The 251,943-nt window shown below is 39.9% G+C and overlaps 16 protein-coding genes, 2 long non-coding RNA genes and 1 other non-coding gene across 37 annotated transcripts; 10 read left to right on the top strand and 9 right to left on the bottom strand.

The window, feature by feature from the left end:
• The first annotated feature begins 22,301 nt into the window (after positions 1-22,301).
• Positions 22,302-44,863, top strand: lactbl1b (lactamase, beta-like 1b). 2 transcript variants are annotated; one of them, XM_051414635.1, is made up of 8 exons: positions 22,302-22,453; positions 26,428-26,498; positions 29,169-29,340; positions 32,031-32,137; positions 35,056-35,213; positions 38,222-38,469; positions 40,051-40,156; positions 41,171-44,863. In XM_051414635.1, the coding sequence occupies exons 2-8, from the start codon at positions 26,439-26,441 to the stop codon at positions 42,147-42,149; spliced, it is 1,830 nt and encodes a 609-aa protein (XP_051270595.1). In that variant the 5' UTR covers positions 22,302-22,453; positions 26,428-26,438; the 3' UTR covers positions 42,150-44,863. The 2 variants fall into 2 exon arrangements, with proteins under 2 accessions (XP_051270595.1, XP_051270596.1); XM_051414636.1 differs by lacking the exons at positions 22,302-22,453; positions 26,428-26,498 and adding an exon at positions 28,726-28,976.
• A 94-nt stretch (positions 44,864-44,957) lies between these two features.
• On the bottom strand, positions 44,958-51,518 carry nmur3 (neuromedin U receptor 3). Its single transcript, XM_051414647.1, has 3 exons — positions 51,309-51,518; positions 48,448-49,372; positions 44,958-46,089 (listed from the first exon to the last, which is right to left on the bottom strand). Exons 1-3 carry the CDS (start codon positions 51,339-51,341, stop codon positions 45,659-45,661), a joined length of 1,389 nt encoding a protein of 462 aa, XP_051270607.1. The 5' UTR covers positions 51,342-51,518; the 3' UTR covers positions 44,958-45,658.
• A 17,840-nt stretch (positions 51,519-69,358) lies between these two features.
• On the top strand, positions 69,359-70,510 carry si:ch211-220m17.5 (guanylin family protein). Its single transcript, XM_051414657.1, has 3 exons — positions 69,359-69,522; positions 69,740-69,932; positions 70,045-70,510. Exons 1-3 carry the CDS (start codon positions 69,448-69,450, stop codon positions 70,101-70,103), a joined length of 327 nt encoding a protein of 108 aa, XP_051270617.1. The 5' UTR covers positions 69,359-69,447; the 3' UTR covers positions 70,104-70,510.
• Positions 70,511-74,712: 4,202 nt separating this feature from the next.
• LOC127371687 (guanylin-like) lies at positions 74,713-76,924 on the top strand. Its single transcript, XM_051414656.1, has 3 exons — positions 74,713-74,835; positions 75,299-75,485; positions 76,581-76,924. The coding sequence occupies exons 1-3, from the start codon at positions 74,764-74,766 to the stop codon at positions 76,649-76,651; spliced, it is 330 nt and encodes a 109-aa protein (XP_051270616.1). The 5' UTR covers positions 74,713-74,763; the 3' UTR covers positions 76,652-76,924.
• Positions 76,925-78,646: 1,722 nt separating this feature from the next.
• On the top strand, positions 78,647-78,718 carry trnap-agg (transfer RNA proline (anticodon AGG)). The gene has a single exon. It is a non-coding gene; the product is annotated as a tRNA-Pro (tRNA).
• A 13,906-nt stretch (positions 78,719-92,624) lies between these two features.
• alpl (alkaline phosphatase, biomineralization associated) lies at positions 92,625-108,137 on the bottom strand. Of its 2 annotated transcripts, none has more exons than XM_051414639.1 (12): positions 107,970-108,137; positions 105,279-105,439; positions 104,503-104,622; positions 103,291-103,406; positions 101,554-101,728; positions 99,869-100,044; positions 98,866-99,006; positions 98,655-98,724; positions 98,407-98,541; positions 94,756-94,947; positions 94,510-94,629; positions 92,625-93,879 (listed from the first exon to the last, which is right to left on the bottom strand). In XM_051414639.1, the coding sequence occupies exons 2-12, from the start codon at positions 105,397-105,399 to the stop codon at positions 93,596-93,598; spliced, it is 1,650 nt and encodes a 549-aa protein (XP_051270599.1). In that variant the 5' UTR covers positions 105,400-105,439; positions 107,970-108,137; the 3' UTR covers positions 92,625-93,595. The 2 variants fall into 2 exon arrangements, with proteins under 2 accessions (XP_051270599.1, XP_051270598.1); XM_051414638.1 differs by lacking the exon at positions 107,970-108,137 and adding an exon at positions 105,531-107,583.
• An 8,983-nt stretch (positions 108,138-117,120) lies between these two features.
• On the top strand, positions 117,121-131,900 carry ece1 (endothelin converting enzyme 1). The gene is given in 19 exon segments (XM_051414631.1): positions 117,121-117,719; positions 117,721-117,783; positions 120,225-120,363; positions 122,033-122,245; positions 122,359-122,483; positions 122,609-122,755; positions 123,223-123,288; positions 123,650-123,838; positions 123,971-124,113; positions 124,341-124,455; positions 127,578-127,688; positions 127,788-127,886; positions 128,053-128,130; positions 128,253-128,356; positions 128,734-128,844; positions 129,343-129,410; positions 129,559-129,749; positions 130,357-130,452; positions 130,887-131,900. Coding segments are annotated over 19 exon segments (2,301 nt in total). The 5' UTR covers positions 117,121-117,653; the 3' UTR covers positions 131,064-131,900.
• Positions 131,901-132,487: 587 nt separating this feature from the next.
• eif4g3a (eukaryotic translation initiation factor 4 gamma, 3a) lies at positions 132,488-180,329 on the top strand. 7 transcript variants are annotated; one of them, XM_051414614.1, is made up of 35 exons: positions 132,488-133,085; positions 143,221-143,290; positions 146,192-146,359; positions 147,707-147,799; positions 148,695-148,727; positions 152,372-152,392; positions 154,572-154,751; positions 155,674-155,785; positions 155,971-156,131; positions 156,761-156,886; positions 158,193-158,442; positions 159,171-159,950; positions 161,170-161,258; positions 162,639-162,927; positions 163,191-163,315; positions 165,265-165,384; positions 166,299-166,454; positions 167,137-167,334; positions 168,072-168,218; positions 168,346-168,582; positions 170,031-170,135; positions 172,190-172,328; positions 172,644-172,774; positions 173,875-173,965; positions 174,527-174,644; positions 174,753-174,976; positions 175,538-175,650; positions 175,816-175,988; positions 176,507-176,632; positions 176,999-177,080; positions 177,460-177,558; positions 177,678-177,824; positions 178,339-178,420; positions 178,547-178,693; positions 179,673-180,329. In XM_051414614.1, the coding sequence occupies exons 1-35, from the start codon at positions 132,925-132,927 to the stop codon at positions 179,852-179,854; spliced, it is 5,475 nt and encodes a 1,824-aa protein (XP_051270574.1). In that variant the 5' UTR covers positions 132,488-132,924; the 3' UTR covers positions 179,855-180,329. The 7 variants fall into 7 exon arrangements, with proteins under 7 accessions (XP_051270574.1, XP_051270577.1, XP_051270580.1 ...); XM_051414617.1 differs by lacking the exon at positions 152,372-152,392 and having other exon boundaries at positions 146,192-146,299; positions 156,752-156,886; XM_051414620.1 differs by lacking the exon at positions 152,372-152,392.
• Positions 178,891-183,585, bottom strand: LOC127371691 (uncharacterized). Its single transcript, XR_007886430.1, has 2 exons — positions 183,497-183,585; positions 178,891-179,437 (listed from the first exon to the last, which is right to left on the bottom strand). It is a non-coding gene; the product is annotated as an uncharacterized LOC127371691 (long non-coding RNA).
• On the top strand, positions 181,815-190,092 carry hp1bp3 (heterochromatin protein 1, binding protein 3). 2 transcript variants are annotated; one of them, XM_051414633.1, is made up of 13 exons: positions 181,815-182,099; positions 182,647-182,733; positions 183,545-183,725; positions 184,309-184,371; positions 184,479-184,635; positions 184,742-184,885; positions 185,558-185,617; positions 185,885-186,024; positions 186,512-186,602; positions 186,967-187,126; positions 187,990-188,101; positions 188,243-188,398; positions 188,587-190,092. In XM_051414633.1, the coding sequence occupies exons 2-13, from the start codon at positions 182,667-182,669 to the stop codon at positions 189,110-189,112; spliced, it is 1,857 nt and encodes a 618-aa protein (XP_051270593.1). In that variant the 5' UTR covers positions 181,815-182,099; positions 182,647-182,666; the 3' UTR covers positions 189,113-190,092. The 2 variants fall into 2 exon arrangements, with proteins under 2 accessions (XP_051270593.1, XP_051270594.1); XM_051414634.1 differs by lacking the exon at positions 184,309-184,371.
• LOC127371689 (uncharacterized) lies at positions 184,886-197,325 on the bottom strand. Its single transcript, XR_007886427.1, has 2 exons — positions 197,163-197,325; positions 184,886-185,183 (listed from the first exon to the last, which is right to left on the bottom strand). It is a non-coding gene; the product is annotated as an uncharacterized LOC127371689 (long non-coding RNA).
• On the top strand, positions 191,159-196,554 carry sh2d5 (SH2 domain containing 5). Of its 3 annotated transcripts, none has more exons than XM_051414649.1 (10): positions 191,159-191,336; positions 191,896-191,963; positions 192,047-192,127; positions 192,267-192,341; positions 192,454-192,600; positions 193,091-193,291; positions 193,708-193,894; positions 194,305-194,410; positions 194,504-194,663; positions 195,394-196,554. In XM_051414649.1, the coding sequence occupies exons 2-10, from the start codon at positions 191,913-191,915 to the stop codon at positions 195,598-195,600; spliced, it is 1,215 nt and encodes a 404-aa protein (XP_051270609.1). In that variant the 5' UTR covers positions 191,159-191,336; positions 191,896-191,912; the 3' UTR covers positions 195,601-196,554. The 3 variants fall into 3 exon arrangements, with proteins under 3 accessions (XP_051270609.1, XP_051270610.1, XP_051270608.1); XM_051414648.1 differs by having other exon boundaries at positions 191,179-191,408; XM_051414650.1 differs by lacking the exon at positions 195,394-196,554 and having other exon boundaries at positions 191,175-191,408; positions 193,708-193,943.
• A 15-nt stretch (positions 197,326-197,340) lies between the features above and the next one.
• kif17 (kinesin family member 17) lies at positions 197,341-204,135 on the top strand. 3 transcript variants are annotated; one of them, XM_051414628.1, is made up of 15 exons: positions 197,345-197,601; positions 197,698-197,943; positions 198,273-198,419; positions 198,591-198,692; positions 198,968-199,157; positions 199,836-200,288; positions 200,458-200,552; positions 200,655-200,856; positions 201,026-201,129; positions 201,238-201,353; positions 201,683-201,911; positions 202,428-202,686; positions 202,818-202,879; positions 202,967-203,087; positions 203,547-204,135. In XM_051414628.1, exons 2-15 carry the CDS (start codon positions 197,713-197,715, stop codon positions 203,720-203,722), a joined length of 2,487 nt encoding a protein of 828 aa, XP_051270588.1. In that variant the 5' UTR covers positions 197,345-197,601; positions 197,698-197,712; the 3' UTR covers positions 203,723-204,135. The 3 variants fall into 3 exon arrangements, with proteins under 3 accessions (XP_051270590.1, XP_051270589.1, XP_051270588.1); XM_051414630.1 differs by having other exon boundaries at positions 197,341-197,943; positions 203,533-203,709; XM_051414629.1 differs by having other exon boundaries at positions 197,343-197,943; positions 202,821-202,879.
• Positions 204,136-205,411: 1,276 nt separating this feature from the next.
• Positions 205,412-212,176, bottom strand: zgc:158258 (uncharacterized protein LOC791186 homolog). Its single transcript, XM_051414642.1, has 4 exons — positions 212,006-212,176; positions 208,136-208,293; positions 207,677-207,872; positions 205,412-207,581 (listed from the first exon to the last, which is right to left on the bottom strand). The coding sequence occupies exons 2-4, from the start codon at positions 208,238-208,240 to the stop codon at positions 206,461-206,463; spliced, it is 1,422 nt and encodes a 473-aa protein (XP_051270602.1). The 5' UTR covers positions 208,241-208,293; positions 212,006-212,176; the 3' UTR covers positions 205,412-206,460.
• A 1,580-nt stretch (positions 212,177-213,756) lies between these two features.
• Positions 213,757-218,931, bottom strand: yod1 (YOD1 deubiquitinase). The gene is made up of 3 exons (XM_051414613.1): positions 218,836-218,931; positions 217,298-217,510; positions 213,757-216,555 (listed from the first exon to the last, which is right to left on the bottom strand). The coding sequence occupies exons 2-3, from the start codon at positions 217,503-217,505 to the stop codon at positions 215,858-215,860; spliced, it is 906 nt and encodes a 301-aa protein (XP_051270573.1). The 5' UTR covers positions 217,506-217,510; positions 218,836-218,931; the 3' UTR covers positions 213,757-215,857.
• A 429-nt stretch (positions 218,932-219,360) lies between these two features.
• pfkfb2b (6-phosphofructo-2-kinase/fructose-2,6-biphosphatase 2b) lies at positions 219,361-229,666 on the bottom strand. Of its 5 annotated transcripts, none has more exons than XR_007886353.1 (16): positions 229,395-229,666; positions 228,849-228,988; positions 228,127-228,252; positions 227,915-228,011; positions 226,394-226,460; positions 226,135-226,209; positions 225,445-225,501; positions 225,175-225,299; positions 224,875-225,082; positions 224,472-224,618; positions 224,034-224,138; positions 223,237-223,366; positions 223,076-223,138; positions 222,914-222,978; positions 221,309-222,129; positions 219,361-220,665 (listed from the first exon to the last, which is right to left on the bottom strand). XR_007886353.1 is itself a non-coding variant. In XM_051413677.1 (16 exons), the coding sequence occupies exons 2-16, from the start codon at positions 228,931-228,933 to the stop codon at positions 220,600-220,602; spliced, it is 1,584 nt and encodes a 527-aa protein (XP_051269637.1). In that variant the 5' UTR covers positions 228,934-228,988; positions 229,395-229,666; the 3' UTR covers positions 219,361-220,599. The 5 variants fall into 5 exon arrangements, 4 of the variants coding, with proteins under 4 accessions (XP_051269637.1, XP_051269636.1, XP_051269638.1 ...); XM_051413677.1 differs by having other exon boundaries at positions 221,962-222,129; XM_051413676.1 differs by having other exon boundaries at positions 219,361-222,129.
• Positions 229,667-229,761: 95 nt separating this feature from the next.
• phtf1 (putative homeodomain transcription factor 1) lies at positions 229,762-240,815 on the bottom strand. Of its 2 annotated transcripts, XM_051413668.1 has the most exons (17): positions 240,479-240,814; positions 240,142-240,261; positions 239,061-239,117; positions 238,875-238,944; positions 238,503-238,661; positions 237,560-237,740; positions 237,207-237,312; positions 236,355-236,552; positions 235,591-235,836; positions 235,203-235,331; positions 234,474-234,743; positions 233,590-233,721; positions 233,387-233,473; positions 232,974-233,129; positions 232,703-232,798; positions 231,668-231,793; positions 229,762-230,565 (listed from the first exon to the last, which is right to left on the bottom strand). In XM_051413668.1, exons 2-17 carry the CDS (start codon positions 240,169-240,171, stop codon positions 230,545-230,547), a joined length of 2,064 nt encoding a protein of 687 aa, XP_051269628.1. In that variant the 5' UTR covers positions 240,172-240,261; positions 240,479-240,814; the 3' UTR covers positions 229,762-230,544. The 2 variants fall into 2 exon arrangements, with proteins under 2 accessions (XP_051269628.1, XP_051269629.1); XM_051413669.1 differs by lacking the exon at positions 235,591-235,836 and having other exon boundaries at positions 240,479-240,815.
• Positions 240,816-241,759: 944 nt separating this feature from the next.
• LOC127371082 (olfactory receptor class A-like protein 1) lies at positions 241,760-243,619 on the bottom strand. The gene has a single exon (XM_051413688.1). It carries the CDS (start codon positions 243,154-243,156, stop codon positions 242,080-242,082), a length of 1,077 nt encoding a protein of 358 aa, XP_051269648.1. The 5' UTR covers positions 243,157-243,619; the 3' UTR covers positions 241,760-242,079.
• A 3,486-nt stretch (positions 243,620-247,105) lies between these two features.
• LOC127371087 (olfactory receptor class A-like protein 1) lies at positions 247,106-250,268 on the top strand. Its single transcript, XM_051413694.1, has 2 exons — positions 247,106-247,268; positions 247,391-250,268. The coding sequence occupies exon 2, from the start codon at positions 247,393-247,395 to the stop codon at positions 248,356-248,358; it is 966 nt and encodes a 321-aa protein (XP_051269654.1). The 5' UTR covers positions 247,106-247,268; positions 247,391-247,392; the 3' UTR covers positions 248,359-250,268.
• Positions 250,269-251,943: the final 1,675 nt, after the last annotated feature.

Below are 251,943 nucleotides of genomic sequence, written 5' to 3'. Positions count from 1 at the left end.
TTGAGTGCACAGTGTTGCATAAAAGTCACTTTATTTAAACTCATGTCTCTACATTTTAGAGAGTTTGTTTTTTTCTGGCTATTTCTAAAGGTTTTTATGTTGGAGGTAAATAGTTTTTGATGTCTCAAACAGTCTTCAAAGTCTTCAAACATAAGTCCTATATCACTGAAGGGGTCTGAGGTCTTTGGAAATACTAGATTGCACAGAGAGAGAAAAAAATATTCAGGGCGGCAACTTGATTCCTTCTATAAAGTTTATTGTGCCAACGCGTTTCAGAGAACTGCCTCCTTCCTCAGGGCACACAAAGCATGCTGACACGCTGACCCGTCTAATATGTCTATTTCTATGCGCTGCCTGAAAGAGGAGTTGTTTTTCTCCCTTCACACACACACACAGGTGAAATTTTTTTGTATGACTGAGGTTGTTTGGCCACAGTAATGGTTGCGATTTTAGTTCATTCAGATATTGTGTGCAAGGCGGCAGTTCTCTAAAATGCTTCACCGCGGCATAATGAATTTTATTGACACACTCAAGTTGCCGTCCTTCATAAAAATGTTTTTTGCATACAGAAAATGTATTATGGTGAGAGTCTATGAAGCTTTCGTGTGATATGAATGGCTTGCCTTGCGTTTTGTACAGCAGCACGGTTCTAGAGAATGTATTTTTTATGTTATCGCTTTTAAATGGCACTGTGTTTCACTGTCATGTATATTTTATCCATCGTAGCATTTGGTTATAGGGATCAGCTGGACGTCATTAGATTTGAATTTCTGTGCTCACATTACAAATTATAGAATTTGTTTTGGAGTTACAATAATTTTCTATTTAGTTTGATTTTATAAGGAATAGTTTAAACTCTCTGATACTGTAACAGTAGTATATTACTTATACTGCATGTCTGTACATCAGTATATCTCTAGCCATGTTTGTAAGTGATTTTATACCAAGACTGGCCTTTAAAGATATAATCTACTGTACAGGTATTTCACACATGCACAGTTCAATAGAGATCTATAAAAAAAAACCTGCAGTCATTTAATGACTTCATGGGATTTAGACGTAGATTCTTTCACTGTTAGAAAGCGTAAAAAAATGGTTAATTTAACTTGGTTGCTGCTCTGAGGGATATTACCTCTTTATTGTATTTCCTTTGTATTTAACCTCAACCCTGAGAGGAAGGAGGGAGAGGAACTGGGAATCTCCAGAGGGATCCAATTATATTTTCTCTCGTGTTCACTGCAATATAATGACTCTGCAACAAGATCTCTCTCAGCTTTCTTACTGTTTTTTTTTTCAGATTTTATCTCAGTAGACTTAAGAAAAGAAGTTTTGTTTTTCTTGGGGGTCCTTTATCTGAACTCTGTATTTCTTATCATGTGACCATCTCACAATTTTAACCTAATGAACATTACAAAAGGCTAAGAAGTACTTTCCTGCAGTGTGTGGTAGCAGTTCGGTGCTGCGGTAAATCGGCCTGTTTAACTGAAAGCCATTAGGCACTCCTCACTAAAAAGCTGTTAAAAGTTTGCATGGTACCACTTTAAATTCAGAGGTGAATCACAGATCATGTTGAATTCAGACGTGAACTTTCAGCATGAACAGACACAGTAACTTTCAAAGCCCAATAGCTTGTGGCTAGAATCTTTCTTTTCAGGCTAGCACAAATTTGTCACCACCAACCAGAATTTGTCTGCAGGCTTAAGGATCCTCAGATGACGTTCAGCTGAGATGACTTGCCAAAACAAGTAAAAAATGTCATCTTATAAATTAGGTTATAAGGAATTTAAAATAGCGTAAAATAACGATTACAGTAACATACAAGTTAAATATTTGTTGGACAAGAAATTGAACATTTGCTTGATTTAACAAGCCAGTACGCAGAAATGTCCTTTGGCTAAACATCCTGGTTTGATCAAGAGTAACTGAGTGCGTGTGTACCATATGTGTGTTGGCAGGGGTGGGGGCGTTGTCTTGTGTGTTTGTGGCTATGCATAGACATGTATGTGTCAGCATGCATGCAAGTATCCAAATGCCACTGCTTGTAAGCGTCGGTGTGTGTGTGTATGTGTGTGTGTGTGTGTGTGGAGAGAGGAAACAGAGGGAGCTGAAACTGCAGAGCAGAGTGAGGAAATAGAGCAGAAGAATAAGGGCCTGACATAAAGAAATCCTGGAGAATTCTGCCTTAAGATGTGTGAGGGCTGCAAAGAGCAAGAGAGGAGCATCCAGAGGTCGTTCCCATGGCAACCTTTGCCCAGGGAGATCGCTGACCCTCCCGCCCTGCAGTACAAGCGGAGCACAGATTGTAGGTCACATATGGCACCAGCGATCCAATCAGGCCTAATCTGGCTTGACTTGTGGGTGATAAATTATACGGGAAAGCTGGTTTACACTGTGGCTTATCTCGTCGGTAGACTCAACTCTACATAATGGTCGTGTTTATGGCAACTTGATGAACTGACCTATTAAATATATATGTCAACAAATATATGTTTTGTTTTTCGGCAAAGAGCAAAAATACCTCAGGAGCATATGATACCCCTGCTAAGCATTAAGCTGCCAACATAAAGATTTATAGGTTAGATAGATGTATATATGGATAGAAATGTTGAATTATTGTTGAATGAATCACCTCATTTGTTTATAGAAATTATTAATCTTTCTTTCAGCTTTTTTAGTTTTGTTTTCTGTTCTTATTAAATTATATTTTATTCAACCCGTAACCCCGTATTTTTATTGATCTTGGCTTTGCTTCCTCATTGATTGTTTCTGAATTCTGCTGCTGTATGTATAAAAAATAATAATAACTGAAATAAGTTTTATGTGTTATTTAGGCTATTCATGAAAACACATCTTTATTTTGTTTTCCAAAACATCATTCATAGTCAAATAAATGTTTTTTTAAACTGGATGTTACTTATGTTTCAGGTGAATTAGACCACAGAGAGGTCTGACTGACTATTATAAAATTCTAACAGACATCAGAATTATTTGGGAGGCAGTTCTTTCAATGCCAAACACAGATAAAGAGCAGATAAAAAGAAGAAGTAAATATGTCATTAGTTTAAAATCATGTTTTATGATCAGTTCTAAAAAATCAGAAAAGTTGTGATCTATCAAGTTGATAAAATACTGTTAAGTGTGTTTTTAAGATGTTGAAGAGGGCCCAGGGTCTCTAGGACCTTAATTTAGTAAAAATAAAATATACTTTAGAATGTACCATTACTAAAATTAAAAGGGGGACTTCAGTGCTGCAGTTCTTAAAATGTCTCTGTACACAGATGTAACTTTATAACTCCAACTTTATACAGTTATCAGTGTGAGAAACTCTGGAGGAAGCACTTTATCCGGGCTGTGAGATTCAGAAGCCTGCGGCCATGCAGCAGAAACACAGATATGATTTGAATGATTTATACGCCATGTTTCTGGAGTATTGGGATAGTGCGGATAGCCAACCTCAGAGGGGCCTTACAGTTTTATGTGCCTTTTGTAAAGAGTTTCCAGATACACACGCACATGCAGCAATATGCAAACGTAATAAAAGCTCCCACTTTCTGAGGTTCAGAGAAATGGTAAATCCTATTTTAGGTCAAGTATGCTTCATGGTCTGGATCATCTAAATTCTTAACACTCAGTTATGCATTAATAAAACCTTGGTTTGTATATGGGAAAACATTAATTTTCTGCAGGCATGGCACTGAGAAAATATTTTGTAATTCCCACAAATGCTCATGAATCAGCTTGGTGTGCACTACAGACTGCTGCACACTGATAAAAACACTGAATCTAATCTGGATGTAATAAACACAATGCTGGAGGAAATGGTAGTCTCTGGAAAAGCTTCTCTGTGGAATATAAATATTTCATGAGTGTGAATTTAGAGTAACCTAGTATTAGTTGTGCAAGATGGGAATGGCTTTGGTGTCCAACATTTGCATGCACATTTTCTTTCCAAATTGTAGACACTAAAATTTGCTTTTTCTCTTGGTGTTTATCAGGTAGTGAGGCTAAACGAGGCAGCGCTCTGTGTATGAGTTCAGCCTCAATCTGAGAGAAAACAGCCCCTGATCTCTGGCTGTCTCTCCTCGCTCCATCACTGCCCCGTGGTTGGCGATTTCATGAGTGAGCTGGTAATAATCACGGGTGACTGGTTTCTCACCTTTTTGCTGAGATCTATAAGTGAAGGCACAGCTACACTTGTGAGGCCTTCGGTGGCCATATGGGAATGCTTGAGGTCTGAAGTCAGAGGAATCTCTACATCTGCTTCTCGTTGCTTTATCTGCTTCTTATGTGCTTCCAAGTTGAAGAAATAACAGGTTACATTAGACAGAATTGCTGTAATTATTTAAAAAAAAATGCATGTGACTTATTATTGCAGCACAAATTCAGTTTGCACATTGTTTTGATGATGTTTAAAAACATATTGGAAGAAAATAAGCATTTAAATTGGTGAGACCATAGACCAAATATAATTTTACACATCTTGAGATAGTTGAGAAAAGAACTTGCATGTGTTAATAAAATTATTAAATCTCTACAATATGGACTGAAACATTACTTCACTTGCATATTTGTTTTCTTTCCTGAAGGCAAAGTATTACTAAGCTTCCTGAAAGCGATTCAACATATTTACTGACTTTATTTGTGTGTGCAGCCTCAGTGGGAATTGAACCTGTAACTTTTTGCAGTGGTAACGTCTGTAGCCAAAGAGCCACATGACCAAAACTGCACACTGCAGTAATCTACGTCTCCTCCTCCTTCGACCGAGCGCCGGTCTTTCTTTCAATTGAAGCTTCTCTGCTCACCAGTTCTGACGTCTGCCTACACAAGAATAACTCATAGTGTACACCACCCAGTCTGAGACACACACACACAAAATAAAGAAAACAACACTTCTTTGGCCTCAAGGTCTTCCACCGTTTGTTTATGCTTCATTCATTTTCATTTGGTTGAACAAATTTAAATATATTAGAATAAAGAAGAACATCAGTTTTTTAGGATAATCTTATATACACACTACAAGTGACTTTATAGTTTCCTTAAAAAAAATGAGATTAGAAGCATTTAACCATCTAAAAAATGTGATCCTTCTAAACAATTATAGCCATTTTAATAATCATACTGTGTTTCATAAGCAGGGAAACAGATTTTAGTATTTTATTATCGCCCACAATGAGCTCTTCAAGTATATTATATAATATTAATGAACACAGTAAGCTATATAAAAAATATGTTAAATATTTAAAATCTAATTTGAGTATTTGTGTTTGTAGTAAGCTACTGTAGACATTTAATGTACACTTATGTACAGAGTAGCATTTACTTCTTGAATTTGTTAATTTGTTATTTGTTTTGAATTTTTCTTGTATATTATCCTCAATATTTAGTATGTTGTTTAGGTTTTCTAAAAGTAACTGAAAATGTGAACGTAAATAAATGTAAATGTGATCTCAATTGACACGATACAATAATAAGTCTAGTTTCAATATGAATTCTACCTTAAAATAAGGTTCAATAAATGAATTAACAGAGTAAAGTTGCATTGCTAACCTTATGTACAGTAGCCATCAGGTTCAGCCACAATACATGCAGTCTAGACAGTTTCTAACTTTCATGTTATCCTTCTGAACTCTGCGGCTGTATCTTTAAAATGTCTTCAAGGTTCACCGAGCTTGATGGAACTTTCTGGTACAGTCAAGTGCACACAGCGTGAGTGATCAGGCCTTTTCTTGTTACTGAATCATGCAATGTTCAACCTCTCAGACTGCTTGTTTTAGGAGTGCAACCCTCCCCGTCTGAACCGCAAGGAAGAGAGAGGTACGCCGGAAAGGAGGAGGAAAAGGTGACAAGAGCAGAAATCTAACGTTAATGCAATCTGAAATGGTCTGTAATGCCCTGTTTCTAAATTGGAAAAATTGACCTTCCTCCGAGAGGTGACACAAGCCTACACTCTGAGACGTTTCAGGGGCTAAGTGGAGGTTTCGGAGCAGGCTGCAGCAGACCCTGGAGGCCAAGCAAATATTTCATGAGTAATTTAATATCTGGAACATGAGAGCGCGCTCCACTCAGGATGCTGGCCCGGATATAGACAGTGATCTGGGAAGAAGGAGCGGGAGGGAGGGAGGCGAAAGGGCAGACCAATGAGTAGTTAATGCTGTACATCTACTTTCCTCCAACAGTGTTTAAGGGATAAAGTACCACCAGTTTTAAAAAAAAGAAAACATCCACTGCGCACACCTCTACAAGCGTTCTAGTGGAAATCAGCATCTCAGTTTATTTACATGTTAAGCAAGTTACTCTTGTATTGTCCAAAATAAAGTCTAAAAGCTCATATAGTAAGCTACAAAAAAGCAACATTAGAATTGTGTATACAGTACTAGAGTTTCCCTTTCTGTCACAGCAACAGGAAAAAGCCCCAAAGACCACAATATATGCTTATAAAGGTTCCCATTCAACATACAAAAAAAACTATAGATTTTCTTCTTGTGTGCATGAACCAGTCTTGCTTTGCCTTCCACTCATGGATGGATTACTGTGTGACACATGTGCTGGGTGCACAACTTCATTGCAGTGAAAGCGTGCCAGATTTTATGAACTGGTTCCGGTATCCAAGCAAGCAAGCAAGCAAAACTTTATTTATTTTTATAGCACATTTTATTCCAGGTCGAAGCACAATGTGCCACACAGAGCATGAGCTACCACGGAAGTTCCAGTACATAAAATACCATATCCACATTTCCACCAGATCAGAATTAGATAACATTTATGGGTGACTTTTCTGACCTTTTTATGGATGCTGTTTAATGAAATCAACGGAAAATAAAACCCTGTCTTAAAGCAGGTGTTGGGGAAAAAAATTTTCAGAGCAAATCTGAATAGAGAGTGACAGAGACATTTCGATTTGCTGTGCAGCTGATAACATTAATGATTCAATGTTCCACTTGTTTCTGGAACTGGCCAATATAAATGGAATCTTTATCAACGTTATTAATAATACCTTTGCTGTTCCTGTTCAGAAAAGTGAAAAGGCATTAAAGATTTATACAGGAGAAATGGCATGACATGTAAGTACTCACGTTTCTAAAACCTTTAGCCATTTTGAAACTGGATGTTTAAAATATTTTTGTTACTTTTTGAAAAGCATTAAGTCCTAGTACTAGCTTTGTCATGTAATTACTCTGTATCTAGTAAACTGTGTGGATAGTAGCTTCAGCAATGGTAGAACAACCAAGATATAACGTTAGCATAACCCTGTCAGTCTTGGTTAGACATTAAAGGAAACCTCAACAATTCATGAAATCTGTTACAATGTTGAAGGTACTCTTATAAACAATCCATTGGATGGAAGACAACTTTCTTGGCAATTTAAGGTGGCGACAAAGTCCCACAGGTGGAAACTAACAATAAAACATGACTTACTCCAACACAGAGGGACAGACTTCCATTAAAGTAAATATAAACCGTGTAAAATAAAACAATTTGTAATATTTCTTCTCTGTCCAGATGAACTGCTGCTCAGCAACTGCACAGTCAGAGCCTATAAGCAGGTGCTAGAATATACAAGTAAGATACAAGTAGAAGCAGGAGAAATCGCTCAGATAACATGAAAATAAGGTTTATTCTTCGATCATGGGTGCTGTGCGTCATCTCTCCTCACTTAGGGCGCACACATTTCATTACTTCTTAAATGTCCTGTGTGTAACATTTAGGAGGCTCTCTTGGCAGATATGGAATGTAATATTCAAAGGTGTGTTTTCATTAGTGTATAATCACCAGAAAATCAGTATTATTGTGTTGGTTTTCTCCATTTCTATCTACAGAGGGAGTTAAACCAAACACTGGCTCTGGATAGGGCCTTTCTCAAGGTTCGCAGCACCCATAGTTTCTCCTACATGCTTGGCTGAGTTCAGGTTAGTTTCTGTTGGTTGCAATCTGCAATCTCACTGCTAGATGCTGCTAAATTCTATACCGGTCCTTTAAATGGTGATTTGGGGTCTATTATAGTTGTAAGGAGTGCTGAATAATGTTAGTCTTTTTCCTCCTCTTGCTATTTACTGTATTTTACTGTTGGAGTAAATCATTTCTGGGTTGTAAAGTTCAAATCGTTTTCATCCCTGGAGCCACAAACATGCAGGTTCCACAGCATTAAATTTGCATCTTTCTGAAAATCTTTTGTTATTGATGTAAATATATTAAATTCAAGTCATTACTTGTTCGGTAGTTTAGCCCATTTTGGTGAGTAACCATATAAAAAAACAATAATATTCATGACATGAGATCAACAATAATGTCAGCTCTGGTGGATCTGATGTGGCTGATCGTCTTGTTGAAGTTGAGCACAGTGACAGGAGGGTAATTCACTGATGGCTTCTCCCAAAAAGTTTAACACTATGCCGATTACAGTCAAGTGGGATAAAATCCTGAGGCATCATCTGTTACTGCTGGCACACACACACACACACACACACACACACAGTCAAACTCATTTATTATTGAGAGAAAGGGAGCTCCTGGGATGCAGCAAGGGAACATGTCGATGCCTTGTCAAGAGCAGAAACCAAACATGGTTACACACATCTCTGTGTGTAGCTGTGTGTAACACAATATGAAGCTGTGATATAAATTTTAAAATCTGGAATATAGATTGTGGAGTAAGGCCATTTTGAGATAGATTTTTAAGATTTCTATGAAACGCAACAGCTCTGTGGAGTAAAATGAATGACCTTTATGAAATACGATTTTCTTAAGTCATGTTTCACAAATTCAATACATTACCAATGTCTATGCCCTTGAATTAGCACATAATGTAAACATAATTGACCGCTTGCTAAACCCTGAACAGCAGTTGCCCAATCACACAGTCACTGGCACAGCAGGCCTGTCAAGCTTTGGATTTCTCTGTATGTCAAAGGGGCTCTAATAACAGCGAAAACCATTCGGAGCATAGTCTTTTAGGCTGTAAACACAACCAGGTAGCATTGGTAGTAGTAAAATAGCGTCATTTTCTAAGACAGTTAGCTAACTGTGTTATTTTGTGGTATTATATGGTGTTAAGTTATTATATACATCAGAGCTTAGAGTAACCAGCGGCTCTCTCCTGCTCTTTATTTAGTTTAAGGTTACACCCAAGCAACTCCAACTAAAGTTGAATGACAGCGTTACTTTATGTACTCAGCAGTTATTTTTCATCCTCAAATCCTTTTCTCCATTAAAAGTTGAGACATTAAAGCATAAATCTAACCCCTGGCACTGTACAGTGGCTGCCCACTGCTCCTTATACCTAGCATGGGTTAAATGGGTTAAAAAGGAAAAATTCCACTATGCATTGTACTGTTTTGATTGTATATATGATAATAAAGTTGATTCTATTTTAACTTTTTTGTGGGGGAAATATAGGCAATCTTTGGCCATGACCGGTTTAGGATTTAGAATTGAGTGGAAAGATGTGGGCTCCCCCTTCGTGGGATCGAGGGGATGCCATTTTTTCAAGCCAATAATGGAAATTCACCACGATAACCTAAACCCTTTGTGTTTTTTTATTGCAATCCATGATATTGTAAATCATACCATCCCTAATAACATTCGTAGGAAGGTTGTTTTTTCATGCAATTGTTTAAAAGACTACCTTCATGCACACTAATTAAAGATCATAATTAATAAGGAAGTTGTAAATGGATAACTTTACTTTTGGCTATAACCTGATCAATTCTGTTGGCTAATCTTTGTCTTTGTTGACAATTTCAGCTTTTCTTTCCATATAAAAAAATAAATATAATTCCATAAGTGTCAAGAAAAACGTGGCATGAATAGGGGAGAAAAAAATAATTTCATTTGTTTTATAATATTAGCTGCAAAATAACATTTTTCTGCTTACTTGCTGATAGGCTAGCATTTCATTGTTAACATGTACACAGATCCTCCTGAACAAGTCCTGTGTCACAATGGGATTTCCGAGATCACAGCTCCTCTGTCTTCACTAAGTGGCTCCACAGTCGGTGACTCTTCACGAATGATGTCTTTTTCTTCCTCAGGAGGATGCCGTGATGCTGCTGACATTAAAATCGATCGCTGTCAACACCCTGCCATTCCTGATACCACCAGGGACATTGACAACTGTGGCTGGTGTGAAGACCTACAGACAAGGACAAGCATCTCTGGTTTGCTTGAAGGGACTGGAGGTGAGGAAGGTGTAAGAGAATTTGCAGGTCTTCATGCACTTACCTGTCACTTCTCAGTTAAAGGTGCTTCCTGATGTGACTATATGGATACACATTGGTTTATTTACTGTGGTGAGATAAGTAATTACAAGTAAAAACAGTCTATAACATGCAGTATATTTATATGTTGTGGAAATAGATTAATGCTGTTTTACCTTTTAAAGGTGCTGCTAAAAATTATAAAAATTCACTTACTATAATAAATATTATTTGATGGAGGAAAATGGTTGATTATAATAAATATATTCTGTTGGGGAGTTTCAGTGGCTTATTTTCAAAAATGAAAAGACAAAAATGCAAATAAAAATGTAAATAGGCAACATTTAAATGTACAAATTTAAAACAAAGTTATGTTCGCAATTATAATTGATTCAAATGCTTTCCACTTCAGTTTGTATGTTTGCACAAATTTGCTACACAAAATGGAAGAATACCCAAAGACAAGTGCGAGTTCAAGCGTGTGTGTGTGTGTGTGTGTGTGTGTGTGTGTGTGTGTGTGTGTGTGTGTGTGTGGCGTGTGTGTGTTGTGTGTTGACAGCCAGGTCTGGATGGTGAAGTGCTTGTGCTTCCCCAGCTTCGAGCCTAACCATAAGCCATGGCTGGCTGGATCAGAAGTATCACACAAGGGGTCACGAAGAGTTTGGTCCCCTGAACTCTCTGATGTTAGCTGAAGCATGGAAGCATCAATGCTCAGGCCCCTCAAGGCACTGCTGCCTGCTAAATCTGTGTCAAACTACATGAACCCGATACATCTCCTCTGCAGTGCAAAATAATGAGAGACATCCGTCGCTCGCCTCTGTTGGCATAGAGGCTGATCAATGGGCCACCCATAGTCATTAAGCTGTGTAAATGACAATCGACAGAATCTAGCAAGTGTGAGACTGCAGGATGGCATTGGGATGGGACGGGCACAAAGACATACACTGAATTACCTATAAGCTCAAATGAGTCCCACATGTGTACAGCATCACACATATTTTGATAATAAATAATATCTTCTCTGAATTAAATGATTTCCTGTGATGTAAAAGAGTTGCTATTACTCCCAATCCCACTGAGACTCAACACCACTGTCAACTTTAGTCCCTCGATTTGCCAACAAATTTTATAGAATTTCCCAAAAAGTAATTGGTACGCAAGTATTTATACCTAGTAAATAAATTAGGATAAATATATGCTGTGATGTAGAGTTTCAGTGGCTTATTTTCAAAAACGTAAATGGAAAAAAATAGCCTAAATATCAGGTCATATTTTAATTCACAAAAATCATATTAAGGTTACATTTGCATTCATGATGTATGAACATTCATACAAATGCTTTAGACTTATGTTTGCATGACATAAGCTTCCAAAATGAGGTTTTACTCATTTAACCATAGAAAATGGCAAAATACACAAGGACAAGTGGGAGTTCAAGCGCTGTGTGTATTTACATATAATTTCCCCAAAAGGAATAGTCAGTAAGTCATTTCCTGGAGAGGACAATGTAATATGATACTAATAACGATCATGTAAAATGATCAGTTTATACAGCTTAGATCAGTGGTTTCCAACTTGAGGCTTAGGACCACCACAGGAGTCACAAAATAATCTGAGGGGTCACAAAATGATTGACAAGAAAAAACATATTTTTGCTGCTTCTTTGTTGTTGTTGTTGTCTATGTTTCAATTTTTCTTTTAAGCTCTGCTCTTACATGGATAGCTGGTTCAATTTAATGTTTAAAAGCAATATGAGAGGTGGCAAGTAAACTTAGCTTCATTTTTAGGGGTCGCAAGCCAAAAAAAGAAATTATGAGTTGTTGCTTCGAGCACACAAGGTCACACGAGCTGGTTGTACCTGAATAGTGTAAAATGAGGTGTGAATGAGGTGAAGGAAGAATATATTTTTCTAAAGCTAAACCAAGTTAAAAAAAAAACAGGAATTCAATGATACTCAGTTTCTGCTTGAAAAAGACTTTCTGCCTGCTAGTGATCAAAAACAGCTTCAACCAAATGTTTCTAAACCTTTTGAACATTAAGATAAAAAGTTCTCATCCCTGGTTGTCATATACAGATGCTTTGTCACGCCCTATGACATCTCATACAGGCACACACGGCACTGGGCTTCAAAGCCTTTCTGCCAGAAAGCCTTTTTACATGTGGTTAACGCTGTGAAACAGCTACAGTTTGGTCAGGTTTACGCACCAAAAGAACTTGGTTAAGGAAAACATTGTGGGTTAAAATAACAACGTTACCGTATACAAATCACATGATGTTAAGTGATGACGCAAGTCACGTTACTTCAGTCATAGGTGCATGACGGACGCAACCTAGCATCTCAGACCAAAGCCGTGGGCACAACTGACCAGATTCCATTGACAAAACCTGCAATTTTAACTCACTTCAAACAAATTAAGCTCACCAAAAGAGTCTTTTTTAGTCATTCAACATTCTTTACTACAGTCACCACTGCTGATTTGGTCAAGATAAACCCTTAATTCCTTGAGTTTGATGTGAAAATAGCTGTGAAACAGGCTTCTATGATTCCTACGGATAAACTTTTTGTTTAACCAGAAACAGCCATAATATAAACGGTAATTTTAACCTCACATATCATTGTATCATCGTAACTTCATGCAACGTGGACGGACACAAAATAAAACTCATTTAAACTGTCTTTGTTAGTCTTTCCACTGTTCCACTGTTGTTGGTTTGGTCAAAATAAATCCTTAATTCACCAACTTAGAAGAGAAGAACAACAGTTCAGTCAAACAAAGCACAGAGAAGCTGGGATAGCAAATACATAGATAGAGACAGATTCTCTGCTCACCATGACTCCACTACATGTTTACATAGCAAATAGTTGTTTGCTGTTATATCAATGTTTTAATGGTGGTGTATTCATAGGATATCAATGTAGGGCTTGGAGCAAACGGTCTGGATTTTGTTCAGCGGTAGCTGGGCCCACGTCACAGTGAGGGGTAGCAAGCTGTTTGGCAATAATAAAAGCCATTATTAGCATGAACATCATGTAATGCATGTCAAAAACAAATAATTATACAAACCATACGAATGGTTAAAGAAGCATGAAGCATGAGGAAGAATTGGCAACAGATGGAATTTTCCCCCAGTTCAGTGACATCCTGTGACATCCCGTGAAATCCTGTGAAATGCACATCAACCCTGCAATTAGTTAGTTGTACTTTTATACCACACACACACACACACACACACACACACACACACCACGCACACACACACACACGCACACGCACACGCACACACACACACACACACACACACACACACACACACATACACACACTCGATCTGTTTATGGTTTGCAAGTGACACTGAGAGCCAGGGGCTGACCTACATAGACCTCAGTGTTTGAGTAGCTCTTAGTGGGAACGCTGCGTCCAGATGCCCCTTTCTCCGCCCTGGACTGAAAATAGGTCAGAGGTCAGGAGAAAACCAATGAAAGAGGAGGATTGACGCAATCATCAACGGGCTCTACGGAGGAGAACAAAAAGCCTGAGCTGCTTGTTTATGCCATATTTGCAATAGCCTCGGCACGTCTGTGGCCACACATCAGACACCACAGGCGCGAACCTTCAGAGCCACACACGAGAGCTGCGTGGTTGATTAGAGAGAAGTAAAGCTGACAGTTTGTCCCACTCACAGAAGCTATAAGCCTCAGAAATGTTCATTAGTTAGTAATTTGAAGGTCTGACATTGAGTGGTTTGTAAAGTGCTTATGATAGACTCAGTGTTACACATTATGCCGCGCTACCGGTGGTGAGATAAAGCATTATTACATGACTGCACAGCTATAGTCAGGGCAAACTCAATCCAGACCACAAGTTCATGATTCATGAATTCATGATATAATGTATTACATATAGCCTATATGAATTTAATTTGTAAATGTGTAAAATTGATGCTCTAACAGTGCCCTCTGAAAGAAGTGTCCATGACATGTGTAGTACCATTGTACAATGCCACAATGCAGTCCAACACAATCTATGGATGATATAATAATGATCCTTGTGTCCATGTGCAAAATACACTCAGTGTGTGCACTTTTGTGTGTGCTGTTGATGGACAATTGACTCACAGCTGCAAAACATTTTAACAAATTGAAGATGGCAGTAAGGCGGCTCCATAAAGATCTAAACTAAAAACATAGGTATATTTGTCAAATCATTTGTTGCCTCTTTTTAAATCATTTAATTGGCAGTATCATTTCAAAGTCACAGCTTAATTGATATCTACTGGCGCACGTATCTTTCCTAATGAGAACAGAACGGAAAAGTATATTGATTTCTTGTAGGCTAGTACAGGCCAGTACAATAAATCTGTAGTAATTTACACATAATACTATTAGGGAACTGGGACACAGATTGAGAGCGAGACCGAAGCCAATCGGGACCCTAACAGGCAACAAGCAGTTTATTGTTCTTTCCTAATGTAAAGATAACTTAAGAGTTTAACATGTTTCTCACAGAAGAGGAGCGATAGTGATTTATTTGCAGGAGCTCTGTTTCTAAACATTCAACTGGTGCACAGATACAATTATTTCAATGTATGTGGTGCCGGGGGAGTGAAAGAAATACTGTTTACATTTTCAGATAAACAGGAAAGCCTACATGAATCTGAAGAAAGAAATGCTCCAGCAGATATTCTTACACTTACATAATCAACCATTTGTTATTTTTAATTAGTTAGTCATGACAAGGAATGATGAAGGAATATTGTAATACTGCGTGGGGTTTCCCTCCTCAGATTAACCTTATTATACAGCTGTGTAGTAGGTGTCACAACCGGGTCATCAAGGGGATTAAGCTCACCTGGCACCTTGCTGGTGGTAATCCACTTGTCCTTCCTAGAGCGTGTTTGTGACAGTACATGATAAAGGTTATATCAAAACTGGTTAAAGCAAGATCACGAGGGTTTTTTCTAGTTGACTGAGAGAGAGAAAGCTCCTCAAAGCTGCATTGCATTCTGGTCTAATGAGGCTACTGCTGTTAGGAAAATTGGTTATCTCTGGCTCCTCTGCAGTGGATTTCTCTGTCTGATTGCTGAGCGTTTTCTCCAAAAACGCTGTTTAGAAATGTCTTTGAAATCGAGTTGTTTCAAACGCTTTAGGGTATTTCCTCCTCTTAATAACAGCTCTGAAACTCACTGTAATGGTTTTATTTTTCTATCTGACCTTCAGTGTGTTGAGTGCATTCCCAAAAAAAAGTCAAGAAGAAAAACATTGAGGATCTGTGTGATACTGTAATTGAGTGTCACATGTCAGTGCATTTGCTGGAATGTTCCTTATGCTAACGGTCTCCATCGTCGCTCCCATGTCTCGATGTCACGTGAGCGTTCTGGCAATTGGTACCGGTTAATTTTCCACTTTTCCCTCTCTAATGCTCTTGGCTTCACATGCTGGCAGGCAGCACAACCGTTTGTTGCCATCCCCAGAACATCCCAGACCAAGGCGCTGCACCCCGGTTTTCCCCTGGGGACCTGACTTGATTGCAATTTTGTATCAGGGATGGAAAGTCTTGTGGGTTTTTTTGTTGGTGGCAACTGTTGGCAAGACTGCAGAGACTTGGCATACAAATATCAAATTTAAAAAAAAAAAAAGAGATAAGAAGCCAAGATGCAACACAAGCCACCAGTGCTATTTAGTTTAATAGTGTTTTCCTCTCTGCTGGAAAACACATCACAGTCAACAATATACAATGGGACATTACCAGCAAATTTATAATACAGTCTCATGATAATTCATCACGCAAGTTTTTCTTTCACACAGTATACTTTTATTTGTTATTTGACAAAAGCGTTGCGATGTAAGCCAGTCCAAGGTATTTAGTCATTAAAACTCTTCACATGTGAACTGTGCTTCATCTGAGAGCTGCTTACTACTGCTGGATTACAGAAAGGAGCAGACCACTGAATCAGAGGTAGTTAAATAAAAGTGGAGCACTATTGCCATCTAGTGGTAAACACATGTCACCACAATTAGAGAATGTTTTATAGTGACACATCAGCTTCTCTTTAGGCCTTTTTCACAGCAGACCTGTTATACTTGGATAAGCACAGGTGATACTAATGATATCATTACTTCTATTTACTGTAAAGCTAGGCATACGCTGTACACTTTTAGAAATGTTGGTTGTTCAATCGATTTGTGTGCTCACTGTGTATGGTCCGATGGTCAGAGAGAGAGAGAGAGAGAGAGAGAGAGAGAGAGGGAGAGGGAGGGAGAGAGATATTCTGGATCTTGAGGCTGCTGCTGCCCTGTCATCAATGTTTCAAAAACATGGCACTGGACGGCTTTTTAATGTCAGCTCTTGTTACATTTAACAACAAGTGTGTCTGTCAAAACATGTCAGTCATCTATCTGTGGCTCATCATGTTTGACACAATGAGCTGATGATGACCTCGGTCTGGGGGACTTGGTCAAGATAAGTATACAAAAGTAATGGCACTGAATTGGCTCTAAAAAAGTTGCCCCTAAAAACAAAAGTAGTAATTTATGTAATTTCGAACGTGGTTCCGAACCTTGGGGTCGCCACCCCCTCTAGGGGTCGCCAAAATTTCCTGGGGGAGGGAGTTGATTTCAAGGGGTGTAAGACAACACAATACGGCCTATATCTCAGCATTACATTCATTTCTGTGAAGAAAACTAAACGGAATTGTCTTTTTTTTAAAGTTTAGATAACATGTATGATAGTTTTAAGATAGAAATGCCACAATGCAGACAGAGAATTGTATAAACAACAACTCAACTCTTATAATCTGCTGAAAATGTATCCAAATTGCTAATTTCACTCAAACTTCCTGCAGTGGGTTAGTTGTACAGTTTATCTGATGTGCTGCTCTGTTATTGTTGTGCATTGAATATTATTAAATTAAATATCCATAAAATGTGTCACTTGATCAAGAGTCGTCAGTTCCCTCAGTGATAGAAAAGTGCTCCTTTCAGGAAAAAGTTTGGGAACTACTGGCGTAGATTTTCTGGACATACAGTACTGTACATTTTCTGATGAGATTTCCAGTGTTGAAAGTGCAGAATAATCCACTAATAATGGTGAACATTAACAGTGCTGATATATATTTAAATAAGTTTCAGTTTCAAGACATTTGTCTGACTTCACCAGAATGAAAAAGTTAAATTCCTTTACTCCATATAAACCTCTGATGACATTAATCTGTCCATAGAGACGAGGCATTGCCGGCCGAGCACAAAGATAACCCAAATCAATCAGTTTGTGCAAAGCGTGAGCAACTTCAAATAGATTAAACTTCACTAGTTCTGACATTTGCTTTGAAGTTCATCAAAATGACCACAGGGAGAGGGAAACCTTTTAGGACAGGAAATTAAGATAAACTCAGAGATATCACATCATACTGTCAACTGGGCTACATTTCTGTTTTGCATAGAGATACATTGAAGCTGGTCCACACAGCAGGGGTAACATTTGATTATAACTTGACATTTAAATCTCTGATTTTAGGGTACCATGCAGAAAAAGATGTAGTTTGCACATTGTCCACTAGAGACCAGTATAACCTGTTCAAAGCAGGCCACAAAGTCTGTCAATGCTGTCAACTTGCACTCTCTTCCAGAGACTGTTGGTCTTCAGGCCTCGCTCTGTGTGTGTGTGTGTGTGTGTGTGTGTGTGTGAACAAATTCAGTGATAGTGATTTTATATATCAAAAAAGATAAGATACCAAACCAAAGTTAGGCTAAAAGCTGGATTGAAGTTGCCTCTGACTAACCACCAGATAGGTTGCCACAAGATACATAACAGTAAAAGTGCTCCATCGCCTGCACTATTCAAGGGATAAATTGTCCAAACTCTTTCCCACTGTAGATCTTGGCTGTCCGAGGTGCAGCTATGTACCCACCACTGTCTTTTCTACCTTTGGAGAAACTGAGATACAAGATATGTAAAGCCCGCAAAAACTTGACCTGGAGTTCTTTTATAGAATTCGTAGAAGGTTTTCCCTTTCAATGATACACCTTAACACTGGTTGTATTGAATAGTTACAACTACTTTATAACATGCTCAAAATGTCAATTCACCCAATTCCTGTCTGACTATTTCTGTATTTGTTTTTGTATTTTCCTGTTTTTTTAATTACATTTTTGTTTAAGAGCCTGGGGGGGGGGGATACATTTCTTTTCATGTCTATGTTTGTAAGTTGTATGTTTGTTAATGAAAAACTGCAAAATAAAGTAAAAAAAAAAAAAAAGATACATAACAGTAGCTTGACTGTGTATTATTGATTACCTATAACGTTGTATTATGATGCATTCACATGCAGGCAAACAGTACAGCAAACCGGATGTGATGTTAGTGGATGAGACCAGGACAGGCCAACAGAGAATACTGGCAATGTTAGACGGCAATAACGTCCAAAGTTATAATATTTTAAGTTTTTGCCATCATCCTCAATTAAATGACCTGGATCCTACATAAGTACAAAATAATTGTATTTAATAGATGTACGCCATCACCGTAGCAACATATCTTCATGCTTGAGACTATTTGTTTCTTTGTGAGGAAGACAGCTGTCTGTCTGCTGGCTGTGAATGCAGCATCAGCAACACATTAGCAACCCTTTTGGGCCTGTCTGTGGGTGTGGCAAAGTAAGTTGACAAAGGAAATTACGTACTGGTAATAATCTGAGGTCATTTTGAGGCTGGATAAAAGGTTATTAATATTTGTCACAGATCTGACAAAATGTTGGATGTAGGCTGACAATGACAAACTGTGGGTGGTTGCTACTAGCAAGAATTATTTACCTACGCCAACTGCCAACTGCAGAGCCAATAATAACTCTGTTTGTGTTATGTAGGTTACATACTGTACTGTATATGTATCATATCACACCAGAACTATAACCTGTTATCAATGAAAACATTATTTCTCTCTCTCTTCTTTCTCTCTGGCAAGGCTAACCTCTGACTTACTTCATGCCCCACCATAATATACTATTTAATCAGAAATACACTAAATTAAGGAAGCATTGTGCTTTCAATAGTGTTCCTGTATCTTTGTTTTTCTTGTTTGTGTTGTCACATGGCATTTTATATTCATGCAAATGACCAGTGTCTGATTGTTGATGGAAAATAAAGGATTGGATTTTCCATTTCCAGTAGTGTTAGTCTGTTAATGCTTAAGTCTGAGCTGAGGATTACTGATGTAGTGGGTGGTGATCATACATTATCTATAGTACTTAATGAATAAAGAATTAATTAAATGGAGTGGAGATCAGAGGCGGACGTGATGTTTTCACCAAAGGAAGGGCATATAATATGTATTTAAGGACAGTATCAGATTTTTAAGGGTTGAATTGAGATGCCGTGTCACACTTTTAATAAGAGATAATGGAATGTATGCACTTATGTGGATGTAGTAAATAAAAATAAATGTTAAGGATGTTACTCAGTAGTAGACTTTTCAGTACATAAAAGCTACTATTTTCACCCTCTTTTAAAACCATATTTGAGTCCTTGCTGCAGCAGCCCAGGGTTTGAATCCGACCTGCGGCCCTTTGTTGCGTGTCATCCCCTCTCTCTGCCCCCGCTTTCCTGTTTATCTTCAGCTGTCACTATCAATTAAAGACAATAAAAGGCCAAAAAAGGGAAAAAATTATCATATTTAACCAGTTTGTAAGTAGTTGTATTAAAAAGTCATTGTCAGAGTGTTCTGCCAGCTGAGCTTTGTTTTCCTTGGATGTCAAAGTTTTATGAGAGGATGGAGTAAGGAATCAGAAATACTTCATTCAAAATGCATAACTATGTAGGTGTCTCACCTGTATGTGGACCAGTTTTGATTGCAAAATCTGCACCTCTTCTGCGGATAATACTAATTTCACAATAATTGCTTACTGCTTAAATTAAAGCTGCAGAAGTTAAGCGACAATGTGCAAATATTACTGGTCCATTTTTGGGTGAATTAAATATGCAACATTAGTCTTACATGTCACAGTTTATAACATAGGGAGTTTATCCTTTGCTGGACTAAGCTTCCCCAGGCACCACTACACCACTGGGTAGAAGGTACAAAGAGGTAAGCCTATTCAGATTTAGATAAGAGAGACTGCAAAGCAAAGGCACAAAGGAACATTGGCGATATGGCCATGGTGGGGAAAAGGGGCTGGTAAACAATTTATGCAGCAAAGAATGAGACACAGGGGAGTAGGCAGACGTCCTGAAAAATGAGGGACATTCCCAAATTACAAGCAGTTGTTCCGAATTCTGTCCTGTTTGTCAGAAAATGAACCATTACAGTAACAGATAATACGAACGAGCTAAAACAAGAACTGTCTCAATGCTAAGACTCGACTTGACTTGTGATTTGAAGACAAAAATGCTGAAGAAACCTGACATGGCATCACAGTAATATGGAAAAAGAATAACAATCACCAGAATAATGACTCTAAATTCAGCTGAGAGAACCCTTTTAATAAATTATCATATATAATGGTATAACAATAGTCTACATGAATTAGTAACTCAAACTCTGTGAATCCATGAAAATATGATATAATTCTTCCCTTTAGTTATTAAAAAATGTCCCTTTTGTTTTTGTAAAATATGTATAATGGATATGTTTTTACTGCCATTAGGCTTAGTGATGTCATTCTACCTGTTTTAAACCAGATCAGCCACTGCAGAGCTTAAGCTCCTACAGCTGATGAAAATACATTTAAAATGACTGTAACCTACCTGTCACCTGTGCTTAATGGTTCATGCCTCTTGTAAACACAGCCAGGACCCTTAAAACACGCGGCCGTGTGACCACGTTCACGCTTAACTCCCCTGTTTTCACACAGTCTCATCTGGTCACTCCAGGTGACTGGGACAGGTGGGAAAGTGTGGTGGACGGATGGAGAACCGCAATGACTGCAAAGCTTCTTATAAATGCAGAGATCCGGGGAAGTGAGACTGCGGCTGAGGGGAAGGACAGAGAGGCAAAATGGACAAAACAGGACTGCAGCAGCCTATTTTATTTCACTAAAATATAGTCCACCATAAAACCTTAAGCCCTTTGTCTTTGTTCAGAACCTCTAACATGATCAATCCCTGCGTAACAACATATCTACCATCCAGATAAAGTGTTAGTGTGACAAGGGGATTGTGTAACACTCGTGTTATAGTGAACATTTAATACAGCAGGCGCTCTCATATCACCAGATCTTGTGCATAATTAAAGTGCCATCGACCACAACAGCAATAAGCCTGCGCACAATTTGAGGTGACTACATATTTATTGTCTCATCATTTCTGCCATACTGTAAGTGTCCAAGAGCATTTTATTAGTTTTAAAGTACAAATCCAAAGCTCCGTAGAGCAGCATTATGGCATATTAGTCATCCACTTTTTGCATTACTGTTGTCATGGACAACAAGCCAGCCAGTCTGAGCTCTTATCTGTGTTCATCAGTTTCTATTAAAATGCATCTGACCTACAAGTAGATGTTTTCCATGTTCCTATTCAACATGAAAGGAGAACATTGAGGATAAATAGGTCAGATGTCTTCTATAAATCCAAAACAGAGCCGGAGTCAGGGGAGAGAGGTCTAGTTTAGATTCAGCTTCTGCCAATTTAATTATTTATTTTTGTGTTCCAAGAAACGGCTCCAAAATCGTGAGGCAAAGGAATATTCTTTGTAATATATGCAGCAGGAAAAAGAAACCAGAACAATACTGCTCTCTCATAGGGCTTGATAATGAACTTGTTAGGTGATTAGTCTGCAAATCAACATGATTGAGCCACAAACAGGTTTTTGGGTGTTGATATACTCTAAATAAAACCAACAACTTTAAGACCCATAGCCTCAATAATGGACTGTGTAATCTTTCCTGGTCAGTAAAAACTATTTTCAGCACAGTAAGTAACACCAGTTGGCATTTCTTTTTTTTTTTTTTTTTTTTTGAGTGAACCTAAAACCACATGCCATGCAAATGAAAAAAAAATAGGGAAAAAAACACACAAACACACAAACCCGCCGCACACACTGACAAGGAACCCATTTTTTTGTGGCATGGCAGATGTGGCCATTGGCTGTGATGGTTAATCCAGAATGCTGGGTTTGATACAAGCAGGATTTAGCCATAACCATGATACTAACATCTGTCAGGATCCCGCTTCAAGCTCCCAAACCCAGACGGAGCAAAAGGGGAATATTTTTGTCTTCCTGTTTTGACAAAGAGGAGGGAAAAAACACTCAATAGACTCAGAACCTGAGGTAAGTGTACAAGGAATTAATCAATGTAGGATGTTTCATGGCCTAGAAAAGAGGTGCTTGACTCATTACAGCTTATATAACATGTTTTTCCACAGCTTTAATTCTAGTCGCTTTGTGCATGTGGCGAAACACTTTATTTACAAATGTTCTGCATTTATTATGACATAATGATCATTTATGTTCTGAATAGGTCGATATCACAGGAGATCTGTTTGCATCTTGAAAAGCTGAGACTATTCTGGCTTATTGTCATGAAAATGTTTGTATTGCACGAGAGTTAAGTGTTTAACTTTAGAAATACATTGTGTCTGCTCTGAAACTGACGGTTGTACTGAAATAATAAGAAATACTTCATGAGATAATCACATTTCTATTGCTAACAAGGCATATTTTAGACTTAAAAAGTTACTTTTTAGTCTGTTTGTATGTCTGACAGGAGGTTTCGTTTTGGGTGACATACTAATTAAATGACTTGTTGTGAAGCTTATAGCTTATCAGTTGGCACATGCTTTCTCATCATGTCTACATCTGATTACATGATAACACACTGTACTGAATATCTGCCATGTATGATTAGCCACTGTGCACTTCTTGAATTAATCTTGGATGCTTTAGATATGCTTTATGAACTGCAGATATAAAACAAGAGCAAGAATGCCGGCTGACTTTATTATTTTAGATCGATTGATGAAATGAAATTTTAATGATTTTTGACAGAATTTGGGTCACTGCAGCAGAGAGCACAGAAACCAGATCACAAACAGCACAACCAAATGAAGAGGATAAAGTATAAGGACATTAACAACTTTGCAATCTCAATAACAAGGCAGTCCAATGATGAATCCATTGACTAAGGCTGTTGATGTATTAATTAGTAATGTCAGCATATTTACACATAATGCACTAGTGGCGTTAACTCTGTATCTTTGAGCATTAACTTTACCTCACAACCTTTGGTGGGTGCATCATTGCAAACATTTCATGTGTAAAAGAATCAGTTTAAAATAATAGTATAATACATTGTAGTTAAGTTATCATGAGTTCATATTTAAGGTTCAAACCAACTGCACTACCCTGCAGCTGTCTAGGTTACTTGCTAACTTTATAGCCACATCAGCCGCGTAGTGCCAGAGATGGCATTGTCAGTCTGTCGGTCCACCATTTTTGATCAAAACAATGTGCAACATGGGTTGTTCGAATAAAAACATATCAGATGGATTGCCATGAAATTAGGTTTAGACATTCATGTCTCCCTCTGTATGACTTGTAATAACTCTGGTGATCCTCTTACTTAGTTTAATTTGTTCAGTGCTGGTTCTATCTGAAAATACCATTTTCAGTACAGGAACATCACTTCCTACAACAAGCTAATGACAGTGCTGAAATGATGCCGCCTGGTCAGCACTTCAGAAGCTGCTCTGTAAGCAGTGGCTAATTTTGGCTCATTAGCCCTAGCACACTAAAGAAGAACCAAAATGTCAGGTCAGGTTTTAGCTGGGTGCTGAATATTTGATGGAATTTTAATTGGTTTGGAGGCTTAGAAATATCAGGCTATACAACAACCTTTCCTTTTTTTTTTTTTTTACTTCTGTGCAGTAGGATTAAAGGTACACGTGTATAATCCACTGTGCTACTCGTAGAATGACTTGCTGACCTTACAGTCACATTGAAAACCTGAATAGTATGAAAAGTATGAATATCTGAAATCATATGAAAAAGAAAACAACCTTCAGTACACATTGTGCGTGAACTGTGATGCAGCCAACTTTCACAGTGGTTCATTCACCAATGAATGCTTGAATTTCATCTTTGTATGTAGCAATGAATAAAGGAAATAACCACATTATTTTATTTTATGTCCATTTGTTAACATGTCTACAAGACTTCTTGTTATTCTGCTTGTTGTGCTTTTGAGCAAAGGCAAAAAATCTTTGACTGTCTGAAGTAAAATGTCCATAAGATGAATTTACACATCAATATCAAGTCAGTTTAAAATTATAATTTTCAGAGTATTCCAACGTGAAGTCTGAATGAATGTCCCACTGACCTTTCACTTAACTCTTTAAAATAACATTGATCTCCTGAAGGTTTGAATCGACTTCAGCTCAATACACTTTATCAAAGGCAGCAGGAACAGCTTCATGTGAACTCTCTGTGTCCATCTTTAAAGAAAAAGGTCGTTCTGACACTCCTTCTCCAAGTATATACGATATGTCTGTAACTTTAGCTGTGGATTGAACATGTTTCTCGAGTTCAATGAATTTAGCGCATGTTCTGTATTTTGTATTGCATTTTTCCGGCAGAGAGGAACTAAGGCACCTCAGTCAACCAGTTTGCGACAAGGTAGAGGCTTAATGAAAACATTCCCTGATAAATCACTGAAGGCTGAAGACTGCATTCATTGCTATGCTGCAGTTTACCATGCTTTCACAATATAAGCTATGCACGCTGTTTCACTAGCAAGCTCTTATATATGAAATTAAGCTCCCATCTACCTCACAGAGTGATGTGCTGAATCTCAAAGATGGGCTTACATTTATTTAAAGCACTCACAGTCAGTAGCACTTAATAATACAGTGAAATTTAGTTGTATGAATCAGGTACCAATAAAATACTTACTGGTTCCCATTGGTCGCCACAGTGGCAGAAAACAAGACTGAACCAAGGGAGTGATGATTGCGCATTTTAGAGGAAAGTAGTCATAAATTGGGTACCTACAGGGTACAGTACTGGGTTGAGGAAAAATAACAGCAACCTTTTCAAGGGCTCTAAAAGGTTTTCCACCCTGCCTTTGAGTGTCATCATTATGTAACACTTTAGCCTTTAAAAAAAGTCTTTGTAAGGAAGCGCTAAATTTGTGGGATTATCTGTGTCCATCTCATCAGAAAACAAAATGCACACACAATAATAATAACAAAGGTGCATTTGTTTTCTTGGCTCAACTGCAATTCAAATACTTCCTTTCCTGGATCTTGGTTATCCCAAAGTTGTCCATTTCCAGATCAGTGACTGTATCATGTAAGACTTTCTTTTCGTTTTGGGTGCTGCCAGCAGCAGTACAACAGGCCATTCTTGATACTTGTCTCTACATGTAGCAGGTCTCAGAATCTATTTCTGACACCTTTTACCATTCTGGTGTCCTTCTGTTAATTAAAACTCCAAATATAGCAGCACAGGGTTGCTCTTCTGGTCTTGCCGTTGTTGTTGGTGGTCAAGTAGTGGGGCAGTTCTCTATCTATGGAATCAGATTTGTGTCAATATTTAAATAAAACTTTGTAATATCAAAAGTAAAAAAAAAAAAGAAAGCGTTTTAAATCATGGTTCTTTTATTTTTTACTGTTGATTAATATGTTCTTTTGTTTACAGTTCCCTCAGTTTCTTTGCCACTTATCACACATTTCAGCTTTGCAGTTACACTGCCAGCTCTCTTGTTTGTGCTGTTTTAATTTCACGGATACCCTAAACATCTAGTACAGCAAAGGCAATATCAATACTTACATTTTATTAATATTGTAGGAATCCAGTAGAGATAGCCAGTGGGTTCGCCAGTGCTGCTGTTTAGTGTGTCTGTTTCATGTTTATGTTGATTATATTGACACAAATCTGATTCCATATCTATCAGGCCTGTTGACACTGTGAACCATTTTCTTATACATGGACTCATATTTCAAAGGAGAACCATAATAAAAATGAGAGATTGCATATTCTCGCTGCCTTTGGTAGCATAAAATAATATTCACTGATGGATCAATCCTTCCTAAGGTTGGCATTACGGCTCACTATGTGTCATGTAGTGTTTGTCGGTACATAATTTCATATATCAGAGCAGTCCGAGCTGTTCCAGCAATAAGGAAATGTGTCACAAAAATTACTTAAATGCTCTATTTCTACAAACTTGCCACCTTACAGCAATGAAGCAAAGACGCATTTCGCGCAGGAGCTGTAACTGCTTGTTTTTGTTTTTCATGTAACAGCCGGTGCAACCATGGGCAAGGCGGGGAGTAAAGTCGTCAGAGAAACCTCAGTGGATGGGGTTCCAGCGCAGGTAAAAGCAGCCAGCTCACACGCATATAAACACAAACACATTCCCAAAAAACACATAGAGGAACACAAACACATTCAATTGCAGTGATGGTTAGTGCTCTGGTGGTTACAGCGGTGTGTGCGTGTGTGTGTGTGTGTGTGTGTGTGTGTGTGTGTGTGTGTTCTGATGCTGGTGAAATGGACCAGCTGTTGTGTTCTCCAGCTATCACAGGTTATGCAACCAGGATCAGCTGCAGCTTGCTTTCACACTTCGTTTTCCCACATCGCATCATCATACCTATAATCACCAAAGTACATTACCGAGCTTTGGACATACCATTAATATCTTGTGATTAAGCTGAGTGAAGGAACGATAGTTACTAGATGTTCCCAATGATGGACAGAATTAATTGCCAAGAGTATGTTTTATTTATGTAAGCCACTCACTACACGTAAAGATCTAAACATCTTCAACCCATACATTTTCTGTAAATTCAATGAAATTTATGTATTTTTTTGCCCCCAAAGTTTTGAAAGAATACACTTTTACTCAGGACTTCAGGGGCTGTGTAGGTTTTGGCTAATCAAGTGAATTTAATAGCATCTATTAAATACCTATTCACATCAAGGTACTTCATCAGATTGATGCAAAAGTCAAATTTTCCATTTCCTGCTCATGGGTTTTTAAAGTCCCCCCTACGCTCCGAAATATGTTTTGTTCATAGTTCCTTCACTTAGTTTGGATGATATGGTGATTGGTAATTTGGTCTAACTTATTATTTTTTACCTCCGGAGGGGCAGCTCAGCCAAATTGACCACTTTAGCCTGGTCTTGTGCAGGTCCTTTAAAATCAGCCTTATTATACACACACACACCGTATGTGTACCCAACACTGACAGTATACATAAGGTACACAAGGAAATTGAGTCTGGTTGCATTGCTCTCAATGTTACACACAGTTCCGGGAACAATTTTCAGAAAGATAAAAAAATATAGACATACAGCTTAAACCAAGGACAAAAAGCTGAACAAAGATGAGTGTATAAATATACATATTAAAAGCAACAATGAACAATATTGATTGGGTAATGAAATAGATTGCTTTATATACCTGTGTGGGTGTTTATGTACGGTATGCATGTCTATATATGTTTCAGTGTTACATGGGTTACTGACACTATATCTCTGCACTGGTTACGGATTACGTATCTAATATTAATAAAGGTCATCCATGGTCTGGCTCCAGACTATATTAAAGAACTTTTAAACAATTACAGCCCCATTTGGTATGTTTATTATTATTATTATATATATAATTACATTAAATGTTCATTAGAGTGAACAGTGCTCTTTAGCGTCTACCAGAGGGGAGAAGTTGGAACTGAAACACAAATTATTATAAGTATTAGTATTTTTATACATCTTAAATTTAGTTTTATTAGTATTTCCTGAAATCATCAACCAGAGATAATAAAAAGGCTAAATACTTTGGTATAAAGTGGTATACATCCTTATATCACCCAACCCTACCACTGCCCACTGTCAGATAAGATGAGCAGACTTACTGATGCAGTTTATTTCTTAGACTGACAGTATTACTTCTATGTAAGAAAATAGTAGACTGTTAAAGCATAACAACATTTTATGTAATTTAGTATAGACCATATAGCATAAACACATTACCCAGTTTTTTCTGTTCCATCAACTCTTCCTTTTTGCAAAAATGATACAGAACGTTTGGCTGTAGTCTGTGTGAACAAGCAAGTAATTTCTTCTCTTTGGCAAATAACTGCTCTTGCTGTGGTTTCAAAATGTTAAATATAACAAACAAAATATGGAAACACATACTCTAGGACTCTCTTAGACTCATTTTTGTGCTGTCTGTATATGTGTATGTTAGCTGCCATCTTATCTGAGGTCATTATCTAAATTCTCCTCAAAACCCCAAATCATCCGTCATTTCCTTCACCAACATCATCCATATTCGCTGCACCCAAGTGACTTTTCAGCTCATGCTCTGGCTAAAAGGCGCACCCTATCACCCCATCTCGTCCTGTGTTGGCTGCGTGGGTGCCATCTTTGTCAGCTCGTGCGGCTCGTTGGTGGGCTCCACACGGCGAAGCTGGACTGCAGTGAATTGATTCACAGGGATTAGGGATTAGGACTTCCCTGGCCGCTTTGGTGGAGTAAATCTGGGGATTATGATGTCAACAGCCTGTGGCTGCAGGAGAGGAAATTGAATTGTGAGAGACGGGAGTGCCGATGGCCCAGGATTACTGCACAGTCAGTGAGAAATCAGAGATGGGAGTCCATGTCTGTGCCTTTCTCCTGTTCAGGAAAACCTCCATGGAGCACCATTTACTGCCCCTGGGGTGTAGGAATCACTTACAAAGTAGAAATATCTCTAAGTAAATGTTTAGGATGTTGATTGAGTGATAAGAAGATTTCTGTGTCACTGGTAATCCAGTCCCTCCAGCTCTGGCCTGTGAAGCATCAGGTGGTGAGTACCATTAAGTGCAGCAGGGATCACTTGGAGCTGACAGGGATTTCTGCTTTATTTTACAACAGATAACATGGAGGAGAATATTTGGTCAGAGAATCCACAAATATGAGAAACTTTTACAAATGTATGACCTAACAATTTTACACTCATTGCTAACCTGCTGTGTCTTGTTGTGTTTGTGTATTCAAGCCAACCCCCGCTGTGGCTGCTCCTGCTGCTACTGTTAAATTTGAAGGACTGACTAAAACCAACAGGATGAAGGTGAAATGGACCCAGCTGGGTTTGGTGTTCTTCCTCGTTTTATCACTGGTGATGACAGGATGCTTCTTCTGGCAATATCAGCTGCCAAAACTTCTGCCAGGTAAGACCAAACACTACTGATAACCACATTGCAGGTTTTTTTTCTTCAGACAGAAAGGTCTGAAATTTGTCAGGAGAATTGTCTTGAAGCTGAGCAATCTTCATCGTAGCCAGTCTTTATATATTCACATTGAAGTTTTTCCAGTGGACTTTTGAGGTACTGTTCAAGACCACATATTTATTCAGCCTAACGTAAATGTAAAAACTGACCTCTGAAACTTTAAAAAGAAGGATGGGTATTAGTGTTATTAAATGTCAAGAGTGTAACATTCAAGAAATGGAAAATAATATTCATAGGTATCTTTTCATTAGTGTAATCACCTGAATATATAAATCATTATGTCTTTGTTACCATAGAATGAGCCGTTTTTATCAACAGACACCACGGGTCCCCTTCCATAGAGTCTGCCATGTTGAACCATGATGTTTCTGAAGTAGCCCAGAAGGCACAAACCAAACACTGGCTGTAGATAGGGCCATTTGCGTTTTAGAAAGGGAGGGTGAAACGAGGGAGTTGAATCTCTTCAATGAAGCATTAAAGTCAAATTATATAGTCAAACTTACCGAAGTCAGTCGGGAGAAGAGTGAAAACATTTTTTCCATCGAGAAAAGCCTTCAGTACCGTTCATTGCTCTTCTTTTTTAAATTAAGAAATACTTTTTGAATACAGTTCTGATATAACTGATGCTAGCATCATCTACAAGCACCCATTAAACCGTGCTTGTGCCGTAGCTTCCAGTAGTCTTCATAGGATGTTGAGTGATCCGGGTTACGAATGCAAACACCACAAACGCATTGGTTGAAGCAAGATAGATTCTTGCGTGACCTCAGAACTTTGTGAGTCCAGCTGCCTCACAAGATTACATTGTAACTGATAATAATTGTGTAATACAGGGGCAGGATGGGCTACAGGTAAAAGCGACCGGCAAGTAACCGAAAATGGTCGCTGGTTCAATCCCTGGTACTGATAGGAAGGTGTAATCCAGCTGTGAGATGGGGACTGAAGCCAGAGCAAGGCACTGAACCCCAAAACTGCTACAGGGGCACTACAGGCAACTCTGCGCTCTCATGTGTGGTTGGCTAAGTACATGGTGGATACAGGATATAAGATACATTTCAGTTACCTTGCCATCAATTACCATTTACAATAAAATAATCTTCTTCATGTATGTCGCGGTATATTCTGAGACAGTTATCTTACCATGAAAACCTACCGCATTGTAAAAAAGCATTTGATGTGTTTGCTTTTGACACACAATTGCCTTAAAGGACCAGTGTGTGGGATTTAGTGGCATCTTGCAGTGAAATTGCAGAGTACAAGTAACTGAACACTGCTCGCATCTGTCTTTGATGACCTGGGAATGAGAACAGCCAATGAAAACACGTAAGGCCCTATCTACAGCCAGTGTTTCGTTTGTCCCTTCTGGGCTACTGTAGAAGCATGGAGGAAACTGGTGAGTTGTCTTGAGACTTGTTCTTCTCTGCCAAAGCACACTCAATAAATGACAACACAGAGTAAGAGGAGAACAGTTTATCATGTATTATTTTGGTTAAAGAAAACTCAGTGAGACTGTGAAATCCAGTTACTGTACGCTCTACCATGTTTATTGCATTTAACACTGAATCGCAGCTGTTCGCTTGCAGCAATGTTCTCTCTTATCTGATCTCAACCTCAGATCCTATTGCAACTTTGATCAAATCAATAGATTATTCTCTCATAATTAACTGATACAGATCTTATAATTAAGAGATAAAAACCATTTCTTAATTGTATGATCTTTATCTTATCACTGTTAGGTAAAGCCCACAGTTGTTGTGCTTACTGGGAGCGCTGGCAGCATCATAACAAGTTCAAGATCTCAGATGGTAGTGTCAATTAAAACAGGGTAAACAATTGGAACTTGACAGAAAGGTGATAATTTCTCAGACAGTACAGGTTGTAGTTTAAAAGTCAAAAGAATACAGACAACATTCAAGATTGACATTTGAAATAAATGAGAGTGAAATGTTTTCCCTTTAATCCAGGAAAATCAGTGTAAACGTCAAACACAGCGTCAGACCATATCAACCCTTCAGCTGTAGAAGTGGTGCTTTAGATCATTCAGTTTAGTTTAAAGGTGTTGACACTTAATTAAGTCACCTCGACAGGCTCTTTAGTGTAATTTATTCAAACAGAGGGCACAGCCAAAATGCTTTATTCTTTAAAACACACTGTATACATTTATAAATCTCTACATGACTCTGTATGAATAAAGTAACATCAGGTGTCATTATTAACGGGAAACGCACAGCTCCACAGGCTCTTCATTCATACACCATATATACCGAAAAACAATTATTTTTCATGTGCAGCATTCATTTGGAATGAAAAGCCAAATGGTGGCCTGAACATATTGAAATATCATTGTTCATTCAGACTTCACAGTGAGAGCAGGATGCATCTCTTTTGATCAGCGACTTGTACATGATACATCCTGTCAAATTGTATCCCGTAAGATCAATGGGATTCATCAGGAAGCAGTGGGAATTAATGAATCCCTAAGCCGTCCAATTATACCACATTATGCTGGGCTTCTGTGCCGTCGATACATTTTTCTATCAAATACCAAGTTGGAATTACAATAGCCTGTCCCCCCTTGTGCTTCCTTGACTCTTTATTTCTCTCTTTCTCATTTCCCATCCGTCGGCCAGATGACGGGATGGGTCGCAATGCCAATTCAGAGATGATGTGTCCCCGTTTCCCCGAGCCTCTCCCGCTGGAGCATCCTATCCCCGGCCTGAAAGAGGCCTTGGAAAAGGTGAGAGGAGTCATTCATCGTGCACAGATTTAAATCTGTGGTTGTATTTCTATCATGCTCACTCAAGTCCAGGGAAATTTACAGGCTGGCTGTTGTAATCCTTCACACCAAATGCCGTTGCAATCGGCAGAAGGAGATTAAAGATATAGTAGATGAAAAACTAAGTGTCTCGAGCCAAAAGGTTGTGCTTCTTTCTGCAGGGAGCAGCAGAGTTCCCACTTGATCGAACACGTGCAATGAAATATATATCAACACCCCGAAGAGAATCTGAGAATAAACAGTCGTGGGTGCACATTAGTAATGAGGGCATAACTGTAGGAATCAAAGAATATCAGCATCGGGGCGACCGGTTAACTCAGTGGGTAGAGCTGGCGACCAACGTACCGAGGCTGAGTCCTTGCTGCACTGGCCCAGGGCCGAATCCGACCTGCAGCCCTTTGCTGCGTGTCATCCCCTCTCTGTATGCCCCCCTTTCCTGTCTGTCTTAAGCTGTCACTATCATAAAGGCAATAAAAGCCCAAAAAATATACTTTAAAAATAAAGAATATCAGCATCAAAGTTTGACTCATTAATGTAAAGTTGAGTAGAAGTTTGCCTGTACTGAAAAAAAAGCTTCTTTCATCTCAAACACTTAAAACCACATGACATTTTTTAGTATTCATTACAGTGAACCGTTGTCTTTCGCTAATGGCTGCCATGTGAGCACCTTGAAAATAAATTGAATCGAAACTTTCTCTAATTCACTTTGAAGGATAATTGTGTTTTACCTTCATTTCACAAGTAAAAGACGCTGATTTCTCCTAATGGAATATAATTTATAGACTGTGCTCATTAAACTAATATCTTTGGCAAAATGGGACATCAAAGTAATTGCTCTGGGGTTTCATATTGCAGTTGATGAAAGATATTTGTTCTTTGCGCATAGAACTAAATATAAAAACACTGTGAGAGACCACATTTGGGTGTTAACCTGGCTGTGTCACTTTGTACATGTTGTTATCAACCACAGACACATGGCTTCATGTCTGTCATACCTAAAGGAAGTTACATTGTCTGTCCTGCAGTGGTGGAAGAAGTATTCAGATCCTTAACTTCAAGGAGTTTTTAACTGGTGATAAATGTTATAATAATGCCTCTATATGACCTACATAAGCAGACAAGACTATCATGGAGAAGATTGGCTATTTCTGTGTAGTTAATCTTAATGCCTGCCTCCGGGTCGGATTTGTCGAATCCCCTCTTGAAATCAATGAAACAAGGCAGTGGAAACAGTCCATACGGGCTGACTGAATCTGTGTTGCTGCTTCAAGTAAAAGCACCAATGTTATAATGCATATTATAAATATAAATGTATTTTAAATCCTACTAAAGTAAAATAAGTATTATGAGCAAAATCTACCTAAAGTATTAAACGTAAAAGCACTTGTTCTGCACATTGTTAATGCTGATGGATCAATTTGTAAGCTGCATTTTAATGTTGGCCGGTCGAGGTGGGGCTAGTTGTACCTACTGTGTGTATATACAGTTAGGTGTCCAGTGGTTCCCAACCTAGGGGTCGGTCCCCGACAAAGGGTCACAAGGTAAATCTGTGTTGATCAGCAGGAAATAAAATAAAATATTAACATCAGCAAACACCAATTTTCTAATATTTGTGAAACATTGGATATGTTATTTTTAATTACATTTTGTCGATCACAACGTTCATTTTGCTTTGTCTGTCAAAGCACTTTTTTAAACTTTTTAATTATTATTATTAATAATGTAATAATTATTACAGGGTTGTTATTTTTAGGAACGATAGCTGTCACATAAATGTAGTGGTGTAAGAAGTAAAATATTTCCCTCTGAAAAGTAGAGAAGTAAAGGTAAAAAGTAGCAACATGGAAAAACGGGATCGAACCACCAACCTGATTAGTGAGCAACCCGCTCTACCTCCTGAGCCACAGCCGTCCCAGAAGTGTTCTCAGGAATATGTTATGACGTGCCTTTAGTCTCGATGAATCCAAATTGCATGAGGGCGGCGAATATGACAAGAGCAAACTCAGAAGCAGGGCTTGTGCCGGCAGAGAAATTTACATTTGTGTAATAATGCACAATATCCAGCAGTTACATTAATGACCCACTACGTTTCATATGTAGAAGATGTGATTTATATATCGCTCACAGCTACGATTTGCAGACAAAGCGACTTTTCTTTAGAGAAAAGAAAAGCGAGCGAGCGAGCTAAGTGAACATAATGATAGAGCTGTTGATGGGCAGGTGGCACACTGGTGGTAAATTCAGCTCTTGAAAATTATATGTAAAAGCTTCCGCTTCATGTACCTACTCAACTTTGTAGAGTCCAAGACTGTTCAAACCTCAATTTTAAGATGTCATTTGAAGTTGAGAACATTTTCATTTGAGGTTTTACTTTAGTATTATTTCTAATGGTCAGATGATTATCGCTTGCTTGTGAGTGTTCAAGGACTGCAAATACACTTGACTTGACACCTTATCTTTTAATTTAAAAGAAAGAAAACATTCAAACTTCGGCCTGAATATTTTAGGTGCAATATTAACGTATCTATTACACTTTTTTAGACACTGAATAATCTTTTCAAATAATGAAATGGAAAGCACCCTTTTATATATTATATATAATATATATATTTTAGTTGAAAACTGTGTTAAAAATGTTAATGTACATTTAGGCTAATATGCTTATCCACTTTCTTGTCAAGACAAGATCAAAACCACTCTTGTGTCTATATGCTAAATACTGAATGAAACTACAGCCAGCGGGTTAGCTTAGCTTAGCATAGAGGCTGGAAGCAGAGGGAAACAGCTAGCCTGTGTTCTTTAAGGCAAATCTTTTGTCTCCATATAAATTGGACACATTTCCAGAAGAAACCCCTCACTTCCTGCTCTGTCTCTTCCAGGTGGACGTTATGCTTCGGCAGAACATCAACCCCATCAGCCTCCCCTCTCTGTCGGCCATTGTGATCTTAAATGACACCGTTTTGTGGACCGGCAATTTTGGAAAAAGGAATAGCAGCGACCCTCTCTCCGGACCCCCCAACGAGTACACAATTTACAGGTGAGTGCTGCACTGAAATCTACAACACCAATGTCACAGATGTCCCTGTTGGTAAAACTTTCATCTCATCATCAGGCCACTAAAAGTACAGAAATTAAATAGAATAAAATACCCATCAATAAATGTATATAAAATAAGAACAGATGGGTAAAACAACAAATATAAGAAATAAAATTAACTAAAAATTAAAATAGGTGTTTTACTTTAATAAATGCTTTTTTTAAGTGGTGATAGAAAAGATGACTTCGAGAAATGGTTGTCGTGTCAGTTAGCTACTCAATTATGTTTTCTGCAAATTGAGCACTTAACATCAACTCAAATAATTCTCTCATAACATTTCATATTTCCCTGTAGTTGGTACAATATAATATTGTTCTTTCCACTTAACTGCCTTTGAAATTATTAGGAAATGAAGGTTTAAATGTCTCGACACGCTGCCAGGAATAATATTTTGGTTTCATTTTATTTTAGTTGAATCATGTTTAGGTGTATGAAGGCCACTTAAACCCCAATTTTCCACATGACCTGTGGATCAGGGCTGTCACTCATTAAACACTGATGTCTGCTTTTGTGGATTTTCTGTCAGTAAAGTCCCTTTACATAGTTGCTATCACTGCTCTTTCTCACTAACCTGTTTTTTTTTCTGTTATTGATTCTGTTGCTGCAGTCTAAAACATAAAACACATAGTTCTCTGTGCTGCAGAGGAATGTGTTTTCATTATTTTATCACCCTAATTCATTGTAGCTTACTAGGCCCATACAATTGTACAATTGATGCAATGTATATTTTTCATAATTGTTCATGTAAAAAAACAAACAGACAATTGTAAAGAGAGCTGGTTTTGACCATCCTTCACCATCTGGCCACCCATATGATAAATTTCAGTGGGTGCAACACATCTGCACAGTAGCTTCTTTGATGTGTAATTAATGATGCAGCATGATGGTGATAATGTTACACCTGGATGCCTGATGATTTTTCTAAAGCAGCTGCTTTAGAGTGTGTTCAGCAGATCTCCAGGGGAAAGGAAAGCTGCATAAAACCAGTTGCAATTACAGTTATTTATCGTAAGAACAGATCATTGATAGTACTGTACATCAAATAATAAATGCTATAATAAACAAAAGACCTGAGCTACAGCAGATTTGAGAGGATTTCTCTCTAAAACAAAGAAAACTGAAAGCTAAACCTGGGTCAGTCCTCAGAATCACAGTTTACATAATTTAACACACAAGACATACGTCCATTGCAATCAATAGACCTACAGCGGAAAGCTGCTCACACAAAATCAAAGCCGTCCCGAATGACAGATCATTGGGTCAATATGAGCTATGCTGGCAGTGTGACAGGTGGCTCTGGATTTGGAGAGTCAGACTGGGTACATGTGTGTCTGAGTGGAAGTAAGGGCGGCATGTCAGCAGTCGGCCAAAAACCAGAGCGGACACATGAAAACATGACTACAGCCATGCTAGCAGAAGATAGAGATGTAGATATATGTTAGTCTGATCGAAGGTGTAACATTGTGCAAAGGTTATATGTAAAAAGCTTTTATAATTGTTTCCTTGCCAACTGATTTAAAGAGGTACTTTTAGAGGTTGACCTTTAGTCTCTAAGCTGTGATTTCATTGATAAAACATAATGGCATCTTTATTTGATCCAAAATGCCAACATATCAAACTCACATCTCTCACAAAGCAGACTTTCTGGAAAACATGTGAAATTGTCAATGCAAGAAAACCCTGCTGACATGATCTTTTTTTCTTAGTTCAGAAGTTCAGAGAGTCAAAGCCACAGAAGACATCCAACCACGTTCTCACACTGAGTAGCACTCATTGTGTTGTTTAGGTGTAATATTGGTGGAATAGCCTTTTAAAAGACAGCGTGTGCTGTGTGTGAGTTGTAATTACTCCGGTAATTAGTGACCAGTCCCACAAACATAGACAGAAATAGAAAATCAAATGTCCTCTTTGAATTGTTTCATATGTCAAACTTGACAGAAAAATGCCAGACAGCAACATGCAATCACACATAATAAGTACAGCAATCTGCAACCATTGTATTACTTGTGTAACAAGTGTCACCAGCACATTTAACTCTTTGAAGTGTGACATTTAGAATAGATACATAAAGATTTACTGAGTTATTTCAGATGTATATATTTTTTTGCAAATATCAACTTTCATGATTTGTGAATGTTGGAAATTCACTTTCACTTTCAGTGTTTGCTGTCAAAACTCCCTTTTTAACATCTACCTACACTTAAAAAGAATAAATCTTAATCTTAATTTGGATCATTTTAGTTTTCATTAAGAGAAGATCAACCAGTAAATTGTCTTAACTACTGATTTTGTAGTAACACACCTAAGGAAAATGTAAAAAATTACGTGTGTCCACAGATCAATGTAAAATCTATAAATTAAAAAATCCACAATTGGGGGAATATGTTATTTTTTAAAGCAATAGTTTATCATTTTGTCATCATACTGAGGTTTAAATAGCTTGTAACACCTATAAAACGAGGTGTAATGCGTTAATTGGTGAGCTTTAGACGTGCTGGTAGGTGGATTTTGTTATTTTTGTACAGAGCAAGGCTAGCTGTTTCCCCCTGTTTCCAGTATTTATGCTAAGCTAGGCTAACCAGCTGCTGGCTGCAGTTTCATCTTTACCCTACAGACATGAAAGTGTTATTAATTCTCATCTAAGACTGCAAAAAATAAAATAAGCAAAACATCGAGATATTCCTTTTAAGTTACAGTTTTGTGTGTTGAAAAGCCATATATTTATTTTAATCGGACTCAACATAGTTCTTTCTTTTCAACCAAGTCTATTTTGAGCTATTCATTTTAAGGTACTGCCAGGCAGAAGGCAAAAGACATGTTAATGGGGAATCAATAGCAAGTAAAAAGGAAAAACAAAGCTGGCTGGTGAGACACTGTAAACAAACATGAAGACACAATTTTCTGTCAGATTCTAAAACAATCACTCTGCTCTGTTATCTGTCTTTCAGAATTGCCAGCCTATCCAAAATCTTCCCGACACTGATGCTCTACAGACTGTGGGAGGACGGGAAGATCGGCTCCCTCGATGACCCTCTGGAGAAATATGTGGAGAACTTCACCATCAAAAACCCTCTGGGGAAGACGCGAGACTCTGAGCTAAAATATGTGACAGATGGCCTGATATTTCTGGACAGTGGGGAGGTTCAGATCCGCTCCTCCTCAGTCACCTTGCGCAGGATGGCCAGCCAGCTCTCAGGTACATTCAGAGGATGTTACAGAGCAACTTTGAATTGAACGGATTCCAGTGAGCCAACAGCTGGGATATGACACAAAGCTTTGAGATGTAATCAGATACAGTATGTCCCTTCTACAGTACATATAAGGCAGTTATTTTTGTGTGTTGGGCTGCATTTGAAAGACAGTTTGTGTTTGTTTTTAATTCTGGTGCGGGATATGGACATTTGTACACCCACAGGAGCTGACCTGTAGGAACTAAAAGGATGGAATAAAAACAAACAAAAGAGGAGGAAGAAGAAGAGGTTCCTCGTATAAGATTTTTCAAAAGGTTTATGGGGATGAAAGATTAAAGCTCTTACTTTTTATTTATCAGTTTTCGAGTTCAAACAATTCAAACAGTCAATTGGCAAAAAGAATTAATCCGCGACTAATTTGATGTTACAGAGACAAGTTAGGTAACAAATAGTCTGTTTGGAACAATAATGCATGTCTGATTGTATATTATATTATATATATATAATTATATAAATATATATTTCCACATTAAAGTCCTCAAATATTCATTATGTGGGATTTATCGAGGAGTGAAGTTGCAGATTTACTATTTCATGACCTGGGAATGAGAATGGGCTGTGAAACCTCAAGTAAAACCCAAAAGGTCCTATCTAGAGTCAGTGTTTGGTTTTTCTGTTCTGGGCTACTGTGGCGGTTTAACATCCTCTGTAGATAAAAATTGTTAATTCTAAGGTAACAAAAACACAACAATTTCTATATTCAGGTGGTTACACACTAATGAAAACATACCTGTGAATATTATATTTGATTTCGGCAAATAGATCCTCCTAAATATTACACACTGGACCTTTAAAGAACTTCTTCTACCTCATAAAAAATTCTAATAATCTATGATTATGTAAAATTTGATCATTTCTAAAATAAGTTTGTCTCCTACTTCACTGTAAAGTCCATTCTCAGTGTATGTGCACTGTTGATACATCACACTTATATGTGAATAATGTGAAAACATCCTTCTAATGTCAAACTTGGCACATACATCATTCTGCACAAAACATCCAACTGTAGGAACAAGAAGATAAAACATATCTTTGAGAAGTATCAGAAGTAACTGATTTGAACACTGAGCTGAAGCAAATGGTAAAAAAAAGTTGAGAAATAAATCTTCTAGTTTATAATTAGATGTTGCAGGTAACAACAGTGAAATTAAACATTTAGTACCTGAGCTGTTCAGATATATACCAGAAACTTTCCACAGTTACATCCATATATTGACCAAAGAGCTGCTATGATCGTGCACAAAAACAGGCACCTGTTTATCTGAAGAAGCTTTTCAATTTTTAAAACTCTGTGTGATGAATTTATATAAAATACATGAGAAACGCCTGAGGCAAGAAGAGTCATGAATCTTTAAATGCTCTGTGACAGCTGATCATTGAGGTATCAAGGCTGAACATAATAATCATATATTATTTAATAGAAAAAGTAAAACGAAATGAGAAATGTCTTATGCGTATAATCACAATTCATCTGTTATGCTTGATTTTTTTTTTATTTGACACTGTTTCACTGTGGGCTTATCCAGGCCTACCCAGGAGACTGCGGGCCACAAATCTGCTTTGGAAAGGAAAAACACAATCTGCAATCAATCTTCTACAAGATGATGTCCTCGTCGCAGACCCAGGCACCAAGTAAGATTTGCCATGCTGGGTTGATTTCAGTATTTCAATGTGTACATTTTCATTGTGCCAACTGGGATTGTAATTGCATGAAAATGTCTATTTTCAGTGTTGTTAATTGGTCCAGATTTAATACAACTAGCAGTGTTTGAAAGTACCTCTTCAAACGTCTATTTTTCCTGAATTTGGAAGGAAGACATAAAAAACATATTGCAGTCATTTTTACTCGAATGCTTAATCCTTACATCTGTGTGATTTTGACTAAAGATGCCAGGATTTGAGACATTTTACGACTAAATTCTGATGATTATTTCACTGATGCCTTGAAGAGATCATTCAAAATGCCATTAAAGTGCACTATTACCTTCAGTACATACATATCATTTTGTTAAATTATTACTTTAATACCTGAGTAGGGTTTAATAATAAAATGTCAGGTCTAATTACCAAAAATCCCCCTGTGACTATTATCCTAATATAATATATAATTTAACTGGGAAAATATTTTACCTTAAATTAAAGAAAAAACATTCAAAGTAAAGTTTATAAAGTTAGTAAAGTTTAATATCCAAGAGACCAACACTTTTTATTAAACCTGCAGGGGAGTTTTGGCACTGAGCTCCAGTGTTTAAAATGTATGCTTTGTAGACTCCCTGAATGCTTTCTGGTTATTTATTTTATTTCATTTATTCTATCTGCTGTTTTATTTTTTATTCTTGTTATTATATTTTTTTATGTACAATATTAAACATAAATTATATCATTTGATTTATTGTATCACAGTTAGCTTGAAGCTAATTTTCATGTGCAGTTCCAGTTATTTATTATTACCTGACAACCTTACAGCGATGACAAGACACCAGAAAGTTCCTCCCAGCCAAGAAGTATTCTTGTTAAGAAAGCCAGAATCAAATATTGAACTATTTCTAAAAATTTCAGCGTAGAAAATCGTTTTTTCTCGTATTTTCTATATGAACAATTAGATATTTGTGACACTCACCGTCTCTTTAACTTTCTTCCTTCCAGATGTCACTACAGCAACCTCGCCTTCTCTCTGCTGGCTCATGTGATGGCCGAGCGCGTTGCCTCCGTTGACTACCAGCGGTGGATCACAGACAACATCCTGGACCGGCTGGGGATGGAGGACACCGGCTTCGACATCACCCCGGGGCTTCAGGGCCAGATGGCCGTGGGAGTGTACTCTAGTGGAAAACCAGCCCCACTCTACGACCTGGGCTGGTACCGGCCTTCCGGTCAGATGTTCTCCACCGCCGCAGACTTGGCCAAGCTAGCCATGATGCTGCTGGGTGCTTATCACCGCAAGCTGCTGGAGCCAGACTCATTGAAGATCATGCTGACCCCACTCTTCAGGTGTGATAAGGACTACTTTGCCAACCGCACTGGAACGCCATGGGAGGTGAACGAGCAGATGGGATACGAGGTGGTGCGTAAAGATGGCGATCTTGACGGCTACTCTGCCACCTTCTCCCTGGTGCCCAGATTGAAGCTCGGTCTGGTGGTGCTAATGGCTGGCAGCCGGTCTCAGAACCAGGATGTGGTCACAAAAGCCTACAACCACATCATCCCAGCTATAGAAAAAGCCTTTAGGGAGGCCAAGAAGATCCTCTTTCCCCCTCCAAACCCAGAATGTTACATCGGCTTTTTCACCTACAGCAACATCACCTTCTACGAGATCAAAGTTGGGACGGACGGAGTTCTGGTGATGCAACAGTTTGGGCCTCAGATAGAAGAGCTGATCCCAGAGAAGTACAGGACAATAAAGCTCAACTACCTGGTTGACCGGGTGTTCAGAGTGGTTTTTGAAAAAGAGTACCCCTGTGTTTTGCGAGTTGGCACGGCCTCAGTGTCCCTGGAAGCCCAAGATGGCCAATTATTTAACTTCTACACATTCGACAAGCGGGGTCTGTCCCCTGGTTTTGATGCACCAGGACTGAACACGTATAATGTGGTCAGAATAGCCCGCAGGCCAACCTTCTCAAGCTGAACTGCAGCAAGGCTGCGTCCTACAGACAAGTGGTGTGTCCTTGGGATATGTGAGGGACTGTAAACAAAAAGAAGGATGTGAATATTGAAAGACCAAATGGAAAAGTTGGGGTCACAGTATTTGTTAAAGTTAGGATTGTGTGCTTGATTTACAGCGAGCACAGAGAGTGACGGCAATATGTATAATGTCTTGCACAGAAAATTAATTTCTCTGCTGAATGATGTATTTGACTGTCCTCTTCACACTGGTCCTTCATTATGCCTCTTAACTATACACCCACATTATGGTGATAAGGTGCTTGTGTTTTTCCTACTTTCATTGAAACCACTCTTACAATGTCTTTGTCTCTTCTGTTCTTGAGTTTTCATGAGAGAGAACAGCAGAACATTGGCTCCTGTTGTGGTCATTCACATGAATATTTGCACATCTTTAATTTTCAATTCTTGGACCATGACTGCAGTTTCACAGACTCATCGGCTCATACATATTTATCCTCCATTGGTGAAGGGAAAATATAATTTAATTCATTTGTGTGGCTATAAACCATGCTTTTGGCAGGTAAAAAAAGCCATTTTCATGGCTCATACTATGTATGCATCACTTTTACTAAAATACTGATGTTGCCACAGACATGGAACTTCTGATTTGGTGGCACCAATCATGCACTTACATGATGTAAGATGTAGAATATTTTCCCTCCCCAATAAGAAGCGATTAAGGACAGAGAGGCTTTTGGTTTCCTGTGTGACTCCTTGCTGTTTAATCCCTAAAATGGACTCCCAATCTCTAACACCAATATGAATAATACACTGCCCAGACTGCTGCAGGAAAGTGACGGAGTGTACGAAAATAACCCTCCTAAGGCAAGTCCTGATATTTTACCTTTCATTTGAGATTGCCTGTCTGATGGTGTGATGGAAATGGAATGGATATTGAAAACTTTGCTTACTCTTGAAGCATCAGGTGCTACAAGGGATATCAAGGGAAAGTGAATGTCATGCTGACTAAAATATAAATCTATTGTATCCACATTATTCAGCTTTGGATGAAATATTGAAACTGGCATTTAAATATGCAATGCATTGTTGTCACAGCCCACAGATTGAAGCTCAGTCTGAAGGATGGTGGGAGGAAAAACTAATTTGGGTCATGCTGTATTGTAAGCCATACAGAAACAAAACATGTAAATTATACCCTGTGTTGATTCTATCTATTATTGAGGCTTGTTATTTTGGGTAAGATGTCAGATGAAGCTTATGCAGCCGGCAGAAATGCAACAATCACACAATGCAATCATGATGATGAATACAACTCGTCAGCATTATGCTGCATTTATATTTCAGCCAGTTACAAAACATCAAACATAACCTGACATTAACATCTGTAAAGAAAATAATAGCTACGTGTGGACAGCTTCAACATTTATTTGTGTAGCTTTTAAATTAGGCATTGCACAATAGCCATAATCAATTTTCAACTTTGCGACCACAGTGAACAAAACCTTACCAATCAATCAAATCATGTAACATGATTGTTGGCCGTGCATAAGAGACAAAGCAAGATTCGGTAAAGCTCACAGTAAAGCATTACATTCTTTGTTTACAAGTTCCACTGAAACACAGAGACACCTGATTTTGCTGCCCAGCAACACATTGATTTTCCAAATAAGAACAAGAATAATCAAGTACAACACAATATCATTCAGAGCAGATTGTCCTTCTTTCCTTTTGGATTCACCCTCTAAGGCATACAGCAGTATACAGAGTAAGACAGCAGGTGGAATGTGCAGGCACTGTTAAACTATATTATCCATAGTAGCAAACAACCAAGCAAATCAAAGTCCACATACAAGCTTTGACATCTAATAAGTTTAAAGGAACATTGACATTTTGGGAAATAGGCTTATTTTTGGCAAAGGTTAGATGAGAAGATCGATACCACTATACCTGATAAATGTTGTTTACGCTTTGTTTTTTGTACAGATTAAACAAACCAGAGTGTTAATTAGTGAGAAGTAGCGGTGCAGTTATGGCTTGTGTCCACATCGTGTTGCCAGTGCCAGTATCTTTTAAGAGAGCGTATGTAACCACCTAGAGAAGAAAACATTGCATCCAGCATCTGTTTTCGGAGCACTGCGCCTTTTTATAATATACATTCTTTTTTTGCCTTTAATCGATACTGATAGCTGAAGAGTAACAGGAAAGAGGGGAGAGAGTAAAGGGTCACATATTGGATTCGAACCCATGGCCACTGCAGCAAGGACTCCGCTGTGGTACATGGGGCACCAGCTCTACCAGGTGACCTATTAGGACACACTGTGTCGTTTGTGCTGGTGTTATTATTGTCGCTCATTTTTAGGCAACCAATTGGGGGACTCAAAAATGGAGGAAAATCGTTCTGACCGTGTCTGTCTATCCTGAGCTCTATGATATGTCAGACAGAGACTATTATAATAAAGAGATAAATGAAAAGAAAAAAAAACTATGCTGAGACTTTACCACATTTTGTTGTCATTTATAGTCGCTAGCTTCTTTTTGTCTCTCTCCTCTGCCTCAGGACTCAGCTTCTACACACACATACACACAGAGAAGACAGTTGGTCTGTGTCGGTGGAGACTGTGAACTGTGTAGTATTAGGTTAAATACTGGGGTAGAAACCTTGTGCATGTTGTACTGTTGCAAGGGGAAACAATAAAGTCGAGGGGTTAACATGTGTGCAGCTGTCATTCTTGTGTTGTGATAAGGTTTCAGTGGACAACTGAACAAACTGGGCAAAGTGAAGGGAGTTCACTCGAGTAAAACGTAGAAAAAGTAAAAAATCAATATTTACAGTGCCTTCAGCTTTTTGTCCACATGAGTACCCTTACTTCTTATTAAGTACCGCCACCTCTGGTGAGCATGGCCGTACCCACCACTGAGATTACCAAGGTATGAACCCTTTTTCAAGGGTTAGACAATAAAACTTTTGAAATAATTGCTAGAAAATAACTTTGGTGCTTTGAGCCGTACCCCTGGTTCAGCTTTTGGACCTCAGCATTTCTAAAACACTGCATACAGTGACGCTGGTGAGGTACTCCTAAATGCTTGCGTCTCTGTGTTACCACATAGCCGCTAAGAAAACAGCACTGAAACTGTCCTTGTTAAAAAGAGTTAAAAATGCCTAAAGAATTAGGGTTAGGGTTGTGCTCAATTAGGGAACAGGCACCGTGTTCGGTCCAATTCAGGCAGTACATATTTCCACCTACAGTTGTTGCTACACAACCACGGCAGAGATCGCCAGCGTTATTCTGCCAGAAAAGATTCAAATGTCCTCAGGTGGCTTTTCTTTAGAAGCCGTTTCTTCCTGTTTCCTGTCTTCATGCTAAACTAAACTATCCTGACAGTCACTTCATACTTAACAGAGTGGTATCAATCTTCTCATCTAAATTCTGCAAGACAGCATATATTTCCCAAAATGTCAAATTAGTCCTTTAAAGTGGCTTCTGCTTGTTAGCTTATTCAAACCAAATCTCAGAACACAGAGGTCTTACAGGTCGAATCTTTACATGCACATGAGAGGATTGCGGTGTCCATGCTCAATGTCATGTTAGGAGACAACAAAGGGATGAAAGCGTTGGAGTCCTTACCATTAGCCTGAGCTCTGGAGCTTGAGACGGACGGATCTAGTAAAATCTTAGGGAATGGTGGCGAGTCTCTGACAGAGCTATTTTCCTCTGCTTGGGAGCACATGAGTTCTCTGAAACACTCCCTGAACCGTGTGGAGAGCAGGCTGTAGATGATAGGGTTCACTGCTGAGCTGAGGTAGAAGAGGATGCCCGACAGGATGTGGACGTACTGATAAATGTTGTGCATCAAATCGGTCCACTGGCTGATGGAACTCCACAGGAGCCGCTCGATGTGGAAGGGCGCCCAGCAGACTCCAAACACTGCAACCACGATTGCTGGAGTAGCAAACCAGAGAGAATGAGAATGACTTTAAAAAGTTTTCTAAAGTAGTTGTTGTTGCAGGTTGTTCTTTGTTGCTGTTTTTTTATGGATTTGTGATGGAAGGAGTGACATATTTTTGGTAGGTATCCCTTGCAGTTATGTACATTTTTAAAAAATAACTGAACAATCTTCCAAACAATACACACCGTTCAGTACACTCAGGGGTTTTGCTACTACAGATTTACTTGGACTGGTATAATCAGTTGCTAATATTTGCTAATGTTAGCAAAACTTACAACTTACAATACATTATTGAGTCAGTTGAGCTGTAAAAACTATTCAATTAATCGCTCAAATAATCGCCGGAAAATATATCTGCAACTATTTTCATAATCAGTTAATAATTTGTCAAACAAAAATGCAAACAAGATCTGGTTCAAACTTGTCAAATGTGAGGGTTTGATACTTTTTCTTTGTCATATATGAACAATAATATTGGAATTTCATCTTTATTTTGTGACAAAATTGTTAATCAATTAAGCAAGAAAATAACATGCAAACATGTCCCTCAGAGCAGCAGAGGTTGCTCTACATCACTTGGTGATAAAGCACATTACTCTCCTAATAATTTTGAATAATACTCTCTGGGTGCTCTCACGGAGGGGGGTGCAGCCGATGCAGGCTGTTTGGCTGTTTACGGTGGTGGACATATGGCATCAAGCTATCTGACGTAGCTTTGTTGGAAGGTTGGTGTCATAGTGACAAGATATTTATAAATGTGAGAGTTGCAAACATTTGACACCTACTTTCACTTTTCCCAACAACAGAGTTTGTGAGACTTGGCTATTCAACCCTTTAACAAACTGGGAACTGCACTTTTCCATTTAAGTAAAAAAAAAAAAAAAAAAGGATCTTATTCCACACTGTTTAATAGAATCACATTTATATTCTGTATCATCTTGTTCCAGCTCTTGAAGCTACAGTATATGATGTTTACACTGAGTGAAATATTCTATTTGATGCAAAAACTGCTTAAATACATCAAATGGAAATATTCCAGATTTCATTATATCCACAAAAAATCCACAAAAGTCAGCCTGACATGTATTTTTGGGATCTCTTTTAGACCTTATATACAGTTCTGTGGGCCTGAACAAACTTTGGCTGCACAGCATAAGTGTGTACTGACTGACTCCATAACCCCATAACAAACATAAAGATGGACGAAACGTCTCCGCTTCCTTATACTGCACAAAAATGAAGCCAAATTTTCCGGACACATCTGATGCATTTTGCGCTGGTGACATTATTTGGAGCCAGAGTTTGCACAGAAGTGATCGGGGTCACAAAGATGTTTTGGCACCGCTTTTGGGGAGCTGTCATTCCATCCATCTTTATATGCATTAAACAACTAACCCACACTCACAGGTAAGTGAGATTTAAGGGGAGAAGACTAATATAAAAAGGCTGAGAATGCTACACCTTGGTAAAAACTTTGCAGTTTAGATAATTCTATTCTAGGAAAAACCTGCTTCAAATCAAAAGTCGTAAAGCACCAAAATGTAGCTCAAACCATTCACTCCAAACCATTTTATTTTTGTTTATTATGATTCTCCTTCTATGAGATGACAACAGTGGTCCCAAGCCAATTTCAGTTTGAGAGCTCTGTGCTAGAGGAAATGTTAAGGGATCGCCAAAGAAAGTAAAATTCATCATGAGAGGAAGCTGAATATCAGCACTAACTTTAATGGCATCTCATCCAGTACTTGTTCAGACATTTATCCTTAGTTATAAATTAATGATATTTTAACACTCAAAAATTAAAAATCAGCAGCAGGACTCTGTGTTTTCATCATATTTGATTGACAGTTTCATCTCCCTGGCAGCTGTCAGCAGATTCAGATTTTTATACTGCTAATTATGATTGGCTGTAGAAGAAAAACTGACATATCTCATGTGAAAATACCTGAATTGCATCACTTAAACTGATTCAGAAAATATGTGTTCAGGGCCTTTAAGACGAATCCACTGGAATTCAAAACCATTATTTTGTTGTGGAAGAATTTTTAAACGATGGATGTATCAGTCTAGAATGAAATCAATTATCTAAGAACTGTGCTAACACTATCCATGAAATCTCATCAAGCCCAAAAGCTTAGAGGATGTGACTAAAAGATGTCCCTTAGAATACAAATGATCCATACAAAGAGCTGACAATCCTCTCTTGCTCTGTGTTTTCCTTGTGTTTTGTCTTTGGGAACATGTCTTGGCATTGACAACACAGATTAGAGGGGATCTGCTTTCAAATAATAGCAGCCTTTCACAGTAATGCATGTTTTTTGAAGAGAGACAAGAGAGAAAAAACAACTCACAGAGCATCTTGTTGACCTGTCTTCTGCGCCCATTCGCGTTGATCTTCCTTCGGGTGTTGTTGCCACAGTTCTTCCCCAGGTTCCCGCTCGACTGCCGTCTTTCTCTGCCCAAATGAAGACCCATTACCAGGTACAGCACGCTAATCACCGTCATGGGCACAAAGTAGAAGCACACCGTGGTGATCTGCATGACCATGTTATAGATCCACAGGGGCTTCAGCACAGTGCATATGGCTGACTCCTCCATCTTCTCTGGCAGGTAGAAGATGCCGTGCAATGAGGTGTTGGGGATGGCACAGATCATCGACACTACCCACACAACGGTGATGACCCTCTTGGCGTGCTGGTTGGTCGACAGATACCGTGTTTTGAGTGGGTGCAGCACAGCTATGTACCTCTCCACGCTCAGAGCTGTAACGTTGAGGATTGAGGCGAAGCAGACCGTCTCGAAGAGGAAGGTCTTGAAGTAGCACCCGCCTTCGCCAAAGGGGAATGGATAGTTCTGCCACAGGTCGTAAATTTCCAGTGGCATCCCGAACAAAAGCACAAGGAGGTCCGACAGAGCCAGGCTCAACAGGTAGAAGTTGGTGGGGTTTCGCATCTTCTTGTGCCTCGCTATCACTGCACATGTGAGCAGATTCCCAGACAAGCCGGTGAGGAATATGAGAAGGTAAACGCTGGTCACCGGGAGGAAGAATGGAGATCGTTTTGGACCCAGGATTTCAAAGAGGTTAACTTCAGTGAATTGGTCATTGGTGTAATTTCCAGTGGCGTTCAGTGGCATGCTGGTATTGTGGAACAGTTTAGATATGTTTGAAGGGGAGCTCTGCAAAGAGAGCTCCATTTCGGCAAGGAAAGCTGGAGAAACAACAGGAGATGTCAACACATCCTGTGCTGATTTCTGTGTTTGATCAACACTGGCGGCCTGAAATAAAAAGGAACATTTAGATACATTTTTTTTTAAAAATACAAAAAGTGCTATCAATAGAGTCATCTTTGTGGTGATTCCTACTGGGGTCAAACCACAGTTCAACATTTCTGCTTGTGTCATAAATTACACTTTTCAACTGAAACTCACATATCATCAGAACTGTGAAGGAATTTTCCTACTTTACATTAGACTGAAATTGTATTGCCACAGTGAAGTTGTCTCCAAACCTAAAGGAGGTCACAGGTCACGGCCTGTGCCTCATCATGGTGAATTTGGCCTCCTCTCTGACTGTCAGGCAGACTAGACTTTGCAGAGCAGCTGATAAGTTTGAACACTGAGCACCCAACATATCGTAGTTCTACTTTGTTGTGGAAGACCAAGATTAAGCACAATCTAACAGACAGACTGACTCTGTTATGTGTTGTTTTGAACCACTACCCAATTGGATCTTTACACACACATACGTTGTGTGGAGAAAACCTTGAGAGTGTGTTACACTTGTAAAAATAAAAACAATAGACCATGAAATACTAACATAAAACTGCATTAAAACTCAAGTAAGTCCATAAATAAAAGCAGGTTTGCAAGGCTGCATTACAAAATAGTCTATTTGGCCTTTGTTTAAAATGGATATTGCTGTGGGAATGAAAGAGTTTTTGTAAGTTCTCTTTTTGACTGGAGGAGTAGCTGAAAGGAGTGATGAAGGGGATGTGAAGGGTCCTCAGTGATGGTGTCTGTCTTTCTTTTTACTGCGTGACGCTAACAGTCTGAGAGTTGGGTCTGAGTGATGCCGGTGATTACAGTTGCATGCTTGACGATTCCTTTGAGCTTTTTTCTTGCTTTCCTCTGTAAGGAAGTTCTATCTTGCAGGATGCAATTTTGAATGAGTCAGAAAAGCAGCAAAACTTCATGTTTGTGAAGTTGAAATAATAATCAATTATTATCATTGATTCATTTTCTTTTCATGATCTAATTTATTGATTGAGTAATTGATGTCAGCTCTACATATCACCACACACTCACTGTACTGTACTGTGGCATCCAAAAGGTCTAAAACAACAACAACAACTCCCTAAGCACCAGCATGTGGAGACAGATAATGTCAGGACCTTAAATGCATCATTAATCAAAAAACACTTTATTTATTTATTTATTTATCAGGATGGTCAATGAATGCTATACACACACATTGATTTATTTCTACTTTTGTTAAGAAATATTTAATTATTATTATTATTACTCTTTTCTATATTTCTATTTAAAAAAAATTAAAACTATAAGCTGAAATGAAGAATAAAGAAGAAATAAATTGCACCTGATTTCCTCTAAATTACATAATTTTTGCTTCAGAATAACATTTTCTGGTCACGGATGATGAAGAAACTATTTAGTAGAAAACAATTTGCATTGAAATGTCCAATTCTCCTTGTGGGTTGAGGAATATAGCCTTTACTGACACACTAATATGGTTCAAGTCATTCTCATCAACTGGTGACTGTAGGGATAATAGGCATTACACAGCATGCACTAATAAATGCTAATGACTTCTTCCAGAAGGTCATTATGTTGCCAGATCTCATGCATCACCATGCAAATCCAAGGTTATGTGACTAATACGGCAGATTGTTGGAATTAATCTTAAAGACAGTTCAACATAATGGTCCTCTAATATTCCTGTCGGGGATTTCAACATGCCTGTAAAGTTTATTGAGATTTTTATTTAAAAATGTATCTCAGATGTTTAATATTGCCGTTATTTTTTTTTATATTAGGAGTTCAAGGTGTATTAAATGCGCTTTCACAAATATCTAGAAGCATTAGAAAGCAAATGAAGATGTAAAGACAAAGATCATATGCAAAATATTCTGAACTTGATAACACACTGGTAGCTGGTTAAACTTTTGTTTAAAATATTTAGAATAGACCTCACCTTGACGCTGCTGCTCTGCAACCCGCCTCTCATACCGAGCTCTCTGTGCGCTCATGATTGGAAATTAGATAATAAAACAGCGCAAATAAGGCGAGTTTAAAAAAAAGAAACATAAAAAAAAAATAGCGAATGCAAAAGTTGTTGGACGCTACAGAGAAAGAGGAGACAGACGGAGGAAGAGCAGGATGGTGCAGCCATGCACGTCCCCCTTCAGACAGAGATTAAACTGGTGAGATGTAAAGAAGAAGGGGGAGATGGAGATAGAGGGAGAGAGAGAGAGAGAGAGAGAGAGAGAGATCATGCCTATATGGTTTGAAAGGTTTGAATCAGGGAGTGCATGCATGAGCTTCAACGTTCATTATCAAAAACATAACATTACTGTAGGGAAACAGGCAAGATAGGATGGGAACGTCAGGGAGTGTGCAAAAATTAGTATGGGGAGACAGAAAAGGTGAGAGGGTTATGTACTTTTACTTTTGCTCATGGCAGAGTATATTCTTTGGGAGAGCAGAGGAGGGTTTTTTTAATTTTTCCACATTCCCCCCAGAATAATATTTTTTTTATTTATTCTGAGGCAAAAAATATTGTGTATAATAGATCTCACTTTTTACCAGCTCTTTATTCAAAAATGTGCTGATGAGCAAGTAGTTTTTTCATCACCCTTTAAGTAAGTAGGGTGTGCTTTTTGATTGTTTGTGTTTGTGAATTTGGGCAATCATAAAATTGACTACTCTGTAGGATTCAGTGGCATCTAGCAGTGTAGTTGCAAATCGCAACCCTTCGAAGCTAGAAGGAGAAACTACAGTGCCTGAAAAACATGCGAAAAAATACAAACACCCCTATGTAGAGACATTGTTTGGTTTGTCCCTTCTGGGCTACTGTATAAACATGGTGGTTCAACATGGAAGGTAGATATAAAAGGCAAATTGTAAGGTCACAAAAACACAATTCCTATACACCAATGAAAACGTGGCTATAAATAATATATTCCATTTCTTCGCATAGAGCCTGCTAAACGTTACACACCGGACCTTTAACCTCATGATCAATTGTTACCCTGCACGCTTGAATAAACCTGCTATGGGGTCCCTGTACCACAGCACAACATGTCCCTGCATGTTTCCTGCATTCATTAAACACACATTAATGTAGGAATATGCAACATATAACCACAAAACTGAAATAATAAAGGTTCTGAGACTAGAATTTGACAAAGAGACCCTCTTAAGGTCCTTATCATATCAGCCCATATTGCGCTGCATACTCCTTATTTTATATTAAAGGATCGGTTAGTCCTCATTCTGTGCAACTTTGTCCAAATGTTCTAATCTTATCTGAAAGTCTTCTTTAGCCAAATTAATTAGATATCTTCCAAAGTTATATAAGTCTTTTTATTAAAACCATTCCCTCTTTGTGTTTCTGTCCCTCCATCACAGCTCAGAAAGGAAAGTCCACCACCATTTACACTGGAAACACATTAGGAAAGGATCTCTTAAGGTCCAGTAACAAGAGGAAGGATTACAGAAAAAAACGGTTACAAAATCCATATGGTCACCTGGCTATTGTTTTAATGCAGACTTGAACCTGTCCTTTAAATTTGCACAGTCCAGTTGACATACAGTAAACCTACCGCAGCCCCCAGAGTTTTTGGCCTCTGGGCTGTTACCTTCTTGGCCCAGCTGATAAAACAGCCACATGATTGCATGTAAGGATGAAGACTTTTGCAGTTTTAGCTACATCATTTTGAATGCCCTCCAGATGTGCAAAGGGACACCTTGACTGAATAATTAAAACTAAAGGTCTAAATATAGAACACCCAGAATATTTTATGAAGGCTGCTCAAAAGAACTTTATTTCAAACTACTCGGGAATCCTTCAGAAGAGACTCGCTTGTCCTCTGCTAGGATTTATTGGAATTACAATTGGTGGTATGCAGACGATTAAAACAGTTGGATTTGAAAATGAAATGTCTGGTGTCAAAATTTCTTTCTACAGAAGCCTCCATTTAATTGAGCCTCTATTTAATGGAGGCTTCAGAACACTGTATGCCTTTTGGTGTCTAGTTTGCATAGTCATTATAGGAAGAAGTCTTATCGGTAATTTAGCTGCAATTAAACCAAACAAACCGTGATTAAATATGGTACTTGTTGTGTTTTATAATTAATGGTTTCTTAATAAACCCATCTGTCTGGTGGAGTTTTGTAACTGGAGATGTCTTCTTCGTATGATGATGAGAAATGTTGATCAGGTTGTCATGGACGATGTCACTAAAGTCCTTTCTAAGGAGAGCCGTCACACAGAGACTAATTTCACACCCTGTTTGTGTTTTTATGCTTCAAAATGAATCATAAGCACAGGGGTATCACAGCAGGGGGGCAGCTCTATGAGTCTGATACAGCTGCGTCTTATGTAGAAATGACCCTACTTCTCACTTGATTTATTAGCTTTATGGTCTTAATCGCTAGTTTGAAGTCTTCTTCCATACAGCATGATGCTGACATGGTCCAATTTGGAGTAAAATAGAAGATAAAGCAGGGTATGCTTTAGGGCGTGGCTACCTTGTGATTGTCATTCTCAGTGAGTCCGTCCAGCCAACACACAAAACTTATATTAAACTGTCAAACTAGGCAGTGCTGATTGAATATAAATCAAGATTCTCACCTAAAATATATATATCAGAAATATATTTTAGTGTACTGTTTATTTGTAATGTGTGAATGTGTGTGACCAGGGAAGCTGGCATTGTTTACTGAGGATGAGTTGAAACTACATTCAGACTGCAGGCAAAGTAGGGTTGTAGGGTTTGGTAATAAAACAGGTGGTAGATGTGTGTGTGTGTGTGTGTGTGTGTGTGTGTGTGTGTGTGTGTGTGTGTGTGTGTGTGTGTGTGTGTGTGTGTGTGTGTGTGCAATTTGTCCAAACAAAAAGGCTGTTTTTGTGTAGTTTTGGGGTAGAAGTATATTTCAACCGGCTCATTTGGGAAATTCAAACCGCAGTGTGATGCAGTACCCTCCTACTGTATAACCTGCGGCTCTCAGCTGCCTACTGTGGCTCCTTCTGCCAACCACAGAGAGGTTTGATTGTATATGCTTTTCAGAAAAAAAGGCTCAATTTGTAGTTTTACTTTGCCAAGTTTGTTAACAAAAAAAAATGTTTTTGTCTCATTAGGTAGATACGATAGAAATGTATTTTTCCAGTAGCTGATCTGTATGTTGCTGCAGACAAATTAAATATGAGCCCAGTGAAGAACCATATTTCATGTTTCTGACACTCTGTCTGGCTGGAATTCATTGACACTGAGCCCTCAGCTGATACACTCTCAGATCCTTTGTCCTCTCTTTTTTGACAGTAAAGGTTAAATGCAAAATGACTTTCAGAAGAATCCATTCATGCATCACAAGTTAGACAGTTTTATTCTCAGTTTGGAATCAAATTTGACCACCAACACCCCAAAACCATAGATTGCACTAATCTGCTCCATTAACATTTTGGTGTCCAAAGTGGTGCAAATAGTGCTGCATTTCTGTGTGTATAATTATTCAGGCTGCGTTGTTATCCAGCTAAGAGCGAATGACCTACTTACTTCAAAACCATTCTCTCCTCAAAGACTATTACTTTTTTTAAGTGATACGCAAGACGTTGTGATTCTTATTAGTATTCGTTGCTGGTAGGGCTCCCCCTATATTGTGCAATGAATATATAACGCCTTTCTTTACACCATAAAAATGTTTATTTACACGTCACCTGCTGTTTTTATTTGTTAATTAGTGTCTGAGTTGTTTATATATTATATATTAACACAAATTGAGGACAATTAGTATTCGTAACCTACTTAATGCAGAGGAAACGTTTTCTAATGCTGAATTTACGCCATTTGTTGTGTAATCCTTAAAATCCCTGTTGATAAAAAATATGGGATTTGGAAGAAACACCAAAGAATATTTATGGTATTTGGCAGATGCTTTTCTCCAGATTGACTTACAATCCTTCTCAGAATTCGTGACGATGTCAGCACCCTCACATCTGTTGCCCCTTACAAAGATATAATATCTGTCCAAGATTTACAGACACTGAATGAGAAAGGATTTACATGTCTTTTGTAAGATTTGGAAAGATGTAATGAAGACTTATCAAAAGGCAGCTAATGTAGCAAGAGCATCCTTCTTCTGAATTTAATTTTAGCAAATCACTCTAACTGCAGAATTTTATTTAAGGTAATAGACTCAGTCACCACCCCTTCCCCGCTTTAACAATGCCTCACAAGAGATGTGTGAGGAGTTTTTACATTTCTTATTATTTTAGCAATTTTGGACCTGTATCACTTTTTTTATCTAAAATCATATCTGATATGAACAGGGGCGGATCTAGAGAAATAGTAATGGGGTGGTAAGAGGGTGGCATTGAGATTTTAAGGGGTGGCAGATAGGCTGATTAAATCACAAATCATATATATCATTTGCTTGAAAAAGCCCCAAAATGAAGATATTTGAACGTAAAAACATTGTTTTATTGTCGCACACAAGTAAAGCATTGAATAGAAATATCTAAAGGTGGCATTGGAAAGCAAACTTCCTTCGTTTTTTTTCTAAATCTTCAGATATTTTCTTTTTTGGCCCCAGGCTACACAGCAGAAAGTTGACCCCTTATGAGCCAATGTGTTGCCTTGGATCCTCTCCCCCTCTGGCTGTTCCAAAGTCAAGGCTTAAATCTAAAGGGGACCGTGCTCATGCCGTCAGGGCCTCTCGGCTCTTGCCCGAGGAGATTCGCACAATCAGTGACATTTTTAGAGAATTGCTTTTATGGTTCTTACATTTACTGTAACAAGAACTAGGCATCTCTAAGCTGCGTTGTATATGAAGCATTACAGCTTCAATAACTTGCAATGCTACCATGAAATATCCTAAGAAACTGAATGTTGTGGAGACAGGAGACACGGAAGTAATTTATATCCTTTGATAAAGCTTTGAATCACTGCTATGGTTGTGTTTACCTGAATAGTAATGTTTTTTAAAGCAAACAGGACTGTACCAGCTGAATAGGCAGGAGTTCTTTCAGCTATTAAATTACAGTCATTGGCCTTGACACCTGAGGTCGCCAACAGAGGGCACAGTAACTTCAGGATGTGACACTGTATATACAAAGTAATGTGTGTGTGGGTGTCTGCATGACATGGCAAGAATCATTTCATTTTCCAGTTGGACAATAGTATCCAACAGTTAATGATAACACTATAGTTCTGTATCTAAGATAAGATAAGATAGACCATATTGATCCCACGTTGGGGAAATTCACTCGCTACAGCAGCTCCAGATACAATACATCACAATAGATTAGAAAATACACATTAAATAAAGATAGAAAGGTAAAATGCAAGATATAATAAAAACAGAAAAGACAGAATAAGAGTTATACTGTATTTACGCGATATATGGCTTTTTATATACAGTTGTGATTGATGTGGAACATTTAACAGGTCACAGCAGGAGATAGTGGCAGGGTGTAAAATTAAATATAGACTATAAATAATAGCTTATGGCTACACAATCTAACACTGTGGATAAAACATTGTAGAAAGCTGACAGTCAATTGCAGGTGAAATGTTTCTCTGATATATTTTCGATCATAAAATATGCACTTTATTGCCAAAAGTTTATGGACGCCAGTGTTTACACGTTTGCTCTGGGACTTTTATTGTGGTTTTGCGCAAGGCCTCTCAATTAAAACAAAATTAAATCTTATGTGAACATAGTGGAGCATTTAGCAGCTAAAGAGGCAGATATTTCCCTCAGGAGTTGGTGGAGAGCAAAACAGAGAATGAGGAGAGTGGAGAGGATTACATTGCAAACTCCAAATGAATGCTAATGTTGCTGCATATCTGTATAGGCAACTGTTTGCTAACATGGTTGGTGTGCTGCCAAATCATCAATTAATGCAGCATTAATGGCACAGCATAAAATAGCTGTGTTTCCAGCCACGCATATTAACAGAATTTTGAGTAAATCTGCATGTAAGAATGCGAATGAACGCACGTTTGTATTATTAGGAGTTGGATTGTGAGATAAGCAGTAGGTGGCGCTAGGTCTCCAATCAGAAAACCAGAAGAAGAGGGCACAACAATATGATGTAATTAAAATACCACCAATCAAACGGTGAAGAATAATGCACAACACGATGAAAATATGACATTTCTGTTTGTTTCATTTCACATGTCTTTGTGGAGCAATCATGGGTGTATTATCAATGCAATGGGAGCAATGAAGAGACTTTCAGAGCAGAAACCGCTGATCAGTCGTGGGTTAAATATTCCTCTACGTCACAACTTATTCAATAAAGTATTTCCATCTCCATTAAGCAAGCCTAAAAGCAGTTTTTTGTGAAACTGAGAAAGTTTTCTAGAATTTGATTTTATTTTATTTATGCAAGTGTCCTGCACCACTCTGCGGTGCCCAGTCCATACAGTAGCCAGGATGGCTGACATGACAAATCAGAATGTGCAGTTCCACAAATTCCAGCTTCAACAGTTCTCCTTCAGACAACCAAAACTTCAACTCTATCTTTACCAAACATATGGTTCTTCAAGTCATTGTACACGGGGTAGGGAAACAGGAAATTAAATGTATCCTCAACAACATCAAGATCACAGAAAACACATAAAGGCTGCTCTTCAACAAATACCTTTATACACTGATCAGCTTTAACATTATAACAGTGAATGAGGTGAATAACCCTGATTATCTTGTTATCGTAGCACCCTTTAGTGGGTGGGATATTTTTGGCAGCAAGTAAAAATGTTGTCCTCAGGTGATGTGTTAGAAGCAGAAAAAGGATTTGAGTGACTTTGACAAGGTCCAAATTGTGATGGCTAGACGACTGGGTCATAGCATCTCCAAAACTGCAGCTCTTGTGGGGTGTTCCCGGTCTGCAGAGGTCAGTACCTATCAAAAGTGCTCCAAGGAAGGAAAAGCTTTGAATCGGAGACAGGGTCATGAGTGGCCAAGGCTCATTGTTGCACATGGGGAGCGAAGAAGAAAGACATCAGACGAGCTACTGTAGCTAAAATTGCTGAAAAGGTTGGTTGCTGGTTCTGATAGAGAGGTGTCAGAACACACAGTGCATCACAGCTGGTTGCATTTGGGGCTGCAAAACATTATGACCACCAGGTTGCCTGTTGGTGTATGTGCCTGGTTAATTGCCAGTGGTAAGATTTCAGTTCTTAACTGAGCACAGACCTATGCCCTCTCCCTAAATTACATATTATATACAGTTCTGTGTTGTAACCCTCCTTGATTTGAACAACGTTTCTGAGCTTTTGTTTATACGAAATCTTCAAAACGTGCCTGAAAACATTGAATGATGGAAATTTTGGAGGTAGGAGTGGGATTCCATCTTTGTGGCAGCAGTCCATAAAGAAATGGCTTTCCCAGTTTGATGTGGAGGAAGTTGTTTTGGCCTGCACAGACCCCTGGCCTCAACTCCCTCCGACACCTTTGGGATGAAATGAAGCACAGACTGCGAGCCAGACCTTATCACCCAACACCAGAAGCCAACCTCACTAATGCTCTTGTGTCTGAATTGGCGCAAATCCCTGCAGCCAGGTTCCAAAGTGTTTTGAAAAGTCTCCCCAGAAGAGTGGAGTCTGTTGTGGCAGCAAATTAGTGTCCATAGTTTCAGAATGAGACATTTAACAATAATTTATGGCTGCAATGTTCAGATATTCACATATTTTTGGCCCTGCTGTTTATGGAGTCTGTCCTGGTACTGATCCTTATAAAAAATGCTTTTATTAAAGCAGCCAGATAATGTATAAGACATGTGGCATGTGCTTTTAACATACAGTCAGCTACCATAATTGAGGCTAAGGAAGCCTTCAAGTTCGTAACTCTTGACGAGAGGCTTTTCTGAAAATTAACATTTATAGAATCGATGGTTCACAATAAATAGTTTTCAACAAACTGAAGAAAGAAAACTGCTCAAACAAGCTTTTAGTATTTTTACACGAGTAAAATGACTAGTGTGGTAAATCGCTTTGTGTGGTCGATCAATTAAACATCCAATTTAGTACAATAAAGTGTAAAAAACGTGTAATGCCTCATTCAGCACGATGCAATGGAGAGACGGCAGGGCTATCCATCTTTCATGATGTATCATTCACAGGTTGTCTTGCAGCAGTTCCTCTTATCTTTATCATAAGAACATATTTGGCCTTTCACTACACGACTGTTTTCACAGGTGTCATTGAGAAGGGTCTGAAATGTAACACCAGTGACATAAATCAAAAAGGGCTGTTGTCTTTGCTTTAAGGTGATGATTTACAGAAAAACAATCAGGTTTGTCTGCCTGAAAATAAAATAAGGTGTACGCACAGATCATGTTTGTTCCCTCAATAAAACACTACTGGTGATTGTATCGTATGAGAAAGGAGGGCAGTTCATGCAGAGCGGCGCAACCGTCGGCTCACATAATACCTCAACCTCCACATCAAAGGATTAAACAGCTTTAGTGTCATTTCTGTTTTTTGTTTTTTTTAAAGGCCAACAATCTCAAATGAACTTTTGTCTGGGCGGCAATTATTTCACAGCGTGTGGTTGGTATCCAGGGCAACGCCGAACACACCGCTTGACCGTAACTGAACAGAACCACTCATATACTGATTTTTAAAGGTCGACACAATGACCACATAATATACAAAATATGATTCACTTTCAAATGGTTGTTTGAACTGATGTAAATTACTGGGCAAAACAGAAATACATGAACCGTTATTCAGACTGAGAAGAAACATGAAAGAAATGAGTTAAAACAACACGTTGCTGTAACTTTGCCAGAAAGGCAGAACAAATACAGAGCAGCAAATTTGTAAGAATAATCAATATACAGTATAACCACAGACTAGTAGTAGTAGTAAACTAATACAACCAATAGCTTGTAAATCACTAATAGATATAAATTTTCAACAAGTGACAAAACAACACATTATTATAACGTGAGTTGTAAACGTCTTTATTCATTCATATAATAATCAGCGTCATTTGACAGCAGATCTCAGCATCCTGGCCTTGATATTAATCTATTTGTTAACAGTCAGACAGTCAGTTATTGTTTTTGTTCAAACTTTTACAAAAATAACTCCTTGTCATATCTGCTGAAACTTTTACTATATCCTGACAGTACATGAACAAATATTCTGTGAAATAATCAGATTCCTCTAGATTCCTCCTCCTAGCGCTCATAATGACATTTGCAAGAATCCACCGATGCTGGTGGTTTGAAGACAGTTTGTGTCGGTATTTGACAACCTGGGACTGAGACTAAACGATTATCAATCTCTCTGATTGGTTGTTTTGTTCAGGCCCGGTGAATTCTTGCAAATGCTATTATGGAGCACTAGAAAGAGCCAGAGGAACTAGATTTTTTTCACAGATATAGTGAAAGTTTCAACAAATATGACAAAAAGTTATTTTTATAAAAGTTACCTACTGCAGCTTTAAGTTAGAAAAGTGCAGCAACTAAACTAATTGAATTAGAAACTAAAAACAGCTTGAAACTGATCTCATCTTTGCTTTGGCTGTAAATGTGTTTTTAAATCTGCTACTGTATACAACGCAAATAAAGACGTTGATACTGACGGTGATGATATGATCATATCTGTTAGCAGCATTTGTTGGCCTAAAAGATTAAGCTTTTATTAAGAGCTGAAGCTCTTTAGCTCCATATTATCCTTCTTCGTCTTCTTCACTTTGTTCTCTAAAATAATCTCTTCCTTAGTGATCTGTAATAAAACACTGATGGGTACATTTAAGTATAAAGACTTAAAGATTTGACCTGATGATGATTTGGACAGAAGGACCTCTGGGATTAAGCCACCAACCTGTGCAAACTACGGCCGACCTTCTACCAACTGAGCTACAGCCACTCCTTGTGAAAGGTAATGTCTAAAATCAGTTTATTCCGTAATCAGATTCCTCCACTCATTACTGTCAGTTCAACTTTTATTAGATCAGACTACCTGCAGAGCTGTTACTGTCACTTTTAAATCATTTACCCTCAGCCTGAACATTCAAATTGTCAGTGTATTATCTTGTTATTATTGCTCAACATTGTTGTTTTTTTTCTTGTTTTACAACTTGTTTGGGTCTCTCAGATTAATCACCTGTGGACCTAACAGATAGACTTTTGTACCGACTGATAATTAGAGGCAATAAACTCTTGAAAGTGTTTTCCATCCACTGGCTACTTCATACCACAACAGAGGAACATCTGAATACCTTGAAGTGGTTATGACTAGTAAATTATTTATTTTATCTCCAAAAGAGAAGCAGAAAACTGTAGAAATGACTGTGTGGTTAAGATGTGGTGATTACCATATTATCTCTAATCAACCCAAATCGTACCTGCACATGTAGATCAGCACCAGCAGGTCCAGCATCAACAAATAAATAAACAAACAAAAACACACTGCAGTCTGTGTTTCAGTCCCAGCGTGAAGCACGTGCGTCAAGCTGGACACCTTTAATCAATGCAGCTAGATAATAAGTTACTTCACTTGGTCAGATAAACACCGCACGTTTTGTTTGTTTTTTTAATTCCCAGGACAGATAAGATAACATAAACTACGGCTTATAATGCAACCGAATCTGCGAGTTGTCAGATTCGTCACTTTGTGTTTTTGTAGAAATCATCTAAAGGAACATAACCCAGTAACAAAAACCACAGAAAATAACAAAGAAAGCCAAACACTGTGGTGATTTCTGAAGTTAAAAATTGGATTTTATCAGAGCAGTTCCTAAACTTTTTAGCTCATGACATCTTAAAATAAAGCAATTTTACTAGTGTTAGATATATGCAACCAGAGACAATACATCTCTGGTAGCATATATGTTAACGATTGTGACTAGTTCAACCAAAGAGTCCATTTGTTTTAGTTTCTCCTGTTTTATTTGGATACTTTTATAAGGTCAAATGCCGATGTCAGAAGTTAGAGAAAGGTTTTATAGTTGCAGTTTTGCTGCTTTCCTATTATGTTCATCATTTTGTGACCTCTCAATCAAACCCTTGTGGGATTCCCAGATGAGAAACAGGACTAGATCAGTCATGAAATTCAAACAATTTTCTCTTACAATGTGGAGGCGGCATACAGTCTTAGTGTAACTTTTTATTATACGTAATTAAGTTATCATTATTAGCTAGTCGTCTCAGAGGGCAGAATGAAGTATTATGACTGTTATAAATCATCAAAATAAGTCACATAATGGCAGGTACACTTTCAAGAAGAAAGCACAATAACCTCAGACCTCAGTATTAAGCTGCTGATCACTCCCATGTATTTTTAAGTTCCTAGGGAGATGGAAAGGGACAGCACAGTGATGGGAACAGTGTCAGCAGATACAGCACTAATCGGTGTGACGTCCAGCCTGCAGGTGAAATAAACAGGAGTGATTTATTGGTATGGATTAACTCAGCCGAGCATAAATCTGACACTCCTGATAAATCTCCACAAGTTTAGTCGGCAGGAGCTGGAGGAGCCATCTGTGTCAATTTATGGCTTCGTAGTAAAGCCTCCACCGTTGGCCCACCATCTAATGAAGCACTTCAAGCGTGAGACTTATGATAAGCTATGAGATTCTCCATACCACAAATAATTTTATATTCCATGACCAGATTTATGGTGGATATAGTTGACGGGCTGGGAGCAAAATCCATAAACATTTGGTCATCAGTTGAGCAGAATGTAATAAAAATTGTGTTTTTGTACTTTTAATGTGTTACATCCTTTTTCTATTTCTTAAAGAAACGTAGTATCTGATCCCAAAGTTAGACCTCTTAAGTTTTGTGCTGTGTGTCCTATGGGAGCATAAATGAATAAAAGTTAAAAAATAGAAGCAAATGTTACATTCATTTAAAACAACATGATAAGGCAGTAAACAATAACACAGAAAAAACACTAGAGACTCATTTAGATTAATGTTTCACTAATTTCCTCAAAGATCATTGATTATGGGGTCATTTCTGGTTGTGAGTAGTCACAAAAATGTTTTGTCTGTATTCGCTTGACATTTCTATTTCTATTTTTATAATCGAACAAAAGAATAAAATGCACCTCATTGGTTTGTGTTTGAGAGAAGTTTATTATCTCTTTGAAGTTTGAGGTTTATTCATTTAAAACTGACAATGCACATTAATTAACATGAGTAAATGTTCCAGATCAAGCCATACAGGATGATTTCGATCTGCAGTCCCTCGCAGGTTGATGGCATATCAGAAATATTCAAAGAAAACATACAAAAGCACATCAGCCCAGATACAATAAGCACATTGTTTGTTTGTTTATTGGCTGTGCTATGATATAACATGTTTGACAGGGATGATTTGTCCAGTGTCTGTTTCACAAACCCAAAGGCTCAGATAAGGTTACATTCGGTTAATTTAATGTAACTCACTTTTATGTAACATTCAAACCGTCAGATTCGAGGATCGTATAATTACTCAGAGATGAAATTTGGTATCTCCCCAATGTAAATTTTCTCCAGACAATAGGTTTTATTTTCAGTTTAAAGGAATAGTTCTACTTTTTGGGGCTATGCGCTTTGTTTGCTTTCTTCACAAGAGTTAGATGAGAAGATAAAAAAAAAAAAAAAAAACAACAGCCAGTAGCAGATTACTCAGCATAAAGACTGGAAACAGGGGCAGTTAATCCAGCTACCAGCACCTCTAAAGCTAAAAAAAAAAATATTTTGTTTGTTCAATCGGTGTAAAGTGTGTCTTTATGCTAAGCTAAGTTAAAAAGCTGCATATTTACCCCCTGTAAGAGTGGTGTGTCATTTAACTTTCACAATCAGTGGGTAATTACTGGAGTCTCCTAGAAATTCCAATTATATACAACTAATTTGCAGCAGCATATATTTTTAAAGGGAAACGTATAGGGAATTATGTTTTCTATTTACATAATAAGGTTCCTGGCAAGCCGCAAAAGTGTTGACCCTGTTCATTTTTCCAATTGTATCCATTCAAAGAAACTGAAACTAATAAAGTTTACAGCTCTACAATTTGTATCTTATCAGTTTTATAATGAACCCCTTAATCACAGGGAGCAGATAATGATTGCACAGACATCTGTGTTTGACAGCATGAGCGCTATCTGAAAAACAGTAATAGACTTCTAGGAGAGTAGAGTTTGTTTCTATTTTGAAGGAAGTGTGAGACAAAAAACAAGGAGGTAATCAAGCCTTTTCAAGAACAGAGGTTTATTGTATTTTAAAATTAATAATCTCTCCGCCTCAGTCACTCCCATTGTGATAAATATCTGTGCCTACTTTCATCCTATTGGGAATAAAGTTGCTCATTTCTGGCTTTGTCATAACTAACATATGACTCATTCTGTTTTTAAATCATGTTTTGACTTCCTGTAGAGTAGCAGTATGATAATGATGGCCAAAGGTATTCATAGTGAGGAGCTGCATTTGATATCAAGTTTAGACAGATAGTGTTCGATTTAATTTTATTCTTTCTTTTTCAGTTTTATGGGGGCTTTTATTGCTTTTAATTGATAGTGACAGCTCAAGAGTGGCAGGGAAGAGGAGAGAGAGTAAGGGGGGGTGACATGCAGCAAAGGGCCACAGGCTGGAGTAAAGCCTGTGGCCGGTTCAGATGACTACGAGTCAGTCAAGCCAGTCAAGGAAAGAATTATCGCCTGACACTGCAGGTCCCCTCAGCTCTGTGGATGATTTTTCTGTCTTTCAGGTCATTGTTTTAGCTTTAAAGCCCCCAATTTTACTGTTTACAGCCCTGTTTCCAGATGTTGACATCAGCAACTAGCTGGTGAACATGTGTGCAGCATTTAGCAGCCAAAGAACCTGATATTTCCTTCAGGAGTTCATGAAGAGCTCAACATTAACCAGGTGGCAAATAACTATGCTAGTGTTGCTCCTTGTCTAAGAAGGCAACTATTTGCTAACACTTTTATCGTATTTGTATGTCACTGCTATGTTTACAGGTTGTTTTGCTGCCCCCAAGTGGCCAAAAATATAAACAAATTTAAGGTTTAAGGAATTTCGGTCCTATACTCAAGGTCAGAGGTTCATGTTCAGACATGAAGAGAGCTTGATGAAGTGTCCTCAGTGAGAAACTCTGCTTGTTTGACCCACTTGACTGTAAGATGTCTGTGGTGACAGGAGGTCAGATAAATACTAGATAGTAATATTCTATTCACACTCAGGCTGATGATTAACTTCCTTCCAGCTTAACTGGTCCTCATCAGTCTTACCTGTCTGACTAATTGCCCTCTCCCATGACTTGGAGACTATTCTTCACTTCTTGGCTCAACAGAGGACCTTTTTAGACAAACAGTAAATCTTGACAAGCACAGACAAACGGTGTCTTGGAATCAATACATGGGTTGAATTATGAAGTCAATTAGCTTTCATCTTTTTTCATCACCAATACATAAACAAACTTCTGTGAGCAGCATGAACTGTTTTATTTGAAGTGAAAAGAGGTTGCTGAGTGCAGTGAAATGTCAGGCTGCGCCAAATCTATCTTCTGTATCCCGAACCCAAAGCACTTCTTCACATCCATGAAGATGCTGAGTTTTGAATATTCAACAAACTTAAATTATCAAAGTGCATTACCTCAGCCTCATTTCTTTTTTCTCTCTGCTGTACGTCACACTGTACCACCCACACATTTCCGCTCGACAGAATCCCTGCGTCTGTTTGCCTGATTTCAAAACACCTGATTGGGTAAAGCCTTACTTGTCTGATGTGAAGATTATTGATTAACAATACAATCTCAGTGTCATATCCTACTCCCACACGTCTGCATGGACTGAATGGTGCATGCAGCTAATGATGACTAATACGGACTATGAAGCATAATGCTGGCATTATTTTAGTTTTTCATTATTTATTAATCTACTATCTCCAGCTGCTTATCCTGTGCGGAGTCACTGGGGGCTAGAGCCTATCCCATAATACATTGGACAAGAGGCGAGGTCCAGCCCTTGAACACGTCGACAGACAACTGCACACCTGGACGTCTTTAGACTGTGGGCGGAAACCCAAGCAGGCAGACCTGAAATTAAACCCTGAGGGGGCCCTTATAAACCCCTGTCTGTGTATGTATGAATTAGTGATCACTCAGTAATTAGTTTGCGGTTCCACGATAATGAAGCGCCTCACCACAGCTTTATTTTGTAAAATCCACTATATAAGCAAATAGACCCTTAAAGTAGAAGAGCGTACTCAGTAGAGTGCAAATCTCCTCCAGGTGTGTCTGAGGGCATGTGGGTGGGGAGTGCAGGGTAGGTTGTGTGTCCAGCATGTAAGAATGAGAGTAATGCATTATCAAGGAGTAGACAGACAATATGGAGACACACCTTCGTCAGAGCGTAAATAAAGCTTTACTGACTTACAGAGTCCACATAAAGCAGATGGTATTAATGCTTTGCTTGCCATGTTTGTAGGAGACAGTGGTTGTACTTGTATGGAGTTGAATATGCTCCTGCTGCTGTAGCGAGTGAATTTCCCCAGTGTGGGATCAATATAGTCTGTTTTATCTTTACACAAAACAGATTCAATCGGATCTGCAGATGCTTCGGCTCAAGATGAGACCAAACTTTTCAATGATTGTCGATTTTTCAGCCAGGACAAATATCGATCTAACTTGATTAAAGTACTCTGTGGTACTGACGTAATTCTGAGTTTGGTACCTAAACCCCTAATTAAAGTTATAGTGATTTTGTGGAAAATTTACAGAAACATTCAGTGAACATTAATTCCGATAGCAAGCACATTGCCCTGCCACGTTGGCCAAAAAGTAGCCCAGTGGGAATCTCTGAGATAAGTTAAGCAACAATTCATTTCAGCAGCTGGCTGACATTATTGAATGTTTCTAAACTACCGCTACAGGAACAATTTCAAAACAGTCAATGGCGGAATACATTGAAACAAACTATAATAAAAAATATAATAGTCATAGGTATGTTTTCATGTATATAATTACCTGTATATGTTGTGATTTCGTTACCTTAGAATGAGAAGTATTTATCTACAGATGCCACAGGTCGCTTTCAATGGAGTCCCCCATGTTGAACCACTATGTTACTACAGGAGCCCAGAATGGACAAACTGAACACCGGCTATAGACAGGGCTTTTCCTGTTATCCACAAGTTCTACGGTCGCCATAGTTTCTCCTACACATTTCACAGTCCGCTCTCAGTCCCAGGTTGTCAAATACGGTTTTCAGTTTCACTTGACTGACAAAAAATGTGTTACTCGGGGGCCCCCTCGACAAGATTAGGTAATAATTCAGGCCCCTATCATTTCTGTTAAATAAATAATAATAAATTGATTTTTAGGTGCATACAGTATTGACAAAACAGCAGTTAATTAAATTACTACAAATTGAATACCACACACAATGAAGTTGATTGTGTGTCACCGTCCTCGTTCTGGCCCTCTTTGGGACTTTTGAGGTTGATGTAAGTGCATCGCTTAAAGTGTATGCATGACTGATGTTTTCATACCTGGCCAATTAATTAAATTACTACAAATTGATGGCCACACAATGAAGCTAGAATCTGTTGCCTGGTTGATAATGAAGTCTGGCATTATACATTAGCTATATCATGTGCACCTACACAGATAATACTTGTTCTTCTTGTTTGTTCTAGCAAACTGTTTTCATTTTAAACAGATTAAAAAAAACAACACCATGCATTTATCAACTAGAATAACCTCATAAATTGCCACTTCAGAAAAGAATTAGATATTAGGCAGAAAATCAAGGCTCGGTGACGACAACAATGTTGAGATGCAACGTGCCACCCTGGTCTTTTCAGCAGACAGATATTTCATGCTCTGCGTAAAGAATCGTATTTAATGAGCTCATTAAAAACCTCACAGATGTGTCGCTGGCCTGCCACACCCTTACACTGCTGTGTATCATGCCACTTAGAAGCGAGGTCAACTGATTTTTTTGCGTGCCACCCGCTGTCCTTGAGAGCCGTGGCGATTAGCCACTACTGGAAGGTCACAGGTTTGATTCTTTCAGTAACCGATGCGTCTGTCTGTCTGTGCTGAAGTGTTTTTCATCTCGTTAGTGAAGCACTGTTTACTTAAAGGACAACTCTTTGGCCTTAAGGGAAACGCATCTATAGGTATTCATGTTATTTGCAGCAACCAAGTTATCTACAAACTCCTTCCTTAATCTTAATTCAACTCACACCCTCACCCAGAAAGCTTTTACATCAATTGTTCTACACACAGCCAGCGTCTAGCTTGCCTGAAAACATTTTAGGAAATATAACCTTATCTCACATTTGTTATCGATAATTAATTCAGATCTGGCCGAGCTCAAGGGCTAAATAAATAAACAATTCTTTCAGCGGCAGAAGCTGAAACAACACTCATGTCACGCACCAGTATTCAGTAAATACCATCTGATTATTCCACACCACAAGCTAATGAGAGCTCTGCAAGCAGCTCACATGGGATAAAATAACATTTGCATATAGATTTAATGGTTTGTTTTAGCCTCGTTAGATGCAGTTGGATGTGTAATCCCTCAAGATTGTAAGAAAGGCAACAAAAGTACCTGGCATAGGATATATTATTCTGTCATATATAAGCAATATATTCTGTAAAAACAGGACATTTATGTATAAAAACATTATTATTATTCAAAATATGATAATACGGGTATTTCACTTATAAAACAAAGTTCAATAATTTGCATAGGTGTGAGTAACAGGAGTTTCTAACAATGGGCTGGTGTGGTTTCATCATCATCAATGGAGTAGCTGGTAACTGTTTAACCCGCCAGAGGTGTGATCAATTCTGCAAGACAGAGAAGTGAAGTGAGCCAAAGATCCATAAAAAATAATCAGACAGGTGATGAGGTCAAAGTAGGATTTATGAATTCCCCTTTACAACCCTGTAAAACCCCATCACTACTCATTAACCCATGAGAAAAACTTTGCTCCCATTTGTAGCGCCTCTGGTCACATGACCGCTGCGCTGCAGGGCAGAACTGTTTAAAAGGAGGCTTTTGGACGGAGGGAAGGCAGACACTGAGCTGAGCACCTGCTGAGCACATCAACCAAAAGAGACAAAGACGCTGCAAGACAAACTGTCAACTGTCACTATGAAGGCCACCCTCGCCACCATCGCTGTCCTCGTCCTGGCCCTCGGCTGGACCTCTGAGGCCGTGCAAGTTGAAGTAAGTGCATCATTCAACATTTATGCATGACTGATGTTTTCATGATGAGACTACCTGGCCAGAGACTACTCATTAGAGTCAGAAAGTCAGAAATGACACAACTACTGTGCAAACTTTTCTATCATTGTCACATTATTTTAACTAATGCTACATTAGCGAACAGGGCCTTTGCTTAAGTTGCAGTCCTTTAATGCCAACATCTTTTTTTTTCTTCCAGGAGAATGGATTGTCTTTCTCGCTGGAAGCCGTCAAGAGGCTTCAGGAGCTGACGGAGCTCAGCCATGCAACAGGACAACAAAGCCCCCGACTCAGGGCGAGCCCCATGTCCCTGTGTGCCGACCCCATGCTCCCCCAGGAGTTCCTGCCCCTCTGTAAGCAGAGAGGAGCATCTGCATCCCTGGGCAGACTGGGTGAGACAAATATATATACACTAAACTTTAAGTGAACATGTCAGGTTATGGATAGGTGGTGATTCAACAGTGTATCTGATGTTTGTCTTTCTTGTCTATCTCTTTTTTCCAGCTATGGTTCCCATGGACGTCTGTGAGATCTGCGCCTTCGCTGCCTGCACTGGCTGCTAAACAATCCACCAAACCAGAAATATTTTTCTCAGCTTATGACTTGTGATTTTTTTTTCCTCCCCCTCAAAACTATTTCAGGGAATCTCTAAAATGTGCATCTACAATGACTTTATGTTCCCTGAATACAGAGATTCTCACCCACTCACACGACATTTTTAAGTCGCTGTTAGACAAAAAAAAGCCCCCAAAAAGAAAGAAAAATCAGACTGAGGTTTGTTTTTTTGTAAACTGTTACTAGCCTATTTACTACTATATTTTCCTGCTGACAGTTCTTTATTGAAATTTATATTGTTTGTTACATTTATATCTTGCCAAGCTTTAAATGCATATTTAAAAGAAAAGTTTCTTTTTTTTCATTTTTCCTCTTTTTTATTGACATTGTTTTGAATAAAAAGCCTTCATCGATAGATCTTGTGTACGTTGTGCTTTTTCCTGCAAACACTTTATTACTATTATTACTATATCTATTAGTATATGCTGATCATTTGTGGAAAAAGTCTTGTTTTTACTCTTAATATGTTATATTAATGGATTAAGGCCACCATTATATCTCCAGCTTTGGAGTTGTGTCTGTGGTCACCTGATGAATGTAAGTCAGTGTTTACTGTCCTTTTAGCTTTGTTTTGGTGTCCAGAAAACATATCTGGGTCTTTAGAGACAAGATGCTCAACTTTTCATGAGCTATTCGCCAGTCTTCTGTAGTTTGTTGTTTTCAGTTTCTATATATTGGGCTTTAAAATACTGGTTTATTTCTTTCGTTAATTATATGTTTTCGCAATGGAACTTAACTTTCACAACTTTCTATGAGGATTAAAATAGTCTACAAACTATAAACAATAATATAAAGGTGGCTGTATGCTCTGTAAGATTGCATCACAGATACTTATGCACTGTCTTTACTGCTCTTCAAGTTATGACTGAAATTGAACTTTTAACAACAGAGATTGGATTGATACTTATTTTATTATAAGACAAGAATCAAATTCTAAAAACAGGTTTAAATAAATGTAACAATTCAAACAAATATGTCAAGTTATCTTAACAAATGAGATACCTCAAAATAATATTGGAGGATTGCTTGATGCTTTTCTTAATTACTCGTCAATTTCAAGGTAATAAGAAATAAAATCAGTGTTAGAGTTTCTCAGGGAGAAGACCTACTGCACTCTGACTAGGCTATATATCTGTTTATGGTAATACGAAGACAGAGTGCATTATCTGCGTTTTTGGGGCCATAGGTTATCTGCTGAAGTCTCCTTCATTTCAGCTTTAAAGATATATCCATGGTTGGTGTTGTGAATAATTTATTTTATGCATCTTATGTGACCCACCCAAGCTACCTCATTATACAGTTACTGTATATTGTCAGTCCAGCCCCCCGGTGGACTTTACCAGCTCAGAAACCTGTAATATTCTCACGTTCTTCATGCCTGAAGGCAGATAATTAATGTAACGAAGAGTGTTGTATATCTGAGGTGTGACTGCTATACAGTCAGTGTATATAGCACACGCTGTACAGTACAGTATGAATGTGCAGCAATGCTAACAAGGCAAATTCTGCTACTGTTTTTGTTCTTGTTGCTTTATAGAGAAAATAAAATTCACTTCACTACAAAAAAGACTTTTACACTATGAACAATTAGAATATGTTTAAATTTGACCATTATGTCTCCTTCAGATTTCTATCTTGGCAGTGTGGAGGAGGGAGTAGGGACATAAAAGTCATTAAAATATTATAATATATGAATATACATAATATGAACAAGTGAATAAATCTATGTAAGAAATAGGAAATGTCATGAAATACAGACCTCCACTCTGATGCTCCTGAACTCATTTTTTTACTCTGCACTCAGGTTCAATACAGGTGATACAATAATTACACCCCCTGCACTACACTATTCCATATGATAAAGTAATTTGGCCTTCCCTGCCTGAGTGACATAATAACCACAATTTTTCGACAAAGCACTTGTTAGTAAATTATCATATAATTAAGTGATGCTTCAGGGGCCACAAACCAGAACTGATCTAAGAACTGCCTTTGTTGTTAGGGCAGTGGATTCATTGAATCAATTGCAATGTCACCTCCAAATCAAAACCCTCTGATTGCTTTCACTGAGCCTGTACTACTGTCAGTTTCCTGTTTTATTAATTGACTCTGTTGAAAAAAGTATGAACTTATTACTGAAGAAACCATACTCGCATGCATTTTAAAATAAACCAGTACATACGCTCTTTATTAAGCAGAGGTACTGATACTTAAAAACACTCTGGTAAAAGTATTGATTCAACTTCTACAAACAAATAAAAGTGAAAAGGTATTAAGAACTATCTTGGTTTCTCTGAAGGACATTTCTACCAGCTGTTTCTGTGCAAAGCTGAAGAGGTCTCCCTCTCTCCCTCTCTTTTTTCGTCATGTTACGTCTGTCACGCGCGATATGCACTGGTTTTGATGTTGGGAAGGCGTGCAATGATGCAACTAATAATAATAATAATCAATAATTCCCCTCAAATGCAATAAAACAAGCCTGTTTTGAAAATGTAAGGAGTATGAAGTACAGATATTTGTGTAACTAGGGAGTAAAAATAAAAAGTTATACTCAAGTACAGATACATAAAAAAACAAACTTTTTTGTACTAATTACTCCCCACTTCTGAATTAAACACACATACATCCTGAAAACTCATATTTAATGTTTTGTTAAATCTTAAAGAAGAAAGCAAGCAAATATAACATCTATACTTTGGGTTGGTTAGTGTTGCCTTTGTCCAAAATTCTTGTGAACTATGCAAAGAATTGCAACAACTCCCATTAATAACATTTTCTAATTTTTTCTGATTTAGTTTTTACTTGCTATTTATTACATAACAGGCTTACTCACCCTTCAAGTTGATTGCTGCATACTTGGAAAGTTAGGAGTGTTTTCTACCATTCATCTTATCTATCTTCGTATCTTTCTTATCCACAGCTCTTCAATTACATATATCTCCGAGCATCATCAAATTATGTTCCATTCACAACCCATTTAAACAAAGATATAATTCATCTTTCTGAAGATCCACTGTGCAAATTATCTTTTATCTAGTTTCAGGTCTGTGAATTATGTCACACTGAAGACAGCTGACGCTTATTTCTGCTCATTTCCCTATTTTGAATGCCAGAAGCCACACTGGACCTTTCCATTATATTTATGTCCTGCACATTCTTTACATGTTATTAAGTCTTTGAGACCTGTACTGGTCTTAATAGTGTTCTTATCCTTGTAACTTCTATGTTATATCACTCATTGTCTAGGAGACATAGGACATTTCTGTGTCTTCTTTTCAAAGATAAGATCAATTCAGATTATCTTTAGAAACGTAAAACTTCACTGTGATTACGTGTTCAAATGCCCTCTTCCGCCTAGTTAAGAGTTATATAATGCATATTTGAATGAAAATCAGTGAAAATCTTTATTGATTTGTCCAACAATACTGAGACTATTTACTTTATGGTTTTTTATTAACAGATATTTTGTGTGTGTGTGTGTGTGTGTGTGAGAGAGAGAGTGTGTGTGTGTGTGTGTGTGTGTGTGTGTGTGTGTGTGTGTGTGTGTGTGTGTGTGTGTGTGTGTGTGTGTTTTCTGATTATACAGAATATACAGAACAGGTTTTTTCGGTGAATTTGGGTCTCTAATACTGGATGAGTATTTGAAGGTATAGATACACATTTCTACATTCCTATGTACATTTTGGTGAGGGCTACTGGTAAATGTTTGCATGCAACACCACCCTCAGTCTGAAACACTCCTGTCTCTCTCTGTAGACAGTTCGACCCAAAATACAAAGTCTGTCCCAAAGTTCTAAAAAAGAAAATAAACAAGGAAAGTCAAAGCCTCGTCATTCCCTCTTTTAACTGAACTAAAAAAAGTAAAACTTACCAAACTAGGTCGATTTTTGTGACGTTGATGTGACTTCTGAAACAATGTTCACACAGTCAGCCTACAATTCATCATTAGGAGCTCACAGATGTGACTCTAATCTGCTGTCAGACTTTGGGAAAGAGCTGCTGCTTCTCACCAAAGCTGACATAAGCATCAAACTTCTGATGCCTAAATGTTTCAGCTATTCAAGTTTTATGGGGGAGAAAACATTTTGCATTAAGTTTTTTCTGACTGCTTCAACAAACACACAAAAAAAAGCTGCCATATTGGTATCTGGACAACGTCATAATTTGCAAATATCACAGCCCTTAAAACAAGTGACCTATATGGATCAGCGCTGTACGTGTACGGCTTATCAGACAGCTCAGTGAGGAATATCTGTGGGAGAGGGACAAGGGATGAGATTTATTAGGTGGCACTGAGGCATCGGATGAAAAACCCCAAGTCAATAATTATATATCGTGCTGACGGTGGAAACAACAGAGATTGAGGTTATAAACAAAATGTGTAGTGGTTATAAACTACAAAAAAGAGGATCCAATCTACTTACAGTACGGCCAGCCTTTGGTTATCTTTGACCCCCCCACACCTTTACTCTCCTCACCCTGCCCGCTTTCTTTGTTAATAAATCACTCACTAATCTGTCCAGACACCCTATAAGAGGCCGAGCAGCTCTACAGCAACCACAGAAGAAGCACTCCTCTAAACTGTGAAGCATCTAGCATCATCTGAAAATGAGAGTCCAGGGTGTTGTCCTTGTGTTGGTGCTGTGTGTGTGCAGGGGAGCTGTAGGCGTGCAGGTTGAGGTGAGCATCACTTGTTCTTGGAAATGCTGTCTTATCGATCGGGGCATTTGGTTTTGTTTCTTTCTTCTCACTCGATTTTTTTTATTTTTCATATTTAACGCATCTTTGAAGAAGTAGTATTTGACACAAATCCAGATGTTGTCAGGCCTGTTTAAGGATGTTTCACGTCCTCTAATGAATTACTGAGTCAAGTCATGCTGTCTCTATCCTTCAAGGCAACAACCTCTCTTTCAATTCAAGTTTGAGAATACACTGAGCTAATTCAAGCCCATGCACCCCTTATCCTCCCCATTAAATAATTTAAGTAATTTCCCCCTGGGATTATTACAGTATTTCTGATTCTGACTCAGATTTCTGATTAAAAGACCTGTTCAGCATGCTCTCTTCCTAAATCCAAAGTACCTGCACTTAGAAGGTTATAATTGCGCCTGATTTTTCTCTCTTCTTCTTCCTTCTCCTGCAGGTTGGAGACAGGAGCTTCCCCTTGGAGACGGTGCAGCAGCTGATGGAGCTGATGGATGTAGACGACAGCGTTAGCCCTCACTTGGCTGAGACGAGTGTGGTAGCTGTTTGCGCCGACCCCCTCCTGCCACAGATCTTTCGGCCAGTGTGTCAAGGGAAGGGAGCCGGCCTCGTTTTCTCCAGACTAAGTAAAGCCGAGCGAAACAGAAACAAATAACAAAAGTGTAAATCATAGATATGGAATATAACACATCAGAATGCTTAATCACAATAATAAATAATACTGCAGGATCCAAGAAAGATTAAGGCTTAAATCCTCACAATGTTGGGGACAATTGAGCCATGGATTAATACACATTTAGTGCAATAGTGGGTATTTACAACAAGAAAACAGTGTAATGTGTGATTGATTTAAAATAAATAGTTGCCATGTTCATTATAAGGAAGGACATATCATGGATGTAGTAATTGGACAACAATGGAGCTCTATGGCACAGAGGAATAAGCTATATTAGGCTTTGGCTACACTGGAAATATGTGTGTGAATCAATTGCTAGTTTTGGTTTTTTAATGGGATTTGTTGACAGTGATAAAATATAATATCAATATCATTAAACATTTTGTTTAACTAAGAGGCTGCATCAGCTGGTCAGCTTAGCACTTTGATCCTTACACACACGAGTCTGATCAATGTTCTCATCCAACACTCTCAAGAGAATAAGACAATTTCCAGAAAATGTCAAAGTAGTCCTTAAATAATCGATCTGCTCTACTACTTTTTATTTTATTATTTATTTTAAAAACTACCTGTTCAGAGAGCGTCAATATCAACATTTGGATTTTGTCCAATCGATACGGGGAACAACCACACACAGGCTCTTAAAAACGCTGTTTAATTAACAGTTTTATTACTAAAGCATTCACTCTCGCTCTCTCTCCAGGACTCGAGATTAAAGAGAGTGACAACAGATGCAAGCTCACTCAAGAGTTCACTGTTTACATATCGTATTATACACATCCTGCAACTACTGCACCATAAAGTGGCTCTGTAATGATAATGCCATACAAGAGGCCTGTGGAAAGCTGTGCAAATAGTCTTTGGAGACCATTCAAGCTCATTAGACACAGATGACACCCTTGTTGCTGTATTGAGACGGATATTTATATGGATCCCATTATCAATATTAACACTTTTGGAAAAGCTGGCCCTTGGGTGGTACAAAAACATCTTTTAGGTCAAATTAATATTTATGTTTCTTTTTTTTTCTTCTTGCACTTCACAGTGAATATCATCACGTCTTCAGATCCTTGTGAAATATGTGCCAACCCCTCCTGCTATGGGTGTCTGAACTGAAGCTGCCATCTGCTAGACACACAAACACATCGACTGAGAGCCTCCAGGGGCGTCATCTTCTGTAGTTCTATGTATAAGGCATCCGTGGACGTAACACAAAACACATCCTGTCACCCAGCAACCAAGCCGAACTGGTCTCAAGGCTCAGTGGTCAAAGTAGTGGATTTTAAGACATACATAAAATCCACTGAGTCAGCATTTTTATGAGTTTTCGTACATGTTTGGTACTTAGTCCCTTGTCAGTAAAGTGTCAAAACATACGTTTGAATATTACTTTGTTGTCTTGACTTTGCTTTCATATTGAACTTTTAATGAATTGAGTCCGATGCAGCTTCTTGTAGCTCAAGTATGCTGTTTCAACTAAATGGGGTGAAAAAAGAACATTAAAAGTCCAGTGTGTAACCATTTTTGCATGCAAAAGATCAGCTCTGATCTGTGGTCTGTGATCTGGCAGGAACTGGAGCAGCTAATACATGTAACGGCAATCAGGAATGTGCATTAGGCTACCTACATCAGACATCAATATGCATTACATCTGTGACCTGCTTTCCCAGCCCGCAATCAGGTGTCACATGTAGTCATCAGTCATTAAGGGAGCTCCTATTTACAATCATTTAAAGCTGCTCTACTGTCTGCATTGTGTTTGCCGCTAATTTGCGTCCACTGATTTATAAACCCTACAATAATGTGAGTTTAATGGATCAGTTAATGGACTGTTCTAATGAAAGTGATCAGCATCAAATAATGCTGTGCTTAATCCTTGATGGCTGTCTTTCCCCCTACAATGTGCATTGAAATGATTAGAAACAAAGCAGATACTATTTTTTGTATTTATCACATACACCAATATAAAATGAATGGCAATCCACATACACATAAATGTTAGGTTGTATTTTGTTTAAACACAGTTGTTTGTATCTTTTGTAGCCTGCATTGGTTTGATGAGAGTAAATGGTAGAATATACACTCTTTTCCTCTGTCAAACTATTTTCTTTGTAACTTCAGTTTAAACGTTTTACATAGTAAAGGAAGTCAAACAGAGTCAGAGGGAACAAATCAGACAATGTAGACACTAAATAAACAGAAAACTGACAAAGAAAGTCGAACACAATAGCTAAAACAATCCTTGAACAAAACACAATCCGATTACAGGGAAGTAAAACAAAAAAGAAAGAAAGAAAGAAAGATAGAGATTAGGCAGATTTAGAACAATAAAAAGCGGTCAAACTATTCTTATTTTAAATTCTCTCAACACAGTCAGACAGCCAGGGACACACAGACTCGGACCGCCTCGTCTGCACAGGAATTTAAACGAATACGGAAGTACTGGGGAGTGAGTCCTCTCGGCCCGTTTGTTGGAGCCTCTGCTTCTTCTGGACAGCGCGCGACGACCTCTGGCGGTTGTTAAGTGACGTAACAACAGTGTGTGTGTGTGTGTGTGTGTGTGTGTGTGTGTGTGTGTGTGTGTGTGTGTGTGTGTGTGTGTGTGTGTGTGCAGTTTTAAAATAACGGACTTTTTTCCCCCCTCCTGAATAACAGTGACACGTCCAACTGTTAATTAACGTAAACACGTAAGTTAATACAAACATTTTCGGTGAACACGTAAACGTTTGAACGTTGAGCGTTGCCATAGAAATACACATTCGTGAGTGAAAGAGACATTTTTTAATTTGGTGTAAATATGTCGAGCAACTTTGTTTTCTGCTTTAGGAGAAAAACAAACCCCACAAAACTCTTGACGACAGCCACGATGCGAGTCAACCTAGGTAAGCAGCATAGACCGTGTCATTTAAAAGAAGAAGGCATATAATTAACCGAAAGTGTTGTGGCAGCTAAGGGACAATATTTGTGCTCGGACATTTATTAACGTTAATTCCTGTATTTAGTTTTGACGCGACCGTTTGTTGATTTGCAACCGTTGGGAGTTGAACCGCTGACCGTTGGTTCAGTCTACCTCAGCTCTCTTTAATTCTAATTTCTTGAGCAGTGTCACGTGGCTCGTTGGTCTAGGGGTATGATTCTCGCTTAGGGTGCGAGAGGTCCCGGGTTCAAATCCCGGACGAGCCCTCATTTTCTAATTTTCAGAATAAAGCTTCTTTTGAAGTAACCCTAAATGTACATAAATACAGAAAAATACGGAATCAACAGTAGGTACATAAGTAGTTATTTGTTCAAATAAAATAATAATTAACCCCATAATATACATACATAGTTTCCTCTTATATTTCCCATTAAGTAGCTTTAAGTTTGTTAAAACTTTTGTCTCTTATGTCCACTCGAAAATCTGTGATTTTTTGATCAATGTTTGACTGCAAACCTTGGGCTTCTGCTGACTGACCCACTAATTTATCCTTTTGACACTGCCTGTTAATGGGTATTTATTAAGTACACATGTAAAATAATAATAATGTTAATAATACTAATAACAAACTTAATATATAGCACCTTTCATTCACAAAATCTTATTGTAATTTATATTAAGAGAAATTAGTGTAAATGAAATAAAAGGCTTTTGAAACGAGTTATTACTTTAAAATACATCCAAAAAGATACAGGCAATAGATACATAAATACCATAAAACAATAAACAAATGAGACTGGTTTTGAAACGATGAGTCTATTAATGGATTATTCAGTAAAACAACAATTCTGATAATAAATTAAGTCGTTAATAAAGTAAAAATGCCAAACATTTGCTTTCCAGCATCTCAAATGTGATTTTATAGATTAAATGTTTATGCAGTAAATCGAATAATACTTATATTTCAGGGAGAAATATTGTACTTTATTTGACAATTACTATAGTATATTGGGTTTTTTTTAATAAAAACACATGATCTGCTTTTAAAATGTGATGCATAGATTGTATTAACCATAATTATAGATGTAGTTATAGTTAAAGTTTGCCCCACCTTTACTTAACTACAGTATTAAAATCTTACTTAAACCCTAATTGTGCAATAATATGACATATATTATGATAAAACCGTATATGAAATTGATCATTATTTTTGAGTATGTACCTTTACTTTTGATGCCTTGGTACATTTTGCTAATAATATTTATGTACTTGTGTCCAGTGTGCTCATTCTCCTCAATACCCACCAGAGGGCACAATTTACTAAACAATTTTTACTACATTCTGCAAAATTCTTGGCGTGTTGGTGTCTTATGGATGTATCCTTTGCTTACATCTAAGTTTTCATTTATTTTTCTAAGATTTCAGTTACTTATCTAGTTTAGTTAAAGTTGCATGCTGCAATGAGAATACAATTAGTGTTAGAAACATCACCTCAGTCACCACAACAACAACACACTGTAGGGCAGAGTAGTGTTCACCGTGTAAATAATAAGTTATGAATATATATTACTGTAATTATCTGTGTCTACGTCACATTTTGTTACTTGTGGTACCTGTGACTTGTTCTAACCATGTCCTGGATCCTACTTGAAAGTAACATACTTGCACAAGAGTACAACGATTGTCCCAAGGAGCTATGAGAAAGAGTGAGATTCCCTGGGACACATTTTTAAGTCTTCTCAAGAAAAGGTGTGTTTTTATTCTCACAGCTTGTTTTACATTGACAAGGAAAGCCATCCCTCCATCCCTCATTTGACCGTATTTCATGGTCAAACTGCTGGAGCCTATCCCAGTACGCTCTAAGAGACAAGCATATGGGAGAACATGCAAAGTTCACACAGAAAAAGGTTTGGTTTACCACATACTTTATTCATGTTGTAAGGGATACAAAAGTGAAAACATCTGTTTTCACTTTGAAGTCTCTTTGGTTTAAACAGTCATGAACCCTAACGCCCCCTACCCCTGCATTAAATCAATTATGAGATGTGTGAGGGTTTTTTTTAGCATTTGTCCCCATTTCTAGGCTTTAATCAGTCATAAACTCCCCCAGTCTCACCACTGGAATCCAATATTCATGAATTTCAACAGTAGATGTGCTCCTACTTTACCTGTTAATCAACCTCCCCACATTCCCACGCATCCTGGAAATTGATCAAAATGACATAACCTGGAAATAATCCAGGTTTTTTTTAATTGTATTTTAGACCTTCACTCGGACCGACGCTTAAGATTGCCTACATATTTTGTTTCAAAGTTCACTGTTGGATTTCTGCACGTTACACTTTAAAGCGGGTTTACCAGACACGGAACAATATTTTTGGCGTCAAGTTTATTTTTTCTGCAGCCGCGAGCAGAATTCTCATTGAAGCCCAGTGTAAAAATATTTTATTGTTGTGGTTAATAAATACATGCACAGCAATGTTAATTCTACATGCAACAAACATTCTTCTTCTTTTAAGTGGCTACTAGGTCAGAAGATGAATTTTATGTAAAATATAATAAATTCTACTTACTTTGAACTGTTACTTATTGCCTGTGGCCAAATTAGAGGACAACTGTAGTAAACTAGTAAATTCATTAGAGAGTACACAGTGTCTCAAATGCTCCCCACCTACCTGTCATTGACACCCTTAATCATTAAAGAAGGAGGAATAAAAATAAAGTTAAAAGTGTAACCAGGCTGGTAAATACTGGTAAATTATATGACTGGAAACCTGGAAAATGTCATGGAAACTACCCGGAAAATGATTTATTAAAAAATTGGCACTTTGTCTCCAGCTGACTCATTTCACAATAAAATTCAATGCAATCCATTTACACTTTCAAAAAAAAGCTTGCTGAGATCGCAGTTTGGTTAGGTTTAAGAAAAGATCATCAGTTAGGTTCAAGATCAGTGACGTTACATACCTGACAAAAGTAAAATAACTTAAAATAAGGTTAAGTTTTTGTTTCACACAAGCCTCAAAATCCTATGTTTGTTTGACCCATTTGTCCACTTTGGACTTTGTCGCTCTTTACAAAACGCTGTTTCTCAGTTACAAACTGGAAAAACATGCTGGCGGTGGAAAAGTCAGTCAGTTTCAGATTAAGTTTGATGTGTGAATTCTTGCGTCATCCTTTACTTTATATTTCCAACACTTAGTTTTAAAAAGTTAACACAATTTTGTGGCTTTGAGAGGCAGTGAGGCACATAATCACCTCAGTGCACAACAGATCACTGATTGGTTTCGGCATGTATCTTCAGTAGATGTTTACCAGATATTAAAAACCTTTGTACCAAAAGCAGAGCACATGAGATACAGTTGGAGGTAGTCTGTCTGGCTGTGGGAGACTTTTGTTAGTCCTGACTTAAATTCTGCCTGAAACTGACACAGTAAAACCTTTGACAGTCTAAAACTCAGATAAATTTAAATGTACAGGTTTACTCTGATCATGTTGGCTCACTGAAGAGGCTCCGCTACACTAAAAATGAAACTGAACCTTCATTAGTATCATTGATGATTACCATACTATTTCATGTCAAAAGTGGTGTAAAAATGGTCTATTTGAGGGTTGCATGTTTTATGTGATGTGCTTGCAAATGTTCCTAATTTCTCACTACACTACTTTCAGGAGTAAAATATCCAGTGAATGAGAAATGGGCAATTTCAGTATTTCATCAGTTAGCTTACCATCACACTCAACATGCTTGGCACCGTGCAACCTCTAAATTAATATGAAATTATTGCTCTAAGCTTCAGCGTTTAACCTTCCCTCTCCAGTCAGATCTTGATAGGGCTGTAACTAATCATTTCTTTCGTGAGTGATTTATCTGCTGATTATTTTCTCCACAAATCAGTTAACAGTTTGGCCTGTGAAGCACAAGAAAAGAGGAAAATTCAAGTGTGTGTGTGTGTGTGTGTGTGTGTGTGTGTGTGTGTGTGTGTGTGTGTGTCAGTGAAAAAGTTTGTAGAGGTTGATGTTTCTTCAGGCAAACAGTCCAAAACCTAAAAATACTTAATTTAATATAATGTAAGCAGCCACTGCTCCCATTTAGGCTGGAACAGTCAAATGTTTGACTTAAACAATAAATCAATAACAAAAATACCTAATCTAAACTAAAAACTATATAGTAAATCAATACTATATGGCAATTATTTGACCTCTTAGCAATTATAGTGACACTAATATTCTGTAAAATCAAAAATAATGCATCGTAATACATTGTTTTTTCTGAGCTAGTAATCAATCAGGCAGGATGTACTGCAGCGTGAACACACGGTGTCGGTTCACTTTCCAACATAAAGCCAATCATGATGTGTTAATGTGTTATGCCACCTGTAAACGCAGGACCTGGCAGGGCGAGCACATCTGGTACCTAACATTTATAGATAAAAAGATGTCTACGTACTATATCCTCCTTGTTTTGGAGAATTAAATTGAGATTAAATATATGACTCCTCAATTGAAATGCGACCCAGTTAATCCAAATAATGTATCACAGCAACTGACATGACAAACAACTTCCTTCCTTCACCCCATCAAGGATTGGCATGAGTTTCCTTCCGACCTCTGTTTTAGTTGCCCAGGGGAGACATCCGGTTTCTGGGATTTCACAGCCATAACACAGGGAAAAGAAACATTTGCATTCCCTGGAAGCAAAACCCAAACTCTCTTGGTGCAAACAGTTGTTCCCCTTTCCTGCCTAGTTCTCAATTAGAGATGTTTTTTTTCCCCAGAACACGATGTGGCTGGGAGGAGATCTGAGATATCATAAGATCACACCGGTCCACAAAAGTGAGCAGAGAGCTCTTTTGTGTTTAACCTCAGCTGAACCCACCAATGAGACAAATGTCAGTTTTAAAGGGACTGAGGTAGGAGGTCTTATCTCAGTTTTATCTCAGTTTTATCTCAGTAACACTTTATAAAAAGAGTAGAATTCATATAGTTAGCGGGAAGTTATCTTTTACCCATGATGATAATGCAGGATGATGTCATGAATCATGAATTTACGTTGCTCACCATCAACGTACAATAAAGTCACAAGCACTTAATGTGAACAGGTCACACTTCATAGATCATCATTACTCCTTAAATTCCTTTATATGTGATCATATTAGCTGGATTTTGGTTAGACAAAAGTTTTTTTATGTTACAGTATTTATGTTTATTATGTAAACATCTGATGGCAAGTTTGATTTAAATAAATAGCTTCATATTTCTATGAGGACACGTATTGTTCTGCTTTCAGATAAGCTGAGCAAATATCTTGTTAACTCGACCTTATATCAGGTAATGTAAGAATTAACTGTGAATTACCATTCTTTAACTAAAAAGTATGCTGTATTAGCTATTCACAGTTCCTGTTTATCACAGGATTACTTTTTACTGACAAAATGATGATTCTTCCTTAGGATAATAATAAGAAGGAAGTGCAAGTTACACTCAATTATATATTTTACATGACTGAGTAATGACTTTTTTGACTCAAATTCATTATGAGCATGTTTCACATCCTCGTGTCCAGGGTAGGAAACGTAACTTTTTCTGTGACTCAGAACATATCCTCAATGTTTAGCCATGTCAAATAATTTCCATTGCAGATAACTTAATACAAATTCAGATTTAAAAGCATACGTACTTTGGTGCCACACCCCAACCATGGTTCTTGTCTTTGAATCGTTTCTTCTCTCTGTATATTTACTATCATTCTGTCTCACTGTCTGGTTCTGTTTCCCTCCCTCCCCTTTCTTCAGTAATCAATCCTGTTTTATATCCAGATGGACAGATAAGAGGTCTTTGGCTTCAGCGGCACAGGATTTCCCTTCTGATTACCTTCTGATCTTAAACATGATTTTTAATGGCCTTTTACCTTACAATACACTCACTTGGAGAGATAAAGATGAAGAAACACTTGAAATTGTGTTGATAGGAGAGACAAAGACTTGATGAAGTCTATAAAACCGTAATCTTGCAGTGTCCACAGGAATTACATCTTGACGGGCCAACTGGTGGAATACAAGCAAATGTCTGGAAACTGTTTGCTTTTGTTGGTGGATCCAGTCAGTCGAAGGAAAGAATGTATATATAATCATTGACCCTCAAGGTTTGTTTAGGAACAAGTGGATCCCAACAGTCACTCATTACTACACATCAAAGAGTCCTCTGTTTCAGCAGAATTTCAAGCAGCCATTCCCATGCTGCCATCTTGAATAAGCAAATCGAAGCTGTCTGCTCAAACAAAGAGCAACTGGACCTTCTGCTAATTGCCATGTAACGAGGCAAAGGCCCCTAATATTGTTTTTTAATTGGGGGCATTATCAACAGTAGCAGCCTGTGGGGGAAGGGATTAGGGTTCAGCAATCAGGTTAATTGGAAATTAACTATACTTGGCAAGTAATTCTCATCAGATGAATACAGCAGTTTCAGCCAAAGTATGACGCGCTGCTGCATCCGGCTCTGCTGCAACAAATCTAAAAGCTACCGATTCAGATTGTGACATGTAATTACTCAAGAGGAAAAACAGAGATGTTGAGGGAACGCTGGATGATTGGTTTTCGAGGAGTGCCAGTCTCTTGGGAATTGCTAAATTTTATCAATTCATAGAGCAGATCAATGTTGAGTCATGAGGAAAAACATTCTGTGACTTCATCATGGGGGAAACTACCTTGCTGCTTCGGTCCAATCCACAATGTCATGTGCGAGATTAAAAAGATGCTGTCCTCTTTTAGTTTATCCTCTCTACAAACCCCAGAAGGATTGTTACGGTAAAGCTGGATGAGACCAAAAGGTCACTTCATCTACACCGGATAAAACCACTAATCCACAACCTACGATATGTTCACTCGATTGTTTTTAAGTCATACAATAGCTGAAGGTGAAACGTCAGGGTGTTGTTTTTCCAGCAGGCATTGACTCAACCATCGCCTGCCCTATCATGTAGAATAGCTGTTGTGGAAAAACATCATTGTCCAAATATACAGTGGAGTTTAGTAGATGTTGTGAACTTCTGACTACAGGAAACCCTTGTTTCTGCATCTGTTATAGTAAATGTTCCCTGAGCTCAGATACAGAACATTAGGTTTCTGTCTGCCCTGGTTAATCTACTGCAGTGACTGCTTTTTGTTTTCAAAAAGCTCTTGCCAACGGGGTTTTTCAAAGTAGGGAGGGGGGGGCAGCGCTAAGTTGACTGTATGGATCAAGGCACTGGGTAGAGGGAAGGTTAGGGAGGGCCAGACAGAGAGGGCAAAGGGGATATGTGAGAGCCAAAGATCTTCAAAGATTTCTCCTCAGGAAAGAGAAGACCTTGATAACCATAACCATAAATCATGATCTAAAATTCACTGATCAACATTGTCAAGATATTCTAGTCCATCATAATGGTTTTATTCTAACAACCGTTCACCAGAATACATAACAGTTTTGGCTTTTATTACTTGGTGTCATCAGTTTGTGGAAGGGGAATAAGAGGTTAAGTTCCCTTTTCTGGAACCCAAATTGCCCAAATGTGGAAACATTTTCTTACAACACATTTTTTCTGCCATTATCAGGATATTCTGAATTTACTGAACAGTAAATTGAGCCCAAGCCTGTTGAGAGCACTTTAAAGATAATACAAAGCAGATTCATCATTGAAAACAACAACAACCCCATAAACAAAAGAGTTTTGATTTAAAAACGACTTCAATCCAATTAAATTTAAAGTGGCACACAGACTTTGTCTAAAGTCCAAATCCCACAGACATATCCAGCGGTTGATGATTATTGTAATATATGTAAAAACTCACCTGCAACACTAGCTCATACATTGTGGATTTGGCCGAGGCTCTCAGGTTACTGGCCCTCCATTTCTGATGCCCTGTCCAACGTACTTGAAAGACCAATAGATCCATATTCTCTTTCAGGCATTTTTGTTGTCCAATGTGATGAAGATCATCTTCCTAGGGCATAGAATATGTCACTCCTTTAGCCAGAAGGATCATTTTACTCAGTTGGAAGCAGACTATCCCTCCGTCCACACCAGTGATAGCCATGGCAGGAAGCATGTTTTCAGGTTGTGAACGTGACATCTCAGGAACACCTCAGTTTCTTCAAACCGGGCACAAGCATACACTTGGACCAAAGGACGAACTGATCACAATTTGGTGGTCGAAGGTCACTTTGACCTCACAAAACACATTTGTGGCTTTAAAGACCGGACAACGAATTACACTTGGTCCACATAGGATGCGTGATGTGTGTGACAGCTGCCTTGCTGTATTGCTGCAGCTCGCACCCCTGAGGTGACCACACAGACAGCGTTCCAGCCTTATCTTTCTACATTGTGTTTGCCTTTTATCAAAACAGTCCCAGTATCTATATGAAATTTGGTTAGAAATATCAGATTTGGAAGAGAGGCTGGAAAAAATTACTGTTGGCTCCCCCAAGTCTTCTTTGAAACATTTGTTTTTGATTAGTCATGGGTCTAGTACTCTGGTGGTCTTGGTATTCCCATACATCCATTTTTTCATCCTTTGTGACTTTTTAATTCCATTTTATATATATATTTTTTTCCATCTTTGTCTGCAGAATTTTTTTTTTTTTAAAGCAGAAAAAATAAATCATTTATTAGGCCTGAATGAATGAGTTTTATTCTACTGCACACTGCTGTACAACAAATTGTTTTAAGATTTACTGTGCTCTGCCTGAAACTCATAAAGTCACCATCTCTCTGATTCTGTCTTTCAGTCTCTCACCCTCTTTACCTTCTCTCTTCCAGCCTCACCCTCGCTGTGTAGCCTACCTTTCTTAGCTGTAGTGGCTGTCTAACCAGTAACCTTAATGTAGCACAGCATATAAAAACGCTTGAAGAGACAAGAGGCACTGCCAAAATCTGTTTCCTTGTAAAATGCTACACGCTGCTTTGACTTGTGTGGTCCATCAGAATCACAACTTGACATGTTTGGCCCAATAGGAGTTTATCTTTAATCTTTGCATTTCATGTTGGTCTTATCCTTCTCTGGGCTGCGTTCTGTTGGAGCCTGTTTCTGCAACCCAAAACAAAGGGAGATACTGTGGACAGATTGTCAGCTTATAACAGTTTTAACACATTTGATAATCATCAAATATCATCATCATCCTGAGCTTATGGCACAGCTTCAGGTTGGACCATCAGAATATCTTGAAAACATGGTTTGACTTCAGAGATAATGCCAGACTTTGTATGAAATTGTATGAATGACTTTCTTTGGGTCATGATTGGTGATGATTCGTTGAGTCCCCCAAGGCTCCATTCTCAACCCCTCTTTTTTTTTCTGTATACATGCACTATTATTCTTATGTAGATAAGGCCCTGTGGCATCTTGTATCACTATTTTGTCCCTCCAAAATCAAGTATTTCCTTTTTTCCGAATCATATTTTTCAAGTGATGACAACACCACCCACTAGACGACCCTTCCATCTTATGTTTGGAAAAAATTGTTTTGGCCAACATACACATTCCCTAAGAGACGTTCAGTGCAAAGTTGATAGAGGCCTGGAAGTTACTCACCTTTCCTGAAACAGTCGTTGGTTATTTTATCAGATTTTGTCTCTTTTTCCAAGTTTTTACTGGAATTCTCAGAGTCCTCTGCAGAACAATAATTCCATTGACAGGAACTTTGCCTTTAAGTGGAAGTCACATCTGATTCATTAATTTACTGTAACACAGTGAGAAATCTTATTTCTACACCTACTATACTGGATCAAAGTTGGATAAATGGGGAGTGTGATAGAGATATCAGTTTCTACACAAGCCGCCTCAGTAGACAAGAATGCAATGCCAAAGTCTGTCATTCAGTTGAAACCCATATTTAATATATACGGCTATATTGTCAACGCTCTGCATAACAATAAGCCAACCAACCTCTCAATCATAATACCATCTTGAGTTATCCAAAGACGAGAATTCATAAGCATGCAAATCCTTTCCATGTCTAACATCCTCTCCAATAAGATATGAAGTACGCTGAAGAAATAAATTCTCATAGTTGTGTCAATTCTGACTCCGGTTCTTGATAACCTTCCAAATCACCTTCAATTTTACATAAATCATTTCAAACACCAAAAGTAAATATAGAACAGAAGAACCAAAACTAACCACAGAAATTACCAGCCTGGTTTAACTATTCTGGTTAACTGCATAGGAGTTTTCTTGTTGATAAACTTGCTATCTAACCAAGGCCACATTCAGATCAAAAGCCCTGTGTAAAAAGACACACCCTTCTTCATTCGAATGAAGCCAGTCCACACAACAGGGGTGCTAACACAAGAGGCTAACCAGGCTTAATTTTTGCTGCAACACAGCAGATAGATTACTTTGCTCTGTTTCTACTGTTTTCCTCACGTTGCAATAACAGATAAAATAGTTGCTGCCACGATAGCCTTCGCAGCGGCCTGGGTTTGATTCCAAACTACAGCCCTTTGCCCTCTCCACTTTCTTGTCTCTACAGCTGCTACTATCAAATAATCATTTTCATTGACTGCCACTACACAATAGAGCAAGTTGTGGCTAATTCCTCTACAAATTAAACCAAATACCAGTATGTGTCAAGTAACTCTAGTAGACTTATAGTGATTTGAAAGAAATGATTACGCACACCCTGTCAGATCAAAACCCCATACACATCTGGATCAAGGGGAATATAAAAGTGGAGGACATGCTTGTTTTCCTCGTTGTATTTACGCACATGCAGAGGCATGTCCCAGAGTTGAAAACTGCTCCCAGACAGTAATCTGTGATGCCATTGATTGACTCTTACTGCTCTATTGATGGTAAATAGGAGACTGACTTGTGCACACCCTGTGACAGTATGATAAGAGACAGCAGAGCAGAAAAAAATAGGTGTTACCTTATCTTTGGCTAACAGTTGGTGAACCCAACAAGCGAAATGAGTTTGGCTGACACACAGACAACACGAAGGAGGTATCTCAGAAGTCACTCTTTGTCTCACTAAAAGCTGCAAGAACAGAGTGACTAGTTGTCAACCTAAAACACTCATGTATGTCATAACTTTGAAAGGATTCAAACTGTTTTTTTGTTTTGTTTTGTGGTGAGGTAACCGTGGATAATATGGGATATTTTGTGTAAAGTTAAAAGCTTGGTTTCATGTTCTTCTAATTAGTATGTAATTTCCTGTGCACGTCCCTCCCTGACATTATTGCACATTTTTCCTTCCATAAAATGTACCACTACGGCTGGTCTCACTCTCAAGTTCATTCATTTCCTGCAATCTTCAGTCTGTGCACATTTTTGGCCATTATATTCATGCCAGTAGAGGCTGTACGGAGGCAAATTGAAGAAACCAAATGTAAATACGTGCAGAAGTCAGGGCACAGGCCTGATTCTTTCTGCCCTCATTAGCTGTAGAGGGATTAGACCTCATGCTGGCTGCCCTCAGAGGGGTGATGGGACCTGAGGGGTGAAGAGAAAGACACAATTTTGGTACGAGTTATTCCTGCAATATAATAAATAATAAACTTTCTTCTTAACATTTATGACTACGTATTTTACATAGTGAATCAGGTTGTGGATCATAAATGCACTCAGCTGAACTAGATTACCCAAAGGAGGAGGGTCATTGACTCCATTTTGCCCAAAGAAGGATCTTTGCTTTGAATGGGGGAGAATTAGCATCTTCTTGCAGCCTCACTGCTCCTTTTATACAGCAGCCCGGGGCTGTCAGCCTTGCCTTGCTTTCTTAGTTTGATCTGTCTGAGGCTCTGAATCCCAACACGCTCCTTTTTTTCCCAATTATTTAACCATACCCACAGCAAATCAAAGGGCTGGAGATCATGCCACAGATTTCTGAGAGAGTCCCTGATATAGAGACAGAGAGATTGATTGATATAAAAAATCATCACTCAAAGAAAAATTGGTCAAATCAAAGAGAGAGAGAGAGAGAGATAAGAGAGCAGAGGGGGTGAAATGGAAAGCATCAAGCTGTCACAGCACCCTGCTCAGAGAGGTTGAGGTGATATGTTTGATGAGCGAATTGATGTCAGGGCGAGTGGCACTTTGATGACACAGTCAGAGCTTTTCAGGGTCAATCAAAATCTATATCTACAGCAGAACAGCTACAGATTTTACATCCAGGCTCACAGTGAACGCTTTATCTGAGGCTCTGATGAACAACTGATAAGGAAGAACTTCTACAGAGAGCATTACATAGACTATATTTAATATGCAAGCAGTTTTACATCTTGATTAAAAGAAGAGATAGCAAGGACAGAGATCATACTACTACTCAAACAGTCATAGATTATGGATGCATTTTTGACACACTTTCAGAAAGCCACTGGGGTCCATTTACATGTGTTTCTATACAATATGAAACACTGTTACATTACTGTAAGGTGCAGACTGCAAAATCTGCTATATCTGCACCACCTCGCACAACAGTAAAGGACCTTTAACACAGACTTTATTTTAACTGTGATGAATTACACTACTCAAGCCAGTTTTACAACCAATGTATTTTCATACTACCACGGGACAAATTTCAGCTTTACTGTCCTTGGAGTCTGGTGACATTGTCTAATTCCCACTGTATTCCGCCCACCTTCAACTTTAGCAGGCGTCTTAGCAGCCAACACTCACTGAAAACTCCTGTGTGGGTGTACAGGGAGTTACTTTTTCTGTATGTTGACTTACATCCGTGCTTTTGGCTTTTTGTATCTAACAAGGTAGCAAGCTCGTTGTGCAGGACTTTATTCTTCTTTAATCCAGGCATAAAACTCTAATTGGTCACTTATTTGTCTAATCCAGGTAAACAGACACAATGTGGCACAATGCTAGATGTCTAATCAGGTTAATGACTGCCTGGAATGGCAGACAAAGTCTACTGAAACCTTAAAAATACAGCAGCATGGTTTGTAATGTAACATAGACACCAATCGTAGTAAATGGGATAAAATATACACTGGTATGGTTGTTGTAAGAGCGTATGAGGCAAATGCTACAGTAATTGTGGACATTGTGTACATAATGACTGGATAAAAGGCATACTTGGAGAGGCATGAGACATGAGAAAATTACAGTGTTTCTGGTATGTAGCCTTATGCATGGTTTTGTCATATGACCTCACCCAACATCGTGGCTTCCCTGACAATACAGAAAGGTCTGTTGACTGCCTCTAGCATTTCTATAAACCTGATTCGCTTCCAGCTCAGACATGAGTGTGAAGGATGACTTCACCTGCTGTTGTTCAACTGCAACAACAAAACACCACTAAGGCCTTGTCCTGGTTTCATCGCCCATTTCATCATTTTAGAAAATAAAAGGTTTCATTATTCAGGAAATACAAAAAGCAATGTGAGTCATGTACAAATATATTTGAAAGCAAGTGGGGAATTGTGGGTTGAAAGCCCACTTGAATATTCATTCATCACCATCTCTAAATACGGAATACAAAAAGATAAAACTGGATTACAGGACTAACGGTTTTAGCTGCCAAGTGGAATAGAAGAAAAATCCTAATCAGCAAAGCAAAGATTACACAAAAGCATGAAGTTGCCCTGGAGGCGCCTCAGTAGACTCCAAGAAGCCATTATATGTTCTGATATTGTGAATGTACTAGTGACAACATGAGGACTTCGTCTCATAGCGGTTGAAGCTGAACCTCCCCTTTTCATGCTTCAGCCAACATGAGACTGTTTTCCCAGTGACCACATGATGCCAAGGAATGAGTGGCTCCAATCCATTCGCATTCCACACAAGCCACATTAGAGCAGATGGAAAAGTACAACATATGACATATGTGACACCTTAAAAAATCGATGTTCACTGACGAGAGGGGCAAAAATGTGACAGATCTAGAATTGGTGTGCCTTTTGCGTGTTGAAAAACCACAAAGCTCTGACCCTGTGTTGTCTGCAGATGTTTTACATGTGATGAAAATCTTTTTCTTTCAGCTTTCAGCCTTTAATTGGTCGCAAATGTCAAATTGTCTTTTTCCTTTCTACGCACATTCTTTCTGTAACATAATAATCTGTAATACATTTGACTTTAGTATTGTTGTAGAGACACTCAAAGCACAGTTTTCATGAACATTTAGGGGAAACTATGTTTTGGGGAAATCTAAATAAAAGCTGATATACAAAAAAACGACAAAAGATTATCAGAAAACATATTTCCTTTATTGGTTAAGAGGTTTTACAACTTCTGTTATTGGACACGATAGTAGGTGGGCTTTTTCCGTTGCAAGTATGCACAAGGTGTGTGACAAGACATATATATCTTTTACTCATCTGTCAATGATACATTCAGTTGCCTCTGGTTTAGGCATAAAATTTGTCTATCAAAATGTGCCTTTCTGAACACACCATGATTACATGAGAGATCTTTTGCAAGCTTATGAGGTAGATTCTGTTAACTGCACGTTTACGATATGAAATATATTCAAACATTTGTAAATCCAATCTATCTATTCAAACCTAAAATTTTTACATTTAACAAAGAGGCTTAATGGGTCCTAAACCCCTTAATAAAAATGATTCAATAGACAAATCACAACTGAGATCTCTGATTTTGTGGTGATCTCTGCAACACCACTTTTCATTTCAGTGCATCAGGGGTTTTTGATTATTTTGTAATGATTTACATTTTGCTTCAACGGACTAAAACTGAGTCAATTCATTATCATTCCACAAAAAGGGACCTAACAGTGGTTCCATGATCAAAGTAGCGTAGAGTAAAATTAGAACATTTAAAAAACAACAACAAATACAAATCTTAAAATGTAAGACTGGTCAAAGGTCCAGTGTGTAGGATTTCATGGAAGGAGAAACTATGGACACTTGCGAAAAATGCGAACGGCCCTATCTAGGGCCATTGTTTGGATTGTCCCTTCTGGGCTAATGTAGAAATATGGCAGTTCAACCTAGCGGACTCCATGGAAGGCGACCCGTGGCATCTGTAGATTTAAAAGGCTCATTCTAAGATAACAAAAACATAACAATTTCTATATTTAGGGGAACATTAACACTAATACTATTACATTCCATTTTTGACAATAGATCCTCCTAAATGCGACACACTGGACCTTTAAATCAGGGTTTTAACAGGATGAGGACAGTCAGGGGAAGGTCAGCACAGGAGTCGGGTCACTGTGAGAAGGGTTGCTATGCTCGAGAGGACGGGGTACAAACCGGTGGTCGCACTACGTGAGGCAGTCCCACTGCGTGACCTACAGTGTTCCCTGTTCTGGCCGATACAGCCTGCATATGCCATTACATGGGGGATGTAGTTCTGCTCATGGACCCCATGTAGCAGGTGAGCCAGGGGACCTTTAGCAAACACAGCCACATCCTCTCCTCCATGAGTTTCCATGCTCAGAGGAACAGCTGACTGGGCCTGGTAGTTGTTTTCCTCTGAAAGGCAGAGACACAGAGAAAAGATGTCAAGATGTTATTGTTTATAACGCCTGAGAAATTAGTTTATGACCGTTTTGTTTATTTCATGCATGTGCAAAGTGAGACACAGTATGCCAATGGTTTCATACTATTGCACTGGCCTACACGTGGCAGTTAACACGATAGATATGCGGCAGTGCGCCAGGCAGGAAAGAAGAAGACTGCTAGCCATTACACTGGATTTACAAATCTACTTTTCAAATGTTTCATGAGAAAAGAAAGGCACTTGTTAGAACTCAAGGATACACACCATGTGTTTTAGTGATTAATACTGCACGCAAACCAAACTTTTGTGTATTTGTAAGGAAACTCGACAGGGCAACTTTAATCTCAGTTATGCAGCATTAATCTGAGATTACTTAGTAACCACTCATGACTACATAACTCCTCTAACAAGTCATTTTGTGATATTGTACTGTAATTTGTTGTCAGGTAGAGAAATTAGTTCTGTCTCCCCTGCAATAGATTAATCCTTGTATGACTTAAATAGCTTGTGTTATCAAGAAGAAAGTCAATGAAGTTTAGGTTGGCTTTTCCTTTTAACTGTAATCTTTCCCTTTAACATACCCAAACCTAGATTTTACTTACGGTAGTCAATAGTGGAGACATTCTCCCTTGCACCCTTAACAATTTTGTAACCTGGTCCATTCCCATATAAGATGGAGGTGAAGGGCTTCTGGTCAATATCACTCAACATTGGGGCCAGACCTGTGGATGGAGACATAGCATTAAACCCCATGATCACAACAGAACCATACTGATAATGTAAGTTGCGGCACTACTACACAGATGGTACAACAAAGATACTGGATGTGCCTCGTTATCATTATCTACCGAATATTGTGTTTCCTCTGCCGGTGTAGCCTCCAAAGTTGAACACGTGGGAATGGTCAGCAGTAACTATAGTCAGCGTATCATGGATGCTGGTCATGAGATCTGCCCTGCCGATGGCTCTGTCCATTTCCACGGCTTCATGCAGAGCCTGCTTGGCCTTGCCCTCATGATGTCCGTGGTCAATACGTCCTCCTGACAGAAATGGAAAATATTTCTAATTAGCCGTTACACTTATAAAGATACAGTGAGATGAAGTTCTAATCCTGTGTCCCTGTGTCAATTGTTCTCTCTTAATATGTGGTAAGAAAATAACTTTTTCTCTTTTTGTTTACATTTTTGATGACTCATCTCGAGCATTACAAACATAAATGTACATAAATTGGTAAAAGAAACAATCACATCTGGTATAGGATGACTAGCTCTCACCCATCATATAAAATAACCAGTTACTTGTCAGATGCAGCAGATCAGACATGTTCAACAATCCAAAAATCACTATGTTTGGAAAATACTCAACCCTTTTTTCTGAGTCCGTCTGGCAACAATCACAGACAAACTTGGAGGTGCTTGCCCTCCACAGCTATTGACTGCAACATGCTTCTTTCAACAGACTCAGCCAAGGACACAGAGTTACCAACACCAACCTTTCTGTGCCTACAATATTGTGCTGACATTGTCCATTCACATATTTCACAGTACTTATGCCACTGACAATGATGGTGATGAATGAAGACCAGAACAATACAGAATTTTGTTGGAATGGCATTTTTCTCCTCTCCTACATAGACTACCTTGAATAAACAGCAACAGACATAAAACTTCTTTTATACAACAAACAATTACATTTCTCAGCTCTCATAGTGGATAAATGCTTTTTCATATTCTGGACCTATATCATTGTTGTCTACTCTCCTGCCCCTAAGTCTGTGACCGCTTTGTCCTTGAAGTTTGCTGGCTTTTATGTTTTTGTTGATACATGTTTTTCTTTGTATTTCATTACCTCTAGCAAAATATGTTTCTCTTGAAAGGCCAATTAAGTGAAGTGAAGTTGGCAGCAAGATAAAAAACTTGGAAAAAAGATCACAAAATCACAACATCACACAAGAATCAATCTCGCCAGGCTTTGAGCTATACCCCTGTGTCTAAACCACAGTGGTTCCGGACCAATCAGCACTCCTAGGAAACTATGACATGAGATATGGGCATGGTCTAACACTAGGAGTGTGTGACCATGTGTGACCTTTTTGCTAAAAAACAACAGTTGGCATCAGCAGCTGATAAAGAGGTTAGCTTAGCTGCTAGCATCAGTTATATCAGATCTGCACTGCAGGTTTTTCTCGACTGGCTTCGGTAAGAGTTAGATTACATTATATAGTTTGTTAATCTGACTGGTTGAAGTTTGATATGATTTGACCATGATAGATGGTGATAGACAGGTTTATCCAATCACCTGGCAAGTATTTTTTAAAGTACTCCCACCAAACAGTGACAAGACCTAACAGATTACAGAGGGTTTGTTATTTCCCAGAGGTTTATATTTAAATAAGAGAAGTAGAGATGAAGTCATTAAGTCAGTTGGGGTTGGGAAAGGTTTTTTTTTTTTTTGGTTCTGCTGTCACTCAAAGTCAAATGATTGCTTACTTTCCTTCTCTGACAAAATTCTATCTGCACTATATTACCTGTCTGATGCTTTCACGTAACATATCACTCACAAAAGCAATACGAACAGTGACCTTAACTTTGGCACCTGGAATGTCAAGGGCCCAAACCATCCAGTTAAGAGTAAAAAAGCCCTAGTACAGCTAAACACTTGAGGGTACGAACTGCCTTTCTTCAGGAGACTTAAGATGTAGGTGAGTGGGACAGCTTTTTCATTCTCCTTTTCAAGCCAAGGTGAGAGATGTTAGTATCTTGATAAATAAGGATGTATTCTTTACCCCCTAAGACTCCCCCATGTTACATTATAGCTGCAGACTAACTTTACAACACTCATATATACATACGTAGTCATACTGGCTAATATATATGCTCCTAACTTTGACGATGTTCTATTGCCTCATCAGATTACTTTCCAATTTAAATTCACAATAATCTATACTCCAAACCTTTTGATCTGCACTGCAGAACTCACCAGTGATGCCCTCTGAGCCTCCTTTTTGTCCTGACTTTGTCTCTAGCTATAAGATCTAATAACTCCATAACTGGCCTGAATAGAGGGAACATAGAACACAAAGTTTTCCTTTATGCTGACGATCTCCTTCGTTATGTGTTCTGGTCATAAATTAAACCACTGGGCCACATTGTTAGAAATAACATTGATTATTTAGGAAAATAATATTCAAATATAATTTACTCAACAAATGTGATTCTGTTTTTATAATCCTAAGGTTTAATAGAAGATGAGACCTATAATTCAGGAAGTCAAAAGTTTTCACAACTTAAACTTGGCCAGGATGGAGACTGCAGCACTTAACTTACTAAACATGTATTCAGCTCCAAACTAATTGACCAGCATCAAACCAGCAAAAACAGCAAAAATCACTACATCGGCCCCCAGCCTCAGAGGACAGAAGAGCTGAGTCGATAAAGTTTATTTTGGATGGCAACACGTGCATTTTAATATGGACTGCTTTCTTAGCGAGGACTATCTGTTCAAGCTCAATGATGGATCGGGTGTCCGTGTCTCATCTGGACCTCATTTGAAGCCAGCTAGATAACAAGAGCAGAAGGTTTAGTAACTTTCCGTTGTTGCTCTATGATCTCTCGTGAATTGAATAATGTTATGACAATGCAGTGGAGTACTCTCTTCACGTACAATGTTGGGTAGCAACTGTAGAAGAGCAAAAGTTCCAAACACAATACACTATCTGTCAGCTGTCAACACCAACTTGCCTCGACATAAAAGACTTCAAACTAATCAGTGGTGACACCCACATCATATATATATATATATATATATATCTCAGTGTGTCCGCTAGGATTTTTTTTAGTTGTGGGGGCAGGCCCGTCCGAACAACAACCCCTGCCGGCAAACGTTTTACGTATGAAATAGAAGTGACACTTCGCTGCAACACAAACACATCTATTTACCGTTTTAATGTTTCCAGATGTTTGATATCAGGACGTGGAGCTGAGAACTGACAAGTTGAACGTTGTCCAATTAAAACGGACCCACCGCGGTGACGTTTTTGGTGGAGCTGTTAGTTTAATAGTCGACTTGGAAGAAAGCAAACGTTTTGATAATAAGCTACATCAACACAACGGTATGTGGAGTTAAACTGGACAGCCCCAATAACCTCTGAATAGTTCTACTTGTTGTTAAATTGCAATGTGAGCGGCAGCCAACGGGGGTGCATTATGTCGGCAGGATCATTTAAAAGGCAACCGTGACTACATTGTGCGTCTGCTCCATTTCTGATACCGTGGCGGCAGAAATTTAACAGCGGCGGGCCTCTGCTCCAAAATCAACATAGAGGAAACAATGTATATATTCAGCCCAACAATAACAGTCTGTATCCCTGCCTAAAGAGACATTCACTATTGAAATCTGCAATGTCACAGACAAAAATGTAACTGACTTAACTAACTCAGTACAGAATCCCCAAAACAGAAGACAACAGTCCCATTTTCCCTTTGAGGATATAAACGCACCTTCTACAAGTAGGTAAAATCCACTGGGATTTCTCCTCAGGATCTTGATGGCCACCTCCACCATCTCTGTCAGTGAAGGATCAGTCTCAGTGTTCCTCTCCAAGTCATATGGCAGATCCCCAGGTTCAAAGAGACCTCAAGGAGAAATAGGATATTACAAGTAGAAAATAAACCTAAAGCAAATGCATATGAATCTTCATTTACACTTCAATGAGATGTTCATAATGACACTGAGACTGGAAACTCACCCAATAAGTGATCTACGTCGTTAGGGTTCAGTGATAAGAGCTGCTTCTTGTTCCATACATAACGGCCTTTCTGCACAGTTAAAAGACACAAATGTAAAGCACAGTGTGACAGTCACTTTGAACTCCTAAATATGTAAATGTAATTGGGAAGATAAAAGAGGGAACAGAGAAACAAGAAGAGCAAAGAGAGGGAAGAGGAGGAGAAATGTACCTTATCCTTCATTCTGTCAGTCCACTCCTGCACCAGGTTTCTCTCGTCTTTTCGTGTGCCGCTGTGTTTTGCAACACCAGGGTACTCTATATCCGACGTGTTTTTGGGGAACATATACTTCCTCCCTCCACCCATAATCACCTGGAAAGCCACAGAACAGAATAAAACATTGCAATCTTGGTCTAAAAACTATTTCAGGACTAAATGTTTCACCTGTGTATAAGAAAGCAACAACTGACTGCTCCCCTTAGTTACTATTGCTACCCCTGTCAAGTGCAGATGCAGTCTGGCGTGGGTAGAAATATCACTCAAGGTTCTTAGTTATTTTCGAACAATGGGTCCAACAGTGGTAAACAAAAGCTCCTAATTTCCAGCTGGCTACCCCTATTTTGCCTTACCATTACCCTAACCCCAACTTTTAGCCCTAACTCGCCCTTTAGCAGATTTCTTTCAGTATACAGAGTATACCGCAGAAGAGCTCCTAGGAACTGAAGAGCGGATGAGGAGACAGAGAGAGAGGCAACAGGCAGAGGAGGGTGGACCAGCTGCTGCAAGGCTGCTAAACTCTGGAGACTGGTGGTGTTCCTGTAGGGGCTGTGACTGATGCCCACAGAGGAGGTTTCAAAAAGACACTTCTTCTTAAGCGAGACTACACAGACCGGATAAAGTAAAAGGTACAGAAAACATTTCATTTCTCTATAGGGGGTTTTCCATAATGTTCCTTTCTCCAGATTGAATAATACAGAAGCTTAGTTAGCCCGACATAGGCAGCTTACCTTAGGGCTGACGAAAACTCCATTCTTTACACTTTTGGTTTTGGAGAGGCTTTATATGCACTTACAAGAGCCCAAAGCTTGACAGGTCTGTGTACCTAGTTAAGGATGGTAAGCTATGTTTGGACACAAGTTGTTTGTGGGAGGATCAATTAGTCCAATGTTGGTACTTTTTCAGGTGACAAAACTTAGTTATCAGCGGCAGTTCAGAATTAATACTTTTGACTCACATCAATGTTGGGAATGTTTTCAAAGAGTTGTCTGGCGATATCCTTGCAGCCGGCCTGTACTGCTTCAGGTGGCATCTCATTGTCGGAGTACCAGTCTCTGTCCACGCTGTGGGCATAAGCAGCACTGGGAGTTGCATGGTTGACACGGGTCGTTGTCACTATACCTACCGACTTGCCTGCAGCGGACACACACATACACACACAATGTTTAACGTGAATTAGGGCTGAGTATTTCTTTTTCCGATTACATTTAGGTTGTCTTTTTAGTACAAAATTCCCTCTATGTGTTCCGCTGGATAATGTTTCTTTGGTGAGCTGCAGTGGAGCGATAGTAACACAAAGAAAGAATGTTACTGAATGTTAATGTACTAAAATTAATGTAACTTTGTAAAATGTTTGATTTGCTACCTAAGAGTGCTGAAGCTACATAATAATGCTGCATGGAACAAGGAGCAAGGATTTTGTCCCCCATCTCAGCCAGTATGGACAGCAACCAATAACTATTTAATTGTACGACGTGAATACGGTATTAAAATAGAAAAACTCCAAACCTATAATGAGGAAAACATCTCAGAAAGGTAAATTCAAGAGCACTGGATTGCCCCAATGTTCGTTCCAACACAAACAATTAGTTGGTTCAGTCAGGGTACCCACAAGTAAATGTTAATATTTCTTATCCCTAGTCTGAATACCAATTTTTAAAACTCATGTCCACCAATGCTAATTGGATAGACCAATTTCTTTGCTTATAAATCTATGGGATGTAAAAAGTCAAACATTAAAGGCGAAGCCAGCAGAGGACAGCCAGGGATTGAAAAAGTGATCTGATGAAAAGCACTTCTCCATTTCTATTTGCTTTGTGCAGGAGGTCAGCTGCTGCCTGCCATGTTCCCTGAGGAATGATTGGACTTCTTATTATTTGTGACCCCTGAACCCACACACATGCTCACACACAAACACACACCTTGACCCCCACCCACCTCTAACTTATACCCCACCACCACCCTCTGAAAATCTATTGTATTCTTTCACATCTCTGCTCTTTCTCCTTCTTTGTGGTGTCTTGATGTTGTGTTCAAGCAGACTTCACAACCCTGTGATTTATCTTTGAAGTAAAAGCACATTCTTCGATCAGATGTCATTCATTAAAGATGGTCAGGCTCTTGATCAAAACTGTGTGGCTCTGCTGTGTTCTGGCTCTACAGATACAGCACTGAACTGATTACTTTGAATATTTTGTATGTACAAACAATATACCAAAACTCCTTAAGTTTGAACATATGACACAGACACATGGTTCAGGAATTAACCCCCCCCCCACACCAAAAACCTTAAAAAGATAGAGATTAATGAAAAATGGGTGGTTAAAAGTTCTACTTCTCTTGTCGATTTAAATGAGAAAAAATATCTCTTTGTGTCAGGTTAATGTCAATTACAAATTGCTCTAAGGAGATACTTGGTTCAAAGGCAAAAAAAGGCACATCACTTTCAAGAACACTTCAAAGTCATTGCTTTCACTTCCCATTAAAACGGCAGTAACTACAACCACAATTAGGTTCCATCGGACGTGAAACGCATGGTAATCGATTGCAAACATCTGAAAAATTACAATTCTGCTTCCCTATAGACAAAAACGTCCGTGAAAGAGATCTGTGTCATGCTGTGTTTATTTAGTGTCTCTTTACCTGCGTCCTTAGCCCATTTGAGGATGGAGGTGACCTCATTGCCCTGTGTGGTGTTACACTGGGATCGGACAGCAGCTGCACTCACTCCCACCGTGCCCTCATTGGCCTTGACCCCACAGAGGTAAGCTGTGGCGGTGCCCGCACTGTCTGGCACCTGCGCGTTAGTGTTGTATGTCTGCAGGGGGGAGAGGCCATTGACATGTGGTCAGGATTTAAATAAGATTGTTTATATTCATTCTGATACAGTGTGCTTGTAATGAGGTGTTTGTGTGATGTTTAGACATGACACTAACTGGGTTAGTGGAGTTAAAGGTCCAGTGTGTAATATTTAGGAGGATCTATTGGCAGAAATGGAATTTAATATTCATAGGTATGTTTTCATTAATGTATAATCACCTCAATATAGGAATTGTTGTGTTAAGGTTACCATAAAATTAGCTGTTTTTATCAACAGACGTTGCATTTTTCATGGCCAGCGTAGTTTCTCCCTCATGCTTGGAAGCGAGTGAGTTAAATCAGCAACTGCAGCACTAGATACCATTAAATCCTACACACTGGACCTTTAAATAAATAAAGCTGGTGTTATTCTTATTGTCGGCAAATCCCATGAAAAGACCACAACAAAAAACAATATGTTACTCCATCCCTCAACACTTTCTAACTTCCCCAACCTGTCTGTGGCTCTCAGCCACAGGCTCATTGGTTCCTATTGAAGAGGTACATGTACAACAGTTTTCAAAGGCTTAATAAGTTTCTCAAGACTATTTCCAGCCACAAATTAATTCCCAGTTATATTAACATCACCTTTAGCTGTGGGGAAATTGGCATCTTTACTATTTTCTGTCATTTTGTATACTTAAACGTTTAATCAACTAATTAAGAAAATAATCAGCAGATTGATGTACAGTGCGTGATTTTACACACAGCTCACACAGCCGGTACCAACTGAAGTATTTTGACACTTTGTTTTTGTATGAGCTGTTTCACACAGATTCCAAGTTTCTATTTTGAGATAAATTGTATAGAGTTCGGCTTTTTTTTACTTACGACTGCAAATCTCCTGTTTCTTCTGGATAATCCAAATAGATTTAGTTTATCAACAGGATTATTCCAGGAAGGTCAGTCAGTGGTCAGATTTCTTCTTTCCACAGTAATCACAGAGGAGGCATTAATCTAACCTGATGTGACTAATAAATATATATATAAAGTTAACAGTAAAAGGAAAACGTTTTTAATTTCAGATCTTGCCTAGGACACCACTCAGTGACTGTGTTTATCTAATCTCTATAAACAGATATCTGCATAAGAATGCAATGTTTGTAGTCCGAGTAGTTTTGACCGTCGTACCCAGAGGCTAACTGTTATCAGGCGATAGCCGAAGACTGGTGTTTAGCTAATGTAAGAACATGTCATCCAGTGCAACGGTGTGGCTCATTTATTGTTTTGGACACAGTGGAGGTCTATAGCACAGATGAATAATCTATATCATCCTTTGGCTACACAGACAACTCTTCTTAATAGGATCAGTTAATTGTTGGTTTTAGTCTTTTCATGGGATTTGTTTGAAGTTTTAACTGGATTTTTTACAAGACCTGTAACATAATACTCATCCAGTATGACGTGACACACTGAATGAACTTGTTTACAGTCCCAGACCTCGTCAGGAAGCCATTAACGGCCACAGCAAGATCAATACATTGTGCCATATTGTATGGCATAGTAATAACCAAGTCAGACCTTGGCCAAAGACACAAAGGGGAACTTGTCCATCTCCAGCTGGGTCTCCTCTCCACTCTGCCCATTTAGCTGACCCTTCAGTATTCGAGCAGCCGTCACCGTGGGAACACCCATTCCTAGATACCAAAAGCAGGTCGACTGTTAGGACTTTTCATTCACTGCTGTGCACAGTTTGCAACACATGAGAGACTTTTGTGTTCTTTGACATTTTAGAACAAAACGACTGCTGTTAGGCAAAACATTTTCTCAGATACTAAATTACATCAACAGATACATAAAACACATACTTAAAGACAAAGAGAAGATAGAAAACAATAAAAAAGAGATAAACAAAACAGACGCTTAGGGTTGGGGGGGTGATGACTTGCACGATGATGATAACTTGTTGTTTGGAGGATGAGAATGAATGCCTGGAAATCTGTAATCTAACTTTCTGTTTTACACTAAACTAAATGCCTGAACTTAAAGATAATTACAGGAAAATACAACAGTTGCGCACAGGAAGACAAACAAAATATGAGGAAATTCCTATGTACTATTTGCCTCAGGTCTAGTTTTATGACTTACAATAAGAGTGCCCTGCATAAAAAAAAACCACCAGGCTCAGGGGTCCACAGTGCTACAGTGTTGTGCAACTGAGTTTCCTGGTACGAGGTAGACAATGTCTGGGAAACATTTTCTAACTATTCCCTACTGTGTCTTACCAACTTTTTTTAAAAAAGCTGTAAGACGCAGCCTGTTATTCTCTAACAACGCTAACACGGCCATGTATGCAGCAGTGCGCAAGAATGTCATTTCTGTGCCTACTGTATAGTCCAAACAGAGAGAGAGAGCAGAGGCCCGATGGAGGATAAAGGTTATTATGCGACCAATGAGCGGCCCAGCACGAACAGAAGCCCAGTGATCTGGTGGAAGCACAGTTGTTTTGTTTGATACTATTCATTCACCTCGTATGTTAGGAAACATTTTAAAAACCTTGTTCATTACCTACTGGATTACTGGATCCTCTATGGCGTCATTTTAATTTAAATAAAACTGTTGGCTCAGCTGGATTGTCAATAATTAATCTTTATCAAAAATAATAAAAGGGAAAAGTGGATCTTTTCTAGTGATGATGATACCTTCCACCTTTATGTGGATTTATGCATAATTTGGGGAAATTTCATGATTTTTTCCCCCCATAAATCAAGATGTAAACATGATGTTGCTTACCATCTCCAAGGAAGAGGATGAGATTCTTTGCTTTGTTTGTATTAAGATTTTGAAGCGTCAGAGCGTTCTTCAAGGTCTTCTGGGCCCATGTATTCCAAAACTTGGGATCCTTCTCTTGTTCTGTGTGTGGAAATAAACAAGTCTGTATAGCTTTGGATAGCTAAAGGAATCCACAGATACAGGATTGTCCATGAAATGTCAAAAAAAACAACTTCATATGTCTTGTTTTATGCGACCAACCGTCCAAAACCCACAGATATTCTGTTTGCTATCACGTATGACGGAGAAAAGGATCGAATTCACATGTAAAAGCGGAAACCATCAAAACTTTGGACTTTTTGCTTTTAAATGACTAAAACAATAAATGAACTAAATACTTCATTGCAGCTCTGTCACCAAATCAGTCAAAACAACCTAAAGCAACATACAATTTTCCATTTTAATAAATCTACACATTTGACTAGGGTTCACCTCATTATAGACCGTGACAACAGAGGTTGCTACACGTCAAATACACCATCTATCTCAGCAGCAGGGCGATCAGTCCTACAGAAAATGTATTCAAACAGTGAATTCCTGTTATGTTCCTGGCACCACCAAACTATCTACTATTCACTGTTTAAGAAAAAAACAGGATATCTGTTGTATAACAAACTTCCTTACATGGTTCCAAACATCCTACAACCTTGAAACCCTCCAGTGTGTGCTGAACGTGTCCAGATGGCTGGAAAGTTGTTGGTGTCAACTAGACTCCCTAACAACACACAGTAACTTACCAGGGAATTGTGGCTTCCCCAGACTCCCCAAGACCAGACAGGAGCAAATGATGAGCAGGTCTGTCACCTTCATGTTGTCGTCTCTGCGCGGCTGACGTGTCACTCTAGACAGCCATAACATGTCACTTTGAGAAGTTGAAGAAGCCTGTCTGCAGTCGCAGCTAGCGGGAGAAACAGAACACACACTGGTAATTAAGTCTGTGTCATCTCGTCACACACTGACTCTGACATACTGGTTTAATATATATTTACCCTGTGATGATTTGCCTAAGCATGCTTGTTTCAGGCAAACAACACACTTCTTGCTTGCGCTGTATCGCTTCAGATATCCACTCTGTAAGTGGCTGACACAGCCATAGGCTCATCCTGTTGAACTGGCAGCTCCACTGGTGTGTTGGTTCTTTTCTTAGTGGGATCTTAACAGGAATTTAGTATCCCTTCTCTCATATCTTTCCTAATAAGAAACGGTCAAACTAAGGTTGTGTGGGGAGCCAGAAAGCACCAGGAACATTCAACCATTTGATCAAAGCTGTGTTGATAAAAATGATTTCTTTTGTGTTGTTGAACCTGGTGTCAGTCATAAAAAAAAAAAGTGGATTTCAGCCCACCATCAGGCTTTGCAGCAGAGACAAAAGCAGAGCTTGGTAAAGTTAAGCTGGAGACCTTGCTGTGAATGTAAGTAGTCACAATAGGGGCCCTTATGGGTCCCAGCCAGTCAAGCTTTCATCTATAATTATCCACACCCTCCTCCTTTCTTCCCCATGCTTACAGTCAAGGTCATTTTAATGGGATTGAGCTCCATAGCACTGAGAGGTTTAAGGGCCATAATAAAGCCGATTAACACCAAATGATTGACTGGACACGTCCACCGTGAGGAAAAAAAAAAACTCAAGATACTAACACTTATCTCGCAAAAACCTTTCACCTGTGCAGGTCTGACAGGAGAATGGATTGGGCTTGCATGCAAAAATTTATAAGACGCTACCCTCCAAATATGTCAGATTGCATAGTTAAATTGATATCTATTTTGTTCATTGTGTTCCGTATCAAGCTCTGGCCTGTTGAAGCTTCGTTGTGTGCCAGCTGCCATCTGGGTTAATAATAAGATAAAGGCAGGTCTGAACCAAACTGACTAAGCAAGAATCAATGCGTAAAACGAGAAAGTACAATATTAACCGAAGATGAAATGCCAGAAGCCAGTTGCTTTTACCATCCCCCAAAGATGCATGGAGGCCAGCGGTAGCCTCCTTAAAAGCGGCCAGGTCCTACCGTGGAAACTGACCCAGCCAGTCTGCAGGTAAAGAAGCAAAGCAGTGCCACCACGGCCATCAGCAGGACGCCAGTCAGGGCAGTGGTCAGTATCACGTGAAATCCCACTTCAGACATGGTGTCAACAAACATTTTGGCTGCTCCAATGTATCCCAGCTGGTGTCAATTGGGGTGAAATTTCCCCGGAGTAAGTTAACTTCACCCTGCCTCGGGCTCTTGCTGCGCTGCCACTGAAGCCTGAAGCACGTCACTTGAATGTGTCACTCCAGCAGGTAGCAGCTCCATAGCAGGGATTAGGCTTTTAATTATGCTCAGATGTTTGGAAGGGGCTGATAGATAGAGGCTCCACAATGTTATATGAAAACCTCTACTGTGCCTGGGTTTTCAGACAGAATAGATTGTGTTATCCCCTCTGTCTCTTTTCACTCTGACTGGAAAGGACACTAAACCCAGTTGCCAGTTTTTAAATAGGCAACTTGGTTTTCTTCTCACACCAGGCTGCGTCTTCCAGCCTCTTGTATGCAGACAGAATAACTAACATTTAAACTGAATTTCACACAAAGGGGGACATGTTTCTTCTCCCCGCTGTTCTTTATTCCTGCCTTGCCTTTGTTTGACCATGAGTATGAGTATCCTGTTTTCCTGTCAAAGCACTTTCTAAAAATCTGTTTTTAAAGGGTGCTATATAAATAAAGTTATTATTATTATTTGACTTATTGTATTTTTTCTCTATTTGAGCAAAGATCTCTTGTGCGTGTGATCACTATTTGTGAATATTTTGCCAATTAAAAGATAATAAAACCTATTTTATAATCACTATGTGAGGAACTTTGGTTAAAAAACAACTTGTTCATGACCAAAAAACTCCAATATATCTGTTTAAATCCACGCCACATGGGATTATGTCATTAAAACCCCCAAATGACATATAAATCGGTACAGAACTGCATTTTACTGCAACCCCCTTATGCATTTAAGGGATGAGGAACCCAATCACTTGGACAAATCTCCAACTGGCTAAATGACTTTTAAGGTTTCTATCAACAATTACAACACAAAATCCTGCATGATTTATTAATGAATGGATTTAAAACTGAAGCCCACCAAGGACCAGCCCTTTAATCCTAGTGAAAAAAACACTGGATACTAACAGAGCTGGTCTCGGTGCAACAGTTGACCAAAACACTCTTTTTATCTCTGCCTTTATTTTGACATTGCTTCAGAACAAAGATAAACTCGGCAGCAATATTCAGAGCGGATGCTGAGAAGAAAAGATGCAAACAAGCTGTCACTAAAATATCAGCCGACCCTCCAGCGTGTTTTCTCCAAAAGCAACATGTTATATCTGTATAAAACAAGCAAAAAAAAAAACAAAACAGCAACCCCCACCACCCCCCAAAAAAGTTGTATTGTTTTACTTACTGCAAGTGCGTTTTCCAGAGATAGAAATCTACATCCAAATGTGGCTGCAGTTCATTCAGTCCTTCACCTTGAAAATGTGTGTCCTTGTCGGTGCTTTCAGTCGCTTTTATAAGGCCACACTTGTTCGACTCTGGCTCTGGGGATCTGAGAATAGCGGTCTGTATCCCACGAGGGGAAAAAAAAAAAAAAAAAAACCCCTTAGAAATAATGATGCCATGCTGCTGCTGTGAGAGTAGATGGACCGAGAGCTCCGCCTGTCTGACGACCGATGCGTTGCTTCAAGGGCAGGGAAAACTATAGTTACACTGTAACTAAGTAGTAGGTGGAAGTATTCAGATACTTTAAGTAGCAATAATTCCATAAAAAATGTAAGTAAAAGTCCTGCATTCAAAATGTATGTACAAGTACAGAGTTAGTATCAGGAATATGTGCTTAAAGTAGTGTACTGATGTATTAACATGCTTTACAGAGATTTAATGCTTAGTTTGTTGAGGTGGAGCTTATTTTAACTACTTTTTATATCATATAATGTCATATAATGTTTATTATAAGGGACTAAAATATATATCATGGACCAGTTTTCACATGCCTATGGTAGTATGCAATACTTGTGCCTATAATATGGCACTTTAAAATACACAAAAATAAATACAAAACAGCAGAAAAACACACAACTCAACAAAGGAAATACATACAAAACTAACAATTCAAAGACAGCAAACAATGATACAATAAAACTCAATAACAAGCACAAAAACATACATAAAAATGCATCATAATTTATACACCTCATGTGTTTTGAATGTAAAAATCTATAAAGAAACTATATATAAATGTAAAAATGTGTGAGTAGTCGTATATATGGTAGCAGTGGCACCATGAAACGTAATTACTCAAGTGCAAGTCTCTCAAAATTGTATTTACCGTAAGTACAATACTTTAAATGTGGCCTACTTAGTTACTAACATTTTGGTTCAGTAAATCCTTGAAAAATCAATAAATAGTTACTATAGTCTGACTTTATGGACTCACTGTCTAATGGAGTCGATTGCACAGTTAAAGGCTCATTGCTGTTTACTGTGGCCTCCTTTGGATCTCACTGTAAGGCCTATAAACAGACTTATAGGTGAAACCATCTCAATTTTAATGAGAGATACAACATCTACAGCCCTATTGTCTTTATTTGACCAATTATTAAACATTTTGAACCCACTATCTTCTTTTAAGATCCAACGTAATGGATTTTTGTGTTTTGTGCGAAGCCTGCCTCTATAGGCTATTTTCGATCGTTTTTAGACCCAACTCAGCCTACGTTCTTTCAAAGTATTTAATGGTGTTTCTGCCGGGAAAATCAATATTACAGAGCAAAAAAAAAAAAAAAAACAGAATCACTAAAGTCAAGAGAGTGCTTTTTACTGCAAAGTAGGGCTTCTGCTTCCCCCCCTCTTCAATATATAGTAATGATTCTGCTGGGAGGTTTATTTTAAGTTTAAAATGCTGGCAATTACTGATTCATTTTGATGTGTCTGTGGGCCTTCATAGCGTTATAAAAGTATAGCAAACTGCTTGATAACTTATTAACTTAGCTAGCCAGACAGTCATTAATGATCACTGAACCTTTATATACCAGGGGTTGCCAACCTGAGGGTGTGGACCCCCAATAGGGGTCGTAAAAGCCTCATGGGGGGTTCGCAAGGCCTTCTTGATTTTAGGGAGTTTAAGAAAACTTAAAAAATATACACACAGTATGTTTACATCTCAGCATTTGGTTTATTTCTGGAAAGAAAAGTACATGTAAATTGTCAAATAGAGTGTAAGGGATCAGAAAACACTGAATTTGTCAAAAAGAGAAGACTTTTACGTATGTATGATTGTTAAAGATGGAAAAAAATACATGATACAGACAAAAACAGGAAATAATCTGCTCAAAATTCATCCAAATCACTCGTTTTTAAGCAAACTTCTTGCAGTTACTGAGTTCCCAATTTCAACTAATTGTATAGTTTTTAATATAACATGAAGTAGCCATAAAATATATCCCTTAAGAAGGACACTTGGGAACCATTGTGCTTTATATAGTCTACCTTAACGGATCAATGTGCTTAGACAACGTTTGAATTCTAACGTTAGATAGCATTTTTTAAAATCTATAGTTAAAATACTCCACAACCAAAGAATGGCAGTTAAATTAAAAGTACTATTAAAAGGATAAACGCCCAATTTTGACACACTGGGACAGACAGCCAGCAGTCAGGACAGCTCATATATTTATATATATATATATATATATTATTATATTTATTAACTGTTCTTTCAGAGTGAGCTGCTAGCTGTTGGACCACAAAGTGTTTAAAAATAAGGCAGCACATTCAGAAGTAAGGTAGAAAAGAAAATGAACTGTTTGTTCAGTTCAACCAGTAAGTTAATAAAATGTGTTAAAACATGGCAGCTTTTGTCACACTAAACGTTTCAGAGACTACACATCCGGAGAGCTTATATTATCACAACACCGCCTCCTACTTAACGCGACAGGGTTTTTATTTATTTATTTATTTATTTTGATTTTTAGGAAACCTTTTCACCACGAGTGAGCGCTGATTTCCGGGTAGCGGAGCAGCGGAGGAACTTTGAGAGGGATGTGAACTATCTTGACAGAGAGGCGCAGTGTCTTTGGTTGTTCTAGCTGAGGCTCACTCACTGTCCCCCGGCCAGAAAACACACCGGAGTCACGGCAGTGGCGGCGGACCATCTCACTGCAGGGTAAGAAACACGGCTGTAAACTATCCTCTGTTTAATGTGCTGTTAAAGTAAAACAAACGTTTAAGTAAAATTATCTTTCTTTTTTTTTTTTTTTTTATTGAGGTGGACGACACAACATCACATGTGTTCAATTCTACGCTGGAAATGATTATTTTCTGGCGTGTTTGTAGTTGTTTACATGAAACTTAAAATGTTTGTCTTCACTGAATTGAACTAAAACTAAAATGTTTTTCTTCCCTTTAAGCTAAAATGTAATTCTGTGACTGTATATCTGTATACAAACAGGCTATGTAACGTTGTGTACAGGACATTGTTTGGGAGTTCACTGACCTTTTTTTTTTTTTTTGTAGCTTTACTGTTTTAATCTCATGTGAAATCAGTGTTTTATTCTACTTTTTAAAAAATATATTAGCACTCCCTTTCAGGTATCTCTCTTTTTTTTTTTTTTTTTACAAACTTCCACTCCAGCTCAACTTTGACACCCTTAAGTTTTCCCCATCTGAGCTGCACAGACACTCAGATGTCTCTCAAGTGAGTCATATAGTCATCAGATTAACTCCTCAACAGTCTGACATTTTAATCATTTTCACAACAATTTAGCCTTTATGCTGAATAAATCCAGCAGCTGCAACCCAAAAAAACCACCAAACAGTAGCCAAAATTAGTGTGTGAGCCACAATACAGTTGTGTGTTTGCATTCTTGATTTAATGGTTGCAGTGGCATGAGATTAATATTTACTTTCACTGTCCAAATGTTAGCTTGGTGTTTTTGTGAGCTCATTTATCTTAAGGGGACTTGGAGAGGGGTTTGTAAGCAACTACATGAAAGAGATCATCAATCAAAAATATCTTTCACGCAAACACTAAGTTTGGAACATAAACCAGCTTAGAAGATTGATGGCAGATGTTAAAAGGTTTGGTGTTGTACCTGTAAGTGAGCTTTAAACACATAATGAGGGATCATGTTGTTGATCAGTTGAAAGGGTAAAGAAAACGGACGGTGGTGGCACGTGATTTTATTGCAAAACAGATGTTACAAAGTGCTTCACAGGATGAGGAAATTACAGCAATTAAAGTACAAAACTCATTTATAGTATTAATAAAGCCAATTTATAGCCAAAATATGGGTTTTGTCACTTTAAAGTCAACTGCACAAGACATGAAGTCTCTTGTTATCTCAGACAGGCAGATGTCTTCTCTGTGTTTCTTTCGATCGAGGACTATTTCTGCTTTATTATGTCTGGTTCTAACTCACAAAGAAGTTTAAATGCCTAAAACCCAGTGCTGCAAATTCAAACCAGTACGTATGCTGGGTTAAATATTATTAGACGATCACTGATTGTACGAGCTAATGCCCCCAGCGATTGATTGGTTTGATAGCATTACGCAGGCTCTGGATGTGCTGTACTCGGGAGAGCGTTGGTTTACTCTGCAAGTTATTCATTACCTAGGTGTGATCGAGAGTGTGCTGCAGGGCGCCATAACAACAGCAGGAACAGGTAATCTCCTGTTATCTGTCTGTTGCCTTGGCTGAAAATCTCATTGTCTGCAAGCTTCCATGTGCCACTCCTAATCCCGACCATATGCTGAGAGAATACAAACTAGGAGCTCTGCAAGAAAAATGAAAAAAATCTACGCTTATTTTGAAATATATCATTATATATAAACTTTTCATGTGAATATGTGGTATTATGGTGTGTTTTAGTGCACTGTGCATGCTCTGGTGGGCTGATTGAACATAAAACTTTGTCTGCTTGTAGATGCTATAGTGCCTGACGGTGACACAAGACCCAACTGGGTGATATTTGATCATTGCACATACGTCAGAATACCTGAAACATGCAGAGAAGAATGACTTTGAGTACTCTGGCGAGCAGTAATCTGAAGAATTTCAGAGCTGCAGCCTGCATATTAATAACCATGTGAGAGAAACTGCAAGCTCTTTATTTTATTTGCATAACTAAAAATAAATCATAAGTGTTGATTATGGTAAACGTCCCTCGGCTTAGTTTAACAATCCTACTCCAGAGCAGGGAAAAGCTGATTTCCTGGGAAAGTAGCTTTTTTTTTTTTTTTTAAAGGTTTTTGTGTGTGGTAACGCTTCATTATCAGGGTGTTTTCTCCAAAAGGAAACATCTCTGTGCTGTGGAGAGAAAAGAAGTTTCCAGTGCTGTTCTGACATGAGAGGTCAGGAGCTATAGCCTGAGACAACTTTGTCTTATCTGTGGCCTTCAGGCAGAAACACAGGGGACAGAACACGAGAGATATCGTGCCAGAGCCGAAGTGGCGTGTTGAGTCATCACCCCCCATTTGTTTTGTTTGCCACATTTGACATGTGTACATGCTACAGTCGACGTACAATAAGCACATATTGTACACGGCACAGGGTCGAGACTGTACATACAGTGCATGGCAGCTTGTGTCACCGCGGTAACCAAATAAATAATATAGTAAACAACCAGTTTACCCTCAGGTGAGATAATGCTGAATCAGGCTAATCTTGTTGTGGTGAGTAAGTAAGTGTGGCCATGTTTACATTTGGCACCGTGGTATTCCTGGAATGTTTTCCCAACCTCGCCGTTCTCCTCTGGGACTCACAGAAAGAGTAAAGATCGCTCTACGCCTGGAAGAGGAAGTTTTGTTTTTGCCGCAGTTACTCTTTGTGGGTAATCTCTGGGTGACAGAGAGGTTACGGCTTCAAACTATCGGAAGCTGAAAAGCAGAAGTCTTGATTTCAACAGAAAACACCTCCAATCACGGAGGTCAAGTCAACTTGTCGCGCAGAACTGGAGGATTAGATTGTCACTCAGATTGGTGTGTAGTCTTTAATTACTGTTCCTTTGTGGTCTGAAACCACATCTAGACCGAGCATCTGACTGGCTTACCACGGTGGTTGACTGAGCCGCCTTTTTCTTCAGATGCAAAACGTGTTAACTGTCAGCTTACGTCAAACACGGCCATAAATCACCTGCAGTCTCCTTCCTTCCACTAAAGTCTTGTCAGCTTTTATTTTTCTCCTTTTTTCTTCTATAAATTCTCGTTCCTGTTCTCATATTTCTCTTCAAAAACAAACTGTCAAACACTAGTCACTGTCAAACAAATGCAGCACCCAATCCCAAACACAAACACGCTCCAGTTATTCTTGGAGGAATGCCCCCCCCCCGCCCCACACACACACACACACACCCCCACCCCCCCCCCCCCCCCAGCGCTACAAATAATCGTCTGGTTTGCGGGATCAGTGACGAATTACTGACGCATGTTTGTGGTTTTACGGCCTCGCTCGAGGGGATGTGGCCTCACGCCGTTTCCAAGAATCGTGGGATTCTGACCCCTCATACTATCAGCTTTGCTTTGGGAAGACTTCTTCACGCCCCTGTGGGACACAATGGGATATCTGCAGTAAAGCAGAACCACAACTGACCTTGACCACAGACTTTTATGATGAGCATTACTTTGTATTTTCAAATGGCTCCCAGTTGCAACTTTAGCGTGACTTCCAGAAAGACGTTAGGGCATCAACAGGAACTCCTCAGTAGGTTACAGTTTCTGCAGATGTTATCCGACACAGCTCTCACCTCCCTGCCAGCGCAGCAAGGTATAGCACGCCGATGACCTCAGATTTGAAACATTTATTGTAGTTGCTAGTTTGAGGATTATTTTCCACGAGGATACAGCGGTGGGATCTTGACTCAATGCATCAGTTACACAAATTCATGGGCATATTTCCTAACTAATGGCTTATATTAGTCACCAAATATCATTAGCAGCGAAGGAAAGGCAGTGTTGTCACTAAGAAGGGATTTGGCTAAGGCAGACGAGGGTGGGTGGGGGGGTTCAATCTGTGTGGCAACATGTACGAGCACATCTGCACAGACCCTAATGCCAGGAAAGTGTTTAAAAACAGCGAATGTGTGCTGAGGAATGTGTGTGTGACAACAACACGGTCTGTGCAAGTGGATACTGCTATTTGTTGCTCTGCATTGTGCTCCACAGGAAACCACATGATTAAATCAGGGGGTATTTTCTGGCATGTAACACTTTTGTTAGGTAAAATTCAGTCTGACTCAATTCAGTAGGCGAAACCCTTTTTGTTTTGTTAAATAGAACAGCTGTAATCCTGTCACAAACTGTGGGTTAAATATTGACTGAGACCAAATGCAGTGTACGTGTGTGTGCAGGGAGAAAACAGTCAAACATCAATATCCCCATTAGGCCCCTCTTTTTGCTTGCAGCTATAGGTCATTTAAAGCCATTTGTGTAATTGAAAGTGTCCTAAAAACAATTGGTGACCTCTTACTCCCCCCCCACACCTCCCTTTCCATCTCTCATCACTTTAGTCCTCCATCTTTTGTCCCAGCAGTCCTTTTATAAGCCGATAATGTGACTTGGGTTTAAAAACACACAGGAAGGCGTTGGACCTTTTTATTTTGTATGATTATATTTTGTGTTGTTTTTTGTTTGTTTATTAGAGTTAAGATAAGGTTAACGGCAGTCTCCTCCCTCTCTGTGTTACTGAGGTTGATTTGCGGCATCTTGTCTGATAGAAAACAAGATTTAACAGGAATTTCTGCTCTCGGTTTTGCCTGGAATTCTCTGGAATGCCTGTGGTGGGAACGTTTTTTTTTTTTTTTTTCTTCTTCTCGGTGGTATGTTTACGTGAAACAAGTGGGGAAATAAAATAAAGCGTGGATCTGCGGCTGGGTTTGCTATCCTTATGTTTACAAGAAGACCTAATCTGTCTTCATCCAGTAAACATTTATATTCAGTCACTGGTTTTGGTTTGTGCTGAATGGATGTCAACATGGGAAGATGCAATCCAGAGCATGAAGGTGAAAGTCCAGAAAGCGGGTTGCAGCATTCGACTTAGTCTGGCTGCACATCTGATGTATGTTCGCTGTGTTTCAGTTGGCAAAAACACATAGTCAGGATTTCATCACTCCTGCCGTGTACTCCACTGTGTTGAGCAACGAGCCTGTGTCTCTGCCAGACTGACAGACGACTAAGTTAATCATTAACCTCTTTACTGTACTGCCACTGTAGTGCAAAGACAATCGGATGTAAGCATGCTTTGGTAGTGCTTTGTGTTTTCAGCCGTAAGACCTTTTTGTTTACCAGTTTGTTTGACCATATAAATTACAGGTATGTTATTTGATATTGAAAATGTACTTATGACTTCCCTGTGTTTTCAAAAATTAGCTAACAAACCTTCAACAGCATCAGAAAATAATAATAACTTAGATTATGTTGTTGTCCCCGCATTAAACAATCTGTCTAGAAATGTTTGAGTGATAGCAAGTTCAAATGTTTGTCTTTATCTCTTTCAATCTCACTCCAAAAACTGAGTGAACAGTGTCTTTTTCAGAAAAGAACAGACACTTTTTTGAAACTGAAGACATATTTGGTGTTACATTCAAGATTTAAGTTGGATTATACGGTGTATTTAAGTGTAGGAGTTAGATTTCCTTTTCCTTTGGCGGTGTCAAATATGACAATTTAATGAACTCTTTAAAGTCTAATTAAAGGCTGGGTGGTACACGACCAAAATACGATGCACATGTTTGGTGTAGAGGAGGGGTTACAACAAAGCCTCAGAGCTCACGTTGCTGGTCAGGACCATTGATATGTTGACTGATCAATTAATCAGTTCATGTGCAAGCCTATCACTAATACAGTGGCCAGAATGATGGCATCTTACTGGGTTGATAGTGTGGAATTTTGTTGTGATGGGTAACCATTTAACTGGTTCACAGATTGTATTTTTAATTAATTATGCTGTTTGCTACATATGCAACCAATTTTTTATTTGTATTAATCCCATTTAATATTTATCCCAGGGCAGTTATTCTTCAATAGTTTCATGAGGGTGATTCGGGTTGGCTGTGCGTTGTTGCAGTAAAGGTTGAAAAGCTGAAAAGTGAATTGCTAATTAAACTTGGGACTGAGATAATTGTTTTTTTTTAAATATTATTAGATATTTAAAAATATACTTTATGAACAAAATCCTTTGTCCTACGTGGATGTCATATTAAATAGATGTGACACACATTTTTGTTTACTTTTTCAAACCTATACCTATTATATCACACAGGATTTTAATACCTTAATGAGGAGTAACGTATATAAAATGCAGTGTTTTGTACCGTGCGGTAGCAGCCCTGTGGGTGAGGGGTTAAGAGGAACTGACTATCAGGTAACGGTTACCACGGGCAGCGACTCCAAGCATGTGGTAGGAGGAGGGTTGTGGTCCGTGCCCCTCCCCCGAGTGCATCATGTCCTATAGAAAAGACACTGGGTGTGAACTACAACTGTGAGGTTCCCTCCCTAAATCTAAGTGAAACCACATTGGGGAATGCGCACACACACACACACACACACACACACACACACACACAATTGCAGAATCACTTCCACACACCCAGTCTCAGTCATGTAAGTCAGTGCTCCTTCCTGTTTCTTACTCGTTCCGTCTTGTCTCTCGTGCCGTGTTTGCATACACAGGAGGAAGTACAGGGGGACAAAAAGGGTTGCCTAGAAAGAGACAGAAACCAGTTTAAAGAGGAAGAGCGGACCCACAAGGAGATCTCACAAGGACTTTCGGGAGGAGTTTATTTTTTTGTTGTTGGTGTTGTGACGGCGCCATGGGGTCCGTGAGAGGTGTTGTTGGGGTTGAAGGGAGCAGAGAAGTGCTTTTGAAAGGAGAGGACTGACACATTCCTTGAAAGTCAACTCTGCGTTTGAGTGGAAGATCTCCCCAACCAGACAAACCAGATACCTCCTGATGTATTTTAGAGGGAAACCCTACCCTGAAGCCTCAGACGCTGCTGAGGAATAGACGTCACACACAAACACTCTCACACACGTGAGTGGGAGCGGACAGAGAGAGAGAGAGAGAGAGAGGGAGGAGAGGGGGATAGAAGGAACATGGAAGCATTGAGAGAGTCTTTTCTGCATTTAACTTTTCAGATGTCAACGTATAAGAGAGCCACGCTTGGATGAAGAAGACCTGGTGGACTCCACCAGTGACGACATCTACCCTTCATCACCTATGCAGGTAAAACACCCTGTGCTGAAATTAAACTAATGGGTTGCTGTCAGTATGCTGTTATTAAAAAATACATTGGAAAAATGTACAGGCCTTTTTTTTTTAGGGTTTCACACCTTATGGAAAAAGCTTTAAAACTGTTTTAAAAGCTTCACTTCAACATGTGTTAGCCCAATCCAACAATGTCTGATACTAAGCTACTAGATTTAATGTGTGTCTGTAACTTGTGAGTTTCTCCTTCTTGGAAAAACATGTTTGAATTTCAAAAAAGCTTCAATAATACGTTACAGGAGGTCAACCTGCCAAACAGATGCTTCATGCTGCGCTATGAGGTTTGAAATATGGGAAGAAGCTTAAAGACTGTAGTGTATTTGCTTTGCTGCAAATACAGTACATACAGTAATCAGATCATGCTAACTTTTTTATGGCATAAAACCACGTTGTTAAGTTTAATGTAGTTTGTTTTGTCTGAACCAATTTACATTGATGTTACTGAACCATCTTTTATACTTTTTGTTCATGTAATTTACATGGATTGTGTTTTTTCACCCAACCAGTGTCTGGTTGATATACAGTTTATGGACCTTAAAATTAGCCTCATGCTGTGGCTAATGTTTTGCAGAAGGGAGTAACAGCGAGTCCGACCCTGGTTTCAACAGATCTGTGTGTAATTTTGTCAACGGTGACGCACAATTCGCGATTTAAAAACGTTTTTTTACAACAAAGTAAGGGCTGTTTCTAGTTAGGAGTCGTCTCACTGTAAGACTTTAATGCTCATAGATAGTTAAGGTTTATTTATTCAGACACTCGCATTGAGATTGAGATTTGATAATGAATTACATGTATATGACATAACAGCAATTTAGTCCCACAAAGCTGTCGTCACACACACTAATTAGATCCTTTGAATCTTAAATCATTTGTAACAGTTGTTTATGAGAAAATAGTCAGAAATATCAGGTGATAAACCTGCGATTGGACATTTATTTTCCCAAATAGATAAAGAATATTTTGGTCTGAATCTGTATATTAAACAGCATACTGTACAGATCTGCACACACAGACTGCTTTAAACTATCTTGCTCTTGTGTAGTTCATTCTAGTTCATTTAGGCATGTTGAGCTGCACGTAGCATATTGTATAACTTCTGATTGACTGATTGCTTTTGACAGCTACCATACCTGTTATTTATGGTTTTAAGGTCACACTGCAACATGGTTTGCTCTCAGCACTTTAACAAAAAGTCTTTATTTATGGTTGAAAGACTCTCCTGTGGACAGTTTTTATTCATTTTCTTCTACTCTCGGAGATTCTTCAGTGCAGTCATTCCTCACAAACTTTATTTGACCCCGAGTATACCTGAAGAGCTGAGACAGACTGCTCCAAGTCAAGACTTTGACATAATTATCATTTTGCTGTGGTTTTTAGAGTAATAAAATACGGTTTAGAGAGACTGCAATAAACTGCAGATGGAAAGTGCACAGGCTTGGCAGTGGGAGTCTTCTCTCAATTGCTCTCAGTTCAGGCCCAAACCAACCCAACATGCTGAGCTCCTGGGATTAAGAAGCCACTGTAGCTTTGGCATCTGATTTGGTCACATTAAGTCTGACTGTTGGATTCTCTCTCATCTAAGCTCATAGCTCTAAATCGGATGCTTTTATATATAATATACATATATATATACACTTCAGGGGTTATCAACTTCCACAGGGATATATGTGAGGTCCAAGATCTGGCATTTATTTACAGATACTAAAAGACTGGCCAGAGTGCTAAATGTGCCCCGTGAAAGATTTGTGAGTGACCCTTGGAATCGTTCCTGTAGGAAATAAATTCCCTTGGCAGCCTTAAGTAAAGAAACATTCAGAAGAAAAAGTGCAGCAGGGTGTGCGGGTTTAAGATCCACTGCATAAATCATTGATTTAAAAAAAAGTTTAATCACAGACCTCAAAGTATGTATGGACTTTCCTCTAACTTATGAATTCTCTCATGTTGTTTTTCTCTTGTCCTCGGTTGACTCTTTTGGTCGACGTCCTTATCGGTTACAGGTGAACCACAAAAAACAGCAGATACGGTTGAACAGACGTATTGTGTCTTTTCCCAATCTGGGGCAAAAGGAAAATATCCTTTTTATGCGTGCATGTTAACCTAGAAGTGAGGGAACAATGGAAGAATGCTTAACCTTTTCTGTGTAGGAGGTTTGAAAGCGCCGTAATAGAGAAGCCATTGTGCTTTGAAACCAAATCTGTCATCAAATCCCTGAGAAGCTGTTTGACTAAACAATATTTTCCACACTGTATTAGTTCAACAGAGTTTGTGTGTGTTTATGTTTTAAAGCTGATTTTAAAGTCAGTTTTACGTCTTTTAACCGAGCTAAACATCTTCAAAAGTATCATATTTTGACTTTGTGGATTATATTAAGCACTTCAATGGTTTTATTCTGTGTGCAGGTGACTCTTCTGCATGGCCGTGGTCCCACGTGTTGGCCAGACCGAACACAGAGAGAGAGGAAGCTGCTGTTCTTACTGTGTGTTGTGTCTGTGGGCCTGTTTATATCTCTCATCACAACTGGGGTCTTCTACAAGCAGAGTGAGTTCAAAGTTTTATTTAAACCCAATGGTGACATACGCTGAAAAGAAACACCTGCGGCCTGTGAAATAGTCTGACCAGCGGACCTAAAACTCTAAATAATCCTAATTTAAAACACACACAAAGAGACAGGCTTAAAGGAATAGTTTGACATTAAGGGAAATGCGCCTGTTTGGCTTTTTTGTCCAGAGTTACACGAGAGTATTGATACCGCTCTCACGTCTATCCATTACAGTAAACATGAAGGTGCGGCCAGCAGCTGGTTTGCTTAGCTTGCAATGAAAACTGGAAACAGTGGGAAACAAACAAATATGTGCCTAAATATTCATTGTATGTTAACGTTATACGTTATTAAAATATATATATTTTTAAACGTATGAATGTAATCAATTCTTGTGTCTATATGAAAGAAGAGGGAATTGTTTTCCACTCTTTGAGAATCATTTTTTTTAGCTACTATTAATACCATCACGAAGCTAAGTGTTAGAAAAAGATCTGTAGACTCCTGAGGCTGTTAGGTGCAACCTTTCTACACTGAATGTGCTTTTATCTCTTTATCTATCCCTCCAAGTGAAGAGCTACGGGGGGGGGATGTGCTATTTAATACAGTATATGTGGATTATTATTTTAAAACCAAAACCCCACCTTCAGCTAAGCTGCCTTAAAAAACAACTCTATCTCTCCCTTGAGCTTGTTCATTATGGAAAAAGTGCTTTACCATCACGTGCGGGCGGCGTCTCATCTGCGTTGGTTTCCTCAAGTTTACCATGGGAAACTTAATGCCGCTTCCTCCCATTCAGAACCGCATGTCAGATCACACTTTGAAATAATAAAAGGAACAAGGATGAATTCTCCACGGGCTACTAACCCCATCACTGCTCGTAACTTTGGTTCCGTCTCTGTTTAATACCTTATAAGGACAGACGGTGAAAGTCTTTACTGTAAGTCGAGTGCTAGGGATGAGCTGTCCCCTGAAACTATACACTAGCACTTACACTTCTCTAAACACTTTCTTCAGTTTGTTCAGCCTCCTGTTAAACAGATTTTGTATTTAGACTTACAAGATGTGGCTAAAAAAAAGCCTTTGTGCTGCCCCTCTAATTGCTTCTGGTTAACAATATTCTTGAGAACACAACACACAAAATACCCATTCTCAGGAAGAAGTTGTTTTGTGAGACACACTTAGTTAGTAGCACTAATCAAGGGGCAATAAAGTTGATCTACTAGCCAGTTAAATACCATTTAAAAGGAAAGTGAGCCACTTAAACTTTAGTCTTTTCAACCTCGAGATGTAGTCATCCAGGATCATGAACCTTCATCAGACTATTACGTAATCGGCTGGCAATATTTAACTTTTACCTCCTACGGAGAAAAGATCATCAGCAGTCACGTTTCAGTGAATCATTTATACAAGGAGGAATATTCCCTCAAGGTTGTATATCTTTTGCTGTTACCTCTTATGAAATAATGGTTTCCAGATGGTCTGAAGATCCACGTGTATATTTGGAGGTCCTACCATGAAATATTTTCATATTATCCGCTCTGATCCTCAAAAATGTTTTGAGGATCAGATGATTTTTCTCATCAACAGACAGGGTTTCCTGCATTAAGTGTTTTAATCTATGAATGAAACATCTTATTTCTTTATTTTGAATCTTCTCTTCTGCAGCTCACCCGGGCTTGTGCCTAACAGAGCCATGCATCACTGTGGCCAGTGCAGTCATAGAAGCCCTGGACAGATCAATAGACCCCTGCCATGACTTCTACAATTTTGCCTGTGGGGGCTGGGTGAAAAACAACCCCCTCCCCGAGGGCAAGTCCCGCTGGGGGCCTTTCAGCAACCTCTGGGAGCACAACATGCTTGTAATGAAACATTTATTAGGTAAGGGTCGTTGTTGGAGTGCAATCCAGTGTCCTCAGCCGCCTCAGGCAAGCTTGTTTTCCAGAGCTGAGCTTTGCATTTACGTAATTTATCTTATGTCTTTTCCTGGGAAGAAAACACAACGATGAAAGGTCTGAGTAAGGCAGAAGAAAAGGCCCAGCAATATTATCAGGCCTGCATGAATGAGGCCAAGATTGAGGAATTAGGACCTAAGCCACTACAGGAGCTAATCAGCCAGGTATGCTTATTTCCTACAGCAGTCAAACATCTCATTCATCATTTTATCCTCTTTTGTGTCTAGGAACCAATTTCCTTCCATCCAGCAGTCTGTCTTTGTTTCTAACTAAACTCTGGCTGTTTCAGATAGGAGGATGGGCCCTCACCGAATCCTGGGACAAGGACAACTTCCAGGAAGTCTTGCGTTCGGTGTCAGCCAACTATCGCACCTCGCCTTTCTTCACCGTGTTTGTCAGCACTGACTCCAAAAACTCCAACAGTAACATCATCCAGGTGAGAGGGTCAGAGATTTCCAGACAGGCCACTTTATACGCTTCCTCTGTTTGAACAATGGTGTGTATTTAGTGTAAAATCATATATTTACATCTCAAAAAGTGAAGCCTTTAATCACATCCCAGTACATTTATATTGATGTTTAAGGTCATACATCAAATTCCCTCCAACACAAGCAGCTTTTTACAAGCTTCCCTGAGGGGGACAGATTTTTATCTCTGCTGATATTCTGGGGACAGTCCACTCATTATCTCGGTGGTCTTGGTTTCACACTAACAGCTTGAAATGAGACTTCATTCCTTTGTAGGGTCATGAGACCGACAACAAATGGTACTGATAGGATCTTTGGAGAGCTTCTGCTTTTAGCCTGCATGCTGGCGCTAGAGGAATGAAAACAATAGGTTGTTTGTGAGTGTTGGAAATGGGGGGTGAACCCGGAGTCATAAGGGTGTTTCTCTTGACTTTAGGTGGATCAGTCCAGCCTGGGACTACCTTCACGGGATTACTACCTCAACAAAACAGCAAATGAAAAGGTACTGTGGACAAATGGTTTACAGCATTACACTGGTTTCACTGCGGTCGAGCAAGTTGGACAGTAAAAGTAAAAGATATCTAAGCTCAAGTTAGGTAATTAAGTCAAGATTTTATGTAATCAGAACAAAGCAAATACTTGGAATTCAGCTATGAAAATACCCAAAGGCTCATTGTAGGTTTTTGCAAAGAGAGCCAAGAAATATGAAGTATTTCAGCTTCAGGGGAAATACTCTGCATAGAAGCTTGTATTTGCATAGTTTAAGATTACTTTCCTAATAGAATTGTATCCCCAATAACACACACCCCTTGTCTCCCCCAACCACCCTCCACCTCACTGTGCTGCCTACTTGGACTTCACAGTATCTGACGGCATACCTCAGCTTCCTGGTGGAGCTAGGGGTTCTCCTGGGCGGCTCTGAGGAGACGTCTCAGACGCTGATGGAGGAGATTGTGGACTTTGAAACCGCCCTGGCCAACATCACAGTCCCGCAGGAGGAGAGGAGAGATGAGGAGCTCATCTACCATAAGATGGAGGCCAAGGACTTGACAGTAAGTGTCTCCCTGTTTGATCCAACAAATAAATAAAACAAATAAAACGGTATACAGCACTTATGTAGGACTTCATATGAAATTATACATGTTACAGACTTCTCAACATGTCTGTAATCTGTTTCTTCGCAGACTCTTGTACCTGCAGTGGACTGGATGCCATACCTCACAGAAGTGTTTGCTCCTGTTCCGCTCAACGAGTCGGAGCCAGTGGTTGTTTATGCCAAAGAATACCTCCAGAAAGTTTCTGACCTCATAACTAAAACAAATAAAAGGTCAGACACTTAATAGTTTTTTCCCATGTTCATGTCCAGTACAGATTGTATGTTGCTATGTCTGTTCACTCTCATTTATAATGATACAGTAAAATAAATAAGATAGAAAGTAGGAGGGAGTATTTACACTGTTTAGTTGATATATACATGCATAAGTCCTGAATGCTTAAGGCAGAGCAGCATTGAAGAGGGCAACAAAACAATGAATTTGACATTTTCCTTTCCAGCCTACTCAACAACTACATGATAATGAAGGTGGTGAGGAAGATGGTGTCCATTTTGGACCAGAGGTTCCAGGATGCCGAGCAGCGCTTCCTCGAGGTCATGTACGGAACCAAGAAGGTGAGAGATACAAATTTAGGTATTTCACAGTAATCCCGATTTACACAGATAGGGTTAAACAAAAAGAAAGTGGTAAAAGAACAGCAACGTACTGTTTTACCTGCTGGCAGATTCTCAACCAGATAATGTATTTTCAGCATGTTTGAGAACTGAATACGTCGTCATTGTCTCGCTGCTTTTTGCCTTACACAAACAGTTCAATGTTTATTTGAATTGTTACCAGTCATAGACAAACTAGAGCACAGTCATTTTTGCCATTGGTCTGAGTGTATTTGGGCTTTTTTTTAGAAGGCCAGTATATATACCAGCAGAGGAAGTGCTCCTAATTCCCAAAGCCGAACAGCTGGGTTTAGAGACCTTTTCACTTGACCTCTTGTTCTTGTGTATGACAGTTGGAAGAGGATTCATTGTTACAGAATGCAGAAAAATGTGAATTGGCACCAAGCAGAATTTTCCCTTCATCATGCCAATAACTGTAAATTATCACTTCTTAATGTTAGTTTTCCAACCTGATTTCTTCAACTTCACCTAAGGACAAACCTGGTTTCTTGAATCGGGGTGAGATTTTTGAGAGAAAGAGAAATCTGTTTAAAACTGGATAAACCTGATTTCTTGGCCTCATGCATCATTTGTCGTCTTGATTCAAAGCATTAAGTAGAAGAGAAATCTGATCACTGCAAAGTTGTTCATAAATGTGGGTTTAAGACTAACCAGGTTACTGGCTTACATATTACGGATTTACTAGGATTTTCTGCCTTAACATGATTTCTCTTAGTAATATCAGTTGGGGGTTTAAACATTAAAATCGATAGTGTTTTTGAGAATTGATACAATATCACAAGACAAAATATTGTGCCATGATATTTTTCGATATTTTCTCACACCCCTATTCAACAGTGGCACGTCTTTCCAGAAACAACATATTAGACCTACTTGATTGGTGGATTATCCAGAGTGACAATGCACCCTCATCATATTGGTATTAATCAAACCAAAATAATCTGGATGGATGAGAAAATATGTTTCTTGCAACTTGGGTGAACTGAGCCTTTAATTAGACACACAGTTGAAGATTTTGAGACTTGGCAACAAGTTGTACTTCGCTCTCAGAGAGTAACTGACTGCGAAGGCTCCGCCGGTGACCCCCAGAGCTTATCTGAACAAGCTGTAATAACAAAGCCAAAACTTTCTATGTGCGCTTCTTTGTGTATCTGTTTTATGTTAAAAGTGCAGCTGTGTCTCTTTTTCCATCTGTGCCTATGTGCACAGATTTACAGCTTGCTCAGAATACTCCTCATTTCCTCACACCGACCTTGTTTCCTCTTTATCTTCAAATGCATGCAGCTCCATTTGTCCTTGTCCTTCCTTTCACCTGATAATAGCTTTGTCTTTTTTTTTTCAAAACTTGCAGTCAGTGAATCAGCTGTTTGAGATTCAGATTTCTAAGTTAAGATATAAAATCATTGTTTTAAGATAGATGGAGACTTTTGAGAATAGATACTATGTGCATTTGTGTGTTGTGTGTTCATGACTTGTAATTGAAGTTGTAAAGTTACTTGTAAGAAATTCATTTTCAAATTTTAGGTTTTTACAAGATCTACAGAATAATGCTACACTTCCAGTGTATTGTGTGTATATAGTATTGTTAAGTCACTGGTATGAGTTCATTCTGTCTCAGAGGTGTTTTGGGGGAAAGACTAGTTTCTAGTTCAAGACTCTTTCAGACTTCATACCGTGCTTTGATTATGTATCAAAACGGGGTAAACAGTCCTAGTGGCCATGATCCTTGGGGTCCATTTGTAAATGAAATCACCAGTACACATTTAAAACCAGGTAGTTGAAGACCACCCAGTTTATGGTCCCATGTTTATCCAGACCACAAACAAATGTTTTATCATAAAAACTGCAGACAAATAAAGTAATTTGCAGTTATTGGAGGAAACATTTAGGTTTTTGCATTCAGAACTAGAATATGTTGTAGGTTTAAAACAATGATTTTAACAAATTCAGGAAATAGACACACACATACACACAAATATAACAAAACAAAGGCTTGTTGGACAAAATGACACTCGAAGCAAACGGATGCAACTCTTTTCCTCTCTGAAATGTCTCCGTTATTCACTTCTTTTTTGTTGATGTTCTGCTGGCTAGCTTCAGTTTATAGTGTAAATAGGCCGAGAATCGGTGTGTGGGGGTTCCTCTTGTGTTGCCATGTTTATCTTAAAAACACCACTCAGTCCTTTAGAGAGAACACTTTGTCTCTCAGCCCACAGAGGGATAATGGCTCAGCTTTGCCTCACTGAGCTCAGAAGTCACAAAAAAATTGCAAACAGTTTCTATAAGTGCTGCATTTTTTTGTTAGATGAATTCCCTGTCCAACTCAATGGAGTAAAGTAAAAAAGGTCCTGTGTGTAACATTTAGGAGGCTCTGTTGGCAGAAATAAAATATAAAATTTTCATTAGTGTATAATCACCTGAAAATAAGAATCATTGTGACTTTTTTACCTATTTATCTACAGAGGCAGAGGGTCCTGTTCCACGTTGAACCATCATGTTCCTACAGTAGCCCAGAACAGACAAACCACTGGCTGCCCTGATTCAGTTTTGTATTGATTTCTTAATGGCAAATAAAAAAATTATCCTGTGACAGGAATACAACCAATAGAGAGTGTAGGTAGGGAGAAATCCACCGGTTGGTTTTATATACTGGCTCTTCCTGTTCGGAGTCGTCGGGGGGTTTGGTATATATCCCAGCACGCACTGGGCGAGAAGCAGGAACAGATTGGCTGGGTCACCAAAACTAGCACAGGGCTTTGCAGGAGAAGTAGTGGTCTATTAGTAGACTGCGTGGCCCTCGTAGAAACACTCTCACTGTTTCACTATCACTACAGTTCTCCACACCTACACACGGAGCCCACAGCAGAATCGTCAGAAACAAGTCCACCCATGTTTTGTGGGATTAGTCATGTTCATTTTGGGAAATGTAGGAAGTGACTAATTGAAATGGGTTGAATGAAATGTGAGGAGAAAAAAAAAACTGATGTTATCAAACAAAAAGAGAGAATGCATGAAGGCATTTTTCCTTAAACATGCCTTGATGTGTTCATTTGATGTTGCAGAGCTGTACTCCACGCTGGAAGCTGTGCGTCAGTGATACAGACAGCGCCCTGGGCTTCGCTCTTGGAGCCATGTTTGTCAAAGCCACCTTTGCTGAGGACAGCAAGGCCATTGTAAGTGCTTCAAAGTCCTTTCCCTCACAATAGCTGCTCCTACTGTGTGAGATGATGTGCTTCTGACTTTTTCCTACTGTCTCTGACTCTGCGCCTCAGGCTGAAGATATGGTTGCAGAAATTAAATGGGCATTTGAGGAAAGCCTGAAGTATGTGAGCTGGATGGACTCCGAGACAAAAAAAGCAGCAAAAGAAAAGGTGGGTGTGTATTTCTTTCCCCAGGAAGTGTTGCTATTGCTCCTGTAGGGCGATCCGAAGTTAGTTGTGTTGAGCTGTTTGTGCTGAAGTGGATGAGAAATACAGCGCTGCCACCTGGTGTGAAAATGTGTCTTTTACAGTTACAAATAAATCCTATTTATTACAGGCAGATGCGATATACAACATGGTCGGATATCCAGAGTTCATCATGAACGCCACAAAGCTGGACAAAGTGTTCAATGATGTAGGTAAATGTTTAACTGTATTACATGTCAAATAAGTTTTATTTATCACATAATGTCTCATTTTGTCTAAAACACTCAACTCCATTTTTTTCCTATCATTTCTGATTCCTCCCACTTTTAGTTCAGTGTGGTGTCAGAGCTTTACTTCCAAAACGTCATGCAATACTACAACTTCTCAGCTCGAGTGACTGCGGACCAGCTGAGGAAAATTCCCAACAGAAATCAGTGAGTTTGCTCCCTCATAACCCCCCCCCACACACACACACACACACACACTCACACATCCCAACCGCCCCGCTTGCCAGAGAGGAGGTTGCACGCTCCGACGGGGACACATTCCCATTATACTGACTCAGCAGTTCACTGCTGCCATCCACAAATGTTCCCAGGCAACCAACTTCTCTCTGCTGAACTGATCCGTGTCTCTAATTAGGCTGGGGGGTGGGGAGGGAGGGGACAGATCACGGTTCCCATGCCTTCCAAACTGATCTGCAGTCAGACTGGCACAGCAGAGAGGGGCAGAATTGATGTTCTGAATTTTTTTTTGTGACCTTGATGTCACGAAGCCTCACGTGGTGACTCTGTGCTCCTTGTTTTTGCAGGTGGAGCATGACCCCTCCGACCGTGAATGCATATTACAACCCAACCAAGAATGAGATGGTTCTGCCGGCAGGAATTCTTCAGGCTCCTTTCTATAGTCGTTCATGGCCTAAGTAGGTTTTTTTTTTAAATTGCATTCAATCTTGTTGGATGCATTTTAGTAGAATGGAAAACAAGTTTATTGTACACCAGAGTGGAAAATTGTCTTTAGTTCACAAAACCATAAACCATTCAACATTATCCACACAGAATGTAATGTATTGGCTGTTGTTTTGAGTACAAATCACAAATTGTCACTTACACTTCGGCTTTTATACAGATTAAACAAACGAGATAAAACAAACTTTAGAGGTGGACTTTAGGTGGATTTTGTTACTTTGGACAGAGCCAGACTAGTTGTTTCCCTGTTTCCAGGCTTCGAGCTACAGCTTCATATTGAACAAACAGATATGTGAGAGTGGTATTGATCTTCTCAACTAACTCTGGGCAAGAAAGCGACACTGTTTTTCCCAAAATGTCAAGTTTCTTTAACCAACTTGAGGGCCATAAACTCAAAAGTTGAAAAGTTGTAAAGGTGTTAACATTTTCACAATGTAGGATTTGTTTTTCAGAGCTCTTAACTTTGGTGGAATTGGAGTTGTCATGGGACATGAACTGACTCACGCTTTTGATGACCAAGGTCAGTAAATATTTTTATTTTTTAAACATACACATACTGACATTTACATTTCAGATGATAAAAATTAACCATCTTTATACTAAATTTGTTAAATAAAAAAACACTTGAAGTGCAACTTGTCTGTAATATTTCACACGTTCATTCAAAGGGAGGGAATACGACAAGGATGGAAACCTGCGTCCCTGGTGGAAGAACTCTTCCGTGGAGGCCTTTAAGAAGCAGACCCAGTGCATGGTGGAGCAGTACGGAAATTACAGTATCAACAAGGAGCCTCTGAATGGAAGACACACCCTGGGAGAGAACATCGCTGACAACGGTGGACTAAAGGCCGCCTACAAGGTCCGATGTCAAATAGGAAGCATAAGTAAACCTTGAATATTTCGGTTATGTGGTTAAAACCTGGGGGAAAGTGGCTTTCTGTCACTGGTGTAGACAAACAATTAAACGCTGCTGCAAGAGAGCCTTTACATTATTATTAGGGAATAGTTGAGACAACTGCTGTTATGTTTTTTGACAGCAACATCGTCAGATTGCATGTTTACAAGGGCAGAAAAACCCTCACACAGATCAGAGATTAATCCCCTGCATTAGTTTATTTGCTGAGGCTGCTGTGGGTCACATCCATTAATCTGTATTGGAAAAAGCAGGTTGTCTGGTTTACAGTGAAGCCTGGAAATGCAACAGGTGGTTACGAGTGGCCTTGTCAGCCTCTGGTTACTTCTTCACATGGACACATTCTTTCCATGTAATGAAAGGTCATAAGCGATGAAGCCCGTTGAGCAAACCCTATGGAAGTGAAGCAGCCCACATTACGTGGTACATATTAACGAGAGGAAAATAACACCCAGGGAGGACCTTAAGTGGATCTTCTATCTCCCTTATCACCGCACACTTTTTACATAACAGTGAATGCATGTGTGTAACATGATCGTTTGTTGCCTCGAAGGCTTACGTGAACTGGATCAAAAAGAACGGCGAGGAGGCCACACTGCCTGCGCTGGGAATGACCAACCATCAGCTGTTTTTTGTAGGATTTGCCCAGGTTTGTATCACTCACATTACTCATATTCTTTTCTTCTGACTTCATACCATCTAGATACATACAAGATGTCTCCTTCTTTATTGAAAAGTTATTTATCAGTGAACAGGAGGCTTCAAGTTTCCACATGCTTGTTCATTCATGTGTTTAAACACATGAAGCTTTCGTAGTTGATTAATGTGAAAACAGCCTAGTAGTGGAAAAAAAACAACACACTTTGGACATGAGGGGAACTTTAAAACAAAACCCAGAAGCGTAAATGTGTCCTCGGCAGGAACATTTTAATAATCAGCTCAAAAAACACCTAAAAGAGCTGTTATGACAAGAAATAAATGAATTAATTCCGTCCAACCTCTGAAATCTCTTCATAATTCTTCACAGAAACTTAGCAATTAATTTCTCATGTTGTCTCTTTTTATATGTTATTATTCCTGCAGGTATGGTGCTCTGTCAGGACACCTGAAAGTTCACACGAGGGCGTAATCACAGATCCTCACAGTCCGTCAAGATTTAGAGTCATCGGCACCATCTCCAATTCACATGAATTCTCAAAGCACTTTGGCTGCAAAGCAAATGCTCCCATGAACCCTAAACACAAGTGTGAGCTTTGGTGATGCCTCGTTGCTCGGTGCTGTTTATGAGCGGATGTGCAAAATGGATGTTGGGGGGGGGAATAGCTTGAGATACTGACAAAGTCTCTCCGGACAGGGAACGCGAGAACCACTGAAAACTCCCACTGCCTTGCTACTTAATGCTTATCGGACTCCTTATCAGGACAAAATGCTGCTCTGTACGGAGGACTCTAGTCTTCAGTACTTCTCTGCAAGGACTTTCCTCAACTTCTGAAGTTAAATGTAGCTATCAATGTGCTTTATGAACACTGGAAACCCAACAGTTGGTTACACAAGATGGGGGAACCACTCTCAAATTTTGTAAACTGCTCGTTTGTCACAAAAAAGTGATAAATAAGTAAAGTGATGTTTTCTTATTTTCCTGTAACTCTTCACTGTGTTTGGATCGGCTCCAGTTCACTTTTATTGTGTTTTATTTATGGTCACAAATTGTTATATGTCAGTGAAACCAGGGACCTGTGAGGTTTTTAATTGGGTCATGTAGCTGTTTATTAGTAATTGGTATAAATATGTTTTAATACCAGAACAACAGTAATATTTCAAAAAGATTTTGTGTACAATTTGGTTAAACTGTTACATTTTTAAAAAAAGATAACAATGGGATATTTGTGTTTAAAAGTGACATAATGTCCCAATGCTGGCATTTTATTTTTATTTTTTCTTATTGATAAGACTAATACAACCAGAAACAGAATGAAGGAAATTCGCAGCAATAAAATAAAGCATCAACTATCATTTTTTTCATTCAGAACTTGTGCCATACCTGTTTTTATGAGCTTGTCACAAATTATTTTGTATAGTAAAACCAATCTTAAAACATTTCTGTCTCATGTCCATTATTTGTTCACAGAATTTGCACACACACATGTTGTATATGTGACAAGATTCATATAGTGCCCAAATAACTGTTTTAAATCAGATTATATTACTTAACCAATTTGTAAATCTGATAGGAAATTGTCTAACTTGCAGATGTAAAGCAGCCTGAAGAACAGTAGATGGCGCTAGTAACACACAAGTGTATGTTACAGTCCTGCTGCTGGTGCAGACCATGAAGTAAACTAATATCTAAATATTCGATGTAAAGGCTTTTTGGGACATGCATAAACGCAAATTACCAGGAACATTTGTGCAACTTGATGTAATTAAGAATATTTCATTTATATTGTTTTGCTTCTTAATATCTTAATATCGTATTTTTAGCGACATGTTCTTACTTTATAGACTAATTTTATTGATTTTATTTATTTAAGTTTAAGAATGTACAACCAAAATGATTAAAAAATTAAAATAAACACTAAAGTAATTTTTATTTCAGACACATGGAAACCTGAGCCATGCGTTGTAGTGGGTTTGATAGTAGGTTAGTTGATTAGCCGAGCGAATCCGTAACTGGCCGAGAATCGCCGAATCATCTGTCCTGCCCGGACTGCTGGAAGCGGCCGCAACGCCATGTTGGCGAAGTCTCTCATCTCTGTGAGGAAAAAATGATAGAAAACACACTTGTCGAGAAGAAAAGGTAGATCGCCGAGGGAGGTCGAAGATCGCGGCGATTATTTATTCTGAAAAGAAACGAAACCGGGCCGGATCCGCAGAGGTTCCGGACGGGCGAGGGAGGCTAAACCTCCCACCGTCCCCATGAACAGCACCGCTGATCCGAACAGCGACTTTCCATGAAAAAAAAGACGTTTGTGTTTCTGTTTGAGCTTCGTTATCCCAGTTCGTTAAAGGGATTTTGGGGCCTGCTTCAAGAATCTGCTACGCTTGCTCTATGCATGCAAGCTAGGCGTTGTTTGTATCAGTATTTATTAAGGTATTGTTTTTATTTGTTGATTTTTTTGCGATGAGTTTGCCACCGAAAGTGGTCCCCAAACCCGCCGCTGTCGCAGTTAGCGGACCTGGAAGTGGCCCCTCTCCGTCGAGCCAACTGCGGGCTACCCTGACCTCCGTGTCTCTGCCGCCGGGAGCCCCAACAGCTCCTCAGCCCGGCGGTGTACCGCCTCAGTATCCTTTTTCACTCGGGTAACATGGACGTGCTTTGTGATTTTTTATATATATATATTTTTTAACGCATTTAATTGCTGCCTTGTTTGCCACTTCCACACGCTGCTGTTGTTGTATTAAATGTTATTTTATGAGCGGTGGATGATGTTGGGTTGGATGCGGGGAACGATGGTTTCGTTCGGAGGGAGCTGCTGGGAGGGGAGGGGACAGTTAGCTGAAGTGTGCTAACGTTAGCTTCTGAAGCCGGTTGGCAAAGCTAACGGAAATGTCAGTTGGGGGGGGTTAAACGGTTTGTTATTTCAATACAGCGGCGTTTTATTTTAACGATAGACGAGGTGACATTATTTGGTGATATGTAAGGCTCCGTTACCGGTAAGCTATCACCCCCCCTCCTCCTCCCTCCCCTCCCTCCTCCTCCTCACCGGTTACCGGCTTTGTTCAGTTATCGGTGTTGGCTAGCAAAGATACGTTAGCCTGGATAAATTAAGCTTCTACGGCAGCCGCGTCGCAGAGCAGTAAAAAAAAAAAAAAAAAAGCTTCACCCATTTCAGGGTGATAGCAGTTAATAGTGGGGCTAATGTTAGCCCCCGTACAAGGCCCGATTTATGGGAATTGCACCTCTTTTTCTTTTTTTCTTTTTTTTTTTACCCCTCCGCCGTTTCACGTAACATAAGCCAGCTTCGGAAGCGGTGTTACTCTGCAGGCCCGTCTGACAGCCGGTGGGAAAGTTAGCTCGCTGGTTTCATGACCGTACTGACAGTGGATGGCATGTTTTGATTTGAACTGTTGAAATTGGTGGTGCACTATTGTAATCCTCTTGTGGTGTGTCTCCGGGTATTTAACCCACGTTGTAAAGTCATTTCAGCCTCTTTTTATTTATTTATTTTTTTGTATATTGTCGCTGGCATTGCTCCAAAATACACCTTCACCTTTTGAGTTTTACACAGACATAAATCAGTATTACTTTACCCTACTTTTGGTGGAGTGAAGTCACAGTGGTTATGTCACCTCCTGTTTTATTTACAGCATGGTGGCAGTAGTGTGAGGGAGAGGATTAGGTTGACGTCTCCTGCCTGCCAGTGGCAGAGAGATGTGTCTTTTGTGATCTGACAGCCTCTGTTGTGGCTTTAGCTTTTGGGGTGTGATGTCTCAACCTGATTTCCTGCCACCCACTATCACAGCCGCCCTGTGTTGCTGACATCTTTAAGGGGCAGTAAGAAGCTGGTTATGGCAGGTGGTGGTATGAAACCTTTTTTTTTTGTTTTGCTTACAGTGTGTTTTGTAATGTTTTTGAGTTGTGTCTGCGTTAGTGGAGCAAATCAAACACAACGCAGAAGATAATGATCTCTCTATCTGTTGTGCCATGTCCTCTTTTGACTTTCCAGGCTTTTTGAAATTAGCTTAACCTACTTTCAGCTGTATGATATTCAGAGTCTACCAGTTGAGTGCAGAGCTGCACCCTCTTCATTTACTCAGCGAATGACTTGTTTAAGGCACAGCTCTACATAACAACAAGTAAAAATAATGGGATATATTTCTATTTTAAAGTATTGGACGTCACCCATCTTTTGGCGTAATTGTTCCATTTTGGTGTTTGGTTTATTGTGATCACTCTTGCTTGTCTGATTCTTTAACACTGACTAAAGTGATCAGTCTTATTTTGCTTTACATAACGAAATTACTGACCCCTCCTGATGAAGTTGTGGCTGTTGATTCACTAAAATAGGAGTTGTTAAATGTTAAATGTACAGGGACAAACCTGTGTCAGACAGCCGTATAGCACAAAAGCAGGTTACTTCCCAGGCACACATTCCTGTTGCTATAGATTTTAAACATCATTAAGAGATTAGAGTTAGCCCGGCTGATTAACTGCATTGTGAAAGAATGCATTCATGGGTTGCAGATATTATCCTGAACACTTGTTCAATTAAATTCAGTCCAAAACATCCAATACTCGTACAGTGGAAGGTGCACGGAGGGAAATTAGCACCAGCCAAATGCTGGTAAAATATGAAAGTGGCAGGTAGATTTCACCACGCAAACAATGACGTACTGTTGGCTGGTTAATTTGAACATTTATCTGGCAGGGGCTGGTAGTGATATTATGTCCTCAGCTGGAATATTAGTTACAATACACTGATGCCATGCCAGTTTATTGAGTTCACCAAGCTAATGTACTTTTAATTCAATCCAGTGCAACAGCTGTGCAGTAACGCCTACTTTTATGAAGTTTATCGTATTAGTTTTGTTGATAGTGTGTTGCCATTTCGGGGGTTTATAGTTCGTGGTTGTGTTGAATTTAATTGGATTATGTTGAATGTTCAATTGTTGAATGTCTTATACTATATTAAAGTATGATTTTTTTTGCATTACATAACCATCTGTGTAGTAGGTGGGAGTTAACAGAAAGGATAAATTGTTCCCGACATCAAAGGAGTGAATTCGCAGGAAAAATTACACTAGTCTGCTTTGTCCTGGGACCTCTGTGTAATTTACAATATCCCCCCCAGAAGGTCCCTGGACCCTGTAAGAGACAGCATTGCACTAGACTGCACTGCATTTAATTTTCATATCTGCATGAAAATAGACCCTCTGAGTGTCGCCGCTTGTCTGACCTCTCACTCTCTCTAGACCTCTGAGGTCAGGAGTGTGGGAGTATGTCACGCTCTGTCTGGGCTCCTGGTACATTGGAATTCCCACTTGGAGGATGTTGGCGTGTGTGTTTTTGTGGAGCCCTGAGATGCACGGGGTGGGGTGGGGTGGGGGTTGTGTAGAACAGGGCGGTGAGGCGTGTATGTCGGCAGTGCTGGGGGGGGCAGTTTGTTTCTGTTCCTGGTTGCCAGAGAAACACCCAGCGCATGCGTCTGCTGCTGCACTTGTCAGACAATGGCAGTGCTGCTTAGCATTCAGAGAGAGAGGCCAAGGTGGCGCTTCCCACCATCTGCCAACAAAAGGCCCAGGTCACCCAGCCTGCCTCAGCCCTCCCTCATTTCCTTCCATCCCCCCACAGCTCACCTCACCCCACTGCTGGCCCAGCTGAGAAAACGGAGGGCTTCTCCCCATTTTTCCCCAGCTTGTCTCCCAGAGCTCCCACTGCCCCCCCCAAAACCCCTCAGCTTTCATGGTACAGTACTTTCATCTCTCTTTGAAGAGCCTCACTCCTTTTTCTCTCTCACAACTCTGCAAGTTTTGTTTCTTCAAATCTTTGTCCTTCTGTTTGGACAGCAGGATGACAGCATTTGCCAAGAGAGAGAGCAGTGAAGTTTAATGTAACTTGCGAGCCAGGTATGCAGTCACAGCCAGTGTTAGTTATGACATACAGCTACGTAATGTGTTCGCCCAGCTGGTAAGTCACACAACACAGTAGCCCTGTATTTTAGGACAGGTGTGTACAGTCTGCGTGAGAAGATATTCTCATGAGCATACTCACTGTGGGATGTTATAAATAAACTGCTGAGTTGTTATGAGCCAGCATGCAGGACTGTTCTTTCCAGAGAGGGAGTGGCCTGATGAAGAAGACATCCTGCACACTGTCAGTGCTCCTCCAGTGTTTTCTCCTCAAGTCACGTTCACACATCATCGTTGGGATTTGTTTTATTTTTTTCTCGATCTTGAATCAACACCTTAATTTACTTTAGAAAAAGCTTTTTATACAGCCAGTAATTGTTGAAAAACGGACTTCTTCTCCTTTTTATAGTCGTATTTCTTCGACTGTTTTTTACAGTACTCTGTATTTACAGTGAACTCTGTGTTTGGAGATCCATCCCAACCACATCGTGATGCTGAAAAGTTGATGGATGAGTTGAGAATGTTCACGTCCGCTTGTAAGCAAACAGTGCTACGACTTTTGCTGATACAGCATTAATGTTGGTGGCAGAGCAAGAATTTAAGCTTCGCCTTATGAATGCACAAATTCAGTTTTGCCTGTACTGTTCGAATACAACACAGCTGAACGATTGCTCCATTTGTGTGCAGTAGAAAAGGGTTAATAAGTGCGGTGCTTTAAACCAAAGCAAAGCAGCACTAGTCAGGTTGGATTCGTTGTTCTTGTTGGTATTTGTTTCATTTCATGGTGAAACTTGCCTTCGTTGAGTAATTGGGCACTGTTTGTTGGCACAGTTGGCTTTTATCGACTAAATCATCTTGGCAAGTGTTTTTGGGTCAGTTTTCCTCGCTCAGGCTAGTGGTTCTGCTGTTTTAAACATAAACCAGCAACCTCGTGATGATGTATTCCTGGCTGCTGTTTCTGACTGCTGGCCTGTGTTTGTGCGGCTGCCACAGGGTCTCTCAGAAAAATGATTTAATTTTTGGTCAGTGTAATTTGGCTCATATAATTTGATCACCTGTGTCTGACTCTCAATTCAACAATGCAAGTCATCACGCAGTCCATCAAACTAACTCTCATTTTCTCAAATAGTTGTGTTTCACAAAAGATAGCTGTCGCTGCAATAAAAGGCCAAGGTTGCATTTATTATGGTTACAGCCTAAAAAAAAAAACAGGAAGTATTTTCACATTTTTTTTTAACACACCTTGGCAGCGTTTCAGAGATATACAACACACTGTGGCTCGTTATGGCTGCTAGTGGAGTTTTCCCCTCCAGCGAATCTACAGTGAAGAGATACTGTTGAGAGTTCTCATGTCTCACTTGAAAGAGGAAAATGTTCTGGTCTTTAAACCATCATCTGGAGGAAAGACTCGTCCTACGCAGATTATAACATATTAGGACCAGCTTTACAATAAATAGGAGAAGTCTTTTCTGTACAGGTGTCATTTTCTCAGGCTTGAAAAATCGAACTATGTCATTTCTTCATCATGATCAAAGTGCTTTTAGTAACCCCATGAAGTAGTGAAAGAACATGTAGAGGTAATGTTTATTTGTCCCTACAAGGACTATTGGTATTTTTGGTATTTGCATGTTATTTCCTGCATCTAGCTCCTTTTTGAAGTGCAGGTTGACTGAATGTTTCCTTTAATTATTAAACGTAACACGTTCTGTGCTGAAATCCAGAACCATTGTTGCTTAAGGTTTAGCTTGTTAGAGCTGAATCCACCAACTCGCCACCTATCTGTTGTGAAAGAGCAGTCTCAGCAACAGCAGGCAGGCAATGAGCGCTTTGTGAGCTCTGCTGTGTGTGTGTGTGTGTGTGTGTGTGTGTGTGTGTGTGTGTGTGTGTGGCGCGGCGGTGCGCGCGGGTGTGTGTGCGTGTGCTTGTAAGAGTGACCGGTGGGCTGCTTGTGTCTGCACCATCTGGGCTGTCTCCACTCACTTCCTGTGCCTCCACTTTGAACCCACTGCACTTTCTGAGATTTCCAGGTAGCCTGTGTCATTCAACTCAGACAAAGCACTTGAAAGGTATTCCATGTTTATGTGACACAAGACTTCATCCTGTGGCAAAGAAACTGCCTACTTGTTATTATATGGCACTGCAGTCATTACTGTTTGATTTGGGTGATATTTGTCTACAGGGCAGCTAAGTCGGCAAACAACGAAGCTCAACTCTCACTCTCTGACCCTCTAATGCTTCTTTTTCTTGGATGTTTTCATGTGATTTATTCATGGGTGAGGTTGCTAACTACACATCTGTGATTCATTAATTTCTTATGTAATGACAGATTACAGTTTATTGAGCTGTATCATCCTCCCTATCACACCCCTGCTATTTGTGGGGCTGTGTTTCCTCCTTCCTTGTTCTTTCTTTTCCTCTCACACACTCAGCACATTAATGGCTTTACGGTAAGCTAATGATGAAGCCACAGCAGCTTTTCCCTCCTAATTGAGGCTTACAGGTCACTGTAGGGTCAAGGGTCAAGGAGGAGTGGCTGAACCTACTTTATGATCTCACAAAAGGAGGGTCACTCTGGGCTTGTTGTAGGGTGTGCGTGCAGAAGTGAGTTTACCATGACAACAGTAAACTACATGGCAGTCCAGTGTTTGTTTAGGCGGGAAGCCTGTTGCGAGCTTCATTTCATAACGTATACATGAGCGTGGAAATGTGCTCACACAGTGGAATAAGAAATCTGTGGCCACTGGCTTCAAATGTCTTTTGAGCTTCAATAGTTGGCATCTTTGAGGTGTAGTTGGTTGAGGATTTATGTGTCCTCAATCCTCCTTCATCTGAACACTGTATTTCTTCTCAGCCTCAGCGAGGGTCAAATGTGAATCGTTCGCCTTTGGTGTAATTTTGTCCAGTTGGACGTTGCATGTAATTTTTTTTTTCTCTTATTCCCTGAAGCAGTATCCCAGTTGTAAGTCTTTAAGTTGACATTGTGTTTGCCCTCTCTCCTCAAGCAGAAAATTAATGGAGATCAAACTAATGAGTAATGTCTAATTAAAGCGGTCAGCCACTTTCATGGTTGTTTCGGATACATGCAGCAGAGCTTGACTGAAAAGTGTCTGCATCCTTCTGGTTACCTGGCCACCCACATGGAGGGCTTGACATAAAGGATGTTTTACCTCAGGACATTTAGTTTACCCGGTGTGATCGCCTGAATATGAATATGTGCATAAATGTTCAAGCTTTTGGAATATTTTTACCACCATCAGTCTTGAAACTGCAAAAATAAGTAAAGAAACTTGAATACGCATTGCTAAGCATCAGTGGTTGTCCATTCATGCTACCTCTCTGTTAATGAAACCCAAAAGGGATTATTTACCAAAATATGAAAATGCTTTTAAATATCAAAGGGAAGTTTTGCTCCAGATTGTGTGAAACAAACCTTTCTATGCACAGGAATAGAATTACAATTGCAGGTTGTCCAGAGGAGAAACAAAACTGGATAATACTTTCACTTAAATACGTTTCTTGCTGTGTTGCTTAAATGTCAATTTGCTGTGGAATAGATTTTCTTTGTTCAGTATTCTCTTTTGAGTTTTCTCCAAAACGTGATCTGAAAAACTATTCCAGGTAAAGGCATTAAACACAGGTGTTCAAACAGTATCCCTCCTAGTTTGTGGCATAACAACATGCCCACAGGTGTTTGCCTCCTAAGATAAAATAAATCTCAACGCTGGCTTTAAGCCATTTAAATAATATCTTTCTTTTTTTTTTTTTTTTCAAATTTGGCTGCAGTTGCAAGAAGATCAGATCTGCCAAAATCCCTTTTAAGATTCACATCTGTCATCTTACCTCCTTGTTTGTCAGTTTGCTTTTCCTGCTCTTGCCGTTGTTGACATCAGGTCCTGACTTCCAGGTGGATTACTCCTGATGTTGTACCAGAGGGGATACTACTGTAAATGTGCCAGAGTTTTCAATGATACGATGGTGGCTCTCTTTTAACCTGGTTAGATCACCGTGGTAACTTATGCTTCTTTGGAAATGGTCACCATTCTTGCAAAGATCCCACAGAGCTAGCTGCCAGCATTGTATAAGGTTCTCTTTGAAGTTTATAGAGATCAAATTGATCCATTGGCTTTTCCTGACAATCCTTCTGAGTGATATAGATTCTCAGCTGATGGAATACGTTATATATGCAAACTTATTGAGCCGTGCATTAGTAACGCCACTGAACGAAGCCGTGCAGTTAACAGTACCACAAGCTGTATGCATTGCATTGTGGGGTTTTTTTGGCCACTTGAATTCAGCTAGTGATGCAAAAAAAATGTGAAGAGAAAATACTGTATGCCGCTGTATTCCCAAGGTTGTTCTTGCTCTCACTGAACTGCTGAATATACTTGTTGTGTTGGCTGGCTATTAAATGAAGCCTTCTCTAAAAACCCAGGTAGCATACATTATAGTTGACTATATTATTAATCAGCGTGATGTTTACTTGCTAATCAAGTGCAGTATAATTCCTTTGGATTCTCTAGGGTCATATGTGCAGCAGGGTCATATTGACACTTCAAATTTTATACCATTGTATATCATCCATACACTAAAAGAATAATGAAGGCACAGTAAATAAATACCACTGTGGATTTGGTTTTTAATGCTTGGTCCTGGTTTGTTGCCAAGACTGTTTTACACTGCTAGTATTTCAGCTATACAACACTGATTAGAAAGTTAATCTATTGGTATTTGTCACAGATAATATTCAATCAAATAAATTCACTTCACTATCATTTGGCCAAAAACTAAAGTGATTTTCATATATCCTTCTTTATAGGCCTGCCAGATTTTTTTAACATGCGGCTCAAGTTTAAAGTGTAAGAGCTTTACATTGTGCATTATGCATTGGGAGTGCATTGAGTGGTAAAATAAATATATTATCTTACGGATTTACATGACTAGTACTTTCCACAGTTTACAGTTGTTAACCACCGTTGTGACTGTGATCTCTGACTGGGGTTTTAGGTTTTGTAGAACCAGCTTAGACAAAAAAAGCCTGGCTATGTTGAACTCATCATAGAACACCCCTCTGGTGGTACATCTCAGTGCTTTCCCTCCGTTTACACTCCCCAACACAGTTGCCCCTGCCAGCCAGCGGTCATGTAGAGCAGACAGATCAGGTTGCCTCACTGTTGATGCTTCCCCCCCCCCACCCCTCTCTGTCTGTCACCCACCAAACCTGGGTCTGGAAGTATTTACAAGTTATTAATTTTCTCACCTACTTTGAGCTCTGTGGTAAATTTTCTTTCTTTGCGATACTGTTGGCACGTAAAAACAGAAGATGAAAATAGTAAATACTGTGGCGCAGTTTAATTAGGTCTCTGCTCACCTGGACTAACGTGTCTGGGAAGAGACTGAGCCTCTAATTACTCCTAATTTCTGTGTGTGTGTTTGTGTGTGGGGCGGAGGGCCGTGTTGTTTTTCCAAATTCCCCGACAATGTAACAGATAATGCTTCCTGCTGTGCTTCTGCTTTTTGAATCGCAGCCCTTTTTTAAAATGTTTCTTTTCTCTCCTTATCTCCCTCCCTCCCTCTTGTGTTGTCGGTTGTGAGCAGAGGTGCTGGCAGGGGGCCAAGAGAGATGTTATGGCCCCTGCAGGCAGGAGCAGAGCAAAAGGAAAGAGGGTGTAAGAGGCCAGTTTGCTCCGTCAGAGCCGCTTGTCTGACAGCTTCAGACCGCTCTGTAACTCACACCCACTTCACCGTCATGAATGGTCAGCTGTGGCGGTGAGAGAATACTGTTCTGCTGGGTTTAAACTTCTCTCTCAAATCTGTTTTTCAATTTGTTACACAACTATTTTTGCCGCTTTTCATGTGAACAACCGGTCGCAGCACTGTGAGTGGCTTTCAGAATAGACTGTCTTAAAAAATGTGTGCCGGTATTCCCATTTTTAAACGACATCACCCCCGCAGCTGGCTTTTCACCCCGAGTGTGGCTGTTCAAAACAACTATAAACATGTCTGAATACTAATGTCACACAACCCACACACATACTTACAAAAATACTTGTTTTCTGGTATAACTCGACCCTTGGGGAGAAAGGGAGGCGTGATTGTAGTGAAAGGAAGAAAGCCAGACGTTCAGTTTCCCATAAACCATGTGACCAGCAGTGTGTGAGTCTGTCTGTCACAGACAACTGCCTGAGCAGGTTACTAACTACAGGGCTTTCCTCTTTTATGTGGCTACTGCACATTCCCTCTTTTGTCTCGTCTAACATATGAGTGTCTCTCAAGTGAGTCTCATTATTAATGGCTCAAACAATGCCCAGAGTGTTATAGGTTTTTGTGTTGTGACAAGAGGGTTTTATTTGACCTATTATTATTTACCTTTAACATAAGAAAAGGAGAGTTAGTATTGGAGTTATACAGTTGTCTAATCCTCTCTGTATGTCCCCTTGCCTGAAGTGGTCCAGAAATCCATTTCAGATTTTCCCTTTAACACTTACAAAATGGTGAAGGTACATAGTGTACTCTGAGCAGAGATGGGGCATTTTTGGGCGGGGTGGAGTGGTTGGGGGATCCTTGAAATCCAACTATGCGAGCCATTGGGGTTTGAGGAAAGCCCTTTGGATCTGAATCTGCTAAATGTATTGCAGAAAAACATACAAGTGTAGAAGGAAGTAATTCTTTTTAGTAAACAGCAATTAATCAGTTAGTCAGCAACACTTAGTGTCTCAGTGTCTCTTACATAAAAACCTTAAATATGATAGGAATCTTCCCTGTAGAGCTGTCCAACTCTTATCTAGCATGAAACTTATTTTTGGTCTTGCAGTCTTTGCAGAGCTTTCCTTAACGCACCTCTTTTCAGAATCCCACGGGTTCAGCCACTGGACGACCGAATCTTCCCCACACAGCCTGGAGTCGCTGCAGTCTACAGCGTGAGTCACTGCACGCAGCCCCTCTCACATACATATCCACCTGTATGCTGCTTCATCTCAAATACACACACTCATACACTCAGTTACAAGATTATTGGGTACACCTGGCTAACTAATGCGCTCTTACGCAACACTTCCCACGTGAAGGTTACAATGCTCACTTTTTGTTAGAGAGGTGTTGATTCAGATTTATGGTAATTTGATTTATTTCTGTTGAACTGCATTGAAAATGAGAGGTGTTTAGTCTGCCCCCATTGATATAAATGGGGTGGACCAACTCCTCTTGCTGAACATTTATCACCATATAATCATGCTTTGATGTAGGCTTCATCCTGAAATGTGTCAGTAGATTTGTCAGCCTATTGTTTTTAAGTATATCCTGCCCCCAAAAAACAACAATGTATGTGATGATTCTTTTGCCATGTCTGACCTCTGGAGTGCCGAACATTGATGGTTTTTTTTTGAGGCAGAGCATCCAACTGAAGTTCAGTGCAGGAGAGATGCACCTGTTTTCTCCTAAGAGCATTATAACCTTTTATGAAGGTTAGATTTATTGCATTCGTATACTTAATAATAAACTGGCACTGGATAACAGTGCCTATAAAAGTAACCTCTCAGTGTGTTAGCTTTTTGCCACAAAATACAATAAATATTTTGAATATGTAAACTAGGTTGAAAAGCTTTTATAGGCACAGTAAACATGCATTTATGTTTTTTTTTTTTTTAAATCACAAAAAGGAGAAGGCATGCTTGTTAAGACATAATGCTGTGATCTGACTTCAGGAGGCCTGCTGTGGAAATGTGTGTCACCTCAGGGGACCTCTGCCATTCACTTTTTCCTTCAGGAGTTAATTAACATTTCCTGTATCACGTCTTTGTCATAATAATATTCACATAATTCTTGGTGTTTTTATTTTAGCGTGCCTGAGGCATCAACATGTGAGTTAGGGTAGACAATTAGATTAGCTTACAGTAAAAAAAATCCCAAATTTACTTTCATGTGTCGTCCTTGGTTGAACTTTGGGGCCATTTGTCGTCTCCTCAGTGACCGACTACACCTACTGTATCTCCCTAAAGATGAAAACAAACCCTGAAGGCATCCTCCCTTCCTCTGAGGATGTTGGCCTGACATGACAGTCACCCTTTGCAAATAGACATTATACTGTACAACGATCCAGGTTGAGCAGTGCTGTTTGCAGAACGCTCTTGGATTCTCCTCTGATGAGCCAAATAGCTAGAGGGGAGTGATTTGTTGGAGGGCTTTGTAGAAGATACTGTTGTCACCACAGATACCTCTTGTGTTCATTGTTGCACATCTTGTAAATGAGCATTTGATGCAGACATTTAAGATACTAGGAATATTGATTTCCTTTTCTTTTTTTTCATTTGACATTTCATGGATTTTTCTCACACAAAATGAACTGAGCTAAATACAATTGTGGCCGAGACTTCCTCAGTATTTTAATACTAACACTCTAGTGGTCATTTGTGGGTAAATATTAGCTTGTCTGTGTTTGCTATCCCTTATGTGCTTTTATTTTTTATAATCTCTGGCTTTAACAAGCTCAGCAGCATACCTTGGAATTCCCACTTTGATCATTTGACAGCACAAAGAAGATGTTTTCAGTGATAACATTTCTGAAATGTGAAGGTACAGTAGGGAGTTGCACACTGCACAAGAAAAGTCACTATATGTTTGAAGATAGGCTATTCAGCTGTGAGCTTATTTATCCACTGTAACACAACAGTACGGGAAACAACGCCGGTTTTCTGAGATATTCTAGCTCTGAAAGTTAGTTTTTAAACGGGGTTGCAACAATGATGACACTGGTGGAAATGAACCGTGCCCACGGCATGAAACAGTTGTTCTGTGCAGTGGATGTGGGGGGTTTGTACACTCTTTTTCCTTTCCCTTCATGTACAGCTCCTATACAGCCGCTCGCCTCCCCTCCCCCAACCCATCACTCTGTATGTCCTCAGAATCAGTCACTCGCCTGAAGCAGAGCAGGCTCCTCCCCTGGCAACAGCAGCTAGATTAGTTGCTTTATCCCAGGTCATCTGAGGGAAGTGGGCCACACAGAGAAGATGGAGAGATGCAGAAGGGATTTGTACTATAGAAGCTTTACAGAATAACGCCTATCATACCTGGTAGACGTAAATATGATACAATTTGTAGATGTTAGTTTTTAAATGTTTTGCTCTTTCAGCTCCAACAGGCATTTTGTGGAGTCAGAATAAAATGCCCTGGAGAGAAAGCCCAGCTGTCCAGGCTGTCTCAGTGTCTGCCTCCTGCTCTCTTCCTGCAGTATCCTGTCTCATTCCCTGGTGTGTCAGGCTGCAGCAGCAACAAGCAGCACTTGCAGTGGTGCCAGCCCACAGCTGCAGCAGCCAAGGCCCATCCTGCCACACCACAGGCTAAGAGCTGAGTCAAGGCTCATCTTTTCCCAATACTGCTCACTCGGCTGGTGCTTACCCCAAACCCTTCATTGGCCCATATTGACAAGGCTTGTTTAAGCATGACTCAGTTGTAGCTATTGTACCAGGTGTACTCTGTCACAGATGAGCGGGGTTGTAATATGATTACTTGACCCAGTTTTGCCATATGAGGCCCAGACATCCTTGCACAGCATAGTTGGGCACAGCAGACTGCAGAAGAGGCCAGAGACAGTCTTAGCCAACCCCAGCAGGCTTCAACACCCATGCACAGTACAAGTCTTCACCTTTGCACACATATGGGGGCTAATCCTAGAGCTTGAGAGCTTAATTTACATTCCTCTGCAGGAGGGTGGACTAATGACCTGTGGAAGCCTCCTGCTGCTGTTCCATACATCAGTGTGCATCAATGTGACATAATATCCCATTTTGTGTATCTGTCTGATCTTACAGTTTTATGTGATACAGGTACCCAGGCATGCTGGCTCTACTTACACTGCTCACGACATCACAAAGGGACACCCTAGCTTGGCGGGCACCCCGCCAGGTCATGCCCACTCCCCGGCGCTCTCTCAGGTATCAGTACCCACAGCTTCCCCATATCGCTACCCTAAGGGCTGGGAGGCAGGCGGAGGGGTGAGTTTGTCACTGTGTCCGCCGTCATCCTCTCTGCGTATTCATGTTTGATCTGTCCATTTGTCTGCTTGCTTTTTAGCACTTGTTTTAGGGCTGAGCAACAATTCAACACTGGATGAATGATGTCACTTTTTCTTTACCATAATTTGTCACATTGTAAGATTGACAAGAACACTTGTATGGGTTATTTTTGTTCCAAAAATAAAAAAACCCTTCTGGCTGTAAGATTGTGGTACTAACCAGATCTGTGAGCTTGTAGCTGAAAGAGGTCGTCTGCAAAGCTTCAACATCATCAGTTCAACTTCTTTGGGTAAAAAGCTCAGGAAAAAGTGAAGGCGGGAAATAATAAATCAGGATTGGGAACGTGTTAAAGAGGATGTGTGTGTAAAATCTTATGTACTACCAGGTTTAAGGGCAGAAGCACAGTGATTAGGTTGGATTATGGCAAGATTATTTCATTAATTAGGATTTAAGATGATTGGGGTAAGGTAAGGGTTAAATATAGAAACCCAACGGGGACTTTTCTTCACTGTCTGTATCTGTCTGCAACTACAATTAGATCCATACACATCTGGTGGAGTCAGAAAGGACAATGAAAACCAAAGGACCAAAAACATAACAGAAATAAATCAAGGCTGAGCATGATGGGAAGAAAGATTCAGCCTCATGTTATCCGTCTTCGGTTAAGGCAGCATCAGATCCTATGATTACACCTTTTTTATTAGGAAAAAAACTGAATTGCTTAATCATAAAGAAAGATTCACTGTCAGACTGTGACACTGCTGCTGTGATGCTGGCATCTCTGACTGCGTTACCGCTCTGGCTCACAAACATGTTGACTCCATGACTCAGCTTCTCTGGAAGTATGTGACTACGCTTGCGAGGAATCCGGTTGTTCCTCTTCACCGTTATAGTCTAATGGCCCACTGCCTCACCCTAAAGCAGCTCTAGCCTCTCACCAGCCTTCTACAGATAGTCTCGTCACACAGCACAAACTGAAATGATCACAACCATACCCGCAGCAGCTTGAAGAAGAGTAAGCAGATCTGCTTAAACTCACCTCTTCCTAGCTCCACTGCACAGTAGATGAAGAATAGAGGAGCACAGGATTTTCAGTCCTTCAGGGTACCAATTATCTTTGCGCAGTACATAAACCCCAATTGAAAACTTTTTCTCCCAGCAACATCCAAAGTAAGTTCATGTTGTGACGTCTGGTGTGTTAAGGTTACAGTTGGTTTGTGGAACGTCTTAATGAAATGACTGATTGCTGCACAGTTCCTTGTCTGTATGTCATTAACCCTCTCCTCCTCTGTCTATCTTTGCTTTTTTCCCCTTGTCTTTTAACAGTCTCCATACAACCCTGGACAAAATGCTGGTTCTGCACCTTTAGTGTATTCTCCCCAGACACAGCCAATGAATGCACAGCCACAAAGTCGCCCGGTGAGTGTCCCCGTGGTCTTAGATTTACTGCACGCCTGCCTCAGAGTAAAACAGTTTTTGCTTTACTGTGTTATTGAAAGTTCATTGAGTCAGCGAAGGAGGGATCTGGTGTTTAGAAGCCACACAGAGCTCCAGAAACGTTGAATGATCTCAATCTGCTCGTGGCAGTCAGTCGCTTCAGCATCGGCTGTATTTTTTTAATGAGGTCTCCTTCGTTGTCTCCTTAAAGGGCCCTCGTAGGCTTGTTGTGGTCGATGGTACTGTATCACTGGTGGCATTTGGGAGCTTTGTTACACCCCCGTTTAGGAGCGCAACATAAAAATTAAAAGGTTGTTCTCTGTGATGTTGTTATCTCAATTTCAAATATCTTTTAGTGTACATTTTTGTGTAAAGTCGAGCTGCTCTATCTTTTAGTGTTTGTTCACCGTAGCCTAAAGAAAGCCATTTAAAGATAGCGAACACATTTTGTGAAAAATCTCCCTCCACGACAAGCCTAGTAAAATAAATACGATATTCACTTTGCCAGCATTCTCTGTACACCTACACCTAGTAAGCATTATTTATTAATTTTGCCTGCCTCCTGCCCTCCCCCATCAGAAGAGCAAGGTTAGCCAGACCTCGGTCAGTGTGTACAGTGTTGCCAGTGTTGTTCACATATCTGGTACTTAAAGCAAGCTACTATTTTCAGATACACACTTTGACCTGCGTCTGAGAGCTGCATCATGTGCCATGTGTCTTTATAGCTTTGTTGCTCTGTGGTTTTGTACTGTATTTTTCAAGCGTCTGCCTTCATCGCTCATCTTATCTCTGTGTCTCTCTTATGCTCTTTCTTCTCCTCGCTTTGCCATCACTGCTTCAAATCTCCTTGCTGGACCTCTCCTTCCTCCCCCACCAGTTTGCTACGGGCCCTCGACCAACCCACCATCAGGTAATTTACCCCTGCTGAACGCCCCTCCTGCTCCCTCTCTCGCATCATCATCATCAAAGCAGTTTGCTGGTACCTGCTGGCAAAGGGCTGTTTGTGGGGCGTCTGCTGTTCCTTAAAAAAAAAAAAAATCATATTTGAAAGCCCAAAGTATGTTGGAAACGGTTAAAGAGGTTTTAATTAGCATGGGATTCTTCTGAGCGTGCTGCTATTTAATCAAGATATCTAGCCAGGTGCACAGAGCTGTTTCCTGACAAGCATGTTCTTGCACTATTCATGTTTATTTTTATGGTGAGATTGATCTTCTTTCATTCCAAGAATTGAATTGGTATTCAATAGTCTTAATCAGGTTTAGATGTAATGAAGCTTGTGGGTGTCTCGGGTTGGAGCGCAGAGCATGTATCTGTTTATGCACAGGATGATTGCGATTCTCTCAGGCTTCCTTACAGTTTATATATTTTTCTTAATGATTATAAGGCATTTAACATGCTAACAGGAAATTATTAGTCAGTCTAGATATTAACATTAATTTATAATGTATGCTCAGAATACTAATTGACAGTATGTTTTTGCTCTAGTGTTGTGAGCCGATGTTTGCTTATTGAAAATAAAAAGGTGAAGGTGAAAAATAAGGAGATGCTACATGAAAAGGATGATATGAGTAGGTTACAAGGATAAACAGAGAGTGCTCGCTTTCACTTGAATCTAACATGATTCTACATGCTGAATTGGCCAAAACAACCATCTATATCAGCTAACACTGCAGCGCACCTCCGGACAGCCGTAGTACTGTATGCAGCTCCATTAATGGGATGTGGTGCCTTCACTGTCCAGTGAAATGTTGGTGAGAACTGAGAATGGCGTTTTCTGTCATCTAAGGATAAGCATTTTAATAGTGGAAAGTTTATCTGATATGTTTTCCTTTTATTTTTAAGGCATTAGTAGTTGACCTAAGCGCAGTGGTGGTATAACTCAAATAGAAGTACGGATGCTCTGGTAAAAGTAGAAGTACCAATTCAACTTCTTTACTCGAGTAAAAGCAAAAAGGTACAGGCTCTGTTGGACATTTCTACCAACTGTTTCTGTGCAGATCTAAAACTTCAAATAGTCGTTGATTCTCCCTCTTTTGTCTGTTTCATCTTGTTACGTCTTTTACGTTGTTTTTGTCATGTTACTGTCACATGTGATAAACTGCGGTCTTGATGTTGGGAAGGCTTATATGAAAAAGAAAATGAATGGATCATTCCCCTTTATTCAAATGAGGGAATAAAGTAAAGTAATAAGCCAATTTTAAAAAAGTAAGGAATAGAAAGTACAGATATTTGTGTGAAATGTAGAGTGTAAAAGTAAGATGTTGTTAGAAACATACATAGAAAAGTACAGGTACTTCCAACCTCTGCGGTAGTGTGGTAGAGACGTTAAATGCAGTTAGTGTGCAGGATGTTTTCGTGTTTTGCAGATTTCTTTATGCCAAAAAACTGAAATAGGAAGATGATTATTTCTGTGACAACATCCTCATGAGACCATGGTCTCATATGTTTGCAGTAATTACACCAAGGTACTGCAATTAAATTGGCTGTTTTATTGTTTTTTGGGTGAGAAATTTGTGATCTAGATTTTTTGTCACAACCACATCTACAAGCCAATTTCTAGAGGGACACAAATGTCTTCAGATGCTGATTATTCCTCTTTTCTTTTTTAAAACTTCTATATGTGGATTTTCAGGATAAAACAAGACAAAGTGATAGTGAAAGTAGCCAGTGGTCAGGTAGGCTGTAGTCAAGGAAAGAGTCCGTGTGTGGTCCGGCCCCAGTGGGTGTCTGTGTACTTGGCTGACACTTGTGGCAATTACACTCTGGATCCTGTTAGGCTGATGACACTTTGTGAACTAATGTCATTAGATTATGAAGGGTATGTTAATGTGTTCATATTTGGCAGTGTGGTATTTATGATCTTGTTTGTGTATTACCTTGTGGATGCTAAGAGTCATGTTATGACATGTCTGGGTGCTAATATTCAGACCATGTGACTTCCTGTTGTGTCTGTGTTTGTTGATTCACACCGTAATGATTCATGCAGCTGGAGACCACTTTTAAGATTGATGTGTTATTCACACCCCAGGACCCCGAGATGTGCCCTGAGTAACTTGTTGTCTGACATCCTCACCTTCTGGATGCTTCTGTGTGGACACATTTTTAAGAGACTATTAATAGTATAGTGTCAGAGTGTGTCGGGTGTGTTTGCAGATATTAGTGTGTAGACACACACACACACAAGCGCATGCTCTGGCTGTCACAAACTGGCGCTGGGATCTCTTGTGCCACCACGGAAGTGGAGTCGGAAAGCAGATGAAGCCGAACAGTGGCCTTTTATGCCAATGGAGAAAACACCCATTGTCCCCCTGAAACGCACTCAATGCACAGTAAAGGGTACATAGAGATCAGAAAATGAATTCATTTGGCCGAAACATAAGTCTGACTCCAAATAAGGATCATCATTATATTGTTTTTTTCTTCCACTTATCAGTGTAACTGACTTCTTTGGATACCAAACACAGCTTTTGTGTGTCTGTGTGAACCCAAAGGTCAGAACCAGTGGAAATTACAGTTACCACAAAAACAAACAACTGTTGTTTCCTCCAGAGAGCTGTTCAGAGTCTAAATAACTCTATTAATCTGAGTTTTACCCTTGAGTGTGTCCTCTTCAGATGCTTCAAATGGTGGAACTGTCACATAATCGTAAGACCTACGGTATATAACATATATTTTGTCAGCATTTCCACCTTAATATACAGAACATGTTGACATAGTTTCAGATAGGCAGAACAGAGTTACTTTGACAGCATTTTTCTTTCTCTATCACTGCACCATGATGCTGGACAAAAGATGGGAAGTTTAAATAAGTTGAAATGGGTCAAGTCAGGGCAAAGATCAGGCATTAGCCTTGAGTTTAATGTGTCTTACTGAATTATTTCTCTATTATACAATGAAAACACCAGCCCACATCTCCCAAGGACACAAAAGATTTTCACCAAAAGCAATAATTTATTCAGCCCATATGAGCTCGCCCGACCTATCAGCTCCATAAGATAGAGTGATGTCTGTAAGCCCTCCCTGGTGCAGCCGTCAACATCAACTCTGTGGGTAATGCATTGTTGCAGGTGACAGCCAGGTCCCATTGGGGCTGGAAAATGCCAAATTGGCAAAGCAAGAGTTAGATTGGCGCAGAGGCTCACACAATTTGAGAAAAGAAATAGCCCTTGAAGTAGAGTGTGTGTTTGGGTGAGAGACGCTTGTGGATCGCTGTGCAACTGTGCATGTTATGTCAGGGTGGCATATCGCCACAAGTCAACTGCTGAAATGACATTCTGACTGTGACTTTTCAGCTTTTTCCAGTTCACCGCCCAGTCCAATGATGTACCCACTCTAATTCTGAGCTCCTTTTCTGCTGTATATGAGTTATTTTAGCCAATCAAAGTGGCTCAGGAGAATGTCCTGTGTCAGGTAGATAGAAATAATGTGGCAGCTTTCTGTCTTGATGTGTGGGTGTGAATGATTGATTGCCTGCTTGTTTTTCTATTGAGGCTTCAGTCTCACCAGTACAGTCTCCCATTGGCTTTTCTCTCTTTCCCGCTTTCAATACTGAAGGGAGGATTCAGGCCCATCCAGGTAACATTTACTTCTGTATCAAAAGTCTCTGCAGACCTGCATGGCATGATGAGGATCACGCCTTAAATGATCCCGTCCCTCCTAACTTTTAACCCTGCACACCCCCTCATCTTCACTACAGTGAATGCTCAGTAGAGAGTCTTTTTTTTTTTTTTTAATCATCATTTCATCCCTATGTCCTGTCTTTTATCGTGTAGGATCATTACTCGAGTGTTCAGTTCATAATTTTTGTTTCATCCATTACTCATCTTTAATGAGCTTGTACAGTTTAATGAACAGCATGCAGAGTGAAAGATACTGTATATTCCTCCCTAAGATGAGTGTTTTTTTACTTCCTTTTATGTCCATGTGATAAGAAAGTAAGTGTTTGTTACCGTTTGGAAATATGTAATGTTTATTATTTTGTAGATGCCCATTGGACGTATGTATGGTTTTATTGTTGCTGTAGATCACACTTACTGTTTCAGTGATTATTTTAAGCCTAAGTTACAAAGCACTATTAAGTTGACCATGTTGAAAAGTTGTTTTGTCTGTTTACTCATATTTCTCGCTTTGCCAGCGACTTTACGGACACTGTCTGCGGGTAGCTGGTAATGAACAGTTTCCTGGTCATTTCCCAGATTTCCACAGGCCTATTTACAATACAGCCATTGAAACTGATTTATTATGTTAAAGGTGATTTCCCCTCCTGGGTATTTTTAGATGGTTTTACAGCATTGTTTATTCTGCTCTCCTTCACTGGATCACACTGTGACTGTGGTTGGGTACTCTCAGCTTGAGCCCTAGTTGTTTGGAAGTTGGTCACAGCTGTTGGTAGCGGTCTTTCTTCAGGCCCATCCAAACACAAAGCCTGTGCAATACTAAACTTTTAACGGATGGTGACATGTGCTGTATACAAGTCATTGTAGCTGCAGTCACTACAAGTATATTCTCGCAGCTTTGTGTGCTCTGTGATGCACTAGTAAAGGCCATATTGCTGCCTGATGAAGAGAGCCATGCCGTGTGCCACACAATCAGTACAACTACAAGGTTGGCCAATCTGCTCAGGCACAAAAAGAGGTATTTGAAGCCATTCAACAGTCCAAGAGTTTTTTTTCTGCAGCTGTGGAGTCTGGTGCAGCTTATTCACAATGCAGGGCAGGCTGGCCAAAGTAAGAAAAAATAAAAGAGCTTTGAAATAGGAGAATATAAAAAAAAAAAACCAAGAATTAATGAAATTTACACTTTAGCTAATCCCTTTTAAGTATAATGTGGGAAACAGTAATTGGGCCTGTCTCTGCCAATAATGTCGGGTCTACTTTGCTTTTTTAAAAGCACTTTTTGTTGCTTATCCGAACATAAAAAAAATGTATCAACAGTCATCTCACAGAAATCTCAATCTCTTAATAAATGGTTGAATATCAAATTACCAATCACAAAAATCTAAAGGACATTTAAAAATCCCAATGACCCCTGGGCAGAAACACAACCTTAAACCACCATGTAGGTAGGTGTAGGCATCAGTTTTCATTAGTGAAAGTAAATACCTCGTAACCAGTGGCTCATAATAGGGCTGAACCACAAGTTTACTCTGGTGTGTTGCCAAGGTGTTAAGATACCACAGAGGTACCTTGACAACAACACAAAAATTCTTCTACTTTTATAATAGGAACGTTGTAAAGGTGCCTGTGAAGATGAAGATGATGATGAACACATATTTAGGTCCAAAGTCTCCAAACAGTGAGCGGTGTTCCCTAATTTGTAGATGTCATTCATCTGATTCATGATGTTGCTCACCAGTTACAGTATAAAATACAAATATTAGATGAGATGTTGAGTGAAGCAATTGGTGGAGGAGCTTATGGGTTGACTATAGAGGCCTTTGATAGATGTATAAAAGTGTGCATTGTCTGACTAAATCATTCTGCTTTTCATCCCTCAGGAGTGGTTTTAATGTAATGGTCCGAGTGGCCGCAATGACGAGAGTTTTGAGATTTCTTTTAAGCAGCTGATTTAAAAACCGATCAAAAACTGGGCTGTCTCACTGTGAGAAATGAGTAGGCCAAATGGTGACGACATCTGAATAACTGCACTTGTTTTTATGTTAGATATAAAGCATGGCAGCATGCTGAAATGAGACCGCTGCCTCTGGGATAGCACTTCATGTCTTTTTGTTGTTTCTCTCACATGTTGCTTTCAGTTTTTCCAGAGGACCCAGATGCAGACTGCGAGGCCCAATATCCCTACGAACACACCCTCCATACGACCTGGCTCACAGACTCCCACAGCGGCTGTCTACCCCACTAACCAACCAATCATGATGACCATGGCACCCATGCCTTTCCCTACCCCTCAGACTGCACAGTACTACATCCCACAGGTGCCATGGACCAACTGAACTGGATCTTAAGATTAGATTTTAAGTTGTTACTCTACTGTCAGTCTCTGTGCCTCAGTTCCAGCTATTGTTGTTTGTGCACATAGGTTTTTCTAAAAAGGAATTTTATTGTTTTAATTTATTATGATGATCTAAAAAATCTGAATTACTCTTTGTTTGATTATGATTAAGCAAACATATTTTCATTTTCACACATTTTCGTTACAGCAACAGTTTTTCTTGTTGTGATTGAGTACTGAGAAAAATGTTCCTTGTTTGCTGCTGGTTGAAATTATTAAAGGAATAGTTTAACATTTTGGGAAAGTTAGATGAGAAGATTGATGCCTCTGTCTATTAGATAATACGCTCCTGTAAAATCCTTTTTTGGTATAAATTAAATAATATAATGTATTGATTAGTGGGCTTTTAGAAAAAAATGGTATTTCCCAAAACTTTGAACTATTCCTTTTAATATAGAGGAGGCACGTTTTTGTTATATAGTCTTGTTTGCACATTATATTATATGTATATAAACATTTCTCCTTGCCTGCTTCATTGTGACCAACACAGATTCTAACCATAGAGCAAAAATGAAGCATAAGAATATTTTAATTTCATATTTGCTCCTGCAGAGCCCCTGTGAGTATTTGGTTTCTGTGCCGAATGACTACAGAAAAATACTCTCGGGCTGCAGCTGGTACCGGTTAGATCTGGCTGATTAGGAGAAGTGCAGTTTGCAACACTGATCTAGGCAGAATTTAAGAGATCCAACATCTCAATGAAGGACAATTAGAATCTCTTAAATTCCAAATGTTGAAAAAAAGAACTGATTGCAAAAGCGTGTAGTTTTTTTTTAATTTTTACAGTAGCTGCCTTGTCCTTACTGATGTCTTAATCTGTCTCCCTCTGCCCTCTTTGCTTGCAGTATCGCCACAGTACGCCCTACGTGGGACCTCCTCAGCAGTATTCTGTACAGCCTCCAGGGTCTGGCACCTTCTATCCTGGTCCAGGGCCAGGGGAGTACCCTGCCCCATATCGTGAGTTATTAATCCAACACAGACACACATGAAATACTATTCCCACACTCGGAGCACATTTAAAGTCTAAATTCACCAAAGTAGCACAAATACACATAATCGATTATCCTTGTGTCTCCTCGAAGCAGGAAATGTATCAGTGTTTTTACTGACGTGTGTTTTCTTCTCCTTTGTTTCCCTTTCAGATCCCCTCAGGTACCACCCACCTGTCTCACCCTCTGTTCCTGCTCCCGTTCCCACAGCTGGCCCAACCTACTACCCAGGACAGACTGTGTACCCCCCCTCAACCCCCATCATAGTGCCTACACCACAGCAACCTCCACCAGCCAAGCGTGAGAAGAAAACAGTGAGTATCTTAGTAGTTTCCTCCACCTCAAGACCCATTTAGCAGCCGTTCTGGAGCTTTTGATCACATCTCGTGATTTTCAGCAATTGCCACAGAAATATTAATAGTTTAGGATTGAGCTTTACAGTTCAGTTTTGACCTTGCAAACAGCAGCTGACAAAACAGTCTCACCTCAAAGTTAATTTAATTTCTGGAACTTTCCATCATATCATACGGTGCAATTTCCATCAGCAACTAGAGTTATTCCAGTTTGATTTTCCCTTGTTTAAAATGTATTTAATGTTTTGCATAAATGTGGAATTATTTTACAAGCTGAGTAGAAAGGTAACCATTCAATGTAGCTTAGATGATAGATTATAGTCATTAATGTGTAATGACTATAATCTATCTGCACATTTTCACAAAGTCTTGTCACAAAGTTGTGCAGCCAAATGAAGTGTTTTCATCTTGCTTGTGATAACACACCAATATTTTATTTATTTTACTATGATGCTCACTTCAGGACACCCTAATATAAACGTTTTCCTGTTAGCCTATAATGTCTCAATGGAAAACTTGCATAAAGCAGGGTTGCTCTAAGACTCGGGCGCTTTAGTGAGGTCTGTTTTTTTGTGCCATTGTCCTCCCAGATCCGTATCCGTGACCCCAATCAGGGTGGCAGGGATATCACAGAGGAGATCATGGCAGGGGGTTCAGGGAGCAGGAATTCAACACCTCCTGTCGGTCGCCCCTCCTCTACCCCTACACCCCCACAGGTATGGCTCTCATGACGCACTCACCCACCACCCACCCACAGTAGTTACAGTTGAGGTAGTGTAGCATTAAGCGCAGCTGATTAGACTGGAGCTTTAGCTGAGGAGTGGAGAGGCGTCTCATGTTGCTTGGTAGCTCTTTGCTCTAATCCTTTCTCCACCATGTGTCTGACAGACAGGACATGGCCCCTGTGTCTTTGGTAATTTACTCAGCCATTTTGCACTCTCATAAGAAATTCATGGTGACTTTCTGTCCAGAACATGTCTGTAGTCTATTGCTAAGGACTTTTTTGTCAGTGGTTATGTAAATGTGGATGTGTCCTTCAGCTAGCCAAGCAGACTTTGCTCTGTCATATGTTCCTTTGAATATTTAGGTTTAAAAAAAAAAAAAAAAAGGCCTTTAACCAAAAAGAGTCATTTCATTAACATCATGTACAACCTATGTTTAGACATCCATGACTTGTTAAAACCAGTTAAATTTAAATAATTCTCTCATTAATCTTGTTAAAAGCTACTTTATCTTAAACGTGCTTCCTTCCTGTCACTGTTTCTATTCACTCACTATCTTTTACAGTCGATTGCATATGTATTGTATTCTCCTACTCCTTCTCCAGAATCCACTCGTTTGTCCATTCTGTCCTTCAAAAAAAGATAGATTTTTTTTATTGTTGTGCAAGTGCATTGCCTAGATGTACACAAGGAAAGGTTGTGGCTCTAGGTCCTAATATTTTGGACCAAAAGTACCACTGTTACTGGTATTTCAGCCCCTAATTGGATGGACAGAATGGAAACCAACAGAGCTCTGAGTCCTTTTTTGAAGCTGAAAACAATAGTACTAACGCCATTGGCACATTTAAGTGTGTTAAACCTACCAAGCCCTGATAAGATGGCCTTCCATGGATTCTGAAGAAGGACATTATGACTTCTTCCTCCCTATGTCCTTCTGTGGATGTTAACAGTGTCTTTCCTCTCTTTCTCTGTCTTTTTGTGCCCCTTTTGATTTTATTATATATTCTTTCTGTATCTGCCCCTTTTTTCTCCTCTGCATTGTTCTGAGCCTTTCCCCTCCTCCTGCCATTCCTCCCACATTGATCTTCACTCTCTGTCTTGTCCTCCATTGCTGTCCTCTTAATGTAACCATACCCCATTGGACTCCTTATTTCTGCTTAATCCTGCATTTGGGCTTGTATGTTTATTTGTTTGTGTGCGTGCTTGCTTACATCTCTGTGCCCGTCTTTCTGGTTTTCTGTGTTGCTAGTTTTTATGGCCGCACCCTCATTATCCTCACATTTTCTACCTCAAATCGCAGCAGCTGAGCAGCAGCCAGACTCCAGAGCAGCCGCAGCAGCAACAGCAGCAACAGCAGCAGCCGCACCAACAGCAGCAGCCGCAGCAACAGCAACAGCAACAGCAGCCGCAGCCTCCTCAGCCACAGCAGGCCCATCCTGGAGGCTACACGCTGGAGCCCCTGCAGCCACCGCAGCCCCAACAGCCACCGCAGCCCCAACAGCCACAGCAGCCGTTGACAACTGGGGTTTCAGACACCAAACCAGGGCCAGGTCTGCACCAACATCCCTCTTTTTCCTTAAAAATACAGCCACAACTCCTAACAAGTAGTTACAGTCTGACCAAGGCCGTTTTAACCATATTTTTACGTCTAAAACTATAACATTAGACCTTTTTGAGAAAAGTACTGGACTGTGTTGCTACTGTGTCATTGCCTGCCAAGCAGGGCCATCTTTGGTTTTACTATCACTCTCATGTGGTTCAGCAACCTTAGTGACCCTTAACCAAGAAAACTTTTATTTAAACATTGATTTCCAAACACATTTTATGTATCACTTTTGTTTTCCTTGGAACGGGCTGCACAATGAATGCTTTCACTTTCATTTCACTGACAAATCAGAGTGTAGTGTCAGCTGTGTTCCCTGCTTCTCCACTAATTAGCTGGACCATTTTAACCACTGAGCAAACGTTTTGGAACCAGTTCTACTTTTTGTGTAGAAGTTTTATTATTAAGCTTCAATCTGCAGTTCTTTGGCTGCCTAGTTTATTGAGCATGAGGCTGTCACAATCATGAACTTATAGTCACTTATAGTGATCTGGTGTTTATACTTTGTAATCTAAAATGATTGTATTGCCTTAGCTATCAACAAAAGTTTATTAGTTTAAAGCTACAAAGAAACACAAAGACATGTTTCCACCTTTACACACATTAAAGAAACTGTTTATCACAGTTACAGTGACGATGAAATTGTGTGTTTATCTGAACTCTTCATTCTTCCAGATGATACGCCAAAACTAGAGCCAGTTGTCCAGAAGTCTTCCTCGCCTGGGCTTGTGCAGCCTGAAGCCCCTGTGGAGAGACTTGAGGCCACTGCTCCTGTAACTGAGGCCTCTCCAACAGTTGAACCAGAGCTTCCCTTCTCTGCCCCAATGGCCGCCCCCGCCACACTCCCAGTTTCAGTGGCCAACAAAAGTGAACGTCCCTCAGCCAGGGACTCCACTGCTTTAGCCTCTTCTCCATCCCCCTCAGCTGGGGAGTACAAACCCTCTTTGGCGCCACCTCAGACTCCCAACACAGACAAGCCTCTTTCAGATGCCCCACGGACTCTGGCTGCCTCGCCAGCACCGGCTCCCAAGGCTTTGAACGGCCTTGCAGACTCTGGGACTGAGCTGGACACCCCGGCTCTTGAGCCTTCTCTTCTGTCCCCAGCTGCACTCCAGCCCCAGGCCTCTGCTCCTGCTTACAGGGAGGCCTCCTCCTCTGAAACATTGCCCTCTGACGTGAGGCCAGAGGTGCCCATTGCTGCTGCGCTCACCCCTATGGCACCTGTGGCTGTGGTGCCAGTCACCCTGACGTCAAGCCCAGCTCCTGTTTTGCCAGCTATGCTCCCCCCCGGCCTTCCGCCTCTAGTGCAGGCCACGACAGAGGCCGACGAGCCGAGCAAGCCCTTAGACACTAAAGACCTCGTTCCCAGAGTAGGGACAGAGGCACACGGAGGCATTACTGACAGCAAAACAGAGTCCCAGCAACAAGCACTCACCAGGAGGAGTCCCACTACAGGTACGGCATCTGCTGCATTTCAGTATCTGTAGAAATCGTTGTAGGCTAGATCATTTGTTTCCGTGACTAAAGGGTTTTAACCTGCAACAAAGGAGTAATGACTCTTTAGATGGAGTGTTTTTTTTTTTTTTGGGAGACAGTCCAGCCTGAAAAGAGGCTGTACTACAATACTATTTCATGGAATTATGCCTAAATGGCAAAATGAAGTGGCTCTATCAGGCACTAGGGTGTTTTATGAATAAACCAAGTAGCACATATTGGAGATAATCTCTCATCAAGTACTGTGCTGACACAGTTGATTCCCCAAGAAGGCATCGTCAGTTAGAATAAACTCTCAGCGTGGTCAGAGTTACCATCCTTTCAGAAAAACCTGTAAATCACGAGACACGTTTTAAATATATTTGTTGCCATCTAAGATTATTCTGACGTTTTTGTTTGTTTTTGTGTTTTGTAAAATGCACATCAACGTTGCTCTGGTGCTCTGGGTCACATACATGTTACAGTGTTGGTAGTTAAGAAGATCAGAGTCTGCAGAGCAAAACCTGACAGACAAGTAGAGCTTAAGATCAAAAAGAAATGCATCAATAGAGACCTAAAGCATGATAAACTTTATTAAAGCAGGTGCTCAGATTCTGCAAACCATTTTTAGCTAATGTGATGTGTGATTCTTCTAGCCCATCTATCTAATCTTCTTAGTTCATCATGTTCTTGTTTTGTATAGATTATAGTTTAACAATGGTATTTTAAATGGTACGAATCTTTATGCCTATGAATGTGAGATGTGCCTTTTATACCTGCCATTGAAGATATTCTGGAAATCTCCTAAATAATTATTACTCATGGTTGTGTAAATGTTTCCTTCTTTTTCTGCTCTGTCAAATAGTATTTGCAATTAATGTTTGTGTTTATTATTGTTTGGTCAGAAATAGGTGAGATTTAACATATTAGGACCATGTACATACAAATCAAGTGACTTTAAAGCATTTTATGTAATTTTCTGGCTTTCATTATATCAACAATCATAATCTGCTGCTGTGTAGGGTTAAACATTTTGCAAGTATTTGCCAGGACTGTTTTACATACAGATTTGAATGTGGACAAACTGTGTTTCTTGCCATCATTGCGTTTTTCAACAGAAAAATTCCCTTTTAAATCGACTGTGGTTGTGTTGTTTGCTGACTGTCTGATTGCGTGTTCTTGCATTTGTATTTCTCCGCAGTTAATCAGACTGCTTCTGCTATACCAAAGACCTGGAGGAAACCAAAGGAAGGGATCTCTGCTGGAGACGCACCTCAAAAGGAGGATGAGGTAAGAAAAGAGGCCCGACAGGAAACAAGAAGTATAGATAATTTCACCTTTAAATGTGATGTCTCTATAGTCTCTTTTGTAGAAGTAGTATTTAGTCTGTTGACAAAAAGCCTTTGAAATTTACCCACACAATGATTTCTTTAAGATTCTGAAACTGGTTAGTGTCTCATTTTGGAGCAAGACTTTTTAAAATGCTAACAAATTATCAAGGTTTGGGGTGGAGGGGGGCTGAGAGAGGAGAGGAAGAGGCACAGTATGGGCAATAGTTCAAGTGGAAAATGTTTCCACATGTGTTGTTGGGGGGGGTGGGGGGAAGCAGACCTAAATGACTTTGGGGTGTTGTTATCGTAAAGAACGACAGCAAAGAGTTATCCATCATCTTCATTGCTCACCCAGCCCACTGTATGTAAAATCAGCTCCGTCCCGATCTCATTTCCTCTCTTTTATTGTTTTGTTCTGGGCTTTTAGCTGTGGGAGAATTTTCACACCACCAAATACCGGTGGTACAGACTTTAAATGGCTCCTATTTAGGCTACAGAGAGAACGATGAGTGATGTTATTTTATTCAGAAACACATTTCACACAAAACCTTTCAGCAATAGTTGACCAAACTATAAACATTTAAACAACAACATTTAAATGTCTAGTTCATTTCAATTCAGCTTCTGAATCCAGAATACAAGCCTTTATTTATATTGACGAACATTTGGCTATAGAGTGAAGCTGGCTTAACCTTGTTACCTAAAGTATGACCACACTGATACAGAAACCAAATTCTTTACCAGATCCAGTACTCCCATTTGAAGCCCAGTGAGTGCCTTGGCCTAGATAGCACACAGAGCACATAATATGGAACACGAAATACGAAACATAAAAAATATATTCAATCTGCCAAGAATAACATAGAAGAATAACCCTTTTTACTGTGTGTAAATAGTGCTGCATGTACAGATATTTGTTAAATGATAATGGGGGTGGTGTGAAGAAAATCCCACCAGCGTAGGCTTGTCCACTCTGTGCCACTAATGGTGCCGTCTACTACGACGAGCCCATTGTGCTCCTGTTATTTTTCCTTTTCTGTCTTGTTTGTACCTGACCTATCCCACCCTGCCTGCATCTCATCATCTCTCCCTGCCTTCACTCAGTTTTGATTCATTCATCCCTCATTTTCTACTCCTGCAGTTTTACCCTTTCTTTATTTGTTCACCCGGTCTGAAGATGACCTCCTTACAGCTCTGTAACTGATGATTATAGTGTGTTATGTAGATAAATCCTGATGCTACTAGTTTTTAAATGTGATTAACTGTTGCTAAATGATAATAAAGCAGGGTCATAACACTTACCGACAGATCTGAAGGCTAAAATCTTTCCTCCGCACAGGACGAGCCCAGCACAGTGGATCAACCTGCTGGAGACCAGGCCCCGCAGTCAGCTCCTCTGAGCAGCAGCCCGGTGCCCCCACCGCCGGTATTTACCTCCACCCCTGCTCCAGCTCCTGCCAGCAGCCCAGAGGCTGATGGAAAGCCCGCCGCCCCAGAGGAGAACGGTGAGGCCGAGATGGAGCCCATGAGGAACGGGGCAGGCCACACGTCGGAGACGGAAAGCAGCGACAGTGGAGCCACCCCCGGAGACAAGGAGAACTCCACAGGAGCTCCACAGGACATGGAAGGTGAGAAGGGGCCCCCGTTCTTTGGACACATGTTCAAAGCTACTTTAGGCAAAACTTTTATATAGAAATACAGATCTTTTTATCAGTAGAAAAACGCTGTTGATATTCAGATTTTGAGCATAACTTGTGTCTTTAGGGGCTCCCAGTTTATGAATTCACTCCACTTCACAATGTAGCTTTTGCTTTAATTATTTCAAGTTCAGCCTTTGTATATTTACTCTTTTTCTCTGTCCTTCCCTCTCAAACCGTGCTTGGTGTTTCAGACCTGGCCGACTCCAGTGGGAAGCGTCAGTATGACAGGGACTTCCTGTTGGGCTTCCAGTTCATGCCCGCCTGCATACAGAAGCCTGAGGGGCTCCCACCCATTAGTGATGTGGTGCTAGACAAGGTGAGTCAGCCAATTGTTGCAGATATCCCTGGCTAACTATACTTAACCCTTGACTATGACTATGACTATATATCTGTACATTTCCTCAGCACATAACCAACTGCCTCAGAGCTCCTTCTCTAAATGTAGCTTTTAAAATAAATGGAAAGTGGCAAGTAGAGGCCACAATGTCTGGAGCTGAAAGTCGATTGACAGAAAGTTAAGTGGCAACAATTTTCTAAATCAATTTACAGGTGCAGTTTATACTTTAACTGCAATTTCTGCAAGCTCCCAGCCTCTCAGCAAGAGACCTGCACAGGACTGCCAGTGTAGAGGGTGACACTGACTGGAGAGAGTGACAGACTGACACCCACTCAGTCCAAGCCATTGCAGTGTTAACTCCTGTGAATGATGTGTCTCAATCAGTATACATTAGCAAATGAGCGCAGCGCTTTAATAGTCTCCCATTCAAAGTGGAGGCTGAGGGCATTACCATTTATTTTCTTTTTTTAAATAAATGTCATGACGTAAACTCAAACATTTGACTTCAGTTTAGCATTGGCCTTGCAAGGTTCAGGGTGATTTATAACAGTAGATGGTGTGTTGAGCCATTTCCACCCATGAAATGCAGATTTTCATGAATTTGGGAAGTATGCCAATATTAACACGAGCATCGATGTGTTTCATCACGGTTAGATAATTCGGTTTACAGCTTGAAAAACATGCTAAAGTGTGCAGTACCTCTTTTATTTATTTTTTTGAGTCAATTATGAAACAAAAATTCCAAACATGCTGTGGTTTCAGCTTGCCTTTTTTTTCTCATTATATCATTGTAGACTCAATGTCATCGGGTTTTACTGTTAGTTGGACAAAACGAGCGATTTAAAAAAATCTCACCCTCTGGCTCTGGCAAATTGTGACAGGCATTATTTATGCTTTTCTTGAGGTTTTAAAGACTATGCAATTAAAGCTATTAAATGATAGATTATAGTAATCAATAATGAAAACATGCAGAAGTTGAAGCCCCAGTTTTTGCTATAAACTTCTTCGTGAAACAGGGTTCTTCATCATTAGCTCATAGCAACAGGCAGTATTCCAGACATTGCCTAATTCTGTTAGATTGTATGCACCGGATCAAAGATACACCACAGAGACTTTGGTTCGTTGCTCTGATCCACACATACGTTTGGGTGGAGCATATGGCCTGCTGAAATGCTGTTTTGATTAAAATCACATTGCTATTATGTCACACTTGGCAGTGTAAGAGTACATGCCCCTCCCCCCACCTCTCCAAAAAAGAACAACCAGACCGGCGAACAGTTGATGTACAATCCCATAGTCTCATTTTCTCTCAGGGAGAAAGTGAAATCTCACTGGAAAAGAGTCGAGAGGAAGTCAAGGACAGCTGAAAGACAAAGAGCTGGATTTGTTCTTCTCTCCTCCCCCACAACTATCTCGCTCTCTCCTGCGTTCCTTTCTTCCTTCCTTCCCTTCCACATCTGGTTCTGACTTCTCTCACTTATTGGCCCGTTGAACCCGCTGAGCATAATTTATCACCAGTACAGTAAAAAAAAAAGTACATAAAGCAAAAGCTGGTAATGTAGTATGACTGTCATTTACCACGGGTCACCTTTAAGGGACCAGTGGATTAGAAATGAACACACACACACACACACACACACACACACACACACACACACACACACACACACACACACACACACAACAGGCTGACTCCTTTTACCCTATTGGCACTACTATTAGGGGATCACTGCTCCCCCTGCTGTTCAGCTTATCGTGTGTGTGTGTGTGTGTGTGTGTGTGTCTTTGTGTGTGTGTGTGTGTGTGTGTGTGTGTGTGTGTGTGTGTGTGTGTGTCTTTATGTGTGTGTCTTTATGTGTGTGTCTTTGTGTGTGTGTGTCTTTGTGTGTGTGTGTGATGATGTATTGTGTATGCTATGTGTCGTACAGATGAACCAAAACAAGTTGCCATCTCGAGTGGTGGATTCCAGGGCGATCTCCAGAGGGCCTGATTTCACACCTGCCTTCGCTGATTTTGGCAGGCAGATGACCGGAGGACGAGGCGCTGCAGTGAGTCACGCACACGCACACACACACACACACACACACACACACACACACACACACACACATGCAGGCTGCCACAATCATTCATAAAGTCCCCACGCAGTCCTCCAGTTCCTACTTTCTGTTTCCTCTCAACACACAATTTGTCCTCAAGTGTAATAGATAACTTTCTTGCTTTTTAAGTGGGGTGGGGGGTGGGGTGGGGGGTGAAATCGATACCACACCTCTTTCAACCTTTTCCATTACAGTCGGGGATACAATTTGGGGTACTGATGTCTGTAAATGTTCAGTTGCTGATTCAACACAAAAGATCTCCATTAACGCTCCAAAGTACAATGCTGCACAATTTTCACAGACGTTTTCACAGGAGCCATTTTGACATGAAATAACAGGGTAAACACCGGCGTTAGCGATGATGCTAATTAAGGTTCCATTCCATTTAGTGTAGCCGAGTCTTTCAAGTGAGCCAACACCACAGCAGCAGCCAGACTTTGTTTGACCTGAATGGGAAAGAACCTCTATTAGTATCAGTGGTAGCACCTGTTTACACTACTATTCAATGTCAGAATGGCTCCTGTGAAAAGGTCTATTTAAGATTTGTTTGACAAGAATTAACCTACTCAAGTGCTGCAACACATTAGTTCTTCTAGACTATGCAGGGTCAGTGATAAGGCTCTGATCACGTAGAACTGATATTTCACAAGTTAATGAGCACAGTCGCCTTGTTAACTGTCAGCTACCTAGTAATCATGTAGCTTTGTTTTATGTTTTTGATTTTATTTTGTGGTTTTTATCACATAAAGACACTTGAATTAGACCAGTTTGTTATTGTGACTGGTTAAAAGAAACATTGTGTAGTCTGCTTGTAGTGACCAGGAATAGTGACGTGCTTGCGTTCTCTTTCAATCCGTTCACAGCTTATGAACATCGGGGCACGGCGGCCTCCACCCAGGAAGATCATCATGAACGTGTCGGTGAATGATGATGTTCAGCTGAAAAAATCAGAGAATGCCTGGAAACCTGGCCTGAAGAGGGAAATCCCTGCAGATGATCCCGAGATTCAAAAAACACAGGTGGGTCCAACTGTACACACAGACATGTACACAAACACACATAAAAGATACACAAAAGAGGAGCTGGGCATTGAAATAAGCATAATATATCTGGGTTTCTGTACACGTCACTGCAGTTGGTGTGTGAAAGTTGGTCTTTCTTCCTTATGCAATCGTAGAAAGGCCATATTGCACAAGCTGGCTTCTTATTTATGTTATAAATATAAAGTATACAGACTCTGTAATTGTAGCCTTCGATCACAGGGACAAATTATGTAGGTCATTCCTCGAACCTTCACTGTCTTTGGTGAAAGTGCTTTTAAAGTTTTAGGGTTAAGGACTATTTCACCACTGAATGCACATGTCCTGTGACTGAATACTGCTAACTCATTGCCTGATGTAATTTCCTGTTAGTTGTAAGCCTTTTGCTTGTCAATGTGATTTGTTTTATGCTGCCTTGTCTTCATGTTTTGTCTGTTGTTGTTTTTCTTTTATCTAAAACCAAAATGAGAGTTTGGTTATTGTTACTCTGTAAATGATTTAACCTACCGCTGAATGAAATAATACAAAATGGGACTGGAAATGGTGTCTTTATCAAAAACTACAGTAATAGGCTGCCCCTTAACTGAGTTAGATTTTAATGATACGTCAAAGATACACTCCAAATAAAATGATTGATTGATTTATGACTGATTCCCCCCAGGAGCTCTTCAGGAAGGTACGCAGCATCCTGAACAAGCTCACGCCTCAGAAGTTCAACCAGCTGATGAAGCAGGTGACAGACCTGACCATCGACACAGAAGAGAGGCTCAAAGGGGTCATCGACCTGGTCTTCGAGAAGGCCATCGACGAGCCCAGCTTCTCCGTGGCCTACGGAAACATGTGCCGCTGCCTCGCCACGGTAAGCACGTCACTGTGTCGATCAGAATGGTTGAAGCGTGTCGACCTCCGGGCAGAAAAGAAGCGTGTTTGTGTTTCTAAGGTTAATGGTTTAAATAATTCAACTGATCTGGAGGATCTTGATGGAGGAAGTGAATAAATAATCGTACCTCAGCTATCTGTGGTCCATTTAAAAGGGACATTGTCTGAATTCAACAGACTGCAGGTTACTGTAGGCGTGTGCATCCTAACTGAAACAAATCCAATTTGCATCTTAATGGTACATTCAACAAATCGCTAAATATTTAAGCTGCAAACGGATCGATGGGTTTAGATTCACCTCTGCCTTGATGCAATATAGTGCGCTGCAATACAGCACAGGTCAATACAATGTGACGATATAGTGTGCAACATTTTCAGTTTTTGATGACATGAAAGAAGAAATTGTAAGATGTGCACACCCATTATCTTAAGTAGTGGGAGATGAAAAGAAGGCTGAAATAAGTCGTCTTTTTAATTCTTTCAAATGGGTCGCTATTCATTAAAAATGGATTTCAGCAATGAGGAGCTTAAAATAATCACGCACAAGGAAATGCAAATGTTGGCAAATATGACACAAAGGTGTGTTTTGTGCAGTATTTCCTGGTCTTGTGGCCTCATCAGTCCAACATTATACATTTTTAAAAAGTTGAGTTTGTCATTTGTCTAAAGTACTTGTGTTTCTTTACTATATCTTCTATGTCTGCTGTCCACGTACAGCTCAGAGTGCCCATGACAGACAAACCCAACACCACAGTGAACTTTCGCAAGCTGCTGCTAAACCGCTGCCAGAAGGAGTTCGAGAAAGACAAGGTGGACGATGTGGTGTTCGAGAGAAGGCAGAAAGAGCTGGACTCTGCTGCATCGGTATGTGGTCTATGAATTACTCGACGCTGGCTGTACCCAAAACATTTTTAGAGAGAGAGAGAGAGAGTGAAAGTCTTAAAAAAAGTAAAAGAAATGTATTTGTTTCATGTTTCCTCGGCCCCCTCAGGCAACGGAGCGTGAGCGGCTTCAGGAAGAGCTGGAGGAGGCCAAGGATAAGGCCCGGCGGCGTTCCATCGGCAACATCAAGTTCATCGGCGAGCTCTTCAAGCTCAAGATGTTAACAGAGGCCATCATGCACGACTGTGTTGTTAAGCTGCTGAAAAATCACGACCAGGAGTCTTTGGAGTGCCTGTGCAGGTTGCTCACCACCATCGGCAAGGACCTCGACTTTGAGAAGGCCAAGGTGAGGCAGAGAATAAAAGTTGATGTTATGAAGTGAGCCTGAGTGGTTAAATACATTGTAGGATTATGCTTAAACATAAAATACAGTTTTGCTGCTTTCTTGCCACAAATTATATTGGGGGGGGTGATGTCCCTACAGTCTACAGCCAGCAGCTGCCAATAAGCGTATTTGCCAGAACGTTAAGTTATTCCTTTAATTTGTGACAGGTAGCTTTATTGTGGAAAGGACTACACAATTGATTAAAAAACATTAAATCAGAATTCAGAGACTGTAGTGTGTCAGACATCCTTCAAACCAAGGTGTCTGAAATTGTATAGAACCACTGGTGTCTTTAATATTATATTTAATTAGTGTGTTTAGGAGGTCAGTGCCCTGTTGTCCCAGACCGCAGAAGGCTTTCACTTGCAGTTGTATTGCGTCATACATACTCTGGCACAACCTCAAGGCTGTTGGCGTGTTGTGCTACAGAATGTCTAGTCGTTCATAACATATTTAGAGGCTCACTGGCACTGGTGTCAGACCTCGAACCGGCTTGATGTTTTCTGTCTCTGGCTGTAATAAAAACAGGACTCAAATCAAAAGTAATTCAGCCCTAGTTTGCAGGGATAATGTCATAAGGTTGTTTCTGCTCATTCCTCTACATTGGTTGGTTACTTGGCATATGAGGTGATTCTGATCTACGGCAACACAGCGGTTGTGAGAGACACGAAAGAGAAAGTTCTGGTGGGATTCGATCCCACGCCAGCTGGGCTACATTCGGTTTCCAGAGGCAGAAGGAGAAACTGTTTATGTAGGGAACGGGAATATCCCCACAGTGTCCCCACAGTGGATGCTCTGCTGTAAACATCAGCGACTCCCAGCTGGACACAGCGAGAGTCTCCAGATTCTTGGAGAGACATAGCTGACCCCGAAGGCCTCTGCTGTACTGTGGATGTGTCACCAGTCACCCTGCAAATAGGAAACGTCTCTGACCAGCAAGGGAATCTGCTACGACCTCGGCGTTACAACTTAATTCTGCTTCGTTTTCCTTTTTCTGTTTGCTGCTTCGCACTGTTGACAAACATAAAAGTGCCGGTTTTTACAGTAAATCCTAGAGAATGTGGTCATAAATCATCCCTCTTGTCCTTTAAATGAGTTTCATCGTGTTTAATGTGGTAATTTTCTGAACACGGTCGTTTTAATGTCGGGCCATTACACTGAATTGGATCTGTTCTTTTTTGGACTATTACAGTTTTTGTTCTGCCGTTTCCCAAAATGTTCCAATTTAATCTGGGGCGGTCGGGACAGCTCCTGCACCAAGTAATAAACCGAACAATCAGTTCAGTAAAATAATGTGGAAATCCCTGAAACCTGCCGTCCAGTAGATTGAATGGAGAAATATAGAATTTAACCTTCATGTCTCAAATTGACCTTCTCTCTCTCTCTCTCGCTCTCTCTCTCTTTCTCAGCCTCGGATGGATCAGTATTTCAATCAGATGGAAAAAATCGTCAAGGAGAGGAAGACGTCATCTCGGATACGGTTTATGTTACAGGACATTATAGACCTGAGATTGGTGAGTGTGTGCTTGTGATGTTTGTTTTTATCTAGAGTCCAAAGTCCCGCCTCATGTTCAGACTTGCTCTGGTTCATGTTGGATTTTCCCACAGAGGTTTATTTGATTGATCTTTCTGACCTTCTGGAAAAATTATAGTGGTATTCTGGTCTGCTAAATGGATCAACTACAGCTCTTGTTATTGAACTTTAACACCTTTTTTGAGGGAAATTGATGGGAGAAAAACCTGTGGGAAGATACGCTGTAGAATAGAGTCAAAGCAGGATCTGATGATCGAGGTGCTGATCACCTCTTACTGCTGATAACAGCTGATAAAGGTTTTTAATTAAGGCACCGTAGACTCATTCAATAAAATAGTAGCAAAGGCAATTAAGGCATTTGGCAGCGGATAGCTAAATATATAATAAATATATTTATTAATTAAGCTTTCATAGCAAATAACAAATGTATTTACTATATGTACCATCAGTACGTTTATTAATATATTAAAACAAAAACTCAATTTTGTTCAGCTTTAGGACAACTCACCCAATATCTTTTTCAGAAACAAATGGAGAGAGACTACAACATGATTGAGTGTGTGTGTGTGTGACTGTCGTGTGTGTGTGTGTGTGTGTGTGTGTGTGTGTGTGTGTGTGTGTGTGTGTGTGTGTGTGTGGTGTGTGTGTAATAAATACAGATAATTCAGCTATGGACTGTCAGTACTGCTGTACAGCTGTACGTGCTTCTTGCCTCAGCTAGTGAACTAGCTTTTGCTCCCAGGCTATTGTTTAGGACTCACCTCCCATGGTCCTCTCCCATGGCTTCACTTCTCGGGAATCTAATAAATCTCTCATCAACAAACACAAAGCACTCAGATCACTGCATCTCCCCGTAAACTGTGACTCAAGGCAGCGATCGTTGATGTTACTGAAAATGACCCAGTTAGTTGATGTTGTTATGAGTCAGTACACATGTAGACATTTTATGAATTGTGTCAAAACAAATTCTATTTTTTAATTTAGATTTATTGCTCAGCCTAATTCAGATACATTAAAATGCTCTACCTTAACTGACTTGTTAATTGCCAGTGATGAAACCAGTGATGACACCTTGCGTTTGTTTATGCACACAGTGTCTCGACTCATTTAAATCATGTGTCGTCTATCCCAAATAGATTTCGACCACTCTTTCAACAATGTATTAATGCACACCGGAGACACATGCATAGTCACTTTAATACAGTCTGTTGTTTTTATCTTTAATCTGTTATAGTAACTTGTTTGTTTAGTTGTTTTGACCTTAATTTAGAAGCCTAATCAGCAATGGGAGCTGAATTTTAGCTCCAGCCAGACGTCCTATATAAATTACATGAGATTGCATTGTTTCTCCTGTAACTATATTTATCTGTATTGTCCCAGTTAAATAAACAAACAAACAAATAAACAGTTTGGGGGGGGGATGAATGAATGTTTCGTGGGCTCACAACAGTGGCAGAAACAAATATGAAGACTTGCAGGAAGAGAAACAAACAAGTGATTTAGCATGACAGGTGTCATGTCTGGCTTTAGCAATAGAGAGACATCTGCATTGATTAGACTGTAATTCTCTCCTACAGTAAGTCTTACCTAACACAGGCTGTTTGAATCAATGTCACTGTCTCCTACAAGACGCCGGAAAAACACAGACTCAAGCCCTGCCGTGCTGACGTTCCTGTCAAATTTGAAATTAAAATGAGCAAGGCTACCTAGGAAGTGCAAGGATCCACTTTGTTTAGAAACAAAACGTCTGTATTCAGAACGGGGGTTGTAATGCGAGTTGAAACTGATAACCTTGTCAACACATCTGTCTGGTAGTTATGATCACTGGCTAATTCTGTGACTTCAGGATATTCCTCTGTGCCTGACTGACATCTGCTGTGATAAAAACCCACCCGTGCTCTGAAGATATTTAAGAAAATGATCTGGGCTGTGATTTAAAGTCGCTCAGGTCGAGAACAAATAAATCCGTTTTGAAACCACTGAAGCGTGATTAAGTTATTCTGAGGTTGTTGTGGGTTCTCATTATTCTTTCAGCACAACTGGGTGTCCAGGAGAGCCGACCAGGGCCCGAAAACCATCGAGCAGATCCACAAGGAGGCGAAGATTGAAGAGCAGGAGGAGCAGAGAAAAGTGCACCAGCAACTGCTCTCAAAGGACAGCAAGAGACGGCCAGGTCAGGCCCCGCAGTCTAAATCCTCTTTAAGGCTTAGAGTCACATCGGTACAGCTACAGTGACTCAGGAAGCCTGCAAGCATACAGGCAGACTTCCTGTCCCTATAGCCCGCAGAGACGCTATTGTGCCCAACAGCAGACAGGAAGCCCCATACTCTCTCCCATCTGTTAGCTGACCTATAATATTTCCTCATGTATGGCAGAAACGAGTCAAAAGTGTCACCCTGTCAGCCCCTTTCACAGTCGTTTGACTTCACTGAATGAAAACACCTTTTTTGATTTCCACTGAACTCATTTTATATCTGTGACCTCGTAGATTCGAGAGATCAGAGAGATCAAAGAGATCAGAGAGATCAGCGCGGGCAGAGAGAAGAGACCTGGAACACTGTGCCCATGACAAAGAACAGCAGGACCATCGACCCCACCAAGATCCCAAAGATCTCCAAGGTGAGACATGCTGCGTCTTCACACTCACAGTCTTCCCTTTCAACTGAGGGAGCTGTCACACCTGTGAGCTGGTCCTGCCTTTTAGTTCTGGTCTGGTTTGTAATGCTGACCTTTACACACACGTCTTTTATCTCAATTTTCATATCAATATGATGTATCGGGGATAATTTCCACACCCACACCCTGATTCATGAAATTCACAGGATTCAGCGTTGTTGTGATACCAGGAATGACTACTGATTAGAAACCGATCCATGCGTGACCCGAGGACATCCTCAAATCCCCAGTCTGATAGTCTGTGGTGAACCTGCAGGCTGTGTTGTACACACTGGTTGGATTTTGCCAGTTCTGCATTGTAATTTAGTTTAACTTGGTGAGGTTGTTCTTCATGTTGTAACAAGTTTGTCTCACGTTCACAAGGTGTTTGTGCTCGTCAGCCAGAAGCTCCTGCACTGGTGGTTGCTGTTCTTTCGGTAGAAAGTTTCTGTACACAGCAGATTAATGTTTACACATCACCAAGAGGAATTTTGTGGCTCATCTTGTGTACACATACGCTGTCCCTGCCCTCATCTGATCTACATTATTGTGGTTTATGATCAGTAGTACACAGTCCCCCTGCTGGATCCACGAGGTACTACTCTGTAAAGTAAAAGTAAAGTTTTTTTTATTTTCCAGAGCTCCTCCTGCTGGAAGAACTGTGCTACTCTTTATATTAATCCTTTTGGATATTATGTGTAATATACTAGACGTCTATAAGATATTTTCTGTGCTTCCTGTCTCATGAATCAAACTTTTTAACACATAAGTTCTTGAGACCATGAATACAAATGAATTGGTGTAAAATCTGGTTTTATTGAATTCAGTAAAAAAAAAAAAAAAAAAGCAAGCATGATTATGGAGCAGGTAATATGTCAGAGAGTCCTTTGTCAGCAGATTGTTAGGGTTAAGTAACACATGGATGTGTATTGTTTTCTCTCTCTCTGCTGGGCGTTATGGCAGCTCAGAACGTACATGTAGATTTAAGTCTTGGCCTATTGCTGACAATTTATATTTCTTCGTGTGCTTGCAACTTGTTCTTAAATTATTCTCTCTTTCTGCAGCCTCAAATGGATGAGAAGATCCAGCTGGGGCCCCGTGCTCAAGTCACGTGGGTGAAGGGCAGCAGTGGAGGAGCCAAAGCCAGTGACTCAGGTAAGAATATACATATTAACTGACCCACCGTGACCACAGTGGGTCTCCAAGCATTGCATAAGCTTAAAACTTGTTCGTCAGCCAAGCAGATTTCATCAGATCCATTGTACGTATCCATCAAAAGTAACCCGGAGGTGGAGCACTATTCTTCTAAATCCTTCAGCTCTCTGGATCTGATTTCACTGGTTGACATTACACATCAGGATTTGAGTTACTACAGTTGTAAACTTCTTGGGAATTATCAAGTTCCAACTAGATTAGTCAGCAAGATATGAAAGTACTTAACCATGACACAATACGTCGCCTGTGCTTTGTGATCGGCCCAAACTCAGTGGTGAAAATCGGTGTCATGGTCAGATTGTAGCTCATCTAAATGTCACACAGTTGTGATGTCAGTATGCCCGAAACGGAGTATGACATAAAAAGTGTCAGAAATAGTTGAGTAAATAATGAAAATTAGACCAAGAAAGAGAAGCTGAACAGTTGCTGTGTTATGAGGACTCTATATATTATTTACTTTTTACTTTTTGGTAATTTTTGTGTCTCCATAATTTTTCTCAGAACTATCTCGGACAGCTGGCCTCAATCGTTACTCTGCACTGCAGTCTACGCCTTCACCCCAGCCCTCCACCACTCCTCCACAGAACCCAGACTTTGACTCCAGGAGAACTCTGGGAAGGTAAAGGACAAACACCGGGGGTCATAGTTAGAGCTCCCTGTCTCTTTGTGCTTCAGATAGTTAATCTCTCAGATTCAGCAACGTCCTGATTCATTCATTTGTTTGCAGTCGTAGCAGCACAGGGAGGGAACGCAGCGAGAAGCCGCTGATCTCTGCCCCTCCGTCGTCACGGCCCGGGCCGTTCATCAGGGGGGGCAGTTCGAAGGAGCTGCTGGAGAGTCAAACCCCCGATGAGCCTCGGAGAGACCGAGAGCGAGAGGGGGCCGAGCCCCGGAGACCGAGTGTCACCGAGGACAAAACAGAGGCAGAGCGCAGCAGAGTCAGGGAGCCTGGTGAGGAACGCTGCGCTGCACAACACTGGACATACCACTCTGATATTTGGTTTCTATCATTTGAAGACATGAACAGGTTTCATTTGGCATCAAAAATCCTGGATGTTTTGTAGTTACATACAATATAAAATCATAAAAATATAAGATTAGAAATCACAGTTTTATTGGCAGTTTTCTCGGACCAGCAGCAGCTAGAAAGTCTGGTTTTTGCCCTAATATTCACCTTTATTTACAAAACAAAAAAATTATATCATTTTGTAATCATTCATAAATTATAACTTTTTTTTAAAACCATTTAACATATTAACCTCTTTGTCTGCTGTTTAACAGTTTTGTAAACACACCTTTTAATGTTATCAGCAAACATAAATACCTTAATTTCATCTTCATTTACTTTATAAAATGTTTTTTCTTTATTACAACACATGTAAATCAATGTAGGAGCAGCAGCAGGTTGAAATCCTGTTTGTAAACAAAAGGATCACCCCAGTAGCAAATATCAATACGCTGTACGTCGTCAATACCTCAGACAAAGCACTGTTGTCGCTGTTGTTCTCACAGTGAAATCTGAGCCAGTGGTCCAGACCCCGGACAGACCTGCTCTGTCTGAGGAGGAGATCGAGAGGAAGTCCAAGTCCATCATCGACGAGTTCCTGCACATAAATGACTACAAGGTACTGAGATTCACAGAAATCCACAGTGGATGCCTGTTCAGTGCTAATGAAATGTGCTTTGGTGATGCTGTGAAACCCCTTTTTCTAAGTATATAGATTCCTGTCCTGCTGTTTAATGTTCCCCTGCTTCACACAGTGTCCATCATATTCCTTTGTCGTCTGCAGGAGGCCATCCAGTGCGTGGACGAGCTCGACTTGGGCTCTCAGCTAAACGTCTTTGTGCGCGTCGGGGTGGAGTCGACTCTGGAGCGCAGTCAGATAACTCGGGACCACATGGGCCAGCTCCTCTTCCAGCTGGTGCAGCAGGGACTCCTGCCCAAACCCCAGTTCTACAAAGGGTCAGTTCACCTGCCTAATGCTCTCGGCCCGATAATCAGGCCGTTTCTATGCACACGGAGCTAATGACTCTCACTTTTTTATGCTTCCCTGCTTTTTGTTAATGTGACTGCGGTGTTTCCGTAAAGTGGGGAATATTGATTGAAACCCATTAGCTTGTTCTAACGCTTCTTGTTCTGACGGTAAATTGGAAGAAAACAGTTATAGTTTGTTTATTGTTTATAGACTTGCAGTGAGATATGGATCTCTCTCTCATAGCATTGATCTCTGGTTGGGGTAGCGTAATGTGACCCCTCCTCACCTGCCTTGTTTAAGAACTTCCAAATACAAACAATGTGGTTGTTTCAGAGCTACTATATTTCCTAACAGAGTTGATAAACTATCTGAACCGACCCTCAACCTCCAGTTATTTCGATACCAGCTGATACTTAAAGTTCAGGTTTTGGATTCGGCATTGGGAAGGAGAAAATTAAATATAGTCATTTTAAGTTGTATCCTCTGCGTCTCTTTGTTCCCTCAGGTTTGCAGACACGCTGGAGCAAGCGGACGACATGGCCATCGACATTCCCCACATCTGGCTGTACCTGGCCGAGCTGCTCAGCCCCGTGCTGAGGGAAGGGGGCTTCTCTATGAGAGAGCTCTTTAGGTACTGACACTGAGGCCATATACTAAAAACAAAGTAACATTTGTTTGTGTGTTTACCCCGTTAAAATGGCCGCCTTGCAACCACATGTGGTGTATCTTCTTCGATCACCTCAGTGTGCACAGGTTTGGAACGAGTCTTCGCTCTGCTTTGTTTACCACAATACAGCATTTTGTTACATGTCTGCTGCCTCACAAGTTTCAGTCCCTCCTGCATGAACTCATTTCTGAGATTAGTTTCAGACATTATAGTGAACAGGCTCCAGATCTCAAGTAGCATACAAGTTATTTTAACTTCTCCGTTCTCCTGTATGAAGGAAACAGCTGGGCAGATGTACATTTCATTTCTGTCGTCTCTGTTTGTTCACAGTGAATTAAGCAAACCTTTGCTTCCTGTGGGAAGAGCCGGGATCTTAATTTCTGAAATACTGCACATACTATGCAAACAAATGGTAAGCAACACTTTCATCTTCAGTTGTTTGAATTTCTTCTGCATACATTCATGTTCCCTGCTCACATTATAAAGTCAGTATAATCAACAGCTCACTTAAATGTCTATTGAAGGTTTGATTATATTGGTGGTGATATAAGAAAGAAATGCTCTTCTTTCACATTTGGTCCAATGATTCACAACAAAATAATTAACTTCCATTGTTGCACTAAAATAGATTTACTACTATAATTATTAACAACATCAAACCAACAAGGTTATTTGTGATTTGTAGCTAATTTTGGCTCGTTAAAATCTTTCTCCCTGGAAACCCGACAGAAGAAATAGATTAAATATTTAAAAGAAGAGAGGTGTGACGCTGCTTCCTCTTGTCCCCACAGAGCCATAGGACTGTAGGGTCTTTGTGGAGGGAATCTGGCCTCAACTGGACCGACGTCCTACCAGCGGGAGAGGACGTCCAGGCTTTCATCTCACAACAGGTTATTATTAAAGATATATCAACATACACTTCCTCTATCCTTCCTCCTCCTCTCTATGTCATTGCCTCATCATATCGCCGTCCTCTCGTCTTGATTTAAAAAAAAAAAAAAAAAAACAGAAACTCCAGTTCGTTCTGTCGGACGGCTCCAGCCCCGAGGCGGCTCTGTCTAAAAGGATCTTGTCTCCTGAGGAGCTGAGCCAGCAGCTGGAGAGACTTCTCCTGGAGGACATGGCCAGCGACGAGCAGATCTTTGACTGGGTAGAGGTATGAGAAGTGACAACATGTATGCACACATCTGTCAGAAAGAGAAATCCATCACCCAGACTCTGCTAGCTAGTGGGCTAAAATCCATACACCCTGTTACAGGCAGGAATATTAAGTGTGACAAAGGAACGGGTTAGTTACTGAATCAGAGAGAGAGGGTTGACAGAAAGGTCTTATTAAGGTGCTGACAGACAGGAAGTGCGTTGCCGCAGTGTCCACCGACGTCTGTGCTGGGAATTTTAATGGGCAGCTGCAGGATGCAAGGTGGCAGAAGGTTTGGGAAGATGAGAGCAGCCAAAAATACTACATAGTGTCAGCTGTCCTTGGCTGCTCAGGCAAAATCTTGCCCCAATGCCCCCCACTCCCACTCAAATACCCTCAACACAAACACGCTGCTTCCTTCACTACTTATCAACCCATCTTTTTGTTTCCTTATTGAAGGTTGTTCTTGTGAGACTGATAAATCGTGTCTTTTGTCCTCCTCTGCGCTCCTTTTTTTTTTTTTTTCCCCCAGGCAAACCTAGATGAATCTCAGATGAGCTCGTCTCCCTTCCTGAGAGCTTTGATGACAGCTGTGTGTAAGGCAGCAGTGAAAGGTAAGCACTCCCACCACCTGGAGGACGGATTCCTCTATTCTGATAAAAATTGCAGTATTTGCTCTCTGCCAAAACTCGGAGCGGGGAGGCTCAGCGTGCTCACTCTCCTTCTGCTCTACCGAACAGATGATAACACCAACTGTCGAGTGGACACGGCCATCATCCAGAGGAGATTGCCTGTATTACTCAAGTACCTTAACTCAGACACTGAGCGACAGCTGCAAGCACTTTATGCACTTCAGGCGCTGATCGTTGCCCTCGATCAGCCTCCAAGTAAGTGCTGCGTCATATTTTACTCCTCTTTCTTCTTTACATTTTCTTTTTTAAATTTGTTATCAGGGAATTTATACTTCCGGTTTTACACGACTGTTGTTGATAGTGACACCGGTGGACGTTAAGTGAACTGCAGTCAGCCGTCAGCCAACAGTGACGTTGGACTGAATAATCATATATAAAATAACGTTACTACGTTTAGTGTTTCAGTGTTTTATTTGGATCATTTTAGAAGATCTATGTGCAGAAATTCAATATTACATTTGTGTATAATCAACGTTATATAAGAATCGTGTTTTCCTTACTTAAGAGTATTTTCCATCAACAGAGGGAGCGGGTCCTCTTCCACCATATTGAACCGCCATGTTTCTACAGTAGCCCAGAACAGACAAACCAAACGCTGGCTGTACATAGGGCCTTTTGCAGTGTTTCGTGGCCACTAAAGGTTCTGGAAATGGGACGGTGAAGGGAGTGCTATTTAGTTGGTTGCAGTCTGCAACCTCACTGCTGTAAATCGTACAAACTGGACCTTCACAGTGCGAAACCTGTGCAATTTACAAGTGAAATAACAAATTAAAATATGCTGGGGGGAAAAAAAGCTGTTTGCCTTCTTTAAGAGACTCAGTAGTAGCCTCAGGAAATGTACTTCTTCTGAACCTCCCGGATTTAAAACCTTTGTCCACGCCTCCTCCAGAGGGCATCTGGAGACCTGCTGGGATGCCTCCACTGCAGCTTTTTAATTAACTGGAATACAGATGGTTGAGGGTTACTGCGGCAGCACAGAAAGTACCGTCAGATTCATTCGTCACTCACAGAGAAACCCAGTTTAGTCTGTTGATATGAGACGTTACCTGCCTGCAGCACATCTCACCTTAAAGGAAAATCTGTTTGTGGCATTCTTTATTTTTAACCCTCATTTGCTTAAAAATATGATTCCATACGCTTTAAAAACCTTCTCTCTCTATCCATGAATTCCCAGACCTCCTCCGGATGTTCTTTGACTGTCTGTATGACGAGGACGTCATCTCGGAGGACGCTTTCTACAAGTGGGAGACGAGCAAAGACCCTGCCGAGCAGCATGGTAAGGGTGTGGCCCTCAAGTCCGTCACGGCCTTCTTCACCTGGCTGCGGGAGGCGGAGGAGGAGTCGGAAGATAATTGACGAGGGAGGCACCCAGGGGACAGGACGTAGTAGAACTGCATCCTTACAGCAGAACAAACAAACAAACATTCAAAATGGGTGTGTGGGCAGGACGACATGTTTACGGCTGGAATTTTTTTCTGCGGTACGGTTCTGAAACATGCCGCCATTTTGAGTTTGGATTCCAACGGCGGAAGCACTAAATACCTGTATTATACATAGAAAATATTTTTGTTTTAAATTTTAACTTACTTTTTCTTTTTGTTACTTTTTAAGAAGAGACTTAAAAGATACATAGGTTCTGGACTCTTTAATTTATTATTTTTTTAAGGACTGCAAATATGAAAGTTATTTAACATTTGCAGATGCTCACAAAATGAGAACATGACAACAGAAATAACAATATAATTAATTATAATAACAAAATAATAATTGTGAAATAAATAGCCTCCCTGGATTCTGTACTGTTTGGTTTAAAACAGGGTAAAACAAGATTATTTTGGGATGAAGGGGAAGCACAGATTTAAAATGGGGGTGGGGAGGGAAAAAAAAAAAAGGAGTGGATGCACAGAAGCTATTAACGTTGTCCATGTATGACGTTTTGAGGTCAAAGGTTATCTCATAATAACCCGGGAAGTGTTTTCCCCAGCCTTGGCTTGCTCTACGTTGATATGTACATACGCCTCGTCGAGAGGTGAGAGGTATGCATTCAAGAAGCGATGCAAGTCAGTCCACGGAAACTGTCAAAACAAACGCAGACGAACAAACCTGGAAAACATTAAAGTGAAAATGAGCAAAAAAATGCAACTTTAAAAAGCAAATGGCCCGGGTCACTGATATTGACATGCTTGTAATACTTCAGACCTACAGAGCAGAATAAAGCTTGTAAATACATTAAAGACAAAAAAGGTATTTAAAAAAAAAAAAAAAAAACGCTCATGATTTGTTCTTTTTGATGGTGTGTGTTGTGTGTGTGTGTGTGTGTGTGTTTAACTGACATGGACAACACAGAAGAAGACGAAGACGAGCTGTGTGGTTTGACCAGGAGGAGCAACTGGAGTCATCGAAGCATCGACAGATCATTTAATAAACTGACTCGCAATCGTTGCCTCCGCTTTCAGATTGTGGCAGAAGTTTATTTCTTGCTCATATTTCACCACTTTTTAATATTCCTGTGTGTAGCTGCCTTCATATTCATCTGTGTGGTCACATCAGGTCACCCAACGTGCCATGCTTTTTAAGATTTTCTGCTTCGTTTATTGTATCTTTTGGGTTTTGTACTGTTCTGACAAAATAAGCAATTTGATTTAGGAGATTGTGACGTGCATTTATAATCATTTTCACACATTTTATAGACTCTTAATCAAATAATTGAGAAATAATCTGCAGATTAATCATGTTAGTTGCAGCCTTTAAAGGGGGCAGAGGTCAACTAGTCATAAACTACAGCAGGGGTGTGATTAAGAGCAGACAAAGAACCTTAATAATCTACACACTACCACAGGAATCGGCCATATGACTCACAAAATACGGTGTTGTATTGGATAAGGTCTCTTTTCTTTTTTTAGGGACAGCTTTTAGTTGTTTGGTTTATTTTCTCACTCTTTCCAGGAAGCTGAAAAATGTTTTCTGACTATATTTTCCGCTGAATGTTTATCTCCTGCTGTACAACTACAGCTCCCATGAGTCTTTGCCATCAACACGCTACCAAAACCTCTCCAGAAGTGTAGTTTTTTAACGCTTACACCGTAATAATTAGGGATTATCTTGGTTTAAAATGTGCGCTCATAACACTGTGTAGTTGTACGGTAGAAGACGTCGAGTTAACTCAAAAATATTGACAGAAAATCTCAGTATAATTATTTATTTTTAAAATCAAGTTTTAAAAAAAAAAAACCGGTTGCAAGCTAGCCTGTTTCACACTAGCCTCGGTCGGGTAACGGCAGCGACCACGATAACTGAGTCCCATCTTGTGTTGTGTGTGGTTTCTGTCGCTAGTTTGAATCCCACCGAGGACAAAGACAAATAAAGTTACAGCCGTTAACCGTCGACGGCCATGACAGTTTGAATGTTACAGAAAGAGGGAAAAACGGCTCCAACGGCTGAGTGTCGACGGCCGTGACGGTGGGAATCCTTCTGACGCTGTGTGACGCGGCGACGTGACCAACGGTCCTAATGGGGCGGGGCTCGTAAACAGAGAAATCTAAATAAAGGATCGTGCAGAAATTTACTCGAAAGTAACTCACTTTTTCAGGACAAGTTAAAGGTAAGTTTGACCCGCATTCTGTCGCGTTATTGTCCGAACATGCAGTTGCACGGATGCGATGTTGGAAAAGAAACGTAGACCGGTGGGGGTGTTTTTGTTTTTTTTTGTTTTTTGTTTTTTTTACTCCATGCAACTGAAATGAATTTTATCTGCCTTGTGCGACGCCATTACTGTGCGAAACAGCCAACTGACAAAATGGCGAAATTGCCGAAAAATTCCGTCTTCCCCCCCCGTGTTACTGCTCGCATGGATACGACCGCGATTTACAGGCGAAAGGCCGGCGGATAAACCAGAGAGCGGTGCGCCGCCTGGAAGGTGGTCTGCGTTTAGCTAAATCCAAGTGCACCCTTTTCTCCTGTTTGGACATAATGGGGCCCCCCCAAATGAATGAAGTGGGTTTGGCACTCTCGCCATTTCTAACCACGCACATGCAGAGAGGATGGGCCTCAAACCAGTGCTGTGCCAATGTGCTTTCCTGGTCTTCAGATACGTGTTTCTTTTGCCCCCCTCTTCATCATCCTCCTCCTCCTCCTCCTCCCTCCTGCAGGTAACGTTAAATCTCGTGTGATGCCGATTCGCCGAGCAGCAGCGACTCCGACCCCGGAGAAGGCCCCCTCCGCTGCAGCAGAGAAAGGTTAGACCAGGGTCCTTACCTGAAAGACCCGTGAACGCACCACCATCACACTGACTCAGATGTGGCCCGTAACAGCACCACACAGCCAGTTTGTATGCTGTGTGTGTGTGTGTGTATATACAACCCTCTTCATCACTGAAACTAGCCTGCAGACCTGAGAAACAGTGATTGAATGCAACACTGCGATGTGTTTTGGTACTTGGATGCAGACTTGGGTAACATAACGGGGATATTAGGGACGAGCAGGGTGAAATAAGTTTATAATAGTGCACATTTAGGCCCTTTTAAGGAGGAAAGAACATCAACACATTGATAAAGTAGAGTGCAAGCCTCACTCCGGCGATAAGGCCAATCTGCAGTCACAAGGCCAAATAGAGCGCCACAGTATGGAAATCACAACATAAGTGTATCAGTAGCATCGACCTTTAGGCTCTCAGTGAAGATGCACCCTGGTAGCTCAGTGGTTGAGGTGCGTATCATTAAATATTAACACCCCCAGTTCAGTTTCTGTTGCACGTTGTTGCTGCTAATGTTTATTCTGGGGTTTGTTTTTGCTTGCTCCAAACTTGCTAAATTGCTCACATTGTGCGACATTTGTTCAAATTATTTAATGATACTTTGAATAATACCCATACTAATTAACGTGTCCTCCTTTTTATAGAGTCATTTAATGTAGATGTTGTAGGTTGTTATGATTTCACAAGCTTGAACAAGAAATTAGCATCATCCACTTTTAACTTTGATATTCTCAGGATTATTGCACCTTTTTCTTTCCTTTCTTTCTTGAATTTAAATCTCTTTCTCCTCACAGAGCCTGAAGCCTCCTCAGAGGAGTCGCCCTCTGCTGACGAGGAGCAGGCCGCGTCTTCGGCTCCGGCAGCCGAGGTCGAGGAAGGCGAGTCCACGGTCGAGCCGGAGCCCACAGAGAACGGAGAGGAGGCCGAGGGAGCGGCGGCGGAGGAGAAGGGAGGAGAAGGGACAGAGAAGAAAGAGTGAGTTTCACCAGAGAGCTTGTCCGCAACTCTGACCACTGCGATATTTCACTTTGATAGCACTTTTATCTGTTTCTATGATCCTTACCTCTGCTGGATAACAACAGACTGCTCCTCTCAGTGTTGCAGTTTTGCATTTCCAAAAGATGTGACCCTGTCACGGGCACATTCATGAGATAGTGATTAGACAGATGTGCCGGCCCTCCCTTTTGTCCGCAGTCTTGGAGGAGTCCAGGAGGAGAGCACGTGAGCGTCATGAAAACAATTTGTAAACAGTTCAGTCCATTTCTGATAAACTTAAGGAAAGAGCAGCATTATCTACTGGACACACTCAGAGTAATGTGGAGAAATATGTTGGTTTTGCCCAAAAGTATAAGGGACATGTGACCTGGCTTTCCAAATTTAATAACTTTTATTTCTCCTCCTCTCCTTCTCCCAGACCTTGACAAAGCAAACGTTTACTTTCCTGCATATAGTACACTAGCACAGCAGCTCAGTCAGGGTCAAATTACCATGGTGATCATTAAGACAGATGTTCTGAAACTTAATTTTGTCTTTTTCCGTCGGCGACAAACGGACAAAGTGACAAATGCAAGGACTGCGCGGCTGGACAGTGTGCAACACACTGCTATGTTCTCCTACTAAGGTGAGGATGTGATAAAGATAAGGGTGGTAACGATCACAGTGAAATATCGCTTCTAAAGAACCCGACCCACTTCACTGAACTTGTGTCTTGCTCCTTTTCGGTGACAGGTTGAAGGATGGCTACAAGTACGAGAAAGCCAAAGTCAAGAAGGTGAAACGGACGATTCCTGCGTGGGCTAGCGTCACTGCCAGCAAAAAGGTTCCCGTTACCAACTATGCAGGCACTCAAAACAAAGTGGATAATATCCTCATCGAAGCTATTACGGTGTGTACAGTCAGTCACGTGTGCTTGGTTTTAATCCTTTTTTTTTGTTTGTTGTAAAAAACAAAAACAAACAATGGGTTTGATTTCCTGTCCACTTTCTTTGCAGTCTTGTAACGACAGGTCTGGGGTTTCATATCAGTCCGTCATGAAATATATTGTGAAGAAATACCCGGTGATGGAGCTCGACAAGAAGAAGTTTCTCATCAAGAAGTCTTTGAAGAAACATTTGGAGAAGGGCACCATCAAACAGGTAAAGAACTGATTTCTCTGAGCACAGAGAAAGAGAGAGGAAGCAGCTCTCAGTAATGTCGACTACAGTCGGTTGATAATTATTTAATGTGTAAAAGAATATGTAACTTAAATAAAGTTATAAGAAAGCAGCCTTTTGTGAGCACCAAGGAGCTTCTTCACTACCTCAGTGACCTCTGCGAGAGATATGGGTGACCACCTCCACAGAGGGTGTGTTGGTCGGGTTCAGGTTCCTCAGAGTGCTCCTCACACCACTCGGCAACATCCCCGAGGATGTGCTAGTCTTTCTTCATCGTAACCTGCAACCACACAAAATAATGTACCTTTGAAATGCTGCTTGGCCTCGGAAGTAAAAGCTAGGTTAGATCAGTACTGTAGGTTGTCAGCTAATGTTTGCAGCTTGTGTTTGAGTAGACGAATGAACAGTTTAATCCTTTACTTCATGCCTCCATATTTTTAGTTTTGGAAAGACTATAAAAAAAAAAAATACAGCAAACTCTTCAGATGTTGAGTATCGCTCTCGAAGCCTCATGCACACTGCTTCAACTTTCGGAGGCCTGCTTTGCCTGTGGTTGCTACGCTATGTGACGCTCAGCAAATATTCTATACCACAAATATTCATTAACATCTGTCAGTACTTTTTACTCTCTGTTTTGCTTTGTCTCTCACTCAGCTGAAAGGTAAAGGCCTTTCAGGAACCTTCGCCATTGGGAAGCAGACCCCATTGTCTAAGGTATGTAGATAAAACGTGCTAATCGGTTCCTTTTAGAGCTGCTGGGATTGTGTTATTGTTGGAGCCATGAGCTTTATAGTAGAGGTACTGAATATGAGCGTGGTATTGATCTTCTCATCTGAGTCTCAGCAAGCAAAGAGCATTAGCACATTATCTAATCCTTATGTTAATGACTTAGTGTCAACAGTTTCCTTCTCCCATTTTTCCCTATGAGACTGGGATGTGTTTGGTTGTAATCGTCATGTCTGTAAATGGATGGTGTTTTAGAAAGCTGCTCAGAAGACAGAGTCTCTGGGAGATGCTCTTCCTCTCATCATCACTCGGCTCTGTGAGCCCAAAGAGGCCTCCTACAATCTGATCAAGAAATACCTGGAGCAGCACTTCCCCAGTCTCAACGTCGAGAGCAGGTACACACACAGCCTCACGTTCGCTTTTATCCTGTTGATTCATCTGTTGTTGTTTGATGTTGTTGGTCTTTTAAAGTGTTATATGTTTCCAATTAGCTCAATCTGACCTGGAAAAACCCCAAATATTGAACTATTAATTACATAAAATGGAGTAGATGCAAGCAACCTGTTGCATTTGAGAGGCTGTAACCTGCAAAAGTTTAATATTTTTCTTGATAATAGAAGATAAATCCATCCCTGATCAGAACCTGATCTTAGTTAAAAGATCATTGATGCTCACTGAAACTGAAACAACTACATTTAAATAACAAAAACTGCAATAATGTGGTAAAGTTAAGTTGTCAGAATTATTACTTTATAGATGACATACAGTTTTACCACTGATCTGGATTTCAGTGGCTCACAAACATCCAAAAACATGTGTTTGTTTTTTCATTAACTGGGATTATTGACTGTATGAATGATTTACTGACTGGTTCGTCCTCAGGCCAGAAGTCCTGAAGGCAGCGCTGGTAAAGGCAGTAGAAAAAGGCCAACTGGAACAAATCACTGGGAAAGGAGCCAGAGGGACTTTCCAGGTAAAACTCTTTATAAACACTGTTTTATTACATTTTGTATTTACACATTTTCCAAATTCTGGTGTGGAGCAATTGGCAACATTATCTGTGCATTTCTGTCAGGATCTGCTTTGTTTCCAGGCCAGATAAAGGTCTACAGTGCCAATCAATCTGCCACCTTGGGCACCATTGCTGTATTAAACTATTTGAGTAGACTTAATTATTGCCAGGTAATATTCTCTATGAAATATTAAAATAAAAAAGGGGAAATAAGTGCCAGTAAACAATAATGATAGTTCTACTCTCTCTTTGTCACACTGACTACATGACTCAGTGAAGGGCAGCTGACCTGATTCTCTAAAATAAATGTTTCTGACTGTCACAGCTGAAGCGAACCGGTAACCAGGTCCTGCTGAAGGGCGGAGCCTTGGAGGACGCCATCACAGCCGCCATCACAGCCATGAATGAACCTAAAACCTGCAGCACCACCACTCTACGCAAATACCTAGTAGACGCTAACAAGGACGGAAGGGAGAACCTATTAGGTAAGAAGACGCCCTCGTTCTCACTCGTAGTTTTGCTAAATAACTGGAGGTTAGCTCATGTTTGTAGCTCAGCAGCGACTTATTGATCATCACTTCATTCAGTTAGTGAAAGTGGTGATTCTGTATCTTCAGTTCTGTTTGAAGACTTGTGGTTTAAGATTTGTTTGCACATGAACTTCACACATGTGCTCCACACGAGCTTCAATCTTTAAGGACCAGTGTGTAGGATTTAGTGGCCTCTAGCAGTGTAGTTGCTTCACTCTCCCTTTCCAAGTGCAAGATAGAAACTATGGGGGCAACACAAACAGCCTTACCTAGAGCCAGTGTTTGATTAAAAACTGCTCATTCTAAGGTCTCAAAAACACAACAATGAATGAAAACATGCCTATGAATATTATATTGAATTTCTGCCAATAGATCGTCCTAAATGTTTCACACTGGACCTTTTTAAACCCTGCACATAATCCTGTTGAGGTTTGGCGACTGCATTGGCTTTTACACATCTTGATTAATCTCTAGCTTGTTCGTTGGTCTCCATAACACCAAATATTCATTACTAAATGTGTAACCGTCAAAGTTGAAGTTGTGGGTGTGGTTTGATTAGATTAGTTGTAGGACAAACATCCTGATAATAGCTGATTGTGAAAATGGGTTTTCAGGGTGGTTGAATGTGCCTAAACCAACACACACATACACTTATAGACCTACTAACAAGCCTGACAGGGGACACATTTAGTCACATTATTCCAAAAAGAAAAAAGGAGTTCAGAGAATTGGTCACTGTAAGGATTTGTTTTGTAGTATAAACTTTAAATCCACTGAACGATGAGTCTGTTACTAAAAGGTGAACTCTCTTCTTTTAGTGGCCAAACTCAGGAGGACCCTGACGAAGTGTAAAGTACTCGGCTGGATGGAGCAGATCACGGGTCACGGCTTCACAGGGACCTACCAGCTCTCGTTCCCTTTCTACCCGAGGTATACCACCTACATTTGTTTCCATCATTTAACCATTTAATACTGTAATTTATTTCAGTTTTAATTCAGATGTTGGCCTACACAGCTGATACAGGTTTCTTTATGTTGCCTTCTTATTGTTTTATTTTATTTTTTTTTAAGTCCTACCATCCTGTACCCAGAGAAGTTCAAAGAGATTCAGAAGAAAAAAGGCCCGCCTCCACCCAGGCAGAGGCGGACAGCTGACTCTTCTGATGAGGAAGAGGAAGAGTCAGAAGAAGAGGAAGAGTCTGAGGACGAAGCTCCTTCCCGTAGGAGGTGGGTGTAAATTTGATCTGTACTTAGTAACACGGGAGAGTTTTCTCCTGCACACGGACACACTAGAGAAGATGAGTATTAATGTCCACAACAGTTTTAAACATTGAAGATCCAACTGATCCTAATGATTTGTGTATAATTTCGCTCCTTCTACTCCAATAACAGCTGCTTGTTCAAATTTATCTTAGGAAATCTCAGAAGAGGCCTCCTCCCAAAGCTCGCCGTCCTCCACCGGCCAAGAAATCTCGGAGCGCTAGTCGGTCAAAACCTAAAGCCAGAGGACGGCCCCTCGCAAAGAAGTCTCCGGTAAAGAAAGCGGTGTCTTCAGCCAAGAGATCAGCAAGGAAACCATCAGCCTCTAAGAAGGAAGCCACACCGCCACCTAAAGCCACGCCCGTCAAGAGAGGAGCTCCCTCGAGAAAGCCCAAAACGCCGGCTGTTAAAAAGCTGACCAAAAGGGGGTCCAAGCGACCCGTGTACAGAGAGTCCTCCCCGGAGGAAGAGGTCACGAAGGAGACGACGAGGAGCGGGTCCAAGCGATCCAAGTCCGAAGAGTCGTCGCACGAGGAGCCTGCAGTTAAAAAGCCAGCGACCAAAAGTGGGTCGAGGCGGCCCGAGCCTGAAGAATCATCCCCCGAAGAAGAGCCTGTAGTCAAAAAGGGGGCGAAGAGCAGCAAGCAGTCCACTCGTAAATCCAAGAGAGGGAAATACTGAGTCCAGGAGCGGCTTCCTACGGACTGGGCCTGCTCTGAATATGCAGCAGTCTGCCGCTTTGTTTCAGTGCTCTCTCTCTTTTTATCATTTTCTCCCTTTTTAACAGGGCAGTAGTTTTTGTTTTGTTTTTGTTTAATTTTTTTTAAATTGTAGAATAAGAACGTTATCCTACCAGTTAAGTTTAATGTACATTGAGAGTTTCTGAATTTTCCTTTTTAATCACCATGTGTAGAAAAGCTCAGTTAGCGTTGCCGTTTTAAAAACAGATGTGTGACCAGCTGCCAGATCAGGAAATCATAGCGAGATCCGACATACTGTAACTAGAGCCATGTAGTGACTTCCGTTTGTTATATCTGTTCCTCATCCGTTCTTTAGGTGTTGGAAGCACATGTTCCTAATATCAGTGTTTTGGTTTTTTTTTGGAGGGTTGAAAATGAGGTTTTACGTTTTAAAATATGGGTAAAAAGATTTAAAACGATTACTATATTAATGTTTTATACAACACAGATTTTAAGGTTATTATTACAATATTTTGGCCGCATCTAAATCAGAATTTTTTTTTTTTTTATCCATATTTGTCCTCCATAAAATTATATTAGTATTATGAATTAACAATGATTTTGATATTTTGTTTTATTTAAAACATAAAAATTGCCCCCAGAAAAAGATAAAGCCTGCAGGTTGACAGGTTTTAAGGATTTAACAGAGGATAAAACACTATGTTAGTATTCATTTCAAAGTCACATTGGGGGGGGAAAGTGTCCTTTTTGATGTGTGTGTGTGTAAAAAAAACAAACATAAGACATTAATTGATTTTATTGCTTCACAGCTGTAATTCAGTACCAAACTGTAAGAAATGTGTGTTGTGAATAAGAAAAAGGAGGATAGTAGCTCATACATACCCTGCATGCATGTATTCCTTGTGTTGTTAAGCTTTTTTTTTTTTTCCAAGTCATTAATAAAATGGCTATATTTGTAAACTTTTGCTGTTTTTTTTTTATTTTAATCATTTAGTTTACTGGGGACAGAACATAAAGTATTAGTAGGTGTTTTATTGAGCTTAATCATTCATTAGTTATTAGTTTGAGGGTTTCCTCTGGTATTGTATAATGACTGGGGGTTTCTGGGACCAGCAGATGTGCTTTTAAAGGAATTTAGAAAATGATTAAAAGATTTCAATGATTCACCTGATTTAACTATTTCACTTCCTGACAACGTTTTTCAGGAAAAGAAGTCCTTAACAAAATAAACCCAACCACAGATGGGATGTGTTAACCTGAAAACTGCTGTAATTACTAGTTTCTGTTTGTATGGTTACAAAATAAGTAAATGTATTAAGATTACATTTATTTAAACTAGTGATTATCGTTATTATAACATTGTCTGGTTGGTGGAAAAAAGTAAAGATTAGAAAAGTTTAGTATAACTAAACTTAACCCTTTAGAAAACACTGGATTAAACCACCGACCCGTATCTAAAGCTGATAAACTAGCTTCACCTTCAAAATGCTGCTGGTGCATCAATATCAGGTGCGGGGAGTAATGGATTACATGTTATTCAGTGATGTAATCAGAATTTTAAAAAGGTAGACACACCTGCGCCACAGAGCGGCAGCAGGTAAAGGTAATCCATTACTGCTGCAGAAAAAAAAGACTTCATAAGATTACATTTGGTGAAAATGGGGATTACTTTGCAGGATTACAATTTTAAAATGCGTCAGTTTTTCTTTAATATCATGTTTGATGCTAAATATCTTTCCATTTCCTTTTTCACATTGATCACATTGTTCTGTTGTCTTACAGAATACACTTACATGACATTTCTAAGTACTCACGTTACATTACTTGGATTACTTTATAGACTACACTGTTTAACAGATAATTAGTAATCGGATTACATTTTTTTTAAACCCTGATGTGGGCCATACATCAGTGCCTGTGTACTGTTACTCCAGCAGTATTTCGGGATGTTGCTGATCCGGTGACGTTCCCACCGCTGTGCGTGTGACGTCACCGGGATGTATTGCGCAAAGAGCAGGAATGTGTGGCTAGAGACAGCAGGGGGAGGGTGCAGTGATTCAACTCCTTCTTGACTGTCATATAGCTCAAGAGGAGGAGAGGTGTTCATTTACACCCTCCTTCCTTCCTACCCGGGCCCCTTTTCCCTCTCGAGCCCCGCCTCGAGCCAGCAGCACACCTGGACCACGGAGCGGCAGCGGGTAAAGGTGAGCAGGACCTCGGTGTCAATTACGGCGTGCAGAGGAGGTGAAGGTGGAGACTTGTCCGACTCTGAGAAAGTGAGTTTCTGTGATTTCAAAGCCTTTGTTACAACCTAGAAGAAGTGAGCTCAGGTTGAGCCACCGGGGCCGGAAACGGTTCAAAGGTTTCTGTCCACCGACAGTCTGTCATGTTGTCTTCACTCACACAGCTCGGGGACACTGACGGATAGGGAAACTTTCTCCTGTGGTAGCTTTCACTTTGACGCATTTTACGGCGGTGAAAAATGCCTTTAAAGCCGCAACTTACCAAACAGTTAACAGGCACAAATTCTACTAAAGTCTCAGAGTTAATAGTCCTAAATGTAGTTAATGTGGATTTACAGTCGACAACACAATGCCAAACTCACACTTTACTGTAAAATTAAAGTTTTAAATCCTCCTATAGGAATACTTTTGTGATTGTTTGACTTTAAGTTGTTTATTTGACAGCCTTTTAAAATTAGTTTTGTTCTTATTTTTTAGTTTTCTTTTGGGTTTAAGATGTATTTGCTGTGTGGTTTTGCAGAGATAAACATCACCATCATGGGTGAGGCACCAGTCAGTGAGGATGGCACAGTGACACGATCAGCAGAGGTAACTCTAGAAATGTGATTTTATCTTTATATTACTCTGTGTGTGTGTGTGTGTTTGCCTAATCTTATGTCTTTGCTCTGAAGTATGTGGGTTCATTTCCTGTGGATGACCACTGTTTGGATGACCAGATAGAGCAACTGCACGCTCAGCTCAAGTCCCTCAAAGTGAGTCCAGATCCTTCTGGTGGTTTTTAAGTATCTCAGTATCTCAAAGTTTAACTTGCAAACTGTTTTTTTTTTTTTTTTTTTTTTTTTATTTTAATGGAGAGTACGTTACTTAAATATGTTGGTTGTCTTCAATCAGACGTGCAAAAGGAGGAGATCTGTATCCATAAAATTCTCCATCAAAGGTGTGAAAATGTACAATGAGGATGAAACTGTAAGTATGGTTGTTTATCTCGAATTAAATGCTCAAAGCTTGATCTTGGGTGTTGTTATTAATTTTAAGTTGAAGATGTAGTTTCAGTAGTCCTTGTGTCTCTCGTCCGCAGACACTACTGATGGCTCATGCCCTGCGTAGAGTCTCCCTGTCCACGGCCCGGCCCATCGACGCCCAGTTCGCCTTTGTCTCCCACAACCCAGGCAGCACCGACGCCCAGCTGTACTGCCATGTCTTTCAAGCTAGACACGCCAGAGCAGTAAGACATGACCCGGGTGCATTGTTCTTTTTATTACAACAAAGGAGTCTACTGTGACTTGGAGAGAAAGTTACAGCTCTGATTACAAAAATTATACTTTTTATTATATTTTTTTAGCTCAAATGAACTTTGCTTTGAAATATTTTTTACTGTACACCCACACAGGTGTTTTTTAGATAGTTACTTTTTAGATTAATTACACAGTAAAAGAGGAGATCGGTTGAGGAGCGAGAGTAAGATAAATCCACTTTTTAATCCCAAGAGTTTAAAAAAATAAACTGAGTTCTCCTTCAGCCGGTAAACGGCTCCGGGAAAGAGAAATCGATCACTACAACAACATTGTTTTGTTTTGAGATATATTACCTCTTCACTTTGACACTGTAACTGTATTTATGTCAGTTAAAGTAACTTTAAACTGGCTATCATTGTCACTCAGCCAACAATTAGACATCACCATTTGGATACAAGTGTCCCCGTTCTCTCCCCGTAGGCACAGTTCCTGAACCTGCTGCTGTGCCGCTGTTTCCAGCTGTCTTACTTGGAGAAGCACCCAGAGGAGGCCCAGGAGGACTCCGCTGGCTCAACGCCTCGTCGTAACCCCTCCCTGCTCAACCACGGCTTCCCTCTCAGTGTCAGCGCCCTGGTGTCCTTCAGAAGAGCCCCTTTTCGAGGGTGGTTGCCGGGGACTAAGGTTTGGACTTGAACGTCTTCTCTATTGCCCGTTACAACATAATATTATTATTTTAAGCCTAGTCTTTCTCTTCTAGTTAGTCCCTTAAGGCCTGATTGTAATGCATGTTGCAATGTTTTGAGTCTTTTTGAGTGTCTTTTCTTCTTCTTTTTGCCATTTAAATTGCAGGAGAAAGTGAAAATTGTCGCACAGAATTGGCAAGGTTTCGTTGAATTTGTGTTAATGGATGGAGGGACCGTTTAAGGGTTGTAATTCACTACTAGGGAACTGCGGTCCCTGGCCCTAAACCAGCTAACTGCTGTCGACTTTAGGGGTCCATGAGGTTGAAGAAGAGAAAACAAACAAGAGTTTTTGGCCATCTGAGAATAAACACTTCTGTATTCAAACATTTTGTTTCCCCCCCCCTCCATCTATAGAAGAAGAATCAAAAGTCTTTTGATGACCCAGTCAGCAGCCAAGATGAAGTCTTCCCCACCTCCTCCCCATCACTGGTGCGCAAGAAGGCCATCCGCACCAAAGCGCTGCGCTCTGGGGCTTACCGCTCCTTCACCTTCACGCCACTCAAACAGCGCAGCGTTCAGGAGCGACTGAGCGAGTCACAAGGTGGGCCAAGTGTTCACAGAGCGCTTTCAAGAGTCAGAGAGTTTATTAGGTAAACGCAAACCCCCTCAGTATCAGGTGATGGGCAGTCCCTCACTGTCTGCTGTGGTGTTAAAAGGTAGTAATTTTTATAGGTAATGGTTTTTGTCTCACGTGGGTCCTACTGTACACACATTTTCTTTAAGCTTCTCACTGCTGAGCTTCTCTCACTGGTGTCTATTTCACTAATTAGCTGAAATATGTTAAAAACACAAACATTGGCTTTATGGGTTATTTAATCACCACTTGCTTTGTTCATCTCAGGCCTGTTACGTTTAAACCAAACATTTCCTCCACTGAGCTGGGACTCCACTTTTGCACATTTTTGAAATCTCCAAAATTCCCAATGATTTCTCTTCTTATCTATCAAACAGAAAAGGACCAAAACAAGACGTCAGCGAGGAGATCCCGCGCTCCGAGCTTGGCCGAAACAGAAGAAGCACTGGCTCAAGCAGTGTGGTGTTGGGCTGGTATCGCAACGTGAGTGTTACTTGTGCATTTCATATACTTTGCTGACGCCTGGATGCCTTCTCTAGTTCTTATTTTGTCTCCGTCTTCTCTTCTGTATTTCAGTGACAGCAGCTATTCCCTGCTTGCAGACGACGTTCTGGGATCGTACCTCCTGTGTCCGCATCCTAAAAAACCCAAATGTGGTTCTCTCATCATTCGCTTCCCCTCTGGCCTGGTCACACACCTCATAGAAAACACTCGTAAAGGGAAATTCCACCTGGAGGTAATTGTTTTGTTGAGGCACGTTGAATCTTGTACATAATAATTGTACAAACAGTGAGTCTGCCAGGATAATATTTACTTAAGTTTGTGGTGGAAACAAAATGTCGACTGAATTACAGAGTAAACAGTTCCCTCCACAGAAATGTATGTTTGACTTCTGTTCCACTGGTTACTTAATGCTTAATGTAATGTTTAACTTAATGTAGAATATTGATATAATACAAGACAGACACAAGGTGTTTGTACCAGTATACAATATATATGATATGACACGCAAATATTATCCCCTTCAAGTCTGATCTTACGTACATTTTTATGTGTATATACTTTATATTGTGTCTGCTTTTTTCATTTAAATTAATGAGAATTTATCAAACTTGTATCAAGTGAAATATTAGAAATGTAAGATACAGTTTTTGGGGTTTTTTTTAGAGCTGCGTGACCACATTTAAAGCAATTCAGTGTTATATTTAGAAGCTTTGGGATCTGATCAGAACTAAAGTTTGCCATGCAGCTCTCCAATATTGGATGTGAGGGTCTGAGTCTGAAAAGGAAATTATTTTCATGCCAAAAAAAATGTAAAATATAAGTATTTGGACTTACTTATAGTTCAATATGTCATAAGATGGCTCCAAAACAATCATTTTAACTGCATTTGATTATACTTATATATTGGAAACTGATCATTTTGTGTAATTCAACAGTGTTTATTTGGTTTATCTTTGTGGCAGAAATGCAAGACTGAGTTCGGTTCCATAGCAGAGCTGATTGAACACTACACAGAGACTCAGGAGGAGCTGCAGTGTCTGCTGAGCTGTGCTCGGGTAAACCACTGTTATGAGTGGGAGGAAAATACCAGCAAACAGCCGGCTGTAAAGCCTCACAAGAGCCTGACGAAAGCCAAAATTAAAAGTACCCACAGAAGGGAGTGGGTCTAAACCCTGGACACTGGAACTTGTGGACTGCCAACCTTTAAAAGTGACACCCTTTTCTTTTTCTTTTCTCTTTGCACATGTATCATCTCTTAAATCACAACTGGTGTTGTGTGGGAGGTTTCACAAACATAATGCACCTATAACAGTGTTGGCACTTAATGTACATAGTATACAAGTCATTTTTATCAAAGGGTACCTATTGGTCAAAATGTAATATTTTGTGCTTGCTGCTTTTTATGTTGTTTTTATGTGTGCCTTTAAGGCATCAGTCAATTTTATTAGTGTTTTTTAAGATGTTTAACTAACGACCCTGAAACTGTGCACACACATTGTTTCATTGTGAAGATGTTGCACAAATATATTTGATCAAAGTTTATTGTTTCGTCGCATTTGAATCCTGCTTACCTTATCACTGTTTGTGTGTTTTAGACATCAGACCCGGAGATTGTATAAGCAGTAATACCAAACACAACTGTGTCGTGGTGTAAGAACATATTACACCAAATATTTTCTATATCTTCCGTTATTAGTGTGTTTGTATATCATGGGGTCGGCTGTGTTTACAATTTTTGTTTTAAAGTTTGTGTGCTGTCAGACTAACTCATTGTTATGTTTGTTTGTTTTTTGTTGCTGGCTTCAAATGGAGTTGAGCTTACGAGGTCCATTTGAAGGCAGCAACTGTCTAACAGGTAATGTTGTGTACAGGTAAATATATATCTTGTACACTGATTTTTCACCATGGTATGAAATTGGATTGGCCCTTGGGTTTTTGGTTTTTATAAGACTTTATACGTCTTTCTTTTGTTCTGTTCCAAGAGGCTGCATTTTAATTAATAATTAATAATCTGAGCACCTTTCTACCATCTTTTCCACATTCGGCCAACAAATAATCTTCATATTGTTCATCCTTGTTTGAGATTAAATTACAGGCGTGTTCTGTTTTGATCCCTGCAGAAACGTTGTTTTCCTTTTGTGTTTCATTTGACTCTGAATGGCACAGCGTCACTTGTAGTTTTGGTATTGAGAAAGCTGCTATTATTCTCATGAAACTTTTACTGTTCAGTTTCTAAATCTTAGGGCAGGACTCTACATAGAATTGCTTTTTTTTTAATGTATGTTTTTAACAAGAAGTTAACAAATGCACTCAGTTGCCAGTATATTAGGTAGACCAATTGCAGTGTTTAAAGAGATCATATTGGAGGATGATCACTGTTTTAGACTGCGTTAGTTTTAGCTATGTGTACCTAATAAACCGGCATTTGTTAAATATATTTTTATTTTCCCTCCCTGGCATAAATAATTACCCTAGTGCAATAATTTGTTGTATAGTTTAACATGTATTCCTCTGTGAAGGCAACAGAAAAACATCCAGTGTGTAACTTTACTGCCACTTAGCAGTTAGCTTAATTCTAGCTCTAAATGTTTTGAGGCATTTTTTTTTAAAAAAAGGTTTTTCATGGCACTATAAATAAATAAATAAACACCCACAAGGACACAACAGGCTAATTAAAATACGTGTAACCAAGTGTAATGTTAAAGATATCGAATTACTAAATACAACTCACCTCAGGCTTAGCTAGGAAGGGTTGTTTTCTTTCTCGCTGAACAATAATAAAAAAACAAACATATACAAAACATTGTGTATTAATATGTAAAGATATAAAAACATAATACCACTTTCACTCCATTGCTTTGACCGCACTCCCTCCTCCTCAAAATGGCCGCTGGTCCGGGAACCGTTACGTCCCTCAACGATTGTTTGTGGTTGCTAGGCAACATGAAAACCGCCGTGAGAGGAGCAGCAGGACGACAGCCGACCTGACGAAGACTTACCAACGTTTTTAGTTATATTTAGTTTAGTTATATTTTAGTTTTTTTTGTTGTTGTTGTTATTTATTTATTTTTAAATGTTCTTTTTGAGTATTTTATCACCTGCTGTTTGATATTCTCTGGTCACCTCCTCTCAGTGGACTGTAACCAGGATGTGAGCTGTCAGTCAGCCGGGTAAAGCTGCTCATATCCAGGTTCTGTAGACATGTAACGTTATTTATAAAGCAGAACTGGACATTATTCCTCTCTTCTATGTGTTATCTGTGTTAGAGTGAATGTAGAGACATGGGCTCTGAGTCTGTGAAGGTGGTGGTCAGGTGCAGGCCCCTGAATGAAAGGGAGAAGGCTCTCTGCTCTAAGATGGTGATGTTCATGGACCTGCACCGGTGCCAGTGCTTCATAGAGAAGCCCGGAGCAGCGGACGAGCCACCCAAACAGTTCACCTTTGATGGGACCTACTTCATTGATCAAACCACTGAGCAGATGTACAATGAGATTGCCTATCCTCTGGTTGAGGTAAGCTCCAGGAACCATTTTAGATTGTGTGTTTTTTTTTTTTTTTTTTTCTTCCCACAGTCCCAGTATCCGCCAAGATCATGATGTTTAAACCTAATTTGCCAATGCACAGCAACAGTATGGAGATCCAGGCATTATATAAGTAACACACAGGTCACTGGACACCCCCCCCCAGTCTAACAACAGTAGACTATATCTTATTGCTAATGACTGCAGACCTCATTATTTACTTAACAGTCTGCTGTCAGTTACTCAGAAAGGTCAGCAGGGTGCCTCATGCAAAAGGTCACACGTGCCACATTTGTTTATTTATATTTTTTTTTTTACAGGGTGTCACTGAGGGATACAATGGCACAATTTTTGCCTATGGACAGACCGGAAGTGGGAAGTCTTTCACCATGCAGGGAGTGTCCGAGCCTGCGGCCCAGAGGGGGGTCATTCCACGAGCCTTTGAGCACATCTTTGAGAGTATTCAGGTCAGTTAGGGTAACTGTTGTTAACATATTGGTCTTATGCAAAAAAAACAATTGCATGAAATCAGTGTGTAACTATACATTTTATCTTTTCTAGTCTCTTATCTTAGCTTTGTATTCTCAAAGAGAATAATTGTGTGTGAGTGTGTGTATGTGATTTTGTTTGCAAGCTAGTGTGCAGAAAATACAAAATTCCTGGTGCGGGCCTCCTACTTGGAGATTTACAATGAAGAAATCAGAGACCTTTTGGGAAGTGACACCAAACAGAGATTGGAGGTGAGCACTGTTATTTTAATAAACAAATCGGACTATATTGTGTGGCATAAGAGAACCAAAAGGATTATTGTACAGTCATTATGAAACCAGTTTCTCAGACTATTCTCTTACAGTCAGCACAATCCTGTGCCAGTTTTGTTTCGTACTAATACTGTGCCAAGTTCCCACGGTGACTAAAAAGCACAGTGGTTACATGTTTCCTTGAAGGTCAAGGTGTTTGAACAAGTGACAGATTTGGATTTAATGTGCTTTATGTGTGGCTGATGAATGCTTAGCTGAAAGAGCATCCAGAGCGTGGGGTGTATGTGCGGGACCTCTCCATGCACACTGTGCACAGTGTGGGGGAGTGCGAGAGAATCATAGAGCAAGGCTGGAAGAACCGGGCAGTGGGCTACACACTGATGAACAAAGACTCCTCCCGCTCACACTCCATCTTCAGCATCCATCTGGAGATCTGCAGCACAGGTGAACACACACACAGTGACACAATACCTGTAACCTGCTGAAACATATCTGTTTAATGTCTGATAAAGGCATTTTTATCTTTAAACCTGTGCTTCTAGGAGCTTTGTGATGCTATTACATCTCCATAACGTCGCCAGCAGCTTGATGTTAAAGAACAGTTACGCCTTCTGACATCAACAAGCTGTTACGCTTTAGTGTGTCATTGATCTTTCCTTGTATTATTTTAAATGTTTGGTGCAAAAACGATGGTCAGTTATACACAGAATAAGAAAAAAAACACAGCTAAACAATTTAATAGTCAAGTCAGGTCCTTTTTATTTATGGAGCATATTAACAAACAAAACCAAAGTGCTTTATTGTGAGACGATGGCAATTCTAATTAGATATAAAATTATTAAGAAATAGAAAAACAAAATAAATAAAATCTGTGTGAGAATCAAAAATTCTGGCTAAAAGTATAAAAAAAAAACACAACAGGAATATTGCACAGAGAACTAGTGAATAATAAACCTGACCAGCTGCCTCTGCATTGAAACTATCAACAAGCTAAAATACATTAATAATAGACCTATAATAGAAATACAAGGGGCATTGCCAGTAGCTATTTAGCTTAAAGGAACAGACAAACTTTAAAGTTGTATTCTCTCTACATTCCCTTTTGTCACTCCAAATTCTCAGATGCAGCCGGCCAGGATCATCTACGAGCAGGGAAACTCAACCTTGTTGACCTGGCAGGAAGTGAGCGCCAGTCTAAAACCGGAGCCACCGGCGAGCGGCTCCGCGAGGCCACCAAGATCAACCTCTCCCTCTCGGCCCTGGGGAACGTCATCTCTGCCCTGGTGGACGGACGCTCCAAGTACATCCCCTACCGTGACTCCAAGCTGACCAGACTGCTGCAGGACTCCCTGGGAGGAAACACGCGCACGTTGATGATCGCCTGTCTCTCCCCTGCGGACAACAACTACGAGGAAAGCCTGAGCACGCTTCGCTATGCCAACCGGGCCAAGAGCATCCAGAACAGGCCTCGTATCAACGAGGACCCCAAGGATGCTCTGCTCCGAGAGTATCAGGAGGAGATCAAGAAGTTGCGGGCCCTCGTCTCAGGCCAGCTGGGCACTGCTGACCTTGCATGTAAATTATATATTCTGTTGATATAAGGACACAACATCTTTTTATTTGAAGAGGATTTAAATGTAGCTATTGAGATATATTTCATTTGCATTTGCTTCTTTGTTTAATGATTTTTACCTGTCTTGCTAAAAAAGAAAAACTCACATGTTTGCTTTTATTTATCATGCAGCTCTGCTGGCTGGTCAGTTGTTTGAAGCATCCCCTGCTGTTCTTTCAAGGCCACAGTCCAGCACCACAGAAGCAGAGAAGGATAAGATTAAAGAGGCAACTACAGGATGTTCCCACACCAATATATCACCTCGCTTCTCCCCATGCATTATATAAGAACCAGGTGATTTATGAGTCCGTATTCTGCTCCCTCCACAGGAGTATGAAGAGAGGCTGGCCAAGTTGCAAGCTGAGTACAATGCAGAGCAGGAATCCAAAGCAAAGCTGCAGGAGGACATTGCTGCCCTGTGTTCCTCCTATGAATCCAAGCTGTCTAATCTGGAAAAGGCCCGAACCAGCAGGGGGAGCTCTGTCCTAAAGAATGGTTACGGAAAATCTTCTGTCCACAACAAAGAACCTTGTAAGTTGTTAATAAACTGGTTTCGGTGCTTGTCATTGTGTTAAAATCAACATTTCTGACAAGTCTGAACAAAACTGAACATTTGTTGTATCAGACTGTGTGTTTATCAAAGGTTCTTGTTATTGTGTCCACTCCCTGTGTACTGACTTTGTATTGTTTTGCCTCCTAGCATCAGTGAGCTCTAGCTGTATGACAAAGGTTGCTGAGGAAGAGGTCTGCCATAACACTGATCCCATGTGCCACAGTACAGCTGGAGACACTTCTCTGACCAAGGTACTCTTCCACCGTTAACCATTAAATCATTCAAAACATGTCACATTTGCTGGCATGAAGCGTTGTTAGAAACTTACTTTGTATTATTTCCTCATGTTGGTGAGCCAGGCAGCTGTACCCTGCGCAGCAGTTGGTGTCCAAATAGGTCCAGATGGAGACGGACTTGTAGACTCACCTGGCATCAACACTGAAGGGCCTCTGGACCAGCAACACGTCCTGGAAAGGTTTGTGGGCAAACATTTGACAAACAGAACCATCCATCAACCACTGCTTGTGCTTCACAATAACAATTTAATTTATTGAAATGACTATTGTATAATATTTGCATAATTCATACTGTATATTAGTACTGCATGTAGGTTATGACAATGCAGGTATGCTGACAAAGGAATATTTGCCTATTAATGCATTATTTAGATTATTATTTAATTAATGTAGCAGATTATGTTTGATATAATCATTTTGATGGGGCAATATGCCGCTCAAGTGCTTGTTGTTATGTACTTTGTGATCTCTATGCAGCGTTCCTATTCATCCATCTCTCCATCCCCAGACTGCAGCAGCTGGAACAGGAAGTGGTGGGAGGAGAGCAGGCCAGGAACAAAGAGTTACAGCAGAGACACTGGCAGAGGAAGAACCTCGCTGACCAGAGAAAAGTCCATCTAATCCGTGCTCTGTCAGAGAACAGCGAGGAGAGTGAAAATGTGCTGTTGAATGTCTACAACTCCATCCAGGAAGAGGTCCATGCCAAAAGCCAGTTGTTGGTCAAGGTCCAGGGAAAGGTGGGTCAAAGGTTCATTCAGTACAAGAAGATTCGGAGCAAAAATGGATCTGGCCAGTGACAACAAAGGAATATGTTGAAGCAATATCTTTCTGATGTAATTGGTCCACTCTAAAATATCTTCACTGCTCTGAAAATATTCAAATACATCGACAGGAAAAACACGATAATGACTGGAAGTATACTCAATGATGATTTGATTCAGTCCAAACAGGCCCAAAATTGTCAGTGATTTGCTCCTGTTATTAGTAGACATAGAAGTGAAAACCTTTTTTCTTTCATTAACTCCTGTCTCCTTCCTGGATTCTCTGATTTGGAGAGTAAAACCTATTTTATGCACATCAAAACCGCCTGAGTTCAGACTGTTCAGTACAAAATACCACATAAATGAGTGTTTACTTAGCACCAAGAATCTTACAAGGTTAGCACAAAATGATCCCTCCGAGTCTCTATGCTTTCAGTGCTGAATCATGTGTTCTGCATTCAACCATAAAACCGCATCCACCTGTTGTGACAGCTGAAAGCAGCCAAACTGGAGATCCGTGACCTGCAGGCAGAGTTCGAGGTGGAGAGGAATGACTACCTGGCAACAATCCGGCGGCTGGAGAGGGAGGGTCAGTTACTGCACAGCCTGCTGGAGCGCATGGTGCCCCTGGTGCGCCGTGACTGCAACTACAGCAACCTGGACCGCTTGAAGAAGGAAGCTGTCTGGGACGAGGACAGCGCCACCTGGAGGCTGCCGGATGTGATGGTGCAGAAAACAACGCTGCCTTCAGGTGCAACGTGTGAAGAGGGCATATAGAAAATAGGCTTACAGTAAAAGCTTATCAGTTTTTATTAACGATGTAGCTTTCGAGACTGTAAGTCCTATTCATTAATACTGTCTCACTCTCTTTCTCTCTCATAGCAGTGGCTCCAAGACTTGCAACTCGCAGAGCTTCAGCTGCTGACGCTGGAGAGCCATTCATAGTGGGTTTTATGTGTTCATGTTTCTACGTATCTTCTAGACACATACATTGAAACACTGAGAGCCTTATCCCTGTGTGCTTTTGGCAGGTGGAAGGGGACAGGTACAAGGAAATGCTTGATCGTAGTGACAGTGAGAACATCGCCAGCAGCTACTTCAAGCCAAAGAGAGCGAACCAACTGCTGGGACGTGAAGCTACCAAGGGACACGGTGAGACTAAGACCTGCAGATCTCTAGAGAGCACTATTAATAGCTAATAGGCTCTAATGATGTCTCTTCATCCTCATAGTGGTACATCTGCAGGTTGTCATCATTTAGTATGTTTCTGGTCTTTACTTTAGATTCTGAAGTGTCTGTTCTTTGAGGCGGAGAAGTCAATCAAGCTACTATCATAAAAAATTTAACAATGTGACAAAAGTAATGAGGTTTCAACTGGAGAAAGTTTAGAAAGTTTAAGTTTTTTTAAAAAAAAAGACACACTGAACAGTTGATATATCTATATCTTTAATCTATATAAAAAGATTATGTCGTTTTAAAAAAAACACACACACAAAAAAAAGGTCAATGATAGTCCAGCATCCATATTCACAAAGAAAGATTTCACTTTCACACAAAATACTAACAATGTCAATTTACATTTACTCGTCTGATGGAGCTTTCCTCTTCCAGCCATCCACTCTCCACCCTTGGTTAACGGGGCGGCCCACCTCACTGTGAGCGGTCCTACCATGAACCCACCCATCAGCTCACGGCCCTTCCGCCTGGAGTCGTTGGATGTCCCGGTCTCCAATGGTAAGGTGAAGCGCAAAAAAAGCAAGTCTCAAATCCACAATGAGGCGATTTGAAAAGACTTTAAATGTAACAGATCTCAGTGTCACCTGCCTGTGACTTCAAATGTTTTATACACTGTTATTGATCACATACAGTATATAGTAAATACTGAATTTTTATAACCACTGCTAACCAGAAATGTATACAGTCCGCTCTTATTGTGGACGTTATAAGTCAGTTAGTGTGTTTTAAATCACATTTTTAATGCTCATGTTGAACAAAATGCTACCTACAGTATGCTACTATCCTTGTATTCTTGCACTGTACCTAAAAACCTGTGATTCGTGCACTGTGAGACTCAAAGCTACTGTAATATTTAACGTCTCATGTATTTTACTGCTGCTGATTGTAAACCAGAATTTTTAACCTAACAGTTAAAATTCTACAGTTTCTGCTGAATGGCTCAAATAAAATTATTTATCCACTTTATGGCTAAATTCATTTTAACAAGCCAAGTTTTAAATAGCTTTCTGTACCGTGTTATGAACAGTAATAAGAAATAAGATCCCAGTCAACTAGTCAGACCAGTTTGTTTCTGTGTCACAGAAAATGGATGACTCACAAGTGGGTCAGGGGGGCTGTTGCCATGGCAGCAGTGTTGACAGGTAGTAGACGGTTGTCTCATGTTACGTATGACCTCTGGGGTCAGCATTGTGGATTTTGATGTGACTTTACTTAAGCTTTATAGGGATGAGAGAACCTTTTTAATTAATGCTTGACAGTCTGTGAATCATAAAAAAAATCATTTTGATGCAGATATCAAATGGTTGCATAGATTTATTTCAATCAATTATTCAGAATAATCCTGTGATGGAGTCTGTATCTCTAGTAGAGGAGTTATAGCAGATACACAAAATGCATCTTCTGTTTTTTGCCTGTTTTTATCTTTACTGATAAACTCAACTTCTCCGTCTGAGTATCATATTTCTATCTTTGGCTATGGCCTGATTTATTCATCCATTGTTTGATATTACTTGACCGGCAGAGAGCCGTGTCAGTTTCAAAATTTGACACCCTTTATTTGCCTGTGCGCAGACACACTAGACACAGATACTGGCACATTAGGTGAGCCCCACGCCTTACTGAGAGATTACACTACAGGAAAGCCACTGTAATTGTCTCCTGTAATAATCAACCACACACTTAGTTAATGGCTTCAAGGCGGTTTCATAACAAATGACTAGCAGTTCACGTAAGTCAGTGGCAGGAATTAGTCTTTACATGCAAGTGATAGCAAGAAAACACAGAAAGGAAAACACCGGTCTGCTGAGTTCACACACAGGTGGGGCTCAAGATAATCGGATAATGGAAGAACAGCTGAGCAGGCTTTCTCATTGCTCGAGTGCCGTGTAAGATGAGCAGTACGACTGATAGTCTATTCTGTGAGTGGAGTGTTGGATGGAGCAGAGATGTAAAGTCACTGTGCAGGTTACAGGGAAGAAGGTTGGACTGAATTAAATTGACTTTGCTGCTAGACGGACCCCAGATACAAGAGTGTGCATATATGTATTTACCATTGTGTGTATATATTTGTCTGAATTAAGAACAACTTTAAATTAAGAGCTCAAATGAATCACATTTAAAAGTCTACATGGAGTGATAACAGTTTCAAGAAACAAAGTGTTGACTATTTATTTACACAGACTGATGTTAAGTATAATACTGTATTAAAACTAACATAAAAAAATACAATACACTATAAATAAGATGCAGACTTCTTTATTTTCACTTGCATTTATGGAAATAGAGAAGGTAAAAATAATCACATTATCATTTGATTTTTTCCAGTATTTAGACAATGAAGGCAGTTACATGGACTGTTTGTCACATCTTTAAAACCACCTGAATCATATATACTGTATAAAATAGTAGAAACATATCGGTGAGCTTTCTATACATCAGATCTCAATAACAATGTACTGCTGGTAGCTACTAAAGGTTAGAAAACTCTGAAAAATCACCCCAAAACACTTCCAAATTTCATTTTACAATAATTATGAGCAGCATAAAGTGATTGCTCCAAAGAATGTACTCAACAATCCAATTATAGGCACATCTGTGATTTATAAAATTAAAATGTTTCCTTTAAGTAGAAGTACAGCGGAGCAGCATTTTATGTACAGTATGATGGGGAAGGAACAAGATTAATGGAAAGCCACAATATGGATGGCTTCAGTATGTTACCACCAATATAAAATGTGTCTTGTTTTGCTTCTTACAAATAATTTCTTATAGCCATAAACGTGTACGTGCATACGAGTGTATGCAGAAAACCAATGCTCCATCTGATTTGGGGATGGAAGAGCGAAGGCTATAACTTCAACAATATACTGATGTTTAAAGTACTGTTGATGATTTGTTCTGTTGTGCCTTATCAAGTTATATATCTTACTGAAATTTGTTATATCAAACACCAAGAGATTCTAATTAGATGGCATTACATTAACATTTTACTGAAATACGAGGAGGTTCCGGGGTTTAAACTGTGTAAGGTGCATTTTCAGGTACTGTTGAAACCTACATAAGAACAATATTTTAATTAAAAACGGCCCTCAAGTAAGTGATTAACTGCAACCTACATTAAAAGTGCAGGTATTTCCCTTTTTAAATTCTTCCTCTTCTTCATCATCTTCTACTTCAGTTTGCCAAAGTGCCAAGTTCCCCCTTAATGCTCTAACTCTCTTTAAGCTGATAGTACTCTTGAACTCTTTCTGAGCACTTACGCAGGCAGACTTCTGCTGTTCATCTGTTTTTAGTCTTTGAGCAGTCCGAGCTTTCTGAGTGCTTCTTTTCGATCAGCTCCCATCCCAGGCACCACCATCACAGTATATCCGACTGAGTTTGAGGGTTTTTGGGGCTGAGCTGCAGTGGTGTACCGTGGTTCAGGGCATCTTCCACCGTTTCTGTGGTTGTCCATGGTAGCAGAGCGCTCCAGACCAGCTGCCTTTGCTCCGTTGGATTGAGCAGGATGCGATACAGACGCAGGCTGTTTGTCAGGTCTGGAGTAGTGATGGAAACTGGCACTGCTCTGCAGAGGTCTGTTCTTGGGCTCAGAGGGCACTTGAGAATGAGAAAACGATGGATTACTTGACGGATTAATGTTAGATGGACCTCTTGTAAATCTGTTTGGGGTTGGGTCCAGAGAGGAGGGAGATTTCGGGGGAGGCAGTGGGGCTACTGTCTCGTTTTCTGGTTGTTGATCTTTCAGGAGTCCCAGCTTCTGCAAAGCTTCCAGTCTCACGACCTGGGGGTCTGTTGCATGCTTGACACCGTATGAAGAGTCAGAGGTTATGGCTGCTTCATTTTGTGTTTTCATAGATATGTTGGCAGGAATCTTTTTGGGTTTGGGGGCCACAACTGGAGGACCTGTCTTAGACATGAAAGCCTCTGAGTTGGATCTGCCGAATCTTAGAAGATTTCCAAGGTTTGGGCCTTCCGCTGTTACAGGAAGTTGCTTGTCCAAGTCTATAGTATGATCGATGGTGGGACATAAAGGCGTCTTCTTTGTGGAGGCACTCCTCCGCAGATGAAAAAGTGCCTCATAGGACAGAGGACCTCTATGTAAAGGACCTTCAGTTGTCCGAACTGAGCAGTCCCTGGATTTAGTAGGAGGAAGCATCACAACATTAACCTCTAAAGGTACTTGGGGCGCAACAGGTTTCTGGTTGTGTTTGTGACCAGGTTGTTTGATTGAAGACGTGAACTGAGGTGGACAGCTGAGATTTTTGTCTGGAGGGACACTCTGCTTAGCAATGGGTACAGAACATGGAGAGCTTCTTGCCACAACAAAAGGTGTAGGGACCAGGTAGCTCTGCATGGGTTTGGTGTCAACATTTTGCTTCATGGGTTCCTTAGAGGCATGTTTCTGTGAACCTGAAAGACAAACAAGCACATGTTCATCACAATGCGTCTCTCTTTCAGTATTACTGGTTAACTAATTCTGCGTCTCTGCCAAGAGATTAACTTACTGTTGAGCTTGTTTTTGCCCATGGAGGCTGACAGGTCAGCCAGTTTGTTAGCAATGTTGCCAGGGTTGGGCAGTTGGTCAGGTTCATCATTGGACAGTCCACTGTCCTCCTCAGTATCCAAAGACTCAATAGTCTCCTCCAAAAACATGAGACAGGCTTTCTCCTCAGCAGACAGGTACTCCAGACTATCATCACTCTGTAATACATAAAAGTAGGCCTTTCCTCGTGACAAAAAATCCACTGTGAGATATCCCAAAGGTGATTTTTACAGAAGAGTGTGTAAAGCCTTAAAGCCTTTCACTTAGACACACAACTATAAAACCAGATACATCACTTAGCTGTTATGTTTCTACTCTCTGTTACCTACATTGTTTTGTGTATTTCATGTTGTTTTGTATAATGAGTTGTAGAGGAACTAATACTATTCTCAGGTTCAAGAGGGGAAGATCAGTAACTTACAAAGCCAGAATTGGCGCTGACAACACTGTCACAGCTGCCAGCACTGTCCATGCTGGTCATCGTCTCCAATCCAATGCCACCTGGCCAGGTATCGCTTTTGGGCATCTTAGTGCCCTGATTTTATCTGAGGTTAGTGGCACAGATTGTTGTGGTTCACTCTGTAAAAAGGGAATACATGGTAAGTTAGAATTGCAGTTTAAGTTGTTCATCTACAAGCATGGCAGAGTGACAATAATGGTTGATTCAATGACAATGTTTATGTCTCTGTGGACACCATTTCCATAGGTTTATAGGTGGTCTTTCTTTCAGACAGCCATTAGTTTACATTCTTTTATGTACAGTATGAAGTCTACGGAGTCCCTGACCATATTGGGAATTTTCTTGGAAATACTGTACTATTGCATCCCCTTGCAATATTTTGGCATAATCTCGCTTGCAATCTTTTTGCCTTAAAATAGCTTTTGTGTCACCTAGTGTTAACCTTAATGCAGAAATTTCTAATCAGCATAAAAGGACATCTGGTTAACAGATAACTGAGGAACCTGTAGGCAGAAAACACACTGATGTGATGTTAAAAATGGATAAATTACATAACCCTACTTGCTGGAAAACCAGTAAAATAGAGGGTTTAAATTAAATTTGACACATGGCCCTGAATTAGAGACTGAAGTAACAAGTAACAGTAATAGGTACACCGGACTATACCGATATGCTGGTTTTTGTACTTTAGGAATTACCAGATTCCTACAATTTTCCACCCTCGATACTGGCAGTCTGTACGACATTCTTTATCAAAAATATACTAGATACTCATCATTCAGGATGTGTCGTGCAAATAGATGACCAGAAAGTGTGAATTGTCACAATAAAGCATCAACCATATTTCTAAATTTAGAGCTTTGACCACATCTGATTTATGGCTGAAGGACAATATTTCAGCTATAGAGGGAATTTGAGATTTTGGCTTCATATATAATTAATTAATAAATGACAAAATAATGTACACAAGCACTGATTAACAATATATGTGGGGTCAAATAACCTGTACATTTGTTTCCAATGAATGTACACAGCCATGGAGAGGAAGGAAAATGAGATGTTGTGTGTGTGAGCACTAATGAGCACCACAGGGAACTGGTCAGCTCCAGATCGGACTGATCCATCTTTACTACTAGCTTCAATGTAAACAGTGTCAAACATGTAAAGGTAACCCTGAGTTACCTGAACCCAGGATTAAAATAAGTCCTTAGGGTTACTTTAATGTTATTACCCTATACTGTCAAGATGGTGCACATTGTGGTTGGGCCATGTAGGGTTGGATAGTGTGAGAATTATAACATATTGAGTCTTCCTAACTCATTTATAATATCAATAGCATGACAGCTGTAGACTTCATACATAATCACCCCATTGAAGAACAAATGGGTCCAATAGTTCGTATTGTATGCATTGCTGGAGCTTGAGGGTAAAGTATCACAGGAGAATTTAAAAATGTTCGAAGACAAACTCAAAAACTCTTACAAGTGAATAAAAAGTGTTAAAAAGTCGAAGCCCTTTACAGCCTCTGTAGAGTCAACTAGCTTTTGTTAAGTTTTGATTTTCATCAAGTAAAGTTTCCTTTTGCTCAAAGGCAGTTTTAGAAAACTACTGTTATTGATGCATTGAATTATTCATGGTTAATCCCCTACACTCAACACTAAAGCATCAATTGCTGCAGTACAGCAACAAGTAATAGTACATTTACACTATATTGTTTTCATAAAGGTCATATTTGCCTTGTGTTCTAGGTCTCATTTAGCTTGAACACAGTTGACTTTTAAGCTCTAAGATGTTGACACTCGCAACAAGTTTAAAAAAAAAAGATCCCGGCTCGCAGCTGCAATACTGTGCAACTGTAATGTAACTTTTGAGAAAAAACAAATTAAAGGTGACTAAATGTGAACTGTGATAAATTATCTAATTAGTACAGTAGGTTCAGAGTAATGTAAAGGATACATAGGCTGGAGTTAATTGGCTAAAACCAACGCAATGGTCCTTGAGATGCATATATGTCTGAATTAATAGGCTATTTTTAATTTGCTCTGTCTCATACGCAGACCAACATAATATCAACTCAACATGTAACATCCTATGTAGCCCTGTGGTGTGTTTTACATGCACGACAGTTTTCTGATGATTGGACAGCCTTGCTCTTGGAGAATGACAGGGTATCATTGGTTAGTGTGTTTCTGACAGATATCGAACTAGTCCTCTTACTGCATGTGACTCAGATTACAGCACACATGCCACTCCTAATCTTCCTCAACCGGATCAATTTCAGCGGGAGTGGAGGGCAGCAGCAATGATCTCCTGGAAGCTATGTGATATCCAGTTTGTTGTCTTACTGTAACAGTCTAGTATTGGGACATTATTTATTTGGTTGTATAATTTTTAGGTGGTGAAATAAAGAGAGAATGTAAATACAATGATAACATTCACACACTATTCTGGCCACGTGAAACACTTTGGATAAAAGCATCTTATTGGTGCTATTACTGCAAATTGCCAGCAACTTTGAGCAAATATTTCTACCAGAACAAACACATTTTAGAGAATAAAGTTTAAAGTAAAGGCACAAAGTTTAATATAAAGGCAGCTCTGTTTGATCCTGGTGAAAAGAAATTCACTTTTGGATAAGTTTCAACACCTGAGAGGGAAGGGCTGCTAGATAGGCCAAGAGAGGCACAAAAGCACTCCTGTTCACTGTTCGTGCTTTGCCATGTCATCCCATCCCTGTAAAATCTTAAAGCCCCTATCACCAGCCCAATATGTAAATGCCCCCATCTGTCCCGCTGCATGCAGGTCAGGATATGATTCTGTGAAACAGTGGAAACACTGAGATAACGTTTGTTGTGTTTTAACCACACACAATCTGGGTTGATCACATGCAAAGGAAAAGAGCAGCTGCTGTGGCCTGCAGGCAAAAACTATATATATTTTAAACCTAAAAGTGACGGTTATTTGAACAGCAAATGCGTCTTCTATAAGTGTTAAGTATTAACAGTGACTGTCCTGTTAAAGTGGGCAATGTGACTTGGGTTTTTTCCCTTGTCATAACGAAACGCCATTAACCCCTATAGAGCATACATGAAAGGACAAAAATATATCATATCATATATAATGTTATCTCCATATAGATACATCCTATCAACACAGGAGCAACCGCCACGGGAAACAGGATGAGTTTAGCTTTCATAAAACTGTGTAATGCAGAGGCTGAGGCAATAAATGTAACTGCCAAGTGAAGCTCCTAGGAACATAATCTCTGGTCCAGTAACAGTTGCAGTTGTTTAAGATTGTGGCCATAAAAAAAGCAACTGAACAAGGTTTTTTTTTTTTTTTTTTTACTATATATAGATACATATATATAATTTTTCCCAAGTTTATTTTAATCCTCACTATCAACCCTCTACCTTCAGATTCCCCAGAGTTTTAAGCACATTAGTCTGTCTTTTGTAATAAAGATTATCTGCCTCAAATAGTCTCTACAAAATATAGATTATTCTAAAACTAGTCTGCAAATAAAACAAAAGCTGACTATGCACTGTAAAGATGGCTCAACACGAAAATTACATTAACTATATGACTTTTATACACAAATATGAATTTGGAGAACAAAAACTATTTTTAAAAAGCGGGGATTTAATCGGGAAACAGTTCAAGTTACCATAACGTGATATAACACACTTAATGTGAGCAATAGATTAATTTCATATCTAAACGTTAGAGGGAAAAACAAGATTTAAACAACCCTACTTAACATAAATTGTTGTTCAAACTAACCTTAAGTAGATTTAACTGCCACAAAGTTTGTTTTAAAGTTAAACGTACCTGTGTGAATCTGCGTGCGTTACTCAGTTATCCATCTCCTGCTTCCTGTGCAAGAGAAGAGTCGGTGAGTGAGTGAGCGGCTCTGTGATACCTGCACTGAAGGACTTTGTGCCTTTTTAAGCTCTCAGCCAATCAGAGAGGAGCCCTCGTTGTCATGGTGCCCACAACTGCAGTAATCTCACTAATCACTGTCTCTGTGTCACAGACTCTCTCCGCTGACCGCGGCAGCGAGGCTCGTTACTCGAAAAGTAGACCCCAAGTGAAAGTCGTTACTGCGTTGCTGCTACGTTACCGGTTAGTTGGTTACTATAGCAACCCGTGTTGACCGGTTGAAGTCCCTCCGTCCGTTAACAAAACGATTAAAGGACAGCCGTCGGTGTGAATTGTAGACAGATGTTCAGATGTTGTTTTCAGTCTCCTTGGAAGATGGCGGACAGAAGAACAGTTGATGATTAATCTTATTTTACTTTTAAATGTACATTCACTGTTAGGAGACTGTGCCTTGTTGCCTTCTGTCAGGGAGTTCAAACATTACATTTATTTCAGTTCAGCACTCACAAAAAGCAATTAAAACCATAGCAGCCTGTACTAAATAAATAATATATAATATATATAATATATATAATGTCTTTTATGTGTTTTTTGTTTCTTTGTTACTACATGTTCTCAGTTTTCATACATGTAAACTGCCTGTAGCATGAGACATAAATGACAATGGACAGTGTTGTATTAAGGATGCTTTACTTAAATAAAAGTATGCTACTGATACTGTAGAAGTACTTTGTTACAAGTAAAAGTCTTACACTGAAATTAAAAGGAAAAACCTGAATAATGTGTGTGTGTGTGTGTGTGTGTGTACATATAATAATTATTACTCATGCATTAGCTCCACAATTCCCTACCCCTAAATCTGAAGAACAGGACCCTGGGAACAAAGAAATAAGCCCTATATCCATCTGCAGATTGAAATAACCTTCATAATAATACAACTTTTAATGTAATTAAAGCATCAAAATGTTAATATTAAAGCCGTGAATCTAATATAATTATTAATTAATATGATGCAAATAATTATTATGGATTCCTCTGATGATCATTATTTTATTGTTTGGTTTCTTAAATGCCGTCACAATTAGTGATTAGTCAAAGTTCTGGCATTTTTGCACGAAAAATTATAAAACAATCAGTTATCAGATTATTCTCCAATTATTTTTTTGTAATTGACTAATCAACTAATTTATCAACCAATCCTTAAAGTTCAAATTCTCACAACTGAGAAACCGAAGTGGGGAATGAATAGCTTGTTCTCCCCAGAAATGACTTAAGATTGATTATCTAACCTTTTGTACTCGATGGCCTTGAATCTGGCACACATGGATGGAAAACAGCTGTTATTAAAGTTATTAATTACACTTGTGCAACACTTATCTTTCACACAGCCGCTTTGTAGTTGCTGCTACTGTCGGTCAAATAGCTAGTGAACAAATCCTGTTAAGAAAGAAAGTAGATGTTCCTTAAAATAACATGTAGGTAGTGTAATCCCACTATGGTGGCACAGGATGAGCGTTGTTATGCCAATTAGGGTTTATTTGCAGTGGCCATGGATTGTCAGTTTGAGTTATAAATACACCGCTGACGTGGGCACAATTAGTATTACAATTAGAAGCTAAGTTACCTTTCACTGCAGACATGAACCATGAAACTGAAAAATAAAAAATAAATATCTGATACAAAATGACTTGTACACAACGTCGTCGGCTATAACTTTTAATAGTGACACAACACTGAAAAAAATCAAGTAAATCCAGTTATTCTGTAGTGCTTTGTGTGCAACATTCATTGTTATTGTCCTTGAAGAGTCATGAGAACTTGGTAAAATACAAAATACAACAAAAGCATTTCATAGTTTCACTTTTATGCAAGCCGCTTAAATCCATAATCACTGTTAAAATAAAACTGCCCAAAAAAAAAAAATTTAAAAAAAAGGTAACAGATGAGGAAAAGAAATCGTAGTAATTCACATTCAAACACAGAAGTAATTTGACATTTTTGCTTTACTTTCATTTATTCCCAACACCATCTGAGTCTGACCTAAATAAAATAAAATCTGAAAGAAAGCCCCAATCAACTCCTCCATAGTCCAACTTTAATTTTTGGCAACAACTCAGTGCCAATATTTCCATCACAGATACGTGAAGTAGAAATACTGGTTCTGCACAACACCAGGCCGCAAGAAACTGGGCTTCAAAAAGCAAACAACTAATCCCATAAATATCATCATGGCCTCCTTTTAAATATGTGAGCTGTGATTTATCATAAGCTTCATCCTTTTATTAGGCAGTAGGAGTATTCAAAAAGGAATTAGCAAAGCGAAAGAAAAATGTGAGAACATGCTCCAGTTGTGCAAAACATCCAGTGGAACAGAGTGGTGACAACATAAACCAGCTAAACATTAAACCAGAATGGACCTTTTACTCATAGATTTCAAAAGCACCCTGACTGGTCACTTTTTGGCTGCAAATGTGAGTTAAAATTAAAAACTGAAATTGCAAAAGATAACTGGTTAATACTTATTAGCAAAGCACATGATGTATGGCCTATACCTGAACAGTAAATGCATTATGTGAGCAGCAGGGACCTCCATACAGCATCTGTATTCAGATTTCCAGTCAATGATCTGTGTTCTGAAATGCAACGCTAAAAACACCTCTCAGCACACTTTAAATGTTTTTTTCAAAATATGCAGCAATATAAAACAAAACTGTATCTTTTTTTAAAATTAGTTCTTACAGCATGATGATATCTGAAAATTAAACACTAGAATTAAAAAAGTACACTCCTGGAAAAACTTGTACCGATGAAGAAAAGCAAAAACTACAGATTGTGTAAAATGTTTTGTTTTCAGCACCAATTCTCTCTTTTTTTTTTGTCTACTTTAACATAAGCTCACTGATATCCCTTGTTATAACACTGGAAAAAAGGGGAAAAAAGAAGAAGGGAAAAGTCCCACGTAAGTAATTTGGCAAATTTTGGATCACAATTTTGCAACGTAATGTTTTTCAAAATGCATAACCTCAATCTTAATGGCCACTGCCAGGTAAATTCATAAAAGGGATGTCATAGCACATTTGTATAGAGATGAATCCAGCTTAGCAATAACACAGCTGAACTGTGCTGAACAATTCAGACAACTATAGTTATCTGTTTTTAGTATCGGAAAAGTTTCTGACGCACATCTTTCAACCAACAAAAGGACATAATAAAAAACATGCTACATAACCAACATGATGAATAACAGTCAAACTTTGTGTGCTGCGCTTAAGACAACAGTGAATAGGATCATCGTAGAGCAAATAATTCCAAGTGGTTGTTTTAAACTCTTTCTAGAACCAGACAGCAGCTTTTTATAACTTAAGTTTAGTCATTCAGATACGTATCGGCCGTCTGGGGCCTTTTCTGAAGACAAACACATCAGCCACTGTCTGGTGCTGTATCAATACAACCCAGCCATTGAGTACTCTACAACAGAATAAAACAAATTCTAAGAACTGTTTGCATATTTTACTTGACCCAGATAAACAGATTTGAAACCATCCCTAACAGACTAAAACGATGGTTTAATGACATCGGAGCACTGCAGTAGCGTTTCTGACTTTGAGAACTGACAGCAGTTTAAAAAGTAATACTGAACCGGTTAGAGGCTGTCTGCAGATTCTCCATAGATGTCGCTGGACAATGTGAGGTAGAGGATCACACAAGCAGATTGACAGATAGACCAACAGTTGCCAGACGTGGGGCACAGGGTCGGTGGTGGTTGTATTTGTGAGAGGGAGTATAAGGACAAAATAGCGCTCACACTTCGCCAAAATTGGTGTGGCCCGTCTCCTTGGCGTGCTCGCGAGCTTCCTTTTGTCCCACCAGGCCTGTCTGGCACACCATGCAGCGCAATGCAAAGCGGTTAACGTCCGTGAACTGCCGCTTGCGGCGAGCCTCGTCTGCCAGCTCGAGGGCCAGGGCCAGGATTACGTCATCTGTGGTGGAGAAGATAGTCAGGGGCGGGGCGTCGGAGCCGGGCGTTTCTTTCTGCAGCGGGTCATAGTGGATGCCGTCGTAGATGAGCAGCACGCGTTTGTGGTAGCCAGCATCCTCCCCGAATCGATCCACTCGGACTGTCTGAGTGTCCACCACACAGATCTCGCACTGGTAAAACTTGGACAGGATTGACACCTCGATGGCTCCTCCCCAGGTGTCGTCGCGTCTTATCCAAGAGCAGTACTCCTCGTTGGTCTTCCCCAGCACCGCTTCCGAGTAAGCTGCAGGGTCACTTGACACAATCTGGGCGATGAGGCCTCGCATCTCGGGGGCGCAAGCGGGGTCGTATACGCCTCCTTCCACCACATAATACACACTGGTGAAGAGGCAGGAGTTGTCAGCTGGGACCACTCGACGTGCCAGTACGGGTGAGGCTTCCAGGCGCGGTACTTTAGTCACAGTGGGATGATCCTGAGGCTTTGGCTTGTTTTTTTCTTCCTCAACAATGAGTGTGTCTCCTGGAGAGGATGACACAACACAGTTCAGCCTGGTCAGACACTGGTCTTGTTTAGAGCTATCCATTTATTTACTGAATGTTTTGCACATATATTTGAATGAATCAGTTGCTTTGGTCCACAGAACATTGTCCATAGTAGAATAAATATTTCTTACCAGTCATTATACTTATGTCAAGTCTTGAAAAAAAGTTGGAACATGTAATTAAAGTAATAAAGTCATTATATAAACAACAAATGGTGTGAATGTGGTTCATGTTATCACAATAATTATTGGGGCTGATAAATTATCAGACAACACTGAGAACTTTGTACTATGAATTATTCTGACAAGTAGCTTGTAGGCAATAAATTATTAGTTGATAAAAAATAATATATAATATATTTACTTTTTATGTTCTATTAAACCCAGAGTATGTTTGAGGATTGTTTTTTGGATGTACTAGAAGAAAAATGAACATTTGAAGAGTCAGAAATGTTGTTTGTTGTTGTGCTAACAATAGTAATGTCAGTTAGATTTGGTTAGGTCTGAACTATAGAATATTTAATAATCTTTTCTCACTACATCTCAGCTTTTCTTACCTTCACGCATGCATACTCTACAGCTTATAGCAATTTAAAAAATATATATTAAATATCCGTTATTTTATCTGTATCTGCCATGAGATGCAGGTAATTAAAAAAAAGCAGGAAAACCATATTGTGTCTTCCTAATGTTGCATGTTTTGGGTATTTGCCCTCATACCTGATTTGATGGGGTAGTCCTTGAGGTGAGCGTCTCCATTTTGAAGATCGAGGCTGGAAGGCGGATAACCAACCATAATTTTCTGCACATTACAGGGGATACCAGTCAGCTCCTCCACCTTGCTCTTCAGCTCCTGCACACAGGACTGATGAGTCAGGCCCTGCATTATGTGGCTCCCATTTTTGGTCTTACAGCGAAGCCGCAACATCCCGTCTGCAAGAAACACGTGAGAAACATATCAGTAACGCAGCAAGTTGGTATGAACTTTGCTCATCCACCAAGGAACTTGATGTCAAAAGATTGTAACTGCTATTAAGAGGACACTTTGTGGACATTAATAAAGATTAAAATCTACTCTGATTTGTTTTTCTTTGTTAATAGAAGCTGGAATACATCAAATTAAACTATTCACTGTTTGTTGTTTGTTTTGGTGACGCACACAATCATGAAGTAGAGCAGAAAAATGAAAAAGTCCTGCGTTTAATTTAAATGGAAGTCACTTTATTTTCCCGTTGTACTGGGAAATTAAAACAAAAACAAACTTTGGCGTCATTTTCCAAGCACATATTGGTTGTTAGTCAAAAAGTAAACAAACACCAGTATCATTTAAAAATCCTGTAGATTCTTAAATATTTACCCCAACTGAGGAGTGGGCTTCATTTAAGAAAGGTGTTATAATCCCTGGTTGAGGAACGTAAACACACCTTGTGAAATGGATTAACGTGGATAGGTGGCAGGGTTACAAACATGCCTAATGGATGATTAAAAAAAAAAAGGTTTGTTTAACTACTTTTCCCAAAATTGTTTATATTTGACTACAATAAAATAACCTCAATTCGCCAATGTAGTGGTTATGTGTGAGGCACAAACAGGGCCAGGTGGAGCATTACACAATAAGAGTCAACTCTGACTCATAACCACTGCTGGTAAAGTTAAGTTGCCCTTTAAAAGAAACGAAACTAGTAAGTTTAAAAGGGGGTTTAACGACACTGAATCACCTAAAACATGGTGTTATCCTTCATAACTCTGGACTTTAAAGTGCTTTAATGTGTGTATATATAGTACACAGCAGTGTGGGGGATCGTACAGCTTTCTGAATGGGCCCAGGGCATAAACAATGAAAGTGCTGATGAAGAGCAGCAGTGGAGTAAAGAGACACATGACAGCGACATTGCTTTGTTTTATTCTCTTTGTTCTGTTAACTTAAGTCGACAGACAGCTGGTTAAATACAGCATTAATATGTGGAGCTCCCGGTCTTATAACGTGATAAGTAGTGAAGGGGTTGAGGGACATTCATCCTGAGACGTGTATGAAAAACAGACTCAAGAGACAAACGTCAACGAGAGCTGACTAATAATGTCGTGCTATCGTCTGCTAACGTTAGCATGCTACCCCGTCCGTTAGCTCGGCGTTCACCGGGCTGTTCTTTAAAGCGTTTCACATCCGGATGAAGTCGGGTTAAATTCGGTCCACCTGTCAACTCTCACACCTGTACACGACTGCGCACATTAAGTGGCACGATTATTAGTTTTCTTACCTGCTGTTGAGTGCAGCCCAGCCTCAAACAATAAACATCCAGTGAGAGACGGATGTGTTCAACGTCACTTCACGTCTTTATGACGACATGACGCAACCCCCCGCGTCTACCGTAAATCTGCTGATAGCGCGTTACGTTTTTATAGCTGTCATGTGACCTGTGATAGATAGATAGATAGATAGATAGATAGATAGATAGATAGATTACTGTATAAGTTCTTATAAAATACATTCATTGTAATTTGTTGTTGTTGTTGTTGTTGTTGTTCCAGTTGTGGAACACAGACCAGTGTGTCAGGTAGTTCCCTTCATATGTACTAGTCTTGTTGTTTATTTACCTTTGTTTAATGATTGTAATACAATCTGTGATTTTGTAGCTACATTTAACGAACAACTTTTCCCATAAGCCCTAGAAGTTTAAAGATAAACACCCCCCAAACCGCCAGTACTCCTACTAAACTGTATAATGCCTTTCATTTCTCTTCCAATAACTGAGGCTTTCATATGTAACAAGCAAAGCAGAATCTCTTATTTATTCAGTTCTTTAATTATTTTTGAGACAATTTTGCATGAAACAAGGAACAATTAAATGATCACTAGTAATAAAATAACTTGTAACAGACTTGGATCACTCCTTTTGGAAGAAGCCATGTGCTGCTGAGATCTCCTACATTTCTATGGAATAAAATATCACCTCAAAATTCACTTTTTATTGTCTGCTAAAAAGGCACAAGTAGGCTGCTTTGAGCGGGGCAATACGCTGTCAACAGTCACACATTACAGTCATAGAAATAAACCTGTACCACTGTCTGTTATTAAATCAAATCTGTGTGTCGAAAAATGGCTTATGTGATAAGAATCCAAGAAGAAAAGATACATTAGCATGAAGCAAAAACAAATGTTTGACCAGTAGTCTCTGATATCACAAACACAAATGTCAGAAAATAGCTAACATACCATCAACATGTGATGGTTGTACAAAATCCCTTCCTAGAATTCACAGGCAACAAGAAGAATGGATTAACAGATGAATATTCAGGATTTAGTGTTTGTGACAATTAACACCGGATTAATACAGTTGGTATGTGAATGGCAGCTCGTAGCAGAAAAGTTGGCTGTGTTTCTTTATCTACTGCTGGTATACAGTGTGTCCAGCAATGTGGTGTATTTTTCTAACAACACAGAAAACATACAGAAAACTCAGTACAGTATTTTAATTTCCTTCAGTCACACGTTCTGTGAAATCTAAATCAATAACATAACACATAAGAATCACAACTACAGCTCGTTTGTATGGTAGATGAGTGGATTCGTACTATAAAAATATTTCTTACAGCATCTATTTTATATCATGGTCTATTTGCATTAGTTTAAAAACTGCTTTTCAACATAATAATGCATAACTTGTTCTCGTTACATTCAGTGGCATACAGAGGAGCTAATTCTATCAGTACACAGTAAGGCATGGTAGTATTCACAAAGAGTTGCCAGTTCTGATCTTCTTATTGTTCATTGATTGATTTGGGCGCGCATGCAGAAAGTGTTTATGATACTAATGATAAGGCTTCCAGTTAAAAGCCTCAACATGCAGAGTAAAGTTAAACAGAATTGAGATTGAAAGACACTGTTCTTCGACTTCATGTGAATGTTGTTCCATCCAGAAAGTGTTAAAAAAAAAAACATTTCTTTCTGTCTTGTGTTACATGACTGAACCCAGAACCTTTTGCCCACATTGTGCCATGAAGAAAGACGCTTTCGTCTTCACTCAGAAGCGGACACAGCCACTAGTTTCTTCGGGGCTGTCAAAGTCGATTCCTTCGCACAGGGACTCCTTCAAGAAAGAGAAAATGTCACTGACTTTCACAAATTAATGCCTCACAGCAGCAAATCCTATTCGAGGAAACTAATAGCTCCCCAGAGGGGGGTCGGGGGGGTAGGGGGGACCAGGAGTCTTAAGTTCCCATTTGAAAAATTAGGTCACAATGTAAAAGTGTGGTAAAACAGCCACATTAGTTGAGACTCTTCTTTAGCACATTATCCAGAAGTGTTATTAATTATTAATCACATTTGACCCCATGTATGATTGGCTTCAAATTATAATTTAGCACACTTCACTTTATGCACTAACAAAGAAATCTACCCTCATATTAGCAGAATTATTTCCAAAATTTTGAAATGTCAACAAATACTGTCATCAGAGAGTTTTATTGAAGTTGACTTCATGATTGCAGCTGTTTATCAAACTACCAAAGAATCAGAGTCTGATAGTGTTCTTGATAAGGCCGCTGAGATGAAACAAAATCATCAGCAGCGTTTGTTCTAACTAAAGTGCAAAGGTGATGGAAGGTTAGAGAAACCATAAAACTATACACCACTGTGACAACATATTGACATGGGTTAACAATGACATGAGTTGAATTATGGGAAAGAAAATGAAGGGCTGGTAACATGTACGGAGTCTCCAAAATACTCACAGACAACCGCTTCCTATCCGAGGCTGTAAGACAGAGTTGAAGAAAGTGTAGAAAGAGAGAGATACATAGAAATGTGGAGAAGGGCTGAAGCACTGTACCCACAATGCAAGGCCAACACAACAATACACAAGACGTACAAATATGAATATGCATCTTTAAATCTAAGCTCTAAATGTGTAATTTACTGTATGTATTATGTTAATTTTCTCAAATTGCCCTCGACTTTTCTCAAATGGGACTCAGAAATACGAAATTCAGTACAAGATGTCTTTGATGTTTGTGTGTCTTTTGTATCTTATTAAGTCTGAGGAGCTTTCCTGAGCAAAAAAGTATGCATGCTGTTCTGCATATTCAAGCCGGAGACAGCCCACTGGTGAAGCAGAGGTCATGCAAGACTTTGGAAACAGACAGGCACAACGTTAAAAGGAGACACAGCAACCCATCCAAGATCCTAAACATGCCCTGAGAGAGAAAAGATAGATAGAGATGGATTCCATATGTACGTCATTTTTCAACACAGACAATAAATCATCGAGAGGATCCAAAACTGAGGCGGGGGATGCCAAACACAGGGTTACAACTGTGGTGGGAGGTGACTGATTACAGTTGACGGTGACTGATTTAGAGGGGGAGCCTGTAACTCTGGCACTAACTTGGCTTTGCCGTCCCTCTGGCATCAGAGCTGATGGGGTGGGGGCGAGCGGTAGCCAGGGCTGGTTGCCCGCGCTGTAGAGCCTGGGACGCTTGACCTGGTCGTGACTGGACAAGGGAGTGTAACTATTCCGCCGATGTATGAGAGCAGAGTCCCTCGGGATTTTACCCTGGTAGGAGATGAAATACCGCAAGTGTTAAGAAAAAAAGGATCAGGGAACAGAACAACACCCGGGGGACACCTGACCCAGACACAGCCAAGCAAACTAGCCGTCCTCTCCACATGGATCCACAGCAACAGGTGAGACAACTGAAGCCGTTTTTTAGTGACAGAAACTGTTTCAACCACCACACAACACAAAACATTAATGAACGGTAGCTGCACACCCCTGACACACAACAGGCTTTCGAAACAACTGCTTCAATCAAGATAGAAAACCTTGTAGAAGGAAAACATTTAAAAATGGGACTAAGAGCTCAAATCACAAGTCTTTCATAGAGTAGATACATAATCTTAGTATCAGGATGCAACCAGAGCAAAGGTAGTGATTAGATCAGCCAAGCAAGGTAGCATGATCAGCCATTGCCTCCATCGAGGTAAAATAATACCAAAATTAACTGACTTAACATTCATTAGCTCACAGCTCAAGCCAGACTGAGTCATTACCGATTAAAGATAACAGGGAGCAAGACAAAACACACATATAAGAGGAGGGGAGTCAGGGAAGCAAAGCCTCACACACAGGGGTTGAAGTGTGATTGCATTCAACTAGCAGACACAACAAACAAGACAAAGAGCCTATTAGTCTTTGGATTAGATGTTTTGGATTTGCTGAGTAGTTTTGAATTATTACTGTGTCAGTAAACAATAAACAAATATTCATATACGATCACATTTGAGTCTTTAATACAACAATGTGATTTTTTTTTTCAGCTTTATTCAGAGTGACTTACAAGAGGCCGGTCTCGATGTGTGTTTACTGCCTCCACATTAAGATAAAACATTTCCACTTTACAACCTAGAAGATAAAAGATAGAATGCATTTACATAAAAACCTGCATATAATGAGAAAAACTCTTATGGTTGAGAGAGCTTCATCTAAAGTAAAGACCTACCGTATGCAACCGGGGTCAGCTTGAGCACTGTGTGGAGCGGACATTTCATGTACGGTAGATCTTCTGTGGGATGAAGAAGAGAGTATACAAAATCTTATCATCTGCCGGTGTGATCTAGTATGCGTGTGTGTATGTGTGTGCACTTCATGTGTTCATCTGACCTGCACTCTTGTCCAGGAAGTAAGCGAGCAAACAGCGCATCACAGCCTGGTGGCAGATGACCAACACGTTGCCCTGTCTCTCTAACTCCATGATAACTGGCTCCAAACGTTGAACAAGGTCTTGGTAGGACTAGAGAGAAGGAGAAAAGAGATTATTTTAACCTCACTGCAGAAGGCCAAGTTTAAACAGGTTTAAAGTAATCTATACACTTTCAGACACTTCCAATAACAATGGGTGAGTGAATGAATAGTGAAGAAACAGTGGGAGTACTGCTGACAGTTTGACTTTGACTGTGAGTAGGAAAAGCACAGGTGTTACTAATAACATCCACAATGGCTCAACGACTCTCTGTTTAAGTATTCCAGTAAAAGCCGTGACAGTGAGCCAGCATGCACAATACCAGGAACTGTGGTATTGGCAACAAAGTGCCCGCTCGGGTGCTCTTCCAGTGTGGGACTAATGGATGGCCTTAAAATGGAGAAAATGTGATGCATTGCCATATAGGCTGCACAACATTCTAGAAATTATGTTGCTTCTAAATGGTCAAATACTTAAAAGTTTAAAAATTGTGTGTTTTAATGACAGACGTGTATTTGTTATACTTCTGAGTCACATAAAGTTTTTTTTTTGAGCCCACCACTGACCAGGACCATGAATCCAAACATGGTATTCAGCCATCATTCATTTTATTACTTACTCCTTTGCTTTTCCTTTTGTCACATGTCAAAATGTCTTCTGTCAAAAAAGGCCTACTATGATGAACGATGAAACTAAAGTAAAACTGCAGGATGGTCACCTCTCCTCCTGGATAGCGATAGTGGTACTTGTCCTGGTCCCTCAAAGCAAACTCCTCTGGGAATGTCTTCTGGATCAACTCGTAAGTCATCTCCTCACACACACCCTGGACAAGGACATCGGAGCATTTGTCTTAATGTCAAAGGCACGAGCAAAAGAGAAATTCAAACTGTTCAGCCTTTTAACTACAGTAACTGTAGTTAAAAGCCTTTTTTAGAGGCTTTTAATAAAACTTCTCTCCTTGCACTGCCTACGATTGCCTGACGGATGTTGTCTTTTCTGTGACCAGTATCTTTTGAAACTTGTTTTCTTGGGGCCTTCTACGCTGATAATCTAAAGTGTCTCAGAAAAACATCTAAAATACAGTTTCTGCTTGTCTGAACCAGAGCTCCATGAATCTGTAATGATTCTTGGAAACCTAGATAACGGGGGTACTGACGGCATCAATCTCGTTGAGTATCTTCCACTGTTCATAAGGAACGCCGAGCTCCTCCGCTGTCTGGATGGTTCTTCTCAATTGGCTCGTCCACACCTTCAAATCTGACAGCTTGTGCTCCTCAATGAAATCCCGCAGGGCATGGGCGAACTAGGATGTAAGCGAGAGACAGAGTTTTTTTTATGGTATTTCTGCTACGTTAGATTTACTATTCAGTTGATAGAGACAAGAAAATGGACAGGAATAAATGTGACAAAGATCATAACTCAGGTGTTCATAATATTGTAGTTGAGTACACCTTATCCCTTGAGATATCTTTCTGTGTGAGGCCTCTAATTGGGTTTTTCACACTGGCTTTGCAGTTCATAAAATGTGGATTATGAAAGGAGAACCAGGGCCATCGCACCTGTTTCCCTCGAGGAGAGAGTTCCGAGTCTCCCCCGATGCGGCCTTCAACGTTGTGGTTGCTCTCTCCGTGCCGACACAGGTAGATGGAGTGAGAGTGCACGTGGATGTTCATGAGGTAGTAGACGATCTTACTCTGGATGTAGTCCTGCACCCGGTTCACCAGAAAACGCCGGCCCACGTTCATCACCTTGATAAAAGATAGGTCCCTGCAGGGTGCCAACGAATCATGTAATCAAATGGTTGCTAACCGCCACCATCTAGTGTTAATACTCTGAAGTGCAACTGTAACTGTTCTTACTTATCGTAATCATCAGGGTCTAACGGTTGGTACGTGACCTTGTAGCACTCGATCCGTTTGAGGAAGTCATCCATTACTCTCTCTCTGTGTCTCTCAGGGTAGTCTGGACTGGACACTTTCACTTCCTGTCACAGGTATTCAGCACATTCAAACAATGTAGTATACTTACATAACACTGTAGATAGTGTGAATATTAATAGATTACGGGTTTGACCCAGACCAGAAGTCACAGTGAAACCTTAAAGTCACGTCAGTAATGTAAGATCATACCAGAATATTAGCAGCAATGACCTCTGGGTCGTCGCACACCGACTCCACAAAGAACACCTGTTGGAAAGAGGGCAGCTTCGAGGGTCAACCTTTAGGAGCATTTCCAAACTAAAAAGATGCTGAACTGAATGAGTACTTTTCCACTTGTGCTTCTGTGTCACAGATACATATGAGGGGCCAGGGTTAGGGACATTATTCAGAAATACCACGCATATATGTGTAATTCATTATATTAGCATGAGTGAAAGCTTTTCAGCAGTTTATGAAAAAGGTTTTCACAATACTGTATGAGAGCATTTCAAGTGTGAATATGAGCACACTTACTAGTATGTATTAAAGCTTTTCAACAGTTTTCATGAGAGCTTTTCAGTTGTGTTATGCAAGTGTGTTATTTTGTGTATAAGCATGTGTGTGGTTTTCAGTATAGTACGTGAATGAGTTTGGTTTTATATGTGTATAAGGATGGTAGTTCTGAATAATGTCCGTCCTAGATACACATGATGATGACGACTCTAAATAATCATAGAAGATGAAGGTCCAATGATGTGCCATTACTTTGGAACCACTTGTGGCCGCTGGTCAGCAAGAGTTACATAACCTCGCTTCAAGTCCAGGTAACTGCTCCATGCACAGTGTGTGTGTACATGTTTAAATACCAAAGTACAATTTCCTTTAAAGCCCAGTTCTTACCTTGAATGCATTCTCCTTCACAAAAGCTAGAATGAGGTCTCGCCGTTCTCTCGTTGTGTTTGTTGCATCAAACACCTAATAAAACAAGCACAAAGGAGGAAAAGTAAAGACACTATTCACACTGTGGCTGTTCTATGGTAAGATGTTTGTAGGGCAGTTTAGGATTAAGGTTGTCCTGATGCCAGATGTAGTTCTGTTCTGGATATTTTAAAGCTTTTGGGAACAGAGCGATGGACAGAACGGCGGAGAGAAGACTCACTGCGATCTGACCTCCCTCCTTCGTCAGGTACGCCTTCACATCCTGCAGAGCTACCAGAGCACACTGCCTGTGGGAGAGAGAGAAAACATGCCCTTTGTAAGAGCTTCACTATGCTCTTATTCAATGAAACACACAACCACTGAAATGTACATTGCGTGTGTTTTGTGTATGATTTGTTGATAAGTCAGAAATCATTAAGTAATTTATTGTAGGTATGATGTAGACAGTGATTCTTGGTGCTTGTCTAATATTAGTATTATTTTTTGTTCCATTTTAGTCCCAACCCTCTTGTCTTGGTAGATCTACACAAAGATTAATGTCTTATTATGTACATATCCATGGTATGTGGATTAAAAGAACAGACATTTCAAATCTCTAAATAACTAAATAAATAAATAACTCCCCCTAGTGGTGTCTAACCATGGAGACAGTTCAGGCTTTATGTGACGAGGTTGTGAGACCTCTCTGCTGCAACCCCAGTAAAAAATATAAAAGTGTATATTTGGAAAAAGCTCAGTAGTCATTTATTTTTCCAGAAACAATATCTTCCTTACAAGCTCGATAGACACATAGACATTACTGAATTGCTGAGCACAGTTTTCATGATTTAATTACTCTTTATGGCAGAAAAGCTATATTTTTTTGGGTTGATCTGGTCTATCTATGCGGCAGATGGGTGGGATTTACTGAACAGAACAACACAAAATTGTTGCTGGCGGTAGCCTTATATTTAAAGGACAGATATGAAAGTGTTATCAATCCTCTCATTGAACTCTCAGCAAGTGAGCAAGTGAGCATACTTTCCAAAACAATTTAGATTTCGGACAATCTAGAGCCGTTTTGTTCAGTAAATTCCACCAATCTGGCCAGAAAGAAAGCAAAATGCTGTATTTCCTTTAACCCCACCCAGCTTATTCGTCCAATAGCAGAAATAACTATTTACAGCTGCTGTTTGACCCAGGTTAGATACCCATGCAACACCCTGAAGGGCTTGTGTGAGCTTCAGAGTGACAGCGGCAGCTTGTTTAATATCTAGGTCACAATTCAGCACTGGGATGCTGTCAACAGCCTGTCACATTTTCATGATAACCATGAACCACAAACCCAATTTTTAATTGCTGCTACTGGATACGAGCATGAGGGAAAGAGACACTTTATATTCTTTATTCATATTTTCGGAGGAATCAGCAGTGACTTACACTGTCAATCTCAACGCAAACGAGAAACCACGAGAATTTGGTGGTGATACTTTGTCATGTGATGTGTCTGTGGGTGCACATTAAGTATAGATCAGTGCCAGTTTAAGGTAGTATGAACACTGCTGACCCCAGCCGAGTATCGACTGTTAGCTGGAAAAAAACAGCTTAGTCACTGATGCAGCAGTGGAGGCAGCAGAATACCAAACAGACCCATGTTGACTGGGGGAGATGTTGTACTCAGACAGGAGAGATGCTACAGCTTAAAGTTACATATATGAATGTAATGAGTAAAGAAGAGCACATTTGTAAAAGTGGAACTTACTTCCTTATTTTCATGGCCTCCTCATTGTCGTGGCGGAAGAAATCATAGGACTTATAAGCTCTGACAGCCTCTCTGCGGTACACGCCTAAGTTAAACACTGCAAAATAAAAAAGATAAAAAGTGAGAATTTGTGCAGCCAGGAGATACTGACAGTCTGACAGACTATTTTTATACATGACACTGAACTATTTTTGCCACACATCACGTACTACCTTTGGTTGGGACTCCAATCCAGTTGAGGTAACGTGTGAGTTTCTTTGACATGTAGGTCTTTCCTCTTGCAGGCAGGCCGATCATTACGATCACTGTTGGAGAATTGGTCATATAGGAAGCCCATGCTGCACAGGAGAGACAGATATACATTTGTCAAGCACATTAATAGAAACCGTATTAAATAATGTCTTTTAAATGCAGGGAAATGAAGTAAAATAGATGCACATTTACTGTGTATTGGAAAGTTAGGCTTTATTTTAACATAAATGACCATCAACCAGTTAAAATACTGCATCTAAAGTTTTCCTTGAGGATTAAGACAATCTAATAACTAGGTCGTCTGCGTGTACTGGACAAAAATAATTGTCTCTTTAGACACAAATATAATCTGTGGCCTGGGATCAGAGGTAGGATTTGAGGAAATTAAATTATTAAAATGTCCTGGGAGAGAAAATGCAATTTTATGAAGACCAGCGGAAACCACAGAAGGAGTCACAGTTTTTTTGCCTACAGAGATTCCCTTTTTAATTTCTGTCTCTTACAGGTTGGAGCCTAAACGAAGGAGCTGCAGAGTCTTACCTGTGAATCCAATCCAGGGCAAACAACATCTTAAGGTCTTAAGTTACAAGTGCACCTGTAGACTCCTGATGCAGCCATGCAGAGAACATTGTTCAAATCTAATTGTGTGTGTGGGGGGGGGGGGACTTGGGACTTTACTTACAGCATTTCTTCTCATTCATTCTCAGGTCTGTTTTCTTAGCTTCTGCTGAGTTTGCAGAGCCATTGTCTATCTGAGTGCTTGACATGTTGAAATCAGCTCTCTCTCTCTCTTTCTCTCAGAAGGGCATTGTCCAAACTGGTCTGAAACGGAGGGATCAGACACACGTGTGATGTATTACTCCCATGTATCTAGGATAGAACAGAATCTTGCACAGAAAACTTCTCTAAATATGTTATGAATATGGCTTTATGTCTCCCTGGTAACATCCAGAAGGATGCAACCAGAGGAGCAAAAATTATGAAGATAAAAGGCGCTGCCACATCATCTGTTTAAAGGAAAACAAAAAAAAATCTGCTTGGCTAAACGAACTGTATTTACAGAGCCGCATATGAGCGAGCAGTGATTTCCTCTCCGACCGGGGTGACTGAGTTCATGCGACACAAGATCAGACATGAACATTCATAACATAATCCACCTTACACATAATCCATACGTTCCGAACAGCATCATCATTTGTTTTTATTTATTTATTTATTTATTTTGTACCTGCTCGATAGGCAAACGATCAGTCCTGTCAGCCCCCCGGAGACACCGGCACACCGTCAGCGCGGGAATGGTTCGCGATCTGCCGGACCGAGAGTCTGCGCCCGCCGCTGCGGCCGGAGGAGCCAGTCTGGTCGGCCTGTCCTTGGTGCTGAGGTGCCTCCTCGGCCGGCTGGTGTCCTTCCAAGCTGGAGGTGTGCCTTTACGTCATATCTTTTTTTTTTTTTTTCCTTTCCTACCGTAACGTTGATAATAGATCAACGTCAACCCACAGCCCAGTGTCACAGTAAGTCCTGAGGACAAAACATACGGGAGCTGCAGAGGATGAGGAGGAGAGCCAGCATGCCAACCCAGAAACTGATGCCAACAATCCAAGGGATGAAAAACATTTATTTCACCTGTTAAACATTTTCTTTAAGCATTTTGCATAGCTTTTTTATGTATATTTTTTTATTTATTCAACAATGGTCCTCAATACAAAAAAGGCAGATAGTGGTCAAAGAGTCATGACTTACAGGTACCATTACAGGTTTAAGCGCTAAAACAGAACCCCAAATAAATAAAGTCCACTTACAATCACAATGTTTCCTCCTTAAATAGTACAAAAGTTTGAAAGTTGAGTCCACCGAACATTAATTTAATGCAGCCGATTGCCCATTTAATTTTGATTGAGTTTGATTTACTGGCTTCAGAAAGCACAATGCTTGTTTTACAGTTAATTGTATTAATAAGACTAATCAAACTATCTACATTATCATCTGCATTTAACTCATTTACATTTTCACTTTGTGTCCACACATCTGTACAAGACACAAGAAGCCTGAAATGATCTCAACTCACCGCTATATTTAACCGCATACTCAGGAACATTCAAGGGTCAAAGGTTAGGCACTGGGTTAGTGGCGTGGCTGATGGAAACTGTGTGTTGCCACACCAGCTGAGGCGCCAGTAATGGTGCGTGAGCGATTGTCAGAGCATCTCAGGCTTGTGAATGACTGATGAAACTCGAGAGACAGTTTCAGTTTGAAGGCACAGACCATGACTAAACTGTCAGTAGATTTGCACTTTTTGTTTTGATGAGAGTCTCTCTGCAGCAGACAAACGGAGATTCTGGTCTCCAGTGTCCGACTGTTAGTGGTTTGCCGTTTTCACATTAAGACTTGATTTTCCACAGCTGGAAATTAAGCAGAAGAGATAAAACTTTCATTAAAGAAAGAAAAGTAATTTCACAGAACATCTAATGAAACAAAAAACACACACAGTAACAGGTCAGAGAGCAGGATCACCTGCAGTGGTGCATCCCTTAGAGGAACAGTTCAATATTGGGGAAAGTTGTAGACTTTCTTGTAGACAGTTTTTATTGAGATCAGTCTAATGTCTGTGCAATAAATATGGAGCCAGGAAGCCATTAGCTCAGCTTAGTTTAGCATAAGTTTTCAGAGTTCAACATTACACCTTCCCACAGCTCTAAAGACCACTGATTAAAATGATTTATCTATTTTGTTTCATCCATACACAAATGTAAAAATGTATATATAAACTACAAGTTATGGTTAATCAGAGATGCTGCTAGAGGCAGTTTTGAGCTCTGAAGATGACCAGGCTCGTAAATTCCCCTTAGTCTTTATGCTAAGCTAACAGCCTCCGGGCTGATACATATTAAATACATTTTAAAAAATAAATAAGCATATTTATCCTTTAAATGTATTCCTTTATTCAGCGTATTTCCTGCCTTGAGACCACTATGATGGTGTGTACAGTTCTTGTAATTAAAGGCACTGCCTGCTGACCACTTGAAAACACTTTTTACATCATCCCCTTCGTCAGTCACATCTTGACTTTTTGCATGATGCCAACTTATCTGCCAGATGGCCATGAGTGTAAAACTATAAATGGAAATTTTCATTTGCATTTAAAGGCCATGTCCTTGTTCTATTTTAGCAATTCCATAAATTTGGGGTATTTACAAGAGAGATATTTTAGTCCAAACTGAAGCAGCTGAAGCCAAGATTACATGAGTTTTAGTCCCTAGTCAAGTACCAAAATCATTGGATCCTACATTTCCCACAACGCACCTGCCCCATATTGTTGTCCAAGCGCAAGCTAAACTCAAACTTTAGAAAGCTCACTCTAAAGCCTCAGAGGACATAATACAACTGCTCTCACAGGCTGAGTAGTGCTTTATGTGATGAGCAAAGCAAAGTTTTGTTCGATCTTCTTGCACCATTAGCAACCAAGGAGCTGTGATTTTTAACATTTAGAAGAAAGACCCTCACTCTGATGTTGAAGCCAAACAGGTCGCTGACCACAGCAGACACTGCAGACAGGATGACCACTCTGGTGATGTTGTAGATCAGAGGGTTCACGGTCAGACCCAGCAGTCTGAATGGAGTATCCAGCTCCTGTGGGAGGTAAGAGGGAATACAATGTTATTTAAACTTGAAATACCAAATACCTAGAGGAGAGAGAAAAGGTCTAAGCCAGAATGTTTTTGTGTAGTAATAGTTCTGTTGGGCCTTCATGAGAAATAAAAGAATGAACTGCAGTGCAATCAAATGTATTTAATACCTCTTAAAGTTATTAGGGATGTTATGGGGCAATCTGAAGTGTAGAAGGTGATTAAATTGTTCAACATTAGATGGTGCCAGTAGAGAGACTATTGGAAACGAGGAATACAACAAAGCTCCCCAGCAGGACTTAAACACTGTAGTTCGTGGTCAGCATCTTAAGCACAGAGCCACCTGATGAGGCAGCACGTTTAATAGTAGTTTATTTGCTATATTTGGCCAGTATTTTCGATTTGTAAGAGCTTTTGTTGATTTTCCTAGAAATGCATTTAAAGCATTACATTTCTGGGTAGCACTTCATATGGAGAGTCTGCCTACAGATAGTTTATATTTGTAACATTTGCTTTGTCTGTAGATGTCCAACAGATTAACTATAAAGTACATGTAACAATTTATGAGCATACCCTCATAAACCCTAAAACAAATTTTTTGAGCATAAAATTTACTATATTTGTGAAACAGCTTTCTTTTATATATATATTTTGGGGGGGCTGTTTATGTCTTTTGATAAAGGACAGGTGAAGATAGACAGAAAAGGGCCAAAGCAATTAAATGGTTGAAATGTGACAAATACCCTGTAAACTATCTGTAGGGGGACAATAAACTAACTTAGAATCTGTGGAAAAATATGATCGTAAAAACTCTGCCTGTATTATACAATAATAAAGAACTATACTGACAGGATATACTCTGTATGGTAAATTAATAGGAAGCTGTAAAACAAAGGAGACACATTTTTCTTACCTTCATTAGTTTTGTAGCTAGTTTCAAAACATTGTTCACGATATTGAGTTCCTCTTTCTTATTGGGCTTTTTCTCCATTTTAAGATACAAATTGATCTGTAACCAAGAACAGTTTTACACACTGTAAATTCTACAATAAAGACAAAGTAATGTATTTAAACTTACATTAAACGATGCTGACTATGAGATCAGCTGATGTTGTTGTTGCCCATAGTGCTGAACCCAGTGAGAAACCTGCAACTCCGTGTGTTTAGCAGACACAGGCTCTTACCTGCTCAGTGAGCAGCACCGAGGAGTTGCTGTATTTGCAGTTGGTCTCTGAACCCAGCGTGGCGAGCCGTAACAGAAAGAGGATGAGGGAGGAGGCCCACACCAGCAACTCCCAATTTGTCATAGACTCTAGGAATGTTTCGTGACTGTGCAAAAGCTGAGGACAGAAGCAACCGTATTTATACTCCTTGTTGTTGTGAAAATTAGAATTTCTCTTAATCAAGCAGAGCTTATAAAATATGATGTATCTTAACTTCGAGGCGTATCTTCACTCGATATATGATTACATTCTTACATGTTTCGTGGCTGCCTTCCCGTTATTTCATCTCCATGCAAGACTCACACTATTTGAACAAGGTTATTAAATTTGAGCTCTCTAAGCCGATCAGATCTTTTGCAGCGGATATGACTGACCTGGGCACAAATGATGAATGAAATAGACAGCGCTAACAGGAAGATAGTGGAGACAATGACGTCAACTGAGCGCTGCGGCCCTCGTCTCTGCAATGAACAAGCAAATCAATGAAGCACTATTACAAACAAAGGCAAACCTTTCCAGTGGAGAAACAATATACAGTTATAAAAGCAGGGGAGTGTTAAAGCAAGAGTATACAGACCCTGAGAAAAGAGCGTAGTGACAACCACATCTTTATGTTCTGGACTTTCTTCAGCCTGAAATGAGGGATCTCAGATTTCTTGGCCTTGCGAGCTGAAGTGAGGTGGCTGAAGTATTTGGCAAACAAGAGCCTCTGTTGGGGAGAAACATGGACAAACACTGTCAGAGATGCAAAGCACTTGACAAAAGTTAACAGCCCTGCAAAGAGTCTAGTGGGTGAGTTCTGTTTCAGTGTGCTGTCTTGTAGATGCCACCTCTTAACTGCCACTAGAGGGAAGACAGCTAACACAACATGCCATACTATATATTGTTATTTTTCAGAACAAGTTGTTTGAGTGTTTTACCAGTATGTCCACAGATTTTCAAGACAGGGCAATAACTGTATATGAATTAATAGAGTCTGGGGAGTCTGGGGAAAAAGATCAAATTGATAGATTTTGTGACTCCTACTTCTTCTTTCTATTTGAGGTTATAATGTTCTTTGCACTATCAATATGATTTCTAGCTTTAGGTTACACCTTCAGCTCTGTTTTATAGCTTGTATTTCTTTACATTGTGCTAATATGGACCACGAAAAGTCAAATGAGCTATTAGCAGTTCCTGTTTGCACTGTAACATAGAGTTCAGAAAGCTATCACAGGAATACTTATTAGTTATAAGGAGCATATTCTTTTCTCTTTCTGACTGGATTTATAGATTTTTGATTTAATTTTTATATCCATGGAAAGTGTAAATCTAAGTTATAACTCTGAGATGAAGGAATGCGATTTTCAATCAGGTTCAGTGGGTTAAATTGGAAGCTGTTTAAATGTACAGCAGCAGATTATTGTTGGTACTACTTTACTACACATGCCATAGCAGAAAGACATAACTGTCAGCGCTCACCTGTTTGTACGTTCTCTCGGCCACACACATCATGAAGAAAAACAGTCCTATGAGGCAGACTCTTTGCACTGTTGTGATGAAGAAAAAGGCGTAAGCCTGGACATCAGGCGGCCCCACTGCCATCTCTACCACCTCTGCCAGGGACAGTGAGCAGAGGCTCGACATGTCCAAACGCTGAGCCAAGCGGAAAACGAAGGGAAGCAGCGCCAGGGTAGCTGTCATCAGTCCACCAAGCATAAGGTAACCCATACCCTGCTCCACCAACTTCACCTGAGAACAAGAAACATGAGCGCAAAAAGAGAGAGAGAGAGAGAGAGAGACAGGAGACGCTGATAAAGGACAACTCAAGGAACATAGCTGTGTTATATGAACACAGCCTGTGTAAGATTTTTTTCTAATATCAAGAGGTGATTATGTATGTCTGACAACTAAATGTTCAACAGAGAGAGAATATTACATTCTGCATTCTTGATAATCATATAAAATGTTAATTAATGTTAATTAATGTTTTATTTCATTACTGAAGATGACTACTAATAATTAAAATATTTTCTTAAAAGCAGCATTTTAGTGCTACAGATGTGACTGTGTGGTAGACAAACTAGAAAACGAAGCAGATAGTCCGTTTTGCTTCAAACTGCTGTATTATTCTGTTACAAGCTGTTTAGGGGTTGTCTGAGCAATCTTTACCAACAGAATTAATAACAACATAAAGGGGATAATGCGTACCCGTGTGAGGATGATCCCACTGATCTCCAATACTGACATGTCTGCTTTCTTACACTCGCCCTGCTCCCATATTATGGCACTCACACGGTCTTTGGATGGGTGACATGCCTGCAGCCATGACAGCTGGTTCTGAAAGGAAACACAATAAATAACATCCAGTTTACTGCTGGTTTCCAACGTGTAAATGCAGCGTGGAGTTAAGCTAAATTCAAATTGTAGGAGATGGTTATGAACATATCACAGTCTACATGAAGTCCACCATGGGATTTTGACTAACTGGGATTGCTAATGATTTCATACCATGTATCCACTAAGGAGTGTTTGACAACCATGAATAATATTACAGGTTGACTCAAACAAGAGTATTTAAGAGTATTGGAGATCTTACTCCAGTGATTCCCTGCTGTAGGCTCTCATCATCACTGCTCAGAGTGGTGGCTTGTGGGAGCACCATGCCAGCGTTGTACCTCCCGTTCCCCTCACTGTCACTGCTCGCCGTGGAGGCGGAGTCAGGGCCTTGGAGAAGCTCCTCCCACATTGTGTCGTCAGTGTCGGAAGCAGGACGAGAGCCGACGTTCGGCCTGAGGCGCTCCACCTCGCGAGGCTTCACCTTGATGGAAGCCCCAACCCCTTCCTGTTTTCAGTTTATAAAGAGTCGTTTCAATCATCCTGAACTGGACTGAATCTTTAAAGTCCCCCTCCACTTAAAAATTTCTTTCTTTCTTTCTTTCTTTCTTTCTTTCTTTCTTGTCCATACAGAATGTTTGAGCTTCACTACCAGTGCACATACACTGAGAATGGGCTTTACAGTGAAGTTGGAGACATTTGGTGTTGAGCTGTATAACTTAAGAAATTAGATTTCTCACGAGGTAGAGGGAGTAAAGGCTCTTTTAATGATTTTATACGGAAATGATACTTTCTTTTTGCAGAAAACACATATCGGACACATTATTGTTCCAGGTATGCTATTTGTATATGTCATAATATATGTCTGGAGGGGTTCCTTAATGCTTGCTCTATATTAGAAACACACAATTTAAGTAGCTCACATCTAACTCCAATTTTATTATACTTTAATCTCTTCGACATTTAAATGTTTGTTCTATATTAAAAAACATTTTCATTAACAGGCAGTGTAAGAATAAGGTTTACCTGAGGTCTTAATGTGGGTTTGGGGTTAGACTTTAGATTTCTCTTCCTAACAGAAGACACTGGTGCAGATGAAGGCCTGGTTGTAGGAAGAAGCCTCTCTTGGTGAGGTATTGGAAGAATTACTTCCACTGGTTGTAGCCCCTCCTCTTCCTCACTGGAGAGCTCGTCGGACGCCCCAAATCCTGACTTTCTTTTTTTCTGTTAAAGAATATGACAGAAAACACACATACAGCCTAAAAATGTATTTCAAAACATGCAAGTAGTTGAAAAGAGTGGAAAAAAAGCCTATACTACTATAGTGTGATATAAAGCATAAAAGATGAAAACAAATGTATACAAATATACTTTACACACTTGGCCAGTAGAGCTAGACGGCAGTTAGAGTAGAATTAAAGACCTTAAGGCAGCTTTGAATACGATTCTGTACTACAGGAAATTAACAAAATAACCATCTAACAATCTAATGAACTCTAAAACAATTAGCCTTAGAGTAACAATAACAAAGGTTCTAATATTTATCATACTCTGTCATCACAGTTGATGAGGTTCAGCGGTCGTATTAAAAGATACAGGCTTTTATCTTTAGCTTTACTGTATTGATGCCATGTGTGTGCTGAATAGCAAACAAACTGAAACCTTTGAAGATATTACAGATCAGCTACATATCAACATTAGCCAATGAATGCTTATATTTCAGCTGTAGATCTAGAGTTTTAATCTAACTACTAACCTGTATTTATTGACTGTTGTTTTTTCATTTACAAAAATAAATTTTCACTGCTGACATAAGTTAGTTCCTTCTTCTCTTCACACCACAATACTGAGATTGACAAGTGAGATGAGGTACTGTACCCTCCTCTCTTCGCTCCTGTATAATCGCTGGCTTTCATCAAGCTGCTCTGTGTCCGCGCTGTCATTTGTTTCTTCAGATTTTTTCAGCCCTCTGCCCTTCCTTGGCCTGGAGGAAGAAAATAACAGTCATCAACAAGAGATTGTAGTTGCAAGCAGCCATTGCAAAACAAGCTGAAACCACAGGAGTGGGAGAATTATTGAGAGTACACCAGAAAGCCTTTAGTGCATAGAATAACTTTCGGTTCATTAAAAGTCTATTTGTGATCATAATGTGGGAGTTTATGCATGCACCAGGAGGTGAGAGTGTGTTGGTAAAGGCAAATGAGTGCAGTGCCTGACAATGAGAAAACTACCTCCTTCTGCGCGCAGGGCTGGTGGCACAGCTGGCAGCTGGACTGCCCGAGGGCCACCGGCTGGACTCAGTTGACACAATCTGGCAGTGCACGGTACCCAGCAGCAGCAGCAGACACATGGGCCCAAACACCTCGCTGGCACACGCCCCAGGGACCTCCAAGTACAGCGCCACTGCCGCCACTGAGGGGAGCAAAACATTTGGCAACAGCAAACAAAACGGTCTCTTAGGGGAGCCATTATAACAAAATTCATGCTTACTAATGAGGTCTTTCTGTGTTGTGCAGGTGTGATGAGTCACAGGTTTATTGTTGCGCATAACTGAATGTAAACTGTGACAAACAGAGATACTGAATTCAGTACATATCAGAAACAATGCACTGTATTTATATTCTTTAATGACTGAGTGTTTGTTTCCATGGTTAAGCAAAGTAAAAAAAGAAAATCCAAAACCCTTTATAGCACCCGCCTGAAGGATTTTTACAGCACCAGCAGTCGTGTTTTAATTGAAGAACGACTCAAAATGTCACTGTTGCAATAAAAGTCTTACAAACAGGAGCCACAGTGTATGAAAATGTGCAGATTATCTTTATACTTTATAAGTTAGTTTTAAAACCATTACTCAAAGTGCATGTCGTGTTTATTACAGCTCTATATACTCTCTGTGGAGCACATGAATGATTGCTAATGTTAAAATAGAAGAGCCTCATGAACAGATCACTATTCTCCCAAAACTCTCTCCCAAGTGACATTTTATTGATATTTTTTTAGCAAGAACTGAAATGTTTTGTGAATATAAATAATGTCAAGACAGCACAGTATGAGTCAGTTTACAATGTGTAGGCTGTTACATACATCCTGGTTCTAGTCATTATGTACATGTTTTAATTAATTTGTTTTCAGTATCAGTACGAACAGAAGTTAGATTAGAAATGGTGAGCTAACCTTGCAAGAAGTACAGCACGAGGATACATGAGGAAATGGATCTGGAGGTCACCTGGATCCACCAATGGAAGAAGAACGGGAACAGCAGCACTCTGACCAGACCTTTCCGAGTCAAAGCTGTCCAGGGACTCTCTGGTTTGGCTTTGCTGAATGTCGATCCTGAGGGAAGGAAATCAGAAAGTCTCTCTTGTGGCTTAAATGAAACCATTACAAATGCAAAGAAACTGTGAAACTAGCAGAACACAGGCAGGAAATAGGCTGGTGTGATATGTGCTAACGGGGGAGGAGGCTGTGTGTATGCAGATGTTGTAAATGTGTCTGTTATTAAAGGAACTAACAACCAGCGGAGAACTACTCTTCATTGACCCTCACCTCTTACTAAGTCGACATCGATGAGGTCTGATTTGATGTGACCCGTCTTCTTTGGTTTGCTGTCCAGACCCTAGATGAAAGGCGAGTGATGTTTTTGATTGAGAGGTGATGCACAACATAAATAGACAAGCATTTATTATTTTAAATAGCATTTATGTCTTCACAGAGATTTGAAGGGTATCTTACATTTAGATCCGCCTGCTCCAGAGATTTCTCCCAGACTTGTTGATCATAGGCCCCAATCTGTAGCAACAACAGAAGTTTTATAATCGTTTTCCTTCAAATTAGGGACTATTTACTAAAGATTTACATCCTTAATCAAATTGAGGTTGTCCATATTCATAATCTTAATAAATACAACAAGGTACATTGTTGTAAAAACAGTCTCAAATAAACTGGATAATACAAATGAAAGCATTTAAAATTATAAAGTACAATAAGAGCCATGTATATATGATAATGATGAATATAAAACAGACATTTCAAAATAGATAATTTATTGTAAATAACATTTAAAAAGGTAAAAAGTGGGACTAGTTCAACAACAAATAATGCTGTAGTGCTTTTCAGACATAGCAACACAAGACTTTAACAGCCTGGCATCAGATTTTATTGGTACTTCATCCAAATCAGATTAAATGCTGCTGGGCTCATAAAATGACAATCTTTTTTTTTTTTTGGTTTGTACACATTCACACAAAACCAGGAAAGACAAAGAAGAAATAGGAAGGAAAAGGGGACATGTATTGACTAAAATACAGGTTTTGGTTGATCAATGAGCAGCGTCCACGGATTAAATAAATGAATAAATCTCAGTGTCGGTGATATTATTCAGCGTCAGTGGGAATTAACACCACTACTATATATATATATATAAAGATTAAAATCATAATGATGTGACATTTGTTGGAGTCTGTACCAAACAAACAAACAAACATATTTTCTTACATCTGAAGATTTTATAAGACGGGGTTATCTCTGCAGCACTACAGTACTTCATTATAACGCTGTTCTGTCACATATTTTACCTTTTATCAAAACAAATGCATCTTGAAATTGTACAACCCTAATCTTTTAATTAAACGTAATCTTAGTCCCCACACATCACTTGGAAAACATCAATCCCCCCAAATCACACATCCATAATGTTAAATGTTTAGCTCCTTTCTTGTCCCAGTGTCTTTTTTTGTTGTTGTTGTTGTTGTTGTTGTTGGATAAAAACAAAAATAGGACAACCTATTTACCAAACAACATGTATTTGTCTCACCTTCTCTTGATACCAGGCTATTCTGGCCATTGTGATCAGATGCTGGAACCAGTGAAGTCAGGTCATTTCACAAAGAGCTCAGGAAACAGAGAGGACTGGGCAGAAATCCAGATTTGTTCACTAAAATAAACATGAAGAGAAGAGACACCGAACCGGGTATAAAAACCAACACAGTGACGAACAAAACCAACCAAAAAGCAAAACTAAATATAAAGTTAGCTCTTTTTTTAAACTGTTTAAAGATGACATCAGTTACGGAGCAACCGTCCGTTAACGGTTGAACGTTAGCTCACAACCTGCTGCCAGTTGAGTAAGAAAAGCCAAATTTAAAACTCACCTGAGATTAAACAGCACAAACTGGGGAACACCTTTAGTAACCATCCCCCCCCCCCAAAAAAACTGCTCATTAAAATACTTTGGCACCAGTTTCAGGGGCGTTGCAGCATCTTGTTGTCAAAACTGAGCTAATCACACGTTAGCTGCTCGTCAACGGACACTTTCTCGACGCGATTAATGACTCGTAAAGGTTTACATTTGTAGACTGATTTCCGCAGAGCTGTATGTTTACACACCCACAGGTATATTTCAGCTGTTATGTACTTTGCTAACTTCACTCTCGTTCAACATTTTTGGCTCAGTCTTCCGCTTCCCTTTTCCGGGATTTGTTGTGCTAAATTTGGGGTTTTTTTCGTCCCTGTACGCGGTCTGTCAGGCGGAGCTTGCGCCGCCACAGGCAAGGTCGAGACTCCTGTTCCGTCTGTAAGATTGACAGATAATTAACAGCTACAATCGCTTTGAGCCTTAAATCAACTATTTGTGCTCTACATTGTGACATAAACATGTTACCGATTAAGCTTTCCACACTAGTAGAGGTACAGTGATGCCTGAGAGGCAAATCTACGGATAAAAAAATACCCATTTATTTTTCCCTGAAGTTATTCCTAACACTTCAGCCAATCAGAGCGCAGCAAGAGAGCGCGAGGAGTAGATTAGTCATGTGACGATGTAAGGCTAATTAATAAGGCTGCAGTTAATTGTTTTCATTATTGATTATTCTGACTATTTACTCAATTAATTGTTAATTTAAAGCCCAATATGACATCTTCAAATTCAGGACTATAGCCAAGATTTTAGAAATACTACAACCCCCCAAAATCTATGATTAGCTCACAAAATAAATACTTTAATAAATACGTTTCAATATAAATTTAACATTTTTTTAAACATATATCTCTGGTTAGGTCTGAAAACAGTTTAAAAAGCCTTTCCCACAATGCCAAATGTCATTATTTCGATGTATATTTCTGACCTTTAACACTCAACCAATTCATGGTTTCTGACACACACAAGAAATATCTGAACTACGTTTAAATAACTGTAAATAAATAAATAAATAACTCCTTCTCAGTAAAATAAAACCTCCAAAGTCCCTAAAACCATATTGAAGACATGACCTTGGTGTCCTTCGTGGTGACAATAGATATTTTCAAATATCTTTTGTAAGACCAACAGTCCAAAACCCAAAGATAATCAGTTTACAATCACAAAATACCAAGAAAATCAGCAAACCCCCCAAAACAATTAGGAAGCTGGAAAGAGACAAAATAAACTCTCAAAATTGATGCAGATGAATTTACTGATTGACTAATTGTTTCAGCAATGATGCAGCTTATGTGTTTCATTTCCTGCCATACATAATGACCACAAGCTAAATGGCAGATACAGGTATTCATTTATGATTTTGACGGAAATATACATGAAAGAGGAAACCCAAGAACACTATTGTAAGACTCTACTGTCTAGAACTACTTTCTAAAAGGTCCATTGTTTAGCTAAATGACAGTTATCTGTGCACCATTGTTCAAAATGATAAGGTCTGAGAGTACAACTCCTGCTGTCTTGCAGGATAGTCGACAGCCTGTCAAGATAGAGATGGAGTCATTTGTCACTTGACTCCTGATTGTCTGCTGGCGGTTGGTCTTGCTCAGCTGCACACACGATCTTCGCCTTGACCTTCTTGTTGGAGGAAATGATAAAGTAGGGGCTGAGAGAGGCGTAGCAGGAGGAGAAGAACACCCTCATATCAGCCACCACTGGCGACACCTTCGCAACCGTCAGCATGTAGATCCAGATCACGTTATCAATCCCGAAGAAGACCACGTACAGAACCACCAAGGTGACAACTGTTTTGGCGGCCCTGGTTTCTGCCCCGCCGCCCTGAGAGCGACGGATCCCTCTCACCCGGCGACTGTGGCGGTGGAGGAGCAGCAGAATGTAACCACTCGAGCCCAACATCAGAGCGACGAAGGCAAAATCCCTCCCAGAGACAGCCACCCCATTGATCACGTAGGACAGGTTGTCTCTGAAGTCCACATGACAGAAGCCCAGATTGAGTGTAAAGGCAGGGATGGTGCCATTTCGTGGAGCCATAGAGAAGAAAGGGGCTGCGATGCATATGGCCATATTGAGAAGCCATAGTCCTGCAAAGGTGGGGAGGACCAGGGAGGGAAGTGCAGGCTTCAACCTGGACAAACGGGGGCCCGCGGGGGCGATGGTCACTGCCTGAAACACACTGAGCATGCAGGTTAGGCAGACTGATAAAGCCCGGCCGATCCGGTAGGCGTAGATCACTACCTTACACCCAGGATCATTCAGCAGGTCCCTCAGCCCAAACACAGTCATAGTCTGGGGGACGCAGCGGGTCAGCAGGAGCATCAGGTTGGCAAAGGCCAGATGACACAGGATCATGTCCACAGGAAGGAGCTTGGGTTCGGTGCAAATCATGTGGGCGTACGCCAGCAGCACCACGGTGTTCCCCAAGATGCCCATACCTGTTTGCAAGAGGAAGGAGACCCCTTTGATGGTCACACACAGATCCATGACACCAAGGCCTGCACCCGGCATGATTTGAAAAGCAGACAGAGAATCAAATCGGTTATGAATACACTGCACACAAGAAAATACCCTCATCAAGCGTGATAGAAACATAATACAGCCTGAATTTAATTGTGTCATCTCTTTCTTTCAGTGAAAACAATGCTCACCTGAAGTTGCAGATTAAAAGTAGTAAAGCTTAATAGCCTGTGTAATTACAATTTATAGCCTTTGATGCCCCTCGAGATCATTTGCCAACATTGTGTTCAACCCACAGTTTGGCAAATTAAAGCCACAAACTAAATCTGACTCAGATGGTCTCGGAGGGCAAACACTGCAAAGGGAATATAGTTCCACTGAAAGATACACACAATGTTTCAAGTACTTCTTAAAACAAAAGTCAGGTGCCCATTTTGACACGTTTTGCCTGCTGTAATCATTCGTCCTGATCATACTGGCTGTAAGATCTATTCCTGCCATTCTTATAATGGAAGTGATAGAAGACAAGCTCTCGTTTATGTGAAGTTAAATGAGGCTCAGTCTTTTTCAACCTCTTTGTGTTTCCTTGCTGTGCTGCAGCCGAGAGATAGTAACTCAAAGAGGGAATTTAGTGCTAAAAGTCTAGAAGATACCCTCTTGATTTGTCTAGCATCACATTCATTTTAGATACTTTGGAAATTGTATTTTTCCACAGAACAGAGACTGTGGATACGTCCTTCCTCACGTCGATTGGAAACACATTATGGGATCTTCTAGTGGCAAGTATGAACAGGATGGATGATTATAGCAAGCAAAACCGGTTTCAGCGTTTATATGAGAGTGTGAGTGTCGCTTTAAGACGGACTTGTTTTTCTTGTGAATCTATCCTATAAGTTTTAATGTGACATCCTAATCATGTGTTATTTATTGTGAATTCCAGTTCTGCTGGAGTACATTTTCAGGTTTTGGAGACAGTTACAGAACCACAAGCACGATATCAAACTTTAACGAAATGTGGTATGAGTCTGTAAATCACCCTCCTTTTTTAATATGAATGAAAGTGCTCCAGGCTGAACATCAACACGGTATTCCAGATAAGTTTTAGGCTTTAATGTTGGGAAATTGTTCATCATCATAAAAAGTAACTGAACTGCCTGAGGCCATTTGAATAACATATGTGAAATCTCATGTGAACTCTAAACTTGAGTCACATTCTCCTGTACTCCGACAGTTGTCAATTTTTATAGACAGAAAGACTGTACATCAGTCCTCTGAGATACTGTAATGCTATTTCCCTGTGGAGTTAAAAAAAAACAGAGTCAAGCAATCCCTGCGGAGACAACAGTGTGCACTTATTGTTGATGCAAAAGCAGCCTGATGATGCTTTGAATGAGCCATCAAGAGGCTTTTACATGCACAGCTGGTGCTTCAACTCGCGTTCTTTTCCTCCTTCATGTCCTGGGAGCATGTTAAAAGACACAGAGGAGCGAGACAATTAGCCGTATAACAATGCGTATTTGTACTAATTGGGGGCATGGGGACAATCAGCCATTATTCATTTATGTTCTTAACTCTCTGCACTTGCTACAACAGAAGTTTTTTATTCACTTTACAGCAGTATCCACATAAGCTTTGAATGGCAAATGCGTCTTACATTAAAAACGCTCCGTTCTATGTGACTGTTTTCTCAGTTGCAAAATTCAGACGGGATCTGTGAGCTGAAACTGTTGTTTGAGAAGCGTGTTTTCTCCCGGGAGTGGCCTTTAGAATAAAGCACCATCAGATGTGTTATTTCCCTGTGTGTTTTTTTTTTTACATGTTTACATGTTCAGAAAGCTAATTAAAATGGCAAGTTCAAGCATGTCCTTCTCAGGGGGACTGCTTCATGTACAGTACGCTGCATTGCAAGTTTAAAAATCCAGGCTTGTTTCCCCCCTGACAAGAGATGTGATTTCTTTTTGTTTATGGATGATGTAAATAATTTCCCCCATTACACTAATTCAGTCTTAATTTTACATCAACTAATTGCATTACAATAATATCCATAGAGAGGAAGTGTACATATATATACATATATATATATATATATATATATATAGCCAGTTTTTTAAATCATTTTTTTCCCCTGTACATGCAATAATATACTTATATATTGTATTTCTTATTAAGGAATTCCTTTATGGATAAAACGATATCAGTTAATGGTTTTGAATGTATGTTAAAAGACATACTGCAGCTGTTTAATACAACATGGTTTAGTGTTCAGCATCTATTAAGCATCATTATGTGCTGTATTCAATTAAGTCAAGTGTTTGAGTTTGTTGTTTTTATACAACTGAAGTTAGTTTCAGAGATATGTAACTTTTTTTTTAACCTTTTGCACCTTTAAGCATGCTGGTGAGGGCAACAGCTTTGGTTGGTGAGGAGGGAATATTCAGCGCACCCCACACTGCGCAAGATAATCTGTCCCACAGCAAAAATGTGGTTTAAGAGGCTTTTGGCTTAGCAGTCTCCTGACTGATATTGATGGGCCTTAGACTCTATTTGCATTTAAGGGGAGGGGAGCAATATTGACCTCCTGTGACCTTATATTTTATTTGACTCTATATCTACAGTATACACGCTTTCTGTCCTTTCTAATATCTTTCTAACATACAAGTAAAATAACTCAATCATGCATAATCAGTCGAAAACACAAATTGAGCTTTAATGTTATTTCATTCCACAGTCCGAGTGCCTTTGCCTATCACACTAAATCTACAGAGATTATTCATCAGTTCAAGTCTGTCTGCAGTTTTCTCTCTGTTTTCTCATTTCATTTGATTCATATCATATGTTTTCTTGTGTTACACGTACCTTAGAGTCTGTGTGTGATCTATGTTTCACCTGACTGTAGGACAAATTTCACTTGAGGACAATAAAGTTAAATGTGAAGTACAGTGGTGGAGAAAGAAGTTGGATCCTTGAGTCTAACTAGCAATATCACACTGTTAAATTACACCACTACGTGCAAGTCCTGCATTAAAAATGTTATTTAAGTTAAAGTATGTAAGTAATATTAGGAAAATGAACGCAAAAGTACTCCTTTGCTCCTGTGAGTGTTACACTATAACTGTATATATCATATAATTGGATTATTGTTCCTAATGTGTTAGTATCCTTTTATTGTTGCAGTTAGTTAAGGTGAAGCTAATTCTAAATGCTTTATATAATATTTGGTACAAACTATCTTACAGAATGATTATGTTTTATATGTAAAATCCTCATTTGTAAAGTAACTAGTAATTACAATGATTTGAAAAGCCCCTTGATGAAAGTCCATTAAAACACCAACTCAGCACAATCAAGCCTGAAAACCTCTAAAATGATGTTCACAATAATAATGCAATGAGGTTATTTTACATGTAACTCATCTCATTTATGGTCATATTGTAGTATTTTGTCTTTCAGGGGAGGACATGTCTCATCGTGTACTTGGGCTTAATATTCATTACCTAGTCCCTGCTGTGGGAGATGTTGCAGTTAAATCATGCAGCCCACCCGCACTGATTTGCCCTTACAACATCCTCGCAGTTTAGGTTTAATTCAATTTTTAGAACTTTTATTGCTTCGAATGAATTACACAATCATAAATTGGATGCTATGTCACGAGTGAAACTGTGGGTAATCTATCATGAGTGGAACGTCCTCTGGCTGTTACTTTGTTTCAACTTTCTCCACTGGAGGACACTGTGGTGTTTGTATTTGACTAACCAGCACAAGAAAGGTCTCTTTAATAGGTAGCGGCTTTTAAAATTGATTGCACAGATTAAAAATACAAAAAGTAAAGTGAAGGGTCTTATAAGGAAATCTAAATATAGGATCAGTAATTAGAAAAAGTATTCAGTAGCCTCCACTCAGTAAAACAGTGACACTGAGAAATCGTTTTAATCTTTTTTGAGTATAAACATGAGGCTAATAGATATTATCTCCTCATTAACGCCATTTTCTCTGTCCACTGATTGTCCCCTTTGTACCCTGCAAATTAATCCAAACACAGCTTTTTCTGTGTTATCCTGTCGGTCTGAAATCCAGTGAGGGGACAGAAGCAGTCATCTGAATTGATGTCAAGTAATTGGAGGCTGAGGGAAGAGAAGTCAATCGACCATGAAAAACAGATCCAACCACCGCTACCTGTTTGCAAGTATAAGAACACAAACAACCTGACTACTTTAGGAGAGAGGGATCAGGGACAAGGTCCACGTAAGACCTACTTTGCTTCGAGTTATTCTCAGGTAGGGGTTTACACTTCACTTTGAAGGCTACATATTACTCAACATTCAGAAAGACATTACAAACAATGGCTGTTATTTTTTAATTGGTTAAAGTTGCTTTGTACTTCCTTGTATCCCTGCAGGAATGATGTCAGTGGAGTTTATCCGTGGGATGCTCTATGTGTCCCTCACTGTTGTGGGAGTCCCGGGTAATGCTGCTGTCATCCTGGCCTTCCTCCTCTTGCTATACCAGGAGAACCGGCTCCTGCCAGCTGATGCCATTGTCTTGCACCTGGCCTGTGCCAACCTGATGGTGGTGGGTGTTCGCTGTCTGCTGGAGACCCTGGCCTCCTTCCGCCTCGCCAACATCTTTGGAGACTTAGGCTGTAAGGCTGTGATCTTTGTCTACAGAACATCCCGTTCCCTCTCAATCTGGCTCACCTTCGTCCTGAGTGCCTACCAGTGCCTGAGCATTGCCCCTCCAGGATCACGCTGGGCCTCTGCACGCACCGTGGTAGCCCAGTATTTGGGCTTTGTGTTCCTCTTCCTCTGGATCCTCAACACCTGCATGAGCTCAGCAGCCATACTCTTCTCCTTTGGAACCCAGAATGACTCCAGCCTATTAAACCATGGCATCAATGTACAATTCTGCTACGTTAACTTTCCTTCAAAGTTGTCCATAGAAGCAAACGGGGCAGCTCAGGTGGGGAGAGACGTGGTGCCCATGGCCCTCATGACTCTAGCCAGCCTGATCATCTTGGTCTTCCTTTACAAGCACAGCCAGCATGTGAAGGGGCTCCGCAGCAGTAGTGGCGGCGGTAGGGGGAGTGGTGGGGCCGAGCAACGAGCTGCCAAAGCTGTGGTAGCACTTGTGACCTTATATGTGGTCCTCTATGGGGTAGATAATGGGCTTTGGGTGTACACTCTCACTGTGAAGAAGACTATGAGCTCCTCGCTGATCTCTGACCTGCGTATATTCTTCTCCTCGCTATATGCGGCACTAAGCCCAGTGGTCATCATTGCGTCTAACAGGAAGGTGAAAGAAAGGCTGAAGTGTGCAGTGCAGGAGAAGCCTATTCAGGAGAAAGCGACAAGTCTTTCTACAATGTGAGGCCTGCTGCGGGGGACTGATACTGATACTCACAGAGCAGCACAGGAAGCCAAGATGATGTGGACTGAAAAGTCTGGGTCATGTGTGGGTCAGTCCATCTTTTCATAGATGTGATAAATTGTGTTGTGCAATGGGAACTAAAGGAGAGACTCGTCTTTCTTCTGTAGTGGTATTTTTGGTTGTGAATTCATAATAATTGTGATTTTTCTAATATTTATTGAAATATCTGTTTTTTAGGGACTTTTCAGATATAAGTCATGAGGGTTTTATCACCTGTAGCTCTGGATGAGATGCTGTACATGAGGGTAAGGGGACCCTATAGACTCTCTGTCTATAATTAAGGAAGAAAACTGTCATAATGACCTTGTTACTCGGTACAGTTCTCTATGACTCTCTGCTGATCTGGCACTATGTTGCTTTGTTTGTTTATTCATTATGCTCTCTCTATCTTAATTGGATGGAAGAATTATAGCCGGGTGACTCAGTAGCTGTCAAATGACTTCCAGCTGCCCATTTAACTATAATTAAGGCTTTGAATAGAATCTGGGAAATGTCCTGTGCTAATGAGGCAGGTTAATTGTCCCACAGAGAACTGGTTTAATACCTGATGGAAAAACTATATTCTTTAGGGAAAAAAAGAAAAGATGAAAAAGATGTTCATTACTCTAATACTGAATTACTCAATACAATGCTCACAATGTATGTCTTAGTTCTTCGGGTGCAGTTGTAAGAGGAGGAGACCGTAAAGACTCAAAGCTACGACTTGGCACACGCCCTGAAGAGTTTGCTGTGGAAGTGGCAATGTGGGAATTTAGGAGTCATTATGTAATTGCCATGTCTTGGGAGAAGCAAGGACAGAAAGACAGGGTGAGGACATAACAACCTCTGTGAGTGACAGTCCAAAAGACATAAAGTGGACTGCCAGCGCCCTGTGATCCTGCAATAACTCTAAAGTGCAATCAGTGCAGCGCTTTTCAACTGCTGTCGCAATGCAGGTGCGGAGGAGGAGAAGTCCTCTTTCTGTGCTTGTGCAGAACTGTGGCATTCAGGTTGACATCAAAGGATATACAATACGGTTGATCTTTTGTCAAAGAGCAATATTCACTTTTTATTGTTAAAGTTTCAACCAATAAAACCCTCCATAATGTGAGTAGATTTCTTTTTGAAAGCTTCTCTCCAGATGACAAATTCCATGCGTCTTATTCTTCAAACCACTGAAATCTGATTGGCACTTTACACAGACTCCGGTGGAATGAAGGATAGAATACATGGATGGTTTCATTAGAGCAGCGAGCGTGCTGGCGCCTCCGGTGAGGAATCACTGGGAATGAAATAGTTGACACGGCCGATTCCCTTCAACGCCTCAGATGATGTCATTCTTTCTTTTTCTGTCGATAAGAAGTGGCAGATTAGTTAAAAGGAACAAATACATGACAAACAGGTTCCATTTGTGTGTATGTTCATGTCTCTTTCTATGTGTGTGTGTGTGTGTGTGTGTCTGTGTGTGTGTGTATGTAGGGTGTGCCAGGCAGGCCTCTCCCTGCACAAGACAGGACCTGTTTTCGCTGTTTTCCATCCTTCGAGAGTCTTTTGAGCCCAATGAATGCAGGGTGCTGTTAAACATGTAGAGACCAAACCCACACAAATGTAACCCTCTATTAGTGCCTTACTCTCAAGTCACCAATTCCCTTTAGCTCTCACATTTCCCCATCCAAGTGTAAATTCTGCAGCTAAAATTTAACTTGCAATTGCTGATAGATGTACATTGTCGTCATGTGTTCAGCCTCAAACTGCAACTCACCTGCTTGACAAGGCAAGATGTGCAAAATGCACAAGCTCTCAGGAAAAAAATAACACAACAAAGCACCAGTTCCTGACTTTTAACAAAAAAATAGACCTTCATATTCTTACTTTCGCTGGGTTTTTTTGTCTGTAGTTACACAAGGCATACAACACAAACCTGTACAAAAGCCATACATAAAAAAATCTGCCAACTTGTCCTGAATGGTCGGTTAAATGAAGTCGAAGGATAGCAGTAAATCCCGCCAGCCGATCAGCCCCTGCTGTGCCTGATGTCAGTCTGTTTACCTGCGTCAGGTACAGGCATTTTTGTCCCCCATGTCCACCAATGGCGATGCAGCAACAGGGTTAAACCTCGCCCCTTTTCTACCTTGAAGCCAGTCCACACCCTAATCTGGCCCTTGTTACCAAACCCTCTCCCCTCTCCTCCCCCGCAGAAATCAAATTAAAAAACATTTGAATTTGAATCACCACAATCACTGTGTGCAACATGCAGAAATCTGTGTTTGCTATACTAATGTAGGGTCAAACTGACTGCTAATATCAACAAAGCATGATTTAACAACACATCAACCTCCAAAAACCAAGCATTTTAAAATTTTCATTAACCTGTTTGCATTTAGATTATCAGTTGAATTAAGTAACCTTGAAAGTTATTAATCCCATAAAAATTTTCTCTCTGATGTTTTTTTCCCCCAGTTCTGGCTGACTATAGCAACTGGAAACTTTGGGGCTTATTATTGTGGTGAAAATGTAATAAACACATCCTGCGGTACTTCCAAAACCCAAATTTTATGGAAATGACAGACGTAATAAGCCCTTTTTATGTTTGCTGATACCGTCTTTGCCTTTCCTTCAAAGGGATGTTTCTTTAGGCGTGTTGTTTAGAGGATTTATTCCCTGTTTGAGCGAAGCTACTGATGCCATAGAAAAATTGTACTTTTAAGTAAATCAGCTCATTTAATTTTTTTTTTAAGTACAGGACTTGATTGTAAAAGAAAAAATGTTGCAGTGCCCATTCTGGCGTTTCCTCTGGACACAAATATTTAAATCACGTGAAAGCAATGCGCTACCTCAGAACACCTGATAGGAGGTGACATGAGTTTAACATGATTTTTTATTTTAGTTTTTGCACTCTTAAGTTACATAGTTGAATGTGTGTGACCCATTTCTACGTATCCACCCAGTTTAACTGATTCCCTCAGACAGGGAACAAACACAGTCGTGTCTCAGCTTGCCTGGAATGCTGCAATGCACGTCAGCAAGGAGCTCTGTATTCAAGATGGTGAGAAGGAGCCTCACAGAGTTAGGGTGAAAGTTTGGCCTGTTCCGTCTTGATGAATACAACAATACTTCTTGATTTATACTGATTAACACCCATTTCTGAGAAAAGGCTGAGATGTCACTTTAATATCCACGTAAATCTGCAGGTTCTGGGGTTTAATGGTTGGCTTTATAGTTCTGACAGCCTGATTTTACTACACAAGGAATAGTTTAACATTTTTGGAAATATGGCTTATTCGTTTCCAAGAGTTAGATAAGATGATCGATACCACTCTCAGACCTTGTGTACTATGTCTGTCCAAGTGACAAAATCTCTGAAGTTCACTAATTAAAACATTATATCTTGTTTGTTTGATCTGTACAAAAAATCAAAGTGTGAAAATGACATGTTGTGGTTTTACAGGCAGTTAGTTTGGACAGAGACAGGCTAGCTGTTTACCCCTGTTTCTAGTCTTTGTGCTAAGCTAAGCTAACTGGCTGCTGGCTGGAGCTTCATATGAC

Source organism: Dicentrarchus labrax, unplaced genomic scaffold, assembly GCF_905237075.1.
Source record: "Dicentrarchus labrax unplaced genomic scaffold, dlabrax2021, whole genome shotgun sequence".
NCBI lineage: Eukaryota > Metazoa > Chordata > Actinopteri > Moronidae > Dicentrarchus > Dicentrarchus labrax.
This window is presented reverse-complemented; position numbering and strand designations above follow the sequence as displayed.

Excerpts from the sequence above, each read along its gene's own strand:
- lactbl1b (XM_051414635.1), top strand. The coding sequence starts at position 26,439 with ATGGGCAAGGCGGGGAGTAAAGTCGTCAGAGAAACCTCAGTGGATGGG. Across the intron at positions 26,499-29,168 it reads TGGATGGGGTTCCAGCGCAG|CCAACCCCCGCTGTGGCTGC; the intron begins GTAAAAGCAGCC and ends TGTGTATTCAAG. Across the intron at positions 29,341-32,030 it reads GCTGCCAAAACTTCTGCCAG|ATGACGGGATGGGTCGCAAT; the intron begins GTAAGACCAAAC and ends TCCGTCGGCCAG.
- nmur3 (XM_051414647.1), bottom strand. The coding sequence starts at position 51,341 with ATGAGAGGCGGGTTGCAGAGCAGCAGCGTCAAG. Across the intron at positions 49,373-51,308 it reads TGCAGAGCAGCAGCGTCAAG|GCCGCCAGTGTTGATCAAAC; the intron begins GTGAGGTCTATT and ends TTTTTATTTCAG. Across the intron at positions 46,090-48,447 it reads ACAGGTCAACAAGATGCTCT|CAATCGTGGTTGCAGTGTTT; the intron begins GTGAGTTGTTTT and ends TTGCTACTCCAG.
- si:ch211-220m17.5 (XM_051414657.1), top strand. The coding sequence starts at position 69,448 with ATGAAGGCCACCCTCGCCACCATCGCTGTCCTCGTCCTGGCCCTCGGC. Across the intron at positions 69,523-69,739 it reads CTGAGGCCGTGCAAGTTGAA|GAGAATGGATTGTCTTTCTC; the intron begins GTAAGTGCATCA and ends TTTTTCTTCCAG. Across the intron at positions 69,933-70,044 it reads TGCATCCCTGGGCAGACTGG|CTATGGTTCCCATGGACGTC; the intron begins GTGAGACAAATA and ends TCTTTTTTCCAG.
- LOC127371687 (XM_051414656.1), top strand. The coding sequence starts at position 74,764 with ATGAGAGTCCAGGGTGTTGTCCTTGTGTTGGTGCTGTGTGTGTGCAGG. Across the intron at positions 74,836-75,298 it reads CTGTAGGCGTGCAGGTTGAG|GTTGGAGACAGGAGCTTCCC; the intron begins GTGAGCATCACT and ends CTTCTCCTGCAG. Across the intron at positions 75,486-76,580 it reads CCTCGTTTTCTCCAGACTAA|TGAATATCATCACGTCTTCA; the intron begins GTAAAGCCGAGC and ends TGCACTTCACAG.
- alpl (XM_051414638.1), bottom strand. The coding sequence starts at position 105,643 with ATGAGCCTATGGCTGTGTCAGCCACTTACAGAGTGGATATCTGAAGCG. Across the intron at positions 105,440-105,530 it reads CTTAGGCAAATCATCACAGG|CTGCGACTGCAGACAGGCTT; the intron begins GTAAATATATAT and ends TTCTCCCGCTAG. Across the intron at positions 104,623-105,278 it reads GGGGAAGCCACAATTCCCTG|AACAAGAGAAGGATCCCAAG; the intron begins GTAAGTTACTGT and ends TTCCACACACAG.
- eif4g3a (XM_051414614.1), top strand. The coding sequence starts at position 132,925 with ATGAGTTTGCCACCGAAAGTGGTCCCCAAACCCGCCGCTGTCGCAGTT. Across the intron at positions 170,136-172,189 it reads ACATTATAGACCTGAGATTG|CACAACTGGGTGTCCAGGAG; the intron begins GTGAGTGTGTGC and ends TTATTCTTTCAG. Across the intron at positions 178,694-179,672 it reads TGCCCTCGATCAGCCTCCAA|ACCTCCTCCGGATGTTCTTT; the intron begins GTAAGTGCTGCG and ends ATGAATTCCCAG.
- hp1bp3 (XM_051414633.1), top strand. The coding sequence starts at position 182,667 with ATGCCGATTCGCCGAGCAGCAGCGACTCCGACCCCGGAGAAGGCCCCC. Across the intron at positions 184,636-184,741 it reads TCCTCATCGAAGCTATTACG|TCTTGTAACGACAGGTCTGG; the intron begins GTGTGTACAGTC and ends CTTTCTTTGCAG. Across the intron at positions 187,127-187,989 it reads CGGAAGGGAGAACCTATTAG|TGGCCAAACTCAGGAGGACC; the intron begins GTAAGAAGACGC and ends CTCTTCTTTTAG.
- sh2d5 (XM_051414649.1), top strand. The coding sequence starts at position 191,913 with ATGGGTGAGGCACCAGTCAGTGAGGATGGCACAGTGACACGATCAGCA. Across the intron at positions 192,128-192,266 it reads CTCAGCTCAAGTCCCTCAAA|ACGTGCAAAAGGAGGAGATC; the intron begins GTGAGTCCAGAT and ends GTCTTCAATCAG. Across the intron at positions 194,664-195,393 it reads AAGGGAAATTCCACCTGGAG|AAATGCAAGACTGAGTTCGG; the intron begins GTAATTGTTTTG and ends TCTTTGTGGCAG.
- kif17 (XM_051414628.1), top strand. The coding sequence starts at position 197,713 with ATGGGCTCTGAGTCTGTGAAGGTGGTGGTCAGGTGCAGGCCCCTGAAT. Across the intron at positions 197,944-198,272 it reads TTGCCTATCCTCTGGTTGAG|GGTGTCACTGAGGGATACAA; the intron begins GTAAGCTCCAGG and ends TTTTTTTTACAG. Across the intron at positions 200,553-200,654 it reads AGAAGGATAAGATTAAAGAG|GAGTATGAAGAGAGGCTGGC; the intron begins GCAACTACAGGA and ends CTCCCTCCACAG.
- zgc:158258 (XM_051414642.1), bottom strand. The coding sequence starts at position 208,240 with ATGCCCAAAAGCGATACCTGGCCAGGTGGCATTGGATTGGAGACGATG. Across the intron at positions 207,873-208,135 it reads TCAGCGCCAATTCTGGCTTT|AGTGATGATAGTCTGGAGTA; the intron begins GTAAGTTACTGA and ends TATGTATTACAG. Across the intron at positions 207,582-207,676 it reads GGGCAAAAACAAGCTCAACA|GTTCACAGAAACATGCCTCT; the intron begins GTAAGTTAATCT and ends TTTGTCTTTCAG.
- yod1 (XM_051414613.1), bottom strand. The coding sequence starts at position 217,505 with ATGTTGCGGCTTCGCTGTAAGACCAAAAATGGGAGCCACATAATGCAG. Across the intron at positions 216,556-217,297 it reads GGACTACCCCATCAAATCAG|GAGACACACTCATTGTTGAG; the intron begins GTATGAGGGCAA and ends CATCCTCTCCAG.
- pfkfb2b (XM_051413676.1), bottom strand. The coding sequence starts at position 228,933 with ATGTCAAGCACTCAGATAGACAATGGCTCTGCAAACTCAGCAGAAGCT. Across the intron at positions 226,210-226,393 it reads AGGAGGGAGGTCAGATCGCA|GTGTTTGATGCAACAAACAC; the intron begins GTGAGTCTTCTC and ends TTGTTTTATTAG. Across the intron at positions 223,139-223,236 it reads CTTCCTGGACAAGAGTGCAG|AAGATCTACCGTACATGAAA; the intron begins GTCAGATGAACA and ends TTCATCCCACAG.
- phtf1 (XM_051413668.1), bottom strand. The coding sequence starts at position 240,171 with ATGGCCAGAATAGCCTGGTATCAAGAGAAG. Across the intron at positions 233,474-233,589 it reads CACTACGCTCTTTTCTCAGG|AGACGAGGGCCGCAGCGCTC; the intron begins GTCTGTATACTC and ends TGTTCATTGCAG. Across the intron at positions 231,794-232,702 it reads TAGCTACAAAACTAATGAAG|GAGCTGGATACTCCATTCAG; the intron begins GTAAGAAAAATG and ends TACCTCCCACAG.
- LOC127371082 (XM_051413688.1), bottom strand. The coding sequence starts at position 243,156 with ATGACACAATTAAATTCAGGCTGTATTATGTTTCTATCACGCTTGATG.
- LOC127371087 (XM_051413694.1), top strand. The coding sequence starts at position 247,393 with ATGATGTCAGTGGAGTTTATCCGTGGGATGCTCTATGTGTCCCTCACT.